The sequence below is a fragment of the Brienomyrus brachyistius genome, chromosome 25, assembly GCF_023856365.1.
Source record: "Brienomyrus brachyistius isolate T26 chromosome 25, BBRACH_0.4, whole genome shotgun sequence".
Taxonomy (NCBI): domain Eukaryota; kingdom Metazoa; phylum Chordata; class Actinopteri; order Osteoglossiformes; family Mormyridae; genus Brienomyrus; species Brienomyrus brachyistius.
The window spans coordinates 10,574,205-10,862,562 of record NC_064557.1 but is presented as its reverse complement, the minus strand read 5'-3'; the positions used below and the strand labels follow the sequence as shown (position 1 = coordinate 10,862,562).

Below are 288,358 nucleotides of genomic sequence, written 5' to 3'. Positions count from 1 at the left end.
AGCACGCAGCGGTCACGGGCACCTGCGCGGTCACCGGACACTCGTCACGCCTCCGGCGGCGAGCCCCGCAGCCGGCGGCCGCCTCCAAAAAAACCCAGAGGTGCTCTGCCTGGCCCGTTGCCAAGGTGACCCCCACAGCACCAATTATTGGGGCCCGAGATGCTGGAGCCAATCAGGAGCCAGAAAGCTCCAGGAACAGGATAAAAAAAACCAAAAAAAAACCAGAGCTCTGTTGGAAAGTGGCCGCTTGGAAGGCTGTCACCCAAACCCGGGGAGGGCACCGGGAGGGCCCTTCAGATCAGCGTGTTTGGGCAGCGCTCTGCAGCGGTGGTGAGCCACTGCTGGCTACAACGAGCTTCGGAGTGAATCAGGATGGATGAGGGCTGCCACCGTCGCAGCGCGCATTAAAAACCAGCCCTTAAAATACACCGCAGACACAGAGCCTCTCTGTACGCAAAAACAAATGGACGATAGCCAATATTCAACAATCACACCACGACCCACTTACCTGCAGCATGAATGTTATTTTATGTTTGTGTTGCTAACCCTGCACACAGGCAGGCAACATTCCTGCCATCAAAATTTGAACTTAAAACCTTCAGCGTTTGAGCTGCTGTAGCCGCTGAGATATGAGTTTCAGGGGGCCTCCTTTCCCTCTGCTTTTAATGCTAATAAAATATTCCGGTTCATAAGAGGTTTCCTACTTTCAGGAATTATTTTTCAGACTGAGCACGATGGTCGTCACATCGCTCTCTTCCCGTAATACTATTAATTCATATTATAGATTTCATATTTTGCAAATGTTGTGCCAAACAGCACACGAGGGGTCAGAATGCAAATGTAATTTTTACACCCGGCTTTCCTGCGTCTCCGCCGCGAGATGTAATTACCTGTAATTTGCCACGTTATTTTTTTCCCATTAAAAGCTGAATGTATGTTTTTTCTCGCACGCGCTGCTCGCCGAGGCGGAAAAGAAATCAATGTGCCTGCTGGCCGGCGGGCAGAGCCGAGCGGGGCGCTAGTGCGTCTCACCCTGACAGAGGATGGAGGGGTCGCCTTTTTAAATTTCAGCAGTGCTGCACCGAGCGGAGTTAGGCATCCGGTTGGCACAGGAGCACCTGGTGTTACGGTGACGGCCTGCCTTTCCGAGCCCCGTCCGTAGCTGCCGGCCGAAAGCACATTTATACGCACATTAATATTAATGGAAAAGAAAAGATAAGCAAAGGGAGATTTGCTGCTAGGAAAAGCAGCAGCATTGACCTTAAACATCTGTCCGGAGAGGCCTAGAAGGGCAGCGGGGCTAGAAGGATGCGCTTATTTAATGAAGGCCCTTTCACCGCGGCGGAACACGCGCTTGTCTTTAAGGGGCTTTATGGCAGGGATGAGTGGCCTCCGCTATTACTGCGCGCGGGGTGGGGCCCGGGGCCGGGCGAGGCCGGGCATGAAGCCGCCCACCTGCCGGCACGTGTCCGCTGTCAGGTTTAACGGTCGGGACGATCCACCGTTCACGCCCCATAAACGGCGGAGCGGTGCGTCGACAGCACGCCTTTCAAAGCGTGACGGATATTTCACAGGAAGGAGAGCCGGTGAAGCACGCCGCGATTCGGGATGTGCGTGCGTGCGTGTGTGTGGAGGGGGGTGGCCCCCCCGCTTCCGACAGCTTCATGGAGCAGCACTGATTGACCCGCCGCCGCTTGCAGATTAACCGGGGGGGGGGTGCTTCAGGGAGGGCGAGGCAGGGAGACGCTCCGCAGTCCGAAAGTGGCCTGGCTTGTGGGACTTTAAGCGGAAGCTCACGGACTGCCGGGGGGGGAGAGGGGAAGGGGGGTGTGGTCTGGCGTCACTGTTAATGGGTTAATTGTCCTTATTGTCACCTGGGGGTCCAGGTATAAATCAGATTGTAGCTGACAGACGCATTAATGTAACGCAACCAGAGCTTCCAGCGAAATGAAAGACGAGGGCGGGACACAGGAGGTTAAAGGGGGGGCAGGCAGGGTACCATGCAAGAAATAATAATGCTGCCACTGACTGCCTTACACTAAGTGCACACAATAAAAAATGACACACATTCCTAAATTACTTGTAATTATACCTGTGATTCATGTGTATTTATTCATCTATTCCGGGAAATAACGCTTTTATAGTTGCATCACATACCTGGAGTTCAGCATTCAGGATTGACATCACTCAGAGCTGATGAAAGGGGGGCACCTGAGGGGGGACAGGGTCCCCGGGGGGGGGGCGGGCAGGTGCGGCCCCCACACAGGCCCCCTGCTGGCTCTGTCACTGGGGAGCAGAGTCTATTGAGCACACGCGAGTGCAGTGTGTGTCACCCCCTGGAGTGAGGGTAAGAGATAGCGCTCCGTGAACTGGAACCGAGGGCTTTACTGGAGTAAATCCCAGTAGCTGCCACCACAGTGCCAGTGGTCGCTACCCACCTGTTACGCGGCGAATGCAGGGAATCATTATGTCACCCCAAAATAAGGCAGCTGTCACCGGTGATACTGCTTAACACCAGGATGCAGAGACAGCATCCGGCTCTGTCTCTGTGACAGAGGGACCCCCCCAATCTGTGGCTCGTTTTCCTCCGCCGGGTCTTTTGCGCTTATGCTGCTTCGCTGGGCCAGTCAAAGGCCAACGATCAAGGTGGGAAGATGAATCTCCTGGTCCTGCAGGTGGTACGGGTCCCAGGAACGCCGAAACAGCCGGATGCTCCTGGAACAGCAGAGGGTGTTTATTTAATCTGCGGGTCTGTGTTTTGGTCAGTGACAGGGGGGGCACGTCTCATGTCAGCGGTCACATGGATCCAGGGCGTTCACATCTCGCTCTGGGGATGAGGTTCCTGTCCCCCCCCCTCCCCCATTAGGGGTAATTTGACAGATGCTCGGGCCCCCCCTCCCAGTGGCTTAGAGGCACATCGCAGAGGCCCCAGATGATGCGGGAAATCATGTGGCCTGAGGGACAGGGGCCCCTGGGGACCCACTGGACACGAGCATGTCCGGACAATGTCCCCCCCCCCCGTCCATGGGAGGAACGTAAGGCAGTCATGCTTCACAATCCCACCCCCACCCCGACGCCCACCAGATCATTCCGGAAGATGTTTTTTGTCTTCCTAAACCAATAAATGTCCAAGAAAATTGTTATATACTGCAAGCTGAAGGCAAACATCTCTCATCCTGGAGAGAGCCAGCCGACGGACATCCAGGAAGGACTGTAATGGCTTTAGGTGAACCGACAAAATGTAGATTGAAAAAATGACAAATTTAATAACGATGTGAAATAAGAATGAGGGTGACGGAGCCCACTGCGTGCGAGCGACGAGCGCGTCTCGAGGGTGCGTCAAACTCAGGGAGTTTTCCGGGGAGAACTGGCACAAATGACGCAGGATTTTCGGAACAAAGCACACCGCTGATATTTTATGCCGAAAATTTACATACATTAAAATTTAACAAAATCAGGACAGCACAACGGCTTACAAACACCAAACTGCGGAACTAGGGACGTCCCACCCCCCCCTCCCCCGTCTGGCCCGGCCCGGCTCGGCTTTGCGCGGCCTCAGTGAGCTATGCCCTCCGATCGTGGATTTATGACCCATTAGTGAACTCAGAAAGTCATTACAGTTCATTGTGCGCCCAGCCTGACGTTTTATTAGAACAAATACCCACTCCTGCCGTGCGGCTCATCCCGGACCCATACATAAAGCCGGTCGCACTGTGCGATCTTATCCGTGTCCAGCTAAAAGCCTTCTGGACAAGCCTTATTGACAAACGGCCCATTAAAGATCCACACGGTGCAGATCAGAATCTAACCTCTCCCTCCCCCCCGCTGCAAGGTCAGGTGGTCCAATGTGAGAATAGCTCTCGTCCAGCCGGGCTGTCCTCCGAAAACTGGTCACCCAGGTGTGTGGGAGGAGGGGTCAAAAACACAGCGGGGGTGGGGGGCATCCTTCTTGTCCTGCTTTCCAGATGTACTGTTCTGATCTGATGACGGTAACAGCCCCCCTTGTTTTCCGAACCCCCCTCCCCCCCCCCAAGGTCTCACGGGCTCCCTGCCCTAAAGAATCACATGACCGCACTGTATTCAGTTAAGCTCCCCCCCCCGGCGTGGATGAAAGTCCATTGCGGCTGACCCCATGTGATCCCCGCAGCCCCGGCCTCGCTAAACGAGTTTCTCCCCACTCAGACTCTTGGGGGGGGCGCTGAGGGCTGATGCAATTAGGCCCTCCCTGTCCAGGCCGGTCCTCCTGGAGACAAATGGTGCGACCAACAGTATTGATCCGGGTCCCAGATCCTCGCCTGCCTTTGCTCTCCAGCCCCAGAAACCTAAATGGACCAGAATTATGCACAAAACGGGCAAATACACACACAGAGGAGCAGTAATGATCAAGGCGGTGTTTGTATAATCACTGCTTTTAAGTTGTGGGCGGGGCCACGCAATGTTCCTCTTAGCAAAGTGCTTAACCTGAATCACTTGAGTAAAAATACCCATCATTATTAATGAGCTAGGCCATAAAAGTTTAATGCAATGTAAACTGCTCTTTGCTAAGCAGCTGAATAATACATCACACGGGAGCTTGCAGACAACAGCAGGTATTTATCCCAATGCTCGATGACAGCCTCGTCATTTTATACGTTAAATTATCGGGAGGAAGTGACACGATGCCCCCCAGCGCCACGGCCTTTCATGATTGGCTGCATGTGTCTGTGAGACCCGCCGGCAGAGCAATCCATGCAACTGGGTACGTCGGCCGGGCTGTCTGGGTCTCCTCCTGCGAGGGAATCCTTCAGCGCATCAAACGGGGCTGTAATTACACACCTGCCGTTATTACCGCCCACACGCTGGGGGTGGGGGGCGGTGATTGTAAATGAGGAGCATTCTGGATCGATGTCTGAGCCACTTATAATTCATTCAGTTCACACGGGTTAAAAATAAAGGTGAACTCGATAAAGTAAAAAGTCCCGCTTTCGGGTTCTCTCGGCCCTGGCCCCGCCCACAGAGCTGTGCGACCCTCTTTGGAGGAGCCTGTCAGCCTCGCTGCTGTCTGCTGCCGCTTCCTCCTGTCTGTTTAGGTTTTGTTCTGGCAGGCTTAGTTTTCGCCGCTGGCTTAGGAGGGAAGGTCCAATAACAGAGATGGGCCCAGAGAAACAGACAAAGGAACACACACAAGTACACACACACAAACACACACACACAAACACACACACAGACAGACACAGGAACGCACACAGATACACAAACGCAAACACACACACACAGACACACACAGACGCACACTCTGACAGACACACAGACACACACACAGACACACACATACACAGAAACACAGGCACAGACACAAACACACAGAGACACAGCTTTACCATAGTCTCTAGTTGTGAGAGCAGGATGCAATTTCACTTGGTGGAACTAGGAGCTGCAAGCTGCATGCTGGGCGGGACAGGAGGATGGGGGGCACTGGCGGGCTGGTGAGCCGGTGGTACATCACAGCGTTGGTGGTTCCAGAAACAGCCTCCACAATTCAGCTGACGAGACGCTAACTTTGACATGATAAAATAAGCTTATTCCTGTCCTTCTCTTTGGAGGCAGCTTGGTGCTACACCCAGGGTGCTGTTGGCAGCCGTCTACTGGCCCGGTGGGCCCAGCAAAAAAGCCCAGGCCCGGCACCAGGCAGTCTGCTCGCACACAGGCCCGGCGCTAGGCGACCCGCTCGCACACAGGCCCGGCGCTAGGCGACCCGCTCGCACACAGGCCCGGCGTTAGGCGACCCGCTCGCACACAGGTTCGGTGCCCAGCAGCCTGCTCACACACAGGCCCGGCATCCTGCTCGCACACAGGTCCATTTGCACAGAGGCAACCAGCAGCCCACTTGGACACAGAGGCCCGGTGCCGAATGACACGCTCACACACAGGCCTGCTCGCAGGTCCTACGCCCGGCGGTCCGCTCGCATTCAGGCCCTGCACCAGGTGGTCCACTTGCACACAGGCCTGGCACCAGGCAACCTGCTCGCATACAGGCCCGGCACCATGCTTGCACACAGGCCCATTTGCACACAAGCCCGGCAACCAACGACCCACTTAGACACAGGTCCGGTGCCTAATGACAAGCTAAGACACTGGCCTGTTTGCACACAGGCCCGCCGCTAGGCGACCCGCTAAGACACCGGCCTGCTCGCACACAGGCCCGGCGCTAGGCGACCCGCTAAGACACCGGCCTACTCGCACATAGGCCAAGCACCCGGATCCCTGCTAAGACACAAATCTGGCCCCCCACGGCCCACTGAGGCATCACGCCCAGTGCCTGGTGGCCTGCTTGGACAAAGGCCTATTTCCATACAGGCCTGGTGGCCAGTGGCCTGCTCTGACATAGACCCGGCGCCCGGTGCCCCACTCGCGCACAGGCCCAATGGCTGGCAGCCCGCTCCCACACAGGCCTGCTTGCACACAGGTCCTGCACCCGGCCACCTACTTGGATACAGGCCCACTTGCACACAGGCCCAGTGACCGATGGCTCGCTTTGACAAAGGGCCTGGCTGGAGCCAATTGCGGGGTGCCGGCACCTTTTGGATGTTGCTAATTGCCTTGGATTTAAAATCCCCGCCCCCCCACACCGCGGTGCCGTCGCAGGGCCAGTAACTGCAAACATCAGAAAGGTCCTGGCGGGGGGACAAAGTCAATACATAATTTAGTGAAGCTGCCCCTCGTCCCTCAACTGTAATTAAGATACTAATCCATCCAGGAGCACCGGTCGTTAAGGGCCTCGAAATGTCTGAGGTTCAGGAACGGTCCCACAAATCACCCCCACCCCCCAAATGAGCATTCCATCTAAGCAACAAGCTGCCAGTGATTAATTAAACATGGATAACGGGAGCCAGCCCGGTGCTGCCTGTCCCGAAAAGAGGCAGTGACACGCAAGCCAACCATGTCGTTGGTGTAGATCGTCTCTCTCCCCTCCGGTTTTTTTTTTAAATCTGACGCTGAGGAGGGCAGCATTTGCTTTTGGGCTGTTTATCGCAGTCTGGAAGGACCCAAAGTACATATTCAATAATTGAAAAGGCTACCTCTAAAGGCTTCTTCGAGACGCTCGGCTTTGCAGGCCAGAGGTTATCTGGGTATCAGGACGGCTGCCGCGGCTCCGGCCGGTCCTCCGGTGGGGCCGCATATGTGGACGGGGGCCACACTGACACAGGAGCGCTCTGGGGTCGCTTCCGGCATTCCAGCATGAGGGGGGGGCAAGGTATACAATCCACCGTTACCACTTTGCGAAAGACAGACTGTTACATGGCCAAGTAAAGGTATAAAATTGTATAAAATTCGAATTGTACATTTTATTTCCCCTACTCCTCCTGGGGGGTGATGCCTGGAGACCTCAATCTATCAAGATGTCCAGCATACCCTACTACATGTGACGTCGCCACCACCAGTGACGTCCCTGCATCCAGCTCGCCCATCTGCCTGTGTCATCTTCCATGTCTGACCCGCTGCCTTACCTCTAGTTGCCTGGCGATTGGAAGAAGACTCGGCATTGGCTTGTCATCTTCCCTGCTTTCCAGTTATTTCCCAAATCTTATGATTGGGACAATGTGACTTGACTCTTATTTGACTCTCCCTGCCGGACCCTGGAGGATGGGCTCCCCCTTTGAGTCTGGTCCCTCCCAAGGTTTCTTCCTTCTAGGGAGTTTTTCCTTGCCACTGTCGCCTTTGGCTTATTCACTGGGGGCTTTGGGTGCGGATGCTGTAAAGCGCTTTGAGACAATGTAATGTTGTGATAATGCGCTATACAAAAATAAATTTGTTTGTTGTTGTTGTTGCGATTAGAGAGCACGGGACTTGCGATGAGAAAAGGTGAAAAGCTTGGAATCAGCCACATAGCAATGCAGGTGACTGGAGCATCGTGGTGGGAAACATATCTAATAATTAATAAACATAACAAGGCCTCCATGGGGTGGGGCTCCAGATTAGCCCAAAACACCTTACACACCGAAATGGCTATGGTCACGCCCTCGGAAGGTTCCTGTAGACGGAAAGGTGGTTACAGGCTTTTTTTTGTGTGGGGGGGGGGCACACTACCAAAACAGTAGCTAGAAAGGGAGACCCCCCAAGGCTTGGTCCATTGCAGGAAGTAGTAAGGGCTCTCATGGAGTATTGAGGGGGGCTTCATACCGCCAGAGAGCACCCCCCCCCCCCCATCCACGTCTCAGAAGACATTGCAGATTGAGGACGGACGGGTGCTGCTATCGTCCCGGTTAACAGGCCGCCGCTGTAACACTGGGCTGATGCAGTAAGTATTGATCGCTATGGTTTCCTTTTGCTTTCTAATTACAGAAGAGATATCATTGGTCGCTAAGGGCGAAGCTGCCTTTTACTGGCTGCAGCAGCGTAACTGAAACTAAAAGACTGGGGATTAGCGGCCACATGGAGGACATCCTGGAATTAAATACTTCACTTCTGGCACATTCCTGAAGCCTCACTGGCGAGGTACCGCTGTCACCATCTGACACTTCTGTGACAATCTGGGGCATTTTTTAAAACGTTGCGAACCACTGGTGTGAGATGAGATTTCGGCCCGTGCCGGTTTAAATGTTAAAGAACCGTGTGATGCGCCGATGGAGCAAAGGCAGTTAAGACCCCCGCCTTATCGCCCTTTTGAAGAGGTGGTGTCTGACGTTACGTTAATGGCAGGAGGGCAGAGATGAGGACCCTCCAATGAGGAGTTTCAGGCCTGGCCTCTGAGTCTGCCTTCCTTGACCCTAACAGACTGCTCGTTAGAAGCCACCCTCTCCCTCTTCCCAGCACTTCACAGACCCCCCCTCCTACTGGTGCCCCCCCCGACCTTGGCCGCCACACTACATCTCATTCCCGCTACCCCCGCCGTCGCTAGCGGAACACGCTACTCATAAATATATCATGCGGCAGGTAGCTGAAGCGCTCGGGTCGTCTTTGATATGCCCGACAGAATCTCACATGTATTATGTAGCATGTGTAGGTAGGACCCCCCCTAAAGAAGCTGAAACATGCTGTCATTTTTTTCAGAAATTCAATTCCTGTAAATATCATATATGGGTCCACATCGGGTGCGGGGTTGACGAACCCCGTCTTACACATAGACATGTATCACAGAGCGCCGCTGAATGCTGCCAAGTCATGTGACCTGCACTTCCTCATTTTTGGCGATCGGCAATGGCTTCATTTAAGCAGATTGCAGGGGATCTGTTGTCCGTGCTCAGGCGTATGGCCGTCTGACCGTGGTCTCAGGACCGCAGACCAGAGGGACGTTAGTGTCTCCTACAGAATACGGGGGGAGCAGACAGAGGTTCCCGATCCACAGAGCCCCTCCCTACAACGTGGCCCTCCCAGAACCGTGCCGCCGTGGATTATCCATACCGCAAGGCCTTCGTCTGGAGTACTGCGGTTTGTAACCCCTCGCACCAACATGGACCAGGCTCAGGCACCATCCATCCATGACCAAGAACCAGGATGTAACCGCTCCCCAGTCAGAGCCGGCGGAACCGACACCGGAACACGGCGTATCGTGAGCCGTTCCTGCAAACAAACGACGAGGTCACTCTAGTTTTACTGTGCGTGAAGGTTGGAGAGTTACGTGACACGACCTCAGATAAGGGGCGGGCGAGACAGCAACGTATTGTAGAAGGAAGCATTTCATTTTAACTTACACAGTGACGCGGAGTCAGGGCTGTTAGCCCCCCCCCCACGGTGCCCCCGTCACGCTCAGCACACCATAAACCCTGGCACCGCCATCTCCACATGCCGTTAATTTCGGCGAGGATTGCATTTTCACGTTGAGTGGCTGCCTGTAATGTTTTATGCCACGATGTAAAATAAAGTCAACGCCGCTTGCGTTAAATTCCCGTCAAAAGCCCTCTTGCGTAAATGCGCAGGGGAGAGAGACAGATATCGTGCGTCCTGGCAGGGCTCTGGGTGAGCGAGCTGCTGCTAGGTTAGCTGATAAAGCGGCGCAAAGGCAGCAAATATTGCAGGATGATTATCTGCAGATTTACTTGTTTTTTCATAATAAAAGCCAGCTTGTGCCCAATTATCGACGAGAACCATGAACTATTTGTGTGCAGGGCTGTAAATGGGGGTGGGGGTGCAGATGAGCCAGACAAATGATTCAGGCCTTCGTTAACCATGTAGGCCCCACATGCACATGTGTCACGGGAGGGGTGCCAAAGCAGCCGCTGGATGATTCACTCCCTCACCCTCCTCCTCCTCTCCTGTATCGTGAGGTCCCGCTTCTCCCAGGCACCCCCAATCCTCCTAGCCAATCACCTTCCTTGCCTCCTCCCCTTTCGTACCCGAAGTACAGAATCCCACCGCTGCGACTGCAGGCACACGTAAGGCCTAATCTAAGGCCTCCAACCTCCAGAAAATAAATATAACTGTATCTTGTGCTCAGGGAGGTTGCTGAGGTGCAGCCCACTCTCTGCCTCTGACTGACCCAGCCCGAACCAATCACCACAGCCCGGGGCCTCTGCCATGTGGCAGGACACAAGATGTGATGCACAAATGAAGGACACTGGAGCACATTAAAAAATTAGAACAGAGGAAAGCTAGTTATACTAGCTAAGGTGCAGGATTGAAGACTCCTGCTTCTGCCGACCCAGCGACGAGCCGCAGCATGGTCGCCGCGGCAGGCTCAACACCAATCGATTGGGAAACGCCCCCACTGCTCAGAACACTGTGAGGGAATCTGGTAATCGTTCCATTAGCCCACCTTCGCACGCCCCTCACAGCCTCAGAGTCAGCTTGGTAAAGCTGGGCAACCACAGATAACAAGCTTGTGTCAGTAAATGCAGTTGCAGACTCAATGCGCTAAGACGTGCTAAAACATGCTAACGCATGCTAAAACGCGCTAACACATGCTAAAACGCGCTAACACATGCTAAAATGCTCTAACACATGCTAACGCATGCTAATGTGGTACTTCAGTGTAACAAAGGGAGGCACAAAAAACATGTTTACGGAGTCCTAAATGGCATGAATAAATGGCAGACCTCCCTGCTGCCTTGTGGGACAGCGACCCTCAGCAGCCCATGCTGGAATGTTAGCGTGGATAATGCTCACTAATGACGGCGGCCGGCTGTCAGCTGTCCCCCTGCTGTTCCCAATCCCCCCAGGCACTGTGACGGCCTTTGAAGCCATTGATCATTAATATTTTAGTCGACGCCGGCCGCACCAGGTCAGCCCTGACGCTCTGCAAGCCGCGCTGCCGTTTTGTCCGCATGTCTGTCACCCGGCCCAATTTGTTTCCCGCTTCGATGAAGCACGTTCCTGCCCCCCCCCCCCCACACGGGCCTAGGTGACAATCTCCAGGACGCCACACAGCTGGCTCTGTTCCTCCAGCTGTTTGAACAGGAGATGAAAAAATGAAAACGGCGCTCTCGTTTAAGGGCCGTCACACTGCCTCCCGCCCCCGCGGCCCCCACTGGGACCGTGTAACCCGTCGGTCACGCGAGATCAGCAGCACGCACACACAAGCCTACGTGCCGATGCTCACGCTCAGTATTACCGGGCTGCTAGATCAGTCGGGCCGAGATTCTGGATGTCTGGTCGGGCATTCAGATGGGCTGGTACCTCTGAGGAGGTTTGGGGGGGGTGGGTAATGTGTATGTCCTCGGCTTCCCCCAAACAGACCCTGGATTAACTCTGCCATGACTGGAGAAGTGGTTAATAAAAATGGATGGATGGATGAACAATTAAGATGCACGGTACAGAAATACCAGATTTCGGGCATGACACAGCAACACCCCCACCTCTCCCCTGGTCTCCTGAAGGGGGTCATATAACCATATACTGTAAGTGCTGCAGGCACATGGTACTAAAGCATGCACATGTCAGGCCAGCATGACGGGGGCGGGACTGACTGCCTTCAGGGCACCACGTATTTGTCCTTCACGGCAGAGGGAGGGGCGAACCGGTCGGGCCACAGACGAGTAGGGAGGTGCAGAATTTACACCAAAATAAAATCACAAACTGGTTGCATGAACAGGAGGAAACATCAGTCAGGACTGAGGAGGATTTGAAAAGGGCCCACGGTAATTAGATATAACATGTAGAGTGAGCAGGCGCCCTCCGATGGCCGAGCTCCGGCAGCTTCTCCACGGCCAGTGTGCCCCCCCCCCCCCGCCTTCGCCAGGACACACAGCCACACATCGCTAATGCTCGCGACTTCATCGGACAGCTGCCGTGACGACACTGACATGCGCTAAACAGGTGGGCTCTGCATCCTGTCTGAAAAGATTCCGCAGATCCACCAGCTTCAGGGGAAGTTGACCCACTTCAGGCAAATGTTACACCTCTCGGGACAGACAAATGCCCAAATCACTAATATGCTGACCATGAACCCCCACCGACTACAGAATCGGCTAAAGCAGGTTTTTGCTCCCAAGTTCATGTGGGAGCGAATCACCCCGTGACCCCAGCTTGGCGTACACCTCCACCTCCACCTCCGAGAATCCGCAGTGCCTTTTATCAAAATAGTACATTAAAAAAGACTGCATCCTTCCACTGAAGACACACAGGAATGATGCTGGTCAAACCACCTCACACCCCCATGCAGAGTCAGAGCAGTCTCCTAATTTCAGGTCCCCCCCCCCCCCACAAACATGGCCAGCCCTGTAAACCTTCAACAGAAAATGTTTTAATGACCCCCTGGCCAGCACCTGCAAAACACAATGAAACAAAATTACTTCCCAAATGTGTACAAACTTCACAGTAAGACCCAAAGGAGCTGGAGCTGATCACACAGGCTCTGTCAGGGCTTATATTATATACTATATTTCCAATATACTTATTCCCTCATGAATGTAAATTTAAGAGTAGGCATTTATATTTAGATGTATATAAAATTAAACTATACCTAGCAAAAAGAAGAATCCCTAGATACTCAAGAATCAAGCATTACTTATTAAAACATGATTTGTTTTTTTTTTTATTGTGGTCATCAGCTACTTTAACACCTGCCCCCCCGCACATCTGCCCAGCTCCGCTACCCCCCCGAGGCGGCTTTTATGCGGGGAGGCAGATGTGGCTGGATGCTGTCCAGCGATCTACGGCAGAAGCCATGAGAGCGGTTTAATTCAATCAGACACGGTCCCGCCTCCGAGAGAGATCGTCTACCAGGAAGCCAAGCGCATCAGCCCAGATGGAGGAGAGAAGGAATCCGCACCCTGGAAAAAAAAAAAAAACAGAAAGAACGAAAAACAAAAAAACAAAACCTGTGTGAGCCGCCGATGTTTTCACTTGCAGCCCGCGTGGCAGTCCCCTTTCAAAGCATCATTCTCCGCAACCCCAGAGAGTCGCTCTGAGCCACAGCTGTCGTCAAAGGCCCTATTGTGCTTTTGTATCCCGAAAATAATTGCGAGCAGGCTACGCTCAACAGCTTCGCACATTACGGCTCTAATTGTTCCTTAATTGACATCCTGTTACATCAGACCGTCGGGATTGTGATGGATCCATTATGGCGAACATGGAGAAGCCAACTTGAGCTCTTAATTGAACTGTTGATCCCATTGAATAAGAGACACGACTCCAAATCGACCGCCCTTTCGTTTGAACGTGACGCATGCGGGACACAATCCGATAAAACGTGTCATTAATTTCTATCGATCCGTCTGTATATTTATGCTCTGAATCTCATCAAACCACCACAAAGAACCAGTCGGGTTTCATTGTGTAAAACGTTCACTTGCAGAAAAATGAGGATCAGATTTGACAGCTGTCACGGAGTAGTGAATGTGTTTTATCGCTAAAGCCTTTTTTATTATTATTATTTTATATATGTTTAATTTAAGGAGCACATGCACGTATAAAGGGCTTCCAAATGACACCTTTCCACCTGCATAGTAACAGACACCGCGGTGCGTGTATGTGTGTGTGGGGGAGGGGGTAGCTTTACAGTCCGTATAGTAATAACCTGTCAGCGTCGCGGCATCATTTTAAGGGCCAGCTGAGGGTGTTCAGTCGCTTTGCACCGAGTCGATTCGTTTTTATTTTGATTAAAAGCCCCGACAGGGCGGGCGGAATACGCACCGTTAACGGGGCGCGTCAGTGTGCGAATCATCGCAATATATTCGTTTGTGGGCGTGTTGACATTGTATATTACTGTCTGTAAATAGTTTTCGGGCAATTTATTGCAGGGGAAAAGAAGGGAATAGAGCTCCACGTTAGAATATGAAGCTAGGGTACCTACAGTGTTTACACAGGCTAGCGCACAATCTCTGCAGAAGCACACGCAGAAAAAGCGCTGTCCGTTTGCGGAGGAGGTTAAACGCGATTCAAACACACAGCAACATCTGTAAAAAAAATTAAGTTAAGCAAACTGTTTTAAATTTTTGTCAATTACAAAATAAGCTGCCTTATGGCTCTCGAAAATCCAAATGAAAAAGAAACGCACAACCATGAATAAAGGACAACCAAATGCGCAACGGTATTCACAATTTGGAGAAGCGAAAGAATTATTGGTGTGATAAAAAATAAATAACGTTATTGCATTTGCTGAAGGACTATTTATGTTTAATTCAAAAGCTTTACTGACCTTAGTTATAAGGATGTTTAAAACCCCACTTTAAAAAATGTGGGAGGAACAACCCCAGGCCAGCGAGGACTGATTATTTGTCTTTATATGAAAAGTGTTTATGTGATAAAGCGCTTCTTTACATTTGATGTTTCTACTGCCACTTTGTTCTCGTGGCAACACCAGCAAAAATATGAAAAAATGAGCATACAGTTATACAATATATTTTAGGGGGGTCGCTTGACCTTATACAAATCGGAGGTCGGGCACATAGGCCAAACTGCAGCAGTCCTTATAGGCGTTTGCAAAACTCAAGTTCTGCTAAATCAATTTAGCGATTTCCCCATAAATACATTTAAAAGAGATTGGAACCTTCGTGTCAAGTTGTATGAACAGCAGAAGCTATTTAACTTTTAAGGATTGTGTTAAGAAGCGAATGAACCACAAGTCTGCCCAGCCTGGTGACGTAGCGAGCTGCGACTGTACCCGCACCACCCGGCGCGTAAAACGCGCACCTGATCCGCAGGGTGCGAGAATGAATGGCGTAACGCCGGAGACGCCCGTCTCTCTGCCATACAACCCAATATCTCTGGCACAAAAGAGGGATGTGATCAAAGCGCAGGGGTCTGGGGCACTTGCAGCTCCCATGTGCCATTTGCATGGATCGTACCTGCAACTGTGCACGCGCGCTTTTACCGTTAACGCTAAATGCCTTTCAGCCCGAACGCGGCCCACGCTGCGCTCGCGGTGGGGTTTGCGAATTCTTTTTTTTTTTCTTCAAAAAAGAAAAAAAAACAGCGATTTGCGCTCAATGCGTGTGGTTTTCAAAACTCTTTCCTGTCATGTCGTTGTTGCCACGGCTCGCGGTCAGTCACGTCAAGGTATATTTCGCATGATAAAAGATGATATCCTTGTGTCATATAACTCTAGGAAGCCAGTCACGGAAAATACAAGTTTCCCCTTCATATGTATTGGTCGCGCGACAATGCGTAACAGCGCGCAGCGGTCAAAGTTAAACTAAGTTCACTTTAACCGCGGTGAGCGGCGCCGCTTTTATGCTGTTTGCGGTTCGCGAGACGCAGCTTAAAACCCTTGTGGCGTTCGGTCTGAAAGCTGCTCCGTGCGTTTTCCATGCATGCTGGCTGGTCTTTGAGCGTATTTCTTTAGGAAAAAGTAACTTTGGGGCTCAACTGTGTTAATGTTTGTTATTATTCATACGGTATATATACACAAATCCCTTACTTCCTTAAACTCAAAGGCCGCTACTGCATGTTTAAATTTTTTTTCCTGGTATTAAGCGCGTTTTAGCTATGGAGACTTAGGGTAAATGATTGTTAGTTAGTAGCTGTGACAGGTGGGCTTGGGGACTCAGGTCCGGTTCATAAGAGGGGATGTTCATCTGAATGAGAGAGGCATCTCTGTGCAAATTTCTGAAGCAATGGACACAAAGTGGGTCTTCACCATAATGGGGTTGTGGTCCAAAGCTGAGCATCAATGACATCATCATTGTCATTAACTAATCAAAAGTGACTTATTATTATCACGTCACTAACAGGCACAGCAGGACTCCCTAAGATTAGAGGCAGAGATGTAGAAAGCGACCGATGCTTAAGCTGGCTAGAGTTCAGGCCCGTTCCAGAATCTCCCAGCCCACCGGCGTTTTATGAGACGGAGATGAATGGCAGTGTCCGCATTAACGCGATGGGCCGGCCCCAACCACGACTCGGCCATCGCCGTGTACCTCTAATCAAATTCCAAATGCATTTGTGTCTTTCTAAAGACATTTAGCTGCTGTGAGGTTCATTCGAGGTCAGTGTCCGGCAGCAGCTTCAGATCTGGGGAGGGGGTGGGGGCGTTCTGTGTGCTCCTGTGCCGGGATTCCGGAGGTCACGCGCTGCGGAAATTCTGGAGGGTCCACCACTGTGAAATGGTATAAACACACTCCCTCCCGAAAGCCACTTTATGAGCGCTTCCTAAATGAACATTTGATACCTAAAGACACTGTTTCCACGCTTGTTATAAAGTCATTTTCAGCAGTGAGTAATTTCATAATTTACGACATAAAACTGCAAGACCCGATCCAAGGCAGGATGGTGAACAGAGTAGTGTGTCACGGGGAAGGAGGCGGGGGGAGGCGGGCGGGGGACTTCATCTGAGGACGAGAGAAGAAACGGGTTTATCGGGACGGAAGAGAAACTAGAGTGAAAGAGGCAGTTCAGCACCTGGCAAATACAAAGGATAAAGAAAGAGGGCAAAGTGACAGCGGGTGCATCATCAGGAATGGGGATCAGGGCCAGTTCTCTTGAGCCTGGGTGAAACAGCAGAACCCAGGAAAAGAATGAATGAATGCACTCATCTCCTGACTCGGCCCTGCCCTGGGACAACATGCCCCCTAACATTTATATTACAGCCTGACGTTACACTTTTAATTGTCCATCCATCCATCCATTTTCTATCACCGCCTGTCCTATGTCAGGTATTATATATAAACATCCATCGTTTGTTTTGGCAGAAGCTGAATTGTCTGTTGTTTACAGATGCGACTCCCTCCTCCATACATAATCCTGCTACCTTCCCTCCAGTTTTCAGTCATTTTAGCCCCGCTGTCCTTCGTTCTCCATGCTCCGGGCAGAACCCCGCGCCAGGCCCAGCGTATTAGCCTGATGTTTGCATTAAGATGTTTACCAGCGGAGGCGATGTCCAGCCGTCAGCAGAAACGAGAAGCACGCAAACAGCCTGCGCTGATGAGGAACCCGTTGCTGTTTACGCCTCCCTCCCACCTTCCGTGCCCAAGCCTTCTTCTAATTAATATTTGCTCACTGCCAGACACATTTAGCGGAACGAGTTATGAACACGTGAGATTCTCTTGTCTGTGGAGACGAGCGAGTTGGGTTTGTGACCCTGTCTATACTTCAGACTTTACTATCTGAGTAGTGATGTAGTAGTAATAAATAATAAAGGTATGCCTTTAATGGCTCCTGTCCTCTGCTGATTTTGAAATGTCCAACAGCTTGTACAGGAAGGTCTGTCATTCCTTTGTGGGATGTTTTTCTTTGGGGGGGGGGTGTCCTTTTTCAAAAGCCAGTGAAAACCAGCACGGCCCTGTAGTCAACATCTGTAGTCATCATCTTATCGACTACACAGCCCCCGGGGAAGCCAGCTCAGTGCTAGCTGCCTGTCACCATCCGAGGAGGGGGGGCGGTTGACCTCAGTAAGCTGAACAGTCATTTCAGCCTGATCATCCTGACAGTGGGAAGGGGGAGGGTGAAGTGGTCAAGCCACCACAGACAGCGGATCTGCAACCAGCATCACAGGTCATGTTTTTATCTTCAGCTTTCTGACATTTCACATTTCTAATGACTCATGTTAAATCTCCCCCTCCCCTCCCATAAAACGGAACGTGCAACTTTCTGAAGCTTTCCACTTGTGAAGTTGCTACGGCAACAACCCTTTCCAGGTGTCAGCACCCCGAGAATGGTTACCGTGCCGATGGAACCTGCTTTCATGGCGCTGATCCGCCATCCTAAGCACGCTTTTGGGCTGCATGCGGATACCCTGCAAAAGTATGCTGCAAAAAAAGAAAAGAAAATGTTTCGCTGGAGAGAAAGTGTTTTTCAGAAGCATCACCATTTGTTTCTTTCATTACTCTTCCCAGCTGGATCTGTTATTGCAATCATGCAAAATGTGCCTGGGTGCCAATACGTCTGCCTTAATAATTTATAAGCATCAAACTTTATCATTTTGCCTATATGATGGGCAGCAGATGCAGCGGCCTTTGTACCCTGAAGGTTGTTAGTTCATGTCCTAGGACATGTTGTGGAACACAGTGATTAACTAGAATCACACCACTGAAATATATATATATTATGTGTGTGTGTGTATCTGTGTGTGTATGAAACACCCAGATTTGCTCAACAGTAAGTATCTCTGGTGGAAACCATACATTTTATAAGGTCAGTTGGATGGTTTACGTTTTACTTCGAAGGCTGTCATTATTTTGAGCCTAACCACAATATAAACAAAAATCTGGCTCCAATGGCACTGTTTAAGAAGATCCCCGTGCGAGTGTTTTATAGGCATGCCAGGGTCAGCCGACGGCAAAGCCATTCTCCCGGTATCCTGTTCCCCGCTGGCACATAAGTGGCATCGCATCAGGTGATAAACGGCATCCCTGAGCGGCCCGTCCGGGCTCCGGATCCAAGGAGCAGATGGCTAAGCACGCTGCGGCCGCCAAAAGGCTCGCTTTCTGCCAGCTGCCCGCGCACATCTGTCTCGGTTATAAATACGCGGCGAGGGCGACGACACTCGGCTCGGAAAGGCTGCGCACAGCTCCGCACAGCGGCGCCGAACATCGCCATTGAGGAGCGCTCGTTACCTCCGTCGGAGGGAATATGATTATAAAGGAGGAATTGGTATCATTCCGGGCTTTTTTATAGCACATTGTTCTTTGTGCCGTGGCATGTGGCGGAAATGGTAATGTGAAAATACTTCCTAAGTGAATGAGCCGTCCCAGGGAAGTGCTGCCTTCCCAGAATGCACTGCGGCTCCCCAGCGGGAGGTGTGGAGAATCACAATGTGCCGGGGAATGATTGTGAGGGTACCTTGGTCTGCTGTGCCATCAGCGCACATGGGAAAAGCAGCAGGGCCTCAGGGAGCCCTGCAGCGACCATTGCATCACCTGGCCAGACCAGTGGGGGGCACTGCTGCATTTGCACTGCGGGTGTGCAGTGGAAAAATACAAATTCAGACAAAAATGACCTGGAAATACACTTCAAAGCAAAATGTTGTCCCCAAGACCACTCAAAAGGCAGAAATGATTAATGCTATTATTTTTATTTACTGATTTGAACATGAAAACCAAAACACTTACTCAACTGTTTGTCAGATTCAGTCCTGACAACTAAACCATGTCCATTTAACAGTATTAACCATTCCAAAAAGTGTACACATGTACTATCTTGTTTTAAGGACTGGTATACAGCATTTTTAAGTATATCACTTTCCTTTATTATTACATTTTTGTTTTTTTCAGTACAAAATCTTTCCTGTCAAGAAGGCTATAAGGTTTTCCACTTTCCAGGCTGTCCTGAAGCCATCACCACCAGGACTGGGACCCTATAATGAGACCCCCGCTAATGTTGGGTGCGTAGTGATGCATTAATGCCAGTCAAAGTAGGAGGATGTATACACTCCCATTTGTGGAGTTCACATTGATTGATTGTCATTTTAATGTATCTTAAAGTGATAGGGAACCATGGGTACCGGTGACCATCTCCTCCCAAATGAGTCACTGCATGAATATTCTCCATGCAGGGTTCAACACTGGGCACCATCTCCACCCAAAAGAGTCACTGCGTGAACATTCTCCATGCAGGGTTCAACACTGGGAACCATCTCCACCCAAATGATTCACTGCGTGAACAATCTCCACGCAGGGTTCAATACCGGGTATCATCTCCACTTAAATGAGTCAGCATGTGAACATTCTCCTCACAGGGTTCAACACTGGGCACCATCTCCACTTAAATGAGTCACTGCATGAACATTCTCCACGCAGGGTTCAGCACTGGGCACCATCTCCACCCAAATGAGTCACTGTGTGAACAATCTCCACGCAGGGTTCAACACCAGGCACCATCTCCACCCAAACGAGTCACTGTGTCCCCCCACATATGTAAAAATTAAGAAAAAAAATCCATGGCCACAGGACAAGCAGCTTCTCAAAATGACAAAGTGTCTTTGCAGTCGTAGCCTCCAGTAAACAAGACAAATGTATGATAATAATCTGTGCAGAGTTCACAGCATTTTATTAATGGGCTTTTTCTGGGTGGGTGGGTGTTAGCGGAGTCAGATCCAGAGGTGTGGCTTCATTTTAATAAAGTTTGTGCTCCGAGGTTTATTGCAGAAACATTTGAGGGCTGCACTTTTTTGTGGAGACGCTTCTCATGTCTGCAGCAAGGAGAAGAACCCGGAAATAATGCGCCATTGATTCAGGATCGGTGCCGCCAGTGCGGAAGGACGCACCGACGGTCATTTACAACTGGATATTGCTTTGATTTCCCTGCCAACTGCATTATTTATGTCGTATTTTCAATTTTATTTTGTCAAGGATTTATTTCCTGACCTCCAGCCTTGCGTGATGCATTACAGGCATTAAAAAATACTAATTGAGCCCAGTGATGCCTCTTGCTCATGCAAAAAAATCAAAAAAGCTATTTTTTTGGGGGAGGGGGTGTTACATGAGAATATGGGCCACGCTTTCTATAATGGGGCCGCCTTTCTCACCACTTCATTAGACATGAATCATCTGCGGATGCTTATGGAGGTCTGCGTGCGCATGATTCACCGTGGTTCGCAAGTTCAGAAGGTCTCTTATGCAGCTTCGAGTTCATTAGATATGAATCATCGATTAACGTTTACGGAGATCAGGGAGATGTTGGGATATGTTACATGGGCCTCCTGACTGGGCTTTAAGGAGGGACCCCCACAGAAAGGAGCACTGTCACTTACATTGTAAGGGCCCCCCCACTGCAGCGTAGCTGCACCCACAAACAGCCTTGTGCTCAATTGCCCCTCAGAGGCGCATTTATGGTGCCTGCGGCAGGCAGCGGAGCCAGGGAATGGAGAACGGATACGGGGTGGTGGAGGAGTGGATGTCGCATGATGGCCGTCTGATAATTTACCCCCCCCTCCCCCCCCAAGGAGTCATCAGCGGGAAAGTTTGCCAATTGCTCCTTTTGCTTGTAATGGTCTTTCATTTCCAGCATAATATCGAAGTTTGAACTGTTACCCTGTACTCCACTGAGGAAACAGTCTGCTTGTGCATGTCTGAACGCCAGTGTCTGCATCTAGAAGCTGCTTTTCAGCGTGTTGCAGGAAGGATGCCCCAGAGGCAGAACAAGTGCAACGTTCTCCTCAGAATTACCTCAGCCAGCCTTATTAATTTGCAAACGATTACAAAACAGATTCACGCTAAATTTTTATCAGGAAAGAAATCTTTGTGTAGAATACTTTAGGAAACATCCTTCCACTAACTGTATATCTTTAAAGACCACATCCTGTCTTGGATAGAAACTAATTGGTTTTATTTATTTTTTTGGCTTGATGTTGAGTTCAAGAATAACAGTCCAGAATGACTTATTCAACTGCAAGCCGATGTGGCCGCATTTTTGCCCATAAATACACGTGTCTCACGCCTGCAGCAAAGCATAACGCAACAAGTACCATGCATTTGAGAAGATTCTGGAAATCCTCTGGCTGCGGGAGATGCTTCTGAGAAACCTAAGGGCTCTTCAGCTGCTTTCTTCCTTCTAATGAGCGGATAATCTTGCCATAAGCCAGCTTCGGGATACGTGAAAATAGAGCAGTCTGCGTGGAACACAGAAAAAGGGTTTAAAAATACTTCAGGTTGTAATCCCACAAACAAAGGTCTCGCTGTGTATGACACGATCCATCTACAGTCAGAAAACCATTCCCGATTTTAATAATACATAGTATTATCTGATAAACAAACATCTTTTTAAAACCATCTAGTGAAAACACTCAGGACGATGTTCGGCAGTGATAATTAACAATTGAAAATTGCCTTTTTAAAAACTATTTTCAGTAACTTCATTACGTTTCCTGTAATGTAGAGCAGACGCTGCGATTTAATATGACACAGGTTTAACACATTTTCAGACCCATTCAGAAAGATGAAACACTTTGTCCTCCTTGAACAGGAGAGATAATTGCACTTAGTAAAAGGTGTCTGTTTTTTCTCCAGCAATGACTCAGCTGCTCCCGGATCTAATTTGTTTAGTTACGCATGACCGTGTTCATATTCTTCAGCCAATTAGCACACAAGTACCTGTCTTAATTCGCTACCAGGTTTGATCTTAACTTTGACCAGCAGATCCCTAAGCCTTGTGAAAGGCAGGTAAAAATAAATTCTTAACTTTGATAAGGTCAAGTATACAGCTGGTCATTCATGTAGAACTCTCAGTATACTCGCAATATACTCTCAGTATACTCTCAATATATTCTCAGTATATTCCATGCTTGTTATTTCGTCTTTGCTTTATTCATACTTAGATTGCTATCATTACTAACAAAACAGCATTTTCTTAACCATGATTTTTAAGAACACAGGTCACAGTGTTTTTCGGAATAACAGAGGCCAACGGTCTGAATCAGGTTAACTGCAAAGCAAAGGAAAAAATAAGAATTTTGACTTTTTCTCCTACATACTCTTAGTATAATTCAGAAATTATACATGGAAATTTTCTAAATTTGACATCTCCATTGAATATATTTCTGCATCTGTTTATCTTAGCGGAGTTTTAATTTCAGTTAAATGCACAATATTTTTTCACCCTTAACCCAATGTGCACTTCTAGATGTGTTAAGACGTGTGTAACTATGTTACTAAAAACAGGCTGTTAATGAGGGAAAATCGGTGCTTGAATCACTGTTTTTCTTTGCAGACCCTGACTCTTAATTAAGCGGAATCTCAGGTGGTAAGCTGAATTCCACCGCTGACTCTCCGCGTTTTGAATCGACATAAATGGGAGCGGAGGCCGCAAACTGTCACCAGCAACGCAAACTCCTCCAGACTCCGAAGGACTGGACAGCAACACCCGCGCTCGGGTTACAGGACGCGCTGAAGGCCAGTCGTGAGCGTGGTCTGAACGTGGAATAATTTCATTGTTTCTTTTCATTCTGTTCTGTTTCTCAACATAAACTCACTTTTCCAGTGTTAAAAATCATTTAGGTGTGGAAACCTCTACTCGTGTCTCCACCCACCGGGTCTTCAAGCCGTAGTCTTAACGTCCATTCATTCGTGCGTGTGTACGAACGTACCTGCGGTGTTGAAGAGGGCGGCTGAGGGTCCCTTTGTCCCCCCATCGCTCATTAGTCCCATATTCGTTCCGAGGAAAGTACGCCTGTTGACAAGCAAACAGTGAACTAGAAAATCGAGGTGAGCGTTAAAAATGCAACCTTGGCTCTTCATCTGAAATTCAATTCGCGCATTTTAATTACGGGAGCCGCATGAAGGAAAACAAAGCACAATTAAACATTAAACCAACACATACACACACATTTACCTAGACAAAAACACAATAGTAGAAAAATCAACACAATTCCGCGGGATTATTAAACAAAACAACAGCACTCCCATTTAGATTATTTGTGGCAAGGTCTGTTTGTAACATATTCCTGTTTGACTCATCGCGGGCTACCTCCGCGTAGCCTTACTATATTCACAATGTTTAACCATAGCAAACACAGACTGGCGGGCAAATCAGACTGATTTTTCTACTGTTTATCTTTAATTTCTAGTGATAAATTTATCTTTTGATATTATAAACAGTTGTTTAGTGAAAGTCCTATGTTGTACTCCAGAAAATAGTCTAGGTATTCAATTCATAATATTACACGAACTTTCGATCCCCCCCTCCCCACTTCGAAAATGTGATGCAAATGGACACCCAGCACTTGTCAAATTAGGGCAGGTGTCAAACTTCCGGCACCGCATGTCACCTTTGAGGGGGCCGGGGGAGCGAGGAGGCCAGCTGCTGTTGTTCTCCGGGGTCTTTAAGCTTGGATCAAAGCGGAGTGCACCCCTCCCGGTATGCAGTCCCGGAGAGAAGACTGTCCCCCGGAGCCGGCAAGGTCGCTGCAAAGGCCGCTGTCACAAAGCCACGGGCGGCACGTGCTGTCACTCCAGAGTCAGACCTGTCGCGGCTCCCAAGATTGGCAGCGTCGCCTGTCATAATTACATTTAATTGGTTAATCCGAAGAAGGAGGTAAAGTAACAGTGACAGAGTGAGTTACAGTCTACGCGACGTTAGAGATCAGCGCTTGTTTCAGAGTCATCAGGTAGTTTCAAGGTAGGATCGTCTTAGTAACATCGTGTCTATCTGACACACGCACCTTCAGACTGAACAGAGTGCAGAAATACAGCATTTAAAGTTTAAATCGACCCAGTGCTTTATAAGATATTATCGTACATGACAATGAACTGCTTGCCATGCCAATTTAGGTGGCTGGCTCCCCCCCCCCCCCCACCATCCTGTCTAAAATGAGGCACAGACCAAGAGTGGACGAAATCTTTGATTTGTATGAGAACAATCACCAGTAATTTCTCAAATGTACGGCACGGAGTGGCACCATGCTTAACATAAAATAAAAGTTTAGCGACCCCCCCCCCCCCCCCCCCCCCATTTTGAGTCTGACTGAGTCACCGCGCATAACCATCCCCAATCCCTGCAAACGCTGGAAGCGCGCAATAGATCGGCCGGCTGCTTTTTCCTTCGCCGTCTGCACGGAGCGGCTGAAACAGTCCGCGAAAATAAATAATCCACCTTGTGCCGGGACCTCCGCAATGAATGCACAAATCAACGCATCTCCCTCGCTGGCTCGTATTAGCGCACCGACACGTCTTTTCCACATCAGCTTCTCTTCATTCCAATCATTGCCTATTCAGGTGGTGTGCCGAAAAGACGCTCTTCAAAAGAAATGGCTGGCATTTCGCTAATCATGTGGAAGTTGAAGCTGCCCGTGTTGGATTCAAGAACCACAAAGAATGGTGGAATTGGGTAATTCGGAGCCATGTAACAGCACTTTTGCCGAAAAAAAGTCTTACAAACCCAATTGGAAAGAACTAAAGATGTTAATGTGAGCCGATCATCCTGGAATATTACTCTAGAATAGGCCTCCCAGAAAACAGTTGGATAAGCATTACTGTCTTATCTCATTACCCAACACACTATACATTCATCCATTGTCCAAACGCTTATCCTGATCAGGGTTGCGAAGGGGGGTGGGTGGGTACATGGAGCCTATCCCAGTCGGCATAGTGTAGGGGGCACACGATGCCAGTCCATCGCGCGGCAAAGACAAGCGGCAAACTGCTTGTCTTTAGACTTTAGATTACGGGAGGAAAGTCACGCAACTCGAGGGTAAACGGGCAGAGCAGAGGTGGGGTTCAAACCCTCAACCACTGACCTGCCCAACTACATATTCATGAAAAATAATATTGTTTTAGTTCTAATGCACGTGTATCGCATAACCCTATTCTGGGAGGCAATTCAAAGCAGAGAGAAGAAAGATATCAGAGGGAAAAAAAGATAAAAAGGTTTAAATCAATACTCACGTATATCAACCTCCGCAAATAGATGCACAGATCAAAAACGGAATCAATACCGTTTGGTCTCAATGATGCCCAAAGTCTTTGAGCCTGAACATTGTACCTGCATGTGCTTATGCAGCATACGTGTTAGACTTAGGCACATGGATAGCTTTTAAGAAATGGAGAAATTGGTGTTTTGAGATAAGACAGACAAAATTAGGTTCTTCTTCCTGGACACATTCATACGTTGAGGTTAATTAAACGCAGCCAAGACGAAACTATTTACCTGGGTTAAAAGTGAAGGAAGGCCCAGCGCGAGCGTCTGCTAAAGGGCACGATGTGATTGATGGCGCCCTGCAATAAAAGGCCAATCTCTTTTCATTGATTATCTTTAATCTGGATCGATATTACAGGATAAAAAAAGCGTTAGAGAAACACTTATCACACGTGTGCCATGTGTCTTTGCGGAATCGGACTTTTGACACGTCTGTGTTCAGTCCGTGAGGATTGAGGATTTTATGTTCAACGTGAATAGCCTAACAGAAACCCCATCGCACGTAGACCTGGCCTGGAGTCGGCGCTCAGCCACCTTGCTGCGTGTTTGTTTCCTCGGTGTCGGACATAAACGCCCAAGCTGTGTCCTCATCCCCAGGCCGGCGATAAGCCCTCGGACCAGGGGCATATTTTCATAGCGCAGCGTGAGGCGCATGGAGGCGACGCTCCGGCACCCCCCGGAGCAGGCTGCCTTGCGACCTCATCTTTTTCAGCGGCGTGGTCAAATGGCACAGGGGAGACCGCATCACACAGCCCCACGACTGCGGAGGGCCTGGAGAAGCTTTTCAGGTGACGGGAATTTTAAATTTAAAAAGGACAACCTGCCGTTTTCCAGAACTTTCCCCTGTGGAGAAGGTGCTGAGTCCCTCGGTTATTTACCCATTTTATTAGAGCATTAAGTGTGCATAAAGAAGAACCCATTGCGTTTTTGTTAGATATTTCATAAAACGCCATACAGCCTCTTGTTGCTGCTGGACTGGAAGGTTCAGCCATATCCAGTCCAAGCGGATATGGAAATAGACATACTCTAGGTCATCAACTGCTCCCCGTTTAAAGTATCTTGTTTTTCTCAAAGACAAGAACCAGAATACCCTTTAACACATTCTTTAACAAATGCATAAGAAAAACCACTTTTTACGTCCACAGAGTGAAATACGATGATTTCTTTAAAATCAAATTCATATCAGAGCACAGTTTTCATGACTTCCCATGGAGCGCGTTGAAACAAAACATTCAGCACTTGTGCTCTATTACGTGCGTATCCAGAAAGATGAACGGAAAGAATTCATACAATTCACAGGAGATTTTGCCGAGGATTGCTCAGCGAGAGTACTTGATAACACGTTAAATCAATTAATACCCCCGGTACTGTTATACAACTATACATTAGACAGATACATCTCTAGATACATCTACACTTAATAATACCTTGGTCTTTGATCTTGAATGAAACTCTACACGATAGTGCTGTCTCCGCAGAGCATATTCCAAAACATTGCTGTCAAGATAAAAATTGATGCTAAAACCTGCATCGATTTAATGTTAAAAAGCTTCTTTAGTCGCCATATATCTTCCGTTACCTCTGCCTTTTTCTAATACAAGATATAATCGGGGATTGGGTTTTTGTAACGGAGAAGAGCAGTAAAATGTAACAAATCAATATCACGGCAACATTTCTAAAATAAAATAATAATAACGATTTAATGACTTTTTTGGACAGGGTTTACCTATGCAAATCTCAGCCAAAGGTAAGCTTAGATCTTCATCTAATATTACATCTCCTTTGATATTAGAATTCCCCCCCCACAGAACAGAGGATGAAAGAAGAAATAAGCCACCGTTTTCCCGCTTGGTCAGCGAGTCCAACAAGTTGTACTTTTGTCATTTTGGATGTACTAGTGAGTTAGAGAGTGGGATAAATTGAATTGGGTTCCATTGTAGATCTGCTCTCAAAATCAGTTTAGGTGTGACTGTCGCCGACACAACGTACTGGACATCTTCCGCGTTTTAGAAAAGAGCAGGAATTAAGCACTTCGACCCCTGGTCCATATCAGCTAAATATTCCCGGTGTTTTATAATAATGGCAACAGTGACTGCTGTCTTTTAAGGGCTGAAACTCGCGCTCGGGAGAAAGTTCCACAGTAATTAGGTTATTAATGCAATGTGCCAGACAATTAAATGGGCGAGGCAGCGAGTCGCTTTGGATGAAAGTGTCAGCCTGTCACCATAATAATTAGATTTGAAAATTACAGCAACAAAATCCCAGAAGGAAAATACTCGAAACAATTCTGCGCAATCATACACTTGTACAGGCATACCTGAGCATAAACGGCAAGAACTGAGGGCCAGCTCCGACAGACGTAAAGTTATACATTTTTCATTTGTGCCTCCAAGGAAAGTCTTCAAAGAAAAAAAAAAACCAATGGGATTTAACGTTCACCGACGGGGCTGTATGGAAAGTGGCTTCAAGTAAGCAAAATAAACTTAGCGAGCCCGCTGTATCCATCAAACTGTGCCATTTACTTTTAAATATTATTAGCAGCATTACAAAATGTATTTTCTTGGTCTTCTGAAAATTATCCACTTCCTATGTCTCTTGTGCCCCCTTCCGGATCCGAGGGGAAAAGAAATTTATAGTTAAATGATTGTGCGCTGTGTATGTGTATTTGCACAATCGTGTGTGTCTATTTATAAACGCAACTACTGTTACCCTAGATGATTCTGGAAACAGCTCCACTATGAGAAAAAAATAGCATGTATGAGAATGAACAAAAAAGTATGACTTTGTGCCTAAATAAACAACAAAAAGGTTTGAACTCGTACGAGTGATCTTCATAGACGGGCCTTTAACGACATATTAACACGCGATATTTTACATTGCACATAAAATTTGGCGCGTCATCTGCATCTCCAAGGTGCGTTCACACAAGGAAAACACGAACATCTGAACCTGTTTTATATTTTTCCACAGATTCAATAAATAAGAAGAATGAGTCGATCTGGGACACCGAGTCTGAAAAAAATGAAGCTTTTGTCAGCCCGAATGCGTATCATTTGGCCGGTATATTTGCGTAAATATATCTGGAATCTTTTTTTTTTTATTAAGCAAATTGTACGTTGATTTGTCTTTGACAGGAGGGTTCAGAATATTTTTAAATTTTACATTCCCTCTATAGTTACAAGTAATTGTCCGTTTTTCGTTCTTTCAGTGTTCTTGTTTGTGAAGAATGCAAAAATTTCCCTCACAGTGTATCTGATTACTGGTCGCAAATAAGCGACCAATACGTTCAGCAAGAAAATGCAGATATTTTGAAAACAAGGTTACAGAAGAGACGGGAGATGAGAGCCATCTATCAAAACTTAAGTGACAAACATTAAATATAAAGCATCCATTAAATATATAAGCATCAGTGCAGTCGTCACCGATTCACCTGTATATGAAAGCGTCAGATCGATCATTCAAAGGTTGCTGGCAGGCGGCATAACACGAGTGCGATTTCATTTATGCAAAAGACACAAAACAAAAACACCGACTTGTACCTAAGCTATTTGTCCTTTCTTTTCTTCTATTTTATTTATATACAACGGAGTACCAGTTCAGTCAAGACTATTTTACTGTTGTGTTGCTGGCAATAAAGACTCAGAGCAATGGAGATTTCTATTAACTTCAAATGTGACATTTTCCGAAGCTAATACCCCATTAGTAGAGTCTAATATAGCTGCCGGAGAGCTCTGTGGCTGTAGGCAGCAATGATGGCCTTTAGTCCTGGTGTGTGTGTGTTAAGAGGGTGGGGTGAATCTTTTTAGAAAAACGCATCTCCGGGACTGACAACAGCCGAACATTCGGAGTCAGAATAACAAGACAGAGAGGACATGGTGCACGTTTACCTATATAGTAGCAAGTGATCACTAATTTCTATGGCCGTCTTGGAAAACGAGAACACTGAGATGCGTTTTAATGCTGCTTAGTTTACACCTTAATTAGCGTGGATCCATTTTTTTCTAGCGCCGTTTTAATACGCACGTCTTTATTTTAGTGAGGTCTACTGGAAAATGCATTTCATATAAAGGATGTTACTTGATCTGCTTCTCGGCAAGCTGTCTGTATAGCTGAGTGGCAGCAATGCACTGTGCAAATACCCCGCGCCACACTCACACAACACGGAACACCCGTTGTGGTGACGGCCTCTCACTGTAATCTGCGCTAATAGGTTAAGAGGAAAAGGGAAAATCAAAGTCGTTCCGGTTTGGCCGGTGGGGTCCCCCTGGGTACCCGGCGAAGCAAGCAGATTTTCGTTGATCGCCGAAATGTGCGGATCGGGTGGCATATTTCAGAAACGGTCCATACATGTGTTTGTGCATTTGAAAGGACTTTCAAGCCATGCGGATTGATTATTCTCATCGTTAATAAAACTGCATTCTGTATTATATTTTTCATGCGTGTCTTATTATTGATTTACTCTTGCATGGAGAGTGAAACAACGATATATGCAGTTCTTTGCTGAATTGATGTCTAATCCTTTCAGCATTTGAAAACAGAAGTCATGGAATTTCCCCGTTTCCCGCAACAAGCCGTTAATAACAATAATAATAATAATAAATTCCAACCATCCATCCATTTTCCAAACCGCTTATCCTATTGGGTCGCGGGGGGTCCGGAGCCTATCCCGGAAGCAATGGTCACGAGGCAGGGAACAACCCAGGATGGGGGGCCAGCAATAATAAATTGTTAACGTTAAATGCGAAAGCCCCATCGGCTAATTTCTTTCTCCGAGGCCCGTCGTCCCGCGCCCAGCTTCAGCCGCCCGTCACGCACACCGTCCCGTCCCCAGGTAACGCAACCCCAAGGCGCAGCTCACTCTTAAACTTCAGCACTATGGTTCACTTGACAGCGGCTGATATCCTCCCATGTTTCTTCTTCTTGAGACAGGGGGTTGTGTAATTATTTCTGAGATTTGCATTTCCTTTTTACAATTACGATTCTACACGCAACAGGTGTCTAGACCTTGAACGTCAACGTCTAGCCCGACAGCGGTAAAAACAGTTAGTATGGATTCCATTGAATATATAACTACAGCGCAGTAACGTGTAGCGTACATCAGTAAACATCAGAATTTTGTTACTCGTGATTTATGATTCATCTCCCACCCCGAAATTAGCAGATATTATACTTTGCGTTATTTTCAAGAGTCAATAATAATAAAAAAGAAACTTGACCACATAAACTGGTCCAAATAGGTCCAACTGGCTCATACTGACCAGTTTGATTTGTGAAACAGTCCACAGTTTGTCTGACTGACTGATATGTGCGTGAGGTAGAATGGATTCAAAATGCGCGTTTCGGGCACTGGAAGCCTATTTCCATAACTCAAACTATCATAAAATGCATTTATGTTAGATAAACAAAAGTCACAAACGTGCTTTAGCACATTTAGGCCTATCTATTTTTGCACATTTCTCTTAATCGAACTCTATGACTAAATGGAATTGCAGTTCTAATACCGATACCCAGAAGGACCAAACTAGGATCATACTGACCAGTCTGATTTGTGATATTCTGGACAAGTCAAATGTACTCAGTCAATCATTGGTAAGTGTGTGTTTCAGACAGGCTGACAGTGTGACCCATTCTCCCTCACGCACTTATCAGTAACTGGCAGACAAACTGTGGACTGTGAAAAAATTCACAGGTTTCGGGAAACCCGCCAAACAGTCTTTACCGCGGTTATCGACCGGAGCAATTAATGCACAGCTCCGGCGGTCACACAGCAAGAAAAAACTCTCTACGATAAAATCGAGAAAACTTCTCTTAATTCCTCACTCATAATTCAATTAATTGATACATTTCCGTAATATAATGAATTTAACTTGTTAATCGAACTAATCGCTGTAATTACGCCACTTTAATGTAATTTAATTGTGATTAACGACACAGAAACACTGTTACTTTTTCCCCAAGAACAATAACATATAGTAACTTTTCCCATCATATCTAACCGTCCTAGGCTGTAGAATAGGGTAGGCCCTACCATCAAGGCGCCGATTGTAAGTCTCAAGAAAAATCATTTTTATTTTATTGATTTCCTGTATCCCTCCATAGCAAGCTATCAGTTAAAGCCAAGCGCCGTCTCTTGGTTTATTAATTTATTTCTCTCTGTTGGAAAACCGCGCGGGGAGCAGGGGCCGCCTTTGACAGCAGAGGCGGGGGTGGCCACCGGAGACGGGAGGTGTTATGATGCGCCCTCCCCGCCCCCCGGAGGTTCTCAGACTTGTAAAATAGATCTGATAAGACCGTTTTAAGCTGATTTTTCGGCCTGACTAGCTTGACATGGAGGAGACGGCTCAAACAGCATAACGGGCGCTCTTGTCAGCCGGGAGCCTCACTGAGGTATTTCCTAGCAATGAGGTGGAACCGGAGCGGAGCCGAGAGCCGCTAACGCTGAATATTCAAGCCCCTCCTTTGCAGTGAGGACTGCGATGATCTCGCTAAAGCCGAAACTGACAAGCGTGACCAAACCCCCGTGCAACAGTTACCAGCGATTTTAACACGGCATGCAAAGGCAACACGGCCTGTCCCTCAGATCCCGTCGCATTAACAAAAGCGCAGGGGCGCGCACACAGCGGCGGGAACACGCTCGGGGAAGTTTGGAGGAGGGAAGAAAAAGGATTATGATGCGCAGAAAAAAAATCCATGCCAATTTGTATCATTGTTTCCCAGTATCCCTTAATTATAGACATCCAGAGGGAGCATGTACCTTTCAAACAAGTACTAAACAAAGTCATACAAGGGTGTCATTTTCTGTAATGAAGAAACATGTTTTAAATAATTAGGCCTCCTTGCATTGGAGCAATTACCTATGTAATGGTATTTTGTCATCGGGTAATTATGCTGAGGGCAGGACCCCACCTTACCCACTACTGGACTGTTATGGACAGGATGCAAGTACATGGCAAGGAATGCATCGAGATCACTGTTCAGGGGGCAGCATGGTTTTAGAATGGAGAAGGAAACTGGAAGAGCCCAGAGGAGAGTGTGCACACTCCGCGTACTGCACACACAGAGCCGGAGGCGAGATTTGAACCCCTCACCCTTGAGGCATGAGGCCAAAGTGCGGCCCCATGCTATCCATGTTTAATGAGTAGGTGTTTTGGTCAAACTCTCAGATCACCTTCGGAGGCTAACGCTTGAAACATTTAAGAGGGAAAAGACGTTAGAGAATACTCCAATTCAGAGGGACGTCTCTGTGTCCTGTAATGTTGAACTGAAGGAAAATGTGATTAAAAACGGCTTATAGGTTATTTCAAACTGCACTCCGAGCCAGCAGGGTATGCAGGTCCTTGCTGGTCCGCAGTGAGGAGGATCACATGCAGGCAGATATGTATCCCGCACACAGGAAAGGCGGCTGGAGAGCTGCCCTGTTTTTTTTTCACTGTACACGACATTTAATTTCCTGAGAATCGGTGGGGAAAATGCTTTGCATTCTGTAGACGCAGCAATGAAGCCCTGCACCGAGTGCAAATGGCAGCCAACCGACAGGGAAGGAGACCCAAGCGCCACACCCCATTACGACCTCGGCCAATCAGCTGTGAGAGATGCACGGAAATGTTGTACCTTGCTCTGGGGAGATCCAATCGGCCGAGAGTGAGCCTGTGGCACCAAGTTCCTGACAGCCGCCCATTTTGATGGCCCTTTGTATTGTGTTTCGGGTAAGGGGCCTTGCTGCAAATAGCGTTACATTTACATCTGCTATCATTCCTGCAGCACCTGCCGCACTCACAAGAGGACGCTGTCTGTGGGACAAAGGAGCGTGTTTACATTTGGCACCTCTGGCGGGGTGCATTCTCTGTATACATGCTAACCTTGTTAGCGGCGACGTATAGGTGGGGAAAGTCACTCGCATAGCTTATAGAAAAACATTAGCACTGGTTATCGCTGGAGGAGGGCTCTGCTGTCCGGGGGCAGGATAACATTTACATGAGCTATCACTGCCACACGCGCTGTGTGGAAAACAGGGGAATATGTTTACTCACTGTAAATACTTACAGATGTGGGGAAATGTTTACAATTGCCATTACTGCTGAAGGGGCTGCCCTATAGACAGGGCCAAATATTTATATTTATTATCTGGAGAGATGTAACTGGCCTATACACAGGTTTACTGGGGGTGGGGTTGGGGGAAGGGGGGTTTGCTGAGCACAGCACAGACACTGTACGGCGATAAGCCAATAAATGAATCTTCTGATATCAGGCCTGTGACACAAACGTTGGCTTGGCCATCTGGTCCATTGGGGACAACCACATTGTGCGCAACAGCTGTGGCTGTGATTTTCTGGATTGCCAGCAAGGTGGGATGGGGAGGGGTGTGTGTGTGTGTGTGTGTGTGTGGGGGGGGGGGTTGCCACTGAACAAAACCCAGTCATTTTAACAAGGTGCTAACCTCACGGGAGCATGTCAGCCTGTAATTTTAATTGTAAAATAATATCATAAATGAGGGGAAATCAACAATGTAATTCAGAGTGGGGTGTTTTTACAATTTACAGGTCAACAGCTGTAATTTTCTGGATTTTAAGCTCATTTCTCTATATTTTAAAACGCAAGTGGCCACATTTTAAACAGAGACAACAGTTGTCCAACTATGTTTTATTCATCTGTGCGCCTTAATTGTATATTTACACTCATTAGTCTGCGGCGGAACGTCAATAACATTAACGCACTGTTCAAATCAGCACTCAATTTGTAGACACAGGTACACAGTCACACACATTTCAGATCCAATTTAGTGTGAACTGCTTCGACGACTCCCATTTTAATTAAAACAGGACGCCGACCCCGCTATTTGGAAACAAAAGTCAGCGAGAGGTAATCTTTTGTCGTTACAGCGCAATGTGTTCAAATGCATCCGCCCGATTCCCATCGCGTTGCGTCCCTTTGAAATTAAGATTTGAATAGCAAGACGGAGAAATGAGCATGCTGCCTGCTCGTTTTGCACAAGCATGTCCCAGCCATTAGCGTGCACAGCGGGTCTCTAATAAAGTATTCATAGAGCCCTAATGTAGTAGTAATTAGAAAATGTCTTATTGGAATTTGGCAGCTTAAACATGGTATTCACGGGGTTTCAGGATCTTACACGTGTGTTCAGAAAATACCATCTAGTGGGATCAAAGCAGTGTCGTGCTTACAGAGCAGATGTTCAGGTCCGTATGTATTTTCTCGTCAGCGCTAAAAGCTTTGAATGCACGAGTTTCACCGGTTAAACGCGCTTTATTTAGACGCACTAATCTCCCAAATTACAAGTCTGTTGCTTGCATTTGACCTCACATTTATACAGCTTGGGGTACTCTGGGAAATTTCTTAGGAAATAATAAAAACGAGAGACATACAATAATAAAACATTTTAATCAATACGTGTATTTATTGCCCCGTAAAAGGTCCCATCTACCCATTTGTAATAAGCACTTCTGCTGAAAGGACCGCTGTGATTCCGAGAGCGTCTCCGAGTGTCATTGGGGCGGACAAAGCGCAGGATCACCGCGGGGGCTCCGCTATACTTACGGAAAAGGGAAGGAAACCGGCATCCGTCCCAGCGGAATAGGAACATGCTTAGGCAGGGAAAAGATGGGTTCAGCCTGCCTGTGGCGATGCAATAGCGCCCACTAATGTCGACGAGGTGCATTCACGAAGGGAGCACAAGCAGCATAACTAACAACCAGAGGCCCGCTTGTACAACTATTACAAGGTCACTACATTTCAACAGATCCCCGACTTCACGCTAAAATAAAGGTAATAAATTTGACTTTGCTGGGGTGGGTGCGTTGGAGGGCTCCATTGAGTTCTTTTTTTTTTGCCTAGGGCCCCCAGTGTCCATAGAATCGTCTCTTCCGTTGATCGGTATAATTAAAAAATGCGACTAACTTTTATTTTGATGAAAAAGATCCGTGAGAACAAAGCGCTGTCTCAGTTCTGCTTCGGAGTTTAACCTGACTCGGTTCCCGAACGTGACGTAACCACAAATAGCACTTAATTAAAAACCGAAACATTTCAATGATCAAAACCACCCCGTTTAATTCCCACAAAGTAATTGTATTTAAATTTATCTCACACCTATTTTATGACTCCCAGCGTGCGAACGGTGAAAGGTTTAATTCGGGTGATGCGGTGCTTGACTTGGGCACAAAAGTTGAGGTTACAAGCAGGGAATGTGTGAAGTTGCTAAAGGTTATTTGGACTGTTAGTTTTTATACCAGAACGCAATTTATTCGGTCCGATCAGATTTCCCGCTTTATAGTTTCCGCTGTTGCACTATGCAAATAGATGTTGTCTGTGAGCTTCGCTTTGTCTGCGGAAATGTCCCGTTTTCTTTGGTGTGTGAGGAATTTACAAAAAGTTTAATTTGATTGGATTAATGAGTGTTTGGACTGAACGATAATTGCATGGGACTAATTATGTGGTTCCTTTTCATCGCAGAGGAATGTAAATAGTTTACTTTAGCACTAACTCACTCGCTCGTTTGGCATCGGTATACCAACTACGCCAGCAGTGCAAATTGTCTGCTAAACCCATTTCCCCCCGAAATACCTTTCATAATGTCTTAAATTGGTGCTGGGAAATCAACTCTATTGATTTGCCCAACTCTCAAAGGTTTATATCAGAAGGAATGCATCCAGAAATTTATGAGGAATTATGGTCTCTTGACAATAGGCTTCTTACTCCAGTTATTTCTGTACTCAGTTTATCTGTGATTAATGCACATGCACTGGCCACTAGTCTTAGATTTTTAGCTGTTCACTGCAGTGTAAGGGCATCACCGAAGTTTCAGGTGAGTGGGTGGGGATTTTCATGTACTCCATCCATCCATCTATCCATCCATCCATCCATCCATCCATCCAACCATCCATCCATCCATTCATTACTACTAGAACAGGGTTGTGGTGAGCCTGGACATTACAGAAAGCACAGGGCATGAGGCAGCATCAATTAGATGCCTGTCCATTGCAGAGCGCGCGCGCACACACACACACACACACACACACACACACACACACACACACACACACAGTCACACAATATTAGTTAGTTTGCCGAACTGTTTGTTTTTGACACATGCAGCACATACAGTGAACACATGCAAACCCCAAACACACAGGGTCAGGGCTGAGAATGAAACCCATGACCTAGAGGCCACAATGCCTCCTCTAAATGACGGACTGCTTTTGATGAATGGAGTGAGGATGCCCCCCCCCCCCCCCCCCCCACAGCAGTGAGATTCATGGCCTCAGGGCGGCAGTTTGTGCCTGTTTAACGAGTGGCGAGCGGATCTCCATGCTGGTAGAGGATTTCCGCGAGATCTGCCAGCCAAGCAGGGTTACAAATTGATTCTGGCGAACTGGGGTCCTAACTACACTAACCCCCCACCCCCCTGCTGCTCCCAAATTACCAGCAGGCTGTCAGTGGAGGGGGGGGGCAGGTGAAGAACCGCTGACACGGAACATGCTGTTAGTGTCATGTGATGTCACCGCAAGTTAAAGGTTTCTGTGACAGGCGTGAGTGTGACTTATCATGCGAGAGAAATTACCAGCACTGCGAGTGCCAAGGGCCTGCAGAGAGACGTCTCCGTTCTGTTTCTATTAACAGTGACGCCAAAGTCGTAACTGGGTCAGAAAGGTGAGTCACCTTTCAAGGAGGGAACAAGATTTACATAGAAAGGTACTGCAGCACAGACACAAACACAGACTCGGCTTACGGCCAAGACTTTGAAAAAGATCTAAATACCTTTTAAATAACTAGGCCCTTAATCGTGACTGATGCAGCTTTCTGGCTCCAAGCTTTCCTCACTTGTACGCCGCTTTGGACAAAAGCATCTAACAAAATGTTCTGATTGAAACAGTAACACACACATACACAGACAGACACACCTTACACCTTACAGAAAAGCCCAATAACTCATTAAGGTACCGGCACTGTGTTCAGTGTGCAAGTCCTTCCGCACCGTCACACGTGAGCTTGTGTGCTGTCAGTTGTAACCTCTGTCCTTCCCATCAGAGAGCTTAAACATCTGCCGCACTATTTTAGTTCTATTTGCCCAGCAGGTGTCACTGTTGGGTAACGGTTCCCGTTGAAGAGGCTAAACTTTACATAGCTATCAAACTTAAAGGTCATACATTAATTTATCATCCAACTTGGACCAGCACAAAAAAGAGGAAAGCGATTTCCTTAAAATAACACATCAGAACTTTTATCTGTTGATATTTCACCATCGCTATGGCAATGTCAGGAACGACGAGGCAAAGCTTTCCTGCCATGAAGGGGGAAAGCAATCTGCTCCTATGAAGGCTGTCAAGCCAAGTACACCGAGTTCATTCATAGGAATTTATGCCTTAGTGGATGATTAGATAAAAAAAACACAAGGGAGCGGAAACAGAGACCTTGATGTTCGGGAGCGGAAACAGAGACCTTGATGTTGAGGAGCGGTGCAGGTCCTAAGCGTGTTTGGGTGTCCTTCACGCTGTCCTTTACTGGACTTCAGCGGTCATTTGCAGAATAAATTTGACACCAGCTAACCTCCAGTTCTCAGTGTCCGTCAGCTGGCCGATTCAGATGCGAAACATCAGACTGGTTAGAAGTTAACAGCTCTGACAGACGGAGGGTGTTACGGTGATGACGATGACGGTGATGGTGAAGCTGACCTCCTGTGACTGTTGTGATTCTTTGGGATTCATGGACAGCAGACATCACTGAGATGTGTGTGTGTGTGAGTCTGACTGTACGCATGTATGTGCTGCTGAACAAATCGCAAAACAAATGGAGGATTTTAAGGACTCCCTTGTAAAAATCGCTGCCCTCTGAGAACAGTTTTCTACTGGGAATTTTGCCTTCATTGGGAGGGGGGTCTTAAACGACGAGGAACTGGGCAGAGACTGTCACCCCCATTACTGTCACTCTCGCTGATGTAAAGGAGCTCTGACGGCCTCTGTCTCTGTCTGTCTGTTATGTGAGTGGGGTGAGGTTCTCCTTCAGCCTCCCAGGCCTGTTCAGGTTCACAGGCTGGACAAGGTTCCGGTGTTTTGCCCCTATCGCTCTGTGTCAGTCGCTTTGGGAGAGTCGGATAGTGAGTCGCCAGCGCAGCGCTCCATGAATCCCAGCGTTCCCGCCCCTTTCTCGGAGCGAGTCACGCCTTGGCTGCGTCCCAGGATCCACTCGGTGCTCATCCATCATGCTGGGAATTGAGGATGAGGGATCATTATCCGATTAGAGCCTGGCTACTCCTGGCTTTCATCTCTCCCCCAGTGAGGAGAGTTTTCTCTATTTTTATCGCCGACGTCCGATCATTTCTGTGAATTATTGTAAACTTCGGAAGATGACGGCAGAAAAATATCTTATTTCCCACTGAAGCCAAGATAATCCTGGGAAGGAGTAACAGCAGACAGATCTCAAGATTTTTTTGTAATATTAGTATCTGGGATATCTACAAATACGGGGGGTAGCGGCCTTCTGGCACGTTGGTGAGACTTAAATAGCGGTCCAAGATTCCAGCGGTTTCCTCATGTATCTTGGGTCGGGAGTGATGACGGCGTCCGCCTGATGGGGGCGTCACCCTGGGAGCCATGGCAGAAAGGCGCCTCGTCAGTGCCGCTGTTCCTCACTCATTGCTCAACAATCCTGAGTCAGGGCCAGCGTTTTCCCCTTTCCCGATAACCTCAGTGCGCAGGACGCCTGTCCATTTTCAGCACCACTAACTCCATGCTGGATCCTGACCAAGAGGGAAGATTTATAACGATCCGTCCAGGCTGAGCAGACAGATCTCCGTCTCGGGCTCACATCCGTGGATTCTCTGCGTTTCGGGATAGTAAAGACAGCAATGGGACCTCTTTACCAACATCGACCTTATGGTGTCATAAGGGGGCGCCATTCTCGTGTTAAAAAACCGGTATGACACAGTGTCACGCTGGAGCTGGCCTTTGACAGCGATACAATGCAGCTGGATGGAGCAGATCATTCCGGAAGGACTGGGCCATGAGCATGGGGCCGGTGCCATTGAAGGTATCAGCCATCGTACAACAACACGTATATAATGTGGTTCCCTTTTCATCTCAGGACTCTGATTGTTTTTCTTGTTGCTTCGCAGGATCCAACTGGTGTTTTAACAGCTGCTGTGGTGATGGGGGGGGGGGGGGCTTATCAAAGGCAGAGCGGGGCTCCCCTGCTTCTTGGGACTCAGGGTGGGCCTGCCGTCATGGCGTCAGCACAGGTGGGGATGATGGGGGAGCCTGTCAGGGTGTCATGTGAGCTGGCCTGCGTCACACACGCTGCTCCCCATTCACTAGGGCTCGTGTCTGTATGATTTCTCAATTAGCTTATCTCACAAGTTGACAATAATCTCTTGTTTCACAACAGGATGTGCTTATCGACATTCTGGGAAAATGCAGAGAAATGTTTAACTCTGGCCACCGTTTGGTCACAAGCGAAGAGCCTCAATCGTCACACCAAATGTTACCAAATGGAATCTGAAAGGAACATAGAGTAATAAAACTCGACGTTCAATGAACACTGAACCCCCCCGGGATAAAAATAAACAGGCTGGTAAGTTTCAGCACTGGCCAGAGGTTGACCATCCGCTTCCTTTTCTCTCTGACACTGGCCAGAAGATGCCTCGGCTTGCCTGAGAAGATGTCTTGTGAGGTTTCTCAAGGTAGACGAGATGTGCGTCTTTGCCCTGGCAGCATGGTGACTGGTGGGGGTGGGAGGGGCAGTGCCAAGTGCATTCTGGGGGCTGGGGAGGGCGGCAGAGCTTCCCGAGTGAAGATTCTGTGATTCGAACTGCGTGCCGGTGGAACATGGAGGAGTAACGATTTCTCAGGCAGTGGCTGTCAGACCCCATTATGTTAGAGGCAGCATCCACACACAATCTGCTGCTATAATACAGTTCTATTTATAGCCCAATAAAGGCTAGCAGCGGATGCGTAGATGGATGGTACCCCCCAGCTGTAGAGAGGCCCGCCCCCCCCCCGGAGGACCCTGACCCTACCCCTGGCCCCTGCCAGACCCTGATTGCTGGCTCGCTCTTCAGCTCGCTGGATCTCAGGCCCCCCGACCTGGAGCTTGCGGAGGCCTGTCAGCCACTGGCGTCTCGGCTGGGTGCTTGTGGGAAGAGGAAGTGGAGGATCAGGGAAGCATGAAAGAAAACAGCAGAGCTAGGCGGCATCTATCTAATCGTCAGGTCTGAGGGTCATCTTTAAGGATGCAGCTATGTATCATATGCATAAATACATGTCACTGATAGGTTCAAATAGATCGAATAGATCTCATTTTAATGGCCTTGGCTAAAGCCAGATGAGGCAAGTCAGTTAAACGGATGAAGTGAATTAATAGGTCCGATATGCTGTAATGACTAGTTCATATTCCACATCTGCGGGGGAAAAAGCCCTTTGTGATTTAATTTTTTTGTCAGGTCCCCTGTTAAAATTGCAAAGCATTGAAGAGTAGCTTATAAAATGATATGTAATTGCTATGAATCTATAATCTGATCCCAATTCATCACACTCCTTCATGTTACACTATCTGATTCAACGGCTTGTTTTTCATCCATATACTCTGAAGTGACATAACCAACAGTTCAGCCAGATTTTGTCATTGTATAAAGGTAACAGAACATTCCAGAACTGATCACGTCTGTCTCATTGTGCCATGCAAGGGACTTGGGTTAAAATATGAAACAGTGAACACCCTGAACCAGATAGTATGCTGCTGGAAACAGGTACCGTTTAGGACTTGGAGCTGCTGATTGGATGGGTAGCTTCAGGATGAAGTATATAAACATCTAGCGACAAGAAACAGAAACATGAACCAGGATACAGGGACTGGGACACAAGGACCAGCTTGCGGGGATCAGTACACATGGTCCAAGACACAGGTACCAGGGACTAGCACATAGCACATGTTCACAGCACATACATGCATACAGAACAGCACACAGGGAACAGCACACAGGGATCAGCACACAGGGATCAGCACGCAGGGGACAGCACACAGGGATCAGCACACAGGGATCAGCACACAGGGATCAGCACACAGGGAACAGCACACAGGGAACAGCACACAGGGATCAGCACACAGAAACCAGGGTGGCCGGATTGGGAAAACATACTTGAACGCGGTGGCACAAGGACCCAGATATGGGCTTTGATGCGAAAAAGAGAAAGCAGAACACCGTCAAATACCCCAAAAACAAGACTTCTGAAAACTGAGCCCACAGCTACGGAATAGTCCAAAGTGGAAAAAGACAGGCTGGCACCTTGGACTCTGAGGGCGGAGCCTCGTGCGAAACTCACTGCACACACACCCTCGTTTGATCCTGATAGAACCAAAGCAGCAGTGCATGTATGACCCACTGGTCCATGTGACCGGCGAGCCCCCAGATCCAGCGGAATACCAAACGATGCCGCTCACTTCCTGTCGATTCCATAAATCACAGTTCATGATTATTCTACGTCAGACAAACAGCAACAGGAAAGGGGAATAAATTCCGGCTGCCGCAAGAGGTGAGACGGCGCGGCACGGCAGGCGTGTTTGCATCCTGCAACAATGAGCTTTGGGGTCGGGGGAAGCGGAGTCGCCGATTTCAGGGAACGTTTCACAGTCCCGCCTGGGCAAACAGGAACCCAGAGTTTGGTGTTTTGACAAAAAAAGAACAAAGGAGTACAAAAACACAGCAAATCACACCCCCCCACCCCTCCAGGGAGGATCGAGAGGAAAGCTCCGGCTGACTGGGGCCGGGTGCCATCCATTGCCCTCCGAACGAGAGTCGCATGGACAAAAGTGGATGAATTCCAAGGGAATTCTCCCGAGCTGTAAGGGCTGACCGCACTGTATCTGTGAACCCAATCCGCTTAAATCCAACAGGGAAAGTTACATGCCATGACCACGGAATTCCAATGTGAATGTGCATGCGTGTGTGTGTATGCGTGTGTGTGCATGCGTGTGTGTGTATGCGTGTGTGTGTATGCGTGTGTGTGTATGCGTGTGTGTGCATGCGTATGTGTGTATGCGTGTGTGTGTATGCGTGTGTGTGTATGCGTGTGTGTATGCGTGTGTGTGTGTATGCGTGTGTGTGTATGCGTGTGTGTGTATGCTCTACAGGCCAGCCATCTTCATAGCCGGGGAATGTGTTCAAACCAGTGAACTGCTTCAGTAAATCCCCTTTAAAGAGTTTCCTGTAACAGAACCCCAACACGCGGCGTGGGGGACGCGGCTGCCAATGAGCGTAACACAAAGCAGCCTCTCCGCCGTATTTATCCCGCGCCAACGTGATGGATCAACGCTTCAAGGAAGAATGTACGCACGAGAAACGGCGAGCGTTTGGGAGCACTTACAACAATTACGATTATGAATGGGTGGGGGGGCTGGGTCCTGCGTAAACAAACCCAGGACCTGAGTTACATGACTCCCCATGTCAGGAAGGAGCCCAAGCTCCCGTTACGGCCGGACAATGCAGGCCTTGGTGGCCTGGTGACACAGCTACGCGTATTTAACGGAAAAAAAGCATACTAACTACGATGACGCTTAGAGCTCGCATTTGGAGGACTTTGGTTTAAATATGCAGCCCTCAGGTTTTAAAAGTGGTTGTTTTACTGTTAAACTAGTGAATTTCCTTATACCCAGTTCCATTGTTCATCGATCCCTTTCTGATGTATGTTTAAGATGTGGGACACGTCCCCTCAGCGTCTGTGCCCCAGGGCTGGATTCGGTGCTACGTTCCCCTAGTGGACGCCGCCGAGGGTCTCATTGTGTAAGGAAAGGAGCCGGAGTGTGACGAGTTACATAACGCGCAGTAGAATCGCAGATTGCAACATTTATAGATTTCTATGCGCTACATTTTGACACGTTGTAACCCAGAATGCAGATCTCTCCCCTCTCTGGCCCTAGATCCAGGGTGGGGGGTGGTGGAGGGGGCGGGGGGGGCGGGGCTCTAATAAAAGTGTACTCTGTCCATAAAGGAATTTCTCTCTCCTAAACGGTAGGTTATGCGATAATTTTATTACAATTTTTCCAGTTCTGAAGTCAAGGCTTACAGGAACAAAGCAGGCAGAGCCTGTTCTAGTCTGGAACCTATTGAAATTCCATTACATTAATAAAGCACTCGTCTGCTGAGTTTAATGTCAAATAACATAAAAGCATAAAGGCTTTTAAAATATACTGGCATAGTCTCTCTTTTTTAGAATTTTCAGCTAAATGTTTGGCATTCCTTTTCAGAGCCCCTCTGCTTGCAAACAATGCTTCAAATTTGGATTTATTTATCGCCCAGAGATGTTTAGAGGTGCATGACAGACCTTCTTCATATGATTTATCCAAGCAAGGACAAAAAAAATTAATCTGTGTGACTGGACTGGATCATTGCTACAGGACATGTTTAAAAATTGGCCCGAAAGCCTTCTCCACAGCTGAGGCAGCAACTGACCCTGTGTAATTCAGCACACACTCCTATTTACTTAATCCCTTACTGCCACTAGGGGTTCACTGCGCTGGTACTCTGATAAACTGAATGTAATCATAGGAGCTGCTCATGAACACTCTCCTTCATTCTTCCGCCCTTAATCATCTGTTAACGAATGAACTCCAAGGGTTCTGGATATGCCATGAACAGCCAATATCGCTGATGGGAGACGCCATCAGGCTTTACATTCGAGCCCACAGCCTACTTTAATGAGCATCCATGCAACAAATGAGAGTACGGAAGGCCGTGTGTCCAAGGTTAATGACCACAGTGTCATGTGGGAACTGTTTGCCAGTGATGTAAGGACAGCCAGTTGGACCCCATCCCCTGGACGGTGGACACCCCCTGGATGCCCCCTCGATGCCCCCTGGATGCCCTCAGGATCGCAGAGACAGCAGACGGCATGCTTGAAGGGGCCCTGTCAGTCAGTGATCGCCGACAGATCCAGGGACACACCGTCCTCATGTATTTTGCATCCTGGTGTGATGGATGTTTCCAGATGGAGGTCTCAGGGCTGCAATGACTGTAATTTATCCACAAGGATTTTGGCTCCCTCACATCCGCGTGACCTGCCCCTCACTGACCCCCCACCCCCCCAATCCTCTGTGCATCCATTGGGGTTGTGTAACATCTCAGAGCGAGGGATGTTAACGTGTCGGAAAGAACCTCCACCTCTCCATTGCAAACTCCCCCACATTGCGACACATCCCCACTTTACTCTCCCCGCCCCTCCCCCGCACACCCACTGCCCACATCCCCTGGGGGCGTCTGAAATCGCAGATTCATCATCCCCTCAAAAGCCAGAAGGTCTGGGGTATGGGGGCAGCCAGGAAAAGCTGTGGAGGATTCGGTGGTACACTGACCCCCCCCCCCTCCACCCTGAGTCCATACTGCCAGACCCACACAGGACAGGTGAGGGGCAAGAAATGCTTGGGGGGGGGGACACACCCAGGGGAAGGAAGAAGACTGGCAGTGCGTGGCGATCTGGGGGGTTTATCAGGATTTTAGAGGGGGCCACAAGCGAGCTGGAACACCGAGGACCATATCTGACTCCTGGGGGGCTTGACGATGCTTTAGTGACCCCAGTGACACACGCTGCTGCCCCACCTGAAAAGGTTGGCATTTACCCTCACATTCAGATGAACACTTAACTCCAGAGAACTCGCATTTATCTCGGGGGGTGGGGGGGGTGACCTGTCCTATTAGTCACATTTACAAACAACCCCCCCAGAACATTAAACAGAAGTAACTCACCCAAACACTTTTAGCCCATTTCGGCGCCGAGGCATCTTGGAGGTATCAGAGACGGACACGTGCGGAACAAGAGATAATGACATCACTGCAGCATGGGAACCAGGCTTAGTTACAGGGGTGAGTTACAGGGGTGAGTTCTGTTTGTTTGAGGGAACTCTGAGTAATTAGCTTCCAGAGCAGGACAGATTATGCATGACTTTTGGATATGATACAACCATGTGCTTATAAAGCCTCATTAGTCCGCATGACATCCCGCTCGGAGAAGCAGGGAGGACAGAGAGGGAAGAGGAGACAGTCAAGGCTTTTCTGACAGGCCTCAATTTTTAAAAGCTGTTTTTTTTCCCGTTTTTCAGCGAAGAAAATGTTGCTACGCCTCAGCGCACCGAGGAGAAAGCACCTCGGAGCAAAAGGCGAACACGCCGCCCGCCTGGGCCACGGCTGGTTCCTCTCATGCGGTTTGCCTTCACGCATGTCCGTGCCTTTATGATGCAGTGTAATAAAGGCACTGAGGACAGGGTGTATTGCGAGCGATAGATGTAATACCTTCGAAACGAGCTCCAGAACATCTGGACCATTCCCAAAAAGGCACCCAGGAATGCCCCCCCCCCACAATGACTGACCCAAAATGCAATCTTGGACACTCATGGAAGTTGTAAGTCCAGAAAGAACGTTTCAGATATGAATGTTATTTTTCGTTATTAAGAGTGAGCTCTTGCGTCTTTAACATTGAGAGGGCAATTTTGTCGGCAGCATAAATGGAAGTCAACCAGCTGCAGCCAATATTTCTGATCCAGGACTTGCTTGTTAAGCCATTTATTTCAGTGCTGTGAACCTGGATTGTGTTACCGCTAGGTGAAGGGGCTCCCCTCCCCTCCCTTCCCACCATACATATGTGTGCATGACTTCACCTGCATGTAGCTATTTAACCATGGGGGAATGATTGATAGCCCGTTTGGGACTTGGCGGGGCCGAATGGGACCCCTGTGGGTTCCTGACGGTGGTCCTGAAAGCCCAGCTCCGCCCGCTCACGCTGAGCGCTGATTAGAATTAAAAGCAAAATCTGCTTCATGCCAGGCGGCAGAATCAGTCAGAAATTTCAAAATACTGGGAGCGCAATAAAAATATAGGGCGTGCTCACTGCCATAAGTATATCTACTAGCATGCTCTGTGATCCCCCTGTGGTGAATATCATGGTACATCCTTTGTGATGGACCCCCCCAGTCGTGGTGCTGGGGGCACTCCATTCTCCACTATGATTTTTTATATATTTTGTTCAATAAGAGAGCGAATGGTGTATATAAACACAGCAAGGGGTTGTGGGTATGAATTGGGGGTGCGGTCGAGCCACGTCAGCCAATTGGAATCGGTCTGACGGGAGAGGTTAGAGGACAGAGATGAGTAAGGGGAGAAAACCCACATCAAAGCAGGTCTGGCTAAATGATTAAATACCTCACCATATTGCTAAAAGCAGGTTATTACCTTGGGGTATCAGTTTAGTATTGTTACTACTGTACCTTAGCCATACTCTACTTAAACCTTTATTCTTTATTCGTTTCAGTGTTATACAGTGCTGTAAAAACAATTTTCCAGTTTGGCATGTCATGCGCTGCAGTTTTGGTTAAATGAGGACCATGTAGTAGAGGGTCAGGAAAGCCAACATTTGTATATGTTTCTCGGGGATGATAATTGGGGAGATTTCAAAGTTCGTTAAAGGGTCACCCCAGGGTTCAAGCGCTTTCTTACAGCGTGACAAGCGAAACGCTGCTGTCTGGTCCTCTAATGATCCTGATGTGTGTCTGGAGAGTTTAGGCCACTGCATGTTAATCCTCGCTGACTGCAGGGTCACTGCGCCTCCTTGACATGGTCGGAAAAGGAGGATGTGACCCAGCTAACGAACGCAAGCTTTAAATAATAGTCTGGGTCAGGCTGCTGAACAGACAGCTGGCCAAGACTGCAGAACTGGCGGATAGGAGACATAGATTCAGGGTTTTGTTTTAAGTTTTGCTGAAAATAAAATACTTAAACTTCAGTGTATCTGTGGTGTGTGTGACTGCTTCTACGTCTCACACCAAGGACGGGTTGACAGCTTTGTATAAGCGTATCCATTTCTTGCAACTGCAAATTCAGGTTCTATCTGTCAGCAAAACAACACAAACACACTCCCTCATATATTATACTAGTCTTTCTGAATTCAGCATCCATGACTTTCCAGCCAGGTACAATACATCATTATTTGTGTAACTTGTATTGAGTATCCAGTTACCTGCCTCCGCTACCTGTTAACAGTGTACACTGCACGGTTATGGCCGACAGGTATTTTATGTCCTAACTCTTTGCACTAGTTGCAGTCATTAATTCATCGATAGAATTTGCATTTGAGACACGAATGAATTGTTTTCAGTTACAGCCTTTTTCAGTTAAACCAGGGTTGTGCAATAAGCATGAACTATTTTGAGAAATGCTCTTATAATCATGAGAATGTTAAGTACGTTTCATGAAATATTTTGTGCATCTTATTGTGTAATTTGAATGCAAACAAAGTAAGATTCTTAAAATGATTGATGTATTGTTAGTTTTGATGCAGATCTTAATAATTGGCACAATTCAGGCCTTGTAAGTCTTAACGACCTTTGTTAAAAGCCGATCCTAATAGAGATGGGAGAGCAAATGTTCTTTTTTCCCTCCTCCACAGCATGATAGGAGGAGAAGTTCCTAGTCTTAGCAGGGTGGTGTATCTCAGAGAATAGGGGGGGGGATCTTTTCAAGGACCACTTAGTAGGGAAATCAGGTACTGACACACAGTACTCTATCTATTGCTTTTAAATATGTCTTGGCAGACTAAAATGTTGATTCTGACCTACTTATAGCAGGATGGTGAAAAGCAGGTTACTGAAGAAGTGAAATTTTCATCACTAAAGGTGCTAGAACATTCATACAAAGCAAGATAATGACGAAAGGGGCAGTAGGGTCTAGAAGATGTGGAAGAAGCCAGAACCTGTGTGCTGGTAATGGGGCTGATGTACGGACTCAACCTCAGCCAGCCAAAACAACTGAGAAACACTTTTGAGTCATTTCAGTAGATATTTCAATAACTCAGCGGTTTGAAGGTCAGCCCAAAATTAATGACTCAAACTGCTCTCCTACAAAAAATTCAAAGAATCAATTTACTGTTTGTAATATTTACCCTACCCTCACTGATTGGGTGGCTTCTGATGACTGTTTTTCTACAACACTAAATATCTCCATTACTTAGTAGACCTGTGTGTAACAGGTCTCTCTAGACCTTCTCCCCTTCATCACCACTATCATTAATGGCTCCATAACTTCCGGTCAGGTACCAACAGCATTCAAAATAGCCAGGGTCATTCCCATCTTCAAAAAACCCACTGTAAATCCCTCAGACACTTGCAACTACCGACCAGTATCGCTTCTTTCCTTCCTTTCAAAAATCCTCGAATGTACAGTCTACAACCAGCTTTCTCTCTATCTCTCTCAGAGCAACCTCCAGGATCCTAATCAGTCTGGCTTTAAAGCAGCTCACTCTACAGAGACTGCCCTCTTAGCAGTCACTGAGAAGCTACATGCTGCCAGATCTGCTAAACTGTCATCTGTCCTCATCCTTCTTGACCTATCAGCAGCATTTGACACGGTCAACGACAAGACTCTTCTGTCCATCCTTAGGAGTCTTGGCATTGGTGGCTTGGCATGGCGCTGGCTTGCTTCCTACCTAGAAGGCCGAACATACCAAGTGACATGGAATGGATCCACATCTACCCCATGTTGTCTTTTCACCGGTGTCCCTCACGGCTCGGTCCTTGGCCCTCTCCTATTCTCCCTCTATACTAAATCTCTTGGAGAGGTTATATCCTCACATGGCTTCTCCTACCACTGCTATGCCGATGACACTCAACTCATCCTTTCCTTCCCTCCCTCAGACACTCATGTCTCCACTAAGATCTCTGCATGCTTGGCAGACATCTCATCTTGGATGACCGCTCACCAACTAAAACTCAACACTAGTAAAACCGAACTGCTTTACATCCCGGCTGACTCATCCCCCCTCCAGGACCATGCGATCTCCTTTGACAACTCCCTGATCCGTCCTTCGGGTTCTGCTCGCAACCTTGGAGTTACCATGGATGATCGGTTGTCCTTTTCCTCACACATCGCCAGTATTTCTCGCTCTTGTCGGTTTCTCCTCTTTAATATCAGGAGGATACATCCATTTCTTTCCACTCAGGCTACCCAGATACTCGTCCAGTCCCTCGTCATCTCCCACCTTGACTACTGCAACTCGCTTCTAGCGGGTTTATCACTGAGCGCCATCCGTCCCCTCCAACTGATTCAGAATGCAGCTGCTCGTCTTGTTTTCAACCTTCCCAAGTTCTCCCACACCACTCCTTTGCTACGCTCTCTCCACTGGCTTCCTGTAGCTGCCTGCATCAGATTCAAAACACTGATGCTTGCATACAAAGCCAAAAATGGTCTGGCACCATCATCACCTTCATCTTAGGCTATGTCCACGCTACAAAAAAATGGAGTTCTCAGGAATATACGACCACGAGCTTCAACAAAAGTCTCCGCTGTGAGAGCTAAAAACTCAGGGGTAGTATGGATAAAAGGAGAAAACAGACTAGGATCTGCATTTTTAAAGAAATACGTAGTAAAAAGTTGTATGCAAAGGTCGTACTTCTGGTGGCTAACTTGCCTCCCAAGAATGAATCTGGGGCGCAATGAGTCATGAGATCGGTCTTAATTGGCAAGAATACAATGAACTCTCTTTAAATTCTCAATATGCATTCTTGATCATACTTGTATTCTCGTGTAGCCTTTTTACATCATATTCCATTGTTGAAGACCAGTTCCAAAACAGAAGTACAGAGGATGGTAAAAGTCCCCAGACGTCCATGAGGGGTCAAAACTAAAAACTGGGGAAAAACAAAGGTTACGGTAATGAGAAGCAGGCAGGCACAGAACAATATATAAAATAAACAACACTGGGGAACTTCTAACACACCTGAAAAGCACCTAATGAAAAACCATGACATACAACAATGACTCCACTCACAGAACTGAACTGAGGCAGGAACTAAAATACAGAGGAATTACAAGAATAATGCAGGACATGTGAACAATTAAGTAGGGGTGGAAAAACGGGCAACAGGTGAAATGAATAATTAAATCAAGTAACTCAGAAACAAACAGTGAAACTAAGAACTGACAAACAAGGAAATAGAATCTAAACAGGGAAAAATAACGAAAGCAGGTAAAACAGAACCAAGGCAAATAACGGAAACACACTAAAGACAACCATAAGAGAACAAGAAAGTGTTCAAGAGAAGCCTGGTGCTGTAAGGTCACCCTCCCTGTGTTGGCTTTGTGGTTAGTTGGTATACTAGCGTTGTTTGTTTTTAGCCAAGAGCTGGAGAAACTTTCAGTTTTAAAGTCGATATTACACCACTGCTAATACTAAGTCGGTGCAGTTTGTTGCACTAGCGTGGTTGTTTTCAGCCAAGAAGCTAGCATACCTACACTCATGCCTCATACCTAGACTCATGCCTCCTCTACATTCCCCGAGTGGATCCCCGGTTGGCTGCAGAAACTGTGCTGATCTGGTCAAGAAAATATCCAAAGTTGAAAGTAGGAAAAGTCTCCTGCACCAGATCAGAGAGGATGAGGTTTTGATCGACTCAGTGATGGTGGTGGCTAATGCTACCGCTAACACCTCCATGGCTGCTCTGGACACTACTGGTCAAGATCACTGCTGAAGGCGGATCCATGACTAGAGCTTGAGCCGCGGGATCCTCCTGGACTTTGGGCTATGCTAGCCAGTACATTACCTCGATGAGACTGAGGTATCGATCCTCGGTCAGGGCGGGAGTCCTGTCATTTTGTTACGATCGCTGGGAGCACGGTGGGCAGGGAAGCACCAGAGTCCAGAAATTAGGATGAAACTCGGAATTTAATAAGGGCAGGACACAATCAGGAGGACAACCAGACATAAGCGACCCAAAGACGTTAATGACAGGACTGGGGAAAGTTTAACAGGGAGGCACTAAAATACAGAAACTTAATCAAACAGGACTAGGAACAGCTGGTAACATGGGGATTCCACACGTGGTTAACAAGGGGGCGTGGCTCACAGGAGGATCAGACAAGCAGGGTGTGACATCAGAATTGATAGAACCTACTTATTTACCTTATATGTGCTTTTATCCTATGAATTAACCCTCTAGACGTCTCAGGTCTTCAGGTAGCAGCCTTTTAATTATCCCTAAAGTTTGGACTAAAACCCACGGTGAAGCATCCTTATGCTACTATGGTCCACTTCTGTGGAACAGCCTTCCTGAAGACCTGAGGGCATTAGAGGATGTTCATATTTTTCAAAGCAGACTTAAGACATACCTTTTCAATTTGGATTTACTTGAGTTCTGTTGTTTGACTGTCTTCAGACGTCTGAGCTCCACCTGTCTCCAGAGATACCCGCCGGGCCCAGCCCAGAAAAGGACACTGCTCTGCTAATGCCCGACCCGGGAAAAGATCACTGCTCAGTTTGTATCTGGCCCAGAATAGGCCGCTGCTTTACAAGCACCTGACCCAGGTGATGCCTCCGCTGCTCCGTGATGGGCCAACCCAGAAAACGCCGCTTCTCCAGTAGTGTCACCTGGGAGAAATGGCCGCCATGCCCTGGACCAGAGGAGGTGTCCTGGTTGCTTTGTCATTAGCACCTTACCTGCTGCTCAAGGTTCCTACGGTGCCTGCCATTCTGCACCCATCGCTGGAGATGCCTGCTGACAGAGGCTCTCGCTATGGTTGTTACCCAGATGGCTCCTGCCTGCTCGCATACCTGCTCACCTGTGGCCGTCGCCTCATCGATTTGGCCCCCTGCTGCTTGCTTGTGGCCACTGGGGCTGTGGCTGATGGCACTTTGGCTCTGGCAGGGTCAGCGCCTCCTCCCCTTGCCTGTAGTGACCACTTCCAGAGTCCTCCTGGAGAAGGCTGTGGACTCATGAACCCTGCTCCTGACTCCCGAGCTGCAAACTGCTTGACAACTGCCATATCAACAATCCACAGCCCGGAGGAGTCTGGTTCTATCCCATGGGTCCCTCCTCAGGGCATTCATTATGCCAGTTCCAGGTCTCGGAGGGGTCACCAGCATCAGAGGGCTCCTGAAAGAGGGATAGGCTGGACCTCTGTCTACTGACGTGGGAGGTGGGGGCATGCAAGAAGGGGCAGCTTGGGGCCCTGTCTCAGTTCCAGTCCAGTTTCTCTCACCCAACAGGTCCTGAGTCGCCTCGCAGTCCAGACCAAGCGGTCCCTATGGCATCCCCCTACCCAACACCACCAACGCCTTCCAGCCACACTGGCCACACTGGCCCCACAGCATCCACCTGCTCCCGTCTGGGATCCTGCCCAGGTTCCTGCCTCAGTTCCTGTCCCGATTCTAGCCTCACCAATACCAGGGCATCACCTGACCCTGCTGACTGCGCAGTATCACCAGATCCCACGGATCCGCTGATGACAAGGGGGACGTGTGCTGTGGGACAGACGCCCAGCTTCCCAGGACCATCCAGACTGACTCCCTCTCCTGCCTCAGGCTTTGTCCTTCTTTCCAGTCTACTTTTGGTTCTTCCCCAGTCTTCACCCTGTCCTTTTCCACTTGTCCTAGTTTGTTTCCCCTGTAACCTGTACATGGATCTATCCCTATCCTGGTGGTTCCTCCATGTGTCAGTCCTGTCACTGTCCTGTTTTATTCTGTATGTCCTTCCTACACTTCCTTGCCCTGCTTCTGTCCCCTGGTGCAAGTAATGTCCTGTCTAGTAGAGCCCTGCACTGGGACTGCGATCCCGAGGGACCCAATGGAAATCTCACAGGAGCGGGTGGTTTTAAGCTTGCCGCGGGCGGGAGCGGGCGGCTAAAAATAGACAGCGGGTCCCAAGATTTTTGGCAGGATGGAGAATGTAACTGATGTCATTTATTTTGTGTTATTTATTCGTGTTTGTTCTGAGCCATTGTATTAAATTGTGATGTTCAGCCAGTTTACATGTATTTATTTGAAAAAAGGTTCAGGGTTCTCTTCTGTTTTTAAGCTGCTCTTGTTTGTTTATAATAATGTGATATTTAAACATTTGTTGTATAGGTTTGGTTTATTTTTTAATAACTGTGCAGATGTTTGCACATCTGATTCGTTTTTGGGCTCAGTTTACATTTATTTGCGACTAAAAGTTGAGAGATTTTTGGTAAATTTTATTTATTTAGTTCTTGTTCTACTGGAATAAAATATTTAATGCATATAAACTTATTTCATCATGCAGTATATCCGTTAATGGGCCTGTGGGTGTGGGCGGGATTGGACAGGAATATTGTGGGAGCGGATGGGAGTGACAGAGACAGACTGCCGGAGCAGGATTTAAAAAAACAGTCCCTGTGCAGGGCTCTACTGTCTAGTCCCCTATGACATCTGCCATCTAGTCCCCTATGACGTCTGCCATCTAGTCCCCTATGATGTCTGCCATCTAGTCCCCTATGACGTCTGCCATCTAGTCCCCTATGACGTCTGCCATCTAGTCCCCTATGACGTCTGCCATCTAGTCCCCTATGACGTCTGCCATCTGGTCCCCTATGACGTCTGCCATCTGGTCCCCTATGACTTCTGCCATCTAGTCCCCTATGACGTCTGCCATCTAGTCCCCTATGACGTCTGCCATCTGGTCCCCTATGACGTCTGCCATCTTCATGGTAGTCTGCCCTGTCCTGTCACTGATTCTGTTTGTCTCAGTCCTGATTCTGTGGGTCTGGCGTCGACCCTGTCCAGCATCCCTGGTCCTGGCCCCATGTACCCATCCTCTTGTCCGATCCCTTGGGTCCCCTCCCTGGCTTACTTGGCACCCTCAAAGTGCGTGCCTTTGGGTCATTGTCCTCCCACTCCGTATGTGACAAGTTCCTGTTTTTATTATCAGTTCCTGTTTTTTGCCTATTCATTTATTTATCTATTTGTTTATTTACTGAACTATCTTTCATGTCTCGTGTCCCTTTAAGAGTTTCGTTGAGGGTGGCAGTAGGGGTGGGTTGATATTGATTTATTTATTTTTTATGTAAAGCATTTTATGTTGCATTGAGTTTGCAGAAAAGTGCTATATAAATAAGGTCTGATTGACCTGTTTGACTGAAAGTAACTGAACAAGGAAGGACATTGATCAGGGATGTGACACACAGACATGAAACAGGAGAAATGACAAAAACAATAAGTGAAACAAAAATGTAGACAGTGTTCAGTGACTGTTAATTCAATGATATTATGCTAGCTATACCCAGCAAAAATCACAAGTGTTAAATTAATATCTGCAGTCATTTAAAAATGTAAATCATTTAAAAATTAGCTTGTCATTTTTTTTCCATTTCAGAAAAATCATAAAAGACTTTTTCAGTGAAATAATTTTAATACTCAGTGGAATTAATATACACGAATGTATTCCCAACACTGGTCTAATTCCTTATTCTTGTAGTGAGTGTCCTTGACTAGTGTGTGTGGTTTGGGGTTAGCAGTTAGTTAACATTATTCAGTCGAGAGAATTTGCTGGTAGCATACAGACACATGTAGCGCTCAGTGTTATACTTTATAATCTTAACAGAAGACCATGGATTAGAGGAGTGATTGTACCATGACTATATACGACCATACTATTTACGACTTTTAGTGAACTGGAGTACTCAAGCGTAGCTATTAGAAAAAGATCATTTTAAAGTATTGTAGCACCGGCGGGGCGCACGCCCTGCGGGCAATTGTAAAAAGCTCTTGTTGTATTGTTGTTAATGTTAATGGTTACATTTCCCTGTTGCCACGTGTGTGTTTGCCCGTGTCTTGTGTGTACCCTGTCTGATCCTCGTGTGTATTTAGCGTGTGTCAATCTTCCACCGTGTGTGCATCATACAGTTCGGCGTCTGACAACCTTGTGTGTCCGGTGTCTAATTGGTTCAGTGCTCGTTGGGTGCCTGTTGTAGTCTTTTTAAGGACTGTGAATAAAGAGCATGTTTTTCCTGGCAAGCAAGTCTCCATGTCTTTCTCTGCTCTTAGGATGCCTCGGTCCGCCCAACGCCGCAGTATGCTTGGAACGTATTTCTTAGAAATCCATTTTGTATGATCAATAACATACTTGTGTCCTACTTAAGTGATACATAAGTGCATTTGTAGAAGTCTTTCAGTAACCTTTAAATGTAATATAGACAGTGAAGTTGTGCTTAAACATATGTAACTTTTTTTAGGTCAGAATGTCTGCCATGATTCATTAATGATGAACAAACATGAGATCAGTATTTCACTTGTGCTATTCATTAATTGTATTTTCAGTAGTTCCTTCAGCAGTTCATAATAGACAAAAATAACTGCTTGAGATAAAACATGCGTCACAATTCATTAATGATGTATTAACATGAGATCAGTATGTAACTAAAACTTATTTCTGGGGGGGAGGGGGTCATAGATTTTGGCTACCGGGAGATAGAAGCAAATTTCAAGAGGGGTTCAAACTTGCGAATCTGTCATGTGTCATTTGGCCTCACCATTTTACCAGGAAAAACACATTGGGGGGGGGGGGGGGGGGATTGCTCACCTCCACCCTCACCATTGCTGATTTTCCGTAACGATTTGTCTCAGTGCATACACTATTACACATTTAATATTGCCACAAGAGATCGTGGTGTTCCAGAACCTTCCACGAGAGCAGGCTGGGGACCCAGCACTGAGTCTGGGTGTGTGTATGCGTGTGGTGATACTGCGATGTGCATGAGTCGGGCAGGAATGTCTCCGTGCCGAACAAGGGGCTCCACAGTCTCTCCCAGGGGATTAGCAGCTCGGCCCTGGCGGGAATCCCTGGGAAAAGACCTTACAGATCCCTCCCGCTCTGCGGCACCCTCACGCGGCACTGCTCAGCATTCACGGCTGGGTTCAAGCCACCTTCGTGAAAGACCCCTCCTGCCACATGCGCCCATTCTAGAGTTATGGACATGGACCCCCCAAGACCGTTAAGAAGCCCCAGGGCTGCTTCTCACAAACATCCCAGCCACACATCTCTGCAATTGGGGGAAAAGTGTTTAAACGCAGTAAGCAAACCGCTTTGATTGGCCTGTGGACGCGGCCAGCTGGACAATGGTCAAAGAAGCAGGTTAGCGATCATGCGGTCGCAGCTTAAAAAATCTGCATCAGCCGTGGTCGCAGTGTTAAATCTGACGGCTCTGGGGGATTGGGAACACAGCGCCGTGGCGAATCCTGCAAGGGTCCCGGCTGACGGTCCTGCAGCTCCCTTTTCCCCCCGTTTCGCATGGAGCCCGCATCGCATTTCTGTCCCGCATTGCTCAAGCCCATCTGTTTGCCATGAGGACGGCGTTCTGTCAGCGGCCAGCCTGCCGCTTCACAGTGTGGTGGTGACACACAAGGCCACCTCCATGCCGCTCCCCCCAAGAACAACAAGAAAGCAATCTTTATTACAGTTTTTTACAATTGTTTTCAGACTTGTCCCCTTTTCCCAAACACTTAACACATGCACCATGGCAGTAGACTATGTGCACTGAGCTGCATATCCTTTTGCAATGTTTGGATGCGAAATGTACCACTTCCAAAATTCACAAACACCTCACTCGATGTTCAACAGCAGCAAAATTCTATACAACTGCGACGACTTTTTCAGACATTTAGCTACTCTATTCAAAATGGTTAACTATCAGTTTAAACCCTAAAAAAAGGACCATTTTTCCAAATGAAACTATTTGTACTCTTGAAAAAAGATTATTATTTGGATTTTAGCAAAAGCTTATTCATTTTTTACTTTGCAATTTTGTTACCATCTATACAAAAATGGTCATATACGGTTTTGTCAGTTATAAAAACAATTGCAAACATTTTTGTACAACAGTGAACTATTACTCGATGCCTCTCTCATTTGATGATACCAAAATCACATAAAAGTTTCAGGTCAAGCTAACCATGATAAAATGACCTCAGCTGCTAAGACTCTCTGACAAAAAAACTGACTCAGATCGGCCGAGTCCAGAAATTGAAGACACACAAATCCATCTCTACACCAATCAACATACGCTAAAGCACAAAGAAGGGGTGGGTGGCGTAGTTCGATTTTTAATACAAAATGGAACAAGACAACAGCAGCAGATCTTGGAACTTGGAAATGTCTTTATGTGGATGAACTGGCTTCAATCTGGCTGAGATCAGGAACCACGGGAGGAATGTTACAGGCTGTAGAGCAGCAGTAGAGATACCAGGGCAAAGAGGTTCAGGCATTATTCTTTGGGCGGCTATATCAGATACTGTTCCTGTAGCATACATCTCGAATGGTTGGTCCATGTTACTCTGTTAAACATTCTTTGATATGCTTTACAGACGTATACTGGTTGCTCAAGGGAGACAGTACGCTGGGCTCAATGGCGTTCATTATGTAGTTATGAGGGACAATGTCCCATTTCATCACTTGTCTGCAGTGATGGAGGAGTTTAGGGCTCATCTATTGAATGCGTTCCTTCATATTTACTGTTCCTCAGTCCTACTGAAGTGTTTTTTCTGCCTGAAGATGGAGGGCTTATGATCACTGTCCTTAATGCAGAGTGATGCGATTGGATCCTATGACAGAGGTTTGCAGGGCAATCAGAACCTCCAACTGTCAGGGCTGGATCAGACCCGAAGGTGCCTGTCACATTGCATTGCCAATGAATATATTTTATGTGATTTTATATGACAAAAATATGTGGCCCAATATCCAGGACTGGATCAATTGGACAGAGTAGTAGATTTTGGTTCTGATTCTTAAGCAAAATGTATTTTTTATTGCACCATAACTATCATGTGTTTGCAAATGTTATTCGGTTTTGAAAGTATTTTTAACAGTTTTGATAGCGATATGTAAGAATGTGCAAACTGGCCTCGAAAAACAAAGTTTTGACAGTTGTGAATTTTGAGTGAGAAAAGAATCCATGAAGCATTTAGTCATTGAACACAATTTGTATGACAGCAATGAGAAATGATTCACAGTTCAGCCAACATAAACTGATGTTATGGCAACTCTGTGAAGAGTTTTGAAAAAGTGACTTCAGTATTGCAGAATGTATCTTAGCAATTGAAAAAAATGAAACTGTAAGAGAATGTGGTTACTGTTACCAGCACTGTGGTCAAGCAACAGAGAAACACTGTATTTACACTAAAATGTGCATGTATATAGGTAAATTGTTGATGTAGTTGTTGCTCAAGATATTTTTCCACTATTTCTGCTGTGTATGTTTTTTTATCTTGCAACGCAACACTAAACTATGCATAAATAGAAGACATGGAAACAAACTATATATATTTTGCAATGCTTCAATTTGGGTTTTTTAGTTAATTGTGCAATGGGTGACTCATTCATCTTATGGGAGAGAGTGTATGCTCGAGTTATGGCAGCATGAATCACTTTTATGTTAAGTGTGAAGGTAAGTGTGGTAGTTGAACTGCTTTTTGCAACAAAGGTTAATTGATGTGCTTGGGTGTGTAAAGCATACTGTATGAAGGGTTTTGATAAAGTGGACATGGTAGTAAGACAAGTGTGAATGCAATTTTAAAACACTGTAATAGATTTCTGCACGAGGTACTTACATTGTTACTGTTAAACTAATATTGTTGTTAATTAATGTACTATTTAGTACTGGTCTTGTAAGCAATACTAAATGGTACATTAGCTGCTAGTAGTACTATTTTTAATGCAGAATATTTAAATTCATAGAGCATAAGTCCAGCTCTTTAAATTGCAGCATCGTAAAATTAGTGTTAAAACAGCTGCACTGCACTGTAAGCTTGCAGGGGGAGATAACCTCGGTACTGCACCACATCCCCACGGCACTGCACCACATCCCCACGGCCCACCCCCCCACGTTGCTGACCTCCAGTGATCACCCATGTAGAGACTTCAGGGTTGGAACAGTTGACAGTTCACAACCAGCTGACGGCAAGGACCAGCGTTAGTCTGTGTGTGTGTATCAGTGTGTGTGTGTGTGTGTATCTGTGTGTGTGCGTCTGTGTGTGTGTATCAATGCGTCTGTGTGTATGTATCAGTGTGTGTGTGTATCTGTGTGTGTGCGTCTGTGTCAGTGTGTGTATCAGTGCGTCTGTGTGTATGTATCAGTGTGTGTGTGTATCAGTGCGTCTGTGTATGTGTGTCAGTGTGTGTGTGTGTATCTGTGTGTGTGCGTCTGTGTGTATGTGTGTGTGTGCGTGTGCCTTTATATGAGTGTGTGTGGGAGTGTGTGTGAGGTCACATGTGTGGTCCTTCGAACCACTTCCCCTTCAGTTAGTTATCAGTAGACACTGCCTTGCCTTTTGACCTAGAGGCATACAAATCACGTCCCCAAGTACGACTGTCCAAGTTGTGTGCTAGGGCTGCATGATTAAGCATGTCCACCCTGATGAGTATTTCCATTTTCGAAAACCCGATTACTCACTTCAGACCCGTACGCATCCCCCCCCCCCTCTCCTCCAGATCCCGGGAATGGAAACTATGGACACTAATCTCACACACCTCAGCCATCAGCTTCAGAGTAAGTCACTAAAGCCCCCGGCTGTGTCCTTTCTGTCTTCACATGTCCTCTAAAGAAGCTTCGAAACCTACACAAAAGCAGCGTCCCTCTCCTTAACAAGCATGAAGCATGACTCCCCCCACCAGCTGGGGACTGTATCCTTGAGATTTGAACCTGCCTCTCTCACCCCCCCCCTTCCTGAAACATATGGATTTTAACCTGCCGTAAAATCCTCTTTATTCTTAGTAATTAAATCCGTATGTGTCGCTTTGCTGCTGTGTTGTGTGTTTGGTAATGAAAAGCATTGTGAAGTGAGCATTACTGCCTGATCCTCAATATCTGACACATTAACAGAGTTCAGGGTCTGTATTACAGGGAGAGTTCAGCTTAAACTGCTGCCTTCATCCAAAGTGACCATTTCTTTCTAGGATGCTGATTTAATCTTTAATCTTTAAATGCCGATTTCTTTTCAGTGTCCATTAGAACAGCTATGAACCCACATGGAGCAACATCTCCCTGTCCACACGAAGGTCCAGCTGAGTCAACACCCCCCCACCCCCCACCCCATGTGGGGTGTGTACACTGACCCAAGGCTAGACACGCTCTGTGACACACTGTGGCATTCTTTGGCTCCCACCCCAAACGTGAAGCGCAAGGATGACACAGGAAGTGAAGGACAGCTGGGGGGGGGGGTGTGTTTTGGGGAGGGGGGGGGCAGTAAGTGGACCTGAATCAGCAATGTAGGAGATGGGGAGTATTTAAGCACCACAATATGCAACCCCCCCCCCCCAAAACACCACTTTAGGAAGCAATATGATTCACTTTCTCTCAAGTCTTCCTGGACCTGCAACTACAGCAAGGAACCTCGTTGCATAATCCAATAACAGAGCACAGGCTCCATCACTGGTAATAGCCTCTTAATGGTCCAGCATGCGACACTCCCCAGGAGAGCCCGAATCCTCAAGCTTCAGCGAGACGCGTCGACTGTGAGCTCAGTCAGGCACTGTCTATAAATACCACACAGCCCCGTAAAATTTCCATAAACAACGTGAGGTCCTCAGTCTCATTATCGCCCATGCTGTTGATGGAACCTTGTAGCCTCAACAAGCACGGCATCACGTCAGCACAGAATCCTGCACTGAGGCAAAGGCAACGCATTTGTTTTGGATTTTTACGAGCGCTTGTTGTGTTTATGACATGCAGCGCCACATCACGGGTGGTTCGGTGGCGCTCCGCTGTAAACTACAATTACGCAATTGCATTAGCTAAGGACCTTGCTAAATTTAAGTGGTCTGCCTTAGAGGTACCATGATTTTACCTTTTGGAGAGGCCAGTAAAACCTACCCTGAGTCTGAGTCCGGTAATTATACTTGGAAAGGGCTTTTGTGCCACATTGTTTAAGACTGCAGCCATATTTCCCAAAAGGCTTTGCTCCCGTCTGAATGTGATGGGAGGTCTGTCCAAGCCACGGGCAGGTTCATTCACCCCATGTACCGCCAAGAGTGTCCTACTCCACAAACGCTGTCCGCACGCAGGTCAAGCACCCCAGCCAGGCATGGCTCCAGAAAACGGGTGTTTTGATAGCTTCCCAGAGACCTCCCATTAATGCCGGCTCCGTACCGGCAAGGCTGGTGTATGCTTGGGCTCTAATGACATTCCCATCAGCAGATGACGTTCCACAATGTGGCTCGCGACTCCAAACAACTCGCTGTCGCAGCTGGGTGTCTACAGAAGATGCCAGGGGTCAAGTACCTCCACCGGGGGCATGACCAGTAGGGCCTCGGCCCTGGGTCCTCACCAACCATCCCCCCAGGCTCTGTGGAGGCCCAAAACAGGAGCCGTGATGCCTTCCTGACTCGACTTGCTGACCACAAGGAGGGCAAGAGTCAGGATTGGCTGTTTCGGTACTCATGCAGGATCGAAGGTGTTCCGGAGAGATTATAATTGGACGATTGATTTATGGAATGGGAGCAGGAAAATGAGGAGACCTGCAGGGGTTACATGATCACTCAGTGACTGGACAGATGTGCACAATCACAGGACCGGGTTTGAGGGCCGACATCGTATCTATGAAGTGAAGCTCCTGTTGGATGTTTCTAGTACTCAGCGTCTGTCTGCTGTTTCTCCTCTTTTTGTGCCTCTATTTCCTCACCCCACCCCTGTCTGAGGGGGCTGAGGACATCTTCCTGCATCACATGGGGAGATTTACGGTAATGAATGCTGTTATTTGTTGACACGGCCTTACATCGGTCCTTGGTGGAAGTCAGACCGCAGGAGTCCAGTCTAGAGTAGTGCTTATTCGAAAAATAGCCCAGGAATTCATGTCACATGTTCAGCAAGTCCACCAGCCACGTTCAGCCCCCCTCGCTGAGTGCACCTCCGGGCAACAGGGTGGGGAGGCCTCCATCTGGGGTTCGCTTTATGCAGAACTGCACGGCGGCACTCTCCAAGTCCTGGAAGCCGCATAAATCGGTGCCGCTCATGTTTTAAGTAACACGGGCCAGAGGCAGAGAGTTCGTGAATAAACAGACCTCAGAGTGCGCTGACCGCACAAGGGCCCCTTAGCAGGGTCTCACCTCCGCGAGTCACAGAGGCAGGGAGCTAACGCGGAAACCATGACCTGCACGAATAATCAGACCTCAGAGTGCCCTGACCGCACAAGGGCCCCTTAGCAGGGTCTCACCTCCGCGAGTCACAGAGGCAGGGAGCTCACGCGGAAACCACGACCTGCGTGAATAAACAGACCTCAGAGTGCCCTGACCGCACACGGGCCCCTTAGCAGGGTCTCACCTCCGCGAGTCACAGAGGCAGGGAGCTCACGTGGAAACCGCAACCTGCACAGATAAACAGACCTCAGAGTGCCCTGACCGCACACGGGCCCCTTAGCAGGGTCTCACCTCCGCGAGTCACAGAGGCAGGGAGCTCATGCAGAAACCCCGACCTGCGTGAATAAACAGACCTCAGAGTGCCCTGACCGCACAAGGGCCCCTTAGCAGGGTCTCACCTCTGAGACTCATGGCAGCTAATACCCAGTTAGCCGGCTACACATTGCTGTCCGGCAGCCAGTGCTGCTTGCCTCCAGAGCTCTTAAGTATCTCTGTTTCTTTGCGTCGATATGTGGGTGTACGTTTACAGTGCACTTTCATAAATTCTTCACTTTTTCATTAAATTAATTGTGACATAAGATTGAACTGTAATGTGTGAAAGTGAGACGGTGTTCAGAAGGTGATTACTGCCCCGGTCTGTCCCATACCCCCTGCTCACCTGCTCCGAGCAGAGTCACCCGGATGCTTATTGAGGGCCACCACTTCCAAAAGCTGGTCAAACCCACTCAGGATGGTTAGTGTGGGAACAAGCTGTGCAACCCGGGTGGGGGGGGGGGGGGGGGGGAAGGTTTGGCTTCACTGCTCAGGGCACCTACAAGAGCCCTCATATAAATTCCAGGCGGGCTTCCTCTCTTGCTGGACTGTGACTGACTCAAGTGCTAGTGGTTAATAGCATGTGAGGCTAAATAAGTGTGAGAGGCGGGAATGCTGTTTGCTGCCTGCCATGTGACCGGGCACCATGACGATGTCAACCCTGCCAACTACTTCTGCCAAAAGGGGCTCTGCCCTTTTGATGCTTTACTGCTAAATGAAATTGAGTATGACCGAGCGTTTCTATTAACCTTCAGCATTATTACAGGGGGAATGAATTCCAGTATTTCTAGACATTTATGGCACTGATATTCAAGCACTTTTGGCAGTAAAGGTTTATAATTTCTCACCCAAAAAACATTTAGTCACTGTGCTAAAAAAAACCCCACCATAATCTTTCTTGACACATAAAGAAAATTCTGCATCCAGGCTGACCAAAGCAAGAGTCACATGACACTTGATATGAAAAACTCCCAAAAAACAATTACATAGACACTAGTGAGATGAGGTCTGAATTCCCTTCAGCAGGATCTTGTTTGGGTGCCACGGGGGTGGGGGGGGGGGGGAGTGAGATCCAAAGCCTCCCCCATGACCATTTTATACCTTTGCTAACCCTGAATTTCTAGAGCAGCAGCATTGCCGCTGATGTCACCCCACACCCAGGCTGGAGAAACCCTCGTCATTTATCAAATATGAAAACACGCGTAATGGAAACGGCGGGGGGGGGCTGGCTTATCAAAGCTGAAAATGCAGGCGTTTAGCTTATCGCACCCTCAATGCTAACATGACCCTACAGATTTCCGCAGGGCCTCCAACAGTGGTCGAGTTTGCAGGCGACGCTTGGCTCAGCGCTCTGGCATGCTGTGCCAGTGACCGGAAGGTCGTTGGTCCAAATCCCCCCCCCCCAGCAAGGCCTTTAACACCCAATTGCTCAGGGGCTGTCTGCGCCTGCATTCCCGAAAAACGTACATCGTATTGTAATGTTAGAGAAGTCTGTGGAACACCTGTTTTACTCACTATATTCCCTGAAGGATGTGCCTCGCTGCTTTGTGCAGATATTATAACACAGCAGGACAAGCCTGGTTCTTTCCAGGAAAAGCAATATGGACAGACCTAAGAGCCTGAAGGGAAGGATCCGGAACACAGGCATGAACTGCTGTGCTTCATTCAGGAGGAGATAAAAAAAAAAAGTGTCTGGAGGAGTGAGATGCAGCCACCTGTTCAGTGCTGGCGGATATTAGCTGGTAGTTAAACTGCTCATCCCTAACTAGTATAACTGAGCCAAGTACTTTGCTTCTGTGACCTCGCAGGGTTCGGCCCCTTCTTTTCGTAATGGTCTTCCTGCCCCCCATTAAAGGCATTGCCTTTAATAGGGGAGTGATAATCTTAGGAAGGGGGGCACTGGACCCAAAAACAGAGAGCACTTCAGCTGCTAGCAAGAGTGTCAGCATGGGCAGGTTTCTGAGGGGCTGAGGTGGGCCCTCCTGCTGCAGGGAAGTAGCAGATGCAGATCAGTCTTTCCTGCGACATCGCCAAGATGCGTATTTACTATACCCTCCTTATTAAACCGCGTTTCACCGTATTCTGACCCACTCGTTTCTGCACTGTAGTTCCTTTGATCGAAGATGTTTTTATCCCCCCGCAGCCCCAGAAACTAAACAGAATATGTACCATTTGCGGTAAATATGCAAAACGGTTTCCCGTTTTTTTTTTTTTTTTTTTTACGTGCAATCGATTCCAGAGCCGGCGTCAGCCAAATACAGACTGACGGAGGTTCAGTTTTAATTCGCATTTAATGGCCGCCTTCGCCTCATGTGCACTGATGTACTTTAGAAAACAAAAGAGTAATATAAGGATTTTATTGCATATGTAGAAAAAATGTTGTAAGAGCAATAACGGCGTGAGGGCAGACAAGTGTTGAGTTTCAGCTTCGCGTAACAGCAAACCGGATTTGTGAGCGAAAAAAGTCGAGAAGGCGCACGTGTCCCAACTCATATTTCTTTTCTCAAACGTCCCGCTTTGTATAAATTCTAAGTTGCTGGAATCCTGCTTAGACCAGACCCAAAAAGGGGGAGGAGAGGGGATGTCAGGGACAGCGTGAAATTGCTTTAAACATGCCATTCCCCGCTGCCCAGACCTTCACGCCGCCTTAAAAGCCGGAGCACCGGGCACGAAGCGCTCTTTTCAAAGTTTACTTCCAGCAAGCGCGTAAAAAAGCCTGCATTAAAAAAAAAAAGAAAAAAAAAAGTTTTTTTTTAATAATTTTAAATATTTATTTATTTATTTATTACGAGATAAAGCACCGAGTCGGCTATTCCAGCACCATCCCCGGGCTCACAAAGGAGAGCTGCGTCTCGGATACCTTCGGCGCATTTTAATCTGACTGGGAGAGGAGTCTGGAGTAGCCACGCTTAATAGAGAGCCGTCAGAAGTTTGAAAGGATTTATTCCCCATCCCGGATTGCTGAGATTGTATAAAATGCACCTATTTGGATTATCTCTATATTTCGTATGCATCGTGTTTATTTACAGAAGTTTGGCAATTGAATCATTTCAAGATTATTATGATGATTACCAAGGTCAAAGAGATTTCCAGGTACGTATTCCCATTTCACACACATTTTTTTGTTAACGCAGTGACCTTTTTAACAAATTAGATTTACACACTGCCACGGCTGCTCACGATAACCGATTCCTTTTGTCATTGGATTTTCACCTATATATAATTAGCCTTATTTCACTGAAAATCTTGCACTACCCGTTGTTTTGTAGGAATGCGGCGTTATTCATTAACCATTTTCCCATTTACTGTGTGATGAAGAATTTGAACCCTATTTATGCATTTATTAATGTGTTTATTAATGGCAACCTGGCACTGGTATCTACATTTTAGCGAAATTAGGGACCAGACCATACTGATCTGTATGTTAAACATTCCGCATGTCGGATGGTCCTGGCATAAGAGAAGCAGGCACGCGCACAGGTGTCGGCGTCACCAGCTGGAGTTTGTGCGCGTTAGTCCCCCGATGGTGACAGGCAGGAACAAGAGGGACGATAATCTGTAACAGGGCTACTGACTATTATAGCGCTCTTAATTACCATTCCATTATGGGAAACTTTGTAAGTGTCTAAAATGCCCTCTGTGCAGTCTATTTTGCGTCATTGTCATTATTATTAATAATATAATAATATGAATAGTAGAAATAATAATAAACAGGCCTGTTATTAAACATTTTTGCATAAATGTATGAAATATAGCACAGTTGGGAAACTTGCTTCCACGTGGCATTTTCACCTCGCTTCACTTGTAGGACACCGAGCGCCGAACTTTCGTGACCAATCTCGACTTTACACCACCGACAAATTTCTTACGGGTTTTTCTGCTTGTAAACCTTAGTATTTCCTAGGAAATACCGAAGTCTTCTGCTCATGCTTGTCCTATCCCATGTAAAATCCCCGCAGTCCGAGACTGTCCCATATGCAGAATTGCAAGTAATTGCAAATTAAGCGTCCTGCCAATATGCCTATACGCCGTGCTCGGTATTTGAACCTAATTTCAAAAGGGCAAGCTAGAGGTATGAAAGCGTTGTGATTATTAGACGGTTATTGTGATCCCCCCCTGCCATTTGGTGTTTTAAATATTTTCGGTTTTAAAATCAGGATGCCCTTTTGCTTCGGGGAATGTAAGGTTAGTGTAATGTGACTTATTGCCCTGAAATCTGCTGCACGACTGAAAGTAGAGTTTTCCTTTTACCTCCCTGTGTATTTAATGAATATTAATGGTTGAGTGTGGCGCTGAGAGTCTGACAAGCCTCCTGCGTCTGTGCTGAGCTCCTCAACGCGATCGCCGTTAATCATTCGTCTCGGCCAAATTTAGACTGCATTTTTTTTTGTGGTGGGGGGGGGGGCTTTAACCTCAGGAGTCATTGTAAAATCCCAGCTTAATTATGATGGATTTCTCTGGAACATAGCCGAATCATGTCCTGAAAAACACCACGAGCTCTTAAATTTGTTATCTGCCGTCTTTTGTTTTATACGGGGAGCGTTTACATTTCAGCCGGGACACAGACGCGAATATTTTTGCAAGGATTACCTTCAAACGCGAAACATGTGTGTGGCCGTTAAGCTGTCCAGCAAAGGACCGTAACCCCTGTCATCTCAGAAATGTCCACAACTAATCTTACCCGGTCCAGGCTTAGACCTCTAGGCATAGCCTGTCAGGATACTTACCTGCCCCCGAAGATTAGTTTTTCGTTGTTGACAGGAACTAACCACAGTGATGTCTGACATCACACGGACCTCTGCTAGGCAAAAGTACAAGTGGACCTCCAGAACTTCTACACACAACTCATGAATAGTACCTTTTTTTTTAGTGGGGGGGGGGGGGTCTTTTTGATTTTGCCCAGGTCATGAAAATCCCTGTGAGATGTGTGCAGGGTCACAACCCCCCTATTTTCAAAATCAATTAAATTTAGTTCGGTAGTAGTTTTTTTCATGTACGTATCTCATTTAGGCCGGCTGTTTCTCTTTTATTTTTCCACCCCTAGATGGTCCGTTCACTCCGATAAGGGCCCGCGTGTTTGTCTTAGGGTTGCTGAAGAATGTTGAACGAGCGAACCTGAACAACACTCTCGTGGTGACACAGGAATCAGTCCAGGAACATAACGGCGCTGATTTCAGTTTTATGAGGCTGCCTTTCTGTAGGATGCTCCCCAGCGCTGGAACGCTGACCAGTCTCACGCGGACATGCTTCATCCCAGTCTGCTTTCCTGGTTTCCGTAGACAGCATCAGAGCAGCGGGAATCCTGGGCATCGGTTTCCCTTTGGGGGTGGTGACGGGCACCTTCCAGAATCCGTAGCATTTGGGGCAGTGCATAGCCCCCCGCTTCCTCCATGCGTTCAGCTGTGTGTTACTGAACACAGCAGGTTCTCCTGCCCTTTCCCCCACCAGCTTAAGATTTGCGACAAAAAGCACTGCGTTCTTAAACACATTGTAGAAGACAGGCCCTGATAGGAGGCCCACACTCCTGTAGCTGCTGAACCTCCCAGGACCCATAGCGTTTAGGTCTTCAGCCAATCACCATCCATCACGCTGGCTGCTCCAACCAATCCTGGAGGTGTGCCTGGGTCAGTCGCTTTGAGGTAGGGTCACTTTAGAGTGTGACTGGGCTGTGATGTTAAGTAAGATGGTGGGCATTTGTGGATCGCCATTAAAACCTTACGTTTGTTTCGGTTTTGTTTCTGCACATAGCTCAGGACGGATGGAGAATACAGGAGTTGGTTACTTTGGGGGCGGTCCTCTCTTATCCAGGGGGGGCTAAGGTGGCCTCCTGGCGGCCTGTAAACAAACGGTCGATGAACCCCAGAGCGTAATGTGTACATGTGTGCTGTCAGGGGGGTCCAGCTGGGGGGGCGGGGCATCTACGTCACTGAGGTCCTGCTGTAAGAATGATGGAATGGGAGGAAAAATGAGAGGAATGAACGGTTCCTCACTCTAGAGTTGGGTTAAATGCAGAGGACACAACACACATTTGTGCTGTGGTGTGTCAACGATCACTTTCACATCAAGCTAGAGGGACGGGGACGGACTGGGAGTGACTGGCAGCAGGGTATGTCCGACACTGGTACAGAGGAGTGTCACCCATGTGCCGAGATTGCCGGGTCCTTCTCCCTACCCGGGTGACCAGCGTGCTTTTCTAACGAGGCTAAGGCGTGATCTAATTGGCCACCTGGGTGAGAACATTTCCTATCACCTGTCACGATAACAAAAATCACCCCGCATGACATTTTCCCTCATAACCAGTTTATGGGCACCTGAAAAGGTATATCCAGTAGCGTTCTGCACCATGTTAGTGCTTAATCTGATCATGACTGCACTACAGCAAAATTAAGCGTGCTAATGACCCAATTATTCCAGAACATTCTGCGTGGACTCTTAAAGCAAGAGCCTGTTTTCCTATTAAGACTGATAGTCCCATTCATCAGGCATTAATGAAGTTCATATGACGGAAAGTGAACAAAAACTGTGTGGTAGGTATGAGCTCAGAGCTGGATTAGAGCCTTCATTTGACTGGGTCTCCAAGCTGTTTTATATATGTCACCCTTCCAGCGGCTCATCCATAAATCTTCCATAACTGCTTATCCAGTCCAGGGTCCTGGTGAGCCTGGACCCCATCCCAGGCAGCACAAGGCACCAAGGTGGGGCACCCTGGATGGGATGCCAGTCCATCACGGGGAGCTTGAAGATTTAACAAAAAATTACAGGTCTATTTGGCACAATTAAAAATGCTAAATACTAAAACATAATTTGAAAATCAATGCAGAATTCATGCAAAAATATAAAAGATAAGACATTTTTGCATTGTTGTAATGGTTACGCTGTGAGCACATTCACCCCTGTGTTATTCATGTGGTTTTGTGAACAATTAGCAGGAGTGACATGTGTTGGAATGTTCTCTTTGTGAAACCTTCCTAAGCTCTCTGAGGCTCTCAGCCAGTGATGAGTCATCACCGTTACCGTTCTCTATCGAAACATCTCACTCCACCTCACCTCGGAGGAGTTGAAAAGGAATGCCTTCTTCCAGAAGCATGCATCCCACCTCGCTGCAGATCAGGTGTGAAATGTGTGCTAATAAATGAGCCATTTTCCTTAGCATGCTACATGACGTCTTAGTATCATAGTCTCTGTTAGTTTTAAGATCCAGGCCAAAACTGCGAGTGATTATCTTGGGCTTAAGAAAGCTAATTCATTTGACCACAACTTAGCAAAGAATCAGCACTGGACAGCTTTCAGTAGCAGATCTATTTAAAGGTTCATCTCCCTTGACCTCTTGCTCAGTAGTTTACACATGCAGCACCTGCACTGACATTTTTCCCCCTGATTGAAAGTGGGGGGAGTCAGAGGTCCACTGTGTTGGACTCTGGCCGCCTCTCAGGTGGACGCAAGTCCAGCAGGACCCAGCAGGCTCTCAAATCTGCATGTCTGATCCGTGTTTAACCCCTCAGAAAATCTCAGCACATCTTTAATTGCATCTTGCAGAAAGTGCGTAATGCTGCTCATTAAGTAATGAAAATGAGCATTGATGTAGGGAGACCTTCAGCTTTATCCCTTTGTCCTAAATCGTCATCCGTGCACCCATTCAAGAGTATCCACAGTGTCTTTTATTAAGACTCCACACATTCTGGAAGCTTGTCTGTAGGAAAAGGTACCTATAGGCAATCAGAAATCACTTACCTGCATAATGTCTGTGTGTTAACCGTGTAGGGCAGCGTTTCAGGCACCGAGCCACTCTATTCGTGGTCTCGGGCCGGCTTCCTTGTCAACTCTGCACGTAGGAGATGTGATTCAGTGAACGGACGCGCCATTGCCTGGAAACACTGCAAAACAGAGTAATGTTTCTGAGCTAAAGTAAACAACTGCTCTCGTGTGAGCTGATTAAAATCGCAAAAACTTTTTACTCCGCTCCCTCCCCCACACCCTAGTGGATACCGGCTGCCTTCGGAGCTGCATGGTAGGGTTGTTTCAGTCACCCTATTGCTCAGATCCAAAACAGGACGTTGGGTCATATGCCATGTCTGAGATCGGCCTCTCACAGTCACTCATGTCCCTGTGGACTCAACAAAAGAGGCAAAATCCTTCTAGTTTACTGCACCACAGCCATTTAATTGTCCCAGCATTCACAGTAGGCACTTCAAGGCCTTCTGGAACACACTGTAATACCACCAAGCCCAGACACCAGACCCGGGAATTCAGCTGGGTAAAGTTCACCATCTCCACGCAAAGCGGAATATCCTTTGGCAAGTCATTAGTCATATAATTTAATAAAAAAGATGCACATCTGTTACTGATTGTCTGCCTATAAACGGAATTATGTTCGCATCGAGATTGTCGAGTGTCGATGAAATCTTTCGCGTCTGTCTGCTCTGACGTCCGGCAAGCTCTGATGGGTTTAGCGTTCATTCCGCATGTTGGAAAACCCATCGCCTTCGGTAACAGGATCACCCGTCGATCTGAAATGTTATGTTTTTGGGCTTCCTGACAGACATCGCCGTCGTATTGGCGAAGGTGATGTACTTTGAAATGCCCACAGCAGACTGACAGGGAATTCCCCTGCACGTCTGTCCGAGATGAAGGCCATGAAAACATTAGGTCTGACTGACCAGTGCCCCCTCAGACAGCTTACACCAAAACACTGGCCAGCTGGAACTCCTCTCATGAAGCATGAACACAGAGGCGGAACCCGGTGCTGCTTGGTTACATCCTATGTCTACTAAAGACAAACACGCTGATATCTTACCCAGGTGGCCTTCTGTGTTCCTGACACACCTCACATGTAAAATGTGGTATGTTAGCATTTAGCTCACACATGACAACCATGCATGCACTGGGCAGGTGTTTCTCCTTTGACTTTCATATTCATAACGTAAATTGCAGGAAATTGCCGCCTTATCTATTGCTGTATGTGCATCGCTACTTGAAATGGACCGTATCTCTGCATGTATAATAACCTCTCGCTTTGTCTACAATGCATTACATTATTTTGATGTTATACTGCTTCACTGTAGAAAAAAACGTGTTCCTGTGTGTCACTATTAATATAGTTTGTCTTGCGTCGTTCGTATCGCGTCGATAAACACTTCAAGTATTTTTTCTTGGCGTGTGTAGCGTTTCGCTGTGTTTTTTTTTAAACTTATGCAAAGCCGCGGTTGCCACAGTGTACAAACGCCAAATTTAACTACACCTGAGAGGTTCTTGCTGCCGGCGCCTCGATGGGGCACGGAAGGAAATTCCGTAACAACATCTGAAAATACCCGAAGCAAACATCTGCAATGCGTTGCACTGGAAGCAACACCTTTCTGCTGAATTATGCTAGTCTGTCAGACGTACCTAATATATATATATATATATATATATATATATTCTTAAATGTCTATCTAGCCACAGAAACCTAAATTCGCTGTATAAAAGCGCAAACTGCAATAAGACAGGCACTTGGTGATGGCGTGTGATAAACAGTGCTCCACAGTTTCACTTAAGCGACTTAAAACACAGAACAGGGTCGTAATCCTATGACTGGCCAGGTTAAATGCTGTTTATCAGATTTACCTCGCATAGTCATTATTAAAAGCCATCTTTTCGTTGCCAATATAATTAAATAAGCATAAGAATTACAAGAAGTTAGAAGGGAGTTAAAACACTGGGACACGTGGGAATCCAGAAGGGACCAGCGACCCCGATTAACGAGTGCCCTTCAGGGACCGGTGGCTCCGGTATCACCTTACAAACGCATTCTTATATTCCTGAAAGTATTTAAGCATCTATAACCGCAGTGCCTAACGCAATGCGCCTATTGAATGACAGAAAAACTAATGCACAGTCCCGTGCCATTATGTCATTACATGCATACCAAAATATCTCTCTCTCGCCGTACTGAACAATGCTGGAACAAATGTGATCCCACTCGTTCTGTTCTCGGACAGGTAAGTGGATTCATTAAAAGTGTGCTACCAGAAAAATGTGTCCGAACACGGGGATTGAAGCACACTAACATACATAATACGAAATGAAGGTTAAAGCGGCGTGAAGGAGAGAGCTGGACGGGCGCCCATCGGCCGGCGCGCTAATTGGTAACAGAGGGGCTGTGATTCATTTGTTTTTGCGCTCCGCGTGTAAATTTTCTGTCGCCGTGAGGTGGAACCGGATAAACCGGGATCCTCAAATCAAACGAGAAGGCATCCTCAAGTAACCTCATTATCAAATGAAACTAACAAAACAATGAAAACAGTCTTGCACGTTTTCAACAAATCAGTCCAATAATGGCGATATTAACAGACTCCCTGACTATTCATGTGCAGTTCGGCAATAGTAACAGATACGTAATAACAAGCGGTTTAGCAACTGAAGGGTTTATGTTTTAGCGTGACTAATTTCTCAGTTCAGTTTTACCAATATTGCGGCGGTTTTCTAGCGTTGACAGTTACCGTCCACAGAAGAAAACAGGCAGTCAAACTAAAGCTGTCAGAGAAAAACAGAAAATATCGTGGCTATTGCTGTTTCAGTAATAACTCCCTTTTTTGTGGTAGACTACTATTTAATTTTATATATCTAATAGATATGCTTAACAAAACCCCACATTTTTCACTATAAACTAAACACAGGTGGTCACATACTTTTTTTAACGCTAAAATTCACTTGTCTTTCCACATAAAATGGATCGCATGGAAAGAACGAGAGAAAAATAACAGTAAACCTGCTAAACTGGGAAACTCGCGACTGAGTAATGTGTGACCCTGTTTGCACACCCGTGTCTTCTATTGTTCCTGGTAGGAAACAGACTACGGACGTTATTTCAGGAATCGTTATAAACAAAGACACGGAATAAATGCGCCACAATAGCGCAGTTTAGCAGTCTCCCCAGTATTTGAGTTTCCTGAGCGAATAATAGTAAAGCCTGCAGTCTGGAACGGTCACTTCCTGCAAGGTCCTTGTAGCCTTTCCTGTCTGTGTTGGACTTTGATGAGAAATGTTATTTGGTAGCCAGTGCTTTCAGCTGCGCCGTCCCCAGGATCTGGTGATAAATGTCGGCCTTAACCACCTTCCCTCCTATTCATCTGTCAGTCACCTGACAGATTTCAGTGGACGCTCTGTTTCGTTTGATGGGTGAGCTCTGTCTTCTGTTGATGAGGTCAATAAGTTGTTGCTTGATAATTGACAACGCCCCCCCCCCCCCAACATGTCATTTTATAGTAAAATAACATCCAGCGACACAAACACCAGACAGATCAAGAGCTTAATTGCTGCGTCTGACTTAAAGCTATAGACGCACTAGTTAGAATCACATATTCAGTCAACGGTGATTTATCATTTTTTTAAATAGGATTTCTTCTGTATAAATATTTGTTTTATACTTCTTACTAGATTTTGTGCTAGATAAGAAGCATTGTATTCCAAAAAGAAGCCACCGTATTCGACAGAGACTTGATCCATTGCTGTTTTCCTCTGAGCCTTTCTGTCCTGCCAAAGGCTGAAGCGGAAAAGCAGGCAGGTCGGCTGAGAAACGGAGAATTAAAACATGATCGGTCCGCAGTGCGGGGCAGTTATATCGTTCACCTTCGTCCATTTGACTTAGGGTTGGCCGGGGCCCTCAGATAAACGGCGGCAATATTTACGTGTTGCCGTACACAGCAGCCAAGGCAGAGTAAGAGTTTCAGAGTGCGGTTTATCAGCTTGCTTTAAAAAGCATGGGGGGTGTCACACTTAATGAAATATGACGAATCGCCCAGATAAGAGAAGGACGAGGAATCTATTTGGGATTTTCTGCTTCTCTTCTGTTCAGTCTCCCGTCTGTTCGTTTTTTGACACCTCAGAGACAAATCTGTGCTGTTTTATCGGCGGGGCCCATCAGTCATGGGGGTATCTGAGCACGCTTCCTGGAATGTTCCAGACAGGAGTATCACTTTTCATCATCCGCCAGCTCTGGCCCCCAAGTGCACGGCGCTTGTGTTTTCACACTTTGCGTAGACCTACCAAGAGTCCCATGGGTGATTGTGTGTGTGTGTGTGTGTGTGTGTGTGTGTGGGGGGGGGGGGGTCAGTTGTGCTGTGAGGCCACAGAAAAGTCTGTGAGTTTCCAGCCTCAGTTCTGTTCACTTTTCGGTCAAACTGGATTCACCGGTATCCACATCTCAATGATGGCGTCACCCTGATGTGTCGCACCCTGAGCTGCAAGGATGCGTCGCTCACACACAGCTGCATGACATTAAGTGTTTAACTTGCTGATGTTCGCAACCTCGTGCCTGTATCAAGCCTAAGCTCGTATTAATATGCAAAAACAAATGCATGACTGAGACTGCTGGAGGCAGGGGGACGAAGATAAAAAACCCCAATCCCTGAGAAGTGCTGCTGTACCTTAGGTTCACAATTATTTCTGCAGTGAAATGTACAGCAGTCTGGACAAAACTCAGAAATCAATTTACATGAAGTAAAGTAACATAATAATAATAATAAAATAAAGTAACAAATCAATTATTAAAAGAGATGATTTTAGGGATACTGGCAAAAAACTCCATGAGGCCCTCCAGTGCACCCAGCCCAACATGGCAAAATTTATGATCATTATTTTAGCATGACGTCTAAATTAATAATATCAACAAAGAGAATTTAATAAACACAATTCCTTTATTTTCACTGAAAATAAAAAGAGACACAAATAAAGGCGATTTGTTGATGTAATGTGCTATGCAATCAGCCCAGCTCAGGGGTCCAGGCCTTGCCTGTCCTGTTCCTACACCTCTGACTATGCAAGATGTTATTCATAGATACTATTTTTTAAAGCTTACTCAAGTTTGGCAGAAAATGGATGTGTTTACACATCTGTGATTATTGGCCTTACTAGGCTATCAGCTGCCAGTGCACCAGTGTCACCTGTGATGACACTGCAATCGCGATGTCGACAGCTGGCCCTTAAACGATGCTTTTGTATTTCCGCACAGGAGGAAGTGCAGCCCGAACTGGAGCAACGGCTGCGCGCCGCGTCCAGTGTGGACGAGCTCATGCAGCTTGTATACAGAGGCAGCTGGACCTCACTACGCTGCCAGTACAAGCTGGGTCAGCGGCTCCTGGACCGAGGCCGTGCCCCCACTGGCGGAAGTGGCTCTGAGGAGCCTGCCATGTACGCGGCTGCTTTCTACGATTTTGAAGTTTTCAAAAGTACGTCACCCTTACGCATCGGATGCATTAAGTCGAACGAGGAGTGTCATTTTGTGCAAATAAAATATGGGAAAGTGTGTAAGATACACCAGAGTTTTAAAACGGTGTTTAAGTGAGTAGCGTTGTAAAAATGTGAGCAGCATAAAAAGCAGTTTTACATGCAGTAAAGGAATAACTGTAAATCATATGCACGGTTTGAACATGAAGGTCACTCTAACGCATGTCGTCTCCCTGTCTCGACAACAGGTATAGAGTCAGAGTGGAGAAAGACGCTGTGCATGCCACGCGAAGTGTGTTTAGATGTGGGGAAAGAGCTGGGGTCGCCTACAAACACCTTCTATAAACCACCCTGCGTGTCTGTCTACAGATGTGGAGGCTGCTGCAACAGCGAGGAGCTGCAGTGCATGAACGTCAGCACCTCCTACATCAGCAAAACGGTGAGCCGCCGCCTGCACCGTAGTGCCCCGAGGCCGCCGCCCGCACCATACCGCCTCGAGGCCGCCACCCGCATCCTACCACTCCCAGGTCACTGCCTGCACCGTACCGCCCCGAGGCCGCCACCTGCACCGTACCGCCGCTGCCCACACCATACCGCCCCCAGGCCGCTGCCCGCACCATACCGCCCCCAGGCCGCTGCCTGCACTGTACCCTCCCGAGGCCGCCACCTGCACCGTGCCGCCCCGAGGCCACCGCCCGCACCGTACCGCCCAGAGGCCACCGCCTGCATCCTACCACTCCCAGGCCGCCACCCGCACCATACCGCCTCGAGGCCGCCGCCTGCATCCTACCGCCCCCAGGCCGCCGCCCACACTGTACCGCCCCCAGGCCGCTGCCTGCACTGTACCTTCCCGAGGCCACCGCCCGCACCGTACCGCCCCCAGGCCATCGCCCCCACTGTACCGCCCCCAGGCCACCGCCCGCACCGTACCGCCCCCAGGCCACCGCCCACACTGTACCGCCCCCAGGCTGCTGCCTGCACTGTACCTTCCCGAGGCCACCGCCCGCACCGTACCGCCCCCAGGCCACCGCCCACACTGTACCGCCCCCAGGCTGCTGCCTGCACTGTACCTTCCCGAGGCCACCGCCCGCACCGTACCGCCCCCAGGCCACTGCCCACACTGTACCGCCCCCAGGCTGCTGCCTGCACTGTACCTTCCCGAGGCCACCGCCCGCACCGTACCGCCCCCAGGCCACTGCCCACACTGTACTGCCCCCAGGCCGCTGCCTGCACTGTACCTTCCCGAGGCCACCGCCCGCACCGTACCGCCCCCAGGCCACCGCCCACACTGTACCGCCCCCCAGGCCACCGCCCACACTGTACTGCCCCCAGGCTGCTGCCTGCACTGTACCTTCCCGAGGCCACCTCCCGCACCGTACCGCCCCCACGCCGCTGCCCTCATTGTACCGCCCCCAGTGCTAAAAATAAACCTGCAACTGTGCATTCATTCTGTTTCAGTGTTTTATCATAAATATTTCACTAAATTAATTATTGAAATAAACTACATTATTTATATATACCCCTGGACAAGTGGAGAAAACCTATTTTGATGACACTGGTTTTTTATTTGGGGGGCGGGCGAGAAGGAAGGGATCCTTAATGTAATGTAATGTAAATTTTATTTCTAAACCACACTTTAGAGTACAAAGTAAGCACAAAGATAACAAAAATAAGAGAACCCCATAAATAATAACAATACAATATGTCCAACAAGGACTAAAATAGTCAAATAATAACTGGCAACAGTCAGAACTAAAAGTCGCAACAGAGAGACTGACGGAGAGGACCTAATCTCCAGTGGAAGAGAATTCATTGGCTTGTCTCCATGGTGATATACAGTCACCTTTTTCTTATGCCAGTGGTACAGACAGTATTGTGGTACAGACAGTATCGTGGTACAGACAGTAAAAGTTTGGCGGACGACCTCAGCTGTCTGGACCCACAGTGGTAGGCAAGCTAATCTGTAACACAAGAGGGACATAACCAGTTCAAAGCCTTAAAGACAATCAATAAACTTTGAACTGCATCCCATATTGGACTGGGAGCCAGTGCCACATCATCAGTGCAGGTGTTATGCTGTCCTGTTTTGTTGTTTGAGTCAACAGGCTAACTGGGGCATTCTGAGCGAGTTGTAGGCAAGAAAGTGATTACTTAGTGATTTCCAAATACAGAGAGTTAATAATAATAATCTACATGGGATGAAATCAGGTCATGAATTACTGGAGTTGATAAAGATGATTTAAGTTTTGAAATATTTCTAAGACAATATATAGCAGCTCTAACAACAGAATTAATTTGCTGATCACATTTAAAATCACGCCCAAAAATTACACCTAAATTTAGTGCATGATCTTTCATAAAAGTAGAATGTTAAGCCCAAATACTCAGAGACAGGGATAATGCAATTTGGTGACCAGCAGAGGATAATTTTGGTCTTTATTGTAAAATTATTTTATTTTATTATTTTATTATTGCTTAATTGTAAAACGTTGAGACATCCAAGCCTTAATGTCTATCAGACAAGCAAGTAAATGCATCACTGAGTATGAGCATCACAGGCTTTCAATGGAAGGTAAATTTGAGAATCGTCCGTATAGCAACGAGGGGTCATGGGGGGTCCGGAGCCTATCCCAGAAGCTGCAGACATAAGGCAGAGAACAACCTGGGACGGTGGGCCAGCCCATCGCAGGGCACACTCACAAACCAGTCACTCACACATGCACACCTACAGGCAGTTTAGTATCTCCAGTTAGCCTCAGCATGTCTTTGGACTGTGTGAAACCGGAGTACCCGGAGGAAACCCCACGACGACATGGGGAGAACATGCAAACTCCACACACATGTGATCCAGGCGGAGACTCGAACCTGGGAGCCAGAGACGTGAGGCAACAGTGCTAACCACTGCACCACCATGCCGCCCCAGCAACAAGATCTTCTGCCTATGAAATATACTACCCTTAAAGTCATTCATAAACTCAGTGGGAACTGGGAAATGTTACCAGTTCCTCAGTACCATAAACTATTTTCGGCAGCTAAATGCTGTCACCAGTTAACTGCCCGTGGTTTCATCACCGTTGCTTAATAAGCTTGGGTCTGATGGCTCTCCCATGCTGGGCTGCTGCTTTAGTCTCCTCCTCTGGCGTTTAATGTCTGTTTTTCTTCTAGAGAGATACATCCTTCTAAGCCCAAGCCGTCATCAGGCCTCCCAGACTCCCTGTCAAGATGGTCTTAAGCTTCCAGGAAAGCATTTGTGATGTGGGGGTGTAGATAGACGGGGAGAGGGGGGGGGTGTCCCCACTGTGGGGGTAATAGGTTAGGAGTCGACAGGTCACTTTCTCTGCCTGATCCAATTGCACCTCTGAGACTGCATGTGAGTGCGCCCCCCCCCCAAAAGTGGGGGCTATCCTGGGCCAGATCTTAGCAGTGTTGTAACTTTTCTCATTGCCCTGGTGCAACTTAGCACTGCCGTGCCTCACATTTCAGACAGTCCTGGTTAGAAACCTGGCCGTTTACTTCACTATTTACCTGAGTGAAACCCCATACTGTCCATTCAGGTGCTTTTATTCAGGAGAGGAAGGCGGGCCTTATCGAATGACATACCCACTTGCCAATCACAGGAAGTGTTTCACAGAGAGGAGGGACGCATGTTTGTCTTTGTGTCACTGGCACTTTGTGGTGTGGGGCGAGAAGTCGGAAGGTAATAGCACTTGTTTATTTCACGGTTGGTTATAGCTCAGAAATCATCAGCGGGGTGAAGGGTTTGAGGCTCCTTCTTTATCAAAGACATGGCATTAATAGGAAGGGAAGCCGTAGAACATAGAGCTGCTTATAAGATCAATACCTTCCTGTCCAGTGTGGCACAATGACAGCCCTGCTTAATAAAACAGCAAACAACAAGCCTCTGTGGTCTGTCCTTAAAAGGAACATCTCGTTATCAACTCCCCATGTATCCGTGAACGGCCCCCAGCCTCGGACCAGTTCCGGAAGCTTCTGGCTAATGTGACAGTTATAAAATAGACACTGAGCCAAGTAACACTCAGGGCATGGTTTGTGTGACATCTTAATCGGCCAGGGTCCCTGTCACACACTTCCTGTTCTTTTTTAAATGTACTCTGTGACTTGGTTGTGTACACTGCGGTTTCAGTCTTCTGTAGCAGTCACACAGTCTTTGTTTATCTGTTCCTTATCAGATTCCCTTTCTTAGATGGTATCTTCGGATGTATCCAGCCTGCAGTGCCTCAAGTTAAATGAGACCGTTATTTATTAGTATTTTCGTGGTTGTTCTTGTTGTTAACAGTCGCTCTCGGCCTGGTGAAACCTGACCCCTTCTGCTCCCGACTCTCTCTTCCGCTGCAGCTGTTTGAAATCACCGTCCCCATCAGCCACGGAACAAAGCCCGTCACCATTGGATTCGCTAACCACACCCTCTGCCGCTGCCTGTCCAAGCTGGACATCTACAGACAGGCACACTCCATCATAAGGCGGGCCCTTCCAGAGTAAGTGGCCATTCAAAGACACATAGCTTATTCTGCACCAATAATAGAGACATTCCCCTCATATTCACAGTGATGTAGATGCTTCACTGCATGACACTGGTGCAGTGCAGCAAGGTTTTCCTCATCGTAATTTACTGCGGAAGCTCATTGTTGTTCTTCCGAGTGCTTCCTGCCAATGTGTTGCTGTAGGATATGGTTTTTGAGGAACTTCCCGTATAGATTTTGATGAGTCTGAGAACTTAATGAACTTTACTGTACTTCTTGGAAGGAAACCTTTTGATATTCTGCATGAGGCTTTCGGGAAAGTCTCGAAACGGAATCGAATCTGGGCGTCCCAGTATGGCTCATTTTCTTCACACCGTTGTTTTGCTTGTGGAAAAAAAAAATGTTTACTTACGGTTGTCTTCAGTTTTTTCCTTAAGGAATTTAGCTCTGTGTGTGGGGCCTCTAGAGTTTTACAGTCCAGCAGTTTTCCCCATAGATCTTATGGCAGTTCTGGGTTATTTTTTTCCTGACTGAGAGTGTGTTTACTGTTTAGATGGACAGAGCTAGCAGGATGCATAGTTGGCAGTGCATCCAAAGCACACCTACTGGAGAAGAAGGTCTGTCATCAGAGCAGACAGGAAAGCTGTAGAAAAGGAAAAGGCAGGAATGAGTCACATGAGTTATCCGCTCACAGAAGAAGCCTCGAGAGTGTGATCGCGGCACTTGCGATGGGCTTGGAGTTTGTCAGAACACTTACAGGGAGATGCGTCCTGACACGCATAGTGCCCCCTAGCCACCAGGATGCCAGGCTGATCAAACAGCCATTGAAGTAATCGAGGATTAAGCCGTTGCTCGTGTGCGATGTGCACAACAGGATTTGCCAAAGTTAAAGCGATTACCGTTGCACTGGAACTCATTTCCTGTCGGAACCAGGCAGCTTTCGCAGTATGGCTGCGGTTCACATCTGCTTCCCCCCCCTTTTTTGGCATTTTTGTTTGGGGAAATTTGTTACGTTGCGAGGCCCCCCAGTGCCTCGGGGTCGGGTTTCTGTGGTCCAGAATAAACCGCTCTCCAAGGACGTCTGCGACAGTACCGCGACTGATGGGTTCAGTAACCCATTGTGTCGTGGCCCTGAACGTGAGGCCTGTGGTCCCCCCGGAGGGGCAAGTTGTGCCTCAGTTGGGGGGAGGGGGGGTTATATGAGCACATTTTTGGGGAGAAAAACATAAAGGGGGTGTAAAGTGAACACTACATATATCACCACGGAGACAAGCCAATGCCTCCCAAAGGGATCGTGAAAAATTTGGAGCTGAAACCTTCACAGAATCACAGTACACATTCTTTCCGTAATCACATTAATAATAATTATCACTAATATGACTTCTGCTATCCTTTTATCCATTTTCTTACCTTTGTGGTTGAATAGATTAGGGGGATAGATACTACAGGCATTACGGTATATGGCTGTGCTCCAAATTAATGTGTTGGCATGGGTCATATGTTTCAGACTTACATATCCACAACAGTAGAAAGTAGTATGTGATGTTACAATTTTGGAAGAATGTAGCAGCCAAGATTTGCCTTTCCTACAGCATTGATTAAGTGCTGACCACTGCTAGAGGTCTCTGCTAGATCTGCCCAGAATTCGGTTCCCCTGAGAAGCTGAGATGTGGCCGTCTGGAGGGGCTTTATGTCCCCCCCAGCTTCACCGCCAGTTACCACTCTCCAATATAAGGTCCCTCATCAGAAGCTTGTAGCATCCCTTAAGCTTGCCAGAAGGACTTGGAAATACTTAGGGGGAGTTGTGATGTCAGTGACAATTGTGGTCGACCTGTCTGGTTTAGTAGAAACACATGCATCTCTCAAACCATGAGTCTTTACCTCCTCAGGGTAGGTATATGTGCCATTGAGGGGCCTGCAGGAGGTGCTGGGCAGCTGCCGCACTGGGGGAATGGGTGGATAGATCAGGCTTCAGGTGAGATTAGGGGTATTATATACGATGATCCAAAAGATACTAATAGCTAATGCAAAGGACACTGTTTAGGGCTGTCTTCCCGATCTCCATGGTTACCATGGCCATGAATCTTGGGAACCTCTGCATCGTTTCCTGTAGAGGCAGGTTTGTCAAGCCTAAAGGCTACATAGTGCTGCCAGATTGAAGTAAGACCAGTGGCCATTAATGGGGAGTATTTTAAGAAATCCTGTGTATGTTGTACCTCAGGCTTCTGCTCGACCTTTAATAGGCTCCCGATTCCTGGTTTCACCAGGATAAGTGGCTAGAAGTTAGTTGGATGGTTAGAAATATTTTGAGTGGTGATTTCCCGGGGAGGAATACCTGCAGCTTTTTAAACTGAGCTTTCAGTAATATTCGCTGTCGCATTTACCCCAGGATATGCTCAGGAATTTCTGCATCGAAACAGCGGCAGCCTTTACGTCATAGCGGCAGAGGAAAATGGTGAAGAGTGGCCCGTTTTCTAGAGTCTAACCTGGCGTGTGATCTATATAAACATAACCAGAATTAAAAGTGTGTTTTAAAAATCCTATGGTTTCATTTAGCAAGTTTAACAGCTGTTACGTGTTAGCCGACGTGCAGGTGTCTATGGTAGCTGTGGGTAGCCCACGGTTAATGTGTCCCATGCGCCCATGACCGAGCAGTAATGTACTGTCTGTCTGAGCTGCTAAGTGCTCGGTAATTAGAACCACATCGAACTGTCAGAGTGCCATCTGCCGATCCACTGTCCAGATATCATGGTCATGAACGTCAAACAAATAACAAACGATGCGAGTAAGTAGTGCTGATAGGAATAGGTGATGCTTGTTCTGTGTTTCATAAAAGTTCAGACAATCTCTTTAATTTTTGCGAGGACAATAACATCCCAGAACCCCATTGTATAGATAAATAAATTGACAATCAGATTTGACCCACCATGTTTCCCTGCTTTGACTTTGTTCTCTCAGTGTGGTCCTTAGTGTTTTTCCACTGCATCTTTGCCCACTTTGATCCATACCGAAGCCTCACTTTGGTCCAGAATGTCCCATGATGTCTACTCTCATCATTCTGGCCCACTTTGATCCATACCGAAGCCTCACTTTGGCTTGGTTCGCCCCATGTTATCTAGTCCCTTAATCTCGGCCCACTTTGACCCATACAGAAGCCTCACTTTAGCTTGGTTCGTCCCATGTTATCTAGTCCCATAATCTCGGCCCACTTTGACCCATACAGAAGCCTCACTTTGGCTTGGTTCGTCCCATGCTATCTAGTCCCTTAATCTCGGCCCACTTTGACCCATACAGAAGCCTCACTTTGGTCCAGAATGTCACATGATGTCTACTCTCATTATTCTGGCCCACTTTGATCCATACCGAAGCCTCACTTTGGCTTGGTTCGTCCCATGTTATCTAGTCCCTTAATCTCGGCCCACTTTGACCCATACAGAAGCCTCACTTTGGCTTGGTTCGTCCCATGCTATCTAGTCCCTTAATCTCGGCCCACTTTGACCCATACAGAAGCCTCACATTGGCTTGGTTCGTCCCATGTTATGTAGTCCCTTAATCTCGGCCCACTTTGATCCATACAGAAGCCTCACTTTGGCTTGGTTCGTCCCATGTTATCTAGTCCCTTAATCTCGGCCCACTTTGACCCATACAGAAGCCTCACTTTGGCTTGGTTCGTCCCATGTTATCTAGTCCCTTAATCTCGGCCCACTTTGACCCATACAGAAGCCTCACTTTGGCTTGGTTCGTCCCATGTTATCTAGTCCCATAATCTCGGCCCACTTTGACCCATACAGAAGCCTCACTTTGGCTTGGTTCGTCCCATGTTATCTAGTCCCATAATCTCGGCCCACTTTGACCCATACAGAAGCCTCACTTTGGCTTGGTTCGTCCCATGTTATCTAGTCCCATAATCTCGGCCCACTTTGACCCATACAGAAGCCTCACTTTGGCTTGGTTCGTCCCATGTTATCTAGTCCCATAATCTCGGCCCACTTTGACCCATACAGAAGCCTCACTTTGGCTTGGTTCGTCCCATGTTATCTAGTCCCATAATCTCGGCCCACTTTGATCCATACCGAAGCCTCACTTTGGTCCAGAATGTCTCATGATGTCTACTCTCATCATTCTGGCCCACTTTGACCCATACCGAAGCCTCACTTTGGCTTGGTTCGTCCCATGTTATCTAGTCCCATAATCTCGGCCCACTTTGACCCATACAGAAGCCTCACTTTGGCTTGGTTCGTCCCATGTTATCTAGTCCCATAATCTCGGCCCACTTTGACCCATACAGAAGCCTCACTTTGGCTTGGTTCGTCCCATGTTATCTAGTCCCATAATCTCGGCCCACTTTGACCCATACAGAAGCCTCACTTTGGCTTGGTTCGTCCCATGTTATCTAGTCCCATAATCTCGGCCCACTTTGACCCATACAGAAGCCTCACTTTGGCTTGGTTCGTCCCATGTTATCTAGTCCCATAATCTCGGCCCACTTTGACCCATACCGAAGCCTCACTTTGGCTTGGTTCGTCCCATGTTATCTAGTCCCATAATCTCGGCCCACTTTGACCCATACAGAAGCCTCACTTTGGCTTGGTTCGTCCCATGTTATCTAGTCCCATAATCTCGGCCCACTTTGACCCATACAGAAGCCTCACTTTGGCTTGGTTCGTCCCATGTTATCTAGTCCCATAATCTCGGCCCACTTTGACCCATACAGAAGCCTCACTTTGGCTTGGTTCGTCCCATGTTATCTAGTCCCATAATCTCGGCCCACTTTGATCCATACCGAAGCCTCACTTTGGTCCAGAATGTCCCATGATGTCTACTCTCATCATTCTGGCCCACTTTGATCCATACCGAAGCCTCACTTTGGCTTGGTTCGTCCCATGTTATCTAGTCCCATAATCTCGGCCCACTTTGACCCATACAGAAGCCTCACTTTGGCTTGGTTCGTCCCATGTTATCTAGTCCCATAATCTCGGCCCACTTTGACCCATACAGAAGCCTCACTTTGGCTTGGTTCGTCCCATGTTATCTAGTCCCATAATCTCGGCCCACTTTGATCCATACCGAAGCCTCACTTTGGCTTGGTTCGTCCCATGTTATCTAGTCCCATAATCTCGGCCCACTTTGACCCATACAGAAGCCTCACTTTGGCTTGGTTCGTCCCATGTTATCTAGTCCCATAATCTCGGCCCACTTTGACCCATACAGAAGCCTCACTTTGGCTTGGTTCGTCCCATGTTATCTAGTCCCATAATCTCGGCCCACTTTGACCCATACCGAAGCCTCACTTTGGCTTGGTTCGTCCCATGTTATCTAGTCCCTTAATCTCGGCCCACTTTGACCCATACAGAAGCCTCACTTTGGCTTGGTTCGTCCCATGTTATATAGTCCCATAATCTCGGCCCACTTTGACCCATACAGAAGCCTCACTTTGGCTTGGTTCGTCCCATGTTATCTAGTCCCATAATCTCGGCCCACTTTGACCCATACAGAAGCCTCATTTTGGCTTGGTTCGTCCCATGTTATCTAGTCCCATAATCTCGGCCCACTTTGACCCATACAGAAGCCTCACTTTGGCTTGGTTCGTCCCATGTTATCTAGTCCCATAATCTCGGCCCACTTTGACCCATACAGAAGCCTCACTTTGGCTTGGTTCGTCCCATGTTATCTAGTCCCATAATCTCGGCCCACTTTGACCCATACAGAAGCCTCACTTTGGCTTGGTTCGTCCCATGTTATCTAGTCCCATAATCTCGGCCCACTTTGACCCATACAGAAGCCTCACTTTGGCTTGGTTCATCCCATGTTATCTAGTCCCATAATCTCGGCCCACTTTGACCCATACTGAATCCTCACTTTGGTATCTTACTTTGGTACTTATGGTGTCAGATTGCTAAGGGAAATGGAAAGAGGAACGATGTCTTTGAACATCATTAATTCTTTGTGTGTGGAGCAACAAACCTCAGCTTGTTATTTATTGATATCAGAGACCATAGTGCCAATCTCACGTGCCCCAACTGTGAGGTTTTGGATTACAGCGCTGCCTGCGTTCTGAGGTGATCAGTGGCCATTGCCTGCACAGATAGGTCTGAATGGAACAGGGCCTGTATAAATCACAGCAAGAGGACAGCCAGACGTGTTTGCTTTACTTCCAAGAGAGACGTAAGCATCTCTTCTGATTCTTTACTTTATATAGCATATCTTACATCTGAAAGTTCAACTCTGGCTGCAGACTTCTTGTAGATCAGTTTATAGAACGGCATCTACCAAGGGACACATCCTGCATTGTGGAATTTGGCCCCCTTTTCTAGGATGACAGGCGCACTAAATGTGGGCCGGGCCGCGATCGGTACGGCTTGACTGTGCTGGCCTGGGACTCCAAGGTAAACCTGTTCAGTCTGGGCCTTTTTCTCTTTCTAAACATGGTGTCAGTATCTGTCTAGGAACTCACATTTCAACCTTTTAGCCCCCATTTGCGAAACATCCAGGGGAGTACAGACGGTGATTAATTTAGGACATGCGTGTTGCTCTTATCACGAGTCACGGTAGATCTGGCTTTCTGCATTTCTGGGGATCTGCATTAGGTTTTCATTGAAGAAAATTACTCTGTGGGAGCTGAGAGGTACGGTAAGCTTACAGTATAGACTTTCACAACTGTACTACTCCTGGCACTTAGAGAGGTGAACATTGCTTTAGCATATTTTGGATTAGTAATATTAGAGATTGAGGTGCTTCAAGGACCATTTATAAAGTGTGGGGTGATATATGCCAGTGGGTGGGATGCCCATGTCTAAGGTAAACGGGGGCTGCTTCATTGAGGACAAACGGTCCTGGGCTACCAAGACGATGAGAACACGTCCATGCTGTCATATCGCCGCCCCTCTAGTGCTTTAGAAGATGCTCCGTGTCGTTTTACACCCGTCAGCTCAGCTTACTTGGATTTTCTGTGGGGAAAGGTGAGATACTGATGACATGTGACTTGGCTGAAAGCGTGGCTGGCGATAGCGGGCGGGCGGTCTAGCGTGCGATACTGAGAGCGAATATGTCTATCAGACTGACAACATGCGATGAGGCGAGAGACGGGGCCTGCAGTGGCGCCTGCTGCAGCATGCGGTACTGAGAGTTGTTATGTTTCGTGCTGATGACATGTGACTCAGTGGGAGGCGGGACCTGCAATGGTGTCCGGCGCAATGTGCGGTACTGAGAGTTGTTATGTTTCGTGCTGATGACATGTGACTCAGAAGGAGGCTCGACCAGCAATGGCGTGCGGTGCGGTGTGCGGTGTGGGGAGATGGTTATGTACCATGCTGATAGCATGTGATTAAGCGGGAGGCGGGACCAGCAACGGCGTGCGGTGCGGTGTGCGGTGTGGGGAGATGGGGTGGGCCTGGGTGGTCGGGGGGAGCGGATGTGGTTGCAAGTGTTTTTAAAACACCTATGGGTGAGTAGGGGGTGTGTTGAGCAGGGTGATGGACCTGTGAGGCATATGGATCCAGATCCACGACCCACAGTGAGCCACCAGAGTGGTTGACCTGGAGCTGTGACCTTCTCCTGGTCTTCATGAAGGAACTGAAACTGCACTGCTAACACGCACCTTTCTCTGGAGGACATGCTAGTATTTCAGAATGGATAAAAGAAGTCCAGCTACCCTTGAAATATCTATCAAAAACATTTGTCACCTGCAATGTTCCGGTGTTCTCTAAATGGACAACCTGTGCTCTTGCCAGGTGCAGTGTGGCGAACAAGACATGTCCGAGGAACCAGGGCTGGGACGACGTCCTCTGCAGATGTGTACTTCGGCCTGACGACACCTTCTCATCAGGCCCTGGTATGTGATGCTGGCACCGACATTTAATCCAGGAAGAGTTGTTAACCCTGTGACCATCTGGCAGGAGTACTTTAATTGTTGTTCTTATTGTTATCCCAGTTTAGGGATAGGATAAATCGTAAAAACAGGACATAAAAAATAAAGTCTTAAAAATACCTCCAGGCTGTATTGGACCAGAATGAGAGGGCATGAGGTTGTCGCAGGATCATGTGCCTTAAGTCAGGGCCCGTGCATGCCAGGAATGCTGCAGGTGATGCAGCCTGCATCAGAGAGGGCCGTGTCCATCTGTAGACGGAGCTTTCAGGAAATCCCGCATATGGTTTTGATTCCCTGCTGAGATGATGCATGGGTTAGGACGTGATGGGGCACTCGGTAGTCGATAAGTAGGCTTGGATGAACGTGAACCCTTTGAACGCATGACGTAAGGGGTGCGAGTTCTTACACAGCAGGGACATGGGCTCTTCTGGGATGCTTTCAGAGATGGCTTGGCCTTGTAGGTGCCAGATAGATGGCTTAGGAGCACTTCCAAGGAATGAAGAATCATATGTCATCGTAACAACAACAACTGAAATTTTGAATATTTTAAGACGTATTTTGTTTTTATTACATAAGTTTCGTACCAGTAATGACCAGTTACAGCTCTATTGTTGTAAATTACAACGTGACACCGCTGACAGATCATAGTAAATAAAAAAACGGCACTTTAATCCTGCCGTAAAACCAATTTTTTCCATGACTCTCTTTCATCTGTGCTACAGCCGTCCTGCGTTGAGGAAAAACAAACGGCGTAATCGGCATGCCATCGTGGAGGAGCGCAAACATTGTGATGACGTGGCCGTGGGGGGGGGGAGCTTCCTCTAACAGACACAACCCTGAGCTATTTTACAGTCGCATAGAAACAGGGTAATAGTATTAGCCGTGGAGCGGAGTGATTTGCCAGCATGCAAAGAGAAACATCTGTTTGCACCATGTGGGGGGGGGTGGGGGTTATCACGAGGAATTTTCAATAGGAATGTTCTCTTTCAAAACGTTTATTAGACTGTCAAACAACAGCGTGGAGCCCAGCGTGTTCTGTGGGCGAAAACGGCGGGAACCGTGGACTCGGGGCATTCCAGAGGGCGTCATTTTGGGTGGATCGCCGCGGCGAGCGTGCAAACACGCAGCTAATCTAAATGACATGTCCACCCCCCATGGAAAAACACACGCACGCACGCACACGCTGGAGCGCGTACAGTACACTCAGGGCAAATTAAACACAGATGACAAGAAAAGAATTTGAGAATGAATGCGGTGTCTTCCTTATCTTAATGGAAACCATATGCTGAGTGTGGAATAAGAAGCTAAATCCCACCCCCCCCCTCTCCCCCCCCTCCCCCCAGCAGAACTCCTCAGTGACGACCCGTGTGGACCGGACAGGGAGCTGGATGTGGAGACGTGCGAGTGTGTGTGCAGCAGGCAGGCCCAGGCGGCATGCGGGCCGGGCCGCGTGCCCGACCCACACACGTGCCAGTGTGTATGCAAGGTGCCCGCCGCCCCCTGCAGGCCCGGGCACGTCTTCAGCAGGGACGCGTGCCAGTGCATATGCGCCAAGACGTGCCCCAGGCACCAGCCCCTGAACGCCGCCAAATGCGCCTGCGAATGCACCGAGTCACCAAACCGCTGCTTCCTGCGTGGACGCCGCTTCCGCCCAGCCACCTGCAGGTAACCGATACTGTCATGTGATCGCCACCTGCACCAATCAGAAACCAGAATGTATCATAGGCGTTTGTCAATGGCAGATTTGGTATTTTAGAAGATGGATGGACGGACGGATGGATGGATGGATAGATCTGATGACTGAAGTTCTCATCTGACCTTTAAACTGCTCCTATAAAATAAATGCTGCGGCTTGGACAGTTAAGGAGTTATTAAGTGATTTAACTCAGTGGGCCTTTCTGGCATCAAAACAAAGCACTGTGCCAGACAGCAATCTTAATTATCCTGCTGTTTTTCACATTATCTGCAGTAAGTAGGTACATAAAACACCCCTAAATCTGTGATATACTCCAGAGCTTAGCACCACCATTTGACCCCAAGTTTCAATGAATAACTCCTCCCTGACTGGCTGAATGTCTAATGGTCTGATTAGCAGCTCGCTGATTGGCTGGCACTGACCTCAGCCCAGTGCAGCCTCCTCCATTTGCGCCCACGTGTTGCCATTTATCGGCCGGCTTTCCTTCAGCAGTGGCCCCAGGCCTTGAGAGTGGCACGTCCGATGCAGTGGGGTATAACGCGGCAGCCCGCCGGAGCCTCAGCATGCACACATTCGGAGCCGCATGAGGCTTTCGCATTATACTGTGTTCCAGCAAAACCGCAGCCTGCAAGGCCGTACTCTAACCTGAAATAAAACAGCCCCCCACCGTGAAACCACATCAGGCTGGAGTCGTCTGCTTGGGGTTACGGGAGCTCAGCGCTGTGTTTTCGTGTCGTATCCTTTTACGTTGCCCCTGGGTGAGCTACCATACCTTCGCCACTGTGCGAATTTGTTTATTTTCGTTAGTTTAATGAGCAGCTCAGCCCTCACCTTTATCTGTAAGGACTCACGGTGTTTACGCTCCCTGGGAATTTACGCCCCCGCTCATCCAGCCAAGCACAATCCTGTCAGAGACTCTGCCCGTTCCGTGCTTTGTGCTTGAGGCACATTCACAGAAGACTGACGTGATAGTAATGCTGCCTGTTTTGGAGGGGGGGGTATCACAGGCCGCCGGACGCCCCGGCAGTGGTGATGTCACCCCCCCCCCCCACTGTTCCCCTTATAACGTCAGAGTTTCCCTCACCGCTCTGCTACCTCCATGGCATTACACAGTCTGTTTATGTTTTCTGCGGGTCCTGGACCCAGGGGGTGGGTTTTATGGAGGCCAGCCTGCCCTCTCCCCCCATAAAGAACAATCACGGCCCTCAGGTTTAATTGGGTTTGTGTTGGGTGACCAGCAGTGGCTGCTGGTACCTCTCTTGCTCTCCATCAATGAAACTGTAACAAAAAATCCACAGTCTCTCTCACAGCGTCACATTTGTGCACAGGAAGAGTGTTTCGGTGTTAGTTAGACATCACTTCAAGTCCCCCCCCCACCAAGGCCTAATTTGGTTTGTTTGGTTTTCAGCTGCTACCGCCCCCCGTGTGAGGTACGTAGGAGGAAGTGTGATGCTGGATATGACTTCAGCGAGGAGGTGTGCCGCTGTATACCCACGTACTGGAGGAGGCAGGACTAAGGAGGCGAGGTGTACTGACTGGTAAACATCAAAATGGTCACATGGACACAGAGTGTGGGATTATGGGAAATATAAACGACAGTAACAACAACGGCAGCATCAGCATTGAGAAGCTATAAGAGAAAACAAAGCCGGATGTGAGCATAATGACGTAATGAACTGAGGACTTACACACGCCGTCTGTTTCCATGGTTACCGGCTCCGTTTTTATTTGTATGTGTCAAATAATGATTTTATAATTTATTGCCACTAATTGTTTGCAAACATTCCTGTTTATAGTATTTCAGCCTTTCAGGAAAATACACTGTGATCAATATTTTTGTATCATGTGAAATACCTTTAAAATAAAATATAAAGTTGTATTACATATTCCTTTTTGCCTGCCAGCGTAACGCAATGTCAGTGAGCAGATGATGCATTTCTGTTCTGTTATTTCACTTTGTAAAGGTGCCTTTAATAGATGCCATTCCATGAAATGTAGTGAATATCAGCCAGTGTATATTCAGTTACTCCATGAAAAATACCGATTCACGTTAATAATTGTCGGATGCAAATTTGCCACAGGGTGTATTTTTATTTTTTTTTACCAGCTCAAGGCATGTAACTCTGACTCGTGCAGCGGACTGAACTCTGGAGGGGAGGAAGGGGCTTAGCTTTGCACCTCAGCAGGGGGACAGCATGTTAGCGTTTAGCTAGGACATGACCCGAGACATGAATCACGGTATTATCAGGGGGCGGTGGCCGGCCACGTGTGCCTGCTTCAGACGCTTACAGGTAAAACCCAAAGCTGGAGACAGGTTTCCGAACGGAAGAGATGTAAGGTGTGAGGAACAGTGAGGTTACCGTGGAAACACAGGCAGCCCGCGTCTGTGTCAGGAAGCTCAAGAAATTCACATTAAAGCTTCCATGCTCTGAAAAGGCAGGTCCAGCAGCAGCTTTCCGGAATCGGACAGGGAACACTGTGTGGGAATCAAGACCGAGCAGTTATCTGTCAACACGCACAACAAGTGGCGAACATTTCCATAGCAACAGACAACGCCAAGCTTTTCATTTCGGAGTTTGAGTGACTCGAACCGCTGCTGGAAGTGAGGATGCATTTTACCTTTAAAGATTTAAAAATGTGTAGAAAGTTGAAAGAAAAGTATTAATGGATGAAGGAGAATGAAGGAGAGTGCAATTGTAGCTGTTTTGTGATGTATGTTTTTTTTTTTTTTTTTTTAAACTTTCTTAAATGTGCTAATTGTGGATTCTGTTTGTGGAAAATAAGCAATATTTTAGCCAGTTGGCAGGTTCTGAAACTTTTTAGGCACTTTCATCAGTGCGTACAACACAATAAATTGATTCCTTTTACCAATTACGAATAAATACCCTTCCAAAAACCAATGTGGTTTGGTCTCCCTTGGGGCACCATTGAGAGAAAGTTTGAGGGATTGTTTCGAACATGGGCAAGATGGTGGCCTGGGACCTGCCTGCAAAGGAATCAAGAGAATCAAAAGCCTTTTATAAGGGCAAGAAGGTCATGTGACTGGTCATGCGGTCCCAAACCAAGCAATGTCCAGCTCTGGTTTCTTATGAGGTATCAGAACTTCATAGTGAATTCTAGAAGTGGTCTGGATAAATGCAAACTATCAGGCAAATACCGGAACAAACAGAAGTTGCCACCGATGGGAAGCATGGAAAAGAATGTGGAATGATCTGGAATATTAGCTGGGAAACTGCAAGCCGGGGCGAGACTTAAGTGTGACAGGGCTTGGGTGTCTTTTGGCTCGGTTGTACCTTGACGTTATTTCCTATTTATCAGTAAATACAATAAATCTCTCCTCTTTCTACGTCTGCTTGCAGTTGTTTTTTTGTGAGATCCGCGGGGCACGGAGCTGGGGGAACTCTATAGGCTGCCCGTTGCAGGTCTTTCAGCCTCCAGGGACACTGGTACATGACGAGGGGAGAAAAAATAACAACCAGGGAGGGAAAAAGGAACAAGATTTAAATTTACAATGAAATTACTCCAGGGCATTTGGCCCCTGCCGCCTCCGACGGGGCGGGTCTAGGACTTGCCGGGTCACCCCCGCATGCCAGGTGGCCCCCATGTTTTTCAGCTGCCGTCTGGACCCCCTGCCCCCACATCTGGAGAGCGTTACTCTACCTACAAGGTATCACAGGAATACATCCTGCTGAAATGCGCTGTGTTAGATGTGCCGCTTGTCTGCCCTGAATCGGTTGCTCTCTCGCCACAGAGGTACTTTTCTGCTGTTCCGATCTGTCAGGCCCCCAGCGATCTGGAGTTATGCTATGCCCCACCCCCCAAAAGTAAAAAAAATAAATAAAATTCATTACTCATGTTGATCACAATGTGCTGAAAATAAGTAGAAGCAGCTATTGGCATCTGATGGAGGGCTTTGCGTCGAACGACCAGGGGGACCCTTTCAGAGACAGTGGGACCATCTGAAATCGCTCTCAGTCTGTTTGCATGTTTCGCATTGCATTCACCTCCTAGGAAGGGCAAGTCAGATTTCTGAATAAACGAATGCCCTATAGTCATCGTCTTTATGAACGCACTTCACAGAGTTGCCGGTTTAGAAAAATACACCTGGGCAGTGAAGGAATAAAGTTCAAATGAAGATCTGTAAAATCTGATTATAGCTGAGCAGTAATAAAGGAAGTAGAATGATTAAGAGGTATGTGAGATGGGGGTATATGTACCCCCAGTGGGATATCAGAGACGGACAGGCCAGGCAACACCGCTCTGTGTCCTAAGGCTCACCTGCTCAGAAGTGGGGGGGGGGGGGGGTGATGTCAGCAATTAAAGCAGCTCGTATTTCTTCCCCATGGCTCCGTACTTTCTGACAGAGGCTGTATTCCCATATGAGCGACTACCGCCCAGGTGCATGTCACCAGAGGGAGGATCCTGTCACTGATGACGGTGGCCTGTGAGCTCTTCGTAATGAAGGCAACCCCGTCCTGCCAGAGCTTCTGCAGCTCTCAGCATCTCCTTCCAGCCCAGGAGCGACACAAGACTGGAGTTCCGGAATTAGCTACGCTGTCCCCTCACCATTCGGTGAGACAGCCCCCCCAACAGCCCTTGCTGTTTGAGGAAGGCATCACACCCCCATCCATCCCTCCAGCACACTCTACCATTGATGAACCGGCTTGACAAACATCTACATTCCTGCTCTGTTCACAACTTTACCGCAGTTCAGGTCCAATGGTTTACTGACTTGATGCCAATGAGGTCCTGGTGCCTCTCAGTGTATGGGCCTTGTGAAGGTCTAGCCCTCCTGAGATCAGAAGCTTAAGCATCTCCACACCTGCTATACCCACGGCAAGGTCCATGACCAAGGCCATTTCCAAGTTTACTGCCTTTGCTGTCCTGTAAGGGGTGCTGTGTACCAAGGCCTCTCAGCCGACATGAGGCTTAAAGATCCCTCACGCCACGCATCAGATGGCCAAGACACCAGCACTCAGGAACACTTATGGCAACAGCTAGTGATCACTAGGCAACACACTATTATGGGATGACACTTCCATAAGTATTGCGCCACATCTGCAACAGACCCTCCATGTAATGTGTTCCTCATTAAATCATTTGTTTTGGTTCATCCCTTCGTGCCTCCCGCTTGCTCTCTCCTCCCGTCCAAACACCTGCCTCCTCTTAGTCGACACGTTGTGCTGCGGATTCGGCTGGGCGAGCAAGCATGCTCCAGGTCCCGTGGGACGCCCGTATACCTCGGAAATTCTTACGGCGCTTCGCCATATTTCATGCGGCGCTGTGCTTTTTTGTACACGGAGCTTCAGCTAAACGTGGCTCGCAATGCGGTCGGGGTGAGGAGCATGCTGGGAATATGACTGAAAGCTTTGCTCAGGTGTTTGTATTTCGATTGCTCCCCCCTCCCCCCTCCCCCCTCCCCTGAAGTCTTACACTCATATGACCACGTGTGCAGGTGGCCCGTGTGTCATAGTAATTGCTTTCGACTGTCCTGTCACCTGTCACTTATAGTCGCTGGTTTTACCACCATTGGCTCCCAGGACCCCCCCCCCCCCTTCTGGAAATAACGCCAGGTTATGGGGTGTAAGGAGACCCATATCATCAAATAAGGCTAGCAGGGGGGCAGCACGCGGGCCGGTAATAACGAGAGGTGTGGTTGGCTGTAGGTAATGTGTGGGGGGTGCAGTTGGTTCCTGTTGGGCCTTTTGGACCCCCATGATAATAATTAATAAAGCGGCACACACAAAGCCTGTGTTACGTTACATCCCCCAAATGGGACCCCCAAACCCAAGTGCCCACGTGTCCCTTGTGCCAATTAGTAGTCCCATGCTGCAGGCCAATGGCAGGCCACTTGGGAGCTGGTCGCGATATTCGGCAGGTCGAAGCCTTCCTCAGTACTGCTGTATCCTCATGTGAGTTCAGCTCCTGTGGTCCACATGTGAATCACGGGGGCCAGAGGACATCAACCAGAGGAAGCCACCCTCTGGCAGCAGACAACCCTGGCTTTCCTGGTCCTCTGTACTGTACTGGGCCGGGCCGGGCCGGGCCCTTGACCTCTTCCTGCACAACTGTAACCAACCTGCACTCCCTCGTGGTCCTTTTCCTGATGGGCGGGGACAAGGTGAACAAGCCCACGGAGCTCGCTCACCACCATCTGCGGGGTTGACGGGTGCGAAGGAAGGTAAGGCGGAAGGGGGGGTCACAGTGATGCGTCACAGGCAGCTTATCAAGCAAGTGGATCGGAGCTCTTCCCTTTCCTCAAGGAGGAAAAAGCGAGATAATAACGATAGTAGGGAGTGGGCTCAAGGCCTCGAGGTGGGGGGGGTCAGCTAAACACCGCCAAGGGGTGAGGGCAGGGGCTGGCATGGCAGGACATCACACAGAAATACAACATGCTGGTGGCTTATGGAATAATCAAGGCGCATTAAACAGTTTCTCTGTTTTTAAAACACCGCCCCCAGATAGATTGGGAGGGGGAGGGGAAGTAATGCGGTTTTAAATCAATTAATGTGACCATATCTTCAAAAGCAGTGAGAACGTGCATAGCCAGGGCAGCTTATTTTTAGAGTGACCCAGGGTAGTGCTGGGCCGAGGGGGCCCAGGGCTCGGGGTGGGGGTCCGAAAGAGTGGCCCCGCCCCTCCACTCCCCTCTCTGCTCTGTGTTTGTTTAGGCGCTGAGAAAGGAAGCCATTAAGTGTTAATGACAAATTAATCAGTGGGCAAGAAACGAAGGATGTGGACTTTGGCAGGAGGAAAACTGCTTTTCGCTCGGCATTGAAATGGGTCCCAACATTTACCTGTAATGAGGGTAAATAAACGATGGGGGCGAGGCTGCCAGGGGTGGGAGGGACACGCAGTTACCTCGCCCCCCTGCCGTGAGACAATGCCAACTTCGCATCCAAGTCGCATTTTAATAGTGCAGCTTGTCCTCCGCAGTCAGGGCGACGCTGAGGGCCAGGCTGTTAATAACCTGCCAGGAAGTCGCATTTCCTGCACTAACGAGGTCACTCCGTACTTGCTGCTGATGGGCCGGGCGCACTCCATGCCGCACGTCCAACTTCACGGCACATTTTGGTGGCTCAGGACCCTTGGTTTGTGCGAAGCGAGACCCACCCGTCTGGCACTGTCATTAGTATTAGCGTCATTAGCTATTTCTGAAACAGGGGGCCCTCTCTCGTAAACGGGGGGGCAAACGCCCAGCATCGGATGCAGTCTTGCAATCACAGCCCTGCGTTACACGTAAGAATTGCGCCACATCAGGTCCCGTCAGGTCTGCGGTACGAATTCTAAATTCAGCTTAGTCACTAGAACCAGGCCACAAGGTTCACAAGTGATTCATAAATGGGCCCTAAAGACTGGAGTGGTTTTAGTATTTCGTTTCGGGGCCTTTTTAACGGTATTGTTTCTGACCCATTAAATTGGCAGTCTGCTCTTAAGGCAAAAGTAAGACTACATGTCAGCTTCCAGCAACAGACCCAGCTTCAGCCATCGCTCTCATCTGTGGAGGATGTTTGTGCTCCAGGTCGAGTTATCTCCCCACAGGAATTTCCACGGCAAACCTTGGTGGTCCAAAATACTAATCGAATTACAGAGAAAATAAAAACAGCGGCCGCTGGAAGCCGCAGAGGTCAGGCTCGGCCTGAATCCAGCGCCGTCGCACGTGACCTCGTGCGGGACCAAAGTAAATGGCAAGCGATTCGGCTTTCCCCACTCCAGTGTGGTTTCAGTCCTTTTCCACCATATTCCATGGCCTCCGGTTCCCTCTGGTTCTGTTTTCATTGGACCAAGTCGACAGTCTTAATCTTATTTACACTGCAGAATTACAGATATCTTGCAAAAAACTTACAGGCTTTTTTCAGGACCTCATTTATTTAACTTCATATTTCTACTGATCTTCAGCTGATACCAAACAGCCTGTCACAAAGAGTGAATATTTTCATATTTATAGGGGAATAAATTAACCTGGTGAACTTTCCTTACAAATGATAAATATACGGAGCATATATTCATCCTCAGAGGGCTTCACAGCTCATGTTTGAATTAAATCTCCCTCAGGTTTCCAGTGCCTCGTGGATCATTTTAAAATGATTAAACGTGGGGGTTTCCCACAGCGTACATTCCCGTAAATGGGCGTTCGATCGTTTTCCGACCTCGGAAGGGTGCCCCTCCAGGACCCGGTCTTCATAGCCTCAGTGAGAATCGCCAGCTCACTGCAACCCCCCACCCACGTGGGTGTCAGGTCCATGACCTTACACAACCCGGGGAGGCCCATGACTACCCAACATTGTACTGATATAAAAATGAGATGCTATTCAACTTCGTGACGGGTTTGTTTTTGAGGGAGCGGTCAGCCAACAAGGAGACAGAGTGTCTCATACATGCAACCTAAACAAACAGCCATAATAGCATAATGACCACAGCAGAAAAACATTTCTGAAGTATTTCGTATTTTCTTTTTTTTTTTTTTAACAGGGGAACATTTCCAAACGCAAGGCTAGAAACCCACACCTTTAAAAGATCTATGCAATAAAACAATGTCATGATGGTGTGTAAATATAGAATCATGATGGCGCGTGTTTCAGGAAAGCAGACCTTTTCCTCACTGCGAGTTTATGTACCAAAGTTTGCATGTTTCTGCATAATGTGGCACCGTGCCTTATTAGCCAATGACAGCACCCAGTTCCCTCTGATGGAAATGTGCTTTAAAGTAGCGAGGAGACCCCGTGACTCCTATCAGAATAATCCACACGTGTTCTCAGGCACATCGTGTGAGGTGAGGAAGAGGATGGCAAGGCGCAGACGAGCATCAGAAATGATGAGACATGTGCGTCCAGGGGATGCAGAATTGCGCCTGAGCTGGATACTCCCCCCCCCCCCCGACGCTGCACTTGTCTCTTTCACTCCTGAGATCTTGCTTTATTCCCCCAATATTGCCCCTCCGTGTCACCTGAGTGCCATGACCTGCCTGAGAGGCAGCTCAGGTGTAGGAGGAACGGGGATTAGCCAGAAAGCCAGGCTAGACCCCGGTGCAGTGGAATGGCACAGAACTATGGTGGGGGGCGGGCGGGGGAGGGTGAAGGGGATAGACTCTAAACCCACTGCCACAGTGGTACAGTGGCTCCAAGAAGACAGGAAGTCAGAAGAGAAGAAAGCAGCAATGTGCCCTGCACCTCATTCAAGGAAGGAGGAGTCCAGTGAGCACCATGTGGCCCTTTAACCTGGCCTCCAGTCACAAACCAAACACATGCAGTTCAGGTGGACTGACAACGCTCTCTCTTTGGGACCCCCCCCCCAGTTCACAGGGAATCGGGAGAAAGCAATCACGACAGTCTAGGGATGCCCGATGGCTGGTTTGAGAAACGTGATCATGTGACCTGCATCAGGCACCGTCCCATCTGGGGTGGGCTCCATGTCATACTCTACGCCTCCCAGGATGGAATCAGGACCGGAACAGGACTAACAGTCACGGTTAATCCTTCTCTTCTCTGTCACGCCACAAAGGTCTCCAGATCTGGTCTGAAACTTTCACAATGTTTGCCTCATGCCACATTTGTCAAACCCGGAATATTTCACAGCCTCTGCAATGTGAAAGTGCTTTAGAGGGTCAGAGTGTTTTGCAGCACTGGGGCATTCTGGGAAAAAAAGAAAAAAAAACCTCCCCCGTTCAACAATTCAAAGGTATTTGGGGGTCTAGTGCATCATACGTCTTCAGGGCTGAACTGTGGCCCTCACTTTCCAGGCCGAGCTGATAACTTCCATCTGTCCAGAAATCAAAGGCTGCCCCTGGAGCCCAGAACAGCCCACTCTAGGTGCCCCCCCCTCCCCCGCTCCCGCCCCCTCAGAGCCGTAAACACTAGCTGCTACCTAGAGCAGTTCATTTTAATGTCTCCGGCCAAGGGTTCCGCCTACACTACCGCTGTTCTGGCATTAAGAACCCATCACCGGACTAATGCTGATGTGGAAAAAGCCGTCGGTTCTCCTCCAGTCAGACACACCTTCCTCCACACTGAATTTTGACAATTCGAGGAATTACCAAACCTCAGCGATCCAGGCAAATGGCTTCCACAGGCCTCACATTGACGTTTTATTGTTATATAACCATCTGCCCAAAGATACATGATCTAAACACCATCCCCCCCCCCCCCCCCCCTTTGTAATTCCTATGGACTAGGTGTAACGATGCATCACAACGGGGACCACAAGCTGTTCTTAAAACTTGACACGTGTCCAATATGTGAAAAACTTCCACTACAGAGAGCAAAACTGCGTGTAAAACTTCACACACACAAACGCGGGTCTGAGGGAATTATCCGCAATTAGCCTGCGATTGACTTACTGTATGGCGGCTGGATTCTCTGCAGGATGCATTCCTGTCTGTAGCTGGCATGCGGCTTGCGGCCATAATGCGAACCACCGGTCGTTTTTCATGCGACTAAAGCTGAATTTAGAGTTACCTGTTTCACATTTTCCACATTATGAGGAAGAGCCAGAGTTACCAAGAGGAGTGTGTGTGCAGACAGAGAGACAGACAGACAGACAGACAGAGACAGAGACAGACAGAGAGACAGACAGAGAGACAGACAGAGAGACAGACAGAGAGACAGACAGAGAGACAGACACATTAATGCACACCACTGATCCACCTCTTCCTTCTTTATTATGTACGAGTGATCCGGACACCTCTGTATGTTCAGGATTCACCTTTCTGGCTCATGTTTAAGATTTATCACGATGTGGCTCCACCTGGATAACTGCAAGGCTCTGAACAGCCCTAGAAATGTGGCAGCAGATAAGCAGCACTGACTGGCTGCGAATGTGACTGTGAGCACAATGAACTTCAGAGCGTTGGGTGACACAGTTCCAGTTCTGGTTAAACATTCTGCATCTTGGCTGGTGGTGTGGGGCGTGCCCAGAAACTGTTAGTTTGTCTCCTGGATACAGTTTGACTTCAACAAAAGTCTTAATTACCGCAACAGCTTCTTAGAGAAGGACCGACATCCCCCTGGACAGGAAGGAAAGGGGGTAATGTGCCCAGCCTCCAGATTCTGAGATAGTCTTTCACGGCATCACTGCAGTTCACACCATATATTACCTCAGAAGGCCCATTATTCTCTATCTAACACTCTTCCTGCCATTGAATTTCCCAAAGACCTGTGACCTCGGGTTTGAGGGCAGCTCAGTTTCCCATAAGGTGTGTGTGAGTCCGCACTCCACTGGCCAGGCACGCCCCAGACTCGTTGGTGTGGCTAAAACAAAATGTAGTAGTCACACTTAAAAGCAGTCCAAAATTAATTAAAAATATCCGGCCTGCTAATGTTTATGAGATTGAATCCCATGAACACAGCTGCAATGGGAGGCCCTCTAGCATTGTGTCGGCCTCTGGGATTGCCGATGTGTCATTGTAACAGCCTTCCCACACACATACCCAAGTACTCATTTTATTATTACAACTTGTTCAACCTGTTTTCGGTTTAACAGTTTTCGAAACCGTTCGAATACGGTTTAAAACTGAGCTGCGACCGGTGATCTTTGAAACAACAGCAGCAAAACAACAAACTGCCCTTCCATCCATGCATCCATCCATCCATGTTCCATAACCGCTTATCCTATTGGGTCGCGGGGGGTCCGGAGCCTGTCCCGGAAGCTATGGGCACGAGGCAGGGAACAACCCAGGACGGGGGGCCAGCCCATCGCAGGGCACACTCACACACCATTCACTCACACATGCACTCCTACGGGCGATTTAGTAACTCCAATTAGCCTCACCAGGTCTATGGACTGTAGGGGGAAACCGGAGTACCCGGAGGAAACCACACAACGACATGGGGAGAACATGCAAACTCCACACGCATGTGACCCAGGCGGAGATTTGAACCCAGGTCCCAGAGGTGTGAGGCAACAGTGCTGACCACTGCACCACCATGCCGCCCCCAAGCCGCCCCCAAACCGCCCTTATTCCAAGTATTTAAAAATGCAGGTGAAGCTAGCAAGCTAATGCTATCGGTGGCAGCAGCTGGCTGAGAAAGATGCACAGCCACTCAGCACGAGGCATGAAGCGACACAAAAAGGTCTCACCACAGGCAATCCCGCTCTCAGCGATGGTGGTGCCAAGGCCGGCGGCCATGGCAGGTGCACTGCGGTGTCCGTCAGACGTTTCTAGAAAAGACGCACTTCCCTCGTCGTTCCTCCGCGATATGCGAAAATAGGAAACGTGCGCGGGAAGAGCTTCCCGGGATGCCATGCGGACATGACGTTACTGGCCTGGTGTTCCCAGTACAGCGAGGGGGGCCAAGGACTGGACAGCTGTTTCCTTTATAAAAAAGGGGACACATGGCTGCAGGTTTGACCTTGCAGCCTCCTCTGAATGCTGTCATTTAGGTGCAAGGCAGTAAAATACCGACCACAGGTCCAGACACATGGCAACAACCCTCAGGATCCCCCACGTACAGGACCTTGCACACCTCTGCGGTTATGGACTTCGGCAACATATGCACTTCTTTGTCAAATGGAACAAATTATGGCCCAATAATAATCCTCAAAGGTGACAAAAGGACATAGATTTTTGCAATTAAAGGTCAATATTTTCGGTTCCCTTGGAAACCCAGTCCTCACTATAGCAAAACAAGAGAGGCACTAAACAGTACTGATGTACGCTAAAAGTAGGCAGTCTGCTGGTATGCATCTGCAGAGAGAGGAAAGCATTTGAAGACCAGTCCAAGGTCAGAGAAATACGAAAGTCGTTAATGTTTATGGAACAGGACTTGTAGAGTCTGTAAAAAAAAAAATACCTGACTCGTTTCAAACATATGATCTTTCTCAAAAAATATAAGCGTTTTACAGTGAGTACTGGTCCAGTGGCTGGAATTCTCTTCATCTTGTCCATCTGTTACTGTAGTTCATACTGTAATGCAAGCGTGGGCCATTCCCTAACATAACGGCTGTGCATTACTCAATATGACATATTTTAACCTGAGCCAGCCTAGGGTCCCTAGAAGCTTGCAACAAACAAAACAAAAGTAGAATGCAGCCTATTAAAAGCTTTAAACATTCATGACATTGCTGGGTTTTGCGTAGCTTCACTCTTGTGTAATGACATTGAGAAATTCAGCACTGATGTTACCTTCCCCTGGGTCTTAGCAACCCTACACTGGAAACCTTCGAGTTGGCGGTGACCTCTGACCCCGACAGCTCCCGCGCTTGGCGACACAGATTCTGTAAGGTGGCATGTAATCGTTAACATCTGTATTCGTGAGCCCGATTTAAAAAGAAAGAAAAAAAACCCATAAACATCTGTCCATGAACTTGATTTTGCAGTGTAGGGTGAAGGTGTTCTGCAGCGGAAAAAGCTCCTAAAGAGGAACAGCATGGGGTCTCGCTTAATCAGCCTACGGCATCGAAGCGCGTCCAAATTCCGAGGGTTTCGTTGCACCATAAAGTGTGACGCTTATCCCACATTCCATCAATACAGAACACCCAGTTTATCCCATAATCCATCTCCGCGGAAAACCACCTCCACTCTCATTTACCGGAATAACTGCACATCTGACACCTATCAAACATTTACAGAGGCATCGCTTTCGGAAGGTTGCCTAAATTTTATACTAAACATTTTCGGGCAAAATAAAAGTTAAATCATTCTCTACCTTATCAGGCAATTCCCATCCTACACATATGCCAGATATCAAACAGAGGCACAGACATGTTACCTCAGACACACGTTTGAAACACACATTTTAATATTTCCAAATTCAGCACGGCTGAATTCCCCTGCCAGATTTATCAGGTGGGTGTCTGAGGATATCACCATATAAAGAGGAGTGTTGATGGAGCTGGCAGTCCTGCCCCTCACAAATGAGCTGGGGGGGGGTTCTCTCCAGCAGAACCAATCTCTTCTGCACGAAACAACAGAACAGTGTTCAAGGACACCAGCTCATCAAATGGAAAGATATGTAACAGCCATTTTGATGATTTATATTTTATGTTTTTCTTAACGAAATTAGGGAAATAAGATCCACAAGAGTGAAGAGGACACTCCTCATGTCGGTCCTATTGGAGACACGACTTTGACTCTGCTTGCTTTGCATGACGTGTCTGGAACATTCCCTCAGATACCGTCGGTCTACATAACAGGCCCTCAGAACATCAGATCACCCCCAATGTTTCAAGACCAGCACATCTGAACCCAGGATTTGAGGAATGGCCCATTAAACAGCCCTGACCGTCTCTGACTGCGTTTGTGCCCAACTGAAACGATGATGTAAGCACCCTTGGTCCGGTTGGTTTCTATTGTGACACACACAATGGATTCCTCTGCTCCCAAAAGCCCGAGGACCTGTTTAATTATGTCATATGTCATTATATTATTCCTGTAATCCCTCACTCCCCCATAAAACCACAGACTGGGGGGCTTAAAAGAATACACAAATAAATTAAAAAAAACGCACAATTGTCCCTCAATTCAATGGCCAGCACTTGTCCTGTCGCCCAGATATTTTGCAGGGGAGGGTGGCTTTGATGTGCCGAGACCAGTTAGGTCTTTCGATGGTGTTACCCAGGGGTTCTGACCCAGCGGGGGGGGGGGGGGGGGTTCACATGACTCAGCACCCCACAGTTCTATCCCTCCAGGGCCAAGACAGTAAGGCAGGAGGGGGAAAAAAAAAACACCCTCACACTTCAGAGAGCTGCAGTGCTTGGTGGTAACTAGGAACAGGCATGACTGTCCAGCCCCGCTACTAAGCAGGAGAGACTACTTATGAAAGGCGGATCGGTTTTAAATTATTAAAAGATTAAAATGCTGCCAGACCATAAACTGGGCACGGCCACCACGGAGAGCGAAATGCATTTTATATATAGTACTTCATTTAAACAAACAAAAGAAAACGGACATCAGACTTCAAAAATGCATAAATGAAACCACGTAGTTGGGGTCATTTCCCCCAGAATGGAGCACAGAGAATTGGTGATCACATCATCGGGAAGAAATATTACACAGTATCGGCTACTTTAATGTGTGCATACTTCACATATGGGAGGGGGGGGGGGTACACCACACATAGTGATACGTATAACTGGCAGGACGTCTCATGCTTATGCAGATACTGCATCCCGACTCAAATGTTCAGCGTTGCCGTTCCCTCTCGGCATGACAGCGTCCAGCTACGCCAAGCAGAGCATAAACCAGAGCAAGCAGCGTTACAAACGTGTCCTTAAAAAGGCAGTTCTCAGTTCCTGCAAACTTCCGGGGTGAAGGACACCGCTGCACACATTCCTTTCACATGGACTTCCAGCTGTAATTGCCTTGTTTTTTTTTTTTTTTTTTTTTTAAAAACACGAGCAAAACAGAATCAAGATGGTCTTTCCGTCTGCCTAGTCACAGAACATTCCTGACCTGCTTTTCACTAACCCCCTGCCAGACACGCAAAGGTAAAAACAGATTTCCCCCTTATTCTCGTCATCAGTAGGAAATTAGCGAAGACTCAGTCCTACCAGGCGCTCTGCTGCCACCTGCTGTCACGTACAAGAATGGCTGAAACAATATTCCAAATTCAAAAGCTATCTACAGCAAAAGCAAGAGAGTACATTTGTTCTAAAACTATACCAAGACTATAGTATGATTCATCTGAGCAAACGCAAATACGTAGGGTGACTCTCAAAGGCAATGCTCCAAGGCAGTGCTCAGAAAGTCATCCGCCAAACCATGGTGGGGGGGGGGGGGAGTTTTGCTCTGGAATGGATAACAGTCGCACAGTAACAGAGGTAGTTTTTGAATTTAGCAGCTATAAAAAGGGAAGGAAAAACCCTCAAACTCTGCATTAAAACTGAAAAATACACTGACCTCTGCTACCAGGTGTAGCTTTTATTAAAAGTCATAAAAGTGAACATCACAAACAACCGACTGTCCAAATGGGGGAAAAAAATATATCAGTAGCTCTTTGTGGTTTCGTAAGTATCGGGAAAAGTCAGCGACTTGTGTCCGGAGCCTGTGACAAGGGGCAGGATGCCGGCGTTCGGCACCACGTTCCACGACAATGTCAGGGTGATGTTTTTGTTGGCCCTGCAGAGGAGGACAGCGGGTTAGAACTCGTCTGCTATCACTGACAGGCTAGAAATGAGTTTGTTGTTCATTATCAACTTTTACATAACAAGCGTTTGTCTTGCAGGAGTTCTGTGAACAGAGTTCCTGGTCAATAGCGCCCTCTGGTGCCACTACAATGCAGGCACTGTATGACATGACAAACTATTCTGCAGGCATGAAGCCTGATGGAAGGAAAATATCATATAAAAAAGAACTTTTGGCAGTGAAGAATTAAAATGAGTTTACCGAAGACCGTTGCCATCGTCGAAAAAGAAGTATTTGGACTTCATGTCTTTCAAATAGAGCTTGGTCTGTTCTCCTCTCAGCACGATCTTATCCCAGAGCACCACCTGGTTCAATGCCTGGAAGAAGATTCGCATCAGTTCAGCTACTCAGGCCTGGAAAGGCACCAGGTCATGTGATTTCACCCAGAAGGCTCAGTTGCCTAGAATGCTGGGCTGCTACAGTGTTGCTTTGGGCATCTTAACCAGCCAAAATGAACCAAATGCCAAAGTAACCCATTTCTTGATTTACTAATGATTACTGTATTTTTTAAAGCAGCAGAACATCAGACGGCCACCAGACTCTCATAAGATGGGCCAGTGAACACAGGCTGGAGGTGTTCTGGCGGATGGGAATGGCAGTCGATTAATGCTCTGTTTTGGCACTCTGGCGCCACCTGCTGGCAGCTCAGAAAGCTGCGCTCCCAGCACACAGGTGACAGCGCAAGAACAGAGGCAAACAAGCTGGAGGTTACTGCGAGAGGAAGGGGACACTCCCCGGCACTGTCAGGGCAGTATGGTGGTCATCTACTGAGAGAGACTTAGTGGCCCATTCCAGTGGTGTGAAAATGACACATACAGAGGACTTTTCAACATTTGATCAGTTAATTAAATTCATATTCTACTTAAAATACTTGGGGGGCATATCACCTCATCTCCAACCACAGCGCACTGCTAATAGAACGTAGGAGCCGACACTCACATTGCTCTTAGTGGTGTACTCAGCCGACAGGTAGAGAAACAGCTGCTTCACGTTCCAGTCAAAAATCGGCTGCAGATGTGATCGCGGTTAAGGAGAAACACATCCCCCCCTTTGATGGAAACAGGAGCCATCTTATGATAGCGTCAGGACATTAATTCATAACTGACAAACACTGTTACACCTAAAAGCCAAGCAGGAAACACACAGTCTGCGTGGAGCTGGTTTCAGTCCGCAACATCACACATACAGAAGGATATCAGCTGTAACGTCAAACGTAAGGAAGCCCAAGTCACTTCTTTCCCTTGGGCCAGTGAAGTCATCCACGTTTTTCCTAAGGGGGACCAAAGAGATGCAACAAAACAGTATTTGACAACGATCTGGTAACTTTAACAGGTTGATTTGGTGCACTGGAAAATTTACATAATCGTGAAGAAAGTCTATTATTAGGAGATTGAGTCTATTTTTGATTTTTTTTTAAGTTTAAATATGAGGAGTTTTAGTACGGTGCTGCCCTCGACCCACGAAGCCCTGAAGCCATTGGAGCGTCACGTTAATTAAGCAGACCACCGGAAACGCTGCAAATCTGCTGCAGACAGCGTCGGGGCGTATATGCACGATACACAGAGGATCGTCCCTTTTAATGCAGATGCAGCACCAGACCTACGATGATAAACTGGTTCTTCGTTGATTACAAATGGATAAATAGCTGACCCGTTGTGTGTTAAACTGTTACTTATGCAGCACTAATATATTTATGGTGCCGTTAAATAAATATTTATCCCTGTGCACAGATTTAGGTGTGGGTGCATACGGTCTGACTTATGCAGTGGACACAGGCTCAGGTCCAGAGAACAGACGCACGGATTAACTCTTAGATGGGGTCGTAGGGCCGAATTCAGCGGCGCGTTACTCACAGCATCACTTTGGAGACGTGGATGTCCACCGGAACGCTGCGGTCCTTAAAGGCCGTAGTGATGAAGCAGCCGAAGGTTAGCGCCGCCATGACGCTGAGCGAAAAGGCGAACAGTGAGTTCGCCCGCGATAATACTGTATTCATCTCGGAAAAGTAGCCTTCTAACCGGACAGCTCGCGCAGAGCTCGAGCCACCAGGAAATGCACGAACGAGCGGAAGTCAGAGCTCGGAAGTGATGACGACGCCTCTGGCGAAGACGGGTCTGCCAGCCAGACTTCCGCCCTCTGTCGGCCAGGAGACTACATTACGGCACCTTAACTCCGCTACTGTACAACACGAAACGTGTCCTAAAATTTCTCATATGTCGACCAGGCCCCCCTAATACCCCTTTGACTAATGACGATTAAGCAGTCTCCTCCTTGCTGGAGCAAGACTTTCACAGAATTCATAAAGGACATTGGCTTTAAACAGACCATATCAGATCCATGCGTGTTTGTGAGACATCGACAGGAACTAGAGATAATAGCCATGTATTTTGATGATCTGATTTTGATCACAGAGTCAATAGAAAGCATGAATAAGTTGAAAGTTGCTCTCAAGACACGCTACAAGATGAAATACATGGGTGAACTGTCCTATACATTAGGCATCTCTGTTGTCCAAGACAAGGCAAAGAATTGAAAACATTATATTGAAAACATTCTCCAGAAGTATGGAATGGATGAGGCCAATCCTGTTGCAACCCTAGCTGATGGTGTCAGTAAGCCTGGTAAACCCAAGGACTTATCAATCGTATGGTAGGTGGTAAGGTGGCTGCAATGGCCACACGACCAGACATAGCACAAGTAGTAAGTGTTGAGTCTAAATTCAATGCAAACCCAAATTCCGCACACCTGACTGCTGTGAAGAGAATTCTACGCTACTTAAAAGGTACATTGAACCTTGATCTCAAGTATGAGTGGTCAGAGTCTGGAAGTAATTTTTACTGGGTGGAGGAGCAGTGAGTTGGCTCTGCAAGAAACAGTCAACAGTTGCACTTTCAACAGCTGAAGCTTAGGAATGGCTTACACGATTACTGAGTGATCTTGGAATGGTTGCTATGCCCATCGTGATCCTGGAGGACAACCAAAGAGCCATTGCCATCGCAAAGAATCCAGCTGATCATTCAAGGACTAAGTGCATTGACATTCGCTACCACTACATACGTGAGTTTGTGCAGAATGGGCAAATACAACTGCAATATTGCTCTACAGATGACATGAAGGCAGATATCTTGACCAAGCCAATAGCAAAGCAAAAATTTGTGTTATCTTAGGAGAAAGCTTGGACTCTGTGTTGTTTAATACTACCTTAACTCTGGTGTTAATACGGAATACTCTATGTCCAAAAACAAATACTACAAAGATTGTAAAAGGGTAGGAAATAGGGTGCTTGCTAGTTTGAGTAAACAAAAAATTTTATCAAATCAAATTTTATGATTTGATTTGTAAAGTTGAACATAGCTGTCCTCTAATTTTGTCTTAGTACCTTTGCAAAATCTAGTGGGAGTGTTGAAATGCAATTTGGCAATGGATTTTGGAAGTGTTGAAATACTGCCATCTAGTGTCCAAAGTTAGTTTTTCTTTTGGTGTATTTCCCGTTCTTTGGTTAAGACAATAAAGAAAAAAACTTCAACAAATTATGCCAAAATACAACCGAGTTTTAATTTTTGTTGATTTCAATATCCATATCTATTGTCCAGTCAAGCCCTTCGTTAAAAGTTTCATACATGAATTAGGATCCACCGAGTGTCACGCCCTGCTCGACCGATCCTCCTGCGTGCCACGCCCCCTAATTAACCTCAAGTGAAATCCTGATTATTACCAGTTGTCTCATGTTATTTCCGATTAGTCCTGTATATTTTAGTTCGCGTTTCCCCAGTCTTGTCATTGACATCTCAACCATTTTGTACCTCGTCTTGCTGTTTTCCCTCAATAAATCCTGTTTCCTGATTCTCCGCTTCCTGCTCCTGCTTGGTCATGACAGAGTCTTTTTTTTTTGCTCTCCCTTTCTTCATTTGGGGACTGAAAACATATTTTAAAGTGTTCTTTTTACTATGTAATATTTTCAAAGTTATACAAAGGTCCACAAAAGTGGACTGCATGCATTTGCGACATAAAAATATTACAATAGCAATTGTGCATTACTAGAACAATAATATAATTTGTAATGCGATAAACACTGAAACACAATCACAATCAATTATATGAAATTATATAAGATGTTATTCAAAACACCACAGTTAATGCACTTAGATGTGAAAACTCTTCGAAGGACAATTAAAGAAATATAAAAATGTGTAAAGTGTATGAGTAAAAGCAGTGTAATGCTCATTTTATTTTTACTTAGTTTTAGTGCTATTATGTAGTAGTCAATTGAATATCAAATTGCATAAAAACAGTCATAAATAACTGAAAAATCATACAGTGTTTATGTAAATTAAAATAGTGTAAACACCTCTTAAAATTAATTAAAAATAAGAAAATCCCAAGAGTGTTGATACTCTGTTCTGTTTCTGTAAAAACTGCTAAAGCATCCAGGTGACAAAATCTCAGGGCACTGCATGCAGATGTACTTCATTTTTCTTGTACATGCAGCACCATAGCATCTGTTGGCATTTCTGGCTTTGCTAAGCTGGGCTCAAAGGTTCCTAGGGGCTAAACCCGATCTCAGGGGTGATTTGGACACTGGTGTCCGCAGATCAACTGTGTGGGTTTAATGGTGCACATCTTTAAGCTGAGTCTGAAGCTGGGGAGAGTATCACAGCTCTGGAAAACCTCTTGTGTGGTACGAGTGCCGAAGACTCCATATCCAAAGGACTTCAACATCTACAGTTGATATCACACCTAATGAAGACCCTGGAACGGCTGGTCCTTGCGCAGCTTCGCCTCCTGATGAGCTCATCACTGGACCCACTTCAGTTTGCCTACCAGCCTGGCATTGGGGTAGATGATGCTGTCATCCACCTCCTACATCGTTCCCTCTCTCACCTGGAGACCACTGGGAGCACTGTGAGAATCATGGTCTTTGATTTCTTCAGTGCCTTCAACACCGTCCTACCCACAATCCTGAGGGACAAGCTGGAGTACACAGGAGTGGATCATCACCTCTCCACATGGATCCAGGACTACCTCACTAACCGACCACAGTATGTGAGAACTCAGGGTGTCGGACAGGGTCGTCTGTAGTACGGCGGCCCCTCGGGGAACGATTCTGGTGCTGTTCCTCTTCACCATCTACACTGCAGACTTATCCCTGTTGGATAACATCTACCACCCCATGCAGGAGACTCTGACGGCACTGAGCAGCTCCTGCATCCACGATGTGGGAAAGAGAGATTCAGAAGGTCTTTCCTTCCGATCGCTGTCAGACTCTACAACAAAGTCCTTGCAGCTGACCACACGCACATTGACTAACAAACACCATGCTTGACCCCCCATGAAGAAATCCTATTTACTGGGGCGTGTATGAATCTTCCTTTGGCAGATGGACACTCCTTTCCTGCGAGCTTTCAAAAAGGGGGCGGTGACGCTCTGACGTGTTTGCGACGCGTCTACTTCCGCTGCCATCTTAACATATGTCACTCGAAATGCACCCATCAGCTGACTGGATTTGAAATAATAGATAGGTGTATGATAAATAAGCCGGCAGCGACAAGAGAAAAAACCAATGAAAGTCTATGGAGTTTGGCCAAGCTGACGACATTTACAACGTTGTAGTGGAAATTTACTCAAGAAAATACGGGCCTACTCAAAGGTTAGGGCATACACTCAATCTGGTTTATCATATGGTTTACCTATTTTTAATATTGAAGTGTGTTATGCAGTGTGTGAATGCCTCTCATTTCAGCCCTCGTGTGGATGATCCCAGGTGCCTCTCGTCTGCTCCTCACATGTGGTGTATATAATACCTCCTTGTCCTGACCTCCTCAGTCCGGTCATTGTACTGTTGGTTACCCAGTGCCCTGTGCCTCCCCCCGCTCTCCCTGATATATTTTGACCCCTTGCGGTCTGGTTTCTTTGCCCTTTTGTATAGTGTTTTGTTGAATAAAACCCCGTCCCTTTTCCCAGACGCCTGCCTTTGCCTCCGTCCTTTTGAGCACGTGAATCCATTCAAATCAGTGGAACTTTTTGCAGAAAAAGAGGTGTACAACATATTTTCTGTTGATGTATAATATAAGGAAATCACACTCAATGTTGTATTTATCTTCTAATTTCATTTAAAGAGAAAAGTTAACAAAACAGTATTTGTGTCATACGTTAATACATACAATAATTTTTACGGTAATAACATCAGTTCATCTATCCTTATAGATCAAATTTTAATATCACAGTTAGACCATTTATTGCCTTTTGTTAGTCCAGTGAAATCAGTCTTTAAAGGCTGATAGGTTTGTGGTGTTTTTGATTGAAATTATTTATTGTCTTCTAGATTTTTTTACCAATGCACTAATGTGTAAATTAAACACGAAGGGATCAAAAGGGGAGAAAGCACTATGCAAATTAATAATTGGTGAGTGACTGGTGAATAGGAACTTAAGTGATCATGTCTTTTTTAAATATCACAATAATGTTTACAATTGACAAGTTGAAGTCCATGCATCTGAATTTGCAAACTATTCTGAACATTTTTTCCTCACTTGGTTCACAGACAGTGTGGTAAAGAGCCTAGGCATTACAGAAGCCTTGATTCACAGCTTCATTGCCAACAGACTGAGAAATGCACCAAAGTGTAAAGGAAGCAGGACATGCTTTAAATAATGTTATTATAGCCCTTGTTATAGTCTAAATTAGCTCACACAGGTGGCAATTTCAGGTCCAGAAAGTAAAAATCCAGACCATGATTTACTTTCAACCAAGCAGTTGAGCATAAAGAGTCACAGTCACAGAGCACTCATCTTGTTGGTTAAAAGTACGTCATGGTCTGGATATTTACTTTCTGGACCTGAAATTTCCACCTCTGTTTTTGGATAATTTTCTACCTGTCTTTGCTCTTTTGTTTAATTTTAGTGTTTCATTATTTTTTTAGTATTTGATGTTTTAATATATATTAAAACTATGCACTATGCCCACTTTTTATGCCTTATTTTATGTTTTGAAACATGATAAAAGTAATAATAAATATATTAAAATCAAATTTGCTGAAATTATGTAGAACACAACGCGTGTATTCTATGTGCCAATATCCACGTGATTTCGACTTGCCATTTCCGCCTAATTAATCTGTCTTTTCTACGTGCTGAAAAACCCAGCTTTTTCCACGTCTATTCCACATATTTGTGCGCGCTGGCGTATGGATGTGTTTAATGACGTTATTAGATGAAAAATATCCTTGCTATGACATTTCAGCGTATGCGGTGTTTACCGTAAACAGTAGTCACTGTATACAGGAAGGTAGTTTACCGTTAGGGAGCCGGTTTATATGCATCATTGCTGGATCAGATAGAATTTCGGTAAACATTCCCTAGTCAGCAATGTTTTTTCATAAGCATAAGGTTATAGTTATATGTCATTTAGATTTAACTACCTTGTGCCGTATACTGCATTATATTGGTAGGTAGGCCCCCTCCCAGCTTAGAAAAGAGCAAAGCAAAGACTTCAGTGTGAATACTGTGGCCCATTTTTTGGATTTGGAGACATTAACCACTAAGTACCTGTCTCCGCTTGCGGGAGGAAATCCACACCATACAGGGAAACGTTGCACTAAATATCCTGTAGGTGGCACTCTAACACTTATATAGCATTTATGCATGTATGTAGGTAAGTATGTAAGTATTTATGTATGTGTACGCACATATTTATTTGTTTGTTTATGTGTTTATTGATTTGTTTGTTTAATTTAGTATGGGTTAATTAAATAATTTCAAACATCCGGTTATATCAATCGTGCCTATTACCTGCAATGCATTATATTATAAGTATAGAACGTAAATACATATTAAGGGGCTTATTATCACTTATTGTATAGGCTGGAGGATCGCAAACTGGCTGCTGAACGAAGAGCACTAAGAACAGGATTGGTGTAGGAGACTGAAATCTCTGGGTGCTACGAATGATTTGAAAGAAGAGGTAGAAAAAAGGTCCCTTACCTGTCATAAATGATTGGTATTTTGTACTCAGTTGGTCGTTTGCATGGATCAGTCATACTTACCAGTATCTCTCTCTCTCTCTCTCTCTCTCTCTCTCTCACACACACACACACACACAAGTTGGTCTTCCTATCTAAATGGGGACCACCCATTCATTTCTATGGGAAAATCCCTAATCCCAATCACGACACCCTTAACCCCTACCCAGCCCTAACCTTAACCATAATTAACCAACGCAAATACAAGACTTTTGGCACTTTTACTTTTTTGATCGCATTCACAGATTTTTATAAAACTGAGGTTATCCAAATGGGGACCTGAAGAAGTGTCCCCATAAGTAAGGAAGTTTCAGGTTTAACTGCACTTCGGGGACATTTTGGTCCTCAGATGTGATCTATGCAAACACACACACACACACACACACACACACACACACACACACACACACACACACACACACACACACACACACACACACACACACAGTATTTGACAGTCGTTCATAAGTGTCAACACAAGAGGGCAACAAACACTTAAATTATTTTTTAATGTTGTTGCCACTGAGCCAATACAGAACCGCAGTTACCCTCAGGAAGCGCTGTGGATTCCCCGGAAGAGGTGCCAGTCCCATACAGGGACACACTATGCACTATTTAGAGATGCTAGTTTACCTAATTGTATGCATTTGGATTGCAAAACATGTGGAGCAAATGCAGCTCCATAACCACAGAGAAGGAGAGAAGGGACCGGATTTGAACCCCCCAGTAACCCTATACTCATCAATAATGCACTATCGACACCCTCATAATGCATTATAATGCTTGGTATAAGAATTAATAAAGCATTATAGCATCTTCTATTGACAGTCATCAGGCATTATAGTGTTTATTATAATACTTCATAAGAACCAATGAAGCTCTATACTATAGATCAAGGGTCTCCAATTCCGGTCCTGGAGGGCTACTGTTCAGTAGGTTTTCTGTCCCAACTGGCCCCAATGAGCCACACCTGTTCCTGGGATTTACCTGAGAACAGGTGTGGCTCATCAGAAGCCAGGTAGGATAGAAAACCTACTAGACGGTAGCCCTCCAGGACCGGAGTTGGAAACCCCTATAGATACTGAGATTCAGAATAAATTCCTTCACTTGAATAATACATTAGGGGGCGGCATGGTGGTGCAGTGGTTAGCACTGTTGCCTCACACCTCTGGGTACCAGGTTTGAGTCTCTGCCTGGGTTACATGTGTGCGTAGCTTGCATGTTCTCCCCATGTCGTCGTGGGGTTTCCTCCAGGTACTCCGGTTTCCCCTCACAGTCCAAAAACATGCTGAGGCTAATTGGACTTGCTAAATTGCCCGTAGGAGTGCATGTGTGAGTGAATGGTGTGTGAGTGTCCCCTGCGATGGGCTGGCCCCCCCTTCCTGGGCTATTCCCTGCCTCGTGCCCATTGCTTCCAGGATAGGAAGCGACCCAGTAGGATAAGTGGTTTGGAAAATGGATGGATGGACGGATTGAATAATACATTAACAAATTTCTGCACATATCAAAGAAGCAAGACGTGATTATTAATTGTGATATATGATATGATACACGTTCAGCAATAAAGCATACTTAGCATGCTAAATGAATACGAAGTTCCATTTGATATTATACACATATAGTGTCCGAAAAGCTGCAGCTGGAAATAATGTGTGAGCCTGATAGGAGTAACTGCATACAGTACAAGCTTCAAGGAGTAGAGCGAGGAAGGCAAACTCCTGCATAGGTTCCTCGTGGGTTCTGCATATGCAAAATTGGGACAGAACAAAGAGAACAACCAATTCCAGGGGAAGCTAAATGTGGGCAGTGAAAATGGGCTTGGGTGACATGAGTAATTGTGTACAGATGTGGGGGACAGTGTGACCCCAAGCATGCTTGTTGAATGATGCAGAAGTTCCCTCGAAATGATCTGAGGTGATGAAGTCATAAAACTTCAGTGCCACATACTGATGGTGCAGAGACCATGGCAGACTCAGACTCAGGTTCTTCAGGTTCCGCCACACACCTTGCTTGGTGCCATCTGATTTTCAGCTGCATACATATGCTAATTTATTATTATTTCATTTATTTTCTTTATTTCATTAAAAAATGAAATGATATTTTGTTTTTCAGGATTCTATCTGCATACTGTCTATCTTCAGTTTGTTTTAATGAATGAATGAATGTTACCTTTATATAGTGTTTTCCAAGACACCCAAAGCGCTTTACAGAACCGATGGGGAACCACGTCAACCACCACAACTGTGTAGCATCCACTTGGATGATGCAACGGCAGCCATTCTGCGCCAGTACGCCCATCGCACAATAGCTAAGGTGGTGAAGGGGCGGGAGAGAAATCACCAATTAGATAGAGGAGAGGATTAGGAGGCCAGATTTTTGATAGGGTCACAGTGGGCAATTTTAGCCAGGACGTCAGGATACCACCCCTACTGTTTTGAAAGATGCCCGGGGATCTTTTACGACCTCAGAGATTCAGGTACAGTTTTACGTCTCATCCAAAGGACGGCACCATTTTGACAGTACAGTGTCCCGGTCACTGCACTGCTGCATTGGGATCCACACTGACCACAGGATGGGCTAACCAGTTGGTCACACCAATACCTCTTCCAGCAGCAACCCAGCTTACTCATTAGTCTCCCAACCAAGTACTGGGCAGGCCCAAACCTGCCGAGCTTCAGGTGGATTACCCAGTCTGACCTGCAGGTGGTGTAACTGCTAAGCAAGCACTAAATTTACTCGCTTGCGCTATGTGTACCATCTTTGCACCATGTCGGTTTGCACAACATGTACATACACCTGTGCGTTATGAAACATTCTGCTGTGTGCTCAAGAACTTCCTCATGGGATGAATAAAGTTCATCAAATGTAATAAGGAAAATGTTTGTTTGGTCAAGGGCCTCTCCTTGCCCTACATTTTGTGTATTTGATAAATTTTATTGAAAACATCATGTACATTATACCACACGACACTATATCCATTGTAGGCCTATGTAATAACTACGTATAGTTATTGCCAGCGTTAGAAATCCTCACGGCAGCTTTCGGGGAACCATATTTCCGATGTGCACTTCCCATACATGTAAGGTTGCGGCAGTGTGGTCAGTAACAGGGTTACTGCGAAAAAAAATTGTACTATGAGTACTGCAGTCAGTAACATTTCGTATATGCACTATAACAACATAAAAACCACGCAATAAATTTAATATCCCAATCGTCGCAGAAACAAAAAGCAAAATCACAAAGCAAAGGGATACAGGTAACAGAATTGTTAATTATTGGAGACAGATGTTCGGAAAATGGAATTTAATGAGCGAATAAATGAACTACATATTTATATTTTTAATTTTTTATTATAGGGAACCTTAATGCATAGAAAAGAAAATGTAAACTACATTTTTTTAGAGCTCCCCCTAAAGGTCACAGGGGAGCATTTCCCCCGTAATTCGAACCCTGGTTATTGCTACTAGCACTGCCACTATCACTTCTGCAGAGTGTCCTTTTATCCTACTGTATGTGCGAATGTTCGAGCACCTGCCTCTGAAAGAGTTTCTATACGGTGCTGTTTAGGTTCTACCTTCATGGATCAATCGACCATAAAGTTTACAGGAAAAAAGAGCAGATACAAATTACTGCGATGGGCAATAAAGACTCAGGAAGTAGAATATGCCCGGTGCATTCAAGTAAGAAACCGAAAGTGAAGAAGAACGATCAATAAAGAGTCATAAAACAGGCACACTGGTAGTAGCCTAATAGAGAAGGCAAAAGATGCCAGGACGTCTCACGCCGCTGATACGATATATGAGATTACCCAAATCACAGAGAAATAAGAGATTTACATTAGTTTTCCACATGAGTGTGAAAAAGGCGGGTGGCATGGATTTGATGTCAGTCCATCGCAGGACAAACGTACGCACAGGAACAAACACGAAACCACACCGTAATGATAATTTAGAAACACCGACAGAACCAGACACATGTTCTTGAACTCCGGAGGAAACCTGCGCAAACGTGAAAGAAATATGCCAACTTCGCGCATGCAGAGCTGGGGAATCATACCCACAACTTCGCAGGTGCGAGACCGGTGTACAATTAAATATAATATGACTGAACATAAATGTACATATAATTGCATGCATGCATTCATACATAGCTGTTTCTTACGACCGAGCAAACGTTCAACACATATAGGCATATATGTCAATCTATATTTATATACAAGCCATGTCGCAATACTCAAAATAAAACGCACTTTAATTTGGAGCAGCGTTTTATGACTATAAAACTGGAGAAGCGCCGATTACCGTTTTTTTTTGTTATCCCCCGTCTAAGATTCTCCGCCTTTTTCAAAACCACATGTGTTTCCCCAAGAGAACCCGGAGCCTTCGGACCCGAGTGAAGGTCCTCTCCGCTGGGACAGAGAAAACATTAAGAGACGGGGAGGAGGGAATGAAATTTCTTGCTACCCAATCCCTCTTTTCCTCAGGGAAAACAAGCTTTCCCTGGTCCATCCCTGCCTCCTGTTTGCTAATCATTTCATTTTACTCCGTTTTTAAGCTCTGCAGTGTTTTATGCCACTTTCCATTTCACAATCCAATGCGCAAATGTTCTTTGTCTTTCGTGCAAGTTCTTCCATGTTTCGTCAATAGAAAACATATCCAAGATCCCGGCTGATCGTCCTCCTTTTGAGATGATCCAGGGATTTCCAACTATCGCTTTTTCCTGATCCTTTTAAAAACTTGAGTCCTGCGCGCCTTGAACTTCGTCTGTGGTTCTCACCTAAAAACGGAGATACCGCAACTATCTTTGGATAAAGACTGTGTTTTTTTCTCTTGCTGGAACTCTGGAAGATTGTTTTCTAATTCGTGGGAATTAGGACTATCTAACTGACTTTTTTTTTTGTTTTAAGGATAAACTTTTAAGGGCATTTTGATGTTTTCCATTCAAGATGGTCTCCCGCGGGGAGCGCTGACCATGAAGGAGGAGCCGCTCACGGGTGGCATGACACCAGTTCGCTCCTGGATGCAGGGCGCCGGGATTCTGGATGCGAGCGCTGCAGCTCAGAGGTAAAAAGAAGCTGCCCACGCTAAGATGCGTGCAGGCCAATACCCTGGAACATACGACCCAAAATGAAGTGATTTTATACATGGATCACGGTGTATGATTCTGTATTGTACTGTGTTTCGAGGGAATCGAATCGCTCAGTATCGAGGGAAAATATTTATGTCCATTCGTCGCAAAAATTTCAAGCCTAAACGTCATGTTTGCCGTAGAGATGTAGTTTAATTAATTTACCTGGGTTTACTTTTATTGCGTTAACTGTCCACAGGCGCAAAACGTGCAGTTGATCCCAGACTGAAAGTTTCTGACATGATTACATTTTATTCTGCAAAGTTAATTCCATTAATATAGGCTATGTCACGCAGGGATGCATTTGTTTAATGCAATAGCCCTACCTTAATCTGTAGGCGAATTCGATCTTAATTTCGAGCGAAGCTACACAATAAAATAACTTGTTTCTGCTGTATTTATCCTGCCAGCGATAAATAAAACACGTAGCCTACATAAAATAAAAACAACCGATAATAATGACAATTTAAAAATGAACTTTATGTATTTTATACATTTTATGGATTCTGTCCGATAATAAAAGGTAATTAGCCTGTATTACTATTTGCTACTAGTAAAAGTAGTGAACAGAAATTTGTATTAATCAAAGAATTTCGTAAAGCGCATAATTTCTTAATTCTGTAACTTCGACTTCCCTGCCTTCATTTTGCTTCATCAAAACTTAGGCACAAAAATTTACCTATATTTTACACGATATGCCCTGTCAGACTTTATAACGCATTTTAAATTCATGGCCAGCGTTAGCTTTTACCATTGAGCAATATAACATTTTTGCGTATAGACAGACGTCTGCTTAGTTATCAGCGACGTTTTGCTCTTCGTTGCTTTGTCATGTATCATTAACAGAAATGTAATAAAATTTGGAAAGTGCAATCTCAGTTAATATTTCGCAAAACTTCCAGCAATAACAGTAAACGATAGCGGTTGGTTGCAAAAATGAGCTCACTGAGGCGGGATTGATTGTGGGGATTTGCGATTTGTGCCGACGATTTACATTCATTTTCTGCTTTTGTAAGTTTTAACGTAAAATTACCCGAACAATTTTATATGTAGCATGTTATAGACGGTCGTAGAAGCATGACTGATCGCATTCAGTAGCCTACTTGTGGAAAGTAGATTACACTAATTGTGCGTCTCCTCTGACTCTGAAATAAATATGATTATTGATAATAACAGAGGATCAACATCGCTGTATTTACACCAAAGCTATTGCACTTAAGCACTCTGCAGCGGATTTGAGAACTTAATTCAGATACCTAATTGGAGTACCTCCAATCATTTTAGTTATGGATTAGAATTATTACATTTACATTAAGGGGTATTGTGATTATGGATACAAATATGAAAACAATGTTTTAGAAGCATCCACCCATTTCAGACATCAAAATACGTAATAAAGTAAGTAAGTAGATATATATCTTTGCCTGAATCGCTTATATTTGATTGGCCGGTCAGAAGGATGATGCTTAAAATATTAATTTTGCTGGTTCCAGATCAGACTTATTCTTACCTTGAAGTAGACATCTAAACGTCAGTCAGTAAGTGCATTGGCCCTTTGGCATACAGGGCCTGTGTTTGAGAATGAAAAGCGAATTAGCATTGAAGTAAAGAGAGGTTATACGATTTAAATCTCCTTAGCATCAAGCAGAGGATACCGATTTAAAAAATTTGGTCTTTAAATGATTCTGCGGCTTGTCCCTGATACGTTAATCCCTTTGAAAGTGTAGTTTTATGATACTACATAATATAAATCAATATAGGGCCTCACGAGTCGTGAATCACAACCCTGAACATGACAAGCAATTAGAGGGTAATTGTAGGAGTCAAAGACCTTCACTATGCCAGCATTACCTGCTTGGGAATGAAATGAGATGCAGATGCTGACAAACCAATGTGTCTCAAACAGTGTCTTGAATGAAAAATAAAGTCTCTAAAAGACCAGGTAAAGCAATTGACCCTGCCTGTCTAATTTAGCAGACATGGTGAGACTTTGCTTGCGAAAGCTGTGATTTCTGGGCCTTAAGACAGCTGCCTCAGTCCCTTAGCTGCCAGTGCAGTGTTCATTTAGATATATCATGTAAACCTGCACAGCTTTGCCTGTGGATGACTGTGCTTAGCCATGCCGAAGTAAACTAACAATAAACCAAGTTAACTTACAATAAACAATGAGGAGAAGAGGATTGTTTTTATAGAATGTAATATAAGGGCCCATGGCAATATCTCTAGTGTAAATATTATTATTGTTATTATTATTATGAAATATTGATTGGCTGCGATGGGCTGGCCCCCCATCCAGGGTTGTTCGCTGCCTCGTGCCCATTGCTTCCGGGATAGGCTCAGGACCCCCCGCGACCCAGTAGGATAAGCGGTTTGGAAAATGGATGGATGGATGGAATATTGATTGGAGCTTTGCTGTAAATCTGTGAATACTTGGCTGTTTTAATAGTCAGTTCTGCAGTGTGCATTTCTACTGAATATTTTGGAACTGCATAAATTATCTTGAATGTATTTGTCTTCGTGCAATTATGCAAAACCCGGGAACCTTCAGCTACAGTTCGCAACGATCTTTTCAGATGCAAGTGCCTTGTTTAATTGAAATTTAAGAGCATAACCAGGTGTTCCTAATTTTGTCATGTTTTTGAATAATATATATGTCCACATGGGTATATACATATACATATTTATTTATCAATCAATATAATCTACATTACATTTATACTTTATTTTTCAGCATATCGTACAGTTTCTGATTATCGTAATGTGCTGACTTCATGATTATCCTTCTCTGAACAGTTGGATCCTCCATTAAGCACAACTGATAGAACTCATGAGCAGGCTGCCCTACAAAGGACCTGCTGTTGATCTTCTGTTGTTATCAATCATCATATTTATTTTAGAGTTAGAGGAGATGCACAAATAGTATAATCAATTTTTCGCAAATACAGAATCATAAAAGTCCATTTCAAAGGGTTCGATTTGTTCCGTTGTTTTATTTTGTGCTGATGAGAATCTAAGGTGACTTCTAACTCCTGCATTTTCTAGATCAGAGGTGGCCAATCGTATCCGCCGGTGTACGTGCGGATTTTTGGGGTAACCTTTAGGTCAGCTGTTCAAACCCAGGTGTGAGGACTCTCACAGCCAATCAATCCTCTAATTAGTAATCTAATTACGGAGCTGCAGCAAAAACCCACACAGACAGCGGCCCTTTCTGGGTAAGATTTCCCACCCCTGTCCTAGGTCAACTTTGTGAGTCATACAGCAAACCATCTGCAACATAATTGCATACATACATTGGCCTACAGTAAATACATTAACAACAATAACTAGCCTGATAGAGTTAATTGGAAACTGAAGTATTTTTGTAACACATCACATTGTGAATATACCGATAACTTAAACATTTATAAGTGCATCATATACAACTGGATATTTAACTGGAAGTTAAATATGTTGCTCAAGGATATTACAGCACAGTCTTTTCAGGTTTTGCAGTTCATTAATAATCAACACGCTACCTGCTACAGTATGCCAGACTCTTCTGTGAATGGGACAGAACTGCATTAGTACACAATTGTGTTTAACTTATTGTATTTATTATGAAATAAATTGTCTGAGATTTTCAGTTTGCAAGATGATGGTAGAGATGGTTTTTTAAGAGTCTAAGATTAGTCTAAAAACTCCACATCATTATATCCAGTTTTTTTAATTGTCGTGTTTTTCGGTGATATGATGACATGGTCGTATATGTTTTAGTTTCTTTTGTTTCTCAGCAAGACACACTCCAGATAAGACTAAGGATTCATGAGTAGGCCTGCATAGATCTCCTGAAGAGATCTCATTAACATACTCTTACATACTTAACCGTTTTGTGACAAGAGGCTATTTAGTTGTACATCTGAAGTATTTATTATATTGCATTTGTTTATGCAGCAAAATACTTATTTTGTGTTGTTTGTTAGCCATATGAGAAACAAACTGTGCAGATATCTCAATTTTAATTATGCGAATAAACCGGGTGTAACAGCATTCACTTATCGCGGTTCCGAACGTGATAAACGGTTTAGGTCAGATGTAGCCAGTACACTTTCAATTATTTTTATTTACTGATGTTTGTGGTTACTTCACAAACCACACAATTTCAGTGAGAAATAATTAGTAAAATGATATGTTTTCTTTAATATAAAATTTTACTACAAAAGTGCAGGTTCACTTATTTTGTTTTGGGATAAGATATTACAATGAAAGCATACAGGACCAGGAAGAAAACTTGTTAGTTTATATAAAAGTACTTGATAGTGTGTGTGTATATATATATATATATATATATATATATATATATATATATATATATATATATATATATATATATATATATATATATATATATATATATATATATATATATATATATATATATAGAGAGAGAGAGAGAGAGAGAGAGAGAGAGTATTTTCATTTGTATACACACACACACACACACACACACACACACACACACACATGTAGGCACACAGGTTTGTAATTATATCCTTGTGGGGACTCTCCATTCATTTCTATGGACTCTAATCCCAACATGACGATTTTAACCCCTACCCAGCCCTAACCTTAATTATAAGTAACCAAGCCAAATATAAGTCTTTTGGCATTTTTAGCTTTGTGATTGCATTCACAGATCTTTGTGGGAACCTGAAAATGGTCTCCACAACATAAAAAAACAGGTGTTAATTACATTGTGGGGGGTATTTGGTCCATGTCTCACACAAAAATAATGGCAGATATATGTTATATAGACAAAAGTACTTGGACACCTGGCCATTAAACCTACAACTTCTATGGCATCCCATTCTGATTCCATAGGCATCAACATGGAGTTGGTCCCCCCACTGCAGCTGTAACAGCTGCCACTCTTCTGGGGAGGCTTTCCATAAGATTTTGGAGTGTGTCTGTGGGAATCTTCCCCTATTCATCCCAAAGAGCATGTGTGAGTTCAGGCACTGCTGTTGGACGTAAAGGCCTGGCTTGAAATCTCCGTTCTAGTTCATCCTAAAGGTGTTCGATGAGGTTGAGGTCGTGACTGCAGGCCAGTCGAGTTCTTCCACATCAAACTCACCCAATCATGTCTTTATGGACCTTACTTTGGGCATTGGGAGCAGAGTCATGCTAGAACAGAAAAGGCTCTTATCCAAACTGTTCCCACCAACCTGGAAGTAGTTGGAAGAATTGTACAAAATGTCTTGGTATGTTGAAGCATTAAGAGTTCCCTTCGCTGGAACTAAGCGGTCTAGCCCATCCCCTGAAAAACAACCCCATACCGTTATCCCTCCTCCACCAAACTTTAAAGCTGGCAGAATCTTGAGCTTTTCAGAAGGTCCCAATGCCTTTGTCCAAATAGTTTATGTGTACATAACTACCTCCTTTCAATTCAGTTCAGTTCAATTTTATTTGTATAGCGCATTTTCACAATATTACATTGTCTCAAAGTCCTTTACTTTATCTCTGCCCAAAGTCATTAGTGAATAAGCCAAAGGCGGCAGTGGCAAGGAAAAACTCCCTAGAAGGTAGAAACCTTGGAGTCCCAATTCGCCCTGTCCCAGTTATAACATTTGAGTCTCAAAGCGGGGGGGGCAGGCAGGTGCTGGTACTGCTTCTGATGGCAGGACGAACAGTGGTACAACAGCAGGGCATGAAGGACAGACGTCACAGACAGAAGGGCGAGCAGACCGGAGAAACGCCACAGGTAGTGGAGATGTTTCAGGCAGCAGGGCAGGCAGGATATCTTGATAATTTGGGGTCTCCAGGCAGCACATCCCAGGAGGGGTAGGGGAGGTAAAATGTGCAGTTAGTCAAAATAAGTGAGACTAGAGGCAGTGCAAACAGTTAGGTGTGTGCAGTATGTAAGCTCCGGCAGATATGGCTATAGCAGCATAAGTAAGAGGGAGAGGAAAGTGGGAATGCAGGCATGGGGAGTCCCTGAAATGTCTGCACTCCAGTTTTACAAGGGGGTGCAAGTTAGCCTCTTTTAATTAAAAAATGGTAAGAATTATGGATGATTTTGGGGCATAAGCAAACTGTAGTCACAGGACCTTGACCAGGATTAGCATTCAGGGGTGGACGGGTGAATGGATGGCTGGCGTACACCATACCAGATTTCTGGTGCTGCCACTGTTGTGTGGTACCAAACACGGAATTTGCATATTGCCAATTCTGTCCAATGTTAATCATTCACCACACTCTCTGAAAAAAGAAATGCACTCCGAGGAACATTCCTGTACCATTGATGGGACATTAATTATATTTGTATCTTTGGGGATGTTCCTCAGAGTCCATTTCTGTACCTTAAAAGGTACAATTACAAGGGATCCAGTGACAAGCAAGGGTACAAATTCTTACCCTTTTTTTTTATGAAAGTACCTTTCGCAGAAAAGCCGCCGGATGCATTAATCTGCAAAGGTGTCGTCTCATACATTGCCGAAAATCAGCACAGTCTCGTTTAAATTTCACAGAACATTGAAATAGAGCGTCTACTAACATTTTTGTTTGTCCTTTCGAGCCACAAGGTGGTGTGGTGGATCAGTGACTAGTACAGTTCTTTTTCACCTGCGGAGTTCGAGTCCGACCCGAGACTTTGCCAAGATCGTCCTCCCCGCGTTTTTGTGAGGTACTTCCTGCAGGGCAACACCACATGGCTCGGTGAATTTGTAGTTTTCAAAACGGACATAGTATGTGAGTATACGCCTAAGAATGGTTGGGTGTTTCCAGCGCCACGTCCAGCACATTCTGGAATAGCCCCCAGGCTCACTGTTAGCCTGCACTGGATAAGTAGTAGTGGGAAACGGATGGATTTTAAGTCACAATATATACTGTCATTTTCTTTGAAGATTTACGGTTCAGGTAAACATTCAGTCAAGCTGTCAAAGTGGTTACGGGGATGGAACATGCCTCAGACAAACCTGAAACTAAAAACCTCTAGGAAACTGAAGACTAAACCACTTTAATAGCATCAAGTAAAACCGTAAACAGCGATACCCCCTAAAATAAAAATTAGCCTGTTTAGTTTGCACTCTCACAAGTTAAGTCTTCCTTCTCGCACACAGCTGGCCACGTTTACCTCTGGCAGGTTAATCAGTCCCATTAAGCCCAGCTGGGCTTTATTCACTGAGGCAAAATCAGGGCTAGTGATTAATCTTCTTGACAACACTAAATTGTCTAATTCCAGCCCTGTACCACTGGTTTGCCTGTTCGGTTCCCCAGAGAAGTACTGCTGTTTATCCTGGGGCAAGATATTTAAAATTACTTGAGTAATATATCCAGTTCCATTAATGAGTAAAATCCTGTTTTGGATAAAAATCACAAGGTGGATTCCATGTTGTATTGCTATAAGTGTTATTAGTTTTGGTCAGCATATGCAGGTAAGTTTGAAATGGCAGCAATGACATGACAACATAAGATCACAAATCTCAGCAGTATTATTGTCACCTGAAGCGGATCTATCCATTCCTCCAATGATGGGTGACCAGATAATCCATGTCAGGGAGGACACTCTGATCTAGGACAGGATTTGTAAATTACCGTTTCAATTAAAAAGGACCTGGATTTCACGTCAGCGCTGAGTTCTTGCTGTGTGCTGATTGGTCAGCCTTCCATAATCATGCATGTGTCACTAATGCTAATGTGAAACAGCTGGATTAGTCTTTCAATCAAGGATACAAACCAGTCAAAGCACAAGAAGAAATGAACTATTTATCCAAGCAGAGGAGCCTCTCAGTTTGTAAAGTAGTTTGTAAAACCTGAAGTAGCTCATAGTGTCCCTGAAATGGATTATCTGGTCACTCTACTCCAATGCAACAGAGGGTTGCAGACAGTTCACTTCAAGGATCACAGGACAGGAAACTACTGTGATCTATATGTCAGCTTCTGGCATAACGCACTCACACACAATCACTTGCTATGGACAACTAAGGGAAACAAGTTCACTTAAATTACAGTGTCTGGATGGAATCTGGGTGGCAGGATCCTTTTTAATATAAACACTGCACTGTGTGTTAGTTCATCATTAATCAGTTATGATGGTCTGTGTATTCCATGCAGGAACTATATTAGTTAACTAATTAGTTAACTGCTAGCTAATATAATTCCTGAATGGAATACATGAACTGTCATGATTGATTAAAGATGAACAAGCATGGGACCAGCACATAACTAACAGTTACTGGTTAATAAACACACCCTACAACCAAGGCCATAGCCTGGAGTCACTGGGGGAGGGACCAAGGCTGTAGTTGTGAAAAACACTGGGGGAAACATTGTGAACACTTCCGGATATTGGGGGGGGCGTTTATGAGTGTGTGTGCTCTTCAGTGTCCTGCATCCTGTACAGGGTGGTGTTCCCATGTTCTTCTTGGGGACGCTTGCAGTGACCAATGGATGACAGTTGTCTATTCATTTTTTTTTTGTAATTATACTGTTGTATTTGCAATAGGATTCAGCAATGTGTTAAGAAATATATATGCGATATTTAAATTAAAAAATGGATTTATGATATCAAGTCAAGTCAAATCTGAATGAATGCATTTCAGTTATTAGGTCCACCTGCTGATAAACAATAGTATTTTTGCAGCAGGAACTGTGCAGTTATGTTACTGTATGGCTGTTTGAAAACAATTTGTAAAGTTTCGTTAGGAAGAAAAATAAGCGAATCTGATTGAAGACGTGCACTGGGCAGTGGGGAGTGGAGCAGCTCATGGCCTGTGTCGCTTTTCCTAGGTGCCTCCTATGCTGAGCAGGCTTCATATTGCAAAACAAGCAGCCCCCACATGCAGGAATTTTGGAAGTGACTGATGGGTTTGCTAAGTGGAAACAGATACCAGTAACTGGAGTTGGAAATAAAAATGTTTGCAGGCCATGTGCTTATTGTGCAAGCAAGAAAAAGAAACAGAAAAGCAAAAGAGCAAGCAACTGTCTAACTGTAGCCCCCCCCTTACCTCCCGCAGTGGAGTGGGCCTGACCCGAGCCCACTTTGAGAAGCAGCCTCCTTCTAATCTTCGCAAGTCCAACTTCTTCCACTTCGTCTTGGCGCTGTATGACCGGCAGGGACAGCCTGTGGAGATTGAGAGGACATCGTACATGGACTTTGTGGAAAAGGACAAGGTAAGCTGTGTGACATCATCACATAGGCGTCCATCAGGAGTGCCTGAGTGGCTCCAGGCTAAAGCGTTCGACTGTCTAGAACCCTTTGTCCTCACTCCAGAGTGTCCTTGCCGTCTTTTGTGGATATGGATTAATAGGAATAAACATTTTTTAAATATTAAATCAGTGACACTTTACTTGATGGGGCACACATACTTAGTTGTAACTCAGTTACTACTGAAGAAAATTTTACAAACAATTCTAGTAGCTACTTGGGATAAAAGATGCGTCACGATTAATTAATGATGAAGAAGCATGAGACCAGTATTTCACCTGTGTTATTCAGTACTTGTTCCTTCAGTACTGTAGTTCACAAAGGTTTACAGAATTAACAGATGCAGTATAGTATAGTGTATAGTAAGTGCTTGAAACATAATATCAATTTGTTAATGATGAATGTACATGAGATCAGTATGTAACTAATACTTAGTTTGTGGTTAACTAATACATAAGTAATGGCATAATACTACATTATTTGATTCTCTTCAAGTAAACTCTTACCATTAATCTAATAATTTCAGTTAACTGTCATGCAAACACAATTTACAACCATACAAGACAGCTTTGCATGAGCCTTCCACCTACTTTGCCCATTTACTGGCAGTCTGTGCTTATTTTCTTAAGTCTTTTCAGTATTGCTATAATATTGATAATAATGACATTATGAAAGGTGATATTTACACTGAATGTTGCTGAACATTCAGCATCACCTGATGTAAAGTTATGGACTTTGAGGGGTCTTTGGAGGGTTTATAAAGTATCTACTTAATGATACAATAGCCTTCTCATCCATCTTCCAGCCAGTTATGCAGGGGGGGTCTGCAGCCTGTCTAAGTCAGCAGAGGTCACAAGGGAGGGACGCACTGTGGATGGGATCCACACAAATTCACAAACTATGCCCACACAGTCATTATTTTTTTATTAGGTAATTCTGGCTATAAACATAGCAAAACATGAGTTAGTTTAGATGAATTGGAAACAGATTTATTGAAATTTTGAAACAATTGTGTCATAAGGGAATGGCATGTTAAATATGTCCTGCTGAAGTCTGGAAACATGTTTCTCCCTACATCTACTAAGCAGTTATCCTGGTCAGTGTCTTGAGAGGCCTAGACCCTGTCCCAGGCAGTGCAGAGCAGCTTGGACGGGAAGCCAGTCCATTGCAGGGCACATACAATCATACCCTTATGGGTAGTTTACAGGCACTAATTAGCCTAACCATACATCTTTGGACTGTGGTAGCATCCTGGAGTCTCCTGGGTAACGCAGGGAAAATATGCAAATTTCACAGATGCAGAGTGGAGGCAGGATTCGGACCCACAACGCCTGTGAGGCAACAGTGGTGGAGAACCAAGGCCAGAATAGTTTTAATATTTTCACTGTATTTAAATGACTGGTATGTTTCTCCAGGATACATACATTCAGTACACACATACAATTACCTATAGCTCTTTGTGTAAATGACATTACGGACAAAATGTTGTGTGTTATCTGACAAAATGAAATAGATGGACATAATTGTATTGCATTATCCTATTTATTTTAACCTATAAACATCCTTTCTTTTCCTATAATTGCAATGATGGTACAGTACGTGTAGTTATTTAATTATTAGTCTTTCTTGTACATCGTTCATTGACTATTTACCCTTTAAATTGTAGTAAAGTGAGTTGATATTCAGTATGATCAACTTTTTCGCTTCTGTAATATTTGTGATAATAATATCCACAATTCACCCTTGTGGTGACAGGGCAGATTTTAAGGCAGAAACATTTTGTTTAATTTTGAGCTCATTGTCTTCAGAAGACACAGTCCTGTAAAATATTAAGGTTGTTTCCTGCATTGTCGGCATTTCAGAAATATCATTTTATCTCTCATTGGGAAAGAGACAGATGTAAGTCAGACAGTTATGGTTAACGAATCTCGTACGTCTGTTGTTTGTATTATTTTGACATTAAGCACAGCATTAAATGTCATGTCACACAGACCGGCGGTTCAGGTGTTCTGTGAAATACTTTTATTTGTTAACAAAAATAAGCTCATCTGGGAATTAATATGTGAAGTATTCTACTTGTTTTTTGTTTTTCATCACCTGAATAAGAGGTTTCATGTGCATGCAGGTGGTGCATGCAGGTGGTGCATGCAGGTGGTGCGTGAAGAGTGGGCTGGTACAGTTTTGTTTTTCGTCTTTAGAACATTTATTCTTTGTTCTTAGTCAGTGGTTTGCAGTCCCTGGTCCCTACTGAGTAGCTGCAGCAAACAGCCATTCGTTTGTTAGTTATAGATATAAAACTAGGCAATCTAACAAATTATAACTGTTAAATGTTTGAGAAATTTCTGGAGCAGCCGGAGGTTGAGGTTAGCTGCAGTGTAGCTGCATAATAGGCGATTGCAATGGCTGATGAGATTTAATGCAGCAACTTTGAGATACTAGCAGCATTAATTTGCTATTGATTGGATTGGATGAATTTTCAATATTGTACGTTCCTGGGCAAGAAAAGGGCGAAAGCTTAATGTTGTACAATTTGGCTTTGGCTCATTTTTTCGCCCGGGACTTTATAATAAGACAGAAGATTGTAAAAAAAAAAAAATAAATAAAAATATATATATATACTTAATTTTTTTTGTTTAATGATATTTTTATTATAAAATGATGGGTCAACCTCTCGGGGTGGCATGGTGGTGCAGTGGTTAGCACTGTTGCCTCACACCTCTAGGACCCGGGTTCGAGTCTCCGCCTGGGTCACATGTGTGTGGAGTTTGCATGTTCTCCCCATGTTGTCGTGGGGTTTCCTCCAGGTTCTCCGGTTTCCCCCCACAGTCCCAAAACATGCTGAGGCTAATTGGACTTGCTAAATTGCCCATAGGAGTACATGTGTGAGTGAATGGTGTGTGAGTGTGACCTGCGATGGGCTGGCCCCCCATCCTGGGTTGTTCCCTGCCTCGTGCCCATTGCTTCCAGGATAGGCTCCGGATCCCCCGTGACCCAGAAGGATAAGCGGTTTGGAAAATGGATGGATGGTTCAACCTCTGAAGGGAGAAATTTGAGTTCATTTTTCCAGGATCTCCGCAAACGATGAGCCCAGACACAGAGAAATACTTAGCGGATACCTGATCATTTATACGTGAGGCTGTTGAGGCAGGAGCTGCGTGTTTCTCATGGAGGGGATGTTTGCCTTTTGCAGGAGTATAATGGGGAGAAGACCAACAATGGCATTCACTATCGACTTCAGCTTCTCTACAACAATGGTAAGACAGCAGGTCACTTACGTGGTTCTGGTGATGGTTCTCATCAATGAAAAACTAAATTTATGAAGTAGCCAGTGTCATGTTTATTATTTGTGGTCGGTAGTCTCATAAATTGCAGGCAGCTGTATATGCAATTTTCCTGTTCTTTAAACAATTAACTATTTAAACTATCTTTTTACTAAGAAAAACAAAATTAGTCGGAACCACTTTACAATAAGGCTACCCATTGCCACTTATAAATGGTAGTAACTCATTAATAAGGAGAAAGTTGTGGTATAAGTTGTTTATAACTCTCTAGTAATGATTTACAAAGTGTTATAACCCGTTATAACCATGCAGGTTGGCACCTTGCATGGCAGCCTCCGCCACCAGTGTGTGAATGGGTGTATGAATGGGTGAATGTATGGGTGAGGCATGAATTGTAAAGCGCTTTGAGTTCTTGTAGGAGTAGAGAAGCGCTATATAAATTCAATCCATTTAGACCAATTTGTGTATCTCAATATTAACCATGCATTCTTGTTCCCTGATATACCAAGTGATACCCAGTTTGAAACAGTTACTTCTAACACATGTAGCATTGCTGTAATGACATCTCATCAAAGATTTGCTGGGCCAATTGTCACTTTGTATGGCTCTGGATAACAACAGTTACCAAAATTGGAGTCACTTGGATAAATTAATAGAATCTCTTTGCACTGAAAAAAGCACAGGCTGGTAGATTTAGAATTGCATCAAGAGGGATTCAAACGTTGTCTCTTCCCACTGTTGTTAAAAAGCATATACTATATTAATTAAGCAGTTGTGGCTGTGGAAGATAACAAAATAGATCAGCATGACATTTTTATCCAGACACACTGGATACAAAACATACAGGAGTCTCTGAAATTCATCTATTTTGCTTTATATAATAACACCATGTATATTTATGTCAGCCGCTTTTACCCGGCTGAAAATGGAAGGCCTCTGAATTAAATTATCCTGGAAAAACATACGTGATCGATGATACGTGTTTGTATACTAAAGTAACATCCCATTCTTCCATCCACATTTCTTAAGCACTTATCCAGTTGAAGGTAGTGTGCACTGCAGACACCTTCACTGGATGCACAGTGCACAAGCAGGGGTACAGCTCGAATCAGTCCATCATGGAGCATAAACATATAGTTATTAGTTCATAGTTATTATTAGTTGTTGTCACCTGCCAAATCATTCAAACTTGAGAGATGGGAATGCATTTTAATTATTGTCTGTTAACCTCCAACTGCCAGCTGAACTTCTGCAAGACTTTTTACGCTTCTAATTATATCATGCTCTCTCTTCTTGTAGGCATTAGGACAGAGCAAGACTTGTACGTGCGCTTGATAGACTCAATGACCAAACAGGTAAGATCAGTAACGCCAAGTTTTTGCAAATATGCATTTCACTCCGAATGGATGTTTTTAATACAAATTTAACCCCAATAAAAAAAAAAAACAGTAAATTTTTTTTTTATCATGCATATGAAATGCACTGAAATGTGAGAATCCTTTAATAGAAAATGACCAGTAAAAATACTGACTGTGTTTTTGCTATATAAGAATTTCAAGCAAAATATAAAACTCTAAATAGGGGGAAGAAAGAACTTACAAGTTACCGCTAATATAAATGCAAACTTCACAATACCGTACATTTTCACTTTTGCAAAACCAATGATGGTTAACAAAACTTCAGTTTCATACATTCTTACTGTTTATTGGAGCCTGATCAGGTGATCAGTATCACAGATACTTACTCAAACACCAAATATTAAATCTAAAGCCGAAAGGTCACATGCCTGATTTCTTGCCTTAAGTCAGGATTTAAGGGCCTGCCCTCTAAATCCTCTTGTGACAGCTGCTCTGCCCTTTTTCAGTATCCAGCTTGTGCACACATTCCCCTTTTCCCCCACAAGTGAGAAGGCACTGACTGCTGGCTTACTGTCTTTATAGGAAAGCTCCATGGTGGCGCTCATGAAAAACAAAGAAAAACTGAAAAATGAAATGTTACCAGTCACTCAATATTAACATTTGACTGTAATATATTGTGGTGCTGGGAGGGGGGGGGGGGGGGGGGGGGGGGAGGACCGAGGCATTGCAAGGGGCAGAGAGAGACACAGAGACTCTCTTGCCGGTGAAGATACGCCCTTTATTAACAGGCCTGAAAATGAGTATATCAAGCACCCAACGAGCACCGAACCAATTACACGCAGGAAAGGCAAGGATGTCAGACGCCGAACTGTAAGATGCATACATGGTGGGAGATTTACATAAGCTTAATACACACAGGGGTTGGACCGGGTACACACAAGACACGGGCAAACATACACGTGACAATAGGGGAATGTAACCATTAACATTAACAACAATATAACAAGGGCTTTTTACAACTGCATGCTGGGGCATGCTGGGACATGCTGGGACATGCTGGGACATGCTGGGGCATGCTGGGACATGCTGGGGCATGCTGGGACATGCTGGGACATGCTGGGACATGCTGGGGCATGCTGGGGCATGCTGGGACATGCTGGGGCATGCGCCCCACCAGTGCTACACTATATATGAAACTTATATGTTTGATACTGATAATATACTGTGTATATATAATACATTAACTGAAAACTCACCAGTGGTCCCGTGCAAAGCACTGCAGTGCCAGGTCCATTAGTCCAGTTCCATTGCTATTATCATACTTGCAGCATTGCCTGTACTTATGAATGCAAGACGTTCCTCTTTTGGTTCCCAGTCCTACTTCAGAAAACAAGACGATAAACGTCGGCTTGTGAACTTCCAGCCATCATACCGCGTCAAACTAATCCAAAGCTTCGATGTTCGCGGAAGCTGACAACGGTACCGCAAAACTGCATCTTCATTTGCGGCAGAATCGGCACACCTAAAAACGCAGCCCTTGTGGCATGGATTACACAGGAAGCCAGTGTTCCAGTGTTCCTGCAAGTGATGGGGTTTCCACCCCTCATTGTGATGTCCTGGGTAAAATAATAATAATTGAATAGGGCTCATTTGTCACAAACCACCTTATGGTAACAGGAGAATGGGCAGGGAGGCGTTCTTAAAAGAAAATATACACTGCTTACAGCAGATCAATCCGCCTACAAGCGTACACAAAATCAACGTACAACTTTGCCATCAAGTCTTGCCAGCTTGTTGCACACATTAAAGCTGCTGGACCGCGTGGATTCGTCGGTAACATTAGTGCCTTTAGGTCAGGTACCGCAGGTGTGCTGCTGCCCTTTATTTCCTACCACCGACCCCCACCCCCGACTGTGGCTATAAACCATCGTCTGGGGAACCTGCTGCTAAACAAACGCATGTTCCGGAGACCAATCGATGTGCGTAATGTAGCCGCTATAGCCTTAGCGTCGAATCCCAGTCTGGCTGACATATGTGCAGAGTGGGGGCCGCACACACCCCCACCGCGCTGCTTATCGATTTCGCTTTTTCTGCCTGCTTCTCCTGCTTGGTTTACCCCAAGCAGAGTTTCTTCAATGACCACCTGACATGTGGTCAGCAATATACATATTTTGGGTGCCTGTGTACCTACATGCTGGGACACCCCCCTGCACTGTTGACCTGCTTTGTGCTGGTAATAGGAGAGCAAGAATGACATTGCCCCCTCCCCCCAAATAAAAGGAAAACATTATAGTTAGAATAGTATAATTGTTTTCTCTGGCCAATTCAAGCTCTGTCCATCTTTTGATTATCCTAGTTAGGTTACAGGCTCCTGCATTACCTTTTCGTAGACAGCAAAATAACTGCATGTCCATGAGCTGATGGGGAAAGGCCTTAGCCCCTCTGCCCCCCCCCCCCCATCTGCAGGTGGCTTCCCTTTGCTGCCAAGCTTTAAAGTTGACTTGTTGCCTATCCTGTCTTCCTCTACATGAGATCCACAGACCTATATACAGGTGACAGCGGGTTTGGCAGTTGCAGCTCGGGGTCAGCCAGTGATTGGGGTTAAGGGTCTTGCTTAAAGGCCCAAATTTGTCACGTAATTTCGACCTGTGACCTTCCAGCTACAGGATGGGAGTCATAACTCACCCCTGGTGAAAAACATGCTTTGAAATAAAGCTCTCATCATTTCCAGGTGCATTGTGTGGGTCAGCGGGCTAAGCCTCTGTAGCTCTGATTTGAAGGTTGCAGGTTTGATTCCAGCCTCAGCATGTCTGTGGGTCCTTGAGCAAGACCCTTAACCCCCAGCCCCCTGGGTGCTGTTATGGGTGGCTGCCCCTTGCAGGCTGTTCTCTCTCATCTACAGAGAGCAAGTTGGGGGACAGATTAAAAGAATTTCCTTACAGGAATCAATACAAATATCAATTACTGCTATTATTTCTATTTTTATGTAAAAATAAATAGCCGTTCTTTTTATAGCATGAGAAGAATGTCATGCTATATGTTTTTAAATGTTATTGTAGGTACCTGCTTACTTGCTTATATAAATTTTGAGCTAAAATTCTATCCAGGAGCTTAAGATGTTCTTCATCCTTTCCATATCTCTTTGTAGCCCATCATTTATGAAGGACAGGACAAGAACCCGGAGATGTGCCGAGTTCTTCTCACCCATGAGATTATGTGCAGGTGAGCCTGACTCTCTTATTTTAGCTCAGACTGGGTTCATCCTCTCGTTCTCCTGTGCATTCAGGAGCTCGCATTGCTGACTGCTCACCTAAGATAACTCTCACGATTCTACATTTATGTTTAATATTGCAGCTTATTTGCTAATGTACTGTAGCCTGCGCTAACACCCTACCACTGGATGGCGTTTTAGTGGATATTCAGAACAAAGAGAATGATTGCTTGTTTTTAAATGGTGTCATGCATGTCAAATACCCCATATCTCTAGGCAAACCAGAACAGATATAGTCCTAGTACAAAAAAAAATGCATGAACTAAAGTAAATGCTAGTGATAAATGATTAAGGATGCAATGCAACAAGTAAAAATCAATTGGGGTGGCTTCTGAACTGAACAAAGGAAAAACAATTTTTCTGCAGGAAATGTTTGTACGGGTTAGAAATAAGATCATACTGCTTAAATCTGCTTTTGTGGACCTGAAGAAGTCATATGACTTTGTGCCCTGGTACATATTGTGGGAGATGCTGTTAGAATATAGGCTACAATTATGTCTGCACACTTGGCAGTTTAAATAGCCTACAGTAGAAAGACTTAAGTACCTTGGAATCTTGAAGGTGACGGAGTTGGGATCTTTTTCATGATTGAAAGTAAGAGTGACTGAGGGCCTGATAGCTGGATCAGTCTGCTGGCTGCCGTTTTTCAGGCACTGAGCAGATCTGTGGTCGTCAAGTCGTTTGATGTGATTTGTCTCTATGCTCAGCTATTTGTCTCAATCTTTAGCTATGACATGTGGGTAACGATCGAAGGGCTAGAGTCACTGGTCTTTCCTCAGGTTTGCCAGGCTCATTCTCTGTGATGGAGTGAAGAGTTGCGATATTTGGATTGACCTTGGAATAGAGCAGATCAGAAGGAGTCATCTATGGTAGTTTAGGTATATTGTAAGAAGGTCACCTAGATGGCTCCCAAGCAAGCCATTCTGCTCACGCCTCACTGGGCACGGGCCCCTTAGCACACCCAGGACACCCTGGATCGATCCTGTCGCCAAGCTCACCTGGGAATGTCTGGAAGTCCCTCAGAAGGAGCTTTGAGCCATTGGCCTTGGAAAGAGCTCTGATCTGGCACAGAGAAGCAGTGAATGTGATGGTGAGCTGTCCAACACGACATAACATTTTGTAGGATGTTAGATATGAAATATATTAAAAAGCAAGATGGGGTGTACATGTACTTATACACCAGCAGAGAGTGAAACAAGGACAGGGAGAGGCATGCTGAAAGCAGTGGCCAGGCGGGGACAGGGAGAGGCATGCTGAAAGCAGTGGGCAGATGGGGACAGGGAGAGGCATGCTGAAAGCAGTGGCCAGGCGGGGACAGGGAGAGGCATGCTGAAAGCAGTGGGCAGATGGGGACAGGGAGAGGCATGCTGAAAGCAGTGGCCTGGCGGGGACAGGGAGAGGCATGCTGAAAACAGTGGCCAGGCGGGGACAGGGAGAGGCATGCTGAAAGCAGTGGCCAGGCGGGGACAGGGAGAGGCATGCTGAAAGCAGTGGGCAGATGGGGACAGGGAGAGGCATGCTGAAAGCAGTGGCCAGGCGGGGACAGGGAGAGGCATGCTGAAAGCAGTGGGCAGATGGGGACAGGGAGAGGCATGCTGAAAGCAGTGGGCAGATGGGGACAGGGAGAGGCATGCTGAAAGCAGTGGCCAGGCGGGGACAGGGAGAGGCATGCTGAAAGCAGTGGGCAGATGGGGACAGGGAGAGGCATGCTGAAAGCAGTGGCCGGGCGGGGACAGGGAGAGGCATGCTGAAAGCAGTGGGCAGACAGAGTGTTCTGTTTAGCTAATACATTTGTCAGTGGTTTTCTGACCTCATTAGACAGTGTCCTGTGTTCAAAAAAGATAATGTAAGACGAGGTTGACAGACATTATGTTGGACGATATGCGTAGAGATAGTAACAGGCACATGCATACTGCCTGCCCTGCAGACGGTTATTGAACGGTTGCAGAGCTTGACTCTGCTGTGCCTCTCTTCTCTCCCTGAATTTGCAGCTGAGCTCTGTGCTTTTGGCTATAAAAATGATTCCAATTATACAGAAATGACATTTATAACATTTAACATTTATTTATAACTAACCGTATATTTTGTTTAACTTTTCATAAAAGCTCTTTTCATTGGACTATAACCGGTGAGGCTGTAACTCATTTGATGTCACGTCCATGGTAAAATCTTGGGAAATGCACTTTAAAAAATCTCATTTGGACCCCCTGAATGTCTACACCATGGTTACACCCTTGGGTCATAGCACTCCATCTAAAGGTTTTACCAGAACTAATGATTTTAACATGGGAAGAATTCTGTCTTAAGTATAGAACTGCCTGCTCACCCACCCAGATCATCCGGGTTCAGTTCGAGTACAGCCCTGCGAAATTCGATCCTAGCTGGCCTCTTACCCAAACAAAATGACAGAGAGACTTCTTAAATTCAGCCTAGGGTCGGCTGTCAGGTGTGGATCCATTTCTCTTGGAAAGTGGTAGGGCTGGGTAGGGCGGTAGTCTGCTGAGGGCCTGTGGGATTCCCTTAAAGTGGGCATTATAGCTAGTTGGCTGAGGGTTGTTTTTGTCTTTGAGAGCTTCGAGTCCCTGGAGGCCTGAGAGGTGCAGCTGTTTGTTTATAATGCCCTTCCTTCAGCTTGAGCAGCCGGTTGCCACAGGTGTGCCACTGGGCTCCCGGTGCTAATTGGCCCCTTGGTACCTACACTAATCACCCTTGTTGCCAGGCAAAAACATTACACAGCCGTAATAACTATGGCAAGGGTCACATACACAAAAATAGTAAAAAAATATGCCCCAAGTTTATTTCTATGTGTGTATCAAGGTAATATTTTAAATGGTTTTAATTAGATGCTCATGCATGTATCTGCATGAAAGAAGTACATCAAATGCTAACATCGTATGTAGATTGTCTATTAATGTCATGCAGTTAAGGTAATAAGGAATACTGTACCTTGCAACATTTTAACTTAATTAGAACTCAGTTTAAATTCATTAGTCTTATTATCTTCTCTTTGGTTTTTATCTTTTGGTTTGGTTTTAATTATCTAAGTAATTAGATTTTTTTAAATGACAGTAGCAATAAATGTGACAAAGAAAATTACAATTTTAACACATGATCCTGTTATAAATCAAGAATTTGAGGGATCATTGTCCATCTTTGCAAACACATTGTCTGTGTGATGAATGACAATTAAATTTTGCGACAGATTGCTCCAAAAATGAAACAGCACTGCTTAGTGGCAGCAAAGGGAAGCAGATGACTGATTATATGGATGACAATATACACATGATTTCAGTCTGAGACAAAGAGCCCCAAAAATAAAGCCGCAGCTCAATGTGGCAGCAGAGAAAGGAAAGGGCAGCTGTGGAAGATGCTTGGTCTTGTGAAAACAGTAACCTTAAAAGTATTTGATGGATCTCTTTCAAAATTTGCAGAAATAAGACTGGAGATCAGGACCAGATTTTGAGACAAACTGCACTAAATCTGAAGCAGTGCCGCACAGTGATAGCAAATAGAAGGGCAACTCAAATAATATTAGTCTGAGCTTTTTCAAACTTTGCAGATACATTGTATTGGTAAAGATGTGGACCTTTTAAAACTGAAGCAATGGCACTTAAAGACAAAAAAGGGAAGCATAACAAACAAGAAGCTTAACCTTTTGAACAAGATAACTCTATTTGTTATTATTACTCTATTTATTCAATTTGATCTTTTATGGATCTTATTTCCACTTCACAAAGACATTAGTTGGATGAAAATCTGTGCCTGACCTAAGACTTGAGCCCCAAAATTAAAAATGCAAAGACAGAGGGCAGCCAAGGGTGAAAATGAACCTGCAGTCACCATCTTGTGAACGCAGTCATCTGTATTCTAAACTTGTTCCTTAGGTCTTTTTGCAAACTTCCAATGAACATTGTACATGTCAATGATATGCTCAAACTGTGGGGTGCAAGACGATTTTCAGAATAATCTGAAATGTTTGTGTGTGTGTGTGTGTGTGTGTGTGTGTATATATATATATATGTATATGTATATATATATATATATATATATATATATATGTATATGTATATATATGTATATGTATATGTGTATATGTATATGTATATGTGTATATGTATATGTATATGTGTATATATATATATATATATATGTATATGTATATGTATATATGTGTATATATATATATATATATATATATATATATATATATATATATGTGTAATTTATTTATTTATTTTTCTTGTCCCCATCTCAAGTTTCATTAGCAGTATCGGTATCACTTGGTTGACATGAGATCATTTCTTTATTGCAATTTAATTTGTCATACCAGTCATGGTGGCCATCTTGAATTTTAAATTACTTGAATGTATTATACAAATGGGAATTCCCAAAAACTCAATAAATTTATACATTATGTTCTCAATGTATTATATCCAATGCTGATTAGAAAATTTCCCTGAAGACAGTTATCACTGGTGGCCATTTTGAAAAATGGCTGCCATCAGAAATATATTGAAAATTCGGGATGTTTCAATAGTCACATTTTTATTGGATTGTACCAAATTAAATGCTTTTATCACAAAATTCACGCTAAGCTGCATCACTATTACTTGTTCGTTCAGCCACCAAAAGCAAGATGTCAGTGCAGTTGTTTTGGAAATTGTGAAGATTAATAAAATGCTGCGTTCCATTTTGAATTATGTGATTTGTCTTGTATTTTCGGGGGGTGGGGGTGGCCTCCTATATATTTTAATATTAGTAGCAACACTTGTGAGGATTGATAGTCTGATTTACGAAGGCATGTGTCCCCAGTTAGCCAAACACAACGACATGGCAAGGAATAACCGTTCTGAACAGGCTGATTTATGTAATTTAATTCCTGGGTTGACAGGAGCTGGCATTTAAGAGTCACAATGACAGTGAAAACTGCTCAAGTCTTAAATGGGTCTTTATTGTACCATCTGTATACAATCCATACAGCATACAGTGGCACAAAACAACATTTTCCTGGACTGCGGTGCAGTATATATATACATGAAGTGCAGAGACTAAACAAAGACAAGGCAACACATGAAGGAGAGGAAAATAAGGAGAATTGTAACACATATTGACAATAGAGAATGTACATACATTAACTGGAGGTAGGGGTAGCCACAGAGTGTAACAGATATGCTAGAGATTGTAAAAATCTTGATCATCAAAAGGGAACAAATAAATGAGTGCAACAGATGTAGCAATATAACAGATGTGACAGAGATGTAGGAAAATATGCAGTGAGAGCAATGTGCACTGGATACAGTGGCTAGTACTGGTGGTCAGCCAGGTTTATAACGAGGCCAGTAAAGAGTTCTGGGGAAACATATTAGACATATTATGTATTATTATAAAAACTTGGGCACCTGAGTGAAATGATAAAAAATAGCAGCACAAGCATTGTAGATGGCATAAACATGACATGAAGGATCAACACTGGTTTGGTATATGGAAATCGGAAGGTAATGGGAGGCAACTTCAGGGGGTGTCACATGATCAAGTACATAAGCATTTTTATCTAAAAAATGAAAGAAACACACTGCAGAAGTCCAACAACACAAACAGGAAGAAATGACGCACAAAAGACCGGTTTGGTACAAACAGCACACAAATAGGGGACCAACTTCATGGTGGTGGCGTCACCATGTAAGGAAACATATCTCTGAAACTAAAGCAGCACAAACCAAAATTTCAAATGCATAAAGCAGCACAAACGCGGCACAAACCACTAAGACAATTTGATTACAATGTGAAATATATGGGGGGGCACATTCATGCAGGTGATACGAACTCAGAGATGTATATATACAGTACTGTGGCAGCCATAGAAAATTTTAAATGATCTTCATGTTGGTGTAAACTTTGTTGGTATTTGTTAAAATGTGTCAGCTTAACCATTTCAAAAACTCTCCTAAAGTCACCAAAGTGCAATGGTACCTCGGTATACGTCCACTTTGGAATAAGTCCAACTTGGTATACGTCCTGTTTGGACACAAAAAATTTTGCTTGGTATGCGACCTTTGTTTAGAATAAGACCCCCGTGTTAGAACTTGCATGGGTCAAAATGATTCATGCTACCCTTGTTCACCTCTCTCGAGATGTCACGACTGCCCACAAGCGTCAGTACGCCAGTTGCTACTATTCAGTGAAAAATCTGCGCTATCACTATCTTTATTTATTTATTTCATCTAGTTGCTTTTGTATTTATGTATTTTAGAATTAAGCAGTGTTTACGTTATTTTATACAACCCCATAAATGTATAATATGCCAATAACAATAGGATTTTTTTTTCCATGGGAACGGATTAATCATTTTCCATATATTTCTTATGATGTGGTCCAAGGATCTGGAACAGATTAAGGACGTTTACCGAGGTACCACTGTATTTGCAACAATCGTCCAATACACCAGTGTCTTTTTTGACTCGACGACTAGCATACCTCATTTGGCTAATCAATACCTTACTGACTTTAAATTTAAACTTTAACAAAGCTTTTTGGCATATTTTTTGTATTTAATAGTTTATAAAGAGCTCTGGTATCGGATTGGTACTCGTATCCACCCTTACCCTCTGTTCACGAATCAACACTGAAAAAGCGAGATAGGCACACATCTGACTTCCACAATGGAGCTGGTTCAAACTGGGCAAGTGCCAGGCAAGAACCAAGCTTATGAATAGGGGATTGAAAAAATAGACTTATGATGAATTCTTACCAATTTTTGAGCAAATAAATTCCCTTCCCTAAAACCCATAATATTTGTAAACTTCATTCCAGCTTATGACTTTATGGCTAGAAGACAAATAAGCAAAAACGTTAAATCTTCATTAAAATGAATTCCAGAGCTTGAACAAATTAGATTGTACATACATTTTTTTTGTGAGCTCGATTTAACATTTAGTGGGCATGTTGAACTAAATGGTGTGCGCGATTTAGTACGTCATGCCCACAGAAATAAAATACAATATAAACGGTCCATAATGCCTCCAGAGCTTTGCACATATCGATGGTGTATATGTTATAGTTCTTAATGTTATGTCACAAAAAACATTGGTCATCATGCAAATGAGAAATTAATAGAATATAAATATTTTGACATATAAAGAATATAAATAATATTGATGACGTTTTCAGACATTGACATTAATACATACACAAAGAAATACAGGTAACTAATTGGTGGGGAAAAATTCTGCAAATTGACATGTAAGTGGAATGTGCATTTAAAGAATGGGTGTAATTTCAGAGATTCGTGTCACAACTATGACTCATGCAGGTAAAAACACATTTATTGTCTTTCACATTTCCAGCTGACCCATCCAGTACTTCTAGAAATTGTGCACGTTTGTGAGTGTGTGAGAAGTGTGGATTAGATGGGCAGAGCAGGTGACAGGGTTACCCAGGGAATACAGTGCTGTCATTCCGCCAGCATCCTTTCTAGTAACTGCTTATTTATAATTTTTTTTTTTTAGAAATTGGTGCTTACTTTTATAATAACTAAATTATCTAACAAGTGAAACTTCAGAAGAATAGTTGTACCTCATGCCCTACGAATGGCCATTTTCAAAGTAACATTTATCTTTTCTTTCAGTCGATGTTGTGACAAAAAGAGCTGCGGGAATCGGAACGAGACACCATCTGACCCAGTCATTATTGACAGGTAAGTCTGCTTTAACTGCTGTGACCTATTGCGACTGATTCATGCACCCAGTCACAGCCATTATTTTTTATCATGGATTTGGTTGCTATCATTTGTCTTCTTAACTAATCAGATACACAGATATGCCCAGCAACTGTCTATATTTTCCTGGAGCTCAGCATCTAAAGCAGTTTCACAAACTGGCTAATACCACATCTACTTACCAGTGTTTCTATGCAAGAACAACTTAAGAACCGTAATGGAGGGTTATTTGCAGCCTCTAGGTTTAATGGGGTCCGAATGGGCGAATATCACCAAGTAGCTCTGCTTTGTAAAATAACATAACTGATATGATTTCTTTTTATCTTAAGCATGCAGCAAAATTGATGCTTGCAGGCAGTTAATCTGAGTCAAGAACATCTGACTTAAGGACAAGTCGTACTTACGAACGAACTGCCGTAAAGCCTGTTATAAAATTTGAGCTAAATACAATGATTTGTAATGGTGAACGCACGCACTACTTTGTGACACTCGTGAAAACATTGAATGGCTTCAGCGGTTAGTTGGCTTGAGGTTTAGTACATTGCAGTTTGTATTTTTATTATTACTGTATAATTGTTATTATGATGTTCTGTGTTATAATTTTTACGACTTACCTACAAATTTGACATAAAGAATGGATCCCGTTCATGACATGGCAACTGCCCATATTTGGAAATATTCCCTCTCCTTGTTGATGTATTTTCCATGAAATGTCATCAGTGATGATCACTTAGTAGTTCACTAACAGCTGAATCCCCAGGTGATATGACTTATTATTTAAACGATTAGTTTAATAAAGCAATTAATGGCTGATGCACAGCTCATATAATCGTGCAGCACTGAAAACCAAGGCTGATCATTCCTTAGAGAGTTTTTTTCCGCTCTTGGTCAACAGAACACTTTGTGAGCAGAATAATGTCACTTTCACTGATAGTGAAAAAGCAAAGTGTTCTTTCATTGGCTTTATGGTTTATTATGTCTGAATGACTGTGGTGCCTTAGTTGTTTGGTATTTTTTGGTTAGCATTACCAGGGCTAAGAAATTTTTCATGCTACAGAAGGTGCAAACTAAAAGTTGAGTGGATTTTACTTCTGATCTCTCGGGGAATTACAATACATCGACTCTGATTACTCAGAAAGATGTCTGCGTGTCTGATTTCAGTGTCTGATGTCACATGTAAGGCATATGAATGCCAGCAGTCTGCAAAAGTAAGATCAGATCAATAACCCCTGGAGATGTATCATTACCACCACATACAGCAGATTTGCAATGCAGCTGGCCACTCATGAAAGTGATGGCGGACAAGGTGGCATTTAATGTGTTGCTAGGCAACTGTATCCTCTCAGACAGTAGACCCTGGTGGAATAGAACCAATCCTGAAAACTCCACATCGACACAGCCCAGGATACAGTGCCGGTTCAGAGAAAGCGGCGTTCAACATCTCCCTCCCAGAGTACAACATCTCCCTCCCAGAGTACATCGTCTCCCTCCTGGTGTTTGTAATGTCTTCAGATTCGGATTCAAGAACTTTTGTTGACGTTGTGCAGGCACAAGAGACTGCAGTTGCGTCAGCAACTCAAATGCCTTAAATTATATTTTAAATGACACATATATACAGTACAAGTATAAGAATGTAAAATATCAGCACTGTACGAATTCTGGGAAATTAATACAATTTACAGGTAATATAAAATATAAATACAATGTAACAAAGTGCAAAAGAACATAAGCAGCAGTAGTATAGTAAGAATGAGTAGACAGATATGGGATAATAGTGAATTAGTGACTTCGCTAATTAGTGAATGCTGAATGACATGTATAAGCACGACTACCAGGCGTTTTGGCTAGTGGGTGTGTGACCAAAGGCAAGGTCTTAAAATGAATTCCGTTTTAAAAATGTTGTGTTGTTAAAAGAAACTCTAACTTCTGATCACACAAATGTCATTTCACCTCAACTGAAGGTAAGTCTGGCAGATACTGCTTACACTCGTACCTGGGCATTCACCAGAAACTCAGCCTGTCCGCCTGGTCGTCGTCTTGGCAGCCGTATGTTAGTCATGCCTGTAATGTGTTATTTGCCTCATGTTGCTTTAGCTAAACCGTCTGCTGAATAAAGCAAATGCTCCCTCTATAGGGCATCATAAAGCAGATGTCATTTCCAGTTTAAGTCCCATTCCCCTCTGCAGCCGTCTGGCCCCAGCAGTTCAGTAATAGAAGTTTACTCCATTCCCACCCGCAGCTCATGATCGCGGCTGCTGACTGTGCGGCCCCTTTTCGCCTTCAGAGCGCTCACATTGTCTGCCATGTGGGGCCTTTTCATTGTTTCCTTCCCTTAACGATCCTATTGATTTCCCTCATCTGATTTACTGAAGCGCCATAGTAAACAGGATACAGGTTATAGTGGGTTTAATGGTCATCCTTTCATTAGGCTTGTGTGGCAGACCTACCTTGCTGGGATCCTTTTCTCAAACCTGTGTCATGCTAATATCTAATATACCGAGTTACACATCCCATCCCCGTGCAACATTTTTGAGTGGAAATGAGTTCTGCTCTCCTGCCCCACCTCAGCATTATCGCTTCATCATATCATGACTAAAATTGTACATTTACGATCATATTTAGACATCGCTCAGCTTCAGGTCAGGTTACTTTATTTGTTCCAGTAGGTAGATTACTGTAGGTTTGCAGTGAACAGTCCTCATCTGTAGATACACATTACAGACAGACGCATATCACACATTCATCTTACAGCACATGCAACTTGAGACAATAATTATAAAAATATAACACAATAAATACAGTTTAAATACAACAAAATGAAATACTGTTTTACTATGACTGAAACAGGGGGCGGCATGGTGGTGCAGTGGTTAGCGCTGTTGCCTCACACCTCTGGGTACCAGGTTCGAGTCTCCGCCTGGGTTACATGTGTGCGGAGTTTGCATGTTCTCTCCATGTCGTCGTGGAGTTTCATGGCATGTGGCATGTGTGAGTGACTGGTGTGTGAATGTGCCCTACGATGGGCTGGCCTCCCATTCTGGGTTGTTCCCTGCCTCGTGCCCATTGCATCCAGGATAGGCTCCGGACCCCCTGCGACCCAGTAGGATAAGCGGTTTGGAAAATGGATGGATGGATGACTGAAACATTAATTTGTGTGATGGCTGCTGTTTTTGTATCATTGTGTTCTACACCTTGGGACTTTTAACGTGCGACCAGAGGGATGAAGCTGCAAAGGGTGGGACCCCCATGGAACTGAACTAGTTATTCGCTTTAGCTGTCTAATATTCAGGGCCTCCTGATTAACGTGTGTCTCACCAGTCCATTTGACTGTCTGATTAAGTGGATTTTTTTCTCTTTTGGGAAAGGTTTCCAGTCCATGGCACCAAGGAAAATAATAAAATTGATTCAATAAAAGCACAGTGAAATAATATCATTATGGATTCATCAATGTGGAACCGACTCAGTTTCCACAGACATAACAGGTGCTGCTAACCCTTTCTGCACATTGCTTCATACTTGCCTTCAAAGGTGAGGTTTTCATCGATTATTGTTCCTGGGTATCTAAAATTGCACACATTTAACTGTCTGGCCTCTAATGGATGTGATTTCCTGTATGTCGGAATTTTTCCTAAAATCGATGAGCATGTATTTGATTTTTAATATATTCAGCTGAATATATCAATGATCGGACTTGGCCAGTCTCATTGTTCTGAAGCAAATTAACAACGGCTGAGTCACGGGCAAAGTTAACGATGATCCTACTTTCCCACCTACTGTGACACACTTTTGTGTAAAGGATGTGTAATAGAGGGGAAAGCACACATCCTTGTGAAGTGCCAGTTGAAGAGCAAACCTGCTCAGATAGACTTTTACCCTCACTCTTTGTGTCCTGTTGGCTAAAAAAATTAAGAATCCAGCCGTTTCGAGAATCCAAACGTTTCTCTGGAGCTTGTCCACCTTGTTCTGGACAAATAGCCCAACGTCATCGAGGGAAAAGGAATCTGATTGTGCTTATTTTCATGAACAGGAGGGATTGTCTTATTCTGCCTCCTGATTCCTCTTCTTAACTCTCCTTGTAGCCCCAGTCCCATCTTTCAGAATAAGATTTGGTAGTTGTGTTATATCTATCCAGCCCGGCCCAGTTCAGCTGCAGCAGCATGCCTCTGGTATACTGTATCCTACCTTGGATTGCAGCTTCGTGGACTTGGATGGAGTTCATAAGAAAGTAAAAAAGTATCTATAAAGCAGCAAAGTACACTGTGAGGAAGTGGCACTTGGGACGTTTAAAAGAAACGTCGCTTAAAAACTAAAATGACACCAACACACGGACGCCGAACTCTGCAAGCTTTCAGTCAGACTCTCACCGCCAGTCACTGTCACTGGTGACCAATGGACTAAACAATGACCATAAAAATATTCTTCCGTTCGACAGTTAATATGAACTCATACTTTTGAATGTTTGTTATTATGCTTTGAGAAAGGTGTGCTGTTGTAAAATTAAATGACGGCAATCAAAAATTGAGCTGTTTATGATTTATGAATGTGGGCTGCATGGACAATTTCAGGAGCAGCAGTGTTTTTACTGGATTTATCTTCGATTCTCACAGCCACAGTCGCTAATGAAAGGCATCATGTCCTGCTTATGAAAGATGTATCAAAAGTGCAAGAGCCTTAGGCAAGGAGAATATGAAAATGATCACTATGAGAGATTTCAAACTAGGATAGAAACTAAATCTTGCTGCAGTTAATAGTGCACATATCGCAGCTTTTCTGGTGCACATTTTCACAGACTCTCAAGGTGTAACTGGGCTCCTTGTGTACTTACCTGGCTCTGCTCCCCACTTTCCAAATGGATGCTGCCTTGCTGTAACCTTGCATCTGCGCTCCCATCTCTCCAGGCCATAATGGGGCAGAAACAGGGCATGTTCCACCTGCAGGCCGCGCTAAGACTTAGCGCTCGCACACACGCATAAATACATACATATATGGGAATACATCCACACTCCTCTGTACGCCACAGACAGGGACACACGCATAAATACATACATATATGGGTATACATCCACACTCATCTGTACGTCACACACATAGACACACGCATAAATACATACATATATGGGTATACATCCACACTCATTTCTACGCCACACACATGGACACACATAAATACATACATATATGGGTATACATCCACACTCATCTGTACGCCACACACATGGACACATGCATAAATGCATACATATATAGGTATACATCCACACTCATCTCTACGCCACACACATGGACACATGCATAAATACATACATCCACACTCATCTCTATACCACACACATGGACACACGCAAAATGTGTAATTTATTTAATATGTCTGTCCCTAAACATTTGGATTGTAATGGGACATGTATTCTTTGTCTGCTACACTATACGTTCATCTCAGTTTCATATGTGCAATGAAATGAATACATCTATTGACATGGACGGAACCTAAATTCACAAATAGTTCAACATGACGTTCAACATGGAAAATGCTATGCTTATTGTGGCTGTGAGCTGGTTATGGTTAATGCTGGTTACAGTCAGTTATTAATTAATTAATTGGTGATTCTAACGTGACATAGCATTTAAGGCACAATTGCAGGGTACCAAGGGTCTTTATCACTACAGATATGGAACTGTACTCTGTAGCACAGAATTTTGATGGAATTTAGTTCATTGTGATTGTAATCACGTTATGTATTTGATTTAAAAATTTATTTTGCATATTTATTTTTATGATTTGTAGAAGTATCTCTTGCGTTTTATTATTCAGACACAAATATATTGCCTTTGGATGATTGTTGTACTTTGATTCTGGGGATAAATCTGCTGATAGGGAATGTACAGTATGTTGTGCTAAAAATCTCTCTGGGCTTTTTCTCAAGCTGCAGCCCACTGACTGTCAAGGGAATAAATTAGAAGCGGCCAGATTAACGGTGTAGATTTACAGAGAATTTCTGGGCTGTGTGTATCACTGGAAACATTACGTGGTCTTGGCGTTTTTATCAACCAAAAAGAACAAAGAATGGGTGGCGACAAGGATGACAGTTGTTTCTGTATTTGCAAGACCTTGCAGCTGCGTTGAACACATTCTGAGCGTATGAAATCACATTATTTACAGTGTATCCACATCATTTACAGCAAATCATGCATATTTACCTATTTATTGAAATACAAATGGACAATTGTGCAACCCATCCAGACATTATACTATGGCATACAGCAGGGCTGCCCATCCCTTCAGTGGGATCTGAAGTAGCTGAGATGCTACTGAAGGACCTGATTGCCTGCATCAGATGTGTTAAATTATGGTGGCACCTAAGCTCTATAGGGTGGAAGATCTGCAGGAGTAGGGGTGGGCAGCCCTGGTCTACAGTATTTCAAAAGCAATGCTATAACGTTTTTTTTTTTTCCCTCAATAAAATTTTCCGCATGGCCAAGAATTCTTTCTGCAGTATAATCAAAAGGTCAACTTATTATTCACATGTAAACTACTCTGTGATTTACAAGTTAAGTGTAGCTGGGGCATTTTGTCTCAGTTTGCTTATACCGAGTCAGGTGTGCGTGTATGATTACCTATGGGTGCCTATGTTTAAGGCACATAGTTAATTACATTGCGGGGATCCAATTTCCCCACAATGTGATAAAAAACCTGTAATATTTTTGACCTTGTGGAGACACTTTCGGTCCCCAGAAGGATAACCTCAATTTTGCAACCTTATGCTTAAGGTTAGGCTTGTCATAGTCGGGATTAGGGTTGTACATACAAATGAATGGAGTGTCCCCACAAAGATATAAATACATGGACTGTATGTCTATGTATATGTGTATGTGTATGTCTGTGTGTATGTGGCAATTGTAGGGGGAAGTTCAGGTAGACAAAACGTACCAAACACATGGATTTACTGCCAATCCAAAACTGCTGCGTTTAGTTCAACAGGCATAATACTTGTCACTCTGGTATCTCCTCAGGGAGGAGACTTAGTGGTCTGGTTTATGAAGCCCTGTGGAATTCTTCGTGACCTCCAGGAGTTCCCCAGAGGAGGTGGGACTGTCTACTGGGAGGCAGGGTAGCTGCAGGACCGAGGCAGAGCTGAAAATAGCAGCAGCAGAGAAATGGGGCCGTCCTCGTGAGCACCTGGAAGTGCGATTCAGCTGGAGGCCCTCATTACCGATACACAGCTGCAGTGACACAATCCCTGGGCTCCAACAGCTTTTCCAGGGCCAGCGAGTCACCTCCACCCTGCCATTCGCAGACTGTCAGCACTTCTCTAGCTCCCTTTGTGTTCTGTGTGGCTTGATTCCTTTCTCTTACTTTTCTGCAGTAGAGGGCAGAGAGCGTAGCTCTCAGGCATTGCATTCAGGAAACACAAATGATATGTCCAACCGTTTTCCATAGCGAAAAGCTAATCATCTGGCATATTGCAGCTTTTGGCATTTATTTATGTTTGTAGGTATTTAATAGCATTTCCAATACACTATATAAAATGAGAAGTTTTTGAAATAATTGTCAGTTGTAATTATGATGTGTGACATGGTTGAAATCTTGTTCAGGAGTAACAGTAAAAAGGAACATGATGTTAATAGGTGGATCAGTTTGGTGACTGTTTGTCAGCACTAAGTCAGTCATTTTCACGAATCTGAGAAATTTTTGAAAAAAAAAATGAAAATGAAATGCGGGGTTTGTTTTTTTCATGTAGCACAATTAACATCACCTTAACTTTTTAAGTACTGTATACTAAAACTAAGTCTAATTTTGTTGCTTTGATTTATTAATTTTTAGAATCTTTTTCTGGGCAAAAATCTAATTACTTAAAAAAAAAAAAATTAAGATTTTTTAAAAATTTATTAAAAATCTAATAAACCCAGAAAATTGTAAAATGCTTATAAATCTGTCAACTTTATTTCATGTAACCCATATTAAACAATTTGAATGATAATATTCAAATATTTTTTATATATTTTTTCTGTTAGTTTTGTAAATTTCTCATCTCTGAAGCTCTTGCCCTGGATTTGGTGAAATACTTTCGTTTATTACAGAGATCGATGAAAATAATAAATCTCATTATCTACCCCAGAGAAAATCAACAGTTTAGACCAGGGCTGTTCAACTCTCAACCTTGATTCCAAATGCAGGCAGTTTCTTTAATAGTCACTGACTCTGATCGGCCAGAGAGGCTTCACACCTGGCTCACAGGTAAAGGGAGGCTGGAAAATCACTAATGCTTGGCCCCTGTGTTGCATAGCCCTGGTTTAAACAATGGGACTGTATAATTTCAGTCTGTCTTCAATTAATTAAAATTAATATGTTGAGGTAATGGGAGAATGACCCGAACATATATGCGGTGCTGATGCTGACAGACGAGACTCAGAGTTTAATCTTTTGCAGAAATTCACATTATGTTTGAAATATTTGAACATAATTGAATTCTATGTGTGTCGTTCTGGCATTATTGGTGTCGTCCACGCTCTACCATCTCAGAATTGAGCCATTTTCTGGCATTTTGTTTGCTCCTGGGCAAATTTGAAAAAAATCCAAAATTTCTCTTGCCTTCGCTCATATAGTTTAGTGTAGTTACTCTGGCTTGAAATTCAATGACATTTTCCATTCATTTTCAAAAATGCTTAGTCCACCATTTTCAGATACCTGTGTCTTTGCAACGGTAACACCCAGGCACCTGAAAAGACCTTGTGGCCTAATTACAAATATGCATTTATTTAGCTTGTAGCATCTACCCAAGTTAAGATAAAACATTATTTCTCTAATCTGTCAAGAGGCCCAGAATCTGAAGGGGTAGTAAAAAGTATTGTCAGTTTCATTGTGTCATTTGAAAGTTTTAGGTTCCTTTTGCAACATATCAAAAAACACAATGGTGTTTTTTAAGGGTTTTTTCTAGTTTAATGGTTTTATTTTTGTTTTAAGGGTTTTATTGACAATTCAAAGCTCAATAACACCCTGTGGAACTTTCCGTAGGCTGGGTAAAAATCTTAGGACGAGATCAAAAAAGCTGTTTTCAGACTTATATGAAATAGGACAAAATGCAATGAGCTAGAACCAAGTTCTTAAGTTATTTGATTTGACATTATGTACTAAATCGGCAGGGAAAGAAATTTTAACTTTACGCTTTACAGTTTAGGAGAAATAGGCAGAAATGTAAATTGTGTACCTGTAGCGCCCTCATCTGGTGGACTGGGGTGCCCTTGCCATGGTGTGCCGTGGGTCTGTAGAGAAATGGATCATCTAGCTTGGTTGTGAAATAGCTGCTTGGTATTGATTGGCTGATGGTGCCCAGGGTTTTACGAGATGTGACTGCAGTAGTTTATGGGTCACCTCAGGCTTGGTCATAGTATATATGTGACAAATTTTACTTGGGTTTGCCAAGGTTGTCAAGAGATATAGGCGGCTGTTAACTATAGCACCCTCCATTGATAAAATGCAGCCAGTCTTTTACTGCGTCCCCAGAATGATCCTGGGCGGTAGGGTTTCAGATTGTTTAAGGCTGAAAAAGGCATTGCCGAGCTACAGTATAGCTGTCTGATTAAAAGTGGCGTGATTGAGGTACAATAGTGGCCATGTGGTATAGAAAAGTCACCGTTTTTTTTACTGTTATTGATCGTTTATCGGTTATAGAATTGTTACTGTTTCGTCTGACACCACATTTGTCTGATTTGGTTGGAAGAGTTAGTACTAGCTTGCAAAAGTAGGTTTTAGAAATTTAGTCAATTGGCTAAAAAAATCTCTGGCGGAGTCTGATTGGCAAGTTGGTACAGCTTGGCCACTTATATCTGAGGAAAAACCAGTCCAGACCAAGATTTTGTTTCAACCAACCAACTGAGCATAAAGAGTCACAGCTGGTTGGTTGAAACAAAATCCCGGTCTGGACTTTTACTCTCCAAACCTGAATTGCCCAACTCTGCTGAATTGGGCCAGATGGCAAAATCGTAACAAAAACAATAGAGGTCTATAGCATTACAGTAAATGCTTTGTACCCCTAATGATAACTTTGAGTCTATCGTCTTTTAGTATTGTATATTTTTCAGAGGGGTAAATGCATGTATTATATAAGTGAGGGAAATGTACAGAAGGTAAGAATGCATATTTTACACAGATCTGTCAATCTACTAAGATGAATAAGTCCATATGGTGTAGTACAGTAGGCAGGGCAGTGAAGTCATTCGTCAGTTCCTCAGTCGGCCCTATCAGTCACATGGACTCTGACTTCAGCTGCTCCATCTGCCCTCATGATAATGACATTCTGCAAAGAAACCTGGCAAATCTTTACTTCAGGGGACAGGAGTACCTCAGTAACTCAGTTACTACTCAATTACAAATCGTGAACAAATATAGCAACCTGCATGAAATACATGAACCGTTATGAGTGATCAATGATGAACTAACATGGGATCAGTATGTCACTAAAACTGTGTTTGGTTAATTTATACATTAAATAACAGTGTAGTACTACATTTTTGGGCCCTCAAGTATAGTGTTGCTAAAAACCTTATTGTTGTGAGCAGAACTATTTTGAAATCTTTTAAAAACTTTGTCACAAATCAGCAGAGATTAGTACTTCTATGCTTTATTTATCCTTATGTTGTGGTTTTAAAATATGTGTCATTTGTCACACTGTTAGTTGTAATAGTAGTGGAAATACTGTCTGTAATTGGAGAAGGTCAAGTATGTGTGTTTGTAAAACCATAATATCTTTTTACGACACCGGCTAAAGCCCAGGCAGTATATTATAACCTAATGCTTTTTTCCCGTGAACCCCAGCAAAACTAATTCCTTCAGACTTTCCCACATTCATATCTGCTGGTCACTGTAATACAGCACCAGCTAATACGATCCCTGCAACCTGGAAAGATTCACCCTGGTTCCCGTCTGATTCCTTGCACACACAGTAGCGCACATATGCAAGTCAATACTGATTTATTATTCAGGACTATTGGAGCTTGTGTTGCCTTCCCGCTTGTGTAAATATTGCAGCGTTATTGACAAGATCTTCATGTATGGGGTTTTTTTTCCCTTCAGACCCTTGGGGTTGCTGGATAATAAGTCCGCGTCATGTGTTCCTCCTTTGAGGTTGGATTCAGAGGACTGGATGCTAGTTTGATTCTTAAAATTGAAATAACTAAATAACTGAGTCACAGAAGTAGTACTCTAATAAAGAAGCTGTCACCCATCGTTTTTGTGTCCTTTCTTGAACAATAACATCAATACAATTCAATAATTAGCAAGCTCTGGTATATTGGGATATAGAATCTATATTCGTAATGTGTACACAGTGTAATATCAGCTCTCATCCGGGGTGCTTTAGAGGGACTTAGGGATTGGTAATGTGAAATATAGCATTTTGGGAAATCATTGATTGTGAAAAGCAGCTAGGAAAGTCATATTTTTTTGTCTTATGTTTAATTTAAAATCAAGTAACTCTTGATATGGGTTTAGGTTTTGAATTCTTTATGAGGTCCATGACTAAACTTTTAACGTAGGAAAGGCAAAGCTTAAATTGTTTACCTGTTTGATTATTAGCAGTGAAAATGGTTGGCTCTATTACAGTGTATCAGTGGTGTTAGCAGCATCGGCTTCCATTAGTCACCTCTACTGTCTCTAATGTGAGGGAGAGTAATATAGCACTTTGGAGTCTGTTAATTGTACTTTTGTGGGGCAGCGTGTGGCTCTGTGGGCTAAGCCTATGTGCCTGTAATCAGAAGGTTGCCGGTTCAAACCCCCATCTTCCTGGGTGCCGCTACGGGTGGCTGCCCTTCACAGACAACTTACTCTGTGAAAAGGAGAAAGTTGAGGGAGGCGTGAAGACGATTTCCTCACAGGGATCAATGAAGTATTGATTGTTAAATTTCACTTTTTAATTGTTTCTTTATGTCTATGGGAAATCAATAATAATAATCAATAATAATGATCAAATGGCAAAGCAGTAATAATAATAATAATAATAATAATAATAATAATAACCTGAAACTGTCAACAATTACTTGTCGTCACCATTGGTGACACAACCATTATGTAGGACATGGCAGTATTAACTTGTGTTGGCAGTTTTAACTCAACATGGCAGTAGAGACTGATCAGTCCATGACAGAAAATCGTCTAGATTTAGTGATCTTCGTCAAAAAGGGGAAGTAATGCCTGCTGTCTCACTCCATTGACGCAGTGATCCCACATGGCAACATCACGCACAAAGAAGCTGAAAAACGGGGACATTGGCTACACTATGACATTGTACTGTACACTATCAAATAATGCTTAGCTAAATTTTTATGTTAACAATGAGCTTGACAACTTGCTGCTAAGTACATAATCTCTATATTACTTGGAACTAAGACTTAGTTTGCAGTTAATTACAGTTTTCCTTGATTGCTTTGTAGCATTTCTCAAATAGCAATTAATATTTCCAACAAGTGTAATCCCCACACCACAATCTACACAGCAGAACATAATTTCATTGCTTCACACAAATTTCCAAATGTTTTAGTACATATATGCAAATGGTTCTGTATAATTGTCATCATTTGGCACAATTTTCAGTTGCTTTATCTTGTTGATCAAAATAGATTATGTAGTTTCCCCTTGTAATAATGTTATACCCAAAACTATATATGTGATCATTGTGTAAGTCACCACATGCAAGACACGTTTTCTGGAGAAGCCTTTCATTTTGGCAACTAAAATATCTAACATAGATACAGGGAATAAAAGATCCAGATTTGTATTTCTGTCTGGAATGCAGTAGCTTGTTAGCAGTTTCCAACACTCACACATCTGGCGTGACACTCACACATCTGGCGTGAAACTCACACTTTCAGACTCTCACACGATAAATCTAATGGCAAGTGTATAAATGGTGTGTAAAACATTTACATGTGATGTTTGCACTTTATGTTTACGTGTTTATACTTTAGAGTAGGGGGATGCAAAAAGGCTTGTAAATGACTATGTATACATTTTTAGGTAATTTATATCAGTTAAGGAGCTTCTTTAAATGGTGTGTAAAACATTTACATGTGTGGAATTATTTACATTTCAGATTAGGAGCTGCAAAAAGGTTTGTAAATGCCTGCAGTGCTTCTGAGTGATAACTGCCTCTTTGACACACATAAAGATATTAGGCCCGGTTCACCTCTATACTAGGAGCTTCGTCATTTGCTGATGAATAACCAATTTGAATAGATACTATAGTCTGATATAAACCAATTGGCAAGACTTAAAGCTTTAATCTATAATGTATTATAGATACCTTCATAATACATTATAATGGTTTATATAAGAATTAATAAAGAATTACAGCATCTTCTACTGACAGTCATAAGGCATTATAATCTTCATTATAATACTTCTTAAGCTCCAATGAAGCTCTCATCTATAATTCACTATAGATATCTTTATAATACCTTATAATGGTCGGTATAAGAATTAAGGATGGTTTACACTGCATTTTCAAGGTAACTATAGTGTATTATAGATGAGAGCTTCATAAACCATTCATAATACACAATAACGATGGTGATAATGTTTTATGAATATGTTCAGTGATTCTTATATTGTAGATCATTCGTAAAATGTTACCCAAATCATTACTACTTAATGATGTGTCCATTACTACTTAATCATTTGTAAATGATTTGTTCATCATTAACTGCAAGCTGGGTAATGATTTAGTAATGATTTGTTTATGATAATTTCCCTCTTTAATAATTTTCTACAGGCTTCTAAATGTCTTACTGAGGTTTTGTAAATGATTAGTTAATGTTTAACTAAAGGTTCATATATCTGGTATAACTGAACATTATTATAAAGTGTTAACCAAAACTGATCAGTTAGTGACAGTGAGAAAGTGGGAACCGACTATCATTCAGATTGTTGGAGCTCAGGGGCATATTTACTGTACACTGACAATCTGACAATATATCTAAGCATTTTGACTCTCATGGTTTAAATGATGCTGACTATTTTCATTTTGGTGGCACTGACTCATTCATTGGTGGAATTATTTGCTTTGGGAACATGGGTTAATTGTTTTGGGTAAGTTTCGGGCTTGACATTGTGTCTAGTTGTAGTGATTTCCCAACTTCTGAATTGAGTCCTACGTAGCAGATCCGCCGGATCGCCCTATCGGCCGAGGCGAGTTAAACAAAGAATAGCATGAAAATCGTCACATCTTTGGTCAAAATCCAATAATGCTTTGATACAGGGATGGATTATGGGTTGTGTGGGCCCCTGGGCAAAACGTTCGCGAGCCCCCCCCACCACCACCACCACCACCACCACCACCACAATTCAAGGGCCCTTGGCAGCCAAACGCCCTCCCTATAGGGTCAGGGGCCCTTGTAGGCAGAGGATCAAAGAATGTAGGCCCTCTAAAATAGACAAACGAAAATACATTGTTGATAAGCGTTGCAAATTGTTTTGGGCTAGGGGCCCCACGGGCCCCCTGCACCCCAAGGGCCCCTGGGCAGCGGCCCCGCTGGCCCAGTCTGTAATCCGTCCCTGCTTTGATATAAAGCAAGTATATGTATAAGTTTACACTACTGAGCACACAGTGTGTACTAGATCGAAAAATTGAAAACACAATGAGATAAAAGTGAACAATAAGTTGCATACTGTATATGACCTTTTGTGTGTCTGTTACTGCACTGACAACCAAATGCAGCAATAGAAGACTATGGTAAGAAAAAAAGTTGTACTGTACAATATAGTAAAATATTTGTTCTCAGCTCAAAACACATCTGGAGAGCCATGTGCAAACCCAAAATGAAAGTCAACAGACTGTAAAGTGGCAGATATCCATTCGGTCTCGGCATTACATCCTGGCTTGGGCACATCTTAGTCTGGGCAGCGCCCCCACACTTCAGGACATTGGGGAAAACCAATGATGGATGAACCGTCACATCGATTTTTGAACACTTACCAATACTCAAAACTCATGTTATTAGCTCTTTCAGAGACCCACTGAAACAGTAATCAGTGTACTTGTTTCATTAATACCCTGCTGTGCTATAGGGCACGATCAATTGAGGAAACGGAAGCGTTGTCTGTATCTTGAGAAAATAACACTGCTTAATGATATCTATGGATTTTTCCTTATGTCTACAGTGGCAGATTCTTTCTGAATGATGTTCTGAGAATATATGGTGCCTTCCATTCTCAGGTGGCTGTTGGTTATGAACAATGATCTTATGTATTTCTACTGTATGAGTACTGAAGTTCTATTTTCTGTTATATTGACAGTGTAAGATGCTGACCCATCATATATTTGTGTACAGGGGACATAAAGCAGCAGCCTGTTTTCATTCCTGAATGTTCTCGTCATGGAGACTGCAGTGTCTCGGCTTAAACTGGGCTAACCCCTTCATACAGCCTCCATCATTGCCAGCGCATGGTTAAGCTCATGCCCAAAGTCAGTTGTACGTAATTCCTTTGATTTGATTTTTCTTCCTCCTCTTGAAAACATTGTGAGGCAAAAGTAAACACTAAGGTGTATATTGTATATGACCTTGGAAGGGTGATATCCTGGCCGAAGCCTTCAATCTGCCTCCATACTTGGCGGACAGTTGACCGAGGTACCATGACATTTTTTTCCCCCTACTTACGAGCTTTTGGCTCCTCCCCTCCATTGTCATAACATTCTTTCTTTCAGTTATTCTGTATAAATGTTGCAGGTATGCGTCCCAACACTTGTTATGAAAGGAGCTATATAAAATTTATTGAATTGATCTGAGTCCTCTTCATCACCCACCTCCCCCTATCTATTCAAACTGTTTCCCTCCCACTCTCTTTGCCTTATTATTAATATCCGCATTGTATTTTGCAGTTCTACTCACTTACCGGCTTATTCATGTTATTAGAAACAAGTGTAAACAATTTAGACAAATTGTGTTCAAGTGATAACTATGCCTGCAATGGGTTGGCGTTCCATCCAGGGTTATTCCCTGCGATGTACCTGTACCTGAAAATTGTATGTGAAAATTGTTTAGGACGCCCAAAGAGTGATAGCTGCATTTCACTCAGTAAATGGGGATTATCCATTTATTAACATATTATTGGTCCTGTCTGTCATCTTCAAGGATAAATAATTTGTGCAGATAGAAACCCTGAATAATTCATGGAAATGTAATTCTCTTACAATTTCATATTTTGATCGTATTTGAATATTATATAGTAATTATTATAGAGTTCCTTTCTGATACCTGTAGCAGAATCTAGCTCTTATGTATGCAAGGGTGCTTTTATGTTTCCTATAAATATTGCACAACACAATATTGTTCACATTTATCAATTTTTTTTCTGTTTGGGAGGCTTCGATCATATCATCAGTAGGAACAACAAACAACAAACAAATTTATTTTTGTATAGTGCATTATCACAACATTACATCGTCTCAAAGCGCTTTACAGCATCCGCACCCAAAGCCCCCAGTGAGTAAGCCATAGGCGACAGTGGCAAGGAAAAACTCCCAAGAAGGAAGAAACCTTGGGAGGCACCAGACTCAAAGGGGGAGCCCATCCTCCAGGGGCCGGCAGGGAAAGTCAAATAAGAGTCAAGTCACATTGTCCCAATCATAAGATTTGGGAAATAACTGGAAAGCAGGGAAGATGAGACAATGCCGAGTCTTCTTCCAATCGCCAGGCAACTAGAAGCTTGGCATTTATATCTTTTTTCTCCGATACATGTATGGCACCTCTCCCGTACAGACTGAAGTCCTCCCTGCACTATCATGCCTGATCAGGCCTGTCAGACTATTCCCTGCCAACCAAAATGCTGCCTCCACTGACCAATTACCTCAGTGCAGCTGAGGCAGAGAAAGCATCTGTCTTTCACGTGGCTTATTTTTTTCTAGCTGGCGTGCTTTATTTGTGTTGGCCCAGTGACTGAGGTATTCAGAAACACAGCAGGCAGACTCTTTGTGTAAACATCACATGATATGTCTATGAGTCTTCTTTGGTTTTAGTGATATTAACTAATAAGTAGCTTGAAGATGACATTAGGCCGGAAAGTCTATCAAACTAACGTGATCTGTGCAATATAAAAGTATGAAGAAGGGTGGTGCCTGGACGAGTTGCGATTTGGTCGAGGTCCAAGTCGAAATAATGTAAATGAATTTAATCCATTCCCCAAATGACCCCCAAATGATTGTCTATTTAAACCAACCTGCCAGTCTAACTAATGATAAAAATCACTAACAATCAATATAAAAGTAATACAATTATGTTAACATAACAGTTATGGTTTAACGTCCATTCGATCATTGTCCATTCACGTTAATGGCCATGGCCTAAAAATATTACAATAATAAATAAAATATGTATTTTAATTCTGTTTTTTAAAACGTGTGGGCAAGTGGTAGGTAGAGCAGGCATGCTGTAGGTCGTGTTGTCAGCCAACAATAATCTGTACAGCACTGCCTGCCGTATAATGTTACAGTACTGTACTGAACTCTACTTAACTATATTTTACTTATGAATTGTTACCGAGTTTTATGGTAATTTGATCAACATTAAAATCATTTAACATCCTGTTTTGCGATGCGGACGTTTAACGAGGGATACCTGTACATCCATGGAAAAAGCACACATACAAAAGCAATAAACATTAAATAAATGACAATTTATGAGTGCTATACCTGTATTCAGGTGAGCTGATGGCAAACTGGAAGTGGTGGGTGATGAGGAGGAGGGACAAAGGGGTTATCGCTTGGAAGGGGAGACGTGGCTCGATCCGTGCAAGTTTTAGCACGTCTGTTTTGTTTTAACGTATTCCGGGATTATGGTCGGGTTGCGGCAAAAATTTTTTCAACTAAACCCTTTTGACCTATACAAGTTTTCGCAGGAACTGTCGAGTTCCAAGGTATCGGCCTGAAGTTGAAAAAAAATCGACAGCCCCATTTGAAATCTGAGTTGGTCGAGTTAAGAGGCGTTCGAGTTCCTGGCTTCTAGTGCATGTGGAAATGAGCAAAAGTAAACTTTCAGAACATTTCTTTCTAAGTGTCACTAACTGCTAAGGTTATGAGTCAAACGTACTTGACTGCTCTTTTATTCTGCTGTGTGAAAGACTGCAAGGTGTCATGTGATGTAGGAGCAGGAACCTTCGCAGGGGCAGGACATGGTAGCATAGAAATAGGGTCTGAGGTTGCACTTGTATTCGATACAAACTTTTTGGAGCATATTATGAACCTGAAACCAAAGGCAGCTGTGTTTATGTCTGTTAGCTCTGGACCTCCACAGAAGATTTTTGATGAGTAGAGTCCTCCGAAGCCCTATTCTGTATGAGGTCCTCAGCACAGATCCTGGGTCAGTTAATGTTTTTAAGGTTTAGTGTGGGGAATGCACATTATTTTGAGAGTAATTCCATATCACAGGAAGAAAATTACATGAAAGTAGTACGTTTAATATACAGTCTGATGGGAAACTTACAAAACTATGCTTAATATATAATCCAGAATGATATTATCAATTATAATTTAGCGTTGAGGTTGATGTCTGAGCAAATAAGTAGGACAGTAATGGTCCACGAAATGCAGGATTTACCGCTAACCTCAGTTTCAGGTTCATGGTCCGGTGCAATTTCAGTACAGAAGGGAAGACGGTATGCTTTGAAGTTATTACTAAGACCGCAAACAGATCTAGAAGCAGTTATCGGCAAAGTGTTTGTTGACAGGTAACCTAAAAGAAGTTTCTTTGCGTGTTGTAAAATTAAATATGTGCAATACATAAAAATTAAAAAATAACACTGCATCACAACAATAATAATGAACTAAATGTCTATTGCCAAGTACAGTCTGGTCACATATCTGTAGCGATAAACAGCCCTATAGCCATAGCTTCCTTTTCAGCTCGGTCTGAATTTCCTGGCAGAGGCGAAGCGCCTGAAATGCCACGGGGAGATTAACTTGCAGAGGCTGTTGCCTTTACATACTCAGATGAGTTAGCATGCTGGATGTGTCTCTAGCACCATGTCTGAGTGCGCTGTGTTCCAGTTTGGACAACCAGGAGATACACGCACATCAAGACACCAATGTCCGAGCAGACAATTTATTTAAAGTGCTCTTACAGGTATAACAGAACTGATAGTCGTGGTCTTATTAACAACACTCTCTCCGGTTTTGATTTAATTTATTGGGAAACCAAAATGTTCTAAAACTGCTGATTATGACTGACAGCATCGGCTGTATCCAACTCACATACACAATTAGCACAATGATGTGAAAGTGATTAGTTGTCATTGTTGACTCACCACAAAATATGTCCTCTGCATTTAACCCAATATGTGACATTGTGACACTGACACTGTGGGCAGCTAATTCAGCACCTGCGGAGCTGTACCATGCTCAGGGTACCTCAATGCTACGTTGCTGGTCTGAGATTTGAACCAGCAACCTGTTGATCGCAAGTGCACTTCCTTAATCATAGTGCCCCACCATGACCATTAGGTCATCGCTGTCTAATATTTTCTGTCTTGAACATCTACTTGTAAATTTAGGTTCTTCCCATGTCAAGCAACGAATTAATTTCCTTGTGCATACTGAACTGAAAATGATGTATGTGTACCATTATAGCCCTACAAATAAACACAGAATAAAAAGCTAACCCTTCTGTGAGTGGGGGGAGAACAGAAAGGCTTTCTCAGGGGAATGTCGCTAATCTCCAGCTGACCCCAGACAGTGTCCTGACCATGAGCAGATGAATGTCTGCTTTTGCTGTGTTTGTCAAGTTTGCCTTAAGCTCCCTGTCCAGTGCTACCTGACATTTATCTGTGTTTTGCTGGCTTTTCTCGTTCCTGAATATGAAAACGTTGGAAGCTGTGAGAGTATTTAATAAGAGGGAAGATGTATCTGTCAACAGAATGAATTCTGTACCTTTATCTTGTTTGTATTTGTTTTCTGAAGAGATGATCTGCGCAGTTTCCTTCATTGAATCCAGCATGAATTAGATGTATAGATGTATTAGCATGGTGTATTAGCACAGTGTCTAGTCTCCATTAGGAAAGTATTCAATATACTGGGTCAACCTGTGGGAGAACAGCACACCATGCAAGCCATTATCCCATAGAACTCATTTATCTTTGTTTGTTCTCAAGGTCTCCATGTCATTGGTTACAGTCAACAATGCAGGTCCAGGTTTATCTAAGAGTTTGAATTGATTACATTTTATGAGAAGAGTCTTTCTCCTGAGTCACATCAACCAAAACTAATGCGTAAAATCATAGGATATGAGCACGAGGGTATAAAAATATTATTTATGGGGTTCCACAGGTGGTCATAAATGGGACTCTTTTGACCATCTCTTTACAAATGGAATTATTTCTGTTACATCCTGACAGTGAAAGAATAAATGCTAAACAGCATGTATAGACTATCAACAAAAGACAACCCAGAGCTTTGATTTAACACACTTTTTTTGTGGGTCTTCCAGTTATTTCATTATAATTATAAAATAATAAAAAATATATATGAATAACAGAATTAAGAAAGAATAAATGCAGCCCTTTCTAGAATCTGAAAACAGCAAGAACCACATATATGTTTATATATGTCATTAACTTAGATGAAGCAGCTAGTTGCTTGTAGCTGTGTCCACTAGATTGAACACACAGAGTTCATCACCCATTACTATAGTTTTCCTGTTAGAGAAATAGTTTTCTGGAGCTTTTAAATGTCCCACTTTAATATGTAATTTGCGATTCTATTTCCAGTGTTACAATGACTTTGCGATTAAGTCAATAAATAAAGGACATCTGTGACAAATAACCAGTGAAGTTCTTAAACCGCAAGGTGAAAATAAACATCACAAATTGCAATTAAAAGAAATAATTACCCACCTTTTGGCACAATTGCTTTGCAGGCCGAATGTAGTTTGACGCCTCTGACAGGAGGGGGTCATATTTGTGGAAGAGGGCAGTATGCGCTGGCGGGTTTGGGCCCGGGCCAGTCGGTGACTGCCTCATGGAGATAGAACCGGACCAGCGGGGTTCCGAGGATCGACACAGAGTTTGCTGCCCAAGCTGCAGTTTCCTGGCACAACCTTTTAAAAATAATTTGATGCAAAGGATACATTGCCCTTTAATAACAGCAATTTAGCATAATTGAAAAGTTAATTGAAAGGTATTATAAAATATTATATTTGTACATTATGTATTGAAATTGGCACAAGGCAGGAACCAACTCTAGATGGGACGCCAACCCATCGCAGGGTGCACACTCACTCATTCACTGAAACATACGGTCAATTTTGACACATATGACACGTGTCTTTGGACTGTGGGTGAAAACTGGATGATCCAGGGTAAACCCACCCACTGAGGTTGAAAATGCAATATACCAAGCAGTAGACTGTGACATCAGCACAACTGTGTGTCCGCAATTTTACATCTCCCCGATGTGTGATGTTAATATTGATATTGCATGTTATGCACAGCGATAGTCAGCCGGGTTGACTGTACATTGCAGTAAAAAATTGCGCTTAAAAAAAACATTTTAACTCTGTCATAGGAAACAAAACTTAGCAAGCAGTTTTACTGGTGATTCCTATTCAATATCATCTAGTGTGTGTTAAAAAAAATGTCTAAAATTAACACCACTGCATTACCGTGAGCTCCTAGTGCGGTCTCAGAATTATAATCGTTCTCGTCCTTGCTGTTTGACGTACTCCATGGCTCCATATACATAATTACTGTATCTCTTACTGTTCTTACTATGATGTCACAGAAAATGTTGGGCATAGTGCAGAAGAGAAATAAGCAGAATGTGAATATTTAGAAATACAAACAATATTTTATTCTTGGATTCTATTTTATGCCTCGGATTCTATTTCATTGAAAGATGTACTATGCATCGGATGGCGCGTTCCAAACTAAATCTCATTGTACTTACAATGACAATAAAGCATCTTTATCTTTGCCCTTAATATAAATGACATTTTCAGACATGGACATACACAAAATTGGTAGAGAAAGATGCGCAAATTGTCATGTAAGTGGAACGTGCAATAAATGAATGTGTACTTTCAGACCTACATACTACATCAAGGACACAGAGCATTCAAGGAAAAACACATTTATTAGCTTTCACATTTCCAGCCGATCCATCCAGTACTTCTAGAAATTGTACAGGTCGTTGAGTGGGACGAGTACAGATGAGATGGGCCATAGCGCCATTTTTAGTTAAGTACTGTTTTGACCTGGAAGGTTTATTAGTTGGAGAATGGAAGGAAAGTCCTGAGGACGTCACCAGATGCATGAGCATGGATGCTGCGTGTGACATAATGAGAAGCCTGGCCGATGCTGGACTCCATTAACCCAGAAGCCTGTGCTGAAAGGGCTACAGAGACGTGAACTTCTGTCGCTTATTTTGCCAGCTGTTGCTCCCCACCTGCTATCCGCCATCTGCCACCTGATTGCGATTTAGAGCTTCTTCATATGTGCCCTGAGGACTTGTTAGTGTCCTCTAGGGGACGAAGACTGCTGGGACATTTCAGTGCTCCTGAAGAGGCTTTATTTAGGCAGGGGTGTTCTCTTAGTCAACATCAGATCAAGCCCCCGGCTAATTCAAGGGGTTTTTGAAAATCTAATCATGTGTTGAGGATTCGTTGACTTAGGGCATAACTCAATACAACATACTATTCATTCAAATCGGGCTGTAAGTATGCATGTGTATTTGTTTTTTAATTAGTATTCTTATGGATCATTTTCTGGTCCCTTTTCACTCTCTGGTTGTTTGGTTGAGCTACTCAGGTATGGATCTCAGTACAGTAACATAGGTGGGTTAGAGAATGGCACAGGATACGTTGTCGTCATGGTAATAATCCCATGATTAGCACAACCTGATTTCATTGGGCGGAGTAGTGGCTCTGGGGCTAGGGATCTGTGTCAGCAGCTGTAAGGTTGCTGGTTCAAATCCCATGAACACCTGGAGTGATTCTACTCTGTCGGGCCCTTGAGCAAGGTGCTTAACCTGCAATTGCTTCATCCTTTGTATGATGTTAAACTCCATACAGTCCTATAAGCAGGTCCTCCAACTTACAGGGGAAAGACTTGGGGGTTGGTGGCAGGATCGGCACTTCAGCCACCAGAAAAAAATGGTACTGGTCTATTCTGACTAGTGCGGTGCTGAGGTCTCACCTGCAACATGGCTGCAGTCAGGCTCTCATCCCTGAGGTGGTTTGTTGTGTGGTGGGTGCTGCAATGCGCTATAATCAGTGCATGATCCATACCCCCTCCTGCTTGTCTCATTGAATGCAATAATCCATCATGTTAATCTGAGAATGATCTTGCAGCTAATTTACTGCTACACATGTACTGGAAAAAACTTTTCTCCACATGATGGAATGTTAATGTCCTGGGTGGAAGAATCACTATCATACAAAATAAACACATTAAAAATCCAAAATATATATTGTACATATACAAAATGAGTAACTTCATTTAATACTAATAACATTTCCAAAGTAATTTAGATGCATAAATGAAATGTGAGAATGAACTGAAAGAGAGAACTGCAGTAACAGAAGGTGAGCCCAGTCTGATTGTTTAACAGCCAGACCATTGACAAGAAGCTTGCAGGTACTATCTGCCATTGGTAAGCATCTTCTGTCATGTCAATTAGACTACCGTACAGTACAGACTGTCCTCTACTTATGAAATTTCAACTTACGAACTTTCAGACATACGAACGAAGAGGACTGTACGTCCAAATTGTGTTCATTGGGCTCCCGTTTCCTGTCCGCATCATCAGTTTTTTGTTTTATGCACGTCAATTCCACCTAGTACGATTTCTGGCCAGCGTAGTGTGCGTACTCTCCGCATCCTAGTTCTTTGTACTTGTGTATACACTTAAAATGATGTTGAATAACAACTTACGAACATTTTAAGTTATGAACGGCCATTCGGAACGTATCTCATTCGTAAGTAGAGGAGCAACTGTATATCAATTAAGCTATACCGCTCTGTATAACAATAGCAGCTGAGGAAAGCATTTTTTTGAAGGTTTTGGTGATGCATTAATAATGTGTTATAAACATTTCCATGAATTAGTGGTTGGCCTTGCAGGCTTTGTGTCTGTGTTCTTTCCACTCTGCATTCCTGGGTGTTCATAAGTCACTAGCATCAGGGCTGGGGCTCCAGTCAGAGCCCCAGAACCACCCTGGAAGGTGGAACCCTTGCCAGTTTGCTGTCTTCCCATAGCCAAACTGGCACCAGTATGAGAAATGACCAGTTCTTGGTGATGGCTAGTAGAAATTACTTCATTCTGACGTTTAGTGGGAAAAACTGAGCTTTCTGTATGCAAAAGGAAACGTTAGCTGAATGTTGGATTTTCAGAAATGGATTTTAGCAAATATTTTCTATACTAATAAGTCTGAAAACTCACTCAGCATCACATAGGCACAGCTATGACATGTGGACGCATCGGTGTGAACAGCAGTGGTTTGCTGCTAATTGGCACTGCTCAGAAAAGAACCACTGAACGTTTCACTAAAGGGGACAGTTTGGCTAAAATTGAAAATACCAGCTGGGTGAGGGGGTGTCAGCTCACAAAAAGGGCCACTAAAATTTTTCATAGAAGCAAATACCGTGTTCACATGTAAACTGAGGCTTTCTGGTCTTTATTAGCTGTTATCTTTAACAATACACTTAAAAATCTATCAAAACTTATCTGAACATGACGTAATTTTTTTCAGTATCACAGCTCTTTTGTTTTAAGAGCTACTTATTTAGATTAAATGCTTTTGATGGTACATTGTTAAACAGTTGAAAGAGGGCTATCTTAAGCCTTAAAATGTGTTCTTTATCTGTTTACTACTGTACATGCATTACTTATTTGCTGTGTCCTTCCGAAACCTTGGCGATGTATAATTCTAGCAATAATTCGAACAGCATGACGTTTCCTGGACAAATGAAGCTCTATTAGAGGATATTCTGTTTTTCACTCCTGAGTACCTCCTTGCCCTTGGGGGCTGTTCTTTCATCCTCATTATATTCTCATTTATTTAAATAGATATGACCGGTGCAGATATGCCTGGCTATGATATACATCTATCTGTTTTCCTGGGTCCCAACAGAGCGATTAACAAAGCTGGCGACAGCCAAAGACTATTTTGGTTCCAGTGCATTTGTGTTACTGCCATCGGCCTGTTCCTGGGTGACTTCCCTCATGTTGATTGATGTCGAAGTTCCAGGTGCCGAGTGCCCTGCTCCTCAGTGCCTGCTAGGAACTGTGATGTTGACTAGAGTGCAATTTAGCTCACGGGAACCTGTGGTTGAAAGAACAGTTGGCAAGTATTTTTCATGAAGGGTGTCTCTTACCTCCTAATCACTGTTTCATCCCGACTAGAAATTTTGCAAGTTATTCTATTGGCAAATTTTATGTCTAAATGTATTATTATTAGTACAGATAATCAAACTGAAGGCTTTTCAATATTTCAGCTTGATCAGAAGGTGAGGTGTTTATTAAACATTAAGGTAAATTTTATTGATCCGAGGGAAAATTGTTGTGCAGATAACAGCAAGAATGTAGAGCACAGAGCTACATACATATAATGCAAAACAGACAAAATGCAAAGATGGTACACAAACAAGTAAACGTGGTGCAGGCAAATTTAAGTGTACAGTACAGCAAAAGAATATCTTAAAAAACAGAATATTGGAATATTCAGGTAGATAAGCGACTAGCAGCAAATAGTTCTCCTTGTACTGATGTTTCACTTAAGTCTTTGGGAGGATTTGTTCGGATTTTCTGTTTTAGTGATTAGTAGTTCATTTGAGCCTCTGACACCAATTCAGCTTGAAGTGGAGATAAAATAGACTTGCTGCACTTGTTTTTTGAAATGAAATATTCCTTCATTTTCCATTTGCACAAGTATGAGTACAGGTACACTGGGATGCTTCTCTTTGCCTACCCCGTCTTGCTCTCCATGGTATGCACATGCAGATGAGAACAAGCTTGGGGTCAAAGCACAGGACCAGCTAAGTTGTAGCAGCCCTGCAGATGGGAGTGTGAAGGGCCTTGCGGAAGGGCCCATAGTCATGTGACTGTTCTGCTGAGGCTGGGGCTTGAACTGATGATCTTCTGGGCACAGGCAGAGAGGCTTGACCCACTGAGCCGCTCATCACTGCTCTTTGTGCAGTAGCTCCTTCCACTGCAGGTAGCAAACAAAAGCAGTGGGTAAAAACAGCAGCAACCATGCAGAGCTTGAAAAGCAGCCATGTCTAGTTTTTCCCTGCACAATGAAAGAGTTTGGACTTTTTATGACCTCAGACAGATGCCACATATGGATATGGGCAGTAAGACAAAATGCACATATAACTATGCATGATGACCCCCATTTAAAGCACCTTTTGTTTGTGGTCCGTTTGCAAATTAGAATGTTGTATAGTTGTATAGTATACAATATATATAGTTGTATATTTAATCAAAAGCAGCCATGTTTGGTTGTGCATTCAATTAACATTGATGAGCAATGCTGGTAGGGCGATTAGGAGACATAACTCTTGGACTTTGACACTGCTGGTTCAGTCCCAGGTCAGTGCTCCTGCCTGAGACAGGGTCCAGCTATGGACAAGTAAGAGTTGGGAATTTGGACTGGGATAGTCGCAGTAAGAGCTGCAAACCTATGATGTCCAAAATCACTATAGAAGAGTTGGAGATATAAGGAAATGCTCAGGTCTTGGGGGCGGCATGGTGATGCAGTGGTTAGCATTGTGGCCTCACACCTCTGGGACCCAGGTTCAAGTCTCCTCCTGGGTCACATGTGTGTGGAGTTTGCATGTTCTCCCCATGTCGTCGTGGGGTTTCCTCCGGGTACTCCGGTTTCCCCCCACAGTCCAAAAACATGCTGAGGCTAATTGGAGTTGCTGAATTGCCCATAGGTGTGCATGTGTGAGTGAATGGTGTGTGAGTGTGCCCTGCGATGGGCTGGCCCCCCATCCTGGGTTGTTCCCTGCCTCGTGCCCATTGATTCCGGGATGGGCTCCGGACCCCCCGCGACCCAGTAGGACAAGCGGTTTGGAAAATGGATGAATGGATGGATGGATGGATGGATGCTCAGGTCTTTATGGTGACAGAATTGTGGATATATGCAAGAAGTTTACACTCTAGTCCATTTTAATACTAATACAATTTTAATACTAGTATAATAATTTGAATACCTTCAATTCTGTACATTTTTATAGAAATTGCATGAAAACAAGATTTCACTGAATTCAGCGATCGTCAGCAATATGTTGTATCTGTTTTGACAGTCATACACATAACTCATGGACTCAGCAATGCAGACCTTACGGGCCCTTCATTCACCAATTCACCATTCTTTTTTTTTGATCTCCAGGGAATGATCAAAGAGAATGTGTATCTGTGTACATGCAACAGAAATAGATGCATGACTAACTGCATGCAAGCGAGCCGCTCCTGGATCGTTTGTACATATGCACACAGTATGCGCACCTCTTTCTGAGGGACTCTCCTTGGCACAATCCCACGGAATGCTGCCTTGCTTAGAATACCATCTTCTGATTTCACACCACTCCTGGTTACAGCTCAGCAACTTGCTCATAACGATTTTGTCTAACATGCATTTGTGCACCTGAAACAGTGATTCTAATTGGAGTCTTCAGGTCTGAAAGTGGTTAGCAGAGTGTGTGACTTGGAGTGTATGAACTGGAACCACAATCTAGGTACAAATAGGACAGGAGTACTGAAGCTGATCCTACACTTTGCGTGGGGACATTGAAAAGAATTAGCATCAGTTACTGACATTTGCATTCACGTCATTATCCACCCCATACTGTATATACAAGTATATATATATATAGTGTGTGTGTGTGTGTGTATGTCTAACTGTACATAGTCATATCTTGATGGTAATTTTCCATGTATTCCTATAGGCAAAACCATAATCTCATGTCTGACAACCCTTAACCCCTACCCAGCCCTAACCATAACCAAACAAAATGTTAAACATTTTTATTTTTTAATTGCATTTGCAGATTTGTATGAAATTGAGGTTATCCTTGCAATATGCAAAACAGTCCGCCTGACATTGCGGGGAAATCTACCCATTACAATGTAATAATTACAAACACACACGTACACGCACACACACACACACATACAGAGGCAGGTTGATCTCATGTGACATTTACAGGCAGAACCCTGGTTTAACGGATGCCTGTGGTTCTGAAAGACCACTCTCAGGTAACAGATTTAGTGAATAGAATTTTTGTTTTTTGTTTTCTCCCCATAAAAACCTTTTGCATTCAGTTGTCTACACAATGGACTAGAATGCAGTGGCATGCAGTGCATTGTAGATTTAGAACCACCAGATATGCTTTTTAATAATCAGTTCAAATGTACAGTCTCAGTCTGGTTGTGATAAATTCCTGAATAGGCCTACACAAGAGGGCACTAAGCTACCTTTTGTATACCAGGTACATGGAACCAACATTTTCACAGTCAGATGAGAAACTGGATTTTATTATGGAAAAATAATTAAATTTTTAGACGTGTGTGTTAATTTTGGGATTCATGGGACATTGATAAACTAAAGAATGAGGAATGATAAAAAGTGTGAAAGAACGTTTTTATGATAATTCTTATAAAGAAAGCAAAATGCAGCAAGAATGCAAAATGCTCTTTCGTAGATATGGCCTTGAAACAGGTACTTTGTAAGTCTTTAGGGTTCTGAATTTAGGAAATGGCCTAATTTGCTTAAATTTACTGGCACTTTTAATGACTGACAATTTCAGGCCAAACGATCAAGTTATCTTTAGCATCAGCTATTAGCAGTTAAAACTTTTTCAAGCGTAATTCTCCTTTGTGTCGTCCGTACAGACCTACAAACAGATGGAGTGTCTCGGATGACAAGGCAGAACATGTTCAAATGTAAAACAGCTGTAGTACAATACAAAAAAGTGTGTTTACCATATGGGCCACATTGAGTTCGGTATACAGTTCAAGTTTGTTTTAAAATACGGATCTAGACACTAAGGGGTAAAAATTATTTTAAACTGTTCAAGTTCGATAGCAGATGGTTTCCTTAATGAATTGTCTTAAATTGTTTACCAAGAAACTGGACTTAAATAGCACCATATCCATCTATCTTCCAACCTCTCATACTGATCAAGGTTATGAGGGGCCTGGAGCTTATCCTAGTTAGGACTCTGTACGAAACGGAGGAACATCCTGCATGTTTCTGTCAGACCATCACAGGGCACACACATGCAAAGTCACACAGTCAGACACTATGGGCACTTTAGATTCCAGTGACACTAAATGCATGGTATTCCACTGGGTCATGCCAAGGAGGGGCAACCCAGACGCAACCTCAAGTTCCCACTAAATAAGGAAGCAGAAATAAATGGGGTCAATACGTGAAGCCAGGAGGAACTTAGTGCTACTCAGAAACGGGGGGTGAGGAGCAGGACAAGAAGGCTGAGTAACTACTGCCTAACAATAACAACACCAACCGCACCAAGGACTACCGTTGACAATGGCCAACAAGGAAGAGGGCAAGGACAGGCATATATGTAATCCTGATAACGAGGGGTACATGAGCGACTGAGCTATAAACAATTAACCAGACACTAACAGGGAACAGGTGAGGGTATCAAGAGGGGAGAGGAACGGGAACATAACAGGACTGACAATAGTGATGGACTGGGGAAGCTTCATGAAGCGTTTGGGCGTTCCCCAAAAAGTGCTGGAACATGTTCTAGTCTTCGAATCTTTTTTTCCAAACATAGAGAGACCCCTAGTGAGGTTTGGCAGCACTTTGAACAATCTGAGAATGAAATCTGTATGCGTTTGCATCAAATGGATGACGTGGCTGGTATGGCAGCAGGGTCTGATTGCGTTATGCTAAATATAATCTTATTAAATACTATGTTTATTTCAGTTTACTTGTATGTATTTTCAATCATTATGTATCTTGGATGAACTCATTAATTTTTGTTAAATTGTTGCCAATTAGGTTCTACAATATGTGTAACCGTTTTCAGTTGTTGGGGTTTGGAGGGGAGTTTTGAAACTGAGGATATGTGCGAGGGCGGAGAAAACAAATGAGGTATTGATGCCTTGTGGTGTAGCTTGACAGTTTCAAGAGGGCAATGAAGATATTTAGCATATTGAGGATGCATTATTGCTCTATGACAGATATTTGGAGTTATGCAAACCTGGCCAGTACAATAATGATAAATAAAATGAATATAATCATTTACATTTATTGATTTGGCAGATACTTCTATCCAAAGCGATTTACAAGAAGGGAGTAGAAATCCAGCCTTCGTCATAGCAGGCTAGAATTGGCCCATTGAACAAGCAGATGAACTAGTAATAATAACAATAATTATTATTGTTAACCATTAATAACTAATTTTGTATTTTGCCATCGATATTCATTCACGTTATTGGGAGACATCAACTCAAATTATTTCCAAACATTCCCCCGGACCGGGGAAGCAGGCAAAGGAGAGCAGGATTGGGGTAAAATAAAGGGGTTTAATAAGGACACGAAGGGGCATACGGACCAAAATCTTCACAACAATATACAACACTACAATGACCGAACTAGGAAAACATACTCTGACGTGGACTTAAATACACAGAACCAATGAAGACAATTCGAAACAGCAGGTAAACACGGGGAATCCACATGGGGTTAACGAGGGGGGCGTGGTACACAGGAGGATCGGACGAGCGGGTCATGATACTGTACAGCAGTCAGTCTCTCCAACTGCAAAAAAAAAAACCCACGACGTCCAAAGGTTTCATCTCGCTTTTACAAAAGTTCTGAAGAGCTGACAGGATTCAAAACTTCTGACACCTACAAGACAAATTGGACGTCATCAGTCACCTGATGTCGCATAAACAAAGCAAGCTCCGACTCCCAGCTTCAAGAAGCTGGGCTTCACTTTGACAAGGCTAGCTATGAAGTGTCGGCGTCGCATGTCCCATAACTAATTGACAGAGAGAAATTGTAACAGACTGCAGGAGAAACCCACACAATATGCAGGGAAAATGAAAACAGCACACATGGGGCATGGATGCGATTCAGTTCCCCATAGATTTTAAATAAGTACTATCTACAGCAGTGGTGTTCAGCCCATGACCCACTGAAAAACTGGTTTTCATTTCACCTAAACTGTTAATTTAGTAACCTGTTTAATTATGATGAAATTGACATTCTGTTAAATTAAGCTTTAACATATCGTAATTTCATTCAGCGGAATTAATTGTGAACCCGCCCCCCAGTGCTTAAAGTGGGCAGGTGCCCATACCTCTTTGTTTTTCTCTTCAGAGTGCCAGCATCTCTTATATTCCGCCAGGGAGTATCAGCACCTGTTTCCCCTCTCCAAGCACTGTTGAAGCTAGTTCATTATGGTGCATATCAATACTAAAAGGTTTGTATCCTCATGAAAGGATATGTTTACGGTGGTTATGAATACTTTTTTGCTGAAACAAGTATTGGAAAACCATTATTTTAACTTCCATATCCTTTTGGATTCAAGCATTTGCCTGTTTTATGAGTGTTCTTTGTATGCGTAGGTTAAGTGACTACTCAGTCAGGTTTTAATCAGGTCAGGTCAGGTTGAGGAGCATGCGCTGATGTCGCACTCACCACATGGCAAAACTCCTTGGGATCCCGGCTGGCGACCCCCCCCCCCTAGGCAGGCATACGGTCCACTCCCACCCTCCAGAAATGGCCATCCATCTGCCACAGCCAGGTGTAACGTGGGCGTCCCCTCGGCCTGGTCTAGCCGCTCTGTGAGCCAGATCACCCTGAGGGAAACGCGACAAATGGCCGTAGTGCCATAACTGACACAAAAAGACACGCTATTGATGGCTATGCCAAGAAGTCATTAAAGGTCTGGATCTTGGTCTTTTGATGCGTTCCATGTGCCCTCGGAAGTTGGATTCCGAGTTTTGAAGCTGGAAGCGGTGACATGCGTGCTCCTATTTCTTGGAGATCCGAGAAATATCTTGGAGCAGCACAGAGGATCCAGAATCCAAGATGGCTGCGCCCTTTATCAACAGAAGGGAAAGTTATAGTTTTATACTGTTTAAGCACTACTTCTCTTTTGTGACTCATTAAATCGGTCACACACACTATACTGTCCAACTAATCTGTGGACCTGTTGCTACGGCGTTTTATACGTAAAGGACCGCGTGTAATGTGTTTTCTACTGATAATGCTAACAATGGCTAACGATTAACCATGCTAGAATTGGATTTCATGATTAGTTGGATTATTTGTTGGATTTAAGGTAGTTAGGGATAATTGTAAATGAACGAAGACAAAGACCATTTAAACGGAGGTACCTTAAATCCAACAAGTTGTCCGGCTAAGCAAAAAAATCTTGTTTTTGATATGGGTCCATGGTATTTCTACTTCTGTGGCAAATGGAACGCATCCGACTCGGTTTTCCCCAAGTTTTTAGCAGATGTGACGTAATCTCGGCAACTTAAACCCGGATCCAAAGGCAAATGGAATACACCATAAATCTAGGACACCCACAATTCCCGACTCCTCGCTCAGTCTCTTGAGAGCCCTGATCAGAACCTCCATTGAATCTGGTAAGATCACAGCATAGTCGGCAAAGTCAAGTTCAGTAAATCTTTCTTCACCAACAGATGCCCCACAACTGCTGGACCCTATGACCCTGTCCAACACCGAGTCCATACAAGCATTGAACAGAGTATGAGCAAGAACACACCCCTGACGAACCCCAAAATCAACTGGGAAGAACGTGGAGGTTTTCTCTGCACTTTGCACAGCACTCTCAGTACCAGCGTACAGGCCAGCCCTGACTTCCAGCAACTTCGGGAGAATCCAGCGAAGTCTCAGGATGTCCACAGGGCAACTCAATCAAACGCTTTATAAAAATCAACAAAGACTGCAAAGAACCTCTGCTGATATTCATGCTTATGCTTCAGTGCCAAGATGCGGTCGTTGGAATACTTATTAGGCATAAAACCAGACACTGCTCCGGTCGCTGACAGGTGAGCAAGTGATCACAGATCCTGTTAAGGATGACCCTAGCAAGGACCTTACCTGTCAATGAGAGCAATGTTATTCCCCTGTAGTTGCCGCAATCCAGGCGATCACCCTTCACTTTTCAGATAGGGACTACAAGTCCCATTTTCCAGTTATTTGGGATGATGCCTGACTCCAAAATGGAAGCAAGGTTTGGCTGCAATACCAGGAGGGGACAGCCTTACCACCAGCCTGAGGAAGTTCACCCCGGATACCACAGATCCCTGTGGACTTCCCTACACTCAGCTGATTCACCACCTCTGTAATCTCAGTGAGATTGGATGGTTTCAGCCTTAGAGGATCAGCCTCATGATCCGTGGACCCAGAGATCCTAGTTGGAGGGTCAGCTTTAATAACTGCTCAACATAGCCGGTCCAGCGAGTCACAACTGCAGTGTCAGCCATAAGGACCATTCCTTGACCCGCCCTGACTGCAAATCTCCAAGGAACAGATTCAGATGTGCGTAATGCTTCGATTCCTCTGCAAGCAGGACAAGGGTCACTAGACCACAGATGGTCTCCCCTGCTCACAGATTCATCTAACAAACCCCTCCTTATCTGCCCTCAGAGCCCTCCCAGCTCTCCTTCACAGTTCTCAGTATAGACTGGAGTTACCACTCTCGATAATATCCAGGGTGCCCTGCGAGATGAAAGACCTCCTTCTGGGAACACTAGCAACACTAACACAGCCATTGGCAACCTTCAGGGTGTTATCATGGTAGGTCTCCCACATCACATTAGAGTCAGCAGTTGAACCAAAGTCTGCAAGTTCCTTACAAACTATGTGCAAACTCCTCAGAAACAGCTTGATCTTGAAGTCTGGCCAAATCCAGCCTCATTCTCCTAGTAGGTGGTAGCCTACTGGATCTAAGCTGAATCTTCAGAGTAGCAACAACAAGTCTGTGGTCAGAATTCACAAACTGGGCCCTTCTATAGACCCTGCAGTTCTGTAGGAGCCTCCCGCTTCTGCCCACGAGGATGTGATTGATCTCATTCACCATACCTCCACTATTGGTGTACGAAGTCCAACGATGTGGCTCAGGGCATTAAAACCAGGATACTGCCAGTCACAACCCCTGACCATTCGTAAGTCAAGGAACATGGAGCCACTCTCACCCCGGTCTTGAGACCCATGGGGATCAACACAATCCTCATAGCCAGCCCTGTCCGTGCCAGTAGTTACCAGTGGAATGTCACCTCGTGGGTACCCATCAACCACTGAGCGAAGTTGCGAGTAAAATGTCTCTTTCAGCGAGACATTACTCATCATGGTCAGAGCACTGAGACAACAGACAAGACACCCAAGAAGTACCTTACCCTGAGTCTCATAATATGCTTACTGAAAGGAGTGAAATCAGACACCATTGGGAGGAGCTGATCCGCTACAGCTGCAACTACTTCCTGATAATGGCAGCCATCAGACTGACCAGACCACCAGTACTGTAGGTGTACCCACCTACAGAGATGTATACCTCAGAGGGTGCCGCCACTGAAATGCAGAGTTTACGAAAGTCCCCCAACAGCAGAGAAAGATGGTCATCTTGCCGGAGATGTTTCACCCACTTATCCAGATGGCCCACCTCAAACTGGGACCCAAGTGCCACCATGCAGCAGGCGATGCCTCAGCACCACACCAGTCCTGATCCCAGTAGGCCTGACCCTATTAGCTTTCCGACAGCTTTGACTGTTTTGGGGGACGAGGTTCCCTCTTTCCTCTATCCCCTTCATGATGCGTGCGGCCTTCCTGTCAGCAACTTTAGCAGAGCTACTCCCGCATAGAGCAGAAGGGTATCGTGCCTGTTTTGACCAAGCTGTTGTGAGTTGTTTTATGGTGGCTGGAGTGTCAATCCCACCGTCAACCCCCAACATTTTCCCCTGCAAGTTGGAGGACCGCTTGCAGGGCTGGATGTCATACCCAGAACCATACCCAGAATTGTAATGTTTGTCCAAAAAAACCTAATATTTTTGGGTGATATAAAGACATGCTGTGATTGACCTTAATTCCAGGATTTACACTCTAGATTCAGGTCCCCTCTAAACTTCCAACTTTTGTGTCCATGGTTAAGCTGAACTGACAGAACTGTGCAGCTGTATGGGTTAGCTTGTATGTCCTGTCAAGAAACACAACCTCTCGCCAGCTAGTTAACAAATTCAGTGTTTAATCTGATGACATTTTTTATCTGGGCCAAGGGCTAATGTATGACTCTAAGAATAACTGGACAGGAGATGTGATAGATGGGAAGCTATTATAGGGAGTATTTAATTCTGAAGGAACAATTTTCAGGAAGACTGACAGTATCATTTCAGGCACGACCCTTCAATGGAGCTGTCACTCTTATGCGTTGCACAAAATTGTTTGCTACCACTCACCGGTCTCTCAAAGAAGCCCTGAAAAGAGACAATCTCCAGGGTTTTTTTCTTTCAGGGCCTTCCCATAATGCATTGTACTAGCTGGCATTTTTGACTGGTCACCTAGAAGGGATGTCCCTCATACTGTACTTTCTCCAGTGTCTGTCTTTCTGTGCTCAGCAACTTTTTGAAAAGGCACCATTTCTTCTGAGATTCTGCACATTAAATACATCACATTGAAGTAGATATAAACATTAGTAGCATCTTTAATTCATATTGGCACTTAGTGGAAGAAGTATATTAGGCAACACGGTGACAAATATGAATTAAAAACATTAGTAATTTATTAACAGAGATGCAATGTTCAGACAGTCAGATGTATAAAGATAAACTATAATCTCAATTAAAGAACTAAAAAGGTATAAAACAATGAGGAAAGAATGGGAGGAAAAAAGAAAAGAGCAATGGGAGATGAGTGTAAAAGTCTTCTTTTTAGGGCGACTGTAACTTACACGCAAACGGGGACTTCTTTGGGACAGATTTATGTGGTTCTCCTGACAATTTTCCGATCTTTGTTGTTGGATAGGCGGCCAGCCAATAGCCAAGCCCCACATGAGCTCAGGCATTGTCTTACCTCACACTTGAACTCTTTCCAAGGTCCCTTTCATCTGGCTGATTTGAAGAGAGGCACCGAGCTCTATATGAGATCAGAGGTGGTGCATCTGTTGTAGGGCTTATGTGACTTTCCTATTACATGGGATTAGGAGGTGGGAAATTTGTTAGGGATTTAGCTCATTCCTAGGAATGACATAAACAAGCATTAGTTCACCATACTTATAGTGCTTCTCTACTGCCACCAAGAACTGAGCCACACTTGAGGTATACAGCAAAGAGATGGTTTTCCGTTGTATATTATGAAAGCCATACCTGATCTGTACCCACACTGATATGGCCTGAAAGCAAGACTAAACCGGGCTGGTTGCGTGACCACCATCTGATTGGTCAAAATGCATGGAGATATTGGTGATGTGCGTCGATGCTTGGATTATCTGGAGAAAAAAAGATCATATTCTATATGCTATTCATTATAAGTAGCATTGCACATCGTGATGTATGTCATGAACTTCAAAATTTCCAAGCTACTGAAAAACACACTAGTGAACAGTTCAATGGAATGGATTCGTAATGCGGATTTACACAAGCTAATGATACTTACACTAGCATTTGAGGCTAATAAAACATGGCAATTCTCACAGATGTGTTAGTGGAAATTAGCACATGATGTACACCATCTGAACAGTAAGTAAGCATCTCTTCAGTTCTACGTCACTCTCCAAACCCGGCAACACCTTTTCCGCGCCAACTTTATGCAGTGGAAAATTGAAGCAAACGGGAACCATGTTGTAAGTAGTGTCTCTTCGAGATTTAGGATGCGTAAGGTCTAGTTCCTGTATACTAGTGGAAAAGCATCATTAGTGTCTGACTTGTGGTCTTCACTAGCTTGGATGTGATGCTTATTGTGACGTTACGATGCTTCCTGGGAAGGGCACATACCCAGCTCTCTCACTGGACGAAAGAGGACCCGGAGACAGTGGACTTAATGGGTCGTTGATTGCTAAATATATCTTCTCAGTGTTTTCATCCACCTAGGGCTCCATTTTCTGAATGCATTTTGCCATTGTCCTCAATGCAGTGTTGCCTATTTTGGCTTTGTTGCATCTGGACTATTATAATGTGGCCTCTTTCCTTTTGTGATTGTCATTCTGTCACGTATAATGTATTTTACCTCACAAGGATTTGTTTGTGACGTCTCCCCTGTGTTTACGCTGGTCTTCTTCCACTGGCTAAAAGCTTGAAAGTTTAGGTGAATTGATGACGCAAAATTTTTAATAATTTGTCTGATGCGAATGGGGCGGCATGGTGGTGCAGTGGTTAGCACTGTTGCCTCACACCTCTGGGTACCAGGTTCGAGTCTCCGCCTGGGTTACATGTGTGCAGAGTTTGCATGTTCTCCCCATGTCGTCGTGGGGTTTCCGTGGGGTACTCCGGTTTCCCCCCACAGTCCAAAAACATGCTGAGGCTAATTGGAGTTGCTAAATTGCCCGTAGGTGTGCATGTGTGAGTGAATGATGTGTGAGTGTGCCTTGCAATGGGCTGGCCCCCCATCCTGGGTTGTTCCCTGCCTCGTGCCCATTGCTTCTGCGACCTGGTAGGATAAGTGGTTTGGAAAAATGGATGGATGGATGTCTCATGCAACATCATGAGGTTTGGTTTGAACATTTAGTTTCATAAATTCGATGGTCATTATCTTTACTTTAGTTGTTTGCAGCCCTAGACAATTCAAAATTATACTTTATTTATATAGTATATTTATTATACTTTGGTCTCCAGGGGGATAGTTACAGTTCTTTCCAGAGTAACACAGTAATCATACAAATATGGCAACACAATAAATAGAATACAAAAATGATATAGCCTAATTAAGTGTACGAAATTTACAATGATAAACAGAATGAAACTGAAACAAATATGGAGCTCATATGGCTCATATAAGACAGCATGTTCTATTGCCTATGTTCTATTACATAGTCATTTCTTCTTAATGTGACATAGATGTTACATATTTTTGCATCAAAATTACAAACAAAACATCTGTTTAGGGGAACAGTCAAGAGTCAGCAGCCAAAACAGGCAGGATGCTTCAAACAAAGCAGGATACACAAGTACTCGAGTACCCTAGTATTTTTGAGTATGCACTTGCATACTCTTTTAATAAACCCTTTTAATAAGCGCAGAACAAGCATGCAGATGAATTTAGTTTGTTGCATGCAGCATGCTATATATTTTTAATCGGCAAATTGCAATGTCGTTAAATTAGTGCAGGATTATATGTACTTATTTTTTGGATTGGGTAAGAAATTTGGGAGGTGGGTGGTATGTTTGCAGACCAGCAGCACAATGACCATGCTTATCAACCCCTCAACTCTCTCTATCTGCAATCCTGCCTAAACTCCCCCAAGTACTTGGTTTTTAGCCCTGCCAGCTATTCAAGCACTAAAAAGTATTAGAATTCATATCTATAGTACAGTGAAAACAAGTCTTTGATTACATCTGAGGTAACTACTTGTAATACTAGAGAAGTTACATAATGTGGTATAAAGAGAACAGAGTGGGGGGTGGTTTGCAAATATGTGTCTCAGAGGTTGTAATCATATTTAGTTTTATTGTTTGGAATTTTGCAGTCCTATATTTCCCATCATTTTTTACTAATGTAATGAGTGATACTTCCCTTATGCGTATCTTCAGGGTATTCTGTGCGTTCACCATGTGATTATAATGCACCTCCATTTCCCCCACAACATCAGTTCCATGACTGATGGAAACTGGCACAGTTCCTCTTGTAATTACCTAAATTATGGTCTTGGGCACTCCAATTATGGTCTCGGCCACCTCCAAGGCCTACAACCAGCAAAAGAAATGAAAGTTTTATGCACTACTTTTAGTTTTGTTTAGTGCTTGGGAGGCATGCCAGCATATCATTATCTGAAAAATGCTAGCTTTGTTCATTGATGTATTTTATCTGAAGTTTGCTTTTGTGTTGCTGTAAATTACATTCACCCATTTTCAGTTAACGCTTATGCTGTAAGAATGGTTGTGTGTATGAAATACCTATTCCTGAATGGCTACGAGTATAAGGTGGGTTACGCAGCAAATAGGAGGACTGACAGTTTCAGGCAACTGATACAACTCTGCTGGGAATATCACCTTTAAACACACAGTTATGGGTCTGTAAGGTGCAAGTCTGGTGGAATGGTGGCTCTGAGTCTAGAGATCTGTGCCAGCAGTCAGAAGGTTGCTGGTTCAAATCCTGTGAATGCCAGGAGTGATCCTACTCCATTGGGCCCTTGAGCAAGACCCCTTAACCTGCAATTGCTTCATTCTGTGTATGATGTTAATCTACATCCAGCACTGCAAACAGGTCCTCCCACTTGCAAAGAACATTTGGGGGTTGGTGGCAGGATTGGTACTCCAGCCATTGGAAAAAAGTCACACTGGTTCTTCGGACTAGAGTGGTGCTGAGGTATCACACACTGCACGGCTGCATTTGTTTTTCTGTTTTGTTTCAGTCTTAGACCATTTTATTTCAGTTTGAATTTTTATTGAGCTTCATAATTTAGTTTTAATTTTAGTTTTCGTTTAATTTTGGTAGATTACTGATCGGCGTTGGGTGGATATTGGCGATCCATTGCGAATTCCTCATTACATTGTGTCTCACTTTTCATGCTAGTTCAGTACTCCTGCACATAATCATAAAAATACATATTTCTAACACTTCTTGTTGTTACGGTGTTCAGCTGTTCAAGGAGCAGACTGCTAACTAGCAGCAGCCAGCACCATAAAGGCTATTACAACAGTGCATGTGAAAGTTACGTATAAATTCACATAAATATAAAATACGCCAAGAGATTAAAAAATGTACCATTTTGTTACTTCACAGAGTACAAGTAAAGACGAAGTGCAATAAATGTTAGAGAAACGTCGGAGTCAGAGACAAATGTCTTAGGAATGCTTTTCTGGGCTTAAGGGTTTTAGAATAGTTTGCTTGTAAAGCATTCCTTTTTTGGGGGCCCAATCCACCACTGATGGTCCAAATGAAAACTCTGGCACTCAAAAGTGGATAATTATTACACTCCGAGGCATGGAGTGGACAAGGTTTTTCCGGCATACACAGGTATCCATGAACTTGCGTCCCATTTTCGTCCCAGAAGTGTGGACGTAAGTAAAAACTGGACGTATATCGATTATTATAGGGGAGAGGTCGAATATACTGTATAACATAAGATACAATATCACACACGTTTAACAAAACTCCTATAGTCACTTTGTTTTGGTTCTTGCTGCATGCTGGACACGTTGTAAAATGTTTCTGCTAATACCCACGTTTGCTTTAGATGTTTTGTAATAAATTTAAGGTTCTTAAGGGACGTAAGTACAATCGGATGTCACTCGATAGGACTTAAGTTGACGTCTAACTGTATAAGGTAGAGAGTACATAGCTCTATTTACAGATCTTAGTGTAGTATTAGAAGCATAGCAAACTATATATAAAGCTAAAATGAGGTTTAACGCCGAATCCGCTTTTGGGAACTGAAATCGTTCACTAAAAGTTTTTTCTCCCTCTGTTGGTAGGTTGGATAAGAACCGAATTCTCCCAACAAGTTTATTCACATTTTTCAGAGCAAAATCTTGGAAAATATTAGGTGGGACAAACACCATTGTTTTGAATATTGTGTATGTGTGTTAGTACAATATACAGTACTATGGCAGCACAATATTTGAAAATTAAATTAAATATGTGATTGTACTGTAAAGGAAAAACTCTCACAAAACAGTCTGTGATTTAAACAGCAAGGATGAAAATGATCATGATTGTCTTGGGGATAAATTTTGCATGTATCATTCAGCACTAGTAAGTGTTATGGACGCAGGGCATGGTGCAGGCAATAAAAGAGGGCGATGATCCACTTGTGGCACCAAGACACGACAGGACTTTATTCGTAAAAACCAAAATGAACACTGGGGACCGAAACAAAAGCACCAAAACAAAAGGACCAAAACAAAAGCACCAAAACAAAAGGACCAAAACAAAAGGACCACAAAGGGTCAGAAAACAAAACAGGAAAAATGCTGAATTAACCAAAAACCATGAAACAAAGCACAGCTAAGGAATTAAGAAAACCACAGTGAGTATAACACAGCAGTTGAGCAGAGGACCAAACACACCTACACTTACAACAATAACCAACTAGAGAACAGAGTGGACGCAGGCTCTTAAATACACAAAGGAAATAAGGGTAAACAAGGGGCAGGTGTGACTCAATAATCAATTTGGGAGACACAGGAATGAGAAACATGTAGAACTACTTAACCAAGATGAACACAGAACTAGGAGGATTAGACACACTGGCACTGGGACTATAAAGCAAAACTAATCAATTACAAAATAAAAAGGTACAAAACTAAACTAGGATATAACAGAATGAGGGTGAACTAAATGTCAGAATTAAGACACAAAATAAACACAGGAATAGAAAACTAACAAATGCAAATAACAGGTGAGGCTGGTCACTGGTCAGCCTCATGATTTGAGAGAATTAGTGTCAGAACCGCACACTCAACCCAGTGAGCGAAGTGGCACAAGGGTTAGCCCACAAGGAATGAGAAGATGGGATGACCAGCAACACCTGCTTGCCAAACGGGGAAGACACACAAAGGGCAGGATCAGACAGGCGCTGATCCTGACAACCAGTTCCTACTCCAGTGGAAAACAAGTACCGTACTATTGGTACTTTTTTAAAGTACCCAGAGTAGGGTTCCTGGTGCAATGGAAAAGTGCCCTTCATCTTGTCAGCATGATAACACAAAAAATATTTGGCTGATCATTTCTGAACTTTTCAGGTACATTTTCGGTGACACTTTGGACCTGTAAACTTAGTAGAGATTAGTGACAGCAATGAGACTTATCCTTGTGAACAGGATCAATCTATTTATTATTTACTTTGTTTACTGAAATGGAAGTTTGGAGCAATAAGTACAGGGGAACTACATAAAACTGCTTTGACGCCTTCAAAACATACTGATACTCAGAGAACTAGGTTAAAGACCAGGGGAAGCAAAAGGGGTTAAAGAGGAATCCACAATGACAAATTTCCTGCAAAATCCACAATAATATTTTATTCACAAGAAGCATCTAAATTTGCATTTTGTGGAGGGCAACGGAAAATCTGGAATAACCCAGATTTTGGCATCACCTCGACAAAACTATACCTTTGCCAACCTTCTTGCCTAAATGGGTAACTGGCTTTTTCAGATTTTGCTAGATTCACATTTTGCTTAGTTGAACAACTGAAAAATTTTCTGTAGGTTTTCCAGATGTTCCGTCCGGGTAGAGGTAAAAACCACAACGTTGTTCAAATAAGCTACACAATTATTATTCCTACACAGAACTTGACTCTAACCTTTGATTGGTAGCTGGGGCATGTTTCATGTTTTGCTTATTTTGCTTTCTGTTTTTACTAATTTCACGTGAACTGGATAAAAAACAGTGTTTAATGATTCACCTAATTCACAAATTTCACGATATTAAAATTAGGTTCACAATTTATCCCACGTTACTTAAAAAAAAAAACATGAAGAAAATTTTATTACTGAAAAACGTAACATTTTTTTCCTATTCTTTATCAACTTCCATTTCTTTCATTTTTGTAATAATCAACAATAATATTTACAAACATTTGTAAAGTTTGGAGTAAATATAATAGCCTAATAACTATAATATTCCTTTTTCTAAAAATGAAAGAAGTTGGGGGCGGCATGGTGGTCCAGTGGTTAGTGCTGTTGCCTCACACCTCTGGGATCCGGGTTCGAGTCTCCACCTGGGTCACATGTGTGTGGAGTTTGCATGTTGTCGTGGGGTTTCCTCCAGGTACTCCGGTTTGGAAGATGGATGGATGGATGGATTACTTCCCTCAGGAGTTTATGGTGGCCTGGCTTTGAATGTTTCACTCCTCGATTAAGTATCTTGATGGTCCAACCCAAAAGCCCTGTTGTGTTAGGAGGAAATACATTCAGAATCCTTCCAAACACCCCCCCCCCCCCCCCCCCCCGCCACCAACCCCATTGGAATTCAGGATATCAGCTCTGATGACAGATTCAGGTAGTTTTCAATTACACATCCCAGGGTGCAACTGACATCTGCTGGTCTGATTAGCCATAACCATGATAAAAAATAAAAATATTAACAATGTTCCAGTTTTGCCTTCTACTGGACGTTTTGTATTATCTACATATATAATGAGGAAGAAGAAGTGCGCTTTACCACAGCAATATTCTGAATTTAATTTCTTTCCTACAGATTCTTCTTGAAATTCTTCCTCAAGTGCAATCAGAATTGTCTGAAAAATGCGGGGAATCCAAGGGACATGCGGAGATTTCAAGTAGGAGCCTCCTCTTCATTCTAACGGCCTCATGGCAAAGCCAGGAACCACTAGCGGATAACAAATGTTCAAAGCCATTCGTTTAAGAAGGCCTGTTTTTCTATAATAAAAATTTAAGTCAAAGGAAATGAATTAAGTGTAGTTTTTCTACCACAGCAAAAATGTTGCTGATTCTCCATTTGCTGGTTTGCTTGGCTCGACTTTTGACATACTTCCCAGGGCTAAGCCTGTGGTTTTCCTCAGGTGGTGGTGTCCACGACTCTTAATGTGGACGGCCATGTCCTCGCTGTCTCAGACAACATGTTTGTGCATAACAACTCCAAGCACGGCAGAAGGACCAGACGCGTGGATCCATCTGAAGGTTTGCGTCTTCCAGTTAACAGCTTGTGAAGGTCAAGGACCGGTCATATTCACTTCCCCTATTTTCTGACTCATTTATGTTTAATTTTCCAATAACTGTTTGGTCACTGTTTAACCAATGGTGCCTAAGTTACAGTAAACTAAACCCATTGAATATCAGCAATTTCAGCTGGTGCAGAGAAAGCACACAGAAAGCCTAGTATGTCTTTATAAACTCCCTGGTAAAAAGTCATCGCTTTTCGCTGGAAATTTGTACTTCTTCTTTGCTCAGTATGTTCTGTGTGCTTTCAAAGACTTTTTTGCTTTATACTGAGTTAAAAGATAACCCTGGAAATCTGTTTATGGGCTTTAAAAAAGCATACAATCATACAATTGTGTATATATAGCATGGTTCTGAAAAAAAAAGTTCTGCATTACTAGAGCAGGATAAATCATATGTCATATTTTGAAAGGACTTCAGAAGTTTGATATTTTAATGCAATTCTTTTTCATGCAATTTCAGTGCATTTGTGCTGTTTTTCTGAGTAGCAAGACTTCCTGGTTTCTCATTGCTTACTAACCGACATTTTCTTTAAGTCTGAATTCCTCTTGTCTCCATTCCATTGTCATTTTCCTCCTCCTTTCATGAGTTGCCCTGGCGGACCAGAATGATCAATGGATACAGGATCTGTTGATATGTTCTCTAATTAGCTGTTGTCACTGTGTATTTATAGACGAAAATCAATCTTGATAAGTCTGCATATGGGATTGCCATCTGCGTGTCTATATGATTTTAAGCAGTGTGTATTGGTGAACTAGCTGAGAGGCGTAAAATTTAAATATTAAATCAAATTTAGATCAAGATCAGGGTTTATTGCTCTTTGATATTATGTCCAGAGGACTGGAGTAGTGGGACTGGCTAATTACATATTGTGACAAGCTGTTGACACTTCAGCATAAACATAAGACCTGTGTAACAGACTGGAAACGATAGATCAAGTTCACTGTGTATTTGGTTAGATGACCGATATAGTCACTCCTGTCACCTGTCTCTTCAAAGCAGCAACGCCATGCATTAAAGCTATCAGTCCCAGTGAGGGCTGGACAACGGGAGGTGCCACCATCATTATCATTGGGGACAACTTCTTCGATGGGCTGCAGGTGGTCTTTGGAACGATGCTTGTGTGGAGTGAGGTAAGTCATGTTGCGTGACAACAAACGTCTAAGGGGGATGCCCTTAGATAGCTGAATTCAGTATTCGGTCGACCATTCTGCATCGTAACTTGCCCTATCGCGGTATCGCGATATCGCCGGATCAGCATAAGAAATGAAAAGGGAATTTTTTCGGGGCTTTTCCGAAAGCAGCAGACGACACGCAAAGGTTAGCAAATGAGTTTAGTAACTCATAATTGCATATAAAATCGCAATGCCGGATGTGTTTTCGGCAGCCTCTCACACGAAATCTCTCAGTGATCTTTGTATTTTTGCGTTTCTTTTCATCTTTTCACTTTGCTCCTTTCTGCTCGCGTCCTCGCTTTGCTCACTAAGGGGACCAATTGCTCCAAAAAAATTGACATGGTTCTTCCAGATCGTGGGGGACCTGTGTCCCTAAGCTCCGCGATGAGGAAGGCTTGACTGTAACTGAAAATTTGGAAAGCACGTTCCATTAATGCGGGTTTTGAAAATTATTCTAATGTAACCCAGTGTAATTCAGTAAGTCTGACCCTGGCGTCTACTTGTTTTAATATGCACTGTCCATTTACATGGACAACTGACATTTAAACACATTACGTATTTGTTACATTTAAATAATGGAAAAAATGACTGAGAAATCTTGGTTGGGTAAGTGTACAGCCTCTCATTAAATGCCTTTGTTAATAACATCAAGTATGACCGACTGCCTGCCAACTGACACACAAAGCTAATTAGCCTCCATCTGTGTTCAGCTATAATTATTGAGATTAGTCATGAATAAAGACAGCTGCTCTTGTGAGAATCATTTACAAGGCTGTGCATCTCAAAACAAAATCTCAGTGGAAAACACTGATACTACAGCTGAGGAGTGGGAGGTGACTGTAAACATATCAAAGCCATTCAGTAACTCTTTACAAACTGTCTGCACCATCTTTAAGAAGATCAGGGCAGGTGGTTCAATTCAACCAGTGTTAATGTGGGCAGCATATTTTGATGGGAAAGACCCTAATCCCAACATAAGAACCTTAACCCCTATCCAGCCCTATCCTTAACCATACAGTTAGTAGCCAAACAAAATACAAGTCTTTTGGACAGAAGCTATATGGATAAAACTAGATGCTAAAAACTAAAATGGTCTAATTGTCACTATTTGGTATAGAGCATCTAATGTAGCTGCAGAGGAAAGCAGAATGTTATATGACGATATCAGGATTATGAGTAAGAAAAATGATGTGGTGGTTATGGGTGATTTTAATTTACCTGGGATTCAGTGGGACACAGTTTCTGGCTCTACTGTATATTAACTTGAGATGGTGGAATTAGTACAGGATTGCTTTTTACTCAGTTTGTCAATACCCCTCCCAGGGGAGTAGACTGTAGAGGCCTGTAAAGCCGTAATTGTGACATGGCATTAGGCATGAACATGCAGTCTTTAAGGACACAGATATAACTGTTGTCAAGGTTGTAATGTGAAACACTGGCTTTATATTAACTATGTTTACCATTAAATGAAATACAAATAATACCTCAACCAAAATACAGTAGTTGCCTATGAAGCATCTTCAGTCATATGAAATGACAGCATTGCATAGAACTGAATAAAGAAAATGTAAGTGCCCTCTCTCAGAAATGCAAAATGTCAGACTAGTGAAAACCAACGGGGTCGTGCTTATTTCTACATGTAGCTCAGTTCATGACAGCGAACTTTACAAACACATCAAACGAAAAAGTAACCCTTTGTTTCTATTCATTTCAATGCGTTTCAGGTTTGTAATCTTTATCCTGGCTGTTTACACTCCACACAGCTTCCACTGAGTTTTATTTCGCATCGAATGTGAAATTTATCCATTTATTGGTATGTTTTTTCCTACCTGTAGCAGGCTGTGGCACAGACCAGGCCGTATCGTTCAGTCCGTCATATGGTCCAGAGAAAATTCAGCCAGTCGGGAGGGTGTCCCCACAATAAAAGTCAGCCAAGCCTAGCACAGACAAAAGAAGTTTGCAAACAAACATGGTTTATGTGCTTGAAGCCTGTTAGATCAGTATTATCCAATCATGCCCAGCTACATTGAGCACAAACTAAAGAAAGTACTTTTGATTGGATCATTTCAAATTTGTGACATTTTTACCTCATTTTTACTCACTCAAGTTGTTAGTATGTTTCACCGCCATTTTTGCATCATAAATTATTTTATTTTAATTTTATTTTCGTCTCAATTTAATCAGTTGAAAAATATCGTTTTTGTCAATGAAAATAAAACCGCATCAAGCTGGATGGCAGGACTAATCAGAGATTCTGCCAAATTCAAAATGGCTACACCGATATAATTTACAGTGATATGACAAGCTGTTGGCTCTACCGAGATGCTCAGGAAAACATGCTCAGGAAAGCCTACATTGGGGGTCATTTGAAGAAGTAGGAATTCGGGGAAGAAAGCAGGAAGAAAGGTTTTGAGGAAACCAAGATATAAAACATCTTGGCCTCAGTTCCAGACATTATATATAATAAAGACATCACACCAATGTACAAAAAACACCTTTCCCACTGTGAAGCTTTGTGGAGACAGCAGCTTTTTATAGGTGAGACTTTTCATTTTCAGATCAAAAAATAACTAGTTTGAGACCTAAGATCAGTTTCATAGAAAACCTGTGGAATGATTAGTAGTCACAGTTTTGTTAAGGGATAAATGAGGGTTTGAATCTAATGGCAATTGGCCATACTATGCAGTTTTAAAGTAATCACATCACATTCTGGATGAACCTAACGGGCGAACAATGAAGTGAATTCTAATTATTATTTCTGAATAAATTCATAATGGATGCTGCTTAAAGCCCGGGTCTCTGATCTTTCTGGCTGCTGTATTTCAGCTCATCACTCCCCATGCCATCCGAGTTCAGACCCCCCCACGGCACATCCCGGGAGTGGTGGAGGTTACACTGTCCTACAAGTCCAAGCAGTTCTGTAAAGGTGCTCCAGGACGCTTTGTCTACACAGGTAGGCATGTAGGGTGGGCCGTGTCACATGACCGCGCATCCTGCTGGGTTTCTCTCTGTTTTGTTACTGCAACAGTAATACATCTGAGACCAATTTATCTAGACGACTGTTCACTGTGTTCAAAATAAAATAAATGCTTGTCATTCAAACCATAAGGTTACCTTCTTCGTTTACTTTCGTCCTTGAAATGTGTGACTCAGGCACGTCTGCACTTAGAATACCTTTCCGTGTTTATTCAAAGTGCTTACATGTAATTAAAGTAGAAAGTGGACAGCATTTCTGATGAATGAAACTGTACATGTATGTGAAGTGATTAATTGTCCTTGCTGACATGCCACAGCATTTAACAATGAAATGTGTCCTCTGCATTTAAGCCATATGTGACATACTGTAGCAGGGGGCAGCTAATTCAGCACTCGGGGGGGGGGGGGAGGGAGCACTCGGGGAGTAGTGCTTGGGATTGGTACCTTGCTCAGGGTACCTCATTAATACCTTGTTGGTGGGGCATTCGAACCAACAACCTTTCAATCACAAATGCTCTTCCCATTAGGCCCTAACCATTTGAACAAAACCTACCCACTAAAAACTCCCTCTCATTAAACATGGCTAAATGCTTATTGACCCTTTGCTATGCAGTTCTAAATGTCTTACTCCATTTCTTGAAATCATGACTCTATCAGCACTACATTCAGTAAATGACCAGAATAAATGCATTTTATCGTGGCTTAACACAGTGATTGTGTTATTAAACAGGAATAGGAACATTTTTATCCAAGGTCATGCTGCGCTGCAGGGACTTCACACACGCCCCAATTATCACACATCTAAATATTGTATTCCCCAGTCAGAACCCATTGTTATATTTAACAGACAAGAGTATTTAATTATTTAAATTAACTTTAAATTGATTTAACTAATTCTTTTGGGGGTAAATTGCAAGGAAAATTGAAATTGTATGTTCTTTTACAAATTTATTTTGGGGGATGTTGTTTTTCAGCCTAAAGGCAACAGATGTAATATGCACTCCATAGTTGGTGACAAAAAGTTATTTAAAAAATAAATAATATGATAAAATAGTTGCAGGATGACTCCTGTACGCTGACTGATGATGGCTAAATATGTCCGAAGAGATGCTTCACAAAGGATTCCTTTGAACATACCAAAGCTTATTTTCCTATTGTAGCTGGTTGACATCGTCACATACTGTACTCGCTACACGATGTGTTCATTTGCTGTTGGACTTCCATTGCTTTATATGATAAAGAGTCACACACACACAGCTGAGGTCTGCAAACCCCTTTGATAATGGATCCCTTCCCAAGTTGCTTGCTCCACTCTCACTTTCACTTTCCTTACACACCCCCCTTACTCTGGCTCTACTCCATTCTTACATGATCGGTTCTAGGCCCCTTTTCCTAGTTCATAAATATTCCTTTCATCACCGTTACTCTCCTCAGGGGGGTGCCCCCCCGCCCCCCCAGTAATAATGTGGCCACCCCACTTGCCACCCCTCACCAAAATATTAAAACAAAATATGGGGCAGTTAATTCTGTAAAGCAGTGCTGGCCAACCAGTTGAGTAGTTGATTGTGGCTCAGTATCTCAAGAATAACCCAATCGGCAAATTGTAGCGATTAAAATATACCGAAGGGAATCCCCCCCTCTGTTAGAATATTACCGCATTGCCACCCTAAAAAACTCATTTGATCCAGTCTGTGTACGGTCTGACTCTTCTCATGCAGATTTTACATGCCCCCCTCGTACCCTTACACCTTCCCCTGTGGGCTCAGATATTTATGGGCAAGTTAATGAGAAAATCCAGGAGTTATTGACTCTGCAGGGAAGACAGAGAATCTCTGAAAATCAGGGTCTGCAAAAACACAAAGCTACAATAACTGCGATTGGGCCCTAATTCTAGATGCACATCGATCTGCTCTGCATTAGCTCACAGAACAGTTTTTAGCATGTGATGTTTCCCAGTCTCAGCTCATCTATTACACTTAAATGGCAAAGATCTGTTTTAGATGTTTGTATTCTTTGCTGTTGTTAATAATAAAATGGGCTTATTCAAAATGGCCAATTCCCTATTACCGATGTAGTGCAGTACAGTAAATAGTGTGTCCAGCATTTTTGTAGTACCTGTACTGTTTGAATTGTCAGCGGCAAATGTGGCTCATTATATAGTGTACAATAAAATTCCCACAATGCACTGCAAATTGCATTGCGCAGACCATGTACCATAACGTGCCTAAATGTGAAGGTTATGTCTTGTAAACTGACCTTTCACACACAATGGTGGAAAAGGGAGAATTTTAAGCACACAGAAAATTTAAATTTTTAATTTAAGATAAATTATAAGTTATGTTAAAGTTGTAGCTGTCGTATGCATGTTATAGCTGTATTTTGCTGGGTGCAAATGTCAGCTGTCAAAGTTTACTTGGATACCAACATAGAGCTTCTTGAAAAGTTTCTTAAACAGTTGTCTTTTTCATTGATTAATTTCCTGTACTGTGAATAACAGATATTTCACTATAACGGTAATAGCGAGCAAATCAACCTTTTTGGCCATATAATTGATTCAGAAATTATACACCATGCAGCCAACTGTGAGATGTTCCTTTATTCACCATTTGCGCAAATGCACTTTTCTTGTCCCATCATGCTTTGCTTTGAGACATACAGAAATATTCACAGTGGAAAGCAAAGCTTGGATCTGGTACAGGTACATTTATCCAGCACCTCTGGGGCATTTTGCGAGGGCGCTTGCTGTTACCAGAGATTTGTCTTCTTGTAAATGTTAAGCATTATTGCTAAAGTGGTGAAGCACTTAGCATTATTAATGCAGACAAAATTCCTCTTTATTTTTGGTGTAAGTGCTAGGTTCTGTTTCACCCCAATATAGTGACTGGTCAGGCCTACTACGGCCTCCCCTCAGGCCTCGCTTTGAACTACAGCCACACTGTCAGTGTTTGCGGGTAGCGACGGGCAGACAGGCGGGCAGGAAGCAGGCAAGGATGAGGCAGGCAGGTGAAAGTCGGGGAAAACGGGGATTTATTACTGGGGAAGACGGCTACGGGCAAAACGGGACATAACAACAGCACTAACATCGATGACGGACAAACGGCAGGGCAAGACGTGGAAACAGAACAAAGACATGGCGAAATAACAAGACACAGCTGGGCACAATCGGGGAAGCACACGTGGATAATCAGGGGGCGTGGCACACACGAGGATAATCAGGGGGCGTGGCACACACGAGGATAATCAGGGGGCGTGGCACACACGAGGATAATCAGGGGGCGTGGCACACACGAGGATAATCTGGGGGCGTGGCACACACAAGGATAATCTGGGGGCATGGCACACACGAGGATAATCAGGGGGCGTGGCACACACGAGGATCGTACGAGCCGGGCGTGACACACACCATCTTTACCGTAAGTTTTATCAGTGCATATCTCTAGACCTCCAGCTGAGCCTGTAGCCATTCTGCTCTCCTCTCTGCCTAAACCCATGGGATTGCGCACGGTCCCCCAAGGAGCCGTCACTGTCATGACAGTGATGAGGTGTAGCGTACCTCTGTGATTAGAGACCTCATCAGCCTCACTTGTGCATATCGGGCACTCGCTTGTGTTATATGCCTGCCAGTTAATTGTGTCTTTTGCTTTGATAAGCTACTTTAAAAATCTAGGGCATGTACCTCAGTTGATTAAACTGGGACCTTTTCTTTAATACCCCAAATTTGAACTTGGACACTTTCCTTCTCTGATATTGGTTTCATTGATACTGAAAATTTTACACAATACAATTTTATTCAGTACTTCTATCCAAAGTACTTTTATATTTCACATTTATAAAGAGTGGGGTATTTTACTGGTGTATTTCAGGTGAAGTACCGTCCAACTGCTTCTGCAAGTAGAGTGCATTTCGTCAGCCAGTTATCTAGCAGTTAAGTAATGGATCGGTTCTGAAACTGGAACCATGATATCCACCCCTAACCCAAAATAATTATTCTATTTCAAGTTAGGCCAAACTGCGTGTTTTGTAGATATCACACCTGCACCTGGCCCTTGTGTCCAAATGATTCTAAATGAGGAATTTTAAAATCCCCCCCTCCCATGAAAACACTCTGCACAGCACTGCAGCCATTCATGTGTCGGTGGAAGCCAGAAATGGGAATTCCGAGGTTCCAACAAAAGCAAAGAAAGTATGTTTTCGTTTTAAGGCTACCAGGTTAAGACTACACTGGTTAAGGTTAACATTTAAGGTTAACCGATTAAGGCTGACAGGTCAAAGGCAATATGCTATAGAGGAACTTAGAGCAGAGGTTTTGCACTGTTACAGTATATGACTGTCTTCATAGAAAACAAAAGTAAAAATGCCAAGGTATTGAGTAGCCCAGTGCAGTTACAAACCATCTTAAATGCCTCTTAACTGAAGAAATAACAAAATTATATTGGCAAAAATAATACAAAAAAAACAAAAACTCCTACAAGCAAAAACCTGAGTCAGTCACATGTAACCCAGGGTATGATCCCATTGAAACACAATGCATTTCAACAATACTAACTAATGTAAATAATTCCTCATCACTTGGAAATGGATTGATGGATCAAACGTGGAGTTTCTTCTAGTCCTGGTGGCATACAGTCCATCCAGACTAATATGATCATTTCTTCTGATGAATTGTACACTACAAACCATTCAGTTATTCAAAGATTCATCTCTCTCATTGACTTACTCATCTGCCCCATTGGTTTTTTGCCCACACTTTTCAAAAGGGAAGGACATTCTAGCAGAGGGCATTGTTGAGTAAACAAGGTTGAGCACCTCACAGTTTAGCATTTCAGATACACTCTGAGACAATACAGAAGAATCAATGGACACCTAGTTTAACCTGGCAAAGTTTTCTATGACTAAACTATGGTGAACCTGTAAGAATGTATGTGGCATGTTTATGAAAGAGTTTATATAGCACAGAAACATTTTCAAAAAAGCTTGCAGTAGCATTTTAAATCATGTAATCATTGAATTATTAGGAAAAGCAATTCTGTTTTATATTGAAAATACCTGCAGTCTATTTGGCACCGTTTAATTAAACTTCATATAATGTATTCTAGCCGAACAAGAACCAGGTTCTCGGAGGAAGACTAATAAAGAATATAAAGTATAAAGACCTTTATGAAAATGTGTTAAAAGAATATTTGTACCAAAACAATAGCATATTTATATATGCAGTGTATTGGCCAGCATAAAGTGGAGGTTTATGGATAGCTGTATGCTGCATTCAGAGGAATTTATAAAAGGATAATTCATGTGTTTCCGTTTGTATTACCTTGGTCTCTCTTTGGGTGTCCTGCTGTCCCATAACTACAGACACATCCACTCTAATTTATGTTCCCGCCTGAAATCTTTAAACATGATTTACTGCTTTTTTTATTTCATTTATGTCTTTCCATGGGAAGGGAGAAGAGTTAAATTAAGAGTAGAGAGATTTATATTACAATTCACTGCATTCTGATGCTTGTGTTTAAGCTCCTTATGAAAACATGCAAAAACTGTACAGTAGGATACCTTATTATAATTAACTTATTGAAACACATATACACGTATAGAGACATAGCAAACCAAAATGACTCTTCAGAAAATATGATCCCTTATGTCATTTTCTAAGTTTATGCTATATATGCTGATCAATGATGTCTACATATCAAAAATAATTATTGGAAGCGATTCTCATTGATATCTGATGTTATAGTAATGCCCATATTAAATTTGCTTACCTTTTTTTTCCATGCCTTTTCCAGCACTAAATGAACCAACTATTGACTATGGCTTCCAAAGGCTACAGAAGGTCATCCCAAGACATCCGGGAGACCCTGAGAGGTTACCCAAGGTATGTTTCAAGTGAAGGTAGTCTCATCACGTACTATACATAAGGACATCTAGGGCTCTACTCGCATTCTATCTATTTATGAATAAATAATATCAGCAGCTTTCATCTCGGCTTCTGATTAGTCCACAAGTTGACAGAGACTAGCAACTGTCATCATCCCGTAGGGGTTTTTCACAAAATGCAGACTGTGACATGCAGGTGCTGGGGTTTCTCCACCTTAAGCTTCCGCAGAGCCGTGTCGTCTCAGGCTGATGGTTGTGCAGCTGGGGTTTTTCCCGGTCGACAAGAAGGTCGTCTCAATGTGACTCTCACTGCTGGGTGTGCTTATGCTCTAAAAGACAGTTTGTGACAGATAAAGTGGATGAGGTGCTCTGAAAAGAATGACCTCCCACGTCTAAACCTGAGGGGTGAATTATTATTGGATTTAATGATGCTCATAAGTGTTTGTGGTACAGGCAGTGAATGTCCGGCTTATGGACAACCTGTACTTACAAACGGACTGCCATGACACCTATTGTATTAAAAATTCATGTTAAATACGATAGTTTGGAATAAGAAAGACGCACTACTTTGTGACACGTGGTAAAACATTGCGCAGCTTCAGCGGTTTGTCAGCCTGAGGTAGAGTACAGTAGTGTAGGTAGCTACGCTTATTATTACTATATTATTATTGTTATTATATACTGTACTGTGTCATTATTTTCTGACTTACCTACAAATTTATTTAAAGACAGACTTAAGGAACGGATCTTGTTCTTAACCTGGGGGCTACGTATCAGATCAGCCGAGGGCAATGGAAGGCGTTTAGTTGCATCAGAGTGTATGTTTGGACTGCTGGATAAAGAGAGTAGAGCCAGCAACTAATCACCACTTAATGGTGAGTTGAATGTTGTACGTGAGGGGGAGGCTAGATGGATCACGATGACCCATATAAGCAGGGAATGTCTGGCAGAATCTTCTGTGCTAGATGGATTCAACTCCCACCTCTGGAAAAAGGTCAGCGTCATTGTGGCTGAATGCACCATGATCAAGGTCCTCCTATCCCATCTAGAGATGTCATAGCTGTGGATGCTGATGGTGACGTAGTGGACACGTATTATTAATGTTGAATAGGTAGTGGGTGGACTGAGGAAACACATGATATGTCCCAGTTATAGGGGAGGTCATATTTGTCAGCCATTTTGAAAGCATATGCTAGTATACTGGAGAGAAGATGTAGCCATTAGTTTAACTGAGGTTTCAAGAGGAACAACAATGATTCTTGCTGGATTGCAGAACAATAGACCAACGTTGCTCCCATGTATAGCTGTATGAGGTTTTGGAGGATTATGCATTGAGGAGGTTCATGGTGAGAACCAAATCCAGACCTGCTCTATACTGGTCAATCCCCTGTCACCCCATGAAAAGGTGTCATCAAAATGAGATTTCTCCTGGGGGTTCTTGGACTTACAGTACAGGGTGAGGAGGATAAAGATGCTTTAGGCATTCTCCACTGGACAGAGGCCCCAGGAATGACCCAGAACATGCTGCAGAGATTATACAGACATGTCCAAAAGTATCGTTAACATTCAAATCGCAACTTTCACAATAAAAAAAGCAAAGTGGTAGAAATGATGGTGGATGGCAGTAACTTTTGTCAGTGTCAACTTATTTCATGGAAATTTGAGATTATTTTTTAAAAAGTAGAAGGATTTTACAGCTTTTGGCCGAGTCTGTTCTTCCCAGTTGGCCTAGGAACATCCAGGAATGTCCCAGAATGAGGTAGTGTCTGTGAGCATGAAAAATGACATCTGGTCTGACCTGCTTAGCATACTGCCATTGTGACCATCACGAGGAAAAGTAGTGAGAAGATTAAGATGACTACATCTAATCTTCTTAGCTAGAAGTGCAGAACTATGTGTGACATCCTCAGCTTATGCCAAATTATGCATGTGTTTTTCTGGTCTTTTAATTTTGTATCTGCTGTCAAAATGCAACTAGCATTCTTTAAAGCTTTGGAAACAGAAATGATTCACATGCAGTGAAAGAAAATGCAGTGCAGCTTCTATATGCCCACATGCACACGTTCTTTCTCTTGCGCAAAAACAACCACTCACCTTCTTGCCAATCCATACCCTGTTCACCCTTGGCGATTAGTCACCTAGTTAGTATGAAAGGATTATTGTCCCCTGAAAAGGTGTGGCGATTAAATGACTGAGATTCCTCTGGGCAAGCAGCTGCTGCAGGATAGGAATCTAGTCAGCTGGGGTCTGACAGTTTTAAACAGTGCCCAGGTTTGACCTACTTATCAGTGGTATAGAATTCAGTCATCAGTGACTGCTGGTGTGTGAATTCATTAGATAGATAGATAGATAGATAGATAGATAGATAGATAGATAGATAGATAGATAGATAGATAGATAGATAGATAGATAGATAGATAGATAGATAGATAGATAGATAGATAGATAGATAGATAGATAGATAGATGCTGTGCAGTTACATTGTAATCACATGCAAACCACATTTGGTCATTTTTTTTCTATATGGATGTTTCTGTCTATTATATTAATAACAGGCACTGTGGTTTTATTCAGCACTGCTATTGTATAAGTGGATATGCCTGTAAAAGACTCTTTTCTGTAAAAGACTATCTCACCCTATCTAGCTCTCTGTAGAGGGGGGGGGTCACAGTGCAGAGTCAGATGACATGCGCCACCACTGAGGCTGGGGGTTTCTGGCAAGACCGGGGCTCTAACCGGTGATCTTCCAATCATGAGCAGAGAGACTTAGCCTGCTGGGCTGCTCACCGGCCCCAACAGCAGGGGACGTAGACTTCTAAGCCTCTGTGGGAAAGCCTGTGCTGGGGACCCAGACCGGACAACCTAGGACTCCAGAAGGATGATGCAGATTCCACGCTGGTCGTGGAGCAAAGCTGTGCTAACATATGGCTCATGTGCTTTGAGAAGGCATATGATGTAGGACAGGGGTGCCCAACCTTTTTTAACTCAAGATCTACATTTCAAGTGGACAGTGTGCCAAGATCTATCAGTTCAAATAGGGAGCCATAGCAATTAATCTTTTACTTTATTATTACTCCAGCTATTGCATTTCTACATAGTTAACATGCTCACAGCAAATCCAGACAAATCTAGGTAATTCTCCAAATTGAAAAAGTGTAAATAAATATATTTCTCCACCTTAGTGGGATCGCTGCCACTGGGAAGATGCAGCTGGGTAAAAATTGACTGCCGTGCTGCTGACTGACTTTTCAGTTCTGGCACTTTCCTGGGGCGTATGGCTGTTTTAGTGGGGAACTCGGTCTCCTAACTTTTGTGCACCATTTTGAAATGCCGCTCCAAACTGCCATTCTTCAGTAAAGCCACGCTTGCATTGCATATAAGACATATGGACTTCGAATTTGAGTAAACAAAAAAGCATCCTCTTCCCACTCTGAATGAAAATGAAATGTTTTTGATTGCGACGCACTTTGCGATCAATTGAGAATTATTCTGTGATCGACTGTACGGGCACCCCTGATGCTGGAGGTGCTGCAGGAGTTTGGAGTACAGCGGCTGCTATAAGTACTTTTTCAGCCCTGTGCCAATGTGGTATGAGTTGTGACTGTATACTTGGCACAGAACTGTAGCTGATTGGTGCGGGTCTTGGCCTCCGTTAGGGCTGTATCCTGGGCATCGGGGGGGGGGGGGGGGGGGGGGGAGGGCTAGAAACGAGATTCCTGATATTTGCAAACCTTCAAGGCTATGGTGCTCCCTCAGACAAAGCGAATCACTCCTTTCAGGTGATGGGGGAGAGTGCACAAGTGGTTTGGTGACTGCAGTTTTGTGGTTAATGAGGAGGGTCCACGGTGGTAATCGGCAGTGCAGTAGTCAGATGAATCTCACAGTTTACTGCTCATGAGCTGTGGGTAATGAACAATGACAAAATAATAAGGTCGTAGCTATAGCATCCAAAATTAGGTTCTTTCCACAGGGTTGCTGGGCTTGCTCTCCATGACAAGGTGAGGAGTTCACAGTTCTGGACCTTAAAATAGAGCAAACGCTCTATTAGATTGAGAGGAGGTTTGGGCATCTTATAGGGACGCCATGTACTGGGTCCTCAAGGAGCTGTTTTGGGCACGTCTCACTGGGCAGAGGCCCCAGGACACCCCGGAGGGATTGTATCACCTGTGTGAAACTGGAACCACATATGTCTCAGATTTAACTAGTCCAAGAACTAAAGCAGCACAAATGAAAATTTCAACAGTTCAAACTGGCAGAAATGATTGAAGCTGGTTTGGGTAAAATCTGAAATATATATGGGGCCATCTTCACACAGGTCATTATGCTGCCTAGCTGCCTAATGATCCCAGAAAACCGAGGTCTGGTTAGTACAGCGCCACTGCAACCCTTAACAGGAAAAGCAGTGAAGAAATGACACGATCCGTCCATCCGTCTTCAAGCCATTTATCCTGATCAGGGCCTCAGGGGGCCCGTGAGCCTGACGCAGGCAGCATAAGCTTGGGTTATATCCTGGGCAGGACACCACGCATGCAGGTTATCATACTCTATTCGAAATTTAGAGACACAAAACTGAGCCAGACGGCTTGTCTTTGGACTGGGGGAGGAAACCCAGACAGTATTGTCACACAGTATATGCATGAACACCTATGCAGGTATGCATACAGTATATATACTCTGTGTGTGAGTGTGTGTGAGTGTGTGTACATACATATGTATACTGTAAACACATTTCTATTGTAATTGTCAATCAATTTCTTCTTTCATGTCTGTAAAGCACTTTGTAAACCTCTTGGTTAAAACAGTGCTATATAAATAAATATTGATTGATTGATTGATTGAACATGCAAACTTCATGAACTTAAACTCCCAAGGCTTTCCATTTCTTCTTCTTCTTCTTCTAATTATTATTATTATTATTATTATTATTATTATTACAGTGGTCCTCCCTTATCTGTGGTTTCACTTTCTATGGTTTCAGTTACCCACAGTCAACACACAATCTGAAAATGTTAAATGTAGAATTCCGGAAATGAACTACGTTTAGGTTTTAAATAGCATGCCGTTCAGAGTTGCACGGTGAAATCTCGCACTGTCCCACTGCTGTTTACACTACCTGCCCGTTAGTCACGCAGGGGCCGTCTCAGTTATCAGACTGACTGTTGCTGTATCACAGTGTTTGTGCTTAAATAACCCTTTTTATCATTGTTGTTGTTAATTCAGCACCTTCGTTGTATGTGTAATTCCAGAGTTATAACTTGTTTTTAATACTTTCAACAATACTCTGCATTACTTTTATCCCAGATTTATAGTCACAGTTATGAGCTATGTAAAATCAAGCCTGTACAGCATGTAATCCAACTTGTAAATTAATATTTAAATTAATCGTTGCCAAATTAACAAACAGAATTCATTGACGCACATGGTGTACCACACATTTTAAGCAGTACTGAAGTAATATTTTCAGTTGATTGCTTATGTATACAGCTGTGTGTGCCTGACATCAGCCCTCATGACTGCATTCCAGCTGAACCCCACCCCCTTGAAAGGGCTTGAGTCATTGCTCAACTCTCCGTAATGTTGTTTTTGTGTAAAGCTGTCCAAATTTTGCATGTGTCTCATTTATATCCTGTAATAACTTATTTACCCTTCGAGGGCAAATTATAGGAGGTGCGCATTTCTCATTTTCCTTCGGCATTCTGAATATAAGGTGTCTTGAAGAGATTAATCACAGTTAAATAAGGCCTACTAATATATTTTTCATTTATGCAAGGCTCCAATTTTCAAACTACAAATAAATTACTTAAATAAAGAAAACGTTAAAAACCAGTCTATTATATTTATCATATGTCATGTTCAGAATGACTGATGGCATTTCAGTTTTTTTTTAAAGACTTAATATTATTAAAGAGTCACTGAGATCATCTGTTCAGCTGAGTGAAAGGTAATGCCATTAGACTTGCAAATGCCCATTTTTCATTAATATTTATGTCGGCGACTAGGAGACCATTGCTCTGAAATTGAACATTGACATGGTCAAAATGTTACTGTGTCAGACCTCAGTGCTCTAGCAGTTAACCCTGATTAGAGTTGAGTTTTCTGTGTACTTAGAAGAAGGTGGAATCAATTACAAGGCCATATTATACAGGTGTTATTTAATCTAAATCCATTTCTTACATGATCTGTATAGAGGAATTGTGTATTATCTCAGGACTGCATATTTTCTTGGTTTTTTGTGACTAGAGAAATGTCAGGAAACACGATATCTTCAGACTCCATTGGTTTGCCAGGTGTCCTGGTATGATCCTTAGCCATGAAATGAGGAAGAGAAACACAGACAATCAAGCCATACTGAGTGGTCGCATGATACGTTGTATCTTGTGCACAATGAACAAATGTAAAGAAACAGCCAACAGCTTGGCACAGTGCCCCCCTGTGGCAGTCCTCCAGTGTAAAGTATTTAAGGAAGTCATTAAGCTTGACGGTGGTATTAGGGTAAAAGTTGGGCTATCTAACTTTATTTAGCTCCTGTAAAAATATGTTGTTTTCAGTATGTGTATGTAATCTGATCATTTTAAAATATATCAGATGCAGTACAATAGTATTTAATGTTACGGACAAGGAATGTTTTATCCTTATACTAACTCATATTTTCAGCTGCAGTTTTTTTGCATATATGTTTAATGATCTTATGTAAATCATAAATTATTGCATCATTCACTCTATAAATCCTTTGTTGGGCCGATTTGATATGGCTTCTTATCTTAAAAATCAGGATTTAGTGTCTTAATTTTCCAAAAGCCAAAACAACAGAATTACATCATTCCGTAACTCACGATGAATCCAAAAGAATCGGATTTCTAGAGCCACATGCTTCCTGCATCTGGCCTGAGCCAAACAGCTTTCCAAACACTGAACCACTGAGGAACACTTGACCAGTATGTGACTGAGACCTACCTCATGCCAAAGATAAGTGCTGTTTCTGGCATATCTAAATAACTGCCTGTTTTCTTGCTCAAGCATAAATAACAGGCTTGAAAAGTACCCTAAACATGCACCCCATGGTGGTATTTGATATACTGCAGCAAGATGACCACATCAACCAATCCTATTGGCTAGTCAGCAGATTAACAAAAATGTAAACATGTTGGTAGATCAATCCAACAATGTTTCCCTACCCATGGGGCTAAAGATGTCTTAATTCTCATGCTCCAACTTGATTCACTATGGGATGGAGTCCTAAAAATGTCCACTTGTTGGGTCAGGGAAGCTATACTGCTGGGCAGCTCTACTGCAAGCTACATTTTTTGGTAACACTTTACTTGAGGGGGCACAAATAGTGGTAACTCAGTTGCAACTGAAGTACGAATCAAGAACAGATATAGCACCCTATTGACATAAAAGATGTTGCACTTCATTAATAAGAACAAACATGAGATCAGTATATCAATTGTATTCAGTATTTGTTCCTTAAGTAGTTGACGTACGTTTATAGAATTAACAAATATAGTAACAAATATAGTAACTGCATGAGGTAAAGCATGCGTCATGATTTATTAACATGAGATCAGTATGAAACTGACTTAGTTTGTGGTTAATTAATACATATGTAGTAGCATAAATACATTATTTGTGGCCGCTCAAATAAAACGTTACCTGTTTTTCCTAACAAAATGAGCTTCACATTTCTGTCAAATAATCTTTGATGCTTGTATCTGGATTTCTGTTGCATATCATTATATTAAGTGTGTAGTATATGAAAACCAGAAATCATCTCTAGCTTCTTCTGGCTTGTCCGGGGTTTGGTGAGCTGACTATTCTTTTGCCGTAGTGAACAGGATGTCTTGTTTTTTCAGAGTGTTTTTGGATTTGGTCAATGACTTTAAATGGCCAAGGTGGAGGTTAGCAATGCAAAGCATGCTCTCAGGACATGTTCTAAGGACATGCTCTAAGGACATGCTCTCAGGACATGCTCTCAGGTCATGCTTTCAGGACTGCTAGATGGGTCGTTATGATCATAGAGCCTTCATTTCTCCTGATGCATCAGCTCTAAAAGCTGATGGCAAAGCAGGCAAAAAATTATTATTATGCTGCCAGGCAGGTGTTTTGGGCTGTTTCTTGTTTGCTTTTGACACATCAAAACTGAAAGCAATTTTTTTTTCTAGATTTTTAATTTTGATCCATTTCGAGATGAGTGCTACTATAGCTTTAAGGCCAAATACCTTTCGTGAATTGTGCTTCATTCTCAGGAATTCTGTTTTAGAATTTTTGGAAGGGGAGGGTACTGACTGGGGATGTAAACAAAAGCACAGATCTATTGCTTTTATAGCTATTGACTGTGCATCCCCATGTGAAGTATCGGGATTTTCTACCTAGTCTTTACTCCAATAATATCAAATAAAAGACGGGGATCATTGTTCCGTGCTCAATAACTCTTACTGTTGTTGAAAGAACACATCAATACGTTTCCATTTGCATTCATTTATTCTTTGTCATCTGATTGGAGCCTAACCGTCTGTTTACTAGTTTACTGTTACAAATGTAATGTGTAAGTGGTCATGTCTTCAGTGCAGGAGTTTTCATTTGAATGAAGAAATGAATGAAGCAGGTGCCACTCCATTATCTGAAAATGGAGCCGATTCCCCTCCTACTCTCCACCCCTCCTACCCTTCGGGTTGATAGATTTTGATAAACGCCATAGAGTCAGCAGATCATAATTGTTGATTGGAAGAAAGCAAATGTGTAACACGGGCATCCCTTGGCGATACAGCGGTATGTTCCTCACAGTATGCAGCGGGGATTAACAGATGTTTATGGTCCTAAACCATAGGCGTTACTCATGAGGGACACGGGTGAAACCCCTTCTAGTCAATATTCAAAACAGTGATGTTTTTCCCACCCAATATCTTCCACGATTTTGAATACATTTGTCTGTAGAATTTGGTTCTCATGTAGCTTATTGAATGAGGGGAAAAAACTTTTAGGTGACAATACTGTACAGAAAATACACAACATCCAAGCCATATACAGTTTAAATACAAGACAAATTAAATAAAGTGCCAACAGCAATGGTGATCATTACATATGTGAATGAGATTTCAAAATACAGTTTCTGCAGGCAGGGTACACTGCAGCATACTTGTCACCTGTTTTTGAGGGTGATGGCATGAGGGAAGTCACTGCTTCTTTGTCAAATTCTTTTGCTATACAGGGTTCTGTAACATCTGCCAGTACAGAGGAGTTGATAAAGGTTGTTTCTCGGGTGTGAGGAATCTGCAATGATTTTCCCTGTCAGTTTCCTGGTTCTTGAAGAGTACAAGTCCTAAAGGGTGGGCAGAGGAACACCAGTGATTTTTGTTCTGCTGTCGCTGTTCTGTTGTCCTGTTTCATGGTGTTCCAAGTCAGACTGCGATGGATGTACACAGGGCAGATTCAATGACCATGGTGTAGAAGTGTCTCAGCAGCTCCTGTGGCAGGTCATACTTCCTCGATTGCTACTAGGGCTAAATCTTGATGAGATCTGCCTGTATTGATCTGTACTGTTTTTAATATTGTTTACTGTTTTGTTCCCTACTTAACATTAGTCTTATTTAAGAGAGATGTGGACTTCATTAGGAGGTTGTAAGTAGCATGTGTATATGGATCTATGGCTTAGGGAAAGAGCCAAGAAATGGCACTCCCATTCTGCTGACAGGGATGGTGGGATCCCTGATATATTAGCCTCACCGAGAAGCAATGCATGATGGGAGTATGGAAACACCAAAAGACATGAAAAACACAGTCACCCTCGCATACCAAAAGTGTGTATCGTCTTTCAGTTTTACAGCCCAAGTGAATTCCTTGGGTCCGTAAGCCCGATTACCAGCCAATGCAGAGATGATGATATGTTTTAGCTATTGAGATGCTGGTCATATTGTAAACCTGTGTTAATGGGGTGCTGTACGGCCTTTGAGACTAAGAGTCTGTGCCAGTGGTTGGTAGAGTAATTATGTCATTCTTGGGGCCACGAGAAAGGTTCTTAAATATGGCTCAGCCTTTAAAATGATCCCAGATATATACATAAGCATGAGCTGAACAGTTTTGGGTGAAAACAGATAAAATTTTACCTAATCACGAGCATTGAAGAATTTCTTTCATTTATTTTGGTCTTATCACTTACTTGATTTTTTGATTCCTCATTTTTAAAACTGTTCAGCTGCACATTAACTTCAGTGCCAAATCATGTCATCCTTTTACATAAAACATTACAATGTGAATGCTTTTCTTTTAATAATCTGCTGTATTTAATAAAAGACTGCTTTTTCATGCTTACTCTAATTCCTGTATCTGGAATCTGTGTTCATTAAGAATCACTGATGAGTGTAGCCGTCGCAGTGCGGTGCGAGTGTGTGCCATATGGTCGAATCGTTATCCATGGGGGCCGTGTTTGATTGCGGGAAAGCACAACAGGATGCTGTTGCTCTTTGATGAAGGGACTTATGAATGAGGCGTTGGGGAATGTGGGAAAACGAGAGTGCCCGTGAACAGCCGGAGCGTGCACTAGTACTTCAGCGTTTCCACGGCGACGCATGGGTAACAAATCAGAAATTAGGATCAGGGGTTTTATTGGGCCCTGGCTTGCCTGCACCAATGAGAATAATAACTTAGGTGGAGTTTTACTCAGTGCTGAAGGTCTTCTTTAGAGAAATTACCGTAACGTTGATAGGGTAGACATCTCTCAGCAAGTCTTCTCCTGTCTCTTTATCTGCCTATTTACAGTAACTCTACGCCTCTCTCTTCTGCTCTCTTCCTGTGTATGACACGCTCACTGATTCCGTCTCCCAGTGCATGTGTCGTACCCCGAGACCCCCGGAATTGGCTTCCAGAGCTCCCTCCTAGTCGCAGCTGGCCCCACTGATGGGAGGCCGATGATCCTCACATTCAGTATCCCATCAAAAGTGGTGCCGGGCCTGTTTGTCTGCCCCGCTGCCCTGACCACAGGCCTCCAGCATCACCATGGCAAAGTGCTGTTTACACAGGAGTGTTAGTTGCAGTTATCAGTGGACTGTTAATATTCATTCATGCTTAGCTGATTGGGGGAAACTGGGAGGGGGGGGATATAAATACACATCTGCAGTAAGAGAAAAAAAAATATTGGATGCCCCCCAGTGTACAGATACATGTTTGTTTCATGATCCTTTTGGTTTAATCTACAAAAGCTTATTTACTCAATATTGATGCCCATGTGACTTTTCACTGTCAGACCCACATAGGTCACACTACAGTGTCACTGGAAGGTACCAGCATTATGAATAATACTGAAATCATGAACATTTTACCAAAATAGAGGTCATGGTTGCTGCAGTGTAGGACTCGTTCAAACTGTAGTTGACGCCTTATTTTTAAATGGGTCCAGGTGAAGGGATTCACACCTGTCTGTCAGAGTGATTCTACCAAGCCACTGGAAAGAGGTAGAGGTTTAGGTTGGGGGCAGTAGCAAAAATGTTTGTGAGGTTTTTTAATATCCTTTGGCTCAGCTTGGTAAGTTACATTTAAGAATTCTAAAATCTTGCAGTGTCAGACTTCCTGCTCATAATGGTCATTGCAAATCTGTAGCGCAACCATTTATAATGAACTCATGAGACACATTCACAATTGCAAAATATACACAATTAAATAAAGCACATTAATAGATTAAATATTCTAACAGAGAAAATGTCTGCATTAGTTTAGTATGTTAAACGCAAGTATTCGAGTAGTTGGTGGTCAGCAAAAAACTATGATCATAAATGCGAATGGCCCCCAGGCAGTTCATGTGCCATTTTTATGTCAGAAGCCCAGTGCAGAGAGAGAGGCCAGCAGCACTGAGAAAAAACGCCCTGGGCGATCATTCTGCCTCTGAGGCAGTGGATTGTGTTAACGCGCTGAATTGACAATAAGTGGTAATGCTGTTTTGCGTGCCATGCATTTTAATTGAGGTATAAGCCATTTTATGATTCATTTTTAACTGTCAAATGACATATTTGGGATTTTGATAATTGTTATTCTGTTTTTTGGCAAACGTGTTCCAACCTTTGTTGTGGTGTGTGATGGTAGCTCGCCAGGGCCTGTCCTTGTAAGTGTGGCTGCGGTGGGTTAGGTGCCTCCTGTGTGTTTTCCAGGAGGTGCTGCTGAAGAGAGCTGCGGACCTGGTAGAGGCCCTGTATGGAATGCCGCACAACAGCCAGGTACAGTGCAGGCCGTGACCCCGGCACAGACACGGGCAGGGGGAGAGCTGCTCCGAATAACGGGGGGGTGCATTTACTGTATGAGTAAGGAATGGTTTTGTGCATCTTCAGGTGTATCACAGTGTCACATGTTGAAGTAGGTCATTCATCTGTAATACCTGTGGTTTATCCTATTATTGTGTGTATTGTTGTCTATACGATTGTGGATGAGTGATCTCCTCTATCTATCTATCTATCTATCTATCTATCTATCTATCTATCTATCTATCTATCTATCTATCTATCTATCTATCTATCTATCTATCTATCTATCTATCTATCTATCTATCTATCTATCTATCTATCTATCTATCTATCTATCTATCTACTGTAAATTAATCAATAAAGCAAACATCGCAGATGTCATAATGGTTACCCGACAGAGGTCAACAGACATTTCATTCTTGTATGCAAGTCTGTAAGGAATCCCTCCAAAACTTTTCCCTCCTATTCCATATTCTGCTCTTCCCAGCAGGACATCATCCTGAAGCGGGCGGCCGATCTGACGGAGGCTCTGTATAGTGCCCCCCGCAGTCACACCCAGCTGCCTTCCCTGACCCCCGCCCATTCAGGAATGATGGGCGTCAACTCCTTCAGCAGCCAGCTGGCCGTCAATATCTCAGAGGCATCCCCTACCGACCAGGGTGAGCCCACACAGAACTGCACGTCAACTGCTGTCTATCACAGGTCTGAAGGTCCGGGCCGACTGGAAGTGTTTCATTACTTTGTCTTTTAGACTGGCTGGATGTATTACACCGCACTTAATTCCTTAGCTGACACTTTTAATCAAATCCTTACCCGTTTATACAGCTTTGGGTTTTGATGGAACATTTTCAGGTTAGATGACCTGTAACAGAGGCGCAGGCGAACCTGCACCACACTTGGAATCTGACTTTTCAAACACGTTGTGTCTTGCTGCTCCTTGCCGTTAGCTACTGGCTGCATGGGAAGGCTGTGCTGACTCGATAGCCCCCAGCTCACCCATTGAGGAGAAAGGGAGGGGGGAAGAAAAGGAAGCCAGTAATGCAAGGAGAGAGAATGCGTTCACCTGTGTTTCATTGCTGCGCAGTAGCTGCAGGAATTGCGATAAGCATGATACAATAGGCTTGTCATCATGTCATGGAAGACTGTCAGATAAGTTAACAGGAAAAAAAATATTATAATTACTATCAAGATCATAACTAGAGACTTATGAAAATGGGGGGGTACACCTTCACTTGGGGGTCTGATGGAAAGGGCCCACTGTATTTAAATTATTTTGTGTACGCTTATTTAGGGAGAGTTAAAGCTTTGAAAGGTGAGAAAGGATTAGCTACCAAATGAACACTCCTGCCCCAGTGTGCATGTGAAGGCCGCTTGGGTCTAAGCTTGTGCTTCAAAGAGGAGGGAGTCGGTACCTCACAGCCCTTTGTGTTCTCCATCACCCTCGTGTCTTTTTCTACATCACTTATAGGAAAAATCACCCCCAACCCCCTCATCACCTAACTCTAACCCCACCGAAAACATCACTGGAGGTGCAAAACTCATCCACCATTAAAGGCTGTTAGGCCACAGTGACTATGAAACTGCATGCAGGCCCAGGCAGCACGGCATGCTGGGAAAGCCTTGGGGACGTGTCCTACATTAGCAGTGCCCGCATCACTGAGGTCTATTCACCAACTCACACTCTTACCCAGCGCTGACTTTGTGCGTGTCAGCCTGTCAAATTAGCCCCCAGATGACGATTTACACAATACTGCCTTGACATTGAAGTAATAAGCGATGGCCACATGACCAGAGGGGATTAGGCACTATTTAAAACAATGACAACTGAGATTTTCAAATAATGAACCCTAATCTGCCATTCCAAGATTTTTTCTGGAGAATTCAAGTAAGTACAGGCAGGCCTCAGGTTACGTACGTCTGAATTACGGACAACTCATGCTGGACTAGCCCGTTATATTAACACTTAGAGTTACATACTGGTTCGTAATAAGGAAAGCACATTCGTGGTGCTTGTGAAAACATTGTGTGGCTGTTGAAAATTGTGTAATATTGGTGCATTTCGAGCTGTAATACAAAGATCTTCTGCAAGCTGCAGTATATGAATGTCATGCTGTTACTCAGTTACTTTGATGAGACACCATACTGGTCTACGGGATCAAACCCTTTACATTGGGTCCAAACACTGCTTCTCCTGTCCAGGTTACTCCCGTAACTCCGGCAGCGTGTCCCCACGTGGCTACGTGCCCAGCTCCACCCCCCAGCAGTCTGGGTACAGCACCATCACCTCCACCATGAATGGCTACAGCACCACCACTATGACCAACCTGGCCATGCCTGGATCACCCAGCTTCCTCAATGGCTCTTCCACAAGTTCCCCCTATGCAAGTAAGCCAACTATGCATGGAAAAGAGAAATATGTTCTTTTGAGAGAGGTTCTGGCTGTGCTGCAGATTCTTTCCTAAAGGCAACCCTATATAGCCATGGGCAAAAGTTTTGAGAATGACACCAATATTGATCTTCACAAAGTCTGCTGCCTCAGTTTTTATGATGATAATTTGCATAAACTCCAGAATGTTATGGAGAGTGATCAGATGAAGTCCCTCTTTCTCATGAAAATTAACCCCAAAAAAACATTTCCACTGCATTTCTGCCCTGCCACAAAAGGACCTGCTGACATCATTTCAGTGAATCTCTCGTTAACACAGGTGAGAGTGTTTGAGGAGGTCAAGGCTGGAGATCACTCTGTCATGCTGATTGAGTTAGAATAGCAGACTAGATGCTTTAAAAGGAGGGTGGTGCTTAAAATCATTGTCCTTCCTTTGTTAACCATGGTTACCTGCAAGGAAACACATGCAGTCATCATTGCATTGCACACAAAGGGCTTCACAGGCAAGGATATTGCTGCTAGTAAGATTGTACCTAAATTATCCATTTATCGGATCATCAAGAACTTCAAGGAGAGAGGTTCCTTTGTTGTGAAGAAGGCTTCAGGGCGCCCAAGAAAGTCCAGCAAGCACCAGGACCGTCGCCTAAAGCTGCAGGATCAGGGTAGTGCAGAGGTTGCTCAGGAATGGCAGCAGGCAAATGTTAGTGTATCTGCAGGCACAGTGAGGTGAAGGCTTTTGGAGGATGGCCTGGTGTCAAGAAAGGCAGCAAAGAAGCTACTTCTGTCCAGGATAAACATCATGGACAGACTGATATTCTGCAAAAGGTACAGGGATTGGACTGCTGAGGATTGAAATGCATTTTCTCTGATGAATCTCCTTTCTGATTGTTTGAGGCATCCAGAAAAAAGAAAAAGTGAGCGTTACCATCAGTCCTGTGTCAACAGTAAAGCATCCTGAGACTATTCATGTGTGGGGTTGCTTCTCAGCCAAGGGAGTGGGCTCACTCACAATTTTGCCTAAGAACACATTCATGAATAAAGACTGGTACCAAAACATACTCCGACAGCAACTTCCCCTAACCAACCAACAGTTTGGTGATGAACAATGCCTTTTCCAGCATGATGGAGCTCCGTGCTGTACGGCAAAAGTGATAACTAAGTGAATGGGGAACAAAACATCGACATTTTGTGTCCATGTCCAGGAAACTCCCCAGATGTTAATCCCATTGAGAACTTGGGGTGAATCCTAAAAAGGCGGGTCGACAAACAAAACCCCACAAATTCTGACAAACTCCAAGCATTGATTATGCAAGAAAAGGCCTGCCATCAGTCAGGATTTGACCCAGAAGTTGATTGACAGCAGGCCGGGGCGATTTGCAGAGGTCTTGAAAAAGAAGGGTCAATACTGGAAATATTGGCTCTTTGCATAAACTTAATGTAATTGTCAATAAAAGACACTTACGAAATGCTTGTACTGTAAATATACTTCAGTAAACCATAGAAACATCTCACAAAAAGATCTACAAAAACCAAAGCAGTAAACTTTGTGAGAACTAATACTTGTGTCCCTCTCAAAACTGTATGTTTCTCCTTCAAGGTTAACCTGATATTGTAGTAACTCTGCCCTAACTTACCGGATTTTATTTGCCCGCGAATCAGCTGGGAATAAAACTGCTGTTAGACTCTTTTGCAGCAGATAAGCATAAGAATCACAGTATAAACTAAAGGTAAATTCATGACTCACAGTACATTGGTTAGTTTGCAGTAATATCTTGTTTTATATTATTATTTTTCTATATTTACTTTATTGTCGATTGTCTTTCTCATTTATTATTCAGTTTCAATAATGTACTTTAAATGCGATTTTATACCCAAATGTGACCATCGGAGCTATTTTAAGTAAAATATCTATAGCTAATGCAACCCAAAGGTCTAAGTAACAATATCATTTTGATGATTATTTTTAAGCCCCTTGTGCTACTCTTATTAATGATGATATGCACCGTTGCCATTTTTCCCTTTTAATTTGAAGCTGTGTTTCACTTTGAACTGTGAATTTCGGTAGTTTCGTGGCAGTGAAACTGATTTTTAAATCAGAGTTAAAATCCGGCCTAAAAACTAAGGCAGCAAACAAAACTTTGACAAAATATTTTGGAACCAGAATAGCTGCTTCTTCTTCTTCTTCTTCTTCTTCTTCTTCTTCTTCTTATTATTATTATTATTACTATTGTTGTTGTTATTATTATTATTATTACTATTATTATTGTTGTTATTATTATTATTAGTAGTAGTGGTAGTCGTCATAGTAGTAGTAGTCATAGTAGTAGTAGTAGTAGTCATAGTAGCAGTAGTATAAGTCATAGTAGTAGTAGTAGTAGTAGTATAAGTCATAGTAGTAGTTGTAGTAGTTGTAGTGGTTGTAGTAGTAGTAGTACTAACAGAATAATTGTGACTTTATGTTACATGCATGCATTTTTTAAGGTTATGGATCAACTCTGCATGGGTCAGAGCAGTAAAATGTCACGTGTCAGTGATGGTAATACCAGGACACATAACATGAGCCCAGGCCTGATGCCTGCCTGCCCTATCAGGGTCCCTCTCATGCCTGCCCACTCACATACCTGTCTGACTATGTCTGTTGCAGTCATCACCTCCAGCCCCCCACTGGGGGCCCCTTTCATCACCCTGTCCTCTCCTGCTCGCCCCCACTACCTCCGTTGGCCCAGCTAGCATCTTCTCATTTTGTCCTGTCAATATGATCTCCGCAGTCAAACAGAAGAGCGCCTTCGCCCCTGTCATGCGGCCACCGAGCTCCCCACCCCCCGTCTGCACCAATACCAATGGGAGCAGCCTGCAGGGTGAGGACCCCGCCCCCTCCTTCCTCCAGCCCACCCCCCTCCTACACACCACTGATGGGTGCTGGTAGATAAAGGCTTGTTCAGAGTTGATCCATAATTTTCATATACAGATTGCAATTAGAAGCATGGATTCCTTTTTACCTTTTCAAAAAAGAAGATTGTGTTTGAAAAGATTGGTATGCAGTAATTGATACACAGTCTGGATGGAAACTTAATCTTAAATTTTATTTCAGATTAAACGACATATATAATCTGTCTCCTTACAATATGCAATCAAATATTCATATTGCGATACAGGCAGTGCCCAGGCTACAAATGAGATAGGAATGTTATAAATAATAATAATATGTAGTAAATACATGCAGTATTACATTGCATCTTGAGCAGACAAACCACTGAAGCCACACAATGTTTTTACAAACGTCAAAAAGTATTGTCCTATTTCGGGCATTTTTAACCCCAGGGACTGTCCATTTTTTTATTAAATCACCATACTGCTATCAATCGGCAAACATTCATCTAAGCCAGGCATTACAAAATTTGAATCACAACATCTTTCACCTCATACGAAACAAAAGGTTATTTGCCAGTATTTGATTTATTGTCTGGCTGATTTTTTTCCGTCATTGTAATAATACCTGTTGTGTTATTCACACGAGGCAGAGATCTGCAGTACTGACCTGTTGCTGGTGCGATTCTTTGGACAGAAATTCTGATGCACGTTTTAAGCTCCATGCATGTAACTTAATTCACTAAATGACCTGCCGCGTAAACTCAGTCTACGAGGCATGCATACTGTACTTGTTCAAGGGCATGAACCAAGAACAAACACATAATTCTTCACCAGATCCATCAGCAAGACCATTTTTCACCTCCAACTTTCCTGACAGTGATTCATAAGTCTACAGGTGTCTTGTGCCAAGTCCGAAAAACGCCTGCAGGTCAAAGAGTAATTTTCTGTCCATTTAACCAAAACGCCTAATTTCCTGTTGTTAAGGGACCTTAAACCTTCTGCAGATATTGTCATCATGAAAAAGTCTAACTGAATATCCTGTTACGTGTCGGTCTTGTCTTTTCAGCTATGGCCGGACTGATAGTTCCGCCTATGTGAGGAGCGACTTCTTTGCTGCTTATTTTATACCACAGCATGAACTTCAGCTATTCTGCTTTCTGTTTTTGGCAGCATCTCTCGTATCAATGCTATTAATGGGACTGGCTCACTGCGTCCCCCGGATCATCACATACCGCTGCCTTTGTAATGACATCGTCCTCTGTTCCGCAGTGTTCCTAAACTCATTTTCAGTTCGTGCAGAAATTCATTAGAAAAACGTTGCTGTTCAGTGCAAACACTGTAAACGATTTCAAACTTAGAGACTCACAAAACATAACAAGGATGTCAGTGACATTTCAACAGGAGAATTAATGCACGGTATATGGAATTTCTAGACTTCAGTACAAATAGAATGAGGCTATAAACTGAGTTGTTTATTCATGGTTCTGTATATCTGTCATCCAGAATGTTATTGTCCAGCAAGTTCTCTTTTTTTAATCAGTTTTAGAGAATTTTTCAGTGCTCTCACATTTGGAAAAAAACAACTTCAGTCTGCATGCTTAAAGGGTGCATCCCCTAAAACTCCCATACATATTTTGGTTTCCTGTATTACCATGTATAGACATAGTTTTGTTATTAGATAAGAAAGGAACTCTTGGTTTTTCCACAACATTTTTTAATTTAGCAGCTGTCAAATTGTTAATTTTCAGAAACTCATTGTAGTTGAATCCAGAATCCAGAACTGTTAAAATGTAATTTTAAATAAATTATAAATTATTAGATTAATGTAAATATATTTTAAGATGACCATTAAATGTTATATTACAAATACACACACTAGTGTCACTTCCCAATTATTTGTCTCAAAATTTGTAGCCTCTGGTAAATTTACAGGCTTATAACGTATACCTCAACTAAACATATGAGTTAATAAGTAATATATTTTCAATGTAAGATTGTTATGTTGCTGTTCTTAAAGAATGCACTTTTAAAAATGCAGTTTTCTCTTCTATTTGAAATCCTAAGGCATTTGTCTTTCTTAAACCAATAGGAAGTCATTTAATTGAAACCACAATGATTTAGCCAAATCAGAAATCATGACTTTTTATGAATATTTAGGTACAGGTTTTTATTAAAGGTTTAATTGTCCAAAATATACATATTGTAGGCATGGTTTGTTTTTTTTATCGTTTTAAGCATGAATAAAAAAGAAAACTTTGAAGAGCACACCTGTCTAATCCATGTAGAACAATAAAATGAAAACTTTGTACAGAAACCGAAAAGTGATGAATGTGGAATGGAAAAAATGGCTCTTTTTTTATTTCAAAACATGAAGAAATGTTGTTTCCCCATCATTTTTATGAATTGTATAAAGCATGGTTTAATTTCTTTTTTTTTATGTTTCGAATATGTTTCATTGTAGAAAACACGTCCTTTGTGGAGGCAGCTGACTCTTGGAACAGAAACATACACAAAAAATATAAATATGAATGTATAGATGGGCATCAGGGTGTCGTTACCTTTGTTTGTTGGGGCTTAGGGCTCCCATTTCTCAGGAGGTTTGCTGCTGTGCCCATCATTCATTGGCTGTTATTCAAATAACATTCACAGCATAACCATAAAGAACAAAGAGTTCCAATACACCGATACCACAACCTGATACCATCCAAAAGATTAAGCTAGATGTAACGCAAATCATGCCGCAATCATGTAACCCAGAAGCTGACCTGTTTTTGGAATAATCTTCAATTTATATTCAAATAATCAAATATAGGTCTACATACTACATACTGTACTTCTGTGGGATATCTGTACAGTAAAAAAAAAAAAACTTATGAATGAAAATATGCAATTTACTAAAGTGTGTATTTATTAATGTGACGAGTTCCAAAAAACTATCAAGTTTTACAGAAGGACGTCTTCCTAATTATCCATATTAATTGGAAAATACGGGGCTAGAATCTCTTCGCTTTGAATCAAGCTCTGAATATTTGGTCTATCGTATTTAAAAATAAAACCATGGCTACGGTAGCAGCAGTACATGTCCAACAGGACAGGTTGTTTGCCTTGTGCATTATTTACAGCGGACATTGTTTGTGTTCTGTACTAATATATAATGAGTATAAATGTAGAATGTACTAAGATAAATATGTGACCAAAGTAATATTAGTTATGCAAAAGGGATTAATGAAAGGCAATGTCTTTGCTGTTTATTTAGACTATTATAAACATAAATTAATAACCACAGAAGTAACCTGTTTCTGTTTTTAGACAGATGAGAAATTAATAAATTGGATTTTTTTTTCCTATGGTGTCAAGTGCAGTCGTGTTATTTTTATCTAGAAAAAAAATATTTTGTTACTCAGCTGCAATTTTAATGACAATGCCCCCTCTTCTATACTATAAAAAGTAAATATAATAATAAAAAAAGATGTTTATAAAAAGTCCTATTCTCTTTACTGATGTACAGTATATATGGAATTACAGTTATTAACACCTAAAATGACATCTGAAAATCCATGACATACAGATTTTCGAAAGAACGAAAGAAAACCTTTGTAGTTTTTTGAAAATGACCTGCAGCTTTGTATAGAATCACTAACTATTTATCTCCCAGATTTACTTGCCAGCTCCATTGGATCCTTAGATACTGGAAGATCTCAGACGTATTTCAGCAAAAATCAAAAGCAGCATTTTAAGGAGCAGAATTATCCCCCTTTAATGAATGCACCACTTCTTCAGCACTCCAGAACACAAATAAAGTTGCCAGATGGGATCGTTTTCATTGAGTGATGTTATGATTAAAACTTAAAATCAAACTATTTCTCAAACCCGCATTGAGGAGGTTCCTCTTATGTACGTCTTACAGAAAATGATTTTTCTTTTGTTTATCCTGATTCTAACATTTTGACCACGTGCCACTGTTCACATTCCTTTGTCTGAGCATTATTTCCACATTAAACAGATAATATCAGGCTGTGTGTTCTTTCAAGTTTTTTATTTTTCAGGAAAAAAGGTTTCACAATATAAGATTATATGTGTATTCTTTTATGTCTTATTTATTGTATATATAGCAAGAAAGCAATACAAATGAAAAATGGACCGTATGCTAAAGCTTTCTTGTTAGATATAATCTTGTTGATCTGTTAAACTGTCTAGAATAGTATTAATTTGTTTTCCTGTTAGGTCAAGGAGTGCAAAATAACCAAGAATCAAATCTTGATGTTGTCATTTCAAGGTTATAAGTACTTAGGGTACGATTTGATTTGAGGATAAAATATAAATGTTAGACTAAAGTAATTAACCTCGACCATATATTATATATTATACTGAAGTATAACATGCATAAAATGCAGCTTGACTTGTGGGGAAAGTTAGATAAATGTTACATGAACTTAACCTGAATGTAGCCATCGGAAACTGCGACTGCGAATCAGCTTCATTTTTTTCAGAAAAAGCAGGTTACGGCGTGGAATACTCTGTCCCCTGTGCTATAGTACTGCCCCATTTTCCTGACAAGCAATGCATTCCTGCACTAAAACATCTGTATCCAATATTACTGTTCTCTATGCCCGTTTGCAATCAGAGCAAAACCAGAAAAAATCTTTATTCCGATTTTGGCTGTCTGGTTACCATTTTCCCCATTTGGCTTATTGAGTGCATTCCCACTGAATTATTATGTTCTTCACACTTGTAAAAACTTGGTCTTTGCCAGCATCATTCTCCGAGTTTGTCTCTGTGGGTTTGAACTTGCAGAATGTATTATTTTTCATGTTTCTTGCATAAAACTGTTAAAACGACTAGTGAATCTTTATACAATATAGAATATTGTACCATCAAAATATATCAAAGCACAATGTTTTATTATTTTTATGAAAATGATGAATACTTTTCTTTTTTTTAAGTTTTTGACCTTGCTGTAAATAAATGCATGTTTCTCTGTGACCCAAAGCTTTTGTACAAAAACTGACTAATAAAGATTTAATTTAGCTTGTAGATCCTCGTTTTGCTTTAAATACTATACAATGCTTTGTCTTTTTTTTTTTTTTCTTTTTACCTTTGTTGGATAATCGGGGGTGATGGATACTGTAGTAGGTCATAAGTCAGAGTTCTGTAGGTTGGTGAGCAGTATTACTGACACGCTTGAAACTTAAAATTACGGTATGGTGACTGTGAAGCTTCAAGTTGGCTTGGACAGGATGCTCTTGAATCGCATAAACTGCAATAATGAAAACTCTGATTCGCTTATTATATTAGCTATTGGCAAAAGATGTTGAGTTTGATGCCAGAGGACGTACCTTATCTCCATTTGTCCCTTTTTGAAAACGTTTACCTAAGTACGGATTTTGAAGATTTCAATATCTAAGTGACTGAATTTAACTGAATGTCACCAGCAGTACTACACAGGTCTAACTACATAGACATTGGACTGCACATTGAGTTGATATTGCGTAAGTTACGTTATTAAGAAAAGAAAACATTTAGCCATTGCATCTGGTGAAACTTATCTTGAAACTTATCTCGCGCAATATTATTATGAAGTGCAACAAATTCAACCTACTTTTCTCTAAATATATTTTTTTACTGCATTGTATCTTCGGGTACCGTGGAATGCTCCTACATTCTACATTAGCCGTGCCCCTGCTATTTATGCCTTATTTTCTGATGGTTCACTTCAGCTTGGAGGGAGCAGCAGGGTGTTACCTTGCTCGCCCCCGTTGTCCTGGCTGGCTGCCTGGGTCTTGGCCAGCAGTCTGCCCTCTTCTATTTGTCACTCACTCCGCACTCCCACCTCAACGTAGCTCCCTATATGTGGCCCAGTTGCTTGGTGTCCTGTGAACTGCACTAGTTCCTCGTTCCTTGATGTCATTGACTTTGTGATGGCTACACATTCGGTTCCACAGCCACTGAGCCGTAGCTTTATGTAATTAAGGATTTTTAATAACATTGTCTGGGTCAGTGCTTCCCAACCCAGTCCTCGGGGAACCCCGGACAGACCACGTTTTTGCATCCTCTGCAGCTCCCAGCGCACCTGTACCATGTGTTCGGTGTTCCTGATTGGCCTGGAGCTGGGAGGGAGCAAAAATGTGAACTGCCCGGGGTTCCACGATGACTGGGTCAGGAAACACTGGTCTAGGTGGTGTGTTGGCACTCTCACCTCACACCTCTGGGAGCAGGAACTGAGTCTCTCCCCCATGGCTACATGTGTGGGGAGTTCTCCGCGTGTCATTGCGGGGTTTCCCCTGGGTACTCCAGTTTCCCCCTTACAGTCCAAAAACATGAATAGTGAATAGGAGTAACCAAATTGTCTGTAGATGTAAATGCTGTGTGTGCCCTGTGAAGGCTTGGCACCCCATCCTCAGATTGTTTTATTTGTATATAACCAGAGTTATATTTTATATATATGTGAGTTTATATGTATGTATGTGTACGTGCATGTGTGTGTGTGTGTCTGTCTATATATACTAACCTGAGTTTGTGAGGCAGTGCCTGATCTTTATTTTAGTCCCTACACATGGTCTGTACTTTTCATTCCCTCCTGAACTGCTAGTGTGGGCTTTTAGCAATAAACTTTGCTGATGAATTGACCACGAGCACCAGCGCTACCTTGGAAGTTACACAAAAGTACGAGGAAAAGAGATAAAAGTGGCAGAGCAAAAATGAAGCAGATTAAATAATTTCACATCACAGGCTGTATATATAAAATCCTGAGTCCCATTTTGAACCAGTATGGGATATGATTTGTCCTGTATTTTCAGACCGTGCGATCAATTGTCTTCTAAACCAATGAACAATAAAGAATCTGTTTTGTAATAGGTCAGGTTATTTTTGGCAATCAGTCACAGCTGGTATACTAAGAGTCTGAGATCTCACACCAAAGACACAATGTGAATGTCATGTAAAACTCAACAGCGCTAGTCGCCATGGTGACAGTGAAATGTGATGCGTTTAAAAACCCTCCCACCAATGCCACCCCATGGTCCTGGATGTTAGAGGGTAAGGTGGGGAATTCTGTTGTGCATTCAGTATCATTCTAACCTGGCTCCCAGACAGCACCTGGCCCGATTCAGTCTTAAACACCATAAGGTGTTCGGGAAGCTTCATAAATTTTACACTCTGTATTGCCGTATTCTCCTCTGATCCAACCTTGAATGTGTTCTCCTGCAGCCCATGTTAGATACTTCTTTCAGTCACCATATAAAACACAAGCTTGTATTCACCTGTGACTAAGTGCAGTCTGTCCCTACTGAGGAGCTCAGTGGCACAGCATAAATCTGAGACGGAACATCTGCTCATTCCACCATCCATCCATCCATACATTTTACAACCCGCTTATCCTACTGGGTCGCGGGGGGTCCGGAGCCTATCCCGGAAGCAATGGGCACGAGGCAGGGAACAACCCAGGATGGGGGGCCAGCCCATCGCAGAGCACACTCACATACCATTCACTCACACAGGCACACCTACGGGCAATTTAGCAACTCCAATTAGCCTCAGCATGTTTTTGGACTGTGGGGGGAAACCGGAGTACCCGGAGGAAACCCCACAACGACATGGGGAGAACATGCAAGCTACGCACACATGTGACCCAGGCGGAGACTCGAACCCGGGTTCATTCTACCATACAATCTCTAATTTGCGAAATTTATAAAGAAAGAAAAAACAACGGCAACTTAACATAACTGATCTAAGGAGATATTCCAAAATTAACATACCAGGTATTAAAACGCTAACAGAAAAAATATATATTTTTTTATTATTCATTGGAACAGTTGGCCTCTTGTTAGCTACAAGCTAAATTAGGCAAAGTATTTAAATATTTAAGCTATTTTGGGAGGATCTGCTGCAGGGAACCCCCAGGAAACAGTGTAGAGGGTACACTTCCTAGCACCAGGGAATCCCACAGAAGGAGCCACAGACTATGACCTTGAAGACAGGTGTCAGGTTTGTTCTGTAGGCCTGCGAGCGCCATGCTCCTCACCAGGATAATTAGATTGAATGTGGATGGATGGAAAAAAATGTCCAGGTTCCTGAATAGGAGATAATAAATTAGCATCTTAAACCTATTTGACTAAGTTATACAATGTGTCAAGGAATTTGAACATATACTGAATTATTTTACAGTTAAGAATAATTTTACACATGTGCATAGTTTTAATGAGTCCATGTATTGGTACAGTGTGTATTTTGTACCCCATTATTTGTATTACTTAGAGTAATGTTTGATTTAAATTCTGTGGTTTCCTAAGAATATTACAAAATATGCTGCACCCAAAAATCTGCGTGAGGATTAGGGTTTTCACTTCTCCAGAAAATGTTTTACTATATCATTTTCTATTATAAAAATCTCTATTTCTGCTTGTCTTTGCTTTTTGGATCCCCACTGGCGTGTTTCTCTAGGATTATCCGCGAGTGAGATATCGCACATCACCAAAAAAAAAAGCAGACCACATCTTACACCTGTTCCTTCCCCTCATCTGTCTTCATTTTGGTGAGGGGGGCCGGATGTTTCCTTTGGCTCTGACCCACCCAGTGACTTAATCCCCGCTTGCTCTTCAGCATAATGAGAACCAAATGCGATGAGGACCAGGTGTTGAGTTTCAGCCTCTGCCTTGTCAATGTCTTATTTCCAGATTATTCACTTGTTTCCCTTGAAGTAATATGTCAGACATGAGTACTTTACTCAGCTTAGTCTGGCAAGATTCAAAACCCTTGTATCAATAGATTTTTTTTTTTTTATTAAACTTTCCAAGAATGCTGCGGAACAGCTTTCAACTGGAACGATACCAACTCAAAGGGACTGAATAGGGAGGGACAGCAGCTTCCATTTTGATGAATCCTCAGGGAAGCAGAACCATGTGCAAACAACATACAAAGCTTCAGAGAAGAGAAGTTTGTGTGCCGACATATTACATGAGGCCCTTTCAGATATGCATCGCCACCTTGAACTTCTCTAGACATTTTCTGGAGGGGCATTTCACCTGGCTAGCTCCGGGTTATTTCTGCCTCATGTGTGGATGGAGCAGGAGGAATTCAGGAGAATTCACTACAAGAGAGCTGACATGTCGATGATATTTCTATCATGGGACTGGTGCGAAAACGGGAGACTGTAAACAAGGTGGCGAAAATGAAGGGTCATTTATACAAAGAAGACCAGAGTGAAGATGGGTATCTGGAGAGACAATGAGATTCTGGAACTTCTGTTGGCATCTTCATTGTGCTGTAAATAAAACACTTGCCATTTCCGCAGCATGCTTTTTGCAGCATGTCCAGCTTCATATATGCTCTACCAAGGTGTCGCCCCTAGTCTAATCCAACCGGAGTATGACACGGAAAATCTCCAAGTGTGCCACTTGTGTCAAAGCGAAACTCCAGAAAAGGTCGGGACCTGATTTTCAGGACAATGTCCAGAGTTCATGTGTGAAAACGTCTTTGCTGTATGACATATGTGCTTCAATGCTCTTTCCATGTAGTGTTACTAGTCCAATTCTAGTCAAGTTTAAATAAGTGCCCTTCAGATATTTAGTCCTTCATGTAAAATCCACTTAATCCCTTAATCACCACAATGTTCTCGGCAAGTAGGTCCATTAATAAGACATTGAATTAGACTTTGAAAGCAGTTGTTCCAGTGTTTGTTGATGACAATAAATCAGGTGGGTGAAGTAATCTGCTGCTCTGTCCTCCACCATGTAATAAAAACTGTTTTTGTTTATGTTGTGGGGACCATTTTTGTGATTGCAATCAAAAAAGTAAAAATGCTAAAAGTCTCATATTTTGTTTGGTTACTTATGGTTAAGGTTAGGGCTGGGTAGGGGTTAAGGTCGTCATGTTGGAATTAGAGTTTTCCCCATAGAAATGAATGGAGAGAGTTACGAAAAATTTTTGTTTCTGACCGGCTCAATTTTAAACTTGTCAAATTATTTTATTTCTGACCAGTGCAACAAGTAAGTGGCCCACCGGGAATTCTCAAAAGTCTCCCGGTTAGCTACTCCGAGTCTGAGACCCTGTTGATGCCCCCCTCCCACCCCCCAATTCTAAAAAATCATCGGATTTACACCAATAGCACAAATGATCTATTTTGCGTTCAGAATTTCACCGATATGTGCCAAGTTTGCATTCCTGACTGGTACAGATTCATTACCCCTCGGGTATAGACAAACAACAATCTACCTACTGAGCAAACTAACAGGTGACACCATCTTCATTGTTATGTTAACATAATACATTTTATCCCACTTGGAACAATCAAACACATACGTGAGGATGTTATTTGCAAACAGAACCTGGTCAACGAACTGGACAACTCAAATGTACACACTTCTCTGCTCCAGCTGTTGGATTAGGTCTGACAAAAAGACCAGAGAGTCCCGGGATTGGAATGGACTCTTCATACACCATCATCCTGAACACAGGTCCCCTACAGGGCTGTATGCTGAGCCCCCCCTTCTCACGCATGATTGCACCGCCATGCACCCATCAAATACCACTGTGAAATTTGCTGATCGCACAATAACAGCCGTACTGATCTCTGATGACAGTGTTGCAGTCTACAGAGAGGAGGTGGCATACCTGACCGAGTTGTGCACTGATAAGACCTTGATTATAAACACCAGCCAGTAGTAATGTCTTTTTGTTTGGATTTATTTTCTTTTCGGGACGTTAGCTTGGCTTCATTCCGTAAGAATGCTTTGTTTGTTCTGCTGTGTTGGCTGGATCACTCCTGAAGCCTGTATATACACTGTGGTGACAAAGCTTGTAAATACACCTTTGTTTACAGTACTTTGTCCTGTGTTCTGCTCTTGTGTCTTTCCCCACACCACACACGTCAATTCTGTCACTCCCCAAACCCCTTGACTGGGACATGTAACTAAAGCTATCTTATTTTGAGTTGTGCTCCAGCTAATCTCTAGAGTGGTTTTTCCCTGGTGGAGTTCTCATTGTTTAGAAGGTCCTTCATGTCCTTTGGGATCCACGGTTTGTTTCTGGGAGAGCAATGCACTGATTTTGTGAGGCCTGTGTTGTCCACACAGGAGTGGACACAGTCTCAGTCCCTCAGTGTCCTCCCCGTATGACACAATGAGCATGTCCCAGTCTCCTCTAAGTCGTCCTGCAGGGCCTCAACAACCTCTTTCATTCACTTCTTCTCGGTCCTGGTGGTTACTGGTAGCTGTTGCACTTCTGGTTTGTACTGTAGGATGCTCTAAGATGAATCATGTTGTGATCGTAACTGCCCACGGCTGGCGGAGTCAAGTACTTGTTTGACTCCTAATAGCATTAGCATGTAAGAAGTTCAAGGTCACGTTTCCCTTCGTGGTGCAGTCAACTGACTGATAAAAGTTGGTCAGGGTGGAGGAGAGTGAAAAGTGGTTGAAATCACCATAGATGGCAATAAAAGCAGTGAGGTGGTCAGTGGTGGGTTTGCTAACCACAAAATATGCCGACAGATCTATGTGCACGGCCAAAAAAATGGCTGGCAAAAAGTCCAGCTGCATGCAATACTGTACGGCCGTAATCACAAAGGGAAAAACCCCAAACTCAGGTGACAAACCTGCGCTTTTATCCTGGGTTGCATCGTTTCTCATTTACAAAAAATGACAAGTCCACCTCCCCCCTTCTTTCCACTTTCGTGAAGCAGATGAACTTGCAGTGCTTGTCCTTCCCGTGACTCCTGATCAGCATTGAGGGTTCGACCCTCTTGTTTGTCGGCAACTTTACATTTCCCATGGTGCTTATATTCTGGGTGTATTTCTTTTCTTTAAATTAAAATTACGGTGTACACAGACTAGGCAATCCATACCTTGTCCAAGCACGTTTATACCTCTAAAGTCTAGTTTGTTAGACCAGTGTGAAGAGGTGGTCCCAGACACAATTTATTTGGACTCGGGCATGATTATTAACGTCCTCAGGCACGGTAAACAGACATAACGTCAACGATGTGACTGGCACAAGCATGCACATGTATACACTATGCATGAACTGCACACAGATGGAACGGATTGGGTAGGCTGTACCATCCATCCATCCATTTTCCAAACCGCTTATCCTACTGGGTCGCGGGGGGTCCGGAGCCTATCCCGGAAGCATTGGGCACGAAGCAGGGAACAACCCAGGATGGGGGGCCAGCCCATCACAGGGCACACTCACACACCATTCACTCACACATGCACAATTTAGCAACTCCAATTAGCCTCAGCATGTTTTTGGACTGTGGGGGGGGAAACTGGAGTACCCGGGGGAAACCCCACGACGACATGGGGAGAACATGCAAACTCCGCACACATGTGATCCAGGACTCGAACCCGGGTCCCAGAGGTGTGAGGCAACAGTGCTAACCACTGCACCACCATGCCCCTAGGCTGTACCAATCAGGTAGATATAAATATTTAAGAAATATTGCCGCAAAAGGATCACTTTAGTCTACAGCAGAGGTACAGTTTTTCCTGGAAATTTGTGCTGATGAGAATATGAAGGAAAATCTGAATGCAACACACAAAAACTCCAAGATATTTCGTAAAATAAGGGACTAAATAAAAATGGCCATGTTGCATACCAGTTAAACCAATAATGTACCCAAAACATTAAAAATTTATTCCATTGTGCTGTGTGATATCTTCCTATGTTTTCTTTTTTTTTTTTAAATACTATGTTTTCTTTAACACAAAAAGTCACACGGTGATGATGAAAGTGTGCTCAAGACGGAATCACTAAGTGTAATATGGACAGAGACCAGTGGGTGAATGGGAATGGGGGGCCGCCATGCTCGGGCTATGTGTATGTATGGCCTTAATATTTGTAGATGATCATTTGAATGGTGGAAAGCACTATCTTTTTTTCAGCACTGGGACAACATGCTCTGAAAATCTTTATATATCCCAGTAAAAACTAGATGCATTTTTTGATCTCAAAAACCAACATCATGCCACGGATTTTCTGTTGGTAGGAGTAAAGATGATCTTTAACTTCACACTGCATAACAGCAAACCAGAGGGACAATGAATTGCATACAATCGTGCATACAATCTTCTTGCATGCTGGTTATCCAGTATAGGCTTCAGTAAATACTATACCCTGCCTGATCATTATAAAGGGAAAATCATGTGGCAGCAATTCAATACATATTCAATAAATCATGCAGACAAGGTCATTAGGTGTAGTTACTGGTCGATGAAACAATATGTGTGATCTGAGGAAGTTCAAACATGTTGTGATAGTTCATGCCAGATGTGGACACAGTGGTTAATTTTTTCATGCAGTACAGTGTCTGCAGTGATAACAAAAATGACTTACTTACTTAGTGACTTAGTTACTTCAGCATTAGTTTAAATACACGAACTCGTGGCCATAGGTGGAAATTAGCGGGAGAACATTTCAAGCTGGATTTAAGGAAGCACTTCTTTACACAGCGCGTAGTCAGAGTATGGAATAGCCTTCCTGATAATGTAGTGCAAGCTGAATCCTTGGGTTCCTTTAAATCAGACCTAGATAAGATTTTAACGACTCTGAGCTATTAGTTTAGTTCTCCCCAAGCGAGCTTGATGGGCCGAATGGCCTCCTCTCGTTTGTATACTTCTTATGTTCTTATGTTCTTATGTTTTTATGAACCAGTTAATGGCAGCTCTAACAGCAAAGACACTTTATTACTGAGAGCAGACAAAGGGGATGGCAGGTGTTTGTAGGTATCCAGTGATGGGCTATCATCCTGTACCATCCTGTCCCTATTGCCCGGTGCTGCCTGGGACACCCCCATCCCCCCTTTAGCATAATAAGCACTAAAACATTCTCAATGCATTTGCAATATTCCCAAGTTCAACTGTGTGTGTGTGTGTGTGTGTGTACGAAAAAAAGAAAAAAAAAAACGTTGCACTTTTTCAACGGAGTATTCAGATAGATGGTATTCATAGCCTGGGTCCTTATTGAGCTACTATCGGAAAAAATTCATCGCAGAGTCTCAAAGCACTTATGTAAGTCGCTCTGGCTAAGGGCGTCTGCCAAATACTGTAAATGTAAATGTAACCGACATTGTCACAAATAAAGCTGAATATTGAATATTAAAGCAGTATCTCTGGAAAATGAGACTCATTAATGATGTGCAAAGCTGTTAAAATCCATGTTGTGAACATTAGGAGTGTCTATATCACTACATTTTGCTCACCACTGTAAGTGACATGCTGTAGGTGTCCCACATACACTATATTGCCAAAAGTATTGGTACACCTGCCTTTACACGCACATGAACTTTAATGACATCCCATTATTAATACATAGGTTTTAATATGGAGCTGCCCCACCCTTTGCAGCTATAACAGCTTCAACTCTTCTGGGAAGGCTGTCCACAAGGTTTAGGAGTGTGTTTATGGGAATTCTTGACCATTCTTCCAGAAAAGTATTTGTGAGGTCAGGAACTGATGCTGGATAAGGAGGCCTGGCTCACAGTCTCCATTCTAATTCAGCCCAAAGGTGTTCTCTCAGGTTGAGGTCAGAGCTCTGTGCAGGCCAGTCAAGTTCCTTCACACCAGACTCTAGTCATCCATGTCCTTATGGACCTTGCTTTGTGCACTGGTGCGCAGTCATATTGGAACAAGAAGCGGTCATCCACAAACTGCTCCCACAAAGTTGGGAGCATGAAATTGTCCAAAATGGCTTTGAATACTGCATCATTAAGAGTTCCTTTCACTGGAACTAAGGGTCCAAGACCAACCCCTGAAAAAAAAAATAACACCATCCACCCTCCACCAAGCTTTACACTTGGCACAATGCAGTCAGGCAAGTACCGTTCTCCTGACAACTGCCAAACCCAGGCTCGCCCATCGGATTGCCAGGCAGAGAAGCGTGATTCATCACTCCAAAGAACACGTCTCCACTGTTCTAGAGTCCAGTGGCGGCGTGCTTTACACCACTGCATCCGACACTTTGCATTGCATCTGGTGATGTAAGGATTGGATGCAGCTGCTCGGCCATGGAAACCCATTCCATGAAGTTCTCTACGCACTGAAGGCCACATGAAGTTTGGAGGTCTGTAGCTATTGACTCTGCAGACAGTTGGCGACTTCTGCACACTATGCGCCTCAGCATGCATTGTCCCCGCTCTGTGATTTTACATTGCCTCCCACTTCATGGCTGAGTTACTGTTGTTACCAATTGCTTCCACTTTGTTATAACACCACTAACAGTTGACCGTGGAATACTTAGTAGCGAGGAAATTTCACGAATGAACTTATTGCACAGGTGGCATCCTATCACGGTACCACGCTTGAATTCACTGAGCTCCAGAGAGTGACCCATTCTTTCACAAATGTTTGCAGAAGCAGTCTGCATGACTAGGTGCTGGATTTTATACCCCTGTGGTGATGGAAGTGATTGGAACACCTAAACACAATGATTTGGAGAGGTATCCCAATACTTTTGGTAATATAGTTTATATAGTTTTCTATGGAAACAGAATGGGTAATATGTGTTTAATATTTAATGACTAATCAATCATCAATAATAAATGTAATAATAAAATTCATAATATTTTTTTATTCAGATGTAGGATTCCATCACCATATGATGAAGATCGTAGTTTTAGAGCCGCTGCTCCTCCACACCAGAAGCGGCCAGTTGTGGTGGTTTGAACCGTTATCTAGCGTGGCTCCTTGACGCCTCCCTGGAGAGGTCCCTGGGGAGGCATGTCCAACCGGGAGGAGGCCCTGCGGCAGACCCAAGACATGCTGGAGAGATTATGTCTCTCAGCTGACTTGGAAACACCTTGGTATTTCCCGGAGGAGCTGGAGAAGGTGGCTGGTGAGAGGGAGGTCTGGACATCCCTGCTTAGACTGTTGCCCCCACAACCCGACCCCGTATAAGTGGCAGAGAATGGATGGATGAATGAATGGATGGATGAATGGATATTAATTTTCCAAGGCATTTTCAAGAATATATTCTAGACTTTTGATAATGTATACCATAAGGGGCAAGCAGACGTAACACCAGCAGAGAGTTACAAGAGCCTGATCTCATTTGTTATGAAGCTGTAGGAGAGGAGGGTGTGAGCATGCCGTAGCCTGATGTGTCGGTGTGCCCTTCGGCTGGGAAGGGGAGATCAACATCCCCAAGCAGACGCCGCAGGTGCTTCTGCTGGCCAGGCAGAGCTGTTTCTGTGCCCGGGTCAGGGCCCGACCCACACGCCCTCTTCATTTGCAAAGTCTCCCTTGGTTGCCAGGTTGTCGTCTGCATTTGCATATACGTCGTGCCGATCTGGGCCCTGAGCCAAAGCGAGCTTCTGCCAGGATTGAGGGAAAGCAGGTTCTTCATTCTCGTTGCTGTCCGACAGCATGTTCTGGTCAGGGAGGGGCGGGTGCAGGGTGTCATTGCACTGGCTTTTATGGAGGGTACATGCTGCGGTGGGGATTCTGACAGATGCTTCTGACAAGGGTGATTAATGCAGCTGATGTTAAAGGTGATTCTTCATTCTTCACGCAGTTTTGTTTATTAATTGTGACGCAAAGCTGCGCAACATTTCTTTACCTAAAAATGAACTCGGTGTTCTTGTATGTGTTTATTTACGCATTTATACAACAGTATTTGAAGGTTTATATTGAAACTAGCAAATGTATAAAGAGGGGAGCCTAGTGGGGGCCATAATAGTTAAATAAAATTGTAATGAGGGAACAATTCATAATTCATAATTTGTGTGCACAAAGTACCCCACAATTTACAATTTGTTCTTCTCGTTTTCCATAATCTATGCACTCAAAATACCAAATTCATTCCCACGATTTACAATTCATTCTTGTCGCATTCTTGTTTTCCATAGTTCATGTGGACAGATAATAATAATAATAATAATAATAATAGTGACAATAATAATAATAATAATAAATAATTCCCCAGTTTTGTTTAATTCGTGCGCATGTTGTGTTTCTCCAAAAGGCAACACACATCCAGTCTTCAGAACCTCAGGACATTTCATCCAGGAACCGCGGTTCCACCCCATCGCAGGGTGGGTGAGGTCATGCACACTCACACACCATTATGGACAGTTTAAGGACTCTAATTCACCTTAGCCTGACCTTTTGGACTGTGGCCGGGGCAAGAGAAGCCATAGGAAACTCCATTAGCACAAGGGGAAGACGTGCAAACTGCACACACATGGAGCCATGGCGCAGCCTCAAACCCCGGTTCTAGAGATGTCAAGCGGCAGCACTGTCCATTGCACCACCATGTCACCCTTAGCTTTAGCCATATACCGTACAATTATTTTTACTACACAGTGATGTATCAGTCAAAATGAGATACAAAAAGACAAGTGGTTCCAAATCTAAGATTCCATTTCTCAGCAGTACTGAGATATTTGCGAACGCGGTGCTGTGTTGAGTTTTTAGGTCACGATGCTCTAATCTAGGGACAAAGATTTCCTTCCGGAAAAGGCTAAATGAATAAGCCAGTTTAAATGGTTTTACTGAGGAAAAATATTGAGAACAAGCAGTTTTATTGCAGGGGTGTTTAAATAGTCCGCCCAGAATCTGAAAGTGTTTAAGGTTTGAGGTATTTAGGGTAAAAAAAATGGTAGGAAATGTATGGTCTTCAAACACAGTGTGGCAATTTCTGGCCGAGTTGCACTACACTCCCTTATAACAGCTGGATGCGACCATAATCGCTTGAGCACCAGGGAATACTGGTTGAAATCAGCATGCGGTGTTGATCCCAATAAGTGTTGATGAATTAAACTCGGGGCACTTGGGAGGGGATCCTCTCAAGCTGAAGAGCAGGTCATTATAGGAAAACGTTTATAATGTCCTCCTGTCATGATGTCACAATGACCTTCTGTACTGCACCCACATTCAAGTGGGTGGTGTTGGACACCCCAGAAGCAAAAGTACGCCTCTGTTTGCCATCATGGACTGTAGAGCTTGTGAATGTGGATTGTTCCCAGACTCCTTAGTCAATTACTGGAAAATCCAAGTGGTGGAGCTCTACTATTACTTAGCATTTAGGCACAGGGAAGTGCTTCAAAAGAAAAGCGGAGAATTACAAAATAAGCAAAATAATATTAAAGCAAAAAATGCACCACTTTGCTGGGCACACCTACCTACAGTAGTACTGCGTAGGGCCCACTTTTACCTACAGAAAAACTGAATTCTTTAAGACAGATTTATTAATGTTATGGAAAACAAGTAGTGCGAAAATGTCATTGAGGAAATTCTGCACTTTATGTTGACTTCAACAAGTCTGTGGAAACTCCTCTGATGTACAGGGTGTTTTCAGACACAGGAATGGCACTGAGGGAACCACTGTTGTTGCATCTTCTGTAAACTGCAGAGAATTTCCAGGATGTGGCTGATTCTGAGGTGCTGGAGTCGCCATGTCCAGCACCCATAATAACCGATATAAAGCTCTATCAAACAATAACTAAACCTCTTGACTCTGTCTGCATGTTTTATGTACTGAATTGCAACCACATGACTCTCTCTCTTGCTTTTTTAGGTTTACTGAATAAATTGGCTGCTGACTGCATATGTCTTCCATCCATCCATTTTCCAAACCGCTTATCCTACTGGGTCGCGGGGGGTCCGGAGCCTATCCCGGAAGCAATGGGCACGAGGCAGGGAACAACCCAGGATGGGGGGCCAGCCCATCGCAGGGCACACTCACACACCATTCACTCACACATGCACTCTTATGGGCAATTTAGCAACTCCAATTAGCCTCAGTATATTTGTACTGTGGGGGGAAGCCAGAGTACCTGGAGGAAACCCCACGACGACATGGGGAGAACATGCAAACTCCACACACATGTGACCCAGGCGGAGACTCGAACCCGAGTCCCAGAGGAACCTGGGGCAAAAGTGCTAACCACTGCACCACCATGCCCAAGCCCAAGAATTGACTCCAATATTTAAGTCATTACAATGTATTATAATAAGAAGAGTAAATTGAGATTCTTTTAACACTGGCGTTACTCTTCACTCTCAGTATAGCGTGCTGGGTATGACGTTTATCTATTTCCATCCCTGTAAGGAAGTCCTCCAACTTACAGGGACAATTTGGGGGTTGGTGGTAGGACTCACACTGTCCTTTGGGCTAGAGTGGTGCTGAGGTTTCACCCGCTGCCCGGCTGCACTCAGGTTCTCATCCCTGAGGTGGTGGGTGCAGCAACGCACTGCTATCAGCACATGCTCCTTACCTACCTTAGCATAGCTACACAAGGCGCAAAGAGAGGCAACCAGACACTGGAAATGTCAAGCATTCTAACTTATGGTGACATCATCAACAGATGGAACATTTCAAGCCTATTAATAATCTGAAACAGGACTTTGGCTAGAAAGATGTATCAAGAATTCACATAAAATGTATTCATTTTAATAGCCAGTTGAATGTACAGTTTCATTTCTCAGTAATAAAGAAAAGTATTTTAATTATGAAACCTAAAAAGTCTCATTAAATTACATGTAATGTTTAATCGATAATGCTTTACATTAACTGCATGTTTATGATTTTATATTGCATTAATAAAACATTCAGTACACTTTCATAATGAATCCATTAAGTATTCAGAAATCATGTACTGCATGTATACCTTAACATCCTAATATCCCTTAACAGCTGCAATATACATTACTAACAAATATTATATAATAATAACAAACGTTATAATTGTATAATCATGTAATGTTTGTTATTAATGTGTATTAAAGCTGTTAAGGGATGTTAGGATGTTAAGGTGTACTTGCATGCGGCTTATGAATGTTTTATGAATGCATTATGAATGCATTATGCTGGTGACACTGAATGTTCTATGAATGCATAATGAATGCATTATGAAGGTGCACTGAGTGTGCACTAAAGCGTTACCATGTCAGATAATGTTTCATTTCTACTGTTGCTTTCATGTATTCATGCAGTTTTTACTTACTACCTTGTGTAAAGCGCACTTCAATTCTGACTCGGTCCTTCTGCTCAGTGAATTCCATTCCTGTGTCGTATTACTAAGCCTATGTGTAGATTTTAAGTCAGTTGTATATGCAAATGAGATGAGGTTATTGCAGGACAGTCTTATGTACATTGGAATACATACTTCTGAATGAGTCTGCTCTTCATGGCCTCACCTAAAAGCATATTGGCCCAGTGTGTAGACTGCAATGCAAACCGAAACTGGGAAATTTGACAAATCTATGAGCAAAGGGCATTTTATGCGGTTATTTCAGAAGCAGTTCCTCTTCCTGATATCCCTTTAGAAACTGCTTTCCATCAGGTTAGTAACGATCATCGCCTTTTTTACAGCCATTCCACAGACGTTTTAACATTTTGTTAAAGCAGTAGTACGAGGTGAAAACACGGCTTATCTGTCTTTATGGCTTTAAGAGTTTGGGGTCTTTGGGGTCCCGAAGCAAATGGTCTATTTTAAATTAAAAGGAACATTTAAGTTTAAGAAATATTTTCCAAAATAAATTTTGCTTATTGTTAAAATTAGTTTGTGATTTTTAGTAGGCAATAGATGATATGTGCACTCCTCTGATGTTCCAAACAAACACTTGGAACTGAAAGCGTTATTATTCACCTTTATTGTCCCAGGTATTCACATAAAATTTGAGCTATGAGTGCGGTGATTGTTTCCAGGGGAAAAACTAATTACTGTACATGCACAAACTTTAATAAGTACCATAGAATTTTGTCTATTCCTTTGCCTTATGAATGAAATCAGACCAATCTGTGACTCTCTGACAGGGGATACTTATCCTCTCGTTATCGCGTTTCTGATTGTGTTGGAGAGCAGATTATGCATTTTTTAAATCTTTCCAAGTGGCTATTTGGTGAACAAGACCAGTCTTTCTCTCTGCCCATTTTGCTCACACGCCGTTAGTGATAGAAGCGATATGAGAGAGTAACTGTGTAACAGGATTAAAATGAATGGGAATTCTGGGAGTCACAGCTGTGGGGGCGACCCCACGCTTCACTCGCTCCCCGCGGATGGGAAGGTAACGCGCCTAAGCCTTTGAATCATTTCCTCGACTGACCTCCTTGGCCTCCAGCGCGCAGTTCTCATGGGAGAAGGCTTCACACAGGAAGGGCCTGTTCGACTACAGGAACCAAACCGAATGAGAACGTGATGGTATGATATTTAAAAAGATTAGATGAAAGAAATAACTAAAGTTCACCAGGAACAAAATAATCAAGACACCCAGAAATTCTGAAACTGCAAAAGCGAAATCTTTTTTTTTCATTTTAATGGCATAATCGAACCTAATTCAAAACGTACAAATGCACTAATACATTTATTAGCATCAATTAGCTTTACATTACTGTACTTATTAGAATTTCCTGTTTCTGATATATCATATAAGGCAATAGTAGGGGAATGACACACAGGCCTCATTATACTGTAAATATAGAATTTTAAAATACTTCTTGCCAATCCTTGACAATTAGAATCAAAATCTTTTGTATTAACCAAATATGATCCATACAAGGAATTTTCTTGGTGGTAAAAGAACATTCAACGTTTAGCAAGGCATATACAGAAAAGTAAAAACACTAGATTAGTATTTGGATAGTATAATAATTATATAATAATTATATGATAACAATTCTAGTAACGATGATAATAATATAATTAAATATAAATATACCGACAGCCTTCCAGTGTAGCTGCTTTGAAATGTAAGAGCAGGTGAGCAGGGTGATTGCAGACAGACTCTGTGTGGAGCTGGTGACATTTAAAAAGGACATCCTGGCACATAGGGAATGCTGGCAAATATCCCCCATGTGTAAGAATCTCCTGTTTCAATGTTTATTTTTTCCCCGCGCACCTGGCCCTGCCACTTCCAGGTGTACGAAAAGCATTTTTCTTACACTCGCTGACATTAAACATGGGCCCGTCTCACTCCCCCGGCTGTCTGTTTGTACCTGCTGCATCCTTTTCGCATATCATCCAATTCTGAGCAAGCATGTGACTTTGCATCCATTTGCCACGTCTCATTGGCCAGTCAGGGGAACCTGCTGGACGCCACTCTTCCAAGATCAATGTACGGCAAATGATCACTATAAATCAAGGGAATTTGCTACCGAGGAGGCCACTTGTCAAACACTATCCATCCTAACATTCAGCACACATCTGCATATGTACCCAGAAGGCCGAATACCTTTTTCTGTTGCACGATGGGTGCAACATCTGAGGTGATGGATAAACCACATGAACGGAACTGATGTCGCATTCAGGACTTGTAAATATTTCTGTAAATATTTCTTCACGTGAATGGCTGTACAAAATTGCAGTCACGCTTTACTTCGGGGAACACGAATAATGTAGTAATACATGCTTAATTAATGCATTAATTAATGAATAATTAAGTATTAGTTATACTGATCCCATGCTTGTTCATCAGTAATCAATCATGTATTCCATTTACCCACTATATTACTTAACAGTTAATTAATTAGTTAATAATGGTGCAACTTCACTTGAGGGGGCAAATATTACTTAACTCATTTACTACTCAAAAACAAATCACTAGTAGGTTTCCCCATGAAATGCATGAACTGCCATGATTAATTAATGATGAATGAACATGGAATCAGTACTTAACAAACATTTAGTTACTGTTTAATTATTGCAGTAAGTAAGCATGTACTGCTGTCATTCATGTGAAGTGTTACCGAAGTAACTTCATTTTATAAGCATTTAAACAATGATGCTGGTTTGTGTTTTACCATTAGAAGCCAAAAAATGCAAAATGTGTTGATTTTCGCACCCATTAAGGCCTCAGGACTTTTCGCATTCTGATAGCAAAAATACGCTGGTTGTTGAGAATGACATTTTGTCATTTCTGTATTGCCTGTTTCTCTCGATTCTGCTTCAGGGCACCGTAGTGAAAAGGCAAGGCCTCCTCCCTGGAGACTGTTCTGGGATCTGTAAACCACGAAGGGGAGCTGTTACCCAAGGGATGCACCCTGTGTCACACGCTGCAGTCTGTCTGATTCTGCAGCAGAGATATGAATTAGCCAGTTTGGCATTTCTCCCTTTTTTCATTTTAAATCCTGCATATGCGGTTAGCGTAACATGGAATGTAATGATATCAAAGTAATGTAAAAATGCTCATTTATTTTAATGAGCTATGTTAGCCAGATGTAAGGACCAACTTTTGGAGTACAGGCAAGAAGTTTCTAGCTGTCAGCAGTGATGCTACACAGTAGCCGGTCAAACAATTTGTACATTTACACATTCTGTTTTATTTATTATTCATTTGTAATTTTTTCTAAAATGTTTTTACTGCATTACTATTTTACTTTACCATTTACCACAGCTCTTGCGGAAACTCATTTCATTGCCTGCATGTACCTTTGTTTGCTGTACTACAGTATGTGCATTTGATACTTAAACTTTGATTTGATTTGACTAATGGTAAAATGCTATTTTGTTAATAGAGAGGTTTAGAAACATAGGCAAACTAATTCTTCCCTTAGCAGCATTAGAAAGTTCTTTGGAATTTTTGGCGTATATTTTAGCATATTTTTGGCATAATTCTGCAGTATAGACATACTGAAAGCCTTGGAAACAATGAATGCATGATTGGAAATATAAACATAATTCTGGATTTGCTCCTGCTAAAATTATTTTAGTAATTCCTGGATACTTTGCGAACACATTAAGTTAAGCTGTACTTTGGAGCAATTCGATTGGATTGGCCGGTGATGTAAAATGCTGATTAGTTCCAGATGTCAGAATCTTCTTGCTGGACTCTTAACAGTAATAACAGGTGAAAGTGTGGTTCTGCTGTAACAAAGGGGCAATTTCCTCTGGTACTGCAGCCTTGAATACAGGATTTATAGCCTAATAACTGAATTTATGTTTCAGCAAAGTTGGCAGGTTTTCATTTAGTCTATTTCACTATGAAGTTCTGCTGTAACAGGATAAATTTGCACTGATGGAAATGTCATAGAAGTGTAATTAAATTATGAGTCGTGTGAGGCCACACGCACTAACACACCCTCATAAAATGTCACTTTAGCTATTCTGTTCTATCTATCTATCTATCTATCTATCTATCTATCTATCTATCTATCTATCTATCTATCTATCTATCTATCTATCTATCTATCTATTAAACTCCAATGAACAAGTTCTCTAATATGACTAATTATCACTTACTCCTCCATACAGCAATAATTATAAAGTTTAATTAAATAATCTATTATATTTATGTTTACTGCACATCAGCCTATGCTATACTTATGCTTCTTATTTAATGTGTAACCTGAACAATACTTACTATTTATACTTAAAGAACAAAAATCATGGGTATTTAAAAGATATACATATCCATCCATCCATTTTCCAAATCGCTTATCCTACTGGGTCGCCCGGAGCCTATCCCGGAAGCAATGGGCACGAGGCAGGGAACAACCCAGGATGGGGGGCCAGCCCATCGCAGGGCACACACCATTCACACACCACTCACTCACACATGCACTCCTGTGGGCAATTTAGCAACTCCAATTAGCCTCAGCATGTCTTTGGACTCTGGGAGGAAACCGGAGTACCTGGAGGAAACCCCACGACGACATGGGGAGAACATGTAAACTCCGCACACATGTGATCCAGGCGGAGACTCGAACCCGGGTCCTAGAGGTGTGAGGCAACAGTGCTGACCACTGCATCACCATGCCGCCCCTTTTATTTATATATATATATACACACATACATATATACATATATATATATAAAAATTCAAATTTCTCTGTCACATTTTGTCATTTGCTGCTGTTTGTATCTCGCTGAGTTGTTCTAAACGGCTGACCAGCTGTGAATAAGCTGCTAATGCTAACCAATACTCTGCTGGGCTTTTACTCAGCATTGCTGCCTTGGAAAAGGTGCAGTGTAGGGCTACGAGAATGATTCCTGGTCTTAGAGGAATGTCTTATGAGGAGCGGTTAGCTGTTTAGCCTTGAGAAAAGGAGACTAGGGGGGACAGGATCCAGGTAAACAAGATTCTAACAGGTCTGGATGCTGTTCAGCCAAATGGCTATTTCAATATTAGTTTAAATACTAGAACTCGTGGCCATAAGTGGAAATTAGCGGGAGAACATTTTTAAATGAATTTGAGGAAGCACTTCTTTACACAGCGTGTAGTTAGAGTATGGAATAGTCTTCCTGCATAGTGTAGCGCAAGCTAAAACCCTGGGTTCCTTTAAATCAGAGCTAGATAAGACTTTAACAACTCTGAAATATTATTTAAGTTCTCCCCAAACAAGCTTGATGGGCCGAATGGCCTCCTCTCATTTGTAAATTTCTTATGTTCTTATGCTTAATTGGGTTGCAATGTAACAAAAGCTATTTCTAACATATATATCTAACATATAACTGAGGCTCGGCACAGTAGCTAGCACAACTGTGCAGTTTCTTCCAGGTCTCTTAATGTAGAGAAACTTTCTTCCTGCCACTCTGGTTTCCTCTTGTAGTCCAAGGACATGATTCTGTTATGTTACTTGGCGGCAGTAAATTCCCTGTAGTGTCTCTGACTGTGTGCTTGTAAGTGCCTTATGATAGACTACCACCATCTCCATCAGCACTCCTGTATTCTGTGCTGCCCAGCGTATGCACAGACGTCACTTTCCCGCCTGAGACTGAGTAAACATCATGGCTTATTTCAGTCGGGGAAACTGCTAAACAAACTATTATCTTCTTAAATTAAAAGCAACTATACTGGAAAGGGGTCCTTTCAAAGGCCCAGTGGTCCTTGGACATTCATACGCAGCCAGGATTCAGGTTTCCCAACAACATATTTTGTAGAAACTTCTACAGTTATATGGTTCACTGTCTAAACTTGCTTTGTGCAGTAGCCCTTAATTAAATGTCTGAGTAGTAAATACAGTACAGTATATAATTTAAGGTATGACCCAAAAATCGAATATAACTGACATGAAAGAGCCACTGCAAATCCACGTTTCAGAGCTTGGATTCCAGTTGTTGCTGCGGATCGCAGCGATCCGTTTGTTTTAGTATTCAGCAGTCCGTACAATCAATCGCACGTCAGCCCATTCCCAGTTTAGATATGTTTTTGCGGCATTCAAACTGAACGCTAATGCTAACACTCAATTTTTTGCCACTCACTGACTTCCTTCCACCTACTGTGATGTTATCTACATACTGTACACTCTATACTGCCTAAGAGAGGCTTCAAGCCCCCATTGCAGCTCTGTCCCAGATAAGGGCTCGGAAGATCGATGGACGGATGAGGAACATGTGATTTTCTTAAATTACAACCACACCAAAATCAAAACTGGAATAAGGTGCTTTGTTCTGTCCTTATGTTTTGATTAACGAAAGAACATGTGGAGAAGCTAAATATTTATGAACAATAAAGAAAGTGGGTTTGTTGTTTTATTTCTGAATGGTTAGAAAAACCATCTAAAACCACACTATTTTTGCAGCTGATTTGAGACCTCACTTTGCACTGCTATAATCTTGGTCAAGTGTGAATTTCGGTACCGGTTCCATCATCACATTTGACAGATTGTCATTGTCATCAAAAACCTGCCTGACCCAGAATTTCCAACTGGAATCAATACAAGCTCTTTACAGTTTTTATGTAATTATGTGGATAGTCACATCCATTTGTTTTTTCTTGCATGTCATAAGCTGAAATCACTTGAGGGGGGTATTTCCTTCTTCCAGACTGACTGGTTGACTGCTAATAGGCAAGTAACACAGACTTGACTATCGTAGCACGGCTGACTTGCTGAGATTAGCGGTCTTTGTCTGTGATCGTCTGCCAGCCAGGAGAGAGAGAGAGTGATGTGACGGAAATGGATGTGCTCCCTTTTTCTGGTTGGGGATGTGTATAATTTGTCCACACAGGCTTTGAGGTTAACGTCAAAGCACTGACAATAACTTACCATTAATAATACAGAAGGAAAAGGTTAATACATCTCTTGGAAAAAAAAAGACTCAACAGTTTATTGAAAACTTAATATAATAAAGGAGGGCTATTCAAATCACGGTCCTAAAGGGCTGAGCCCTGCTGGTTTTCCAGCCTTCCTTTGTCTGTGAGCCAGATGTAAAGACTCTGGCCAGTCAGAATCAGCAATTATTAAACTAATTGCCTGGAAGAACTGAAAATAAGGCCTGGATTTGAAAAGCCTTGTTATAAAGATTTCTATCTCGCAATAGTTTTAATCGGTTATTAGACCCATTTCAGTTGCTAAAAATGGTAGGATTGTTGTCATTGCCTGTTTTTTTATGTTTTAAAATATAAACATTTTTCTAAAGGAAACTGACTGCCATGGACTGTTTTATCTTTCGGAATAAATGAAGAAAAAAATGGCTCAACTGGTTATTAGATTTACATTTGGAATTCATTTGTTTTGTATAATTATTCATTTTTCTGGCAGGTTTTGAACTTTAAAAAGCTAGACTTTTATTTTTCATACAAGACGTATCTTTGATGTGTTAGCCAGCCCCTAATGGGCTTAGGGATCTCAGCCCATGTCCTGCAGCAGGGTGGCCGATCCTGCTCTCTGAGCTCCAGTGCTTCTCACTTTGCACAAAAGCATCTGCTGAATAAGTAATTTTGGAGTGGAAGCTGGAAGCTGGAGTGAATCGATGCAGCATTTATAGCGGTGGTGGCTGAGGAGCCTGTAACAGAAACCCTGAGGCTTCCTAACCTTTTGGTCTTGCGATGCCCATCAATAATCTAAATGTAAAACCTAAATGCTGGAGGACCAAAGCTGTTTCGAGAATCGTAGGTATGTGGAATCTCGCGTCCAGAGAATCATTCGTGATTCGCGCAGCATCATATTTACTCTTTGACAAATCAGCTTTATAAGTAGGTATCACAATTGTTCCTGAGACAAACGTACGGTTCTGGTCCAATAAAATGAGCAGATGTGTAGAAAGATGCAGCCTGGCGGCTCTGGAGCCATTGGCCATGAGCTTCCTGCTCTGCCTTCACATGCACTTAGGAGTAACTGAGTTACTACTGAAGTACAAATCATGAAGAAATCATGAACAACTGTAGTACGTGAGATAAAAAAATGCATCATGATTAATTAATGAGGAACAAACATGACATCAGTATTTCACTTATGTTACTCATGACTTGTTCCTTCAGTAGTTGACAAGGTTTTACAGTATTAACAGATATAGAAATTGGTTTGTGGCTATTTAATACATAAGTTATAGCTTAATACTTTATTTGTGGCCCCTCATGTAAAGGCTTACTGTCAAGCTTGATCTTCAGTACAGTTATTGCAATGCAATGCAATGCAGACTTATTACTGCAGACTTGGTCACCTTGTTAATTCCTAACTAAAAATCCATTAAAACTTTCATAAGATAGTTTTCTTAGACATAGGACTATGACTAATATCTTCCAAATTTTTGGCTGGGTTCGGATTTTAGATTTGCTAATGCTATTCGAACCACGGCTGGCCTTTCATTTCATGCCCGCACAGAATTGTAATACCAGGACATATTATTTTTAGAAAATCAGCCATTATAACACAATGATAAGTTAAATCATGTTGCTGATCTGTTATTTTTGCCTGTATGCATATCTAGATGACATATCTCAGGGTGTGTTCCCTCGAAGAGCCTAGCAGGGCCTCCTACAGCCTATAAATGATACAGTACATAAATGAGGACTTGTTTTTCAGGGAAATTCTCATTCTTAAGAATCATTTTCCACAGAAACATCTATGACCATTAGAGACACTGGTCTACAGAGGACTGAATTAACTCTAGGCAGGTTTGCACTGTCACAGAAAAGCTGCTCACAGTGTTTTCCAGATATTCCAAAATCCCCCATCGGATGTGCAAGGTTCAGTAGCTCTAGCATTTAGGCCTGGATGCAATTCACTCAAGGATTGATTGACTCGCAAAAGACAAATGGTGTTTATAAGTGGAAAGCGCTATTCTGTTTTAAAAATAGAAGTAATATACTAACATACATCTTCCTTAAATTTACTGTCCTGTTTTACGTCTGTGGAATGATCATACGCTGAAAATAATGAATATGGAAATCATATTTGAACAATATGAAAACTTTCCTCTAGAGTTTACAGTACTTACTATTTTTTTCTTTTTTCCCTAACTCTCACATGTTGTTCAACAAATAATGTGATTTTTTTAGTGAGTGTGCCAGTTGTATTTCACTTCTTTAATGGGTCTTGCTTAAAAACAACATGAAGAAACCTGCCATAAATTTCTTCAGGAACATATTCAGCTGTGTAAAATCAAATGAAATTATAAGAAAATGCATTGGATCGGAATTAAGTTTAAAATGGAATTTAATTATGCATATCGGCTATGTTTTCCTAACAGCTAGTAACTGTCTAATAGGAATTATTACTATTATTACATTGTGCAATGTGCACCGTAACATGATGGATATCACTGACTTTGTATATTTCATAAACAGTGAATGAGACATTTTAAGTATCTACTCCTCCACCAGGAAGTTTTAACATACCAGAAAGATACCGAATGCAAACGAACCAGCAAATAAATTAATTCTTGTTGAGGCTCCTGGCTGGGAATGCCATATGGTTAGAATACATTGTTCATGCCCAATTTACACAATATTTGTAATTCTTAATTTGAAATATTTGACTGCTAATTGAAGGCTTATGCAGACACTTTAATTTCTTCAATTGTGATACTTTAAGTCAAATCACATTTAACGTGAATGGATGTTCAATTATGAATTTGATCATGCCGGCTGGTATGGGACAGAAACAATCACTTTCTGGGTGGCCTGGTTAATTTAATATAGCAAGAGTACCGGTTTAAACTGGGGAAACTCAGCAAGGGCATCACCGCACCAGTAGGATGAGGAAGAGGAGGACAGATATGGGGAAGAATACCAGGATAAAAAAAGCTTCTTTTCAGAGGCCGTCACTATGATGGACACTTAAGTGTCAAGGACAATACTGTGCAGCATCTGCTATCACCGATCCTTCGCTGTTCCTCAGGTATATATAGCAACCAGCATCCTGCACTATGCACCTTTGCCTTTTGACCTTTTGGCTTCAGTCTCATCTATACACACTGTGTGTTGTTTGTCCTATTTTTTATTTTTGATGTATGTCTCTCCTCCATACAATTAGATCGAAAAACTGCTTCTGATTCTGATTCCAATTAATGTATAACTAATTCTGTAAAAAGTATGTAGCTTGGTGTATTAAGTTATCCGGCTTCAGTTCTGATCCCCAAAGAAGAACGCACGTTTGCAATTTTGTGGGGGGGCATCCAGTTGAGACTAACGCAATTAACTGTAAAATGATAATGATAAAAAGTTTTTAATAACTGGAAGCAAAGTTTTCCTATTTTCATTTTATGCCAAAAAGCGATTTGTGTCTGTGTCATCATCTGCCTTAAAGGAGTTTAAATTGTATCGGTCTCACAAACACCTTCATTTTGGATTCTATCTACTGTATTTAAGATACAAACTTCTAATGATACTTAACTGTTAACTTTTCAATATTAAAATAGACAGTAGTACGATTATTAACAATAATTCATGGAAAACCCATAATCTTTTTAAAGAACTGGACTGGTCCCAGTCAAAGCTGTTGAGATACTGGGACTTCATCTGTAAGACAGTGCTGACATGTAAGTGGGGGGGGGGGGGGGGGGGGGTGTAAGTCAAATCCACAAAAGGAAATGGAAACATTTCAGACCCCAGTGATACACTATATGGACAAAAGTACTTGGACACCTGGCCATTACAGCCACAGGAACTTCTATGGCATCCCATTCTGAATCCATAGGTATCAATATGGAGTCCCCCCCCCCCACCTTTGCAGCTGTAACAGCTGCCACTCTTCTGGGAAGGCTTTCCACAAGATTTTAGAGTGTGTCTGTGGGATTTTTAGCCCATTCATCCAGAAGAGCAGAAAAACAGACCCCCGTGCTCTTACTTTGTCCGTATAGTGTACATCAGAAATAGGTTTAATAAATGTCACTTCACATAAAGGGAAAGATAATTCTGCATGCAACAGCACATTCATATGTGCTTTGACAACTGCGCCTTTTCTTTAGATATTACAAGCCAGGAAACATAAACAATGATATCCAACTTTACATATATATAAACATTTTCTGATATAAGTGCATCAGAGTCTCCAATTAACTGTTTTAGTGCTTCAGTATTCAGACAGATTGGGAACTTAATGTTACCTCGTGGCACTTGCAGTTATCATGGAACAGCTAAAGACATGAGGTGATTTCAGGATACAGGTCCCACGACATGAATTAGCGCTTATGAAGTACCTGTAAAGACCTTCTTCTTGCAAAAGCATTTTTTTAATCTTTATTTCCAGCTATTTTGGATACTTGCATGCTATGAAGATAAGCGCTGTGTAAATTGTTCATCTTCACCTGCTGTTAAAACCGTTTTCCCAAACTTTTGAATATGACTAAAATGTCTAATACATTCCTTCTTTAGTAGTTCATGCATGTATTATAATTGTATGCTATGTAGAGATGTGTCCTGTAACACGAAGAAGTTGGGTTTTCACATTAAATGTAGTAATGGTTCACACTTTTTTTTCATTTATTATAGATGCTGACCATTGCAAAATATCTTTCTTTGTTTTTGTAAAATTTCAGCTGGCACTCAGGGCTGGAAAAAAGCATATGAGTAAAACAGATCGCCTGCACTTCTCGAGCTCCGGCGCTGCTCCCCAGGGTCAACTGAGGCCAGGGCTGCTTGATCACCACGGGGATTAAGACCATCATCTTCTCCAGGACATCCACAGCGGACAGAGGTTTTCCTGTTCTTAATTTTGTTGCTGAGTAAAGATGAGGTGTAGTGGCCCCGTAAGTCATAACTCAAACCTTTCAAATGCTGGACATTCAAGGAAACCTGTTGTGATTGAGTAATTACTCAAATGTTCTGGTTCTTGTAAAGAAATTAACCCCCATTATAGCCTATAAAAAACAGGAGAATATATTACAGTCGTGTGACCCGTCACTTAAATGGGGTTTAAAAAAACAATCCCATAAAATCCCCTTTAAAATTAGTCTAAGACTAATTTCAGTACAGGACAATCTCCTGCTTAATCCATCCACATCTTTCCAGCCCCGTACAAAGTCTACAGGAATTGTTGTGCCTCTTTTTCACTATTTAAACCTGTATGCAAATTTTAAAGAACTGAGAAATGTAAAAAATGAGTAGTCTGAGTAGACCCTGATTCTCAAATGTAAAACAGGCTGCCCCATCAACAATATGTACATACAAATATTAATACACATCTACATGTAATTTCTGGAAGGCTTACTTACCTTTTGCTTTATAATATATTTTAAATAACAACTGTGTTATACCTGAAACACTAGATAAAATAATATCATCTGAGCAGTATTTAAGACCAGCAATCTACAAAGTGGTTAAGGCCAATGCAGTGTATCAGATATTAAAATACCTCATTGTCTCATTGGAGAATTCCAGTTAGTATTGGCTTTTATAGACCATTTATTCTTGTGTTTATTACGTTAAATATTTTTACAGACACATTTATCCCAACTTGCAGAGTTAAATACTGTGAAAAGTAAAACAACTTTCCTCTGCTTATATATCTGTTCATATATATTTAGTTGCAAAGGTGACATCCTCATCAAAATCTTATTTTACTGAAAAACATTTATACAGTTGACTATTGCTGGAGGAATTCAGGTGAGTGAAATGCAGGTTTCAGCTTTTATTAGGTATTTTGCTGAGTGGCACAGATCTCTCATGACTGCAGACTTTTTGGTAAAATATTCACTGCTTTAACTAAGACACATCTTGGTATATTACCTCACTTAAAATATAAGAAAAATATATGCATTGATGTAGCATTCTAAATTACATTTCAACGTTTCTATATATAATGCTATCTTATTGCACTGTTTTTAATGTGTGGCTTATTAATAACAACTGTATATAACATAATTTGAAAATACAATTTTAAAAATCATTTTGTTTTTCTTTGCAGCTTCATTTTTTACCCATTCTTTAGGTTCAGTGTATGTTTTATTTTTCATGCTGTAGTTGTTCTTTTTGCATGAGCACAACGCTTTGATTAATGCCTTCCATGTTTCCAGTAGTTTGGCCTACATCTCACTCCAGGGGCCAGGCAGAGCTTTGGGGCAGTTAACGACACGTAGTGAGAGGAACTGTGACACCGAAGGCCCCCTCACTGCTGAATCCCTGTGCAGCCAGATGGGATATGGTGTGGGCAGCACGATCGTCCAGCTCCTCTGAGCCAGGGTGTGCTCCTCCTGTCAGCCTCGGCAAACCCAGCCTTCTCCAGTGGTAGAATTTCTCAGGAAGAAGAAAGTAATAGAACCTCTGATCCAAATGTAAATTGTGTAAGAAAAATCACATTATTACTGAAAGGTGATTCTTAGACAGTTACCAGCTTCATTCATTCATTCATTCTTTTTTTTTTATGTGTCTTGTCCTATGCAGGATCACAGGGGTGTAAAGCCTATCCTGGAAGCACTGGGAGGTAGGCAGCGAATAACCCAGATTGGGATGCCAGCCCATCAAAAGGAACATAAACATTCACACACAATTTGGGTGTGACTTTGAACTGTGGGGGGAATCCAGAGTGCCCAGAGGAAAGTCCTCCACGACACGGGGAGCTCCATACACATGGAACTCTGAGTTGTGGTCTGCAGGGACATTTTAAGGTAGCGTCGCCTCTTTTCATTGTCCTGTCATATTCAGCATTTGCTATTTGCGAATATTGTTGATTGTTTCACTCAGTACAGAAAACAAGGGTACATGTAAGTGGTCACACTGGTCTTATTTACAAAATCAGAGGGAGCTACTTATCAGTTGGATACATTTTTTTTGTATGTCCCGAAAGTATGTGATTTATGGCGACACATACGAATAAAGTGTTTTTTATTATTATTAAGTAAATGTATGTTAAAAATAAATGTCAGGCAGCCGTATGTCAGGCAGCCGTATGTCTGACAGCCGTATGTCAGGCAGCCGTATGTCAAGCAGCCGTATGTCTGACAACGCTGCCCTCCCTAACGAGGACTGCACACCACATGATACATGCTGCTGGAAAGTACTGTACTGTACGGCAGGACAACCATCGCAGCCTCACACACCTCCCAGTCTCATTATGATACCTGTCAGTATGGTTATAGTATTCCGACATTTCCACTGACCACTGGAAAGGGACCCGTTCATATGCCAGGGACAGTCTGTATTTAGTCTGATTACGCTTGTAATTGAAAAATTACAGGTTTGAATCCCCAACCAGCAAGGCACCACTGAGGTACCCTGAGCAAGGTACCGCCCCCAACCACTGCTCCCCGGGCACTGAGTTAGCTGCCCCCTGCTATGTCACATTGTCACATATGGGTTAAATGCAGAGGACACATTTCATTGTTGTGTGCTGTGTTGCGTCAACAATGACCATTAATCTCTCAATTAAGGTTTAGCAAGCCTTTAATATACATGAATAACAAATATATGATTCTAATGTTTGTTATTATCATATAATGGGTGGTATTAATGTACATTACAGCTGTTATTGTATAACATTATTATTGTTGGATATTAAGGCTTTATGGGTATGTTAGCATGATAATGTATGGTTACATGTTGGTTTTCAATGTTCTATGAATGCATTATGAAGGAGCCCTGAATGTTAATTTTTACATTCTTCACATTGACAAAAATGACCTGCTCCTCTGTTCAGGACTATTGTATAAGATGTATACCTCGTATATTTGAATTGGAAGTGATTTAACAGATATATTTAGGAATTCTTAAAAATAATTTTTTTTTTTTTTAGATTCCCATAGAATGATAGAGGTACTATGCATTTAACATTATGAACTATTTTACTTAAAATAGATTTTTTTATAATTTTTTTAATGAAAAATCGCCTTTATGATAAACACAAACAGGGCACATACTACACGCATGGGGGGAGGTGACTTCTGTGCTGCCTCACATCTGCAGAGTTGGGGGCTTGAATCCCGGCCTAACTGTTTGTGTAAGGAGTCTGCATGTCCTTCTTGTGTATGCCTGCTTTCTGCAATGAACCTGGCATCCCACCCAGGGTGGGTCCTTGCCCTTTGGCTGCTGCTGCTGCTTGGGTTAAGGCTCTGCCCCCTTGAAGTTCTAGTCATGATGGATGGATGGATGGATGGATTGATTACATGTAGGAGCACACAAGTGACTGTAAGCTGCAGTGGTGCTTGGTGCTATTTTTACAATTGTCAGGCAAATGCTGACATTTTTTATAGATTATATTTGAATTGAATGAGATTTTTAGGGTGATAACATGATGACAATATTCACAATATTTATTCAATTAAAGTTGGTTTACTGTCAACAAACAATAAAAAATCAGCACTAATTTCACCCAGATGGAAATATAATTAAAGGTTTTTAAAATTCAGTGTAACATGAAGCGTCTTTCAGCAAGTTTAGAGCAGACGGGATGCAGAAAGCTTGTTTGCCGTCTGAATTTGCAGCTGGGACCTGAAAATATAATTAAAGCTGCATTTCAGGCTACATCACATACAAAATAGCTATATAAACAGGGGTAAAAAGTCATGCAAACTGAAAAACGAACATTTGGGTGTTTATGGTAAAATGCATTACGATTGAATTTAGTGTAAGACAATTTCTCATTAACAAAGTATCATAGTTTCATCAAGGATTTTAAGAGGATTTCTATACTTATTGTCACGTCCCTCCATCCAGCCCTCTCATGGACCACGCCTACCTCGTTAACCCTGTGTGGAATCCTTCTGTTTGCCAGCTGTTCTACGTTTCCTGCCGTTTAGTCTTGTGTATTTCAGTCCCCGTTCAAGTCTGTTTCCCGAGATCTGTTATTAACGTTGCCTGCCTTTTCGCCCTGAATAAACCCCGTTTGCCCATATTCACGGCTCCTTTCGCCTGATTCCCTGTCCAGACGTAATACTTATATACATGGCAGAGCAAGAACAATTCAACAATTGTCACTGCTGTAGACAAAATCTTGACATGAAGCGAGCTTGCAAAAGACTACCAAAGTCCTACCGAACAGAGAAAACTTTTCACTTTTCACCAGGTGGCCAGGACACTAATTAGCTGTAGTGAGAATTTACTCAAATTACACCTTATTTGTGAGCCACCCGAGTATTTGGTCAGAGAGAGAAGCAAAGATTAAAGTTATTTTCGAGGCCACCTCAGCTCTTTATTAGGAATTTATGATATTCGCATTAGTGTTTGACTCTCGCATTATTTCTGCGATTAAATGTTTCGTTTTTGTGAACAGCAGCCAAATTTTAATGTCATATCGTTATCAAGACAACAGTGTGACATTGAACAGAACCTGTGTGCTATTCCTTTGAAAGGTTATTCTGAAAGCCTTTTAGTGTCTCTGTGGGCCCAGTTCTCCGGCTGATTTTGGACAATGTCAGCGGGGTCCGTTCTGGCCTGTGGGCTGCCTGCCATTTTGTCCAAGTCACATGTGCAGCTAGAGGTGGCCATTCCGAAGTGCTTCCCGGAGTGCTAGTGCGGATCACACAGCTACCCCAGCAGCTGACTGGCAGACGAAAGTCCATTAATGCATGTATATTTCCCAAAATTATTGCAACTTTTATACATTCACTGTTATCCCTATACTTACAGACATTATTGTTATTATTATATTGGCTAATATTTATGTTCCTATTAGTTACATAATATCTTAGAATATTCATTGTTTAATAAAATTTATTACATCTGCAATTTTACTTAGAAATTCAGATGCAGATCAGACTAATAGGTAATCTTAACCATACCACCAATATTAACTATGCTGATCTTTCTAAACAATCGATTTTTTTATTAAGGACAAAATAATTCAGTAAATATTGCAAGGAAATTCAAAATGCCATAATCTCAAAACATTTTGATCCTGGACATTTAAGAAAAAGTAAGTCTATGAAATGTGCCATGTTTTGCATTACCGATGTAATGCACCTAGTAGCCCAGTCATAACGTACAATTACATTTACAATGTAAACTGGCTAAATGGGACAGTGCACAAGTCCAGTTTAATAATCGGTAAACCAGGAAAAAAAAGTGGTTTTACCTATAATGCAGCTGAATACCAAGAGGTACATAAAGCTAAATTAATGATATAATTAAATGATGAATTAAATAATGGCTCTGTGTGTGTGTATGTGAGACTAATAATTAAAGAAGAAAATAAAATACATTTAAAACATAAAAGAATGACAGATAAAATGATTTAAATAAAAATAGAATAAAAACGGAAAGCAACAAATACAAAACAATGACAACAAGGACAATTATTGAAGCAAACAGTGCATGTACACAGACAAATAACTGAAACAGTGTAGTGTAAATGTACATTTTTCAGTGTTTTGGGTAAGGTGGGAGCTGAGATGTCTGACAGCCAGGGGGACAAGCTGCTGCAGAGCCTGCTGGAGGTGGACGGAGCGTGTGAACAGGGTGTATGTGAGGTGAGAGAGGTTACATGTGATGGAGTGAGCTTTGTCGCTGCGGTGTGGTTTTCATATGGGCCCATGAGGATGGGTAGAGAGGTTCCTGTGATCTTCTCTGCCGTCCCGACTATTCACTGGAGGGACTTGCAGTCTGAGGCTTTGCATTTGCAGACAGTGATGCAGCTTCTTTGGATGTTCTCCATGGTTCCTCTGTATAAAGCCATGAGAACTGGAGGGGGAGGCGTGATCTTCTCAGTCGGCAGAGGAAGAACTGTTGTGTCTTCTTTGCCTGGGAGGTGATGTCGTCGTCCAAGAGAGGTAACCTGATACGTGTCCTCCGAGGAACTGGCCTGTTTACACCGGGTTTTAAACTATGTCTTAGGTAATGAGTACACATCTCAGGTAATGCCTGAGTGCACATCTCACTTGGTGTTCCTGTACAGTGAGTGAGTGAATGCTGGAGGCTTGGGGGGAGGGGGGGACAATGTGGCCGTGTACCTCAAAATGAGCAAAAAAGCTGTTTAGCTCCTCTGCTAGTGGGGTGTCCGCATTAACAGTAGCAGTGTTGCTGCCCTTGAAGTTTGTGATCTGCTGTTCCCTGCCAGGTCCACCATGGGATCTTGTCCCTGAAATGGTCCAAGATTTTCTGTTTATGTGCTTGTTTGGCAGCTTTGATGCCCCTCCTTGGGTCTACACTGGCTCACAGTACTGTGTCCTGTCCTCTGTCCTGTGTTGTTATATGCTGTTTTAAGAGAACTACATTACCCAGAATGCATAGTGCGCTCACGAAGTGTGCCTGCTGGTTGTTCTACAGGTGAATGGCAGCAGTAAAAATTCTGTTGAGGCACCCACATAGACTGTGTGATTGTGTCATTTAAGAATGCAATACATTGCATAACATGTCCTGTAGGCAGTGTCTCGGTTCCTGATCAATGGATGGACTTCTCTCATCGTCCAAGGTTTCTGATGTGGAAAAACCAGGACTTTTTTGTTGAGAGTGACATGGTCAACACAGCTTGCGATGTAGAAAGGAGGGATTACCCTGACCTAGGGCTTGCAGGGGCTTGAAATCTAGTGACTAGTGTTACTGAAAAGGTGCCATTCTTTGATAGTGCTTAAAACATTCTTGTCTTTACGCTCCACACATTTTTCCCACATACATGAGCTTAAATGCGGTACTTTATAAAAGAGAGCAACAGAAGACAAATTTTGCCATGCCGTTTATATTAAAATCTGTTCAGTGGCTGGGTATCCGGCTGCTAACTAGTCTTTTAACTTAGAAGAATCCAACTAACTAGTTGCAATAACAATATACGCTGGCCTTATTATTTTTCTCCCTTTTGTTTTCTCTTCTGGCATTTTCTTCCTGGTGCCACAGATACTTTCGAGCAGGGCTGGCGCGCTCCATAGGCGACAGAAGCGAAGTGAAAAAATCCGAAAAAATACCTCTGGTTGCAGTCTGTGATGTTACATTACTTGTTATATTCCACTACTTTTCCTAGGAAACAGATGCTACCTAGCTAGTTAGCCACCAGACACCCTGTGCTGCTGCATGTTTAATAATATAAAGATTTTTTTCTGCTGCTCTGGTGGGGGGTGGGGTGCACTCAGCAGAATCTTGCCTGGGGTGCCACAATACCCGGGGGCAGCCCTGCTTTTGACTGTCTCGTTTCTTGCCAGTGTTGTCAATTCATTGATGGAGGAATTATGTATTATTCTGACATTTCATGGAGGCTTTGGCAGCTTATTCTGTTGTACTATATGGCAGAAAATTTTTGCTCCTCAAATCTGTTCTTGTTGCACATGTATACTATTGTATATAATTGTACAGATATACATGATTAAAAAGCAATTCTGGAAATTATTCTGTGTCTCTGTTTTCTACAAATTATCCTTTATTTTGTGTGTGTACAGAGCACAGCCCTCAATAAATGTTGTCATTTCAAAACTGTAAATAAATGCGGTGTGTGTAGGTATACTAGGTTTATATTACTTTGTGGGGACCAAATGTCCCCCACAATGTAATAAAAACTTGTTTTTTGGGTCCCCACAATGATCTGTGAATGCAATCAAAAAAGTGCCAAAAGTCTTGTATTTTGTTTGGTTACTTATGGTTAAGGTTAGGGCTGGGTAGGGGTTACGGTCATTGGGATGAGAGTTTTCCCCATACAAATGAATAGAGAGTCCCCACAAAGATATAATTATAAACCTGTGTGTGTGTGTGTGTGTGTGTGTGTGTGTGTGTGTGTGTGCAACTGCATTTATGTGAAGAAAAATATTTTCATTGATCTATTTGTCTGTTCATTTATCTACTTTATTTAAAAAGGTTTTATGCCAGGGGCGGCATGGTGGTGCAGTGGTTAGCACTGCTGCGTCACACCTCTGGGACCCGGGTTTGAGTCTCTGCCTGGGTCACGTGTGTGGAGTTTGCATGTTCTCCCCATGTCGTTGTGGGGATTCCTCCGGGTACTCCGGTTTCCCCCCACAGTCCAAAAACATGCAGAGGCTAATTGGACTGCTAAATTGCCCGTAGGTGTGCATGTGTGAGTGAATGGTGTGTGAGTGTGCCCTACAATGGTCTGGCCCCCCATCCTGGGTTGTTCCCTGCCTCGTGCCCATTGCTTCCGGGATAGGATCCAGACCCCCCACGACCCAGTAGGATAAGTGGTTTGGAAAATGGATTCTTCTATTATTTTCTTGAGAGTAGGATTAAACTTTTCAAACAGCTTTACGGGCACTTTGCAGCCCCCCAAAAAAGTTGGTCAGCTCTCAGTACTTTTTCAACTATGGCCTAGTTTGTTCTCACCTGAGGAACAAAGATCCTTAAAGCATAATAAGTAATATTTTCTATATGCTTCATAATTTAATTACTTCCATAGAACCGCAATAAATAGCTGGCTTATTTAGTTTGTCCCATTTTTTTTTTATTATGCTTTAAAATATTTATATAATAATAATAATATTATATTTTAGTATGTTTGGACACACTAAGCTGCCTACAAAAGAGAGTGATAAAGTGTCACATCATATGACCTGGTCACCTGACCTAAACACAATACAGATAGTTGTGGAGGAGTTTGACCAGAGAGTGAAGAAAAAGCAGCCAATGAGTGTTCAGCATGTATGTGGGACATCCTTCAAGCCAGCTGGAAAAACATGCCAGGAGGCCACTTCATAAAGCTGGCATACAGGAGACAGTAGGGTCAGCCAGTCCCTGGAGCAATTGGGGTTAAGGGCCTGGCTCAAGGGCCCACTAATGATGGGATCACTCTACAGACTCAGGGATTTGAACCAGCAACCTTCTGAGTCCCAACCCACAGTGCTGCCACCCTCAGCAAATTATTTTTTAAATTCTTTTTGGGTCTGTGTGTAATTCCATATATGATATTTCTGATTTGTAATGTCGTTCATCTTTATTTTTATTCTACCCTTCTGTGGGTAGCTGTGTCCAAACTTTTAACTGGCACTGTAAATAGCAAGACTCTTAAGTACATTTTCTGTGAATTTAATTTGATTCTGAACAAAAAAGGAAGTTTTCAGCTACTTGTATCACATTTTCAAGAAATATTTGGGGTATATTAATACAGTATGTCTAAATAAAAGAATACTTAGTAAATAATGCCTATTATGTATAGGGCAGGGGTACGATTACAAACAATTTAATGCATCTCTCTAGTAATTTTAATAAATGAACCAATCTAAAGGGGAACATGTGCCTTATATATTTTTCTTGACTATTTATCTGCATATTTTCACAGTTACAGATCTATGGCGGTGGGCAGGTTTGAATGAAGGGCAACGTCTGATAGGCCTCTTCATCAGCCACCCACATGAGCCATGCCTGGAGCTCTGCTCTCCTTCAACAGCGGGTATGAGCTTCTTACATTGGTGGAAAATGGCACAAAAGGACTTCATCCCGCTGAAGGGATGTCAGTGTGTAATCACGCATGAAATGCATCTTAGTCTACAAACAGTGTTGCCCTGTGCTTTAACTTTTGCTCAGTCAAACATAGCTCCTTAATACCTGCTACCTTTTGAGTCTCTCCACAACGCCACCTGCTGGATATGCAAAACTAGGATGGCTGGGGGAAGAAGCGGTCTCATTTTGAAAGTGCTGTTTGTCGTGTATATCTGTGGCAAAGGCTTTGGAAATTCTGCCACAAAGTACCACTGTTTTTCAAGTGATACCGGTCTGGGAAGCAGAGGGGGAGATGCCCTTATCGGAGGGCATCTGCGGGAGGCTGCATATATCGTAACAGCTGGACTCTGATCCGGACTGCACAGCGACACAACAAAGCGAAGGAACACAAAGAGCTGGCAGATATCCATGTGGGTCACCATCCTATGTCGTACAGCACTCTACACTGTAATGAGGTTGCTATGTATAAACGTCTTGCCAAATGTCCCTTTATAAGATTCAATGGCACAAAGAAAATGTCATGCTGAATAACCAATATGTAAGCTTTCAACTCATGTACATGCAGCATGCCAAGTAACTGTACACCCTCCGTCCCCTGCATCCAGTACTAAAATGTTCTCACATCTATATTCATGTAGGTGTTTCCTGGCATGCCCTAATCTGCACAGTCTATTAGAGGGCAAGATTCATTAGAATATATTGTATATTATATTATCTTGAGTAAATACATACGTCCCTCAATGTATCAGTTATGGAGGAGATGCTTTCCGAAAGAAAATCCTTTCAGTGCCTGTTATCACCATGTCTTTGGAGAGCGTGAACATGACAGTACGCATCTTCAGTCTCTGAATATTCACCCTACTGTAGCTCTCTGGGGATATCCGTAAAGTTTTTTGCGACGGTGGTGGTCGACTCCATTACTCGGAAGAGGGAAACGATGCCACACATTGCAGAACAGTTCCAGAACTTTCTTGGCTCCACATTCACTGGCAGAATATGAAAGTCAGACATCATGCATGGATTCATTTTGAAGAGGGCATGAAATGTATTATGGCAGTTAGGCAGAGAATGGGCCTGTTTTTGGTGACATCTCAAAGTTGTTTCTTTGTTAGGGCACAAGAAACCCTTTAAGATGCCATATTTTTTCGAGTATTTTTCCTCTGTAGTCACCCCCCACATGCAACGATAGCTGTCAAATCTGAGACGGTTTAACAGACCCCATGTTCACGCAGCAGCCTGTTTTAGTATTTTCTTACTCATATGCTTAGTGCAGGTACGCAAAGACAATCAGCCAATTTAATGCAAACAAATTTGATTTCTAGGATATATGACCATGAATTATTGTCATGAAACAATACATTTGCCAGAACAAAGGGAACATTCTGCTTTTATAATTAGCTTCAGGTTTTCAGAGACTGCGGGTCATAGATGCCTTCCAGTGACATTCCAGTATGTTGTAGCTCTTAATTAATGGATCATGAGCCAAAGAGAGGGAAAAAACTGAAAAAAGCACAAAGGCGGAACAATGGCCTTCGTCCCTTGTTGATTTCATGCTTGATTACATGTAGCATTTCCACCCTGTTTTTGCCAAGTCTGTCAGGTGTTTGGACAGTGAAGCAGATTAGGAAGGAGAAGATTTATTGTGTGGGTCCTGGGAGAATAATTTCAGCAAGTGTAATGTGATGTAAGGACCGAAATTAAGGGGACCATAGACTAGGAAGCAAAACCTTTTACAGGATGCAATAAAATATTAGCAGAGAAAATACTCTGACCACCTGCTTATGTTAATAAACAGAAAAAAAATGGTTCATTGTTTAGGGACTCATTAGCCATTTGTAATTACTGATTGTCCATAATTTTGACTCAAAAGAATTGCATTAAATGTTTAACATAATATTTAATATTTAAATCCAAGTAACATCCAGATGTACATATGACTCTTGAGGGACATTTTCATGTATTTTTTCCTAAATTATTCTACGATTAGAGGGATGAGTGGAAAAGTAATGTAACTCTTTACCCTGCACACAAAGACTAATTTGCCAACTGAAGAATAAGACCAAGAATTAAGGACTTGAAATATTCCTCCGTGTGAATATGTTCAAAATAAAATACGTATGCATCCCAGGCTCATAACTGAAGTGGTCAGAACTAAGTAACATTACATGAAATTATTGCTTTAACAAGCATGACCCTGTCTGCCGAATATGTTTTATTGTAAACACCTAATGAGCAGAAAGTGGACTGTGTGCATGTGTTTCTATACCCTGCTGAGTTACAGCTGCTTGCCGGTTTCCATAAACTACGTTCCACACCACGTGGCTTTAAACTGCTGTTTCATGCATCACTTTGGTAACATCATTCCACTTCTGTTTTCAATTACTGGCATCTTGACAAACTGGAAATATATCTAGGTTCAGTTCCACAAAATTCTTGCCTAATCCAAACCCTTGTTTTATTGTTTAACTCAGCTGTTCTTCCTTTCAAAAACAGGTTTTCTAAATTCATGAATCAAGTGGTATTAAACTCTTTTGAACCTACAAACGTGTTTCCTTATATTCCGTGCGTGACGCGATGGCCTGCAGGGGGCGATCAGCACCACTTGATTCACCATCAGCATTAAGTACCAATGGCACATTGTTGGATGATTTGCCCAATTTAACCCTAACCCTAAGCCCTCATTGCTGGTTGCTGATCCCTTGTTACTTCAGTAAGTGCTTGGTGACTGTCCTGTATTCCATAAGGTGTAGTGTTCCCTCGTTACCTCGGTAAATATTGGTTGACCGTCCTGTATTCCATAAGGTGTAGTGTTCCCTCGTTACCTCAGTAAATGTTGGTGACCGTCCTGTATTCCATAAGGTGTAGTGTTCTCTCGTTACCTCAGTAAATGCTGGATGACCGTCCTGTATTCCATAAGGTGTAGTGTTCCCTCGTTACCTCGGTAAATATTGGTTGACCGTCCTGTATTCCATAAGGTGTAGTGTTCCCTCGTTACCTCAGTAAATGCTGGATGACCGTCCTGTATTCCATAAGGTGTAGTGTTTCTTCGTTACCTCGGTAAATATTGGTTGACCGTCCTGTATTCCATAAGGTGTAGTGTTCCCTCGTTACCTCGGTAAATATTGGTTGACCGTCCTGTATTCCATAAGGTGTAGTGTTCCTTCATTACCTCAGTAAATGCTGGGTGACCGTCCTGTATTCCATAAGGTGTAGTGTTCCCTCGTTACCTCAGTAAATGTTGGTGACCGTCCTGTATTCCATAAGGTGTAGTGTTCCTTCATTACCTCAGTAAATGCTGGGTGACCGTCCTGTATTCCATACGGTGTAGTGTTCCCTCGTTACCTCAGTAAATACTGGGTGACTATCCTGTATTCCATAAGGTGTAGTGTTCCCTCGTTACCTCAGTAAATGTTGGTGACCGTCCTGTATTCCATAAGGTGTAGTGTTCCTTCGTTACCTCGGTAAATTTTGGTGACCGTCCTGTATTCCATAAGGTGTAGTGTTCTCTCGTTACCTCAGTAAATGTTGGTGACCGTCCTGTATTCCATAAGGTGTAGTGTTCCTTCATTACCTCAGTAAATGCTGGGTGACCGTCCTGTATTCCATAAGGTGTAGTGTTCCCTCGTTACCTCAGTAAATACTGGGTGACTATCCTGTATTCCATAAGGTGTAGTGTTCCCTCGTTACCTCAGTAAATGTTGGTGACCGTCCTGTATTCCATAAGGTGTAGTGTTCCCTCGTTACCTCAGTAAATACTGGGTGACTATCCTGTATTCCATAAGGTGTAGTGTTCCCTCGTTACCTCAGTAAATGTTGGTGACCGTCCTGTATTCCATAAGGTGTAGTGTTCCTTCATTACCTCAGTAAATGCTGGGTGACCGTCCTGTATTCCATAAGGTGTAGTGTTCCTTCGTTACCTCAGTAAATGCTGGGTGACCGTCCTGTATTCCATAAGGTGTAGTGTTCCCTCGTTACCTCAGTAAATGTTGGTGACCGTCCTGCATTCCATAAGGTGTAGTGTTCCCTCGTTACCTCAGTAAATGCTGGGTGACCGTCCTGTATTCCATAAGGTGTAGTGTTCCTTCGTTACCTCAGTAAATGTTGGTGACCGTCCTGTATTCCATAAGGTGTAGTGTTCCCTCATTACCTCAGTAAATGTTGGTGACCGTCCTGTATTCCATAAGGTGTAGTGTTCCCTCGTTACCTCAGTAAATGCTGGGTGACCATTCTGTATTCCATAAGGTGTAGTGTTCCTTCGTTACCTCAGTAAATGTTGGTGACCGTCCTGTATTCCATAAGGTGTAGTGTTCCCTCGTTACCTCAGTAAATGTTGGTGACCGTCCTGTATTCCATAAGGTGTAGTGTTGCTTCGTTACGTTACGTTACCTTATTGAGCCTCGATCTGCATTCTTGTCTCCCGGGCTTTTTATGCTGCCACACAAATCCTACACCTTTTGAAGAATGAGGCTGATGCTCAGCACGGTGTGAGTGAATGTGTGTGAGTGACTGGTGTGTGAGTGACTGGTGTGTGAGTGAATGGTGTGTGAGTGACTGGTCTGTGAGTGAATGGTGTGTGAGTGAATGGTATCTGAGTGAATGGTGTGTGAGTGAATGGTGTGTGAGTGACTGGTGTGTGAGTGAATGGTGTGTGAGTGACTGGTCTGTGAGTGAATGGTGTGTGAGTGAATGGTATCTGAGTGAATGGTGTGTGAGTGACTGGTGTGTGAGTGAATGGTGTGTGAGTGACTGGTCTGTGAGTGAATGGTGTGTGAGTGAATGGTATCTGAGTGAATGGTGTGTGAGTGAATGGTGTGCGAGTGACTGGTGTGCGAGTGACTGGTGTGTGAGTGACTGGTGTGTGACTGACTGGTGTGTGAGTGACTGGTGTGTGAGTGGCTGGTGTGTGAGTGACTGGTGTGTGAGTGACTGGTGTGTGACTGACTGGTGTGTGAGTGACTGGTGTGTGACTGACTGGTGTGTGAGTGACTGGTGTGTGACTGACTGGTGTGTGAGTGAATGGTGTGTGACTGACTGGTGTGTGAGTGAATGGTGTGTGAGTGACTGGTGTGTGAGTGACTGGTGTGTGAGTGTGCCCTGTGATGGGTTGGTGCCTCATCCTGGGTTGTCCTGAGGTTCCCTGCTCTGGTCCTCCACAGCCCTGCATAGGACAACCAGGTACAGAAGGTCTAGATCACTGAAAATGGATGCAAGTAGTCAGGGACCTAATCACTGGAAGGCGAACCCACAGAAAATATCAATGATGGAGCAGAGATACAGGAAAAACTGTCATTAACCTGTTCAGAGATAATTTCCAGTAATTTCTCTTCACATTCCACCCATTGGTTTCCACGAGGGTCAGTGTGGAGGCTCCCCAGGCAAGAAGGGGGATTTACGTCAGATCATGTCACCGTGGGGAAGATGGAAAACATTCATGTTGTTTTCTAATTTGGACAAGAATGTGCAAAAGACGTTCAGAAGCCAAAGGCTGTTTAATGCATTACTGGTCTCATACTGATGAGAGTTAAACACATATGTCTTACTTTATGTCCTTATACAGTGCAACCAAAACTCCAACTGAGAGATCCAACATTGGGTCCAACATTTAAAAAATGTAGTAGTGGTGACTTACTTGACAAGGGAAAAAACTTCATAACTCCTCAGGGTTCAGCTGGTTCAAATTCAGAACTGGTTTTGCTTTACTTAAGATATTAGCCTATAATAGCTATTCCAGATGTCCAACCATTTTTTGTGCATTTTCTCATATCAAACTGCACTTTCAGAATAGGAGAATTAACAATAATGAATTTTGTTGTGAATATTTCCTCTTAAATCACCAAGTTAAATTCAGAAAAAAAAAATAAGTTACCCCAAAAACTGCTATGAGGATTTGCTGTGACAAGGATTATGGAAAAAGCTCTTTTATTCAAGGCTTTCTGCACGATGCAAGCAAGCATATTGTTTTTTAGGCATATTCTGTTTTTCATTATATTATAATATTGAATTAACATAAAACCACTGACAGAAATGTTAGCGCTCTGCTCCAGTGTCTTGCTTTCAAATGAAAACATGGCCTTTACTACGACTTTGACCGGAACACACTGCATGTGCATCAAGGCTGCGGTGCTGAACTGCAAGCCCTGTTTTCCTACATTGAGTTTACCCACGATAATAACCATAAATTATAGAGAGCTTGAAGTTAGAAAAGACTGTAAAGTTTACCAGTTTTAACCAGCAACTAGTCACGTTTCAGGCTGTCCTGCTCATGCAAGAAATTTTACGGCAAATCTAATATAATTCCATTATAAACTACATCAAAATTGTTGGGGTAGTTACAAACCCCAAATCTACAAGGTAATAAAATTGTTACATATATTATAAGTGTCTGTGCAGACTTGTGTCGAATCGAAAATCTCACTCCAGCCAGCCGACCTAAGTTGGCAACCATTCCTTATTTTTGTTTATCCTCGTACAAAGCGAGAGAGCACCTGAAAACTACCGCGTTTCACCTAATGTTCTGTTAACTTATCCACATAATAAGGTTATTTATAGCCCACACTGGGGTCTGCTCTGTTTTATATAGTACACATGTACCTCCAGTTTCTCTTGTAATAACATACAACTGCCAAGATGGTTAAAATAATTAAGATTTATGACTTTTTCATGTGCCCCATCCTGTGTTGTCCCCTGCTTTACATCCATGACCTCTGGGATAGACTCTAGACCCTCAGCGACTCTGAATAGGACAATCAGTCTCAGAAAATGGATGGATGGATGGATATTTTTCACGTCTATGATGTGGAGTCTAGACAATGAAACTACAGTGAAAGTTATGTAATTTTTTTGGTATAATGTCAGTATGACTATCTGTCAACCGTTCTTTTAGTGGGCTTTTTTAGCTGAGAACCCCATATAAAATAGGTTCCGACTCTCTAGATGATGCGCCGCTGCTGTGAGGTGTGAGACACATGCTCACGCAGCCACTGCGGTTGCTTCAACCTGTTAACATGGGCACCGAAATGAAAATCAATACTTTGTGTAGCCGTTACTCAATCTGCCACATATCCAGTGTGTCCCAGCCTAAAACACCAGGGATGTCAGCTAATGAGATTTCTAAAGATTTTCTGTGTTCTTTTTCCGTCAACGCTACATGAAAATTACAAAATGTTGTATATCTCTATTCATTCCCCATACCTGCTTGTCCTATGCAAGGTCGCAGGGGCCTATCCTGCTGCTCCAACCACCTGACAGGTGGCGCCGTACAAGCTGCAGAACCAGGGACAGCGACCACCTGTCAGAATTCAGCACAAAGGTGGCAGACAGCTGGAGCTATGCTCCGGCTCTAATCAAGCACAGCCGGGAGCCGCTAATTAGGGAAGGCACACCGGCTCGAGGAGAAGAAGCGGAACATTACAGCTCAGAGGGAGAGGATTGCTGATCAGACCAGCGAAATCTGCACAGTGGAGAAAATGGGCCTGGATGCTGTGGAACCAACAGCAGCCTGCCTTCCTCAGTGGTGCTTGTGTGTGTTTGTGTGGGTACAAGCAGTACGATCGCGAGTCACCAAATACATTGACTATACCATGATGAAATGGGTCCAGATTTTTACAGTCAAGGCCAAAAATATTGCCAGCCCTGCATTTATGTCAGAAAACTCTCGCAGAAAATCATTGCAATTACAAATGCTTTGGTATTGTCATATTTACTTCTCTTGTTGGCACTGGAAGAACACAAAAATCTTAGACATTCCACACAAAATGTCAAAAATGGGCTGGACAAAATTATTGGCACCCTCAAACCTTCAATACTTGGTAGCACACCCTTTGGAAGAAGTACAGTAACTGATTTTAATCGCTTTCTGTAACAATCAATGAGTCTTTTACATCTCTGTACTAGAATTTTGGACCACTCTTCCTTTGCCAGCTGCTCCAGGTCTCTCAGATTTGAAGGTTTCCTTCTCCCAAAGGCTATTTTTAGATCTCTCCACAGGTGCTATATGGGATTTAGATCTGGATTCATTGCTAGCCAATTAACTCTCCAGCTCTTTGTCTTAAACTATTTCTGGGTGCTTTTTGAAGTTTACTTTGGGTCCTTGTCCTGCTGTATAACCCATGACCGGCTGAGACCCAGCTTTTTGACACTGGGCCCTATATTGCACCCCAGAATTCTTTGGTAGTCTTCAGATTTCATAATACCGTACAAACAGTCGAGACTACCAGTGTCTGAAGCAGCAAAGCAAGCCCAAAACATCTGTGAACCTCCTCCATGTTTGACTGTAGGGACCTTGTTCTTTTCTTTAAAGGCTTCCTTTTGTTTTTGGTAGACAGTAGAATGATGTGCTTTACGGAAAGGCTCCATTTTTGTCTCATCTGTCCAGAAGAAATTCTCCCAGGAGGATTGTGGCTTCCACAGGTACGTTTTAGCAAACTCCAATCTGGCTTTTTTATGTTTCTGTGTCAGCAGTGGGGTCCTCCTGGGTCTCCTGCCATAGTGTTCCGTTTCATTCAGATGGCGACGGATAGTGTGAGCTGACACTGTTGCACTCCTGCCTGCAGGTCAGCTTGAATTTAATTGGAAGTTGATCGAGGTTCTTTATCCACCATTTGAACAATTCTTCATTGTAACATTTCATTAATCTTTCTCTTTCGCCCACATCCAGAGAGATTAGTTACGGCGCCATGGGCTGTAAACTTCTTTAGAGTGTTGCGCATATTGGACTCAGGAACATTAACGTCTCTGGAGATGGACTTATAGCCTTGGGATTCTCAGTGCTTTTCTATAATTTTGGTTCTCAAATCCTCAGACAATTCTTTGCTCTTCTGTCTATTCTCCTTGCTCAGTGTGGCACACAGACACTCAAAAACAAGATTGAGTCAACATTTCTCCATTTTATCTGGTTTCAAATGGAAATTTCCATATTGGCAGCACCTAATACCAAAGCATTTGTAATTGCAACAATTTTCTGGGAGAAGTGGTGCGTTTTCTGGCATAAATATTTTTGGCCATGACTGTATATAACAGACTGCCATCATTGCCCAGTATGCTGTAGTCCCTGTGGTTCAAGAAGCTCAGCAAGCGTAGCAACCCCATAAGCTATAGAGAAGTGAGAGTACTGGTTTTCTGAGCAGAGAAATCTGGGTTGACTGAATGGTTTGGATGAGGCCAGTTCATCTCCACCCTGGTCCTCACTACAGTAACATTTTTGTTACTGTAGTATGCTGAAGTATTTGAAAGTATGCTGATTAGCCATTATATATGACATATTGGCTTTCTGCTGTGATGGGTTCATGCCCCATCCTGGGTTGTTCCTTGCCTTTCGCCCATAGCTTCCAGGATAGGCTCCTGTCCCCCGCGACCCCGCATAGGACAAGCAGGTACAGAAAATGAACTAGTCCTACAAATCATACTTCACTATGAAGACAGGGTCAAGAGGTTCAATTAATAATTATTAGAAGATGCACAATCTAAGTCATTTTGTTATTGTAATTATTTTAAACTGCTGTCTAGACAGTGTGATGAACAAAGAACATCCAGTCAGTGGCATTTCTGTGGCTAAAAACACCTTGTTAATGACAGAGGTCACAAGAAAATACCGAGACCCATTAAAACGAATAAGAAAGCAAAACAGTAGCTCAGCCCAACAGTGGCCTACAGTCTGAAGCTGTTACATGCTTGTAAATATGTGCATATGTGTTTTGACGTGTTTTGAATTGAAAATCTCACTCCAGCCAGCAGACCAAAGTTGGCACCTCTGGTTTGATTTAGATATCCAGACATTTAAATACCCAGCTGCTTACTTATTATGGGCCTATAGAGGGTCCCTATATAACTGGGGTCCCACCATCCCCCCCACCATCTACATCTCTGTTACCAAGTATTAGCTAGGCATGTCTAATAATGTGGCCACTGAGTTTGTTATGCAAATGACACACGCATGTATTTTCTTTAAGCTCCTTATATTGAGCCTTTAGCATTTGATTACTGTCATGTATTAAAGTTGGTGGATATATCAGTAGTGTCACATCTACAAGAGGAGAACCAACGTATTTCCATGGGGGATCTGCACACAGGATTGCATGTTAGTCTGCCTTTCAGTAAACACTTAGTTAAAGGTGTGTGCAAGCTCTTGTCTGCATTCATTTATCTATTCGTGGTACTGTACGTGTGGCAGGGAGGAGATCACATGTGGGAGACGTGATGCTATTGTGGGTTGTAACAGCCATCATCAGGAAAGGCCAGATGTATACACAGCCACAGTAGCCAAACATGCCTTTTAGGTCACTGAGATAATGAGAAAGAATGTTGTTTTTTGAATAATCACAAAAGCATTGATTCTATTTATTGACCTCAAAAGGGAGGTTTACGTAATACTATCATTATGTCCAATGTTGCTATGAAACATAAGAGTTGTTTTCATTATTCAAAAGAATAGAGTGAATGAGAATGTTTGAAATGATAGAAACGAACAAGGCAGTGTCACTGTTTTGTTTGTTGTAGTTAAAGAAAAGCGCTACAGGGGCAGCATTAAACAAAAGTGAAATCCTTTCATTCCAGAAATGGTCTGCAATCCATTCAAACCCATAACTCAAAAGTGCATCACAGGATGAACTTAAAAAAACATACATTTTTTACCTAATACATACATACATTTACTCAATTACTCGAATTGTCCCGGGATCGAATTGTCCTGTCATGCCTCAAACTGCCTCTACCAGTCTCTCAAACCCACCTAACTGACTTTATTTATCCTAATTGATTTAATCAGTCTAATGAAACTCAAACGGGTTTCATTAAATGTAGGACCGGACGATATCACATCACGATGTAATTGTGATTATATAGCATATGCTCAGTAATCAACCGGGCTTTTCAGTAGTCTATTGGGCTGTTATTGTAGCAAAATTATTTGCAAATGTGTATATAGCGTTGTGTGACGGTATCTCAATCTGTGTGTATAATCAGATTTGAAAATATGCAAAATAATTTGTAAATGAGTGCTGAGATTTGCAAATGTGTATTCAGAATCTATGTGCGTAGACAGATTCACGAAGCCTTAAAAGAATCTCTAAATGTGTAATGAGATTTGCAAGTGAATTGAAATTTGTACGTGTGTAGACAAATATGTTAAGGCGTGCATTGGAATTAATGACTAAAATGTCTAAGTGTTTTGCTCGAAGAGCTGTAAATATAGACAAATATAGGCTATTATCATACTTGATAGGACTTAACTGAAGACAAGAGTTGACTGTGAGTATTTTGCTTATTTTTAATAAACATCCTGCTCCATTCAGGGCAACACAGCAGTTCACTTGTGATCAATATAACATACCCACAATCCCCTGCGGGTGTATAGACATTCTAATGGAACATTGCATTATGGGATTTGTATAACCAATAAGTATTCATCACATTTCCCCCCTGTACAAGCATGGCATTCCCTATCCAGAAAACAGTACCCATCTGTAACAGCTACCCAAACTGGTACATTAAACATCATTAGACCCTGCCAAAAAAACACTGTCAAAACAACATCTCAGTAGGAGTCCAAAACTCTATAATCCACACAAACAAATACTCCAGTGCTTCAATTCTCCCCTTTATTAGCAGTTCACTAATTGCAATAAAGTGTGATCACTTGCAGTGACAATCCTGTATCACCGCTCCACTCAAGCCGGTTTTTAACGCTGGAGTGGGAGCTCAAGGAACCTTGTTCATCTGAGTGGTCAGTGATGGGGAGGGAGGCGAGGCCTTTTCCACTGCCTGTTGAGGTTGGGAATTTGTTACTGGCTCCAGTTGCTGTCCTGCGGCTGGCATATGCTGAAGGTGCCTGTGGTTACGACAAAGGATTCTCCCCACTTGTGTCAGCACTGGGTACTCCATCCTGTCTCTCCATCCAGCTTGAGCAGTTCCCCGTCCCCAGCATGTAGGAAGGCTGGGAGGGGTGAACAGAATGCTGCTTTTTGTAAAAGAACTTGTAGGCAGCTTTCATCCTGGCATCCTCGATTTCTATGTACTCTCAGCTGATGGGGCTAGGAGCCATTTTCTTCTCAAGGATTTGAATGATGGTTCTTAGGAGGCGTCCTGCTATAACCTGGGCTGGAGATGCCCCCATTGCTGCAATTGGGATGATTGTATACTTAAACAAAGCCAAGTACGGATCGGGCTGATGCAGGATCCACTTTGCTGTTCTGACATGCCCACTCTGCTGCCAGGCACTCCTTCTTGATCTGTGAGTAGCATTGTTCAGCTGCTGCAAGTGACCACGAACAGAAAGCCAATGCCAATGTTCTCTCCCTATGGACGTGTAACAGAGTTGCACCTAACTATTGTGGGCTGTCTCATGTCATAGTAGGCTAGTGCTGGAGCCGATGCTAGACTTTGACTCACCTTCTCCAACACCTGCTACAGAGGAGTGTCCCACACCCAAGCCATCTCTTTCTTAAGCAGTTCAGTGATGGGATGGAGCTCTGCAGAGAGGCCTGGCAGAAAACCACCTAGTTAACTGATTAGTCCGAGAATCTGTCTCAGCTCCAAGATGCTGGTACTGTAGGACTGAGCATGTCGGTAACGACTTTGACTTTGTCTGGATCTGAGTGCACACTGTCCTTGCTTATTATGTGCCCAAAATATCTCAGCTCACTCTTACGGAAATTACACTTTTCCTTATTAAGCTTCAGCCATGACTCCCCAATCGTCCGTGCTGTAATACTGCTTGCAGGTTTTTGTCATGGCCGGCTTTGTTGATTCAGAACACCAGCATGTCATCCATCATGACAACTGTCCCTTTGTGACCTCTGAGTAGGTTACTCGTCTCCGTTTGGAAGATCTCCGGTGCAGAGGTAACGCTAAATCGCAAGCGCTGGAAACAGAATGACCCTCTAGGAGTGATGAAAGTCATCAGTTTGGCACCTTCAGGGTCTGAGGGAATCTGCCAGAACCCAGAGGAAGCATCCAGTGTGGAAAACACACTTGCCCCAGCCAGTTTGGGAGCAATGTCCTCCCAGTTGGAAAGCATGTACAGTACAGCTCCCCCCTGACCGGCTTGTTGAAATGGTTTAAATCTACACAAATTCTGAGCTTGCCATTCTTGTTGGTTGCAGGGACCATGGCTGAACACCATGGCTCTGTGACTTCATGTATGATGCCCATTCTCTGCACTCTATCCAGCTCTACATCGTCTTTCTCCATTAAGGCTACTCTGCGTGGGCTTGTTGGACTACAGGGATGAGCATCTGGCTTTAACTCAAGCAGAACAGGTTTGCAGTTTAGTAACCCTATTTCCCCAAAAACCCCCCAAACGAACCTGGTCCACCCAGGCAGGTTGAGGTGCTACTACTAAGAAGGCTGTTAGCGCAGGACCCCTTAACGACATACACCTACATTCTATGCTTAAGCCCCTTCCTGTCTACAACAGCCTGAAATTTTCCTATGATGTTAACATCTCCCCCGGGCTCTGTGGAATAATATCTGTTTTCTGCAGAAGGGGGCGCTGTTGCAAACCCATGTACAGTATGTGCTATGGGACATGAAAGTAATATCTGTATCTGTGTCTATTTTAAATGGTACCACGCTACCCCCTACAGGTAAGTCTACCTGCCGTAACTGATCCGATTCCTTCTTCTCCCCACTCTCCAGAAAGTAAGGCCCCTCATCATCTGAATCCTCATGTACTGTACAGCCTCAGCCATAATTATTATACTTCTGCACGTAACCACAAAGTGCCCCATTCTATTACACTTTATACACTCAATCAATCAATCAGACTTTATTCATATACCACTTTTCATACAAACAATGCAACACAAAGTGCTTTACATAATCAAAAAAACTATCAAACCTACCCCTACCGCCGCCCGCACCCAAACTATGTAAAATAAAGAGACAAACGACGTGATAGAGTTATAAATAAATGAGTAAATGAAAAATAAATAGAAAGATAAGTAAATAATGCAAGAATAGACATGACGATAAAAACAGGAACTGAGAAAATGATATCATGGATCTTGTAAATTTGCATGAGGAAATGCCAGATGCCGGTTAAAGTATAGTGAGTAAAATTATGAATGGTGAGTAAATAAAAAGGAAAATACAAAGTTAGAATAGATAGACAAATACGATAAAGATCAAAAGAGGGGGAGAAAAATCAAAAACAATCAACTACAAAAAAGAAGTATAAATGGTAGGATGTAAAAGGAGGATAAAAGTAGAGACAGAACATTGAATAATAATGAATAATAATATAGAGATAAAAAGAGATTAGATGTTGTGGGATAAAAGAAATAAGTAAGGTATTAAAATGAAGATGATTGAAAAAATAAAATAAAAACGGACATATCAAGTAATAAAATGGACAAAGATATAAATAAGTATACAAATGAATAATAAATAAAATTCACATATATAGATAAGCAGGCAGATACATGAATGAAGTTTGGCAAAACCATGTAACTCAAGCAAAAGCCAAATTGAAAAGGTTAAGTCTGCTTTGAAAAATACGAACATCCTCTGATGCCCTCAGGTCTCCAGGAAGGCTGTTCCACAGACATGGACCATAATAGCATAAGGATGCTTCACCGTGGGTTTTAGTCCAAACTTTAGGGATAATTATAAGGCTGCTACCTGAAGATCTGAGACGTCTAAAGGGTTCATAGGATAAAATATGATAAATAGATAGGTCCAAGACCATTAAGAGCTTTGTAAACCAGTAAAATAATCTTGAAATCAGTTCTGAAACAGACTGGTAGCCAGTGCAGAGACTTTAAAATCAGTGTACTGTGTACTCTGTTTCTGGTCTTAGTTAATACACGTGCGGTTGAGTTTTGATGTAATTGTAGTTGAGGCACAAAACTGTGGTCTTAGTCAAAGACAACTCCCAGGTTTTTTACTTGTTTGCAAGGGTTAAAGGCCAGTGCTTGTAGTTTCACAAAGTTTCTCTCTTTGAGATTCAGTACCAACCACCAAGATCTCTGTTCTGTCCTGATTGAGCTGTAGAAAGTACTCGGTCATCAATGACTTGATATCTAAAATGCAGTTGAAAAGGGCATCTATTGACCCTGGGTCATCAGGAGACATGGTGAGGTAAAGTTGTTTGTCATTGGCATAATTATGGAAACTGATGCTGTGCCTCCTGATGACATCTCCAACTGGCAGCATGTAGATATTAAAAAGTATAGGACCAAAAATTGATCCTAGAGGAACACCACAGTTCATTGAATGATTTTTAGATGAACATTCATCCATGCTTATGAAAAATGCTCTGTCAGTAACATATGATTTGAACCAATTAAACCTAGTGCCAGACAGGTCAATCATATTCTTAAGTCTAATTAAAAGAATCAAATGATCTACCATATCAAAGGCTGCACTTACGTCAAGTAATACTAGTACTGAGGGTATTCTAGTATCCAAATTGGACCTGAGACTATTTACAATCTTGACTAGTGCTGTCTCAGTACTATGGTTGGTCCGAAAACCAAATTGGTATTTTTCATAAATATTGTGATAATTCATAAAATCATTTAACCAATTAAAAACAAGCTTTGCTGAAATTGTATTTAAAAATGGCAGAGCAGATACTGGTCTGTAGTTATTAAGACATGTGGCATCTAAATTGTTTCTCTTCAGATGGGGTTAAACCATGGAAGTTTTACAGGCATTAGGGAAGACACCCATCTGAAGAGAATAATTAACAATGGTATGTAAGTCCTCAGTATAAAAGCCATAAAATGTCTTCACAACAGATGTGGGGATAGGAACTACAGAGCAGGTTGCTGATTTCAATTGTGAGATGACTTTGCCATGCATCTCAACATCAACCAGGACATATTTCTCCAGTGTTTCCGCAAGCAAAGACAAAGGTTCTGGGATCTTAAAGTTCTTATGTTGACTTGCTAGATCCGACTTACTCTATTAGTGTATTTTAATTCTGAAGTGGACTGCAAAATCTTCATGTTTGGTAGCCTTTGAACCAGATTAATTAAACGGTCATTGGCTGAGAAGAGGGTTTTAGGATTGTTCCGGTGGTCGTTTATCAATTTTGAGAAGTGAGCTTATCTGGTGTGTTTAATTGCCTTATTGTAAATATTCAGCTGCTCATGATAAATCTGCTAATTGACCGTTAATTTATTCTTCCTCCATCTTCTTTCTGCTATTCGACATTTTCTTTTCAACTGTTTAATTTCTTAATTTCTCCATGGTGGTGCAGGATTGACCACAAACTTTTAGTGGGGCAACCTTGTCAAGGGTTGACCAAAATCTACTGTTAAAACTATCCACAATAACATCACGAGAGGAGGGCAAAATGTCTGCAGGAGTGTCACATAAAAGGTCGATAAAATTAGCAGTCATTTCAGTAGTAAGATAGAATTTCCTGATTGTAAAAAAGACACGAGTCATCAGACATGCCTACATCCACAACAGAAGAGACATTAGTAGACAGGTCGTGGGTTATTACAAGGTCTAATGTGTGGCCCCTATTGTGAGTGGGCTGAGTAACATGCTGAATACAATCCATACAGTTAAGCAAACCTCAAAATTCTGTAGCAAAGACGTTTGATTGTCCACAAGTTAAAATCATCTAAAATGATAATTCTGTCATAGTTGGCATGAATAATTGAGATTAATTCAGAGATATCTGAGAAAAAAAGAGGTGCATCGTTTGTGTGGTCTGTAAATGGTCATATTTAAAGCATGTGTAATCCATCCATCCATCTTCTACCGCTTTTCCATGTCGGGTCGCGAGGGCAGCAGTCTAAGCAGGGAAACCCAGACTTCCCTCTCCCCAGCCACTTCATCCAGCTCCTCCAGGGGGATCCCAGGGCATTTCTAGGCCAGCCGAGAAACATACACTCTCCAGTATGTCCTAGGTCTTCCCCGGGGCCTCCTCCCAGTGGGACATGCCCGGAACACCTCACCAGGGAGGCGTCCAGGAGGCATCCTAAGCAGATGCCCGAGCCACCTCATCTGGCTCCTCTCGATGTGGAAGAGCAGTGGCTCTACTCTGAGTCCCTCCCGAATGACTGAGCTTCTCACCCTGTCTCTAAGGGAGAGCCCAGCCACCCTGCAGAGGAAACTCATTTCGGCCGCATGTATTTGCGTCCTTTCGCTCACTACCCACAGCTCATGACCATAGGTGAGGGTAGGAACGTAGATTGACTGTTAAACCAAGAGCTTTGCCTTTTGGCTCAGCTCCATCTTCATCATGACAGAATGATGCAGCACCCGCATCACTGCTGACGCCGCACCAATCCACCTCTCGGTTTCCCACTCCATCCCTCCCTCACTCGTGAGCAAGACCCCAAATTTTGGCTTTTAATAAATGGGCTCACCACCTGTAGGAGGGGCCAAGGGCGTTGGGATTCGGGGCCCATGAGACGCATGTTTGAATCGCACATAATTTGTACATTAATAGAGTAAAAGTGCTTTGTATTTACATAAGCAAATTCATTCTCTGAAGGTGCCTTTATAGCAATGTGAGTGCATTCGATGGCTCCGATTACATTGGGAAAACCGGACATCGCTGCAAATTGCGCTTTAATGTTTGCCTATTCAACCACACTATTAGGAAATTTTATATATCTGAGTGACAAGTGGATTATGCCGTCCCATACATCTGGCATTACGCGACTTAGTGTTGACTGAGAAATACGTGATCAGTCTGCAAGTTCTCGCTGAAAAGCACCTGTGGCTAAGAACCCGAGAGTGGACAGAACTTGTAAAGGAACAGGTACTGTATGGCGCAATTCCTCATCGTCTGCCTTTGTAATGCTGGCCCCAGTTCAGCACACAGTTCCAAAAGGATTGCTCTCGGAAATCTGAATCGACTAAGATTCATCATCATGGGCCAAGAAATGACTATGATCCCTGAATACGCGCTCTCTTCTTATTCTTCCATAAGCTATGTCTTCCAATAACGCAAGAGCTGCCATGGCAGTTGTAATAGTTCGGTCATATTCTGCACCGTTTTATTGTTACAAATTGATTAAAAATCAGGTGCCGTACATTTGTAAACAACATACAATTAATGTCGGTGTATTGGATAAAGTCAGCGTCATGATTGTGAGTTTTAAAAGGGAAACCACAGTAGCAATGACTTACCACTGGGAGCCGTCCGTTGACAAAACTGAGCAGAAACCTGTGTACATCATGTCTGGAGCTGCGGTGAGAATGTGCATAGCGGTACACCAAGTTTCGTTTTTATACATCTCGACGTGAGTGTGGAAACGGACGTACACAACATAGAAAGTTTAGAGAACAAAGATCTGAGCCAGCAAGGCTAAGAACAAGAGTTTCAAATGTGCTGAAGCTCAAACTACATGTCTCAGATACTCTTAAGTTGGATTGAAAAATTACAGCAACACCACCACCTTTGCAATTTGGTCGAGGGTTATGCTTATAACTGTATTCCACTGGAGAAGATTCATTTAGTGCCATGAATTCATCCGGTTTAAGCCAGGTCTCAGTAAGGCACAGGGCACCAAGACTAAAATCAGTAATTATTTCATTAATTAATAGTGCCTTAGGAGCCAGTGATCTTACATTGAGTTCAAGTTCAAGTTTAAGTTTAAGCCTTGCGTCACAACTATTTTCTAGTAACGGATTCATTGTGATTTTTATTAAGTTATTATGGCACACACTACGGTAGAATAGGCTTCCATGATTACAAACGCGGAGAACAGACACAGTCTCAATAAAATGATCCCCAGGTGACGACTCTAAGCGACTAGCAGGCGGTTGGTTATGCCGGTTTGCCTGCCGTCTGGACTTGGCTCTAGTTAGTCAGCGATTTGCCTCGAGGCTATGAGCTATTCTTTTAGACAAGAGATCGGCACCAGTCCCTGAGGGGTGAATACCGTCCCTCTTCAAAAGCCCAGGCCTACCCCAGAACATCTGCCAGTTGTCTATATAACCCACACAATTTATCGGGCACCATTCCGACAGCCAGTGATGCATTTTATGCATAACGTTAAGCATATCACTTTAGTCTCAATTGTGTGGGCTGTCCGGTTTGATCACATCTATACAATTGAATACTGCTGTCCTACCATCTATTGTCTAACTACTTATCCAGCACTAAGCCATGGTGGGCCTGGAACTTACACTAAGCATCAAAATTCACCAAGATGTCAGGGCAAGTTGCCCAGACAACATGGGCAACTTACAGTATGTCTCTGCTTCACTGAAGGTTTTTTACTTTAAGTTTTCCAAACTGGACCTATCTGAAATATTAAAGAAGACAGAGAACCATGTACAGAAACTTGCTTTTGTAGGTACCCAGCTGCAATATGCCTGGGTCAAACTCTTTAGTGAAAGCTATTTGTCTTAGCAGGTAAATTTATCTGCTAGGCTCACCTAGCATTGGCTAATGTTTACCCCTGCTGACCTCTTTGTTGTATGGCTGCTAGGACCCTGCATTCAGTCATTGCTGCCCTCCGTTGTGCATCTATATCCACTGCTTTATGGTTCCCCATTTGACAGCCAGACCTCCCTTTGTTCTCTGACTGAATCACCCCTCATGTCTATTGTGGGCATCACTGGAGAGGCAGTGGAATTTATCATTGTCTGAAATGATGTTTCATATTCATCACTGAAGGTGCACCCTGTGTGACATGCCCTTAAATGAGCTTCATTAGATAGACTACAAGAGTGATGGTAATTAAATTTAAGCAGATGGCAGCAACTACAGACTCAATTATATCATGCACACACAACATGATGAAGTGTTCTTTCTTACTAAGCCACCAAACATGCAAACATTTGCATTTCATTGAGCCTTCAGCATTTAAAAACACATGGAAATACAGCTGAGATCTGTCTGGTAACATTCACTTGCGTTTTGAATATTACAGTGACGTTTTCATTACTTTGTCTCTGGGCAGTTAGGGAATACTGGGTCTTTTGCACAGACCTTGGGTCTTATCTATTATGATGTATTATTCTGCTGCGTACAGTGGGCTGTGAGTAGGCAGTACAAAATGTGTGCATGTGCCCTGTGATGGGCTGGCCCCCCATCCTGGGTTGGTCCCTGCCTTGCACCCTTAGCCGCCAGGTTAGGCCCGGGACTCCCCGCGACCCTGAACAGGATAAGCAGTGTCAGAAAACGTCTAGTTTTATGACAATGTCAATCATGCAATTTTCATCCAAATTTCCGTACAAGTAAGAGGGATAAAGGAGAGAAAAGAAACAGACAAGCAATTTTCTCAACAGACAAGTACATATTACACTCCAAAAGAAAACATTCAAATCCTTGTCAGTCCTGAGTCCAAAATAAATGCTAATAAATAAGTAAGTCAGAGGCGCCGTGCCTATTCCACGCAGAAACAATTCTATCCGTAAAGGAGTGGTTTCTTTCATGATTACAAATTCCCCATCAGTTTAGTGGTTAATAAATATTTTGAGCATGAAAGTAACGTTAAATATATGTCTCCATCAACACAGTTTAACCTAACTAAAGAAAGATCAGGAGAAGTTCCTGAGTCCACAAGTTCTTCCCTTTCTTATGAAGGAACAGTGTCTCTGACTTAGTTCCATGAACTAGTAAAATCTGCCAATGTATAACTATGTATTTAATTCTAATGTGATCTGAATATTATCCTGAGAAGCTGGATATTGGATGTATGAATGAGGGTAGATTTTTTTTCCTCAGGTGACCTATATAAAAACTGGGGGAAATGATCCTTTTCTGAAAAAGAACAAATGGACCACCTGCTGACGGTAATTTACCCACAAACAAAAGTATTACTTTTTGTCAATTGCCTTTAATTAAAAAAAAAAAAAAAAACTAAAAAAAATGTAAGCACCAAAAGCTTATGTCTATCCAGGAGCAATTATAATATAAAAAGCTATTTCATATATTGTCTTTTCTGGTGCTAATATATATTTATCACTGACTATAAACGTTTCCTATGTTCTTGGCTGGAATACATATCAATTTGAACCGAAATATTTTAAAAATTCCTCTGACATACATAACCGTAATAAACGTGAGTGATGTCCAAGCTCTGTGCTTATATATTATGTTTTCCTAATAACTTTCATTCATTGATTTATTTACATGGAAGAGAAGGTTCCCATATGATACTCCAGCAGTATGGTACAGCTTCTTGCCTTGAGGGAGCCTGCCTGATTGACATAACCCCCTCTGAACTTAAGACTCTGAACTCTGCTTTTTATTTTTATGGAGATAAGCACACAGGCACTGAATTATGAGGAAAACCTTGCTAGGTATCCCAGGGGGCCAACGTGAGTTCTCGGTACTATCTTGCTTCCCCTGACGTTCCTGTTCAGCAGGTGTTGTCTGCAACAGGCAATTAGCAGAATAGGTATGCCCGTCAATCACACAGCTTGGAAGATTATCTGCTTGCCTGTAATTAACGTGCTTGGGACTCTTTGGCCCAGAGGATAAAGACTTTGCCAATAACAGGCCCAAGGGTATTAATTACTGAAGGTCAAAGCTGCCGAAAAAGGCTGGGATCTTAGCAGAAGTGCATGCAACATGATCGTTTAAATTTCACAAATAATACTGGCCTGACAGTTCTGCGCATCCCTGGGGATAGCAGGTACAAGCTGGCCAAGGTAATTGTTTTGAAGAGGAAAAGACACAGATGAGAGTGTGTTTGTGAGTGAAATGTGTTCCAGACATTAGCGGGAGGATAATCATCGAAACAAGCGGGGAAATAAGAAAGAACAGGCAGACAGAATACTTGAAAATAAAGATGGTCGAAATGAATTGCTAAGCGGACACCTGAAGCTACTGTATGGCATCTTTTAGGCCCCTACAGATGTAGCCGCTTGAATTTTCCCCAGTTTCCATGATGGGACCTTGGCTGGTCCTTAGCTGATCCTTGACTGGCCCCTGCTGGGTTCTGGGTGGGACCTTGACTGTAATGAGATCCCCCACTATGATGTAATGAACAAGTGGGCCGGCATGATCCGCCCCTTACCTCTCTGTGTGTAAAGTACTTGCAATGATTTATCCATCCACCAGGGGGAGCAGTGATTATGAAAGCTGAAGTGACTTACATGAAATCAGGTAGAACACCTGATTTCAGGTATCTTAACTTCACTACAAAAAAATGAAAATCTAAGCAAGTATAATTTTCTTATATTTAGATAAAATTCCAATTTCATTAATAAACTGACTACACTGCAATAAATGGCCTGTGAAATTTAAGAAATTGTTTCTGTCGTGAGGCAAAGATGGCCTACAACTAGCAAAATGTGTTTTTAGTCAGTTTATTGATGTATGTATAGCCGATTCACTTTGAAGGTCTATGCACCTTCCTTTCTCCTTTCAGTCTCAGCAAAGTAACCATGAGGGCAAGTGGCACATAATGACCAGAAGAGGTGTGTGCATGGAAGATGCTGAGAAAAGAAACAGGCCAGGGCGTGGCGCTGATTTTCAGCAGAACAAAACTGTAAAACACCAGGTTTCTGTTTAAATTTAATTTAAGCATTACGCCGCGATTCTACTGACAACAAGAATGAAAACACTACTCACTACCTGATGATAGCTTACTCAAACCAAAACATGATTCGGAACACACCTGGGTTTTGGGTTCATATTTCAGGGCAATTTCGGTACAGTAGGGAAAACAAGAATTTCTTTTGAAATTTTTTATTATTAAAATGGCAAATACGATTAGGGTCAGATTTACGATTGGATTAGATGCAATCCAAAAGCAAAACCTAAGATGTGTGTTTGCACATTGTAAAATCAACTATGTAAAATAAAAATTAAAAACTATTATATCATAACAGGGGGCGGCATGGTGGTGCAGTGATTAGCACTGTTGCCTCACACCTCTGGGACCCGGGTTCGAGTCTCCGCCTGGGTCACATGTGTGCGGAGTTTGCATGTTCTCCCCATATCGTCGTGGGGTTTCCTCCGGGTACTCCGGTTTCCCCCCATAGTCCAAAAACACGCTGAGGCTAATTGGAGTTGCTAAAATTGCCCGTAGGTGTGCATGCGTGAGTGAATGGTGTGTGAATGTGCCCTGTGATGGGCTCGCCCCCCATCCTGGGTTGTTCCCAGCCTCGTGCCCATTGCTTCCGGGATAGGCTCCGGACCCCCCGTGACCCAGTAGGATAAGCGGTTTGGAAAATGGATGGATGGATGGATGATCGTTAGCATTAGCGGTAACACTAGCACAAATGTTCACTAGCAATAACATTGCTAGCATGAACATTAGCGATAGCACTCCCCAACCCATTGTCGCATGCTTCTGTCCGGCATGCCACCTATAGACTCTTTCTCACTGTCATGCCCGGCTCGTCCGCTCCTCGTGCGTGCCATGCCCCCTGCTTACCCACGTGTGCTTCCCTGATCGTACCCAGCTGTGTCCGTTTACTTTCAATCAGTCCTGTCTATTTGAGTCCTTGTCTTACCAGAGTTCAAGGTCTGTCATTGATGTTAGTTGGCGTCTGATGTATCCTGATCCCCGTCTTTTGATTAAACCCCTAGTTTTGCCCCGTATTCTGCCTGTTTGCTCGATCTTTGCCAGCCTGCCTGTCCGAGCGATCACCCGGTCACGCTGAACGTGACAGATACAGATAAACTGTCCACTATGTGTGGAAAGGTGACTCTTTCAGCATTCAAGAGATTTGGGAAAGCCAGGTTATAATGGTGGGGGGGTAGCCAAATTCTTAAGGGCCAACCATATACGCGCTCATTTTGATTGGACAGCCACCCATTAATCAGCATTGTGACAGCAATTTATTACGCACTGCAGGAAAATTGGCGCCCAAAATCAAGAGCTCTTGATGTTTGCATAGAGTATCCAGATGGGGACACATGTAGCTTTACTTGTAGTTTAAATGTAGTTTTAGAAATAAACTGATTTCTGCGAAAGCCAAGAATGGCCATGTGTACAATTATTAATTAAATGCTGTTATCTGAAGATTTCATTTTCTCGAGAACCAAATATTTTTCTTTGAATAAGTATAAGAATAAACATATTGTGATATCACAGAGTATTCATGTCATACCCAGTGCTGCATGTATACGTAACCATTTTGCTTAATGTGTGCATCCGTGCATTCAACGTTGAAATTAAGTGTTGTACCCATGTAGTGTTTTACCGTGAAGTACATGTCATGTCCTGTGTCTAAGTTGCACCATGGTCCTGGAAAATGCTATTTCATATCACTGTGCACAATATGTGTAAATTGTACAAATACTGATTTTTTTTTCTTTAAACAAACACACTTTTTTTGCCATTTGCTCAAATACACTGGAATGCTTCTCTTTGCTGATCCCATCTCGTGTTCTATAGCTTGTGGGTCACAGCACAGGGTCAGCTAACATGCAGTGCCCCTGGAGCTGGGGGCTAAGGGCCTTGCTCAAAGGCCCACAGACATGTGACTGTTCTGCCAAGGCCAGGGCTCATTGTGCTGACCAACTATCTCCGGTGCTGACGGACATCTTCAACACCTCCATCCCCAAAAGCCCAGGATCACGGGACTGAACAGCTACAGACCCATCACCATGACCTCAGCAGTAAAGAAGTCATATAAGCGTCTTGTACTGTTTTATTTCAGATGCATCACCGACTCTCTCTTGGACCCAGTGCAGTTTGCCTACAGGTCCAAAAGGTCCGCAGATGACGCGGTCAGCAGGGCTCTTCAGTTCCCCCTCCAACACTTGGATTCTCCTGGATCCTATGACAGAATCCTTTTTGCGGACTTCATATCTGCATTTAATGCAATCATCCCAGCTTTGCTCCCGGACAAGCTTTCCCAGCTAGGGGTGCCAAACTCCACCTGCAGGTGGATCACCTGTCCAACAGGAAGCAGCGCGTTAAGCTGGGGAAGCACATCTCTGAGTATCTGACTATAAGGTCCGGTTCCCGTCAAGGCTACGTCCTGTCACTCCTGTTGTTCTACATGTATACTAACAGCTGCTCTCCAGTCACGAGTTAATTTATTAGAGTGTGATGCTAATTGATTAATCCAATCAAGCGGTTTCCACTGTATTTGTGTTTATGGAATGTTGCGCCTACATTTTCACCAGAACATTCTGGCCTTTCCTAAGCCAATCCCCGTGGTTATTGCAGGAAAAGCTCATGCATGAGAGCTGACGTCAGCCATAATGATGGAGTCTTACTCTTAGCTCAGGAGTTGGCTCTTTTCCTAACTAAATGTTGCTCTCAGGCACTTTTGAATAGATCGTAGGAAAAAACTTTTAGTGCAATTAAGATAAAAAGCTTTGTGAATGCAGGCCCAGAACATTTAACTTCACTACAATGCTTCCTGGCAAATTCACGTGACACTAATAATTTTGATATTCCCCAATATTCAATAAAGTTGTTATGACTGTAGCTTATGCTGCCACGCCACTAAATTATCTTATCATGAGAAAACAAGATTTGCTGTCTCGAGATCGTTACCCACAGAAAATGGCATAAAAAAATTATTGCAAACTCAGCTGTTCCGTAGATTTCACATGTTTTTACTTTGAGCCTACAATGATTCACTACTCCTCTTGAAGTATTATCACCCTAAATTTACCAGTTTGGAAGTGAAACACTTTTGTTTCTCTAGATTCTTCTTGCCACTAGGCAACAAGTAAATTTACCTGAGTAAGATAAAATTCCTTGTATTAAGGCAGGGAGCAAAGAAACAGAGTGTCCCAGTTGCAAAGAAATGAACCCCCTAACAAAGAAAATATCCATTTCTGCAACCCCGCCCATAATGGTAGTCCCCCGCGCCACTAATCCACTCAAATGACGCCATTTTAAACAGTATTATGCAATCAAGCAAATGAAACTACCCATATCTTACCATATACAGCTCTGGAACCGATCTATATTTTTAAAAAATCAGTTTTTTTAAATTCCGGTTAAATCCCGATTCTGCGGGCAGAAGGCTACATCGCAAGGCAGGCTGCTTCCAGGCTCAAAGTTTCTAAGACAGCAGTACACAAAAACAAGGTGAAGCAGGAGACACTGGCAATAACCAAAAACCAGCCAGGTAGAGAGCAGAAACAACTTTCTAATGCCAGAGACGACTGTCCAGTTATCCGGCAGTGCCTTATCAATCAGAGAACGACCTCAAGTGTCACATCCAGAGTAAAGAAGCAGGCAAAGGCAGCCGTGGAGACAAAGGAACGGGATTTATTCTGGGCTGACACACTCCAAAACACACAATAACATCAGTAACATCAATACCTGCACTTGGGAAAACTGACTTAAGTACAATGCACTAATGACAGTAACAAGAAACAGCTGGCAAACACAGGGATTCCACACGAGGTAGATGAAGGGGCGTGGCACATGGGAGGAGCGGACGAACGGGGCATGACACAAGTGACCTTCAAAAGAAAAGGAAACATCATGTGGTGTGAAGTGCACTGCTAGGACGAGTTCGTAACAGGCCTGAAGACCCATAAAGCAAGGAAGAAGCCCATCATCAATGTGAAGCAGGGCCCGGCCGGAGTTTGAAAAACAAAATATATACATTTTACACAGGCGCATAACTGTGTAATGTGAATCCTGTGGTCTATTAATTTAACAAAGAGTTGTACATATGGAACTGCATATATGGAAGCAGGGTCCTTTCATTTTATTTCATTACAGCACATCCATTAACACATGATCCTCGAAATAAGAGCATATAGCAAATCTTACCTAACCTAAGGCCTAAGACACTGACAGCAATGCCACTATGCACCTCTCTCCAACCCTAGTGCAATTTTCCTTCCACACCAGCATCACCTAGTGGTTTTTCCGTTTCTGTTATTTCAAATCACAGTGTGTTTTTCTTGATTAGAGACTTAATAAAGTGGCAAATATAATAAAGTGTCGTCATTCATAATTCATCGACATGCCCTATTGAGTAATGTGCAAACATACTTAGGTTACATAACAGCTGTAATGAAATTTATCAAGTGATGCCTGAAGAGTTGAGAGGACGTAATGGATGTTAGCGGATATGTTTTGCAACACGCGTGGAATGCGGCAAGATCCAAAAGAACCTGACTGTGCTGCCACTACATGTATGATATCGTGTCTTATGTTACACAGTATATTTCACCTCTCCCTTATAATAATAAGAGCTTCACTTTGAAGCTGTAAGTCGATGGATATCTGATTATAATGTTTATGATTAGAATGTTTGCTATTATCATATAATGTTTGTTATTAACGTATAATGAAGCTGTTAAGGTGTTAGGACAAAAGCTTTGGGACAGCTGGCTTTTACACCCACAGCAACGTTTATGACATCCTGTTCTAAATCCAGAAGCATTATATGGAGTTGGGCCTGTTTTTGTAGCTAAAACAGCTGCTACTAACCTGGGAAGGTTTTGCACAAGATTTGAAGTGTGTCTGTGGCAATTTTTGCCGATTCATCAGGGTGGCTGCATTTTCCTATAAACATAATGATCATTCTGCTGGAGGCTTGAAAACAGCTTTAAAACATTTTGCATCATTTGAGCACTTTTCTGAATCAGATTTTGCTGAAGTAGGGGTGATTCTAAGATGTGACCCTTATGGGGGAGCCACTTTCAATATGGGAGTCCAACTATAAAATTCACTGAACTGCTGGAAGGTACAAAATCTCTGTGGAGATAAAGGACAAATCGCTAAGTGGATTTAGGATTTTTTTTTTTCAGGGAGCCTGAGACAGTAAGGAATTAGGTCTAGAATCACGGGTGTCAATGTTTTTTTATAACTTCGATCAGCTGCAAGTGAAGTATCTTCGTGATAAATGTATGATCTCATGTTCAGTACTATAAGATGTTTTATGAGGCATAACTCTTCACCATTTCTGCACTTCTGTATAGAAAAGACACAAAGGCAAGTACTTTACATCCCCGAGTTTTATTCAAGTAACAGTTAAACATCACCATTCTGATTCTGCAGAAATGTAAAACCAGCGATTCCTAACATTTCGGTTCAACGCACACTTCCAAGTCTAACCTACTGATATCTAATCCTATAATGAAATAGCCTAAAGTAATAATCTAATCTTAGTAGCCATTGAAAAACACAATTCCTAGCCAGCATGACTGCAACACCTAAGTGCACAGGGATATCACCACTCACACAGCCTCAGACAGAATAAAGACAGATCCATATCCTTGACCCCCCCCTCGAATCGATGAAGGCAGACCATCCTCAGCGGGGCAGCAGGGCCCCCCAGAAGGCCTGTCGCAGATGTGGCTTTCTCACCGAGATGGTGCTACGCAGGACGTCAGCATAGTGCATATCAGATCAATGCCGCCTGGCCTGTTTCTATCGATCGGCGGCTCTAATTTCCCCAAGCAACGTTTCGCATTTACTCAGATATCCAAACTCCTTTAAGCCTCATTTTGAATTCTGCATAAGAATTATCGTGCCATTTGTCTTTTCAGCACTATCCGTCATCTTAAAATCAAACAACATTAACCCAGATAAAATTACATCGTCCCTAAATATTTCATGTGTCTAATATCAAAACAGTATTCTATCACTAGTATTTTATTCACTGAGCAGAAAATGTTTTATAATTTTTCTTTGATTTCTAAAAAAACATAAAATCTATCTTGATCCAATATGGGTTTCACACTCCTTAGCTCTGATACTGTATGTTGTACCTTCTGGCTTGTAGGATATAATTCTGCTCTTAGCTTGTGTGTGTAGACCTGGACATTCTCCCTCTGGTGGATGGGTTTCTACTCACAATCCAAATACAAAGTCTATGACAGTTTGCGTGAGTGTGTGTGTGTATATATGTGTGTTCTGTGATTGATGGATGGATGGAAGCAATAAATCATTCTTCTAGGCTTCATACATGTTTTACATACATGGAAAAGATACAGTATGTTCTTTTATATATTAATTTAAAAACAAGTAGTTCGGCCTTGTGCCCATAGCCTCTGGGATAGGCTCCAGACCCCCGCAACCCTGAATAGGATAAGAAACATAAATGGATGGATGGATGGAACTAATAGTCTCCACATATCCATGGGTGAGGTGGCCCAAGACTGAACACAGATTACCAAGACAACGGAAAATCACGAATCATTCACAGATGAAGGAAAATCAACCCTCAGACCTTATTTATAAATGCCCTTATCTGCTAGCCTGTGTACATGCTGCCTATTACGAAATTGCAGTGTTAACCCTGATATCATTTCGGCACTACGCGGGTTATCTAACGAGGACACGCTCGCTGCTACCTCAGCTCACACCTTCTTCACCTTCGGCTTCGGTGAAGCAGGGCTGCTCCTATAGATGACGAGCATGTTTGTTTCCTCGGCTGAAAAGCGATCTGGCTTGCGGGTAAACGCGCCATTATAATACCAACCTGCAGAAAATCATTCGCCACTGCCTTTTAAAGGTGAGGTGATGTACCATTCTGATCGGTTTATTGCTTATCACGGCAAAAACATGCCGTGCCCTGGCGCAAAGTTTGTTTTTTTCTGCCGTCACAATAGTGAAATTGATTTGGACACGCCCCTAACTGTTATTTGTTCATTGCGCTTTACGCTTTGCATTATTTCGTCAAAATAGAGCCCTTTAAAGTAGATGTTGCTGAGCACTTTTGAGCAAGGTCATTTAATTACAACATTTGAGGGGTGTATGATGTTGGAAAAATCCCCTGGATGTGTGCCAGCTCACCTGCATCTTTAACGGCTGCCTGTCTTTCAGTGACCATTTGGAGTGAAGCCATTTCTGAGAGCAGCTGCCAGATGTGGTCAGGAGAGACTGTTCACGAGTGGTGATGTTAGGATGGTGATGTTAGGGAGGTCTGCACACGCTTTCTCTTCACGCAGGTTTCTCTTTAATATTTGGAGTCAATATTATTTTTATTAGTTGTAGCAATACCTTGAAGTTGAACATATCTTGAATTATTGGAATATTATATATTTGTGTAATCTTCCTTTGGAGCCGATAACGGAAGCTCACTTTATGTTGTGTGTTTATTTTCTATAAGTGGATTTATCATTTGTTTATAGCACTTATAATGTGTAAAACCTATATTGTGTATAATTTCATTATACATACATATCTGTTATCATGAATGAGCAATGAAACTGTTATTATTCTATTATGGCTAAAATAGCGCCAATCATCGGCTGTGTAAAGAACATCATTTTACTGAACATACTTATGAAAATGTATTCCCCTGACAGATACTAACTGGAAACTCCCTATGGCATGAATCTAATTTAATTTATAATAATTAAGGAAGTCGGAATCAACTTTTAGTACTGTGTCAATATGCAGTTGTCACGATCCGCCGCGGAGGTAAACGGTGATCGTGCGGGAAGGCGAGCAAGGAAAAGGCAAACCGGTGGAATACGGGGTAAACTCGGGGTTTAATGGGAACAGGGATCAGGAAACACCAAACGGGAGAGAACATCCACCAAACCACAACTAACTACAATGACGGAAAAGGGGAACAGGTCAGACCAGGACTTAAATACACAAAGACTAATCAAAGGAAGCGGACACAGCAGGAGACGATCAGGGAAGCACACGTGGGTAATCAGGGGGCGTGACACACACGAGGAGCAGACGAGCCGGGCATGACAGCAGTACAGTCCACGCCTTCTGTATTGCATGTTGCAACCAGAGCTTTCTCATTCCATAAATATCTGCCTGGCAGTAAAACCTGCTTCATTCATTTTAAAAGATTATCATAGCAAAGTGCAATAATAGTTTGACTGCAGACTGTAAAGTGGCATCATTTTACATTCCAGGAATAATATCTAACTATTGTTAGTAATTATTTTACGGTAGACTGAAAGTAAAAGCTTCAACTTAACGAGACAAATATCTCTGCTCTGTTTTTTAAGGCATATATAATTTCTTCCCAACATATAATTATATGCTAAATATGGATTGGTGACAAGACTCCAGGGGCAGCAACTATAAATTGTCATAGATAAATTGTCATATAAAAGGTCATAGACAAGACATGTGACAAGGAAGTGCGGCACTCTATACTTCTGAACTGGCTTCAGCACTAATATAAATTTTTGACAGTATTCTTAACATATTAGTTTAACAAGGCAAACAGTATAAAAACTCATCAAATAAAACACCAGCCTAGTGAGGGAACGTGGGTTCTGGAAGAACACCTCAGTAGTTAATAAATGATAACAATAAAAATAAATACAAATACATGATAACTGGAGTGTGCAGGAAATATATACATTATGGAGGTTACAGTAAATAGATGTTAATTAGCTGGTTTCTGTGTATTACCAATGTTTGGTTTTGCTTCTCTTTTCTTATTTTTTCCTTTTCCTTTCTTTTTCTTCTTCTTTTTGTTGTTGTTCTTGTAATAAAGAGCTTGGGGGGGGGGGGGTGTTTCACGAAGCAGGATTTTTTGGTTAGTTGGATTTAACTTACCTGGAAGTCATGATTGTCCAATAGAAATGCTCCTTACCTAAACTCTTATTGGACAATCATGAGTTCTAGCTAAGTTAAA

The 288,358-nt window shown here is 43.3% G+C and overlaps 3 protein-coding genes and 1 long non-coding RNA gene across 10 annotated transcripts; 2 read left to right on the top strand and 2 right to left on the bottom strand.

Annotated features, from left to right (window-relative positions):
• Nucleotides 1-21,829: 21,829 nt before the first annotated feature.
• On the bottom strand, nucleotides 21,830-24,126 carry LOC125720546 (uncharacterized). Its single transcript, XR_007385498.1, has 3 exons — nucleotides 24,056-24,126; nucleotides 23,375-23,457; nucleotides 21,830-21,901 (listed from the first exon to the last, which is right to left on the bottom strand). It is a non-coding gene; the product is annotated as an uncharacterized LOC125720546 (long non-coding RNA).
• Nucleotides 24,127-65,449: 41,323 nt separating this feature from the next.
• vegfc (vascular endothelial growth factor c) lies at nucleotides 65,450-93,057 on the top strand. 2 transcript variants are annotated; one of them, XM_048996070.1, is made up of 7 exons: nucleotides 65,450-66,003; nucleotides 75,899-76,115; nucleotides 76,362-76,552; nucleotides 80,470-80,609; nucleotides 88,325-88,425; nucleotides 89,805-90,126; nucleotides 91,566-93,057. In XM_048996070.1, exons 1-7 carry the CDS (start codon nucleotides 65,887-65,889, stop codon nucleotides 91,672-91,674), a joined length of 1,197 nt encoding a protein of 398 aa, XP_048852027.1. In that variant the 5' UTR covers nucleotides 65,450-65,886; the 3' UTR covers nucleotides 91,675-93,057. The 2 variants fall into 2 exon arrangements, with proteins under 2 accessions (XP_048852027.1, XP_048852028.1); XM_048996071.1 differs by having other exon boundaries at nucleotides 65,451-66,003; nucleotides 89,808-90,126.
• A 12,936-nt stretch (nucleotides 93,058-105,993) lies between these two features.
• spcs3 (signal peptidase complex subunit 3) lies at nucleotides 105,994-108,362 on the bottom strand. The gene is made up of 5 exons (XM_048996073.1): nucleotides 108,131-108,362; nucleotides 107,474-107,547; nucleotides 107,217-107,293; nucleotides 106,479-106,594; nucleotides 105,994-106,211 (listed from the first exon to the last, which is right to left on the bottom strand). Exons 1-5 carry the CDS (start codon nucleotides 108,271-108,273, stop codon nucleotides 106,079-106,081), a joined length of 543 nt encoding a protein of 180 aa, XP_048852030.1. The 5' UTR covers nucleotides 108,274-108,362; the 3' UTR covers nucleotides 105,994-106,078.
• Nucleotides 108,363-118,835: 10,473 nt separating this feature from the next.
• On the top strand, nucleotides 118,836-220,575 carry LOC125720539 (transcription factor COE3-like). Of its 6 annotated transcripts, none has more exons than XM_048996067.1 (16): nucleotides 118,836-119,357; nucleotides 128,412-128,568; nucleotides 131,793-131,856; nucleotides 133,183-133,238; nucleotides 136,390-136,463; nucleotides 144,137-144,205; nucleotides 187,562-187,643; nucleotides 187,887-188,004; nucleotides 189,046-189,176; nucleotides 192,045-192,171; nucleotides 197,978-198,066; nucleotides 210,206-210,271; nucleotides 210,786-210,954; nucleotides 212,495-212,680; nucleotides 215,450-215,539; nucleotides 216,619-220,575. In XM_048996067.1, the coding sequence occupies exons 1-16, from the start codon at nucleotides 119,224-119,226 to the stop codon at nucleotides 216,648-216,650; spliced, it is 1,644 nt and encodes a 547-aa protein (XP_048852024.1). In that variant the 5' UTR covers nucleotides 118,836-119,223; the 3' UTR covers nucleotides 216,651-220,575. The 6 variants fall into 6 exon arrangements, with proteins under 6 accessions (XP_048852024.1, XP_048852023.1, XP_048852022.1 ...); XM_048996066.1 differs by having other exon boundaries at nucleotides 210,783-210,954; XM_048996065.1 differs by having other exon boundaries at nucleotides 189,043-189,176.
• Nucleotides 220,576-288,358: the final 67,783 nt, after the last annotated feature.

Bases quoted from the DNA above. Each gene is read 5' to 3' on its own strand.
- vegfc (XM_048996070.1), top strand. From the start codon at position 65,887: ATGCACCTATTTGGATTATCTCTATATTTCGTATGCATCGTGTTTATT. The intron at 80,610-88,324 runs GTAAGTGGCCAT...TGCTCTTGCCAG, and splicing joins ATAAGGCGGGCCCTTCCAGA to GTGCAGTGTGGCGAACAAGA. The intron at 90,127-91,565 runs GTAACCGATACT...TTTGGTTTTCAG, and splicing joins TTCCGCCCAGCCACCTGCAG to CTGCTACCGCCCCCCGTGTG.
- spcs3 (XM_048996073.1), bottom strand. From the start codon at position 108,273: ATGAATACAGTATTATCGCGGGCGAACTCACTGTTCGCCTTTTCGCTC. The intron at 106,595-107,216 runs GTGAGTGTCGGC...ATCTTCTTCCAG, and splicing joins AGTACACCACTAAGAGCAAT to GCATTGAACCAGGTGGTGCT. The intron at 106,212-106,478 runs GTAAACTCATTT...CCTCCTCTGCAG, and splicing joins GACGATGGCAACGGTCTTCG to GGCCAACAAAAACATCACCC.
- LOC125720539 (XM_048996064.1), top strand. From the start codon at position 119,224: ATGTTTTCCATTCAAGATGGTCTCCCGCGGGGAGCGCTGACCATGAAG. The intron at 188,005-189,042 runs GTTTGCGTCTTC...GTCTCTTCAAAG, and splicing joins ACGCGTGGATCCATCTGAAG to CAGCAACGCCATGCATTAAA. The intron at 212,681-215,449 runs GTAAGCCAACTA...TGATCTCCGCAG, and splicing joins CACAAGTTCCCCCTATGCAA to TCAAACAGAAGAGCGCCTTC.